Below are 288,358 nucleotides of genomic sequence, written 5' to 3' on the forward strand. Positions count from 1 at the left end.
AATATACTTATAAGTGTGAAAATATGAAGAATATCAGTAAATGCAAATAAAACTATGATATATGTTATTGCACCAGTGGTTCTCAAAGTGTGCGCCAGGGCACACTGGTGCATCCTATAAGATTTCCAGGTGTGCCCTATGGTATTCCAGAGAAATATGTGCCTGTTGGGGACCAAAAAACCAACAGGGTTTTTGGAGTTTAGATTTTTGGGGGACAGAGGTGTGGGGAATTGGCTGTAAGATGACAGTCTGCCCAACCCCCCACCTCACTTGCCTAATTAGGTTGCAAAAAGCTGTTAAACTGTGGTGCTGGATTGTTTACGCTACCCCCATGTTCCCCAGAAAGATTGGAGGCAAGTTTCTTCTATCCTTTGTTTGGTGTCAAGTTAAGATGATATGTATGGTGGGGGTTTTCTGCATTCAGCACAATTAAGAGTAAAAAGAGAAGAATTCTTCAATGTATTGACAAGGAAATGAGAGTTTGCCTTTCAAATATATGCCCAAACATTGAAGAAATCGCTAGGACACATCATGCTCATGTTTCTCATAAATACAAGAATGAAAAAACTTAACACATTCATGCTGGGACCTGATGAATTTACTAAATCTTAGTAAGAATGTATCTATATAAATAAAAAAATAACTTTTTGTCATTTTTTAATTTTCTAACCCCTCTTTTTTATGAATTCTAAAACGCATAACTCAAAAAATGTAACATAAAAATGTCTTTTAACGTCAGAATAAATTTAATTTTGTCATATTTATTTTGTTTAATTACCATAAAAGCACACTTGGACTTTACATCTTTTCTTTAATATTTGACTTAATTATTATAACATATTTCTCAGAAATTTGTATATAGTGCGCCTACAATTATTCGTAGAATTTTATTTATTTATTTATTTATTTTAGATTTTATTTATTGAGTTTTGGATAGAGGGGGGAGAGAAAGACAGAAAGAGAGGGAGAGTGAGAAAGGTGAGGGAGAAGCAGGAAGCATCTACAAGGAGTAGTTGCTTCCTGTATGTACCTTGACCGGGCAAGTTCAGGGATTTGAACCAGTGACCTCAGCGTTCCAGGTCAACGCTTTATCCACTGCGCCACCACAGGTCAGGCTATTTGTAGAATTTTAAATGCGCTCCAACTTCAAAAAAGTTTGAGAACCACTGTATTAGACTATCAGAACTTGTTTCTTTGGTATTATTTTTGAGAAAATAAAAAGAAGTTGTCTCTTCTCATTTTTTGTTTAAGTGAGAGTAAGGGCAAGAGTGAAATAGGCTCTTGCCTGTGCCCCTACCAAAATCCACCTGGCAACCCTCAACTCTGGACGATGCTTAAATCAATCGAGATATTTTAAGTGCCTGAGGCTGACGTGCTTGGACCAACTGAGCTATCCTCAGCGTCTGGGGACAACACTTTAACCAATCAAATCACTGGTTGCAAGAGAGGAAAAGGGAGAAAAGGGGTAGAGGGAGGAGAATAGAAGCAGATGGTCACTTTTCTTGTATGCCCTGACCAGGAATTAAACCTGGGAGGTACATACACCAGGCCAACACTCTATCCACTGTGTCATCTATCCAGGGCCCCTTTTCTCATTATTTATTTATTTAAATTTTTTTTTTTTTTTTTTACAGAGGCAGAGTGTCAGAGAGGGACAGATAGGGACAAACAGGAAGGAAGAAAGATGAGAAGCACCAATTCTTCATTGTAGCACCTTACTTGTTCAATGATTGCTTTCTCATATGTGCCTTGACTGGAGAGGCTACAGCTGAGCAAGTGAATCCTTACTCAAGCCAGTAACCTTGGGCTTCAAGCCAGCAACCTTTGGGCTCAAGCCAGCGACATCGCGCTCAAGCTAGTGAGCCTACACTCAAGCTGGATGAGTCCCCCCCGCAAGCTCATGACCTCGAGGTTTGAACCTGGGTCCTCCACGTCCCAGTCTGATGCTCTATCCACTGCACCACCGCCTGGTCAGGCTTATTTATTTATTTGTTTGTTTATTTATTTTATTTAGTGAGAGGAAGAGAGGCAGAGTGACAGACTCCTGCATGTGCTCTGACCAAGATCTCCCCAGCAAACCCACTAGGGGCATTGCTCTGTTTCTCAGCAACCAAGTGCCAGTAGAGGCCATGGAGCCATTCTCAGCAGCTGGGGCCAACTTGCTTTAATCGAGCCATGGCTGCAGGAGGAGAAGACAGATAGAGAGAGAAGTGAAAGAGGGGTGAGGTAGAGAAGCAAATGGGCACTTCTCCTGTGTGCCCTGACTGGGAATTCAACCCAGAACATTCAAACGCAGGGCCGATGCTCTACCACTGAGCTAACCGGCCAGGCCTTTCTTAAAATTTTTGTTTATTTATTGATTTTTAGAGAGAAGAGAGAGAGAAAGATGTGGGAAAGCAGGAAGCATCAACTAGTAGTTGCTTTTTGTAAGTGCCTTAACCAGGCAAGCCCAGGGTTTCCAACCAGTGACTTTAGCATTTCAGTTTGATGCTTTATCCACTGCGCCACCACAGGTCTGGCACTTTTTCTCATTTTTAATCAGTCCTCTAATGTGTAATAAAAAGTACACAATAGGTTCCAGCTGCATATATAGTTTGTCCCCTTCAAATTTTTCATCTTCACTCTGAGTAAAAGAATTTCTCAAATTGGATTTTATAAGTAGAAAATGCATCTATTCTCTATTTGGTACAATTCCAAAAGTTATATTATTAAATTTTATGTGATCTGAAGAAAATTGCCTTATAAATTTGTGACAATTGTATAAAGGTAAAATTTATATTCTTGGTAGGTGTTCTACAAATCACTATGACCCTTAGAATGAAAGTTCTTTGATCTCTCTGTAACACTTGCTATTGCGGATGGACAGGAAATTCCTTATTCATCGGTTTGTTCAACATAATTTTATAGCACATGATTCAAGACGTACTGTGGGAGCAGAGGGTGTGCCTCAAAGAAGAGAAAGGAATCGATGATCATGAGCTTTGTATTATCCAGTCTTATTATGAGAAATGACCAAGTCAACAGTATGAATTACTCTTAATATCCCCAAAATAATATTAATAAGGTGCTCATTTCTACATCTAATTTTCAGTTAACATTTTTAAATTCCTTAAGATTTTATAGGTGGAGAAATGAAAACATGTACTTTGGTCGATGTTTCTGAGGGTGTTTACTAGCAATGCAAAGTGAGGCGGAGAACCGAAGCAGGCCTCTGGGTGTCTCCTGCCATCAGGAAACAATCATAGGCTTGCGTTTAAGCCTAGGTATCTGTTTTTGCTCTATTTGGTTGCTTTGTTTAGAGCTCAGTTTTTCTATTCATCCTGAAAATAGAACAGACTTGATGTCATCTCCATACCTCGATGAATATTATTTTTTTCCAAGTGAAAAATCCAAGCACCAAATAAATTAGGCGACTTGTTCACTAATCAGGAATTAAATTATAACCTTCCCGTTCTCAGAGTATTGTATCATATACAAATCCACTTTTCTTTATTAATCCTACTAACAGTAAAATTTTTGCCTCATTTTAAAAAATAATATACAAATAAATCATGCTTGCAGCAGAAAAGTAGAAAATAAGGTTAACAGGAGGAAAAGGACCACCCATTATCCTTCAGGAGAAAAGTGTTCTAATCATCTTGGTGTATCCTAGTAGCATTTATTATTATGTATATTTATGTAAATAATGCTTTCACAAAAATAAGGTAATCCTAGCCAAAACATTTGGAGAGCAGCTTTCTTACTAGACAGTAGATAATTATCATACTTCTAGTATTAATAAGTTTTTATGTGCCTTGTTTCTCAAATGCTTACTTCAATTATAAAGAATTGAATTTAAAGATGGTTTAATCTATATTCATACTTTCCAATCAATTTTAAAAATTAGTTACCATTATTAGCAATTAAAGTTTTTTTGTTTGTTTGTTTGTTTGTTTGTTTTTCTTGTATTTTTCTGAAGCTGGAAACGGGGAGAGACAGTCAGACAGACTCCCGCATGCACCCGACCGGGATCCACCCGGCTCGCCCACCAAAGGGCGAAGCTCTGCCCACCAGGGGGCGATGCTCTGCCCCTCCGGGGCGTCGCTCTGCCACGACCAGAGCCACTCTAGCACCTGGGGCAGAGGCCAAGGAGCCATCCCCAGCGCCCGGGCCATCCTTGCTCCAATGGAGCCTTGGCTGCAGGAGGGGAAGAGAGAGACAGAGAGGAAAGGGGGGGGGGTGGAGAAGCAAATGGGCGCTTCTCCTGTGTGCCCTGGCCGGGAATCCCCCGCACACCAGGCCAACACTCTACCGCTGAGCCAACCGGCCAGGACAGCAATTAAAGTTTATTGGGAAACCTGTATGCATGAATTTGTTGCCATCACTATCACTTTTATAAAAGTATTTTTTGCTTTGACATTTTAAAGGTATATAATAGGCATCACATTTGTTTTGCAACTATTAAACAGAAGCATTTTATTCCCCACCTCAACATCCAATATCAGATTTCAACACAACCACCATCTGAGAGACCAAGCCTTGGAGGCTTATTGTACTAGGGCTAGAATGGCCTGTTTGGAGCTTCTTGATCAAGACAGTAAGCTAGAGGCCCTGGCTGGGTTGCTCAGTGGATAGAGGTTGCAGGTTCCACCACGGTGAGGGCACAGGGAGAAGCAATCAATGAGTACACAACTCAATGGAACTAAGTGGAGCCAGTTGATGATGCTTCTCTCTCTCTCCATATCTCTCTCTCTCTCTCTCTCTCTCTCTCTCAAATTAATGGAGAGGGGGGAAAAAAGACAATGAGCTTGAAAGCCAGGCTGGTGGAAAAGAAATTTACTTAACTTTTTATCTTCCATTTAACAAAGAGCATCTGTCACAGAGTAGGGAAGTTACCTTTGATGTCATTAATGCACTCAGCTATGAGGATCAAGAGGAAGATAGGGGAATGTGGTATAGGAGAAATGGAGAGATACAGTATTAATAGAATCCAAGACAGCATTGATTGTAAGAAGCACCATTATACCACCAAAAAAGAAAATATTCTGCTAGTCACACTAGGATTTGACATAAATTCTGAGACCCTATTTCAAAGATGTTAAAATACAAGAAGGGTGGAAAGGCTTCTTCAAATGCATGAAAATGCTGTAAAGGAAAGGACCAGAAAGGAGGCAGTGGGCTATTCTGATTGCCTCACTCTGGGACTGCAGAGACAGGAGGAGGGAGGAAGGCTCACAGGCTAATCTGAGGGTGGTACTGAGGGCAGAGAGGGGATCTCACTGCTTCCAGTTAGGGTTCCAAAAGAAGGCTGCCTCTCAGGCAATCCCCACAGTCAGAGAAAAAAATGGCAACCCAGTGTAATTGGGCAGGGAGGGAAGTTTGAAACCAGGTCCCCAAAGTTTCCTTCTACCCCTATGTGTTATAGATGGGACCCAAAAGTGCAGGTCCCAAGGGTGAGAATGTGAAGGCACATGCACTGAGACCCAGTGAGTTTGCCACAGGGTCCTGCAGCGTATCCCTCCCCCCTCTGGTGAAGGGTGAGGTGACTCCTAGTCTACTAGGCCCGTGGCCAGATAGAGAACAGGGCAGAAACTCAGAGGGGACCGCAGTGTGCGAGGTAAAGCCAAGTCAGTCAGGGAGAACCACCCGACTCGAATCACGCTGAGTGACAAGACCATGAGTTACACAGTGCAGACCTCAGTCGCAAATGCCAGCGGAGTGAGCAGCAGCCTGGCAGACAGGCAGCATTGCCACAGAGAAAAGAGAGGCCAGAGCACAGAACAAGGACACCCCCCCCCCAAAGCCACAAGGTCGCAAAACCACATCCCTCCACGTGAAATCTGAAAGACTAACATTTTACCTAAAGGATCTTATACACTTATCTAAAGAGATTTTTAAATTTATGTAACTGAATCCATTTTTAAAAGGAATGGACTGACACCCAGCTTTTTACTGGTCCTCCAGCACATGGGGCCTTGATGATATTAGATTGGTTTTAGACAGTAAAGTTTTATTTCTCTTTCTGGCTTTATTGAGACGTATTTAATTGACAGATGACATTGCATAAGTTTAAGGTCTATAGAGTATTGATTGTCTACAATGAAGTTTTAGACAAGTGTAAGAACTACATTTTTTCTGTACCTCTGATTTGCAGAGTAAGTGAATATGTGACCCCAAAAGTAATTCTTCTCTTCTTCTTAGTCAAAATATGGTATTTGATTATGTCAAACTCTGTTATTTCTAAGCATATGTGGAAAGAAAAAGCATATTCTCTGTGAACCTTTCTTGATCTCTGGAGCCAGAAGCAATTGCTCCCCATTCTAAACGTTTACAGCACATTGGTTCCCAAAATGTGACCCAATCAGTGCCACCTGGGAACCTGTTAGAAATGAACATTGTTGGGTCCCCTCTTAGAATTACTGTATCAGATACTTTGAGGGGTGAGGCCCAGCAATCTGGTTGTTGTTGTTAGCAAGAAAGAGAGAGGGACAGACAGGGACAGACAGGAAGGGAGAGAGCCAGCAATCTGTATTTTAACAAACCATTTAACAAATATTCTGATCTTTGCTAAAATTTGAGAACCATTTTCATAGCACTCAGGGCTTCCTTTTATGAGATCTATTACAATTCCATCATTATGGTGCCCAGGTTTCAAAATTCTATGTCTTCAGGATATAAATAAACTTCAGTCATCCTTGTCAAAGTCATCAATAGACTCCTGAGTCATCTTCTCAATTCCTTGCAGATCCACCTCCTGGCTCAAGATTACTCTTGCCAACACTTCTCTGTTCATAACTCATCTTACTTTCAATATCTATATAAATGATCTTTCTCATATCCTGGCCTCTGACTTAATGAAGCCCATTGCCTCCTTTCTGATTCAGTTGCTCTATCAGCGTGCCATTAATCTTATCATTACCAGCAATTTAACCCCTAGTCTCAGTCCCAAGCAGCTTACTCCCTTACTATCATCTATTTCACTGGTAGTCAACCTGGTCCCTACCGCCCACTAGTGGGCGTTCCAGCTTTCATGGTGGGCGGTAGCAGAGCAACCAAAGTATAAGTATAAATAAAAAGATAGATTTAACTATAGTAAGTTGTTTTATAAAGATTTATTCTGCCATACTTAGCAAAAATCTGACATAAAGTACTTGGTAAGTAATTATTATTATATGCTTTAACTTGCTGTAACTCTGCTTTATAGATTTTATAAAATAAAGTTACTTCCCTACTTTATAAATCACCATTACTGTGATGGGCGGTTAGAAAATTTTACTACTAACAGAGATACAAAAGTGGGCGGTAGGTATACAAGGTTGACTACCCCTCATCTACTTCCTATCTTTCTAACTACCTGAACTCCAACAGCTTTAACCCCCCATTACCCCATGAATCCACCACTGTTACATAGGAACCTGCCTTTTGTACATTCTATTTTTCTTTCTTAGTTGGATTACAGCTGATCATTATATCATTCTCATGCACTATTTTCAACTCTCTTCCTCTTCTGTCTCTCTGTGTTGTTTACTTGTAAACTCCAACCCTGGTCAAAGCCACTGCTAAGCTTGCTTGACACCTGCACTGCTGACTAATAGAGAAAAATGTAATATTGCACTAACGGCTAGCCGGTCTCATTTTAAATTTGTTATTATTGGACCTCTAGGGAATATGACAGTCATACTACATTCTCTTAATTCATTCGCTCTCCCATTCTTCTAGATGACTACTTCATACCTTCTCCTCACTCCTCAGGTGCCAACAGCTCCTTCCCAATCCACATTGCCATTCTGCTAATGATAGCTTTGCTTCCTAGTTCACTGAGAAAATAGAAGCCATTCTAATAGGACTTTTCACATGCACCTGCCAGTGCACCCATGCTATTTCCTGTCCTTATGACCTCACCCCACTCCCCTAATCCCCTTACAGAAAATCTCCCAAACAGGCTGTGCACATTTGTTGTCCCCAATATTTTTCGTCTTCTTTTCATTTGAATCTTTTGGCTTTTTTTATTTTAATCACTGATCTTTAGAGAGAGGGGGAGGGAGGGAGAGAGAGAAAGACAGGGAGAGAAAGAGAGAGAGAGACATCGGTTCACCACTCCACCCATTCATGCTGTCATTGGTTGGTTCTTGTTTGTGCCCTGACCAGGGATCAAATCTACAACCTCAGCAAGTGGGGACAATGCTCCAACTAACTGAGCTACCCAGCTAGGGCCAGATGTTGGATCTTTTATCAGTCTACTTGAATTCCGATATTTATATCCAACTACCTAGATATCTCTACTTGTTCATCTAATAGAAAACTTTCAATCCTACTGGTCAGCCAACTTTGACACAAGATTGGCTGCTGTGTGGAGAAAGGGTTCAAGAAAAACAATAGACTACATAGGGGTCCTGGTGAGACGGCTAAAGTAGTAGTGCAAGGTATTTTTCCCCGCCGAGGAAGAAGGAAGGGCATAGGCACCAAGTGTGGATAAGCAAAAGCTTTATTTAGTACAGTGCATCCTGCCCAACAAGGTTCTCTGGTCTGTGAAAGGGGGCCAGAGAAGTCACACGGAGGAAACCAGGTGGGGGAAATTTAAAGGGTCGTTAGGGCGGTTGAGCTATGACGTGGCAAAATTTCATTGGCTGGCAGACAGCCGCTCTTTTCCAAAAGACTCCTGGGAAGTTTTTTTGGCGCGCATGGGTGTGAGTGGTTCCAGCCAAAATTCCCTGGTCTGATTCCTCACGTGACCTACCCCCATTGCCCACCGACCTCACAAGTAGTCCTGGTAAAATATAACATTGGTGTGAACTCTAATAGTGATGGTAGAGATGAGGAGAAGGGGACTCATTTAACATCTTAAAAGTAGAATCAAAGGACTTGATGATGGATGGGATAGCAGCACAGACAAAGAAGAATTCTGTAAAAGACACTATCTTCTAATGTTCGGAGTCACCACAAACTCTCAGAAAAATGTACCAAAAGGTCTTGAGGGAAGCTGTCTCCTGAGGGTAGCAGAACGGCATGAATTTTCAAAGGCCAGTTATGTTTTAATCTCTTAAAGGATGCGGTAACGTTCTATTTTTCATGCAATTCCCCATAATTGCTTCTTTGGCCAGTAGCAGAGACAAAACTTCATCCCAGGTGAAAAGTTTAACATATAAATATGTGAAAATCTGATAAAGAGTGGATAGAATTCTGGAGAGACTCAAGAAATAAGCTCATGCTCGTGGTGAAGGCAAAATTGAGATGTGATCACTGTATCCGAGTCCTAATACATGTGCCTCCAAACATAACACTGTGTACTGTATATGAGCTAAAGGGACAAAAAGTACTTGTGGATTCATCATCTCAAAGTCAAAAACTGAATGCAACCAAATTTTAGATGGCAAAATAGGAATTCTGAAGTCATTTTATTTTTCTCTTTTTATGGGAGCAAAAATAAGCTTAGCACACATTTATTGCTAAGATGTGGCCTGTTCCTCTCTACCATGGTGTCTCCTGATTAGCTCTTCTTTTCTCTTCATCAAAGAGTTCTTTTCAGATTAAAAAGAAAGAAAGAAAGAGAAGAAGAAGAAGAAGAAGAAGAAGAAGAAGAAGAAGAAGAAGAAGAAGAAGAAGAAGAAGAAGAAGAAAGAAGAAGAAGAAGGGAAGGAAAGGGAAGGGAAGGGAGGGAGGGAGGGAGGAAGGAAGGAAGGAAGGAAGGAAGGAAGGAAGGAAGGAAGGAAGGAAGGAAGGAAAGAAGGAAAGAAGGAAAGAAGGAAAGAAGGAAAGAAGGAAAGAAGGAAAGAAGGAAAGAAAGGCCCACTTCTTTTCCTGGAACGAAAGAAGACGGAGACGATGGTTGCAGAAATGGCTGTGTTCGTAGAATTGTTTACCGGAAGAGGAGAGAGACACATCTGATTCATTTTTTCTTTTTTAATGAACTGGGATGAAAGAAATGAAGAAACAGGAGAAAGTGAGACATTTAAAAGAGAAAAGAAACATGAAATAAAGAGAGAGAAAGAGAGGAATGTAGGAAAATTCTCGTTTGTAGCATGAGAAATGAATAGAGAGTTAACCTTTGCTATGAGAGGGGGTGAGATGCTGCTGGGAGCAAACACAGTTTTTATTTCTGTTTCTGAATTAAAGGGTCTATAGAAAGTTTAGGCATTAATGAAATAACACACTGTGTAAATTTAAACTTTTGTTTAAAAATTATAATATGTTTGGTTTATTACTCTGAAACAAATAGTACCTATTTTCCTGTGATGAAAACAGTAAGGAAAAAAATTAATCAGCAGGAATTCTGTTAATTGTCACTTAAGAAAAACCATTTCCTTTCTTTGAAACCCAGCTGAAAATGTCCACAAGACAAGAAGTTTGCTGCAAACCCAAGGTACAAACAATCATTACAGGACAAACAAAGGAAATTATTCCATCATAAACCTGTCAAAACAGCCCATTCAGACCATTACAAAGGCCTTATCGGCTCTGGTTATTTCTCTTTCCTTTTTTCAAAAAGGGACAGTCACTGGAATCACACAACTTGAAATGTGGGAGGGGCACTGAAATTCAAGTGGCTCAGTACTCTCCATGTGTTTGCATTAATTTATGTGAATCAAAGTCTATGCATGGAATCTTCAGTGCAAGAGAACTTAATAGCTCTCAAGGGAACCCATTCCAGATTGGATAGAACTTCCTTCCATGGGACTGACATAATTTCCCTGAGGTTTTCAGTTCTTTTCTGAGTTTGTCCCATTACATTTTTTTACAACTCTAATGCTTATTCCATATGCTAGCCTTTCCAAAGTGGGAAGATAGCTATCATATTCTCCCCCGACTTTCTTTCTTCAATTGACATCTCTGACTTCATACTATTTTCTCCTTCTTATGTTTTTTCACAACATTTCTTAGATTGTTCCCCTGTTTGATTATACATATTTTGAAGTGTAGTGCCCAGAGCTGGACAAATTTTCTGAATAGTCTAATAAGGAAGAGTAGTGTAAAACTATAACCTCTTTCATTTAAGGTATTATATTATATATTATTTTTAATGTTTTGTTGTAAAGTAGCATACCTTAATTCCATAGGTTATGTAGAGACACCAAAGCAAGATACAGAAGAATTTTTAAGAGGAGATTTATTAATAAGCCGGCTGCATATGACTTACACGGAGTATAGCTGACCCAAATTGTGTAGCCTCGAATACAGCTGTGAGGCTAGTTATATAGACTTGATCACATACAGGTTGGAGGGAAAAGGAAGGGGAACATGACACAATAATCAATCATTATAACATTTGTCTATAGGATCTATAAAAAACATTCCTACACATTAAAACAGCGGTGTCACTCTACATATCAAAGACATCCACAAATCTTTTAGTGTCTACCTCCCATTCCTTTGTCTAGAGGTATATGTTATTCTCAGGACTCCAGGAAGAGAGGAAGAGTTAAAATCAGTGTAGCATATGTAAATATTGTCTCTTATTGAAAGGGAAAGGAAGTTCTTCAGATAACCTTTATTCCTTCAGAGAACTATAGTTAAACTAAATGACCCAGTCGTCCTTGTAAGCCAGGAAGCTCCCACATCCTTCTCCCTCCATTCTCTGAAGAAAGGAGGATGCCGAAATAGCTCAGTTGGGAGAATGTTAGACTGAAGATCTAAAGAAAGGAGGGAGCAAGAAGCCTGACTTTTCCTCTTTAAAATGGCGTTGCCAGTACTAAATTTTACAGTTCTTTGGCACCTTACCACAGTTTGCTATATGATTGATATACTTGTTACATAGTATCAAAATAATATTTCATTTTTACATTGATATAGGTCTTGTTCATAAATATTGTAGCAATTTATATGGCTGATTTTCTGAATGTAAGAAAAACCTTAAATATTAGCTATGTCAATTTTATTTTGTTTGCTTCATCTCATCCTTTTAACTATCAAGAATTAAGATTTAGACCACATTTAAATTTTTCTAATTGTCCCTAATATGAAACTGACCAAATCTTCATATTTTAAAGAATGATAATAACTTTGTAGAGGTAATGTTAGCTGGCACAAAAGGCCACACGATCTCTTTCGTGTACAATGTAACACCATCTGAACCCCATATGTCTAATCTTAGCATATTTCTCACATGATGCGCCTCCTTCCCTTCACTGGCATCCTGATCTCCAGCAAAGATATGAAACAGAGAAACACAAATAATTTGCAACATTTTTTCATGGATAATCAAGGAATTAATCATTTTTGGTCTAAATTTATTATTACTGAAAATTAGTTATAGATTGAGTTAAAAATAATTCTCTATTGTGATGTTTCAATCAGCCAGTCATGACCTATCAGTGAAACCAATTTACTAGACCAGCATATTTTTTAAAAAATATATAAAATAGAATAGAAACTTTTAAAGCACATCCCATATAGCAAAGTTAAGTGTTCTTTTACAACATTTTGTTTTAGTGTTCTGTATGTAAATATGTATTGTGAGTTGCAACATAAATATATTTCTTATAGTAAGTTGTGGTCAAGAATTTTAAAAGGCATAGCTTCATAGGCAATCCAACAAGGCCCTGTGTCTTACAGGCTAGCTTCCTTTCCAGTATCTAGGAATATCTAGTCTTTCCTTTTTTTCCATCTATCTGCAGTTAACATGAGATTTCCTATGAATTCAAAAATCTCGGTAGTAGGAGTGGTCAACAGTGCGCTCACCAGCTACCTGAGCTCAGACTACTGTGGAATCACATGGGTTGATGATACGATCACAAGGGATGCATACAGGATGATACGGAGAACACAGGGATGCATACAGGATGATATGGAGAACACAAGGAATGCATACAGGATGACACGGAGAACACAAGGGATGCATACAGGATGATACGGAGAACACAAGGGATGCATACAGGATGATACGGAGAACACAAGGGATGCATACAGGGTGATACGGAGAACACAAGGGATGCATACAGGATGATACAGAGAACACAGGGATGCATACAGGATGATACAGAGAACACAGGGATGCATACAGGATGATACAGAGAACACAGGGATGCATACAGGATGATACGGAGAACACAGGGATGCATACAGGATGATACGGAGAACACAAGGGATGCATACAGGGTGATACGGAGAACACAAGGGATGCATACAGGATGATACGGAAAACACAAGGGATGCCTACAGGAATCAGAACACAGAGTACGAAAGTGAAGTGGGCATGTACAGGCACCCTTAGGCCATCCATCATCGATGAGTCAGCATGCATGAGAGCAAAGATGAGAGGTGATCAAACCATTTCTGCAGTGGAAACAACGGAACATTATACAAAAACACTTCAGGTTAGTGGTTGAGCGCTTTGGCTCTGAAGCCTGACCCTCTGACCTCTAATCTCTGTTCTCTTTCTTGCTGGCTGAGTGCCTTTTATTTATCATCTACAAAATGGGAGGAAAAGAGTTATTATCTCATAGGATTGTTGTGAGGCTTAAGTGAGCCAATATGTGTAAAGAACTTATATAGCTTTTGGCAAATAGTAAAGATTCAATAAAAGTAATGTGTTTGTTTTTTTTGAGAAGTTTACAGAGGTTAGAGGGAGAATAGAGAGTATTAGTTAATAAGGAAATAACTAGATAAAGCTAAATGCAATGACTTTCACAACATAATCACAGTGTGTTTATTAGATGGGTAGGATGCAATATTTTTTTTTTTGAGTGGTTTTTTTTTGTTTGTTTGTTTGTTTTGTTTTGTTTTTTAAATAAATTTTTATTTGAATGGGGTGACATCAATAAATCAGGGTAGATACATTCAAAGAAAACATTTCCAGGTTATCTTGTCATTTAGTTCTGTTGCATACCCATCACCCGAAGCGAGATCATCCTCCGCCACCCTCCATCCAGTTCTCTCTGTACCCCTCCCCCTCCCCCTCTCCCTCCTTCCCTCCCCCCACCTCCCCATAGCCACCACACTCCTGTCCATGCCTCTTAGTCTCGCTTTTATGTCCCACCAATGTATGGAATCCTGCAGTTCCTGTTTTTTTCTGATTCGCTTATTTCACCCCGCACAATGCTACCAAGACTCCACCATTCCTCTATAAGTGATCCAATGTCACCATTTCTCCTAGCTGAATAATATACCCTGGTGTATATGTGCCCCATCTTCTTCATCCAGTCCTCTATTTTTTTTTTACAGTGATTAAAAGCCTTTAAGCAAACTCTTGGCCAATACAGCAAGAATCCCTAAAAGAGTAGTGTCCGTAACATGTTCCCCAAGTCCAAGTTGGCCCCATCACCATGCCAAATCCCTGAAACATGCAACCCAACCACAGTTCAGTCTGTTAGGAGCTGTCACAGGGAGCAGGAGTCCAGGAAAGTTCCCCACAGGAAAAGTCCACATGGCACTGGAATTGTTGTCACCATTCTATATTTTGCAGCTCATGTCCAAGTCCCAATGACCGCTGCTTCTCGCTGGCAATGATTCAGGTAGACTGGAAAAAGCCATTTGCAGCATGCGTGGATATGAAGCTTCTGTTCTCCTCTGCCTGGAGAGTTGAGACCAGGTAGCTTTTTCCTGGAGCTCTGTGACTGTGGCCTGGTAAAGAGAACCTTGGGATACACTAAGCTGGGTGGCAAAGGTAAATTCATAATACAAGTCGGCTAAAGGAGGAAAGAGAGCTCTAAATTAGGAGTAGGTCCCAGCCTGAAATATGAGTGGGGCATTGAGGTAGGAGGGATAAAGGAAACACTATATATTAAGCAAAGCAGCAGAAAATAGGACTATCAACACCCACAACAGAGATCTTTGAGGGAAGAATAAAAAACCTGACTATTCAGGCAAAACATAGTTAAGTGGCCCTTGTGCGAATGAGATCAGTTTACCTGCTTCTTGGAAGAAATACCCTAGGCTGGTCCACAGTGTCGTAGATGGGGCCGACGGCCCTGGGCACCTTCAGCCTTCAGTGGCAAACCCCAGCTTTCTGGGCAAGGTTAGGTCATAGGTGGCTGGAGCAGGACTGGAAGAGACTGAACCCTCCCTTAGAGGAGCGAGGGGGAAGCCCACCTTCCAGTGTCCCTGTTTCCTCGCAGCAGAGGCGTGTAAGCCTGGCAGGCTTTAGCTCAATGACCTTCCTTTCCACTATTGAAGCAGGACCCAGATGGCATCCTATGAGACCCCTTTGGGGCGTTGGAGCCTTTAAGGGTGTATCCTAAAAGCTGGTAGTTCCCCTGATCTCTATTGGGCTTTTTCTGCCTCTAGGTATCTTAAAAGCCATTCTCAGAAGATCTCGCTGAGGGGTTTGAGGATTCCCATCCGCCTATATAAATCTTTTCCATATATCTGGAGCTGTTTGGAAAAAAGACAGAACCATGTTATTAGCTAGATCTAATAAAGAAGGTAGTAGTTTGCAGGCGAAAAAGATTTGGTGTCTCCTGTTCATCAGCATTCAAAAGAAATGTAAATTTTTTTTTTTTTAAGTAAAAAGCATGATATAGTAGACCCGTCGGAGTCATTGGACTGGTGTGCAGGATTCCCGGGTTCGATTCCTGGCCAGAGCACACAGGAGAAGCGCCCATCTACCTCTCCACTCCTCCCTCTCTCCTTCCTCTTCATTTCTCTCCTCCCACCCGCAGCCAAGGCTCCACCGGAGCAAATCCACCCTGGGCACTAAGGATGGCCCCACGGCCTCCGCCCCAGTTGCTAGAATGGCTTGGGTTGTAACAGAGCAACATCCCAGATGGGCAGAGCATTCCCCCCGGTAGGCATGCCAGATGGATCCCAGTCAGGCGCATGCAGGAGCCTGTCCGACTGCCTCCCCATCCCCATCCTCAGAAATATACAAAAAATAAATAACTAAAAGAAAAAATACTAAAAAAAAAAAAAAAAAAAAAAAGGGAGGGGGCATTCCCTTGTGCTAAAGCTCCAGGGAGCATGGAGTGAGCTTGAGTATGTCCTATGAAACATGGAGCTCTATGTTTACATATAAGTCTTTGAAGAAGGAGGAACTGCTGAAGTAGTTTATCAGCATTTGTCCCTAAGACAGCAGTCTTTGTAGTGGGAACACCATACGTAAATCTTTGCTGTCTGTCTATAGATTAAGGGGGGAATATGGCAAATGCTGAAAAGTCATGATCTTTGTGACCCTCCCCTCCCCCAACCCCCTCCCTCTCCTCCCCCCACCCTGTAACCCCAACACTGTTGTTCATGTCTCTGAGTCTCATCTTTATGTCCCACCTATGTATGAAAACATATAGTTCTTAGTTTTTTCTGATTTACTTCTTTCACTCCGTATAATGTTATCAAGGCCCATCCATGTTGTTGTAAAAGATCCTATGTCATCATTTCTTATGGCTGAGTAGTATTCCATAGTATATATATACCAAAGCTTTTTAATCCACTCGTCCTCTGATGGACACTTGGGCTGTTTCCAAATCTTTGCTATTGTGAACAATGCTGCCATAAACATGGGGGTGCATTTCTTCTTTTCAAACAGTGCTATGGTGTTCTTGGGGTATATTCCTAACAGTGGTATAGCTGGGTCTAGAGGCAGTTCGATTTTTAATTTCTTGAGGAATCTCCATACTGTTTTCCATAGTGGCTGCACCAGTCTGCATTCCCACCAGCAGTGCAGGAGGGTTCCATTTTCTCCACATCCTCGCCAGCACTTATTCTGTGTTGTTTTATTGATGAGCGCCATTCTGACTGGTGTGAGGTGATATCTCATTGTGGTTTTAATTTGCATTTCTCTCATCATTAGTGATGTTGAACATTTTTTCATATGCCTATTGGCCATCTGTGTGTCCTCTTTGGAGAAGTGTCTATTCATTTCTTTTGCCCATTTTTGGATTGGGTTGTTTGTCTTCCTGGTGTTGAGTTTTACAAGTTCTTTATAAATTTTGGTTATTAACCCCTTGTCTGACGCTATGTCAAATATGTTCTCCCATTGTGTAGTTTGTCTTTTTATTCTGTTCTTATTGTCTTTAGCTGTGCAGAAGCTTTTTAGTTTGATAAAGTCCCATTTGTTTATCCTATCTTTTATTTCACTTGCCTGTGGAGACAAATCAGCAAATATATTGCTGCGAGAGATGTCAGAGAGCTTACTGCCTATGTTTTCTTCTAAGATGCTTATGGTTTCACGGCTTACATTCAAGTCTTTTATCCATTTTGAGTTTATTTTTGTGAGTGGTGTAAGTTGGTGGTCTAGTTTCATTTTTTTGCAGGTAGCTGTCCAGTTTTCCCAACACCATTTGTTGAAGAGGCTGTCTTTACTCCATTGTATTGTCTTACCTCCTTTGTCAAATATCAGTTGTCCATACAGCTGTGGGTTTATTTCTGAGTTCTCTGTTCTGTTCCATTGATCTATGTGCCTGTTCTTATGCCAGTACCATGCTGTTTTGAGTACAATGGCCTTATAATATAACTTGATATCTGGAAGTGTGATACCTCCCACTTTTTTCTTCCTTTTCAGGATTGCTGAGGCTATTCGTGTTCTTTTTTGGTTCCATATAAATTTTTGGAATATGTGTTCAATGTCTTTGAAGTAAGTCATTGGTATTTTCATTGGTATTGCATTGAATTTATAAATTGCTCTGGGTAATATAGACATTTTAATGATGTTTATTCTTCCTAACCATGAGCACGGTATATGCCTCCACTTATTCGTATCTTCCCTGATTTCTTTTATCAATGTTTTATAATTTTCCGAGTACAAGTCTTTAATCTCCTTAGTTAGATTTATTCCTAGGTACTTTATTTTCTTGGTTGCAATGGTAAAGGGGATTGATTCCCTGATTTCTCTTTCTGACAGTTCATTATTAGTGTATAAAAATGCCTTTGATTTCTGAGTGTTGATTTTATATCCTGCCACCTTGCCAAATTCTTTGATCAGGTCTAGTAGTTTTTTGACTGAGACTTTAGGGTTTTCTATATACAATATCATGTCATCTGCAAATAATGATAGTTTTACTTCTTCTTTTCCAATTTGGATGCCTTTTATTTCTTTTTCTTGTCTGATAGCTGTGGCGAGGACTTCCAGAACTATGTTGAATAAAAGTGGTGAAAGGGGGCACCCCTGCCTTGTTCCTGATCTTAAGGGGATTGCTTTTAATTTTTTCCCATTGAGTATGATGTTGGCTGTGGGTTTGTCATAGATGGCCTTTATCATGTTGAGGTATGTTCCCTGTATTCCCACTTTGCTGAGGGTTTTGATCATGAATGGGTGCTGGACTTTATCAAATGCCTTTTCTGCATCTATTGAAATTATCATGTGGTTTTTCTCCTTTCTTTTGTTTATGTGATGAATCACATTGATTGATTTGCGAATATTGTACCAGCCTTGCCTCCCAAGAATAAATCCTACTTGATCATTGTGTATGATTTTTTCCATATATTGCTGGATCCGGTTTGCTAATATTTTGTTGAGGATTTTTGCATCTAAGTTCATCTGGGATATTGGCCTATAATTTTCTTTTTTTGTGTTGTCTTTGCCTGGTTTTGGAATCAGAATTATGCTCGCCTCATAAAAGGAGTTTGGGAGTCTTCCTTCCTCTTGAATTTTTTGAAATAGCTTGAGAAGGATAGGAGTTAGTTCTCCTTTGAATATTTGGTAGAATTCACTTGTGAAGCCATCGGGCCCAGGACTTTTCTTTTTTGGGAGTTTTTTGATAGCTGTTTCAATCTCATTTGTTGTAATTGGTCTGTTTAGGTTTTCTGATTCTTCCAGATTGATTTTTGGAAGATTATATGTTTCAAGGAATTTGTCCATTTCATCTAGGTTGTCTAGTTTTTTGGCATACAGTTCTTCATAGTATTTTCTTACAATATTTTGTATTTCTGTTGTGTCAGTTGTTATTTCTCCACTCTTGTTTCTAATTTTATTTATTTGAGTCCTCTCTCTTTTTTTCTTGGTGAGTCTTGTTAAAGGTTCATCGATCTTGTTTACCTTTTCAAAGAACCAGCTCCTGGTTTCATTGATCCTCTGTATTGTTTCTTTAGCCTCTATGTCATTTATTTCTGCTCTAATCTTTATCATTTCCTTCCTTCTACTAGCTCTGGGCTTTACTTGCTGTTCTTTTTCTAGTTCTTTTAGATGCAGGGTTAAGTTGTTTATTTGAGCTTTTTCTAGCTTCTTGAGGTATGCCTGTAATGCTATAAACTTCCCTCTCAGGACTGCTTTTGCTGTGTCCCATAAATTTTGAGTTGATGTATGCTCATTATCGTTTGTTTCTAGGAATTTTTTAATTTCTTCTTTGATCTCAATGTTAACCCATTCATTGTTTAATATTGTGCTATTTAGTTTCCAAGTGTTTGAATGTTTTTCAATTTTTCTATTGTGGTTGATTTCTAGTTTAATGCCATTGTGATCAGAGAAAGTGCTCGATATGATTTCAATCTTTTTAAATTTGTTGAGCCCGCTTTTGTGCCCTAACATGTGGTCTATTCTAGAGAATGTACCATGAGCGCTTGAAAAGAATGTATATTCTGCTGCTTTAGGATGAAAGGTTCTGAAGATATCTATTAGATCGAGTTGATCTAATATGTCCTTTAAGTCTGCTGTTTCTTTGTTAATTTTCTTTCTTGAGGATCTATCTAATGATGTTAATGGGGTATTGAAATCTCCTACTATTATAGTATTGCTGTTGATCTCGCCCTTTAAGTCTATCAAAGTCTGCTTTATATATTTAGGTGCTCCTATATTAGGTGCGTAGATATTTATAATGGTTATATCTTCCTTTTGGATTGCTCCCTTTATCATTATGTAGTGACCTTCTTTGTCTCTAACTATGGTCTTTGTTCTAAAGTCCATTTTGTCTGATATAAGTATTGCTACCCCATCTTTTTTTTCATTTCCATTTGCGTGAAATATTTTTTTCCATCCTTTTATCTTCAGTCTGTGTGCATCTTTTGATTTAAGGTGTGTCTCTTGTAGACAGCATATGTATGGGTCCTGTTTTCTTATCCACGCAGCTACCCTATGTCTCTTGATCGGATCGTTTAATCCATTAACATTTAAGGTTATTACTGATATGTAATTGTTTATTGCCATTTTTTTTCTTTAAAACTGTTTTTCTCTTTTGCTATATTCTTTTTTTCCTTTGACCTGTTTACAACAGGTCCCTTAGCATTTCTTGCAGCCTTGGTTTGGTTGCAGTGAAATCCTTGAGTTTTTTTTTGTCTGGAAAGCTTTTTATTTCTCCTTCAATTTTAAATGATAGCCTTGCTGGATAAAGTAGTCTTGGTTGTAGGTTCTTGTTCTGCATTACTTTGAATATTTCTTGCCATTCCCTTCTGGCCTCAAGTGTTTCTGTTGAGAAGTCAGAAGTCATCCTTATGGGGGCTCCTTTGTAGGTGATAGTCTTTTTTTCTCTCGCAGCTTTTAATATTTTCTCTTTATCATTTAGCTTTGGTAATTTAATTATGATGTGTCTTGGTGTTGGTTTCTTTGGGTTTCTCCTTAATGGAGTTCTCTGTGCTTCCTGAACATGTGAGACATTTTCCTGCCTTAATTGGGGGAAGTTTTCCACTATAATTTGTTTGAACAAAGTCTCTATCCCTTGTTCTTTCTCTTCTTCTTCAGGAACCCCTATGATGCGGATGTTATTTCTCTTCATGTTGTCACAGAGCTCTCTTAAAGTTTCCTCAGACTTTTTGAGTCTCTTTTCTTTTTTCTGCTCTGCTTCCGTGCCTTTATTTATTGTGTCCTCTAACTCACTGATTCGATTCTCTGCTTCATCCATCCTGCTTTTAATTCCTTCCATTGTATTCTTTATTTCAGATATTGTATTTGTCATTTCTGTCTGATTCTTTCTTATTATTTCAATGTCCTTTTTTATATTTGTTATCTCTTTATTTAGGTTTTTGTAATGGCCATCTATGGTGGTTCTAATATCTTTGAGCATCCTAACAATCGTTATTTTAAACTCTGCATCTGGTAATTTGGTTATATCTGATTCACTTAGGTCCTTTTCTGGGGATTTCTCTTGGTTTATTTGTGTTGTATTTCTCTGCCTCCGCATTTTCTCTTCACGGGAGTGGCTGTGATCACGTGCTCGGGTGCACAAGGGTTGGTGGCCTTGGCCTTTGCCCCGCCCCCGTGTGTGACGTTATGCTCGGTCCTGAGGGCACTGGCGAGCACCTTTGCTCAGCTGCGGGTCTCCGCCTGTTTCCGAGCTTTCGCCCTGCCTTTGCCAGATGATCCCACTCAAGGAACAGCTGCTAGCCTTGGCTCTACCACCAGGCAGGGCTGCGTGCCCAAGCTTAGCTCCGTAGCGGAACTCCGCCTCTTCTGGGATTTTGGCTCCACCCCCGCGGGAGGAGCCGGCTACCAAGTCAGACCGCAAGCCTGGGTTGCACGGGCGGGGCAGGGATGTGCTCCTCTGCCCTTGCTCCGGGGCTGGTTTCTACCCTTTCCGGGTTTCCGGCCCTTCTCCCGAGGCTGGATTACAGGCGCCGGCAGCTGAGCTTGGCCGCTTTTGCACGCCCCCTTCTCCCCAGCCGGGCAAGATTGAGCTCACACCTGAGCCCAGTGGTGGCCAGCCGGCTTCCAACCCTGCCAGCAGAACCGCGCTTTTGTCTCCCGCTGCCGCCCGCCCTCCGGCTCACCCTCAGCCGCGTTGATGGGGGCGTTGCAGCTCGGACCCTAAGACTCACTACTGTAGACCCTAAAGCTCCCTCCTTCTATGCGACTCTGCTCTGAGTGCCACGGGGGAGCTTGTTTGGCTGCTCTCCTTCTTCCCTTTGCTGGTATTGCTGTTTCCGGGGGAAATATTCACTTCAGCTTTGGGGAGTGACTCGTCCCAGGGGTTAGGGTGGCTATCTCCCAAAATGTTTCTCCCTGTGCCTCCTAGATTATACTCTCTTCCTGTTACTGTGGTTCTCTCCCCTCTCCCTCCATCTCCAGGAGCCCCGGGTGAGTGTTTGTGAGAGAGATGTTCTGCGTGGTCCCTTTAAGAAGGATCCTGGGTCTGAGAAATCAGACTCCCTCACAAACAGTATCCTGACTTGTTTCTGGCTAAATACTGTCCTTACGCCTCTTCTGGGGTCTGGGGCTGCAGGCTGGGGCTTTGTTCCTGGGGCTCAGGACCCTTTCCCCTCTGCTAAACTCACTTCCCACCACGCGAGTCTCTCCCTGCTGCCGTTCGCTCAGAGGAGCTGGGCAACCCTCTCCGCGTTTCCGCTTTTCCTACCAGTCTCTGTGTGGCTTCTTCAGCGTTCCTTGGTTGAAGAGTCCTTTTAGTTTATTCTAGGATGCAATATTAAGACAGACCTGAAACTCCTTACATTTTATTCTGGGGTAAATGTCAGTTCTCATCACACTGACTTGGTTGAGATTATCTTCATTGAAATCATGATATACAGCCATAAATGAAAAACTACTGTTGAAATGAGAAATGCAACTGTTGATTTTCTCATATTAGTGTCCTTTGTCTAATCTAAAACCACCCCTACTTCAAAATTACTTACTTTGGTGTGTGTCTTACTTTTGAAAAGATTCACCACCAACTCTGGGTGTCATCACTGCAGAGACACAGGTTATCCAAGGCAGGGAAGGCCTCGGCAATTAGAGCACAGAGACAGGAAGGAGGTGACTGCAGGGGCAGAAAAGCAGTTATCTGTTGAGAATGAGTTGGTGCAGGAAAGAGACACGTGGTTCCCAAAGCTGTGTCCCAGATTCCAGCTCAGGGCACGAGGGTGAATGGAAAGAGTGGATTTGCCTTAGGAAGCCATGCTTTACTAACTGGTACCCAAGACCTACAAAAGAATGCTGTTGTAAAATTATAGCCTGTAGGTTATCAGATAGTTTGTCTCCCCATTAAGGATAACTTTGCTTTTCAACTGTAATAAGGATAGTTAACAAGTAGATAGTGATGATATATTGTCATAGCTCGAACACATTTTTCTTTCCCTACCTCCCAAAGCATGAAAGTAGACAAAAAGCATACTTTTCATCTATTTTTTATATCTACTCTACCCCAATAGCCAAATCACTATAAAATCTGATTGAAAAACAATGTTGATCACACTTTATTTTTAATTGGTTACAGACCATAGTCATGGCAACTTTCCATAGATATCAACTATAAACAAATGTCCTTTAAATAATATTTTCAATATAAACCATATTTAGGAGTCTTAAAGACATTACTCAACCCTATCTTCCATTTTATGAATTGGGTGACAGTATTTATATTCTATTCTTAATTTTTATTTTTAAATGCAAGTGGAAGGTCCCAGCCTTTGGGAAGGCTAACTGCATATACATTCATCCGTTTATCTTTTTTTCTTCTTTTCCAATATAGAGAGACAGACTCCCACATGCAACCCAACTGTATTCATCTGCAACCCCTGTCTGGGGCTGATGCTTTGCCCATCTGAGGCCATGCTTGCATCTAAGCTATTTTTAGCACCTGAGGTGGAGGCTCCATGGAGCCATCCTCAGAACCTGGGACCAATGTGCTTGAATTAATCAAGCCATGGCCCTGGGAGGAGAAAAGAGAGGGAGAGAGAGAAAGGAAGAGGAGAGGTGGAGAAGAAGATGATAGTTTCTCCTCTGTGCCCTCACTGGGAATTAAACCTGGGACATCCACATGCCAAGGCAACACTCTACCACTGAGCCAATCAGCCAGGGCCCTATCTGTTTATCCTCTTTGACTCTCCATTCCTGACATAATTGCTCAAATGGAGCCTCCTCTGGTGACCTAGTATGGCTTCTAAATGCCCATGGCCAGTCCCATAGGAAAGGAAGGTGGGAGAATGTTGTTAATGTATATGTGAGTATTTATATAATATGCCTCCAGTATTTATGGCTTGAAACAAACCAGCTATCATTTGAAACCCTACTATATAATAAACTTTATTAGTAACCAACTTTTAGAAATAGCTGACTTGTGCAAAGAATAACAATTCAGGCAATTATATTCCATCTTTATGATAAATAATGAAGATTGTGTCCCTAAAGCCAACTTCTACAAATAACATGTTTTGTTAAGAGCACCTATGCATTTTATTAGCACTTACATGCATCATTTAGCATGTATTAAAAGGTTTAGTTTTCATTTCAGATATCATTCCAACTACACTCTCTGTTAGGGAATTCATCAGTAGAGACATATGAGGCATACATTTTTGAAGTATTAGTCAATGTTTTTCTCTAATTCTTTCCTTACTTCTTCATTTTTTACCATCTTTTATTTATTTTTTTAATAAATAAATTTTTATTAATTTTAATGGGGTGACATCAATAAATCAGGGTACATATATTCAAAGAAAACATGTCCAGGTTATCTTGTCATTCAATTATGTTGCATACCCATCACCCAAAGTCAGATTGTCCTCCGTCACCTTCTATCTAGTTTTCTTTGTGCCCCTCCCTCTCCTCCTCCCCGTCTCCCTCCTTCCCTCCCCCCACCCCCTGTAACCACTACACTCTTGACCATGTCTCTTAGTCTCGTTTTTATGTCCCACCAATGTATGGAATCCTGCAGTTCTTGTTTTTTTCTGATTTACTTATTTCACTCCGTATAATGTTATCAAGATCCCACCATTTTGTTGTAAGTGATCCGATGTCATCATTTCTTATGGCTGAATAGTATACCGTGGTGTATATGTGCCACATCTTCTTTATCCAGTCTTCCATTTTTTTTTTTTTACAGTGATTAAAGCCTTTAAGCAAACTCTTGGCCAATACAGCAAGAATCCATAAAAGAGTAGTGTCCTTAACAAGTTCACCAAGTCCAAGTTGGCCCCAACACCATGCCAAGTCCCTGATAAATGCAACCCAATCCCAGTTCATTCTGTTAGGAGCTGTCACAAGGAGCAGGAGTCCAGGAAAAGTTCATATCCAGGAAAAGTCCGCATGGCACTGGAATTGTTGTCACAATTCTATACTTTGCAGCTCACGTCCCAGTCCCAATGACTGCTGCTTCTAGCTGGTAATGATTCAGGTAGACTGGAAAAGCCATCTGCAGCATGTGTGGAGATGGAGCTTCTGTTCTCCTCTGCCTGGAGAGATGAGACCAGGTTGCTTTTCCCTGGAGCTCTGTGACTGTGGTTTGGTAAAGAGAACCTTGGGGTACACTAAGCTGGGTGGCAAAGGTAGATTCATAATAGAAGTTGGCAAAAGGGGGAAAGAGAGCTCTAAATTAGGAGTAGGCCCCAGCCTGAAATATGAGTGGGGCATTGAGGTAGGAGGGATAAAGGAAACACTATATATTAAATAAAGCAGCAGAAAATGGGACTATCAACACCCACAGTAGAGACATATAAAGCAGGATATATTTTTGAAGTATTAGTCAATGTTTTTCTCTAATTTTTCCCTACTTCTTCATTTTTACCATCTTTTAAATAGCAGATAAATTATTGTGAGCTATCAGAATGAGTTAATAAAGAACAAAGAAAAAAGATGAGGGTTTTTTTGGCATTTGAGTCTCCAAAATCCAGGCTGAAAGGGAATTTGAAATAAGATTTAAAAGTCTACTTGGTGATTTAGAGAAAGAGCTCCCACCTAAAATCACACAAAGCTTTCCCAGATGTGGGGAAGAAGACATATTAGAAAGAAGACCAAAAAATAGATGCTAATATGTCCCCGGAAAAGGGATCCATCCCCTCTCCTTCTCTTTCATCTATTCATATGTCAGTTGAAAAGGAGGGATCACTGAAGCTCTAGAAACGTCTGTGGGTTCCCAGATCAAGAATAGCTTCAATGAGAAAAGGCTGTGAGATGTAGAGAGATACTGAGGATATGGTCCCTGTGGGAGCCGGAGTGGTGGGAGGTTTTTATATTCCCGGTGTTGGTTGTCACAGTGGATGCCAGCATGGAGAAATGATGACCAGAGACCAGATGCAAACCATATACCCCATCCCCCAACTTTGTCACTTGGAACACCCTCCAGAAATTAGATGCAACTCTGGAAAGGGTGGGAGGAAATCCCCAAGTTGTTAGAGATTAAATTCTGCTGCATTGCAAGATGGGAACTCAAATCAGAAATTAGGTTATAGAAAAATAAACAGGGGTCTGACCTGTGGTGGCACAGTGGATAAAGCGTCGACCTGGAACCCTGAGGCACCAATTCAAAACCCTGGGCTGCCTGGTCAAGGTACATATGGGATTTGATGCTTCCTGCTTCTCTCCCCCTTTCTCTCTCTCTCCCTCTCTCTCTCTCTCTCTCTCTCTCTCTCTCTCTGCTCTCTAAAATGAATAAATAAATAAAAAATAAATAAACATGAATGTCTTGCATAGTTAACTTTGCCAGCTGGCACTCATTTTGCTTCAGTTATATCTGTAGTAGATAGTCATACTTTCATACTTCAGATTGAATCAAGAAAGGAGTAGTATTTGAAGCTTACAAATAGAAATCAAGAAGAAAAAATAAATTCACTAAAGACAAAATGTCCCTTTCCACTTGACCCCTGCATCTAGTGCTATTATAGTCACTGAGGTTGTCCTATTTGTTTGTGTAACTACATGCTTATCTTTGCTTGAAAATTCCTGGACCCTGTTTCTATTGAGTTATGTGACCTTTAGCTTGCACCCTTCGGAGTCTCTGATCATGTTAAACTTTTGTCCTGGGACTTGTTTATTTTGAAGAAAAAGTTTATCAGGTGAGTCATCAATTGATGGAATCCTTTGCAAAAATCCTCCTGTCCAACATGAACTAGAATCTTTCTTTCATGGCTTTTCTCGGTGTTTTACAATTCACAGCAGCCCCTCCTTCTTACTCATGGAATCTCCTATTTTCCCTCCTCCACCTGTCAGGGCATGATCCCAGACGATCATCCAGATAAGGCAAAGATTAATGGGGGAGGGGTGGAGACCACCAAGCAGATTCCTTTGAAAAAAATTAGACATTTGAAGCTTTGGAGACTCAGGGAACAACTGGACAGCTTAGTAGGTGGGAAGGGAAGGGGAAGTGGAAATAAAGAAACTAGATACAAGACTATTTTAGTGGTCCAGAAAATAGATAATTGCATTTTGGACTGATAGTCATGTTGAGACACACTTGTTTTAAGAATATACCATGTTTTTATTCCTTTTTTTTAATTTAAGAAATTACATATAAGACAAATAATAGCTGATGCCAACCCAAGACGACCTAGAAATAACACAATTGAAAACTAGAGGCAGACAACACCAAGCCTAGACTCAACCAACTCTACAAACAAAACACTCAAACACAGAAAATGAGAAGACAAAGAAGTTCAATCCAAATGAAACCACAAGAGAACCTTCAGGAGATGAACTGAGTGATATGGAAATAATCAAACTTCCAGATGTGGAGTTCAAAATAATGATTGTAAGGATGCTTAGGGATCTGAGTACAACAATGGATGGTCATTACAAACACCTAAATAAAGAAATAGCAAGTATAAAAAAGAATATTGAAATATTAAAAAAGAATCAGTCAAAGATGACAAATACAATATCAGAAATGAAGACCACAATGGAAGGAATTAAAAACAGGATGGATAGAGCTGAGGATCGAATCAGTGAGTTGGAGAACAACTTGAATGAAGGCAAGAAAGCAGAGAAGAAATTTAAAAAGGGACTCAAAAAGTCTGAGGAAACTCTTAGAGAGATCTGTGACAACATGAAGAGAAATAACATCTGCATCATAGGGGTTCCTGAAGAAGAAGAGAAAGAACAAGGGATAGGGACTTTGTTCAATCATATCATATCTGAAAACTTCCCTAAATTAATGCAGGATAAACTCTCACAAGTTCAAGAAGCACAGAGAACTCCATTAAAGAGAAACTCAAAGAAACCTACACCAAGACACATCATAATTAAAATACAACAGCTAAGTGATAAAGAGAAAATATTAAAAACTTCAAGAGATCCTGACCAGGCGGTGGCACAGTGGATAGAGCATTGGACTGGGATGCGGAGGACCCAGGTTCAAGACCCCGAGGTCGCCAGCTTGAGCACGGGCTCATCTGGCTTGAGCAAAATAAAAAATGCTCACCAGCTTAGACCCAAGGTCGCTGGCTCAAGCAAGAAGTTATTCGGTCTGCTGAAGGCCCATGGTCAAGGCACATATGAGAAAGCAATCAATGAATAACTAAGGTGTCGCAATGAAAAACTGATGATTGATGCTTCTCATCTCTCTCCATTCCTGTCTGTCTGTCCCTATCTATCCCTCGCTCTGACTCTCTCTGTATGTCCCTGTAAAGAAAAAAAAAAAAAAAAGCTGCAAGAGAAAAAAAAGCTATCACCTACAAAGGAGCTCCCATAAGGATGACATCTGACTTCTCAACAGAAACACTTGAGGCCAGAAGGGAATGACAAGAAATATTCAAAATAATGCAGAACAAGAACCTACAACCAAGACTACTTTATCCAGCAAGGCTATCATTTAAAATCGAAGGAGAAATAAAAAGCTTCCCAGACAAAAAAAAACTCAATAAATTCATTACAACCAAACCAATGCTGCAGGAAATGTTAAGGGGCCTGTTGTAAACAGATCAAAGTAGGAAAAGAATATAGCAAAAAAAGGAATACAGCTTTAAAGAATAAAATGGCAATAAAGAACTACATATCAATAATAACCTTAAATGTAAATGGATTATATGATCCAATCAAAAGACATAGGGTAGCTGTATGGATAAGAAAACAGGACCCGTAAATATGCTGTCTACAAGAGACACACCTTAAAACAAAAGATGCACATAGATTGAAGGTAAAAGTATGGAAAAAATATTTCATGCAAATAGAAATGAAAAAAAAGCTGAGGTAGCAATACTTATATCAGATAAAGTGGACTTTTTTTTTAATTTTTAAAAAATTTTATTTATTCATTTTAGAGAGGAAAGAGAATGGGAGAGAGAGAGGAGAGAGAGACAGAGAGAGAAGGCGGGGAGGAGCTGGAAGCATCAACTCCCATATGTGCCTTGACCAGGCAAACCGAGGGTTTCGAACCGGCGACCTCAGCATTTCCAGGTCGATGCTTTATCCACTGTACCACCACAGGTCAGGCTCAAAATGGACTTTAAAACAAAGGATATTGTAAGAGATAAAGAAGGCCACTACAGCCTGACCTGTGGTGGCGCAGGGGATAAAGCGTCGACCTGGAAATGCTGAGGTCGCCGCTTCGAAATCCTGGGCTTGCCTAGTCAAGGAACATATGGGAGTTGATGCTTCCAGCTCCTCCCCACCTTCTCTCTGTCTCTGTCTCTGTCTCTCTCTCCTCTCTCCCTCTCTGTCTCTCTCTCTCTCCCTCTCTCTCTCCTCTCAAAATGAATAAATAAAATTAAATTAAAATAAAAAAAACAAGAAGAAAGCCACTACATAATGATAAGGGAGTAATCCAACAGGAAGATATAACTATTATAAATATCTATGCACCTAATATAGGAGCACCTAAATATATAAAGCAGACTTTGATGGATATAAAGGGCAAGATCAACAGCAATACTATAATAGTAGGGGATTTCAATACACCACTAACATCACTAGATAGATCCTCAAGAAAGAAAATTAACAAAGAAACAGCAGACTTAAGGGACACACTAGATCAACTCGATTTAATAGATATCTTCAGAACCTTTCACCCTAAAGCAGCAGAATATACATTCTTTTCAAGTGCTCATGGTACATTTTCTAGGATAGGCCACATATTAGGGCATAAAATGAGTCTGAACAAATTTAAGAAAATTGAAATCATATCAAGCATCTTCTCTGACCCCAATGGCATGAAACTAGAAATGAACCACAACAGAAAAGCTCAAAAATTCTCAAACACATGGAAACTAAATAGCAGGTTGTTAAATAACAAATGGATTAAGAATGAGATCAAAGAAGAAATAAAAAAATTCCAAAAAACGAATGACAATGAGCATACAACAACTCAAAATTTATGGGACACAGCAAAAGCAGTACTGAGAGGGAAGGTCATGGCACTACAGGCACACCTTAAGAAACTGGAAAAAGCTCAAATAAACAACTTAACCCTGCATCTAAAGAACTAGAAAAAGAAAAGCAAGTAAAGCCCAAATGTAGTAGAAAGAAGGAAATAATAAAGATCAGAGCAGAAATAAATGACATAGAGGCTAAAGAAACAATAGAGAGGATCATTGAAACTAGGAGCTGGTTCTTTGAAAAGGTAAAAAAGATCAATGAACCTTTAATCAGACTCACCAAGAAAAAAAAAAGAGAAGAGAGGACTCAAATAAATAAAATTAGAAACAAGAGTGGAGAAATAACAACTGACACAACAGAAATACAAAATATTGTAAGAAAATACTATGAAGAACTGTATGCCAAAAAGCTAGACAACCTAGAGGAAACGGACAAATTCCTTGAAACATACAATCTTCCAAAAATCAATCTGGAAGAATCAGAAAACCTAAACAGACCGATTACACCAAATTATATTGAAACTGTTATCAAAATACTCCCAACAAAGAAAAGTCTGGGTACTGATGGCTTCACAACAGAATTCTACTAAATAATCAAAGAAGAACTAACTCCTATCCTTCTCAAGCTATTTCAAAAAATTCAAGAGAAAAGAAGACTTCCAAGCTCCTTTTATGAGGCGAGCATAATTCTGATTCCAAAACCCGGCAAAGACAACACAAAGAAAGAAATTTATAGGCCAATATCCCTGATGAATATAGATGCTAAAATCCTCAACACAATATTAGCAAACCAGATCCAATAATATATGGAAAAAAGCATACACCATGATCAAGTGGGATTTATTCTGGGGAGGCAAGGCTGGTATAATATTTGCAAATCAAGCAATGTGATTCATCATATAAACAAAAAGAAGGAGAAAAACCACATGATAATTTCAATAGATGCAGAAAAAGCATTTGATAAAATCCAGCACCCATTCAGGATCAAAACTCTCAGCAAAGTAGGAATACAGGGAACATACCTCAACATGATAAAAGTCATCTATGACAAACCCACAGCCAATATCAATGGGCAAAAATTTAAAGCAATCCCCTTAAGATCGGGAACAAAGCAGGAGTGCCCCCTTTCACCACTCTTATTCAACATAGTCCTGGAAGTCCTAGCCACAGCAATCAGACAAGAAGAAGAAATAAAAGGCATTCACGTTGGAAAAGAAGAAGTAAAACTATCATTATTTGCAAATGATATGATATTGTATATAGAAAACCCTAAAGTCTCAGTCAAAAAACTACTGGACTTGATAAATGAATTCAGCAAAGTGGCAGGATATAAAATCAACAATCAGAAATCAGAGGCATTTCTATACACCAACAATGAACAGTCAGAAAGAGAAATTAAGGAAACAATCCCCTACACAATTACAACCAAAAAAAATAAAGTACCTAGGAGTAAACCTAACCAAGGAGACTAAAGACTTGTACTCGGAAAATTACAAAGCATTGATAAAAGAAATCAAGGAAGATACAAACAAGTGGAAGCATATACCGTGCTCATGGTTAGGAAGAATAAACATCATTAAAATGTCTATATTACCCAAAGCAATCTATAAATTCAATGCAATACCAATTAAAATACCAATGACATACTTCAAAGATATAGATCACATATTTCAAAAATTTATATGGAACCAAAAAAGAACAAGAATAGCCTCAGCAATCTTAAAAAAGATGAATAAAGTGGGAGGTATCACACTTCCTGATATTAAGTTATACTACAAGGCCGTTGTACTCAAAACAGCCTGGTACTGGCATAAGAACAGGCATATAGATCAATGGAACAGAACAGAGAACCCAGAAATAAACCCACAGCTCTATGGACAACTGATATTTGACTAAGGAGGTAAGAGCATACAATGGAGTAAAGACAGCCTCTTTAACAAATGGTGTTGGGAAAATTGGACAGCTACCTGCAAAACAATGAAACTAGAACACCAGCTTACACCATTAACAAAAATAAACTCAAAATGGATAAAGGACTTAAATGTAAGCCGTGAAACCATAAGCATCTTAGAAGAAAACATAGGCGGTAAGCTCTCTGACATCTTCGGAGCAATATATTTGCTGATTTATCTCCACAGGGAAGTGAAATAAAAGACAGGATAAACAAATGGGACTATATCAAACTAAAAAGCTTTTGCACAGCTAAAGACAATAAGAACAGAATAAAAAGACAAACTACACAATGGGAGAACATATTTGACAATACATCTGATAAGGGGTTAATAACCAAAATTTATAAAGAACTTGTAAAACTCAACACCAGGAAAGAAAACAATCTGATCAAAAAATGGGCAAAAAGGCCCTGGCCGGTTTGCTCAGTGGTAGAGCATCGGCCTGGCGTGCAGAAGTCCCAGGTTCGATTCCCGGCCAGGGCACACAGGAGAAGCACCCATCTGCTTCTCCACCCATCCCCTTTCTCCTTCCTCTCTGTCTCACTCTTCCCCTCCCGCAGCCAAGGCTCCATTAGAGCCAAGATGGCCCGGGCACTGGGGATGGCTCCGTGGCCTCTGCCTCAGGCGCTAGAATGGCTCTGGTCGCGACAGAGCGACGCCCCAGATGGGCAGAGCATTGCCCCCTGGTGGGCGTGCTGGGCGGATCCCGGTCGAGCGCATGCGGATGTCTGTTGGACTGTCTCCCCATTTCCAGCTTCAGAAAAGTAAAAAAAAAAAAAAAAAATGGGCAAAAGAAATGAATAGACACTTCTCCAAAGAGGACATACAGATGGCCAATAGGCATATGAAAAAATGCTCAACATAACTAATCATTAGAGAAATGCAAATTAAAACCACAATGAGATATCACCTCACACCAGTCAGAATGGCGCTCATCAACAAAACAACACAGAATAAGTGCTGGGGAGGATGTGAAGAAAAGAGAACCCTCCTGCACTGCTGGTGGGAATGCAGACTGGTGCAGCCACTATGGAAAACAGTATGGAGATTCCTCAAAAAATTGAAAATCGAACTGCCTTTTGACCTAGCTATCCCACTTTTAGGAATATACCCCCAAGAACACCATAGAACTGCTCCAAAAGGAGAAATGCACTCCCATGTTTGTGGCAGCATTGTTCACAATAGTGAAGATCTGGAAACAGCCCAAGTGTCTATCAGAGGATGAGTGCATTAAAAAGCTTTGGTACATATACATATACATTATGGAATACTACTCAGCCATAAGAAATGATGACATCAGATCATTTACAATAACATGGATGGACCTTGATAACATTATACGGAGTGAAATAAGTAAATCAGAAAAAACTAAGAACTATATGAATCCATACATAAATGGGAGATAAAAATGAGACTCAGAGACATGGACAAGAATGTGATGGTAATGGGGGTGGGGTGGGGGGTTAGGGGGGTGCGAGAAAGGAGAGAGGGAGTGGGGGAGGGGAGGGGCACAAAGAAAAACAGATAGAAAGTGACAGAAGACAATTTGACTTTGGGTGATGGGTATGCAACATAATCAAATGTCAAAATAATCTGGAGATGTTTTCTCTCAACATATGTACCCTGAAAAAAAAGAAAGAATTAAATTACATATAAAAGTATATGTTTTAAGTCAGCTAAGCAGTTTAAGTGAATATAAATATTTCCAGTTCCTTAAAATGGATTAAAAACTGATAATAACATAAATCCACAAACTCAGAAATGCTATCATGAAACTGCAACATAAGCCTTTCTATTTTGAAAGTAGAACCACCTGGATTTGGATATAGGATATGAAATAAAGAGAAGGATTTAAGGTTTGATTCCTGTGTAGGCCACAGTTATCTGGAATTTCACTGTGCCTAGGGCTACATTAAAAAAAACTAAAATTGATTAGACACCAAACTAAAAGAAAAGAAAATGTCTTAATTTTTTAAACTTGAACTTGTCATGTGTTGGGCAGATAAAATATATTATGCTCACTGTGTTAAAGATGGCGCTGCCCATGTGGAAGCCCATTGCCCAGATGATATTAGTTGCCCTTCTTGCTTGGGATGGGTGTGATTATATTAATGTGTGTTGGGGGCAGGCAGGATCCTTGTAGCCTGGGGCTTGGTTTTGGGACTAAGCCTTTCCCACCCTTTTTGATGTGGGGTGGTGCACTCTCATGAGGAATCCCATTATGCCTCAGATAAGTGACTTTGTATCAGAGACTTCCTTGTTTGAATATTGAATTAAAGGTTTTGATTTCTGCACTATAAAATGGGGGCAGACCGGGAGCTTGCTCTCTCTCGGTTCCTGAGATTAGCATTAGAGAGCAGAGCAGAGAAAGGCCATGTGGAGGAGAGGAGAAGCAGCCAAGATCATGGAGTGCTGAGTGAGAAGCCAGTTTGTGCAGAGTTTGTGTAGGGAGGAGGAAGAAGACGGGGAACAGAGGTGAACAAGTCTGGTGAGCTAAAAACCTTTGATTCTAGGAAATTCAGATAAGTCAGTAGCTTTGTGAGCACTGAATGAGTGAGTTTTGGAGGCCAGTGTGTGTTTTTACTTGCCCACCGGGTGCAAGCTAGTGTTAAAGCTAATGGCCCACCAGTTATTGGCTCTGTTGTTTCATTACCATCTGTCTGAATCTAATGGGAACCTGCATGTGAATGGCCATGATAGCGGCTCCTGGCCTTACATCATGGAATCAAGAACAACAACAACAACAACAAAAATCCCTCAGTTTAATCAAGTATTTCACCTACCCAGTAAAGCTCCATAGAAAGCACAAAGTTGCATCAGATTTAAAAGCAACATGCAAAACAGAAGTTCCCAAATTAACGGAAAGCCAGTAGGTTTTTCTTCTCCACTTAAGAGTGCAAAATGCCAATCACCTGACCACAGTCAGCTAGGTTCCCCCTGCTGGTGGTTAGAAAAATGACCTCTGGGTGAATAATAGCTAAGAGCAGTGTGTACTAATTCCACCCTAAGCAAAATGTGTGAGGTAAGCCAAGTCATCTTCTCCTGTTCTGTCCCTCCTTTCTCTTGATACCTAACTCACTTCTCCCAAAACTCACTGGCACCCAGGGTTCCCACACAGCAACCTGCCTGTACAGTCTATAACCCAAGAAATAGCATTTCATTTTTCTCAGATTCATGAAAACATTCTTTTATGTCCCACTCGCTAACCTAAAAACGTGGCAAAGCGTCAGATACTTACAATTTAGCTCTGTAAATAATGCAATGTTTTTATCTAAATACATATTTTTTTTTCTCAAGGAAAGAGGATACGTGAAAATGTCAGGACTAGTGATGAGAAGGGCGTACTGAGCAGAATAATGTTAATGATATGAAAAAGATGAAGATTTCTAGTCATGTCAGGCTATCCTGGTAAGCATTGTGCCCATAATATTCCCTACTTAAAACCAGGCTTCCCCACTCCCAACCCCACGCCACCTGCTCCCCCTCAGGATCCCTGATATGGCAAAAGCAGGCATGGGGAGGGTGCTGGCTGGCCAGGATCCAAGGTAGAGGCAGCAGCCTTCGGCTTCTCCAGACAAGGTGCAGAAGACTGCTCACAGGCCCAGAGTCAGGCTTCTACAAACAACAGCAGAAGGGTCAAAGATTATTTCCTGTCATAGTCACCATGGAGACAGTCGCCAAAATAGTTAACTATCAAACTCTGCCTTTGTGCCCAGACTGAGCAGAGAGGACACAGAGGAGCCCAGGTGCTGACAAGCAGGGACCGGGTACACCAAAGGAAGCACTGGGGTAGTAAGCCAGTGCTCAGGTTGGACTGCCGAGGAGCAAACACAATGGTCTCTATGCTCCAGCCAGAGGATTAAGCTTTACTTAATAAACATCTGACTGCTAGAGCCATTCCTGTTCATTTAAGAGCTGGTGTATTGATGGGTTCTGTCTTCCGTAATATCTGATTCTCTTACCTGAGTGGGGTGTGTTCCGAGCTCACAACCAGTATGTAAAATACTCTCTCTCTTTTTTAATCAAAAGTTTATTTTTCAGAGAAGTTTTAGGTTCTCAGAAAAATGAGTCGACTTTACAGAGGTTTCCCATACACTCCCTGCCCTGCACAGGCAAAGCCTCCTGGTTACCAGCCTCTACCACCAGAGTCATTGACCCTGTAGTGACCGTTCCTTCTCACCCAGTGTCCATGGTTTACATGAAGGCTCCCTGTTGGTGTTGTGCCTTCTATGTGTTTGGACAAATGTGTTATAACATGTGTTCAACATTGTACATACAGAATATTTTCACTGCCCCAAAAATATTCCTTACATAAAGATTTGATTTTTAAAATAAGATTGTTCTTCGGCCTGGCGTGCGGGGGACCCGGGTTCGATTCCCGGCCAGGGCACATAGGAGAAGCGCCCATTTGCTTCTCCACCCCCTCCCCCTCCTTCCTCTCTGTCTCTCTCTTCCCCTCCCGCAGCCAAGGCTCCATTGGAGCAAAGATGGCCTGGGCGCTGGGGATGGCTCCTTGGCCTCTGCCCCAGGCGCTAGAGTGGCTCTGGTCGCAACAGAGCGACGCCCCGGAGGGACAGAGCATCGCCCCCTGGTGGGCAGAGCGTCCCCCTGGTGGGCTTGCCGGGTGGATCCCGGTCGGGCGCATGCGGGAGTCTGTCTGACTGTCTCTCCCCGTTTCCAGCTTCAGAAAAATACAAAAAAAATAATAATAATAAGATTGTTCTTGTAAACATGGAAAAATGCTAAATTTGATTTCTTAGTTGTAAACGAAAAATTTTCTTCAATTCTGTTTCCAACTCTTATCTAAGAGTTTCATATACCAGGCAAATGTACCAATGTCCATGTATTAAACATCTTTTCTTGATATAAAACATTTAAAACTCCTCTGAAAGGTCAAGAAGGGTCAAATACTCCAATGGCAAGAGAAGTGAAGGCAAAAATTAATGAATGGGACTACATCAGACTAAGAAGTTTTTGCTCAGCAAGAGAAACTGACAACAAAATAAACAGAAAGCCAACTAAATGGGAAATGATTTTTTCAAACGACAGCTCAGATAAGGGCCTAATATCCAAAATATACAAAGAACTCATAAAACTCAACAACAAACAAACAAACAATCCAATAAAAAAATGGGAAGAGGATATGAATAGACACTTCTCTCAGGAAGAAATACAAATGGCCAACAGATATATGAAAAGATGCTCATCTTCTTTAGCTATTAGAGAAATGCAAATCAAAACGGCAATGAGATACCACCTCACACCTGTTCGATTAGCTGTTATTAGCAAGTCAGGTAACAGCAAATGTTGGAGAGGCTGTGGAGAAAAAGGAACCCTCATACACTGTTGGTGGGAATGTAAAGTAGTACAACCATTATGGAAGAAAGTATGGTGGTTCCTCAAAAAACTGAAAATAGAACTACCTTATGACCCAGCAATCCCTCTACTGGGTATATATCCCAAAAACTCAGAAACATTGATACGTAAAGACACATGCAGCCCCATGTTTATTGCAGCATTGTTCACAGTGGCCAGGACATGGAAACAACCAAAAAGCCCATCAATAGATGACTGGATAAAGAAGATGTGGCACATATACACTATGGAATACTACTCAGCCATAAGAAATGATGACATCGGAACATTTACAGCAAAATGGTGGGATCTTGATAACATGATACGAAGCGAAATAAGTAAATCAGAAAAAAACAGGAACTGTATTATTCCATACGTAGGTGGGACATAATAGTGAAACTAAGAGACATTTATAAGAGTGTGGTGGTTACGGGGGGGAGGGGGGAATGGGAGAGGGATAGGGGGTGGGGAGGGGCACAAAGAAAACAAGATAGAAGGTGACAGAGGACAATCTGACTTTGAGTGGTGGGTATGCAACATAATTGAACGACAAGATAACCTGGACTTGTTATCTTTGAATATATGTATCCTGATTTATTGATGTCACCCCCATTAAAAAAATAAAATTATATAGAATTTCTATACCATCTGCTAAAAAAAAAAAAGAAGGATCAAATAATTGTATTTTCATCATTCCTCGCTCTCTTTTCCACCCCACCCTCCTCTGCCCTTCATATTTCTCTTATGCAAGGTTGCTCATTACTGGCCTGCCATTTTATATGTTCTGTGCTTGTATGTTTACAGTTTGGACTAAAAGCCAATGTGGTACTAGTAAGTGGACAGAGAGATGGTTTGGGTAGGAGCTTCTGTCATTCCTCGTCCAGGCCCTCATTAAACTCCATTACCTCAGAGATAATTCAGGTTCACTGCCAGACCTCTTCAATAAAATGAGTATTACAATAAAGTAAGTTGTAACCTTTTCACCGGTGGAGGAGTATTGCCTTTGATTTGTAAAAAACAAAACAAAACAAAAACACAACATCTGTGAACCGCAATAAAACTAAGTATGCCTGTATGCTTGTCTTTTTTCTACCAGCAGTCTGTGCGCTATAGGAATGGGATTCTTTGTTCACCATTATATCCCAAACACTTAGAACAATGCCAGACCACAGCAGGCATGCAAATATTTTTTTAAATGATTGAAAAAGATGTTATTTGTGAGATCTTTTATTCAGACATTCCAAATGGCTTAACCACCCCTCTTTGCCCAGCATCCTGATTTGCCTACTTGAACAGAACTTGGGAGAAAGGAGATGGTCTCATCACTGGCCATACGTTGTTGTCTCTATAATGAAGAAACAGGTTCAGCTACCACTTTCCCAGAGATAATAGAAATTTCTATCATTAGCCTGAAGCAAATCAAATAAATGAAAGCTTTTTTTGCGCTGGAAGAAATCCTGAGTCTATGTGGGCTGCAAGAAGGAGCAACTGGGTGTGGAGTTTCCCTGTTCGTTCGTCTGGTTGAAGAAGTGTATTTCAGCAGGTTTTATTGGATTCCACAGGGGGAGAAGCAGGGAGATGGCCACTTACCTTTTTCTAGGCACACAGGGTTTACCATCTCACTCTTTGCATTGAGTAGTTTGTTCACATGACTTCCCAAAGCAAACCATTTTTGAAAAAGTTCTCAGGAAACAAGGCCGGTTTCTGACCTGAGGGCAGCTGAGTAAGACAAAAGAAAAAGGGAAGGCAAGGAAGAATGTTTCCTCTGGGAGACGGTGCCACACACCTGGGATCCCTTCCTGCCAAATATGAACCAGTGCCGGAATGGTCACACTTAAATCAGTACAAAGTGTTTATTAACATTAGCTTACTAGGAGGGGTTTCATCCAAGTCTTGTTTAAAACTTGCATTTCACATTTCAAAGTGAATGACACAGATCTTAAGTGTTGAAATCCTGAAAGCTGGCAGGTGTCAGGTTCTAAGAGCTTAAAATGTCACAAAGTAAATAGAGCCACAGTTCCACTTAGCTCAAAATGAATTCTCTCCTACTCTTTCTGCTAAACTTAATCCAAATTATGTGGCTTTTTAGTCACTGCACTCTGTGTGTCAAAAACAAATTGCATTCATCTTGGAATTTCCAACAGCATGGCAAGTAAGGTACCCAAAGTGACTTTCCCAATAAAAACAAGTAAAATGTTGGCTAAAAATAGCAGAAATGTAAGAAAAATTCAGATCTTCCAACCAAGTAAAAGAACTCTGTGAGAGAAATTTACAGCCTGACTCTCACAGGGATTTACAGCCTGAATTCATACTGCCGCTGTGATCCAAAAAAAAGCTTAGAGTATATGGCAGAAGAAAATAAAATCCAGACTTCTAAAATTTCCCAAAAGACCCAAGGCAAAGGAATACTCACAATTGAAGATCACAAAACATACAAGGTAACAAAGCTCCACAAACAAGAGATAGAAATAACAGAAGGAAAGATCCCAAAGAGCTGCTGATTAAATACAGAATATAAAACAATTATCTTCAGTATGTTTAAAGGAATAAAAGTGAAAACTCAAATATGAGTAAAGAGTAAGAGACTCTAAAGATGAATAAACAGATTTTTAAAAGAACCAAATAGAATTTCTAAATGTCAAAAATCAAATAGGCCTGACCTGTGGTGGCACAGTGGATAAAGTGTCGACCTGGAAATGCTAAGGTCGCCGGTTCGAAACCCTGGGCTTGCCTGGTCAAGGCACACATGGGAGTTGATGCTTCCAGCTCCTCCCCCCCTTCTCTCTCTCTGTCTCTCCCTCTCCTCTCTAAAATGAATAAATAAATAAATAAATAAATAAATAAATAAATAAAAATTTAAAAAAAAATCAAATAGAACTTGAGAACTGGAAGACACAAATATTCAGAATATATCCCAGAGAGAGATATAAAAATATGAAATAGGGCCCTGGCTGGATAGCTCAGTTGGTTAGAGCATCATCCCAACATGCTAAGGTTGCAAGTTTGATCCCTGATCAGGACACATAATCAACCAATGACATCATGAATAGGTAGAACAATAAATTAATGTTTTTTTCTCTCTCTCTTCCTTTCTCTGTAAAAATCAATTTTGACAAACATAAAATAAAAGTTAAAGGCATGGAATGTAGAGTGAGTTCCAATTATCATTCCAGAATTACATAACAGAATAGGGAAGAAATAATATTTGTCAAGGTAATGTCTGGGGATTTTCCAGAAGTTTTAAAAGACACAGATACAAGGGACCCAAACCAAACAAAACAAGCAAAATAAAAAACCTCATATGTAGTCACAACTGTATAACACCAAAGACAAAAAGACTTCAACAGCATGCAGAGAGGAGACACATTACCCACAACAGAATAACAGTTAGACAGTTGACTTTATAACAGCAATAATGAAAGCTAAAAATTAGTGAAATAATGTCTTCAGCCTGACCTCTGGTGGCGCAGTGGATCAAGCGTTGACCTAGAATGCTGAGGTTGCCAGTTGGAAACCCCGAGCTTGCCTGGTCAAGGCACATATGAGGAGCAACTTCAAGAACTAACGAATAATTATTTTAAATAGTAAATTAAATGATTTTCTCACCAAAAACAAAACAAACAGACAAAAAAACGGAGAGGCTGTACAGTCAAAAGAGCTCACTAAAGGAATTTTAAAAGGAAGGACTCAGTTGCAAAAGAAATGGTGCACAAAGATATTGGTAGTCTGCGGGCAAAATAAAACACTGATTGTTTAAAAAACAAAAAACAAAAAACCCCCACTGATTGTTTTTAATAATTGATTACAATGTTTTAATGTAATAAAGACCAATGCTGATAATTAGACTAAAATATAGTTATAATATCTTATAAATAATGAAGGGGTAAGCAGAATTAAACATTTCTAAGGTCTTAGCATTTTTTTGGAAGGTAAAAATAATGAATAACTGTAAACTCTGACAAGTATTCCCATTAAAACAGTCGAATGATAACCAAAGTGAAAGACATAGTACATATTACTTCCAAGTTAGTGCATGGGAAAAAGTCAAGTAAGAAAAGGAAAGCTCCTGACCAGGCGGTGGTGGCACAGTGGATAAAGCATTGGACTGGGATGCCGAGGACCCAGGTTCGAGACTCTGAGGTCGCCGGCTTGAGCACGGGCTCATCTGGTTTGAGCAAAAGTTCACCAGCTTGGACCCAAGGTCACTGGTTCAAGCAAGGGGTTACTCGGTCTGCTGAAGGCCCGCGGTCAAGGCACATATGAGAAAGCAATCAATGAACAACTAAGGTGTTGCAACAAAACACTAATGATTGATACTTCTCATCTCTCTCCGTTCCTGTCTGTCAGTCCCTATCTATCCCTCTCTCTGACTCTCTCTCTGTCTCTGTAAAAAAAAAGAAAAGAAAAAAGAAAGAAAGAAAAAGAAGGGAAAACTCCATGAATTTGAAAGAGCAAAAGTGAGGCGGGGTTGCAGAAAAGGGAGCGCAAACAGAAAAGGTATAACAAGGTTTATTGCTACAGTCCTAATATTCCAATAACCATAATAAGTGGAAATGTATTCCATTTTCCCCACACACAAACACACAAAAGCAAATGTTAAACTGAATTTTTTTTAATCTAGCTGTTTAAAGCTTGTACCCCTAAAACAGAGGAATCTAAAATAATCAATAAAATAAATCATTCAGTGTTTGTGTTTTCCTGAATTTTCTAGTTTTGGAATTAGGCTAATGACAAGTAGCCTCCGCAATCACTGTAAACAAGCAGTTACTAGGCAACCGCTGCCTGCTCTGTATCTATGTGCTGTGGGAGTTCTCAGGGAAGAAAAAGAAGCAACCACTAATCCTTATAAACTCACAACTTGGATGAATTTTCTAGCCTTAGATACTTTTTTATGGGCATGGCTTTTATATCTTGTATATGAAATGTTCTTTTCTTTTCAACAAGTACCCTAAAATCAAGATTTTGAAACCATGTGTTCTTCCTCTATTTTCTACTTCCATCATCCTGTTCACCAAAAGAAACACAGAATCTAATACTCTGGCAAAGCCTGCCTTAATTTAATTCTAATTGCTATCATTTGTGTTACAGGGACTAGACACAAAGCATTAGTTCTTAATATTTAAATGGTCAGTAGCTTTCTAATTGACTACGTTGCATATTCCCAAGCGATCCAGTAAATCTGTTTTAGCCTTTAATAGTATTATGTAATGGAATTTGACATGTTCCGTCTCTTCAACCCTCTGGAGTCATTGAAGTGCTTCCCTCTTGAGAGCCAGGTAACAAGGGCAGTTGATTCTGTTAACTGTCCTGACTGCTACAAGGGAGAATGATTCACAATAGTAATTTTCCTGACATGTATGACTACAAAATCATACAAAGAAGAACCAAAAGGACCATAGGAAGCTTCTCCAGTCTGATCCTCTCTAATTTAACCACTGCACAGTCTGAGACCCAGAGAAAGGAAGTGATTTTCCCAATGTGTCCCAGTTAGTTAAATGCAAAAACAAAACAAACAAAAAAAAGAGAGAGAGAGAGAAAAGAAAAAAAAAGAAGTCAGGTCTCCTAACACCCTCCAGTTTAGGGAGCTGCTTATTCACTCTACCACTGTCCATCTAGCATTCTGTAGCCTTAAAGGCCTAATCGGAAGAATACAAACTGTTGACCGGGGGAGCTTCTTATTTCAGTACTCATCAGAATGATGGATTCCAACATTCTTGGGTCATTAACTCCAAGATGTTACAGCGGAACAAATGGCAGCGTGTCCAGAGCCACACTCCCATTCTGAGACACGCATGTATTCCTTCTGGCACCATCATTCTATTCACAGGGAGTTCAAAGAGTGAACCTCTGTATATGTGGGCACCAGCGGGGGTGGCAGTCATTCTGGTACCAAATATTAATTTCCCAAAGGCAGCTTCACACATGGCAGCAGGGCTTTGTTACATCTTACCAGTAATTGTTTTAGTGAAATGGTCTTTTTATGTTCCGACAAGATGAAACCCTTTCTTAGTGTCTATCTACTTCTACTCTCCTCGTGTGAAACAACATTGTAGAAACTAAAAAGGATCTAAGATAAATGACTAAAAAGACTGAAGGGTGGCATGTGGTTTCTCGTAGGAATCTAATGTGGTGGGGATGTTAACCTAAAGAACAGTCAGGTGGTAATTTAAGTGTAGGACAAATATATTAAGAGATATTCTAAGGAGGGATTGACTTACCGAAAATCAAAATGCTAATCTTTAAAGTAGCTTCAAATGTTGTGGCAGTTACAGAATAGCCACAAGGATGTAAAGTACAGTATAGGGACTATAATCAACAATATTGTAATGACTATATGGGCCAGATGGGTACCAGATTTATTGGGATGATCACTTACTAAGTAATATAATGTCTAATTACTGGATTGTACCTGAAACTAATATAATATTGCATGTCAACTGTATTTGAAAAAAATTTTTAATTATTAAAGTAGCTTCAAGTTTTGGGTTCTGTAATACAGTGTGTCCGTAAAGTCATGGTGCACTTTTGACCAGTCACAGGAAAGCAACAAAAGACGGTAGAAATGTGAAATCTGCACCAAATAAAAGGAAAACCCTCCTAGTTTCTGTAGGATGATGTGGCAGCATGTGCGCATGCACAGATGATGACATAACACCATGTATACAGCGGAGCAGCCCACGGCCATGCCAGTCGAGTTGTGGACGGTACAGAGGAAAGTTCAGTGTGTTCTGTGGCTCACTAAATTTGAATCCGTGATCAAAGTGCAACGTGAATATCGGCGCGTTTATTTATTTATTTTTTTTTCCATTTTTCTGAAGCTGGAAACAGGGAGAGACAGTCAGACAGACTCCCGCATGTGCCCGACCGGGATCCACCCGGCATGCCCACCATGGGGCGACGCTCTGCCCACCAGGGGGCAATGCTCTGCCCCTCCGGGGCATTGCCATGTTGCAACCAGAGCCACTCTAGCGCCTGAGGCAGAGGCCACAGAGCCATCCCCAGCGCCTGGGCCATCTTTGCTCCAATGGAGCCTTGGCTGCGGGAGGGGAAGAGAGAGACAGAGAGGAAAGCGCAGCGGAAGGGTGGAGAAGCAAATGGGCGCTTCTCCTGTGTGCCCTGGCTGGGAATCGAACCCGGGTCCTCTGCACGCTAGGCCGACGCTCTACCGCTGAGCCAACCGGCCAGGGCTATCGGCGCGTTTATAATGAAGTGCCACCACATAGGAATAACATTACTTGGTGGGATAAGCAATTGAAGGAAACTGACAGTTTGGTGGAGAAACCCCGTTCTGGTAGGTCATCAGTCAGTGATGAGTCTGTAGAGGCTATACGGGATAGCTACCTAAGGAGCCCTAAAAAATCTGTGTGTGAGCCTACATTGAACTGCACTGAATAGGTATGAAACTGGGAGAGTTTTCCTTTTATTTGGTGCAGATTTCACATTTCTATCATCTTTTGTTGCTTTCCTGTGACGGGTCAAAAGTGCACCATGACTTTACGGACACACTGCATATTGCCACTAAAACTAAGAATTAACTATGTGTTTGGTAAATTTTATAAGTATGTGATTAGCTCTGCAAGAAACTGTCAATGTGTTTTCCAAAGTGGCTGTACGCTTTTGCAACTCCATGTGCAATGTTGAGAGTTCCAGTCTTCCTACCACACTGTCAGCACCTGATATTGTCAACTTTAAAAAGTTAACCATTACAGTAATTATGTGCTTTTTATATCCTACCTAAAAATTCTCTGCCTAATCCAAGGTCATAAAGGTTTTCCCCAGGTGTTGGAACATAAAAAGACTATTTTACAAAACTTCTTATAGAAGTTTTGTAACTTTAACTCATATTTAGGTATAACCTTGATTTTTCTGTCTGAAATTGTGAGTCACAAGAACAAGGAATAGGTTTAGAACTCCTTTGGAAAAAAAAATGTAAAAAAAGGAAAGCATTGGGAAGCAGTTGGAATATATATCACACACATACACACACACCCCATTTCAATATTTCCTAACATTTTGTGTAAACATACACAACTAGGAATTATGGGCAGAAAAGATGGTTAAGACGTGGTAGAACACTGACTTCTTTCTAATGTATTTCCTTTTATTTAAAGGGGTGAAGCATGAGAATTTAAATAATAGAAAACGTTTTAAAATCAGCACACATTTAATTAAGAAACACAAGGTAGGGACCAGTGATTCACAACAGGGCAGGAGCCACACCCTTCTATGGAGACATATCAGAAACACTGGGGAGATTTTCAAATTCTCTATACCTACATGTGATTCTGGTAAAAATTCACCTTTATCCATTGGAAATAGAGGTACATTGAACCACTTTACATAAGGGCATACCGTATTTTTGGCTCCATAAGACGCAAAATACTAATTGAGTAAGGAAGGAAAAACACCATCCCCTCCCCAAAAGTGGAGGGGAAAATGTCCGTGCGTCTTATGGAATAAAAATACAGTATTTTATTAAATATTTTAACACACCATTTGGTTCAGAATATTTTTTTTCTTATTTTCCTTCATAAAACCCTAGGTGTGTCTTGTGGTCAGGTGCGTCTTATGGAGTGAAAAATATGGTAATTTATCTCTCAGATAAGTTGCCATGGACAAATCTTGTGAATCATTGCTATGGTAAGTGCCTTGGATGTTGTGTACTGAGAATGCATGGAAGGGTTTAAACTAGGTCTTGGAGAAAGAATAGGATTTAGCCTGACCAGGCGGTGGCGCAGTGGATAGAGCGTCGGACTGGGATGTCGAGGACCCACGTTCGAGACCCCGAGGTCGCCAGCTTGAGTGAGGGCTCATCTGGTTTGAGCAAAAAGCTCACCAGCTTGGACCCAGGGTCGCTGCCTCGAGCAAGGGGTTACTCGGTCTGCTGAAGCCCCGCAGTCAAGGCACATATGAGAAAGCAATCAATGAACAATTAAGGTGTCGCAATGCGCAACAAAAAACTAAATGATTGATGCTTCTCATCTCTCCATTCCTGTCTGTCTATCTCTCTCTCTGACTCTCTCTCTGTCTCTGTAAAAAAAAAAAGAATAGGATTTAGATAGAGCAGATGAAGATCATTTTAGGTATAATAACTGGTAAAGAGGCAAGAAATTAACAAGGAGATATTCATTTTCCCTTGGAGTACAAGTTAATGCAGGGATATAAGTTGGGAGGGATAGATCAGGGTTAAACTGTGGAATATAAATTCCATAAAAGCAAAGATTTTGCCTATGTTGTTCACTTCTGTATGTCCAGCACCTGAAGCAGTGCCTGGCATATAATAGGCCCTCGTGTATATTGAATTAATGAAGGCTTGCTGTCAAATAAAAAAGTTATGGAAAACTAAGGTATAGAAAGCTAAGGCCAGAGAGTTGGGTGACTGTGATTGGCAGCTATAGCAGATGATCATGAGATAAGAGAGGGAATTTTCTCAAAAAGAGATTGCTGCGGCCAAAAGAGGAACAGGGATGCTGAGAAGGAGAAACCTTGATGTCTAATACGGGACACAGATGAAAATGGGAATAAGGCTGTCTCTGGGAAAGGCTTTTTATCATTGTTTTGTGTTTGTTTTTACTGTATTATATTCATTCTTTTAAGGGCCCTCTATTAATCTCTAGATAGAGCTGGACAGAGATCACAAGGCAGCAGTGCAAGGCAGACACTAGATCAAAATGCATCAGTGGTTTCCCTCCCTTACTCAATTGATTGTTACTACAGAGCAATGATGTTTTGAGATAATAGGAACTTTTATTTTAATTCTCCATTAGTTGATGTGAATAATATATGAAACCAAAAAGATTCTAAACCTTACATAGTACTCTATAGATAGATAAAATCTATTTCCCCTTTCCCAAGAAGTACTAATGGGTTGAGCTCAAATGTCGTTGCTTATGTTTTTAAGCCACTTGTGGCTCAGTAACGTGACATCCAATTACCTGAGTGGAACCAACTATACTGAGGGAATGGACATCAGTATGAAATTCAGGGGAGCAGGCATCACTGGCAGCCATTTGTTCCTGAATTGGATCAGAAGAATTTCAGCAATCACAAATCTGCGGCAATTACTCACATCGGTCTCCACGAAATGCTGGCTATGACTACTCAGTGTTCATGTGAAGAGGTCTGAGTTCTTCATGGCATGCCAGACTGATTGCAGTTATTGGGAAATTATTCTATCATCCAGTTTCACTATATGCTTTTCAAAGGAAAATAAGTCAGTTTCAGTTAAGCATCTAAGTATCTCTAACCTATCTGTTCAGCATTGTGCTCAGATGATAAAATAAATAGGGCTGAGGCCCTGGCTGGTTAGCTCAGTTGGTTAGAGTGTCGTCCCAAAACAACAAGGTTGCAGGTTTGATCCCTGGTCAGAGTATGTATGGGAAGCAATCAATGAATGTATACTAAGTGGAAGAGCAAATTAATGCTTCCCTCTCTCTCTCCCTCCTCTCTCTGTCTCTCTAAAATCAATCAATTAAAAAAAATAGGGCTCAAATTTTCCAAGTTGCTCCCTGTAATAATTCAAATATAAGTATCTTAGAGCACTAACCAAGAAAATAAAAACATTTTTAAAGGCTCATAAATAACAATCTACCATGTGGAATGTAGTATGAGAAGAAAAACAATTCAATATTTGTATTTAATCAAATATAGGCTGGGTTGTCAGTCATATTAAGTAGTTGCTAGGTTTTGGTAAACATTTTTGTTTGTGTGAAATAGCCAAGTTTTGGGTTGTTGTTTTTTTTACAGAGACAGAGATAAAGTCAGAGGGAGGGATAGATAGGGACAGACAGACAGGAACGGAGAGAGATGAAAAACATCAATCATTAGTATTTCTTTGCAACACCTTAGTTGTTCATTGATTGCTTTCTCATATGTGCCTTGACCGCGGGCCTTCAGCAGACCCAGTTACCACTTGCTTGATCCAGTGACCTTGGGTCCAAGCTGGTGAGCTTTTGCTCAAATCAGATGAGCCAGCGCTCAAGCTGGCGACCTTGGAGTCTCAAACCTGGGTCCTCCGCATCCCAGTCCAACACTCTATCCACTGCGCCACTGCCTGGTCAGGCTAGCCAAGTATTTTAATGACTAATAATTACTTTGTGACATCTATTTGAAGTTTGTGTTTTCCATAAGGACTTCATACGTCTTAGATGAAAGAATGTTTTAGGGTTTAAAAACAAACAAACTGGTTTTTGATTAAAATTAACAGAGATCTTTAACTCTTGGTACCAATGCTCTTCCCCAGGGACAGAGTAAACAAATTTAAAACCTCTTCCTGAAGGCAAGCTCAGACTTTGTTTCATGTGTAATTGAGCAGGTTACACTGGTTCAATGTCAAACTGACGGGGTGGCGGCTGTAATTCTTCCTTGAGGACCTTGCAAGGGATGCCCTTGGAAGATGAGGAAAGAGATGACTAAATCATGGTGCTAGTATCTGGGGATCTTTGTCTTCAGCAAACACACACATCCATCATCTTTACCCTTCATGTGCTGCCTTGGAGCGAAGTGAGGGAGGCAAGCTGATTCCTTCTCCGAGTGAGTAAGTATCCTCATCAAACAGTGCCAGGGCAGCCTGACCAGGCAGTGGTGCAGTGGATAGAGCATCGGACTGGATGCGGAGGACCCAGGTTCGAGACCCCGAGATCGCCAGCTTGAGCGCGGGCTCATCTGATTTGAGCAAAGCTCATCAGCTTGGACTCGAGGTCGCTGGCTTGAGCAAGTTACTCCATCTGCTGAAGACCCACGGTCAAGGCACATATGAGAGAGCGGTCAATGAACAACTAAGGTTGTCGCAACAAAAAATTAATGGTTGATGCTTTTCATCTTTCTCCATTCCTGTCTGTCTCTCCCTATCTATCCCTCTCTCTGACTCCCGCTGCTGTCTGGGGGTCAAGGACAGGGTGTGAAGAAGCAAACTTTGTATTAGAGGAACAGTGAGGATCAGAAAACCAAATCAAAGGGGAGAAGTAGAGAAATTTTACACTGTTGCTAATGAACAGGATCTTAAAACAAAGCTTAGTGTGGTAATTTCCTTGCATTGGAAAACAACCTCTCAAAATAAGTAAAATCTTGAGAACTAAATTTTTATCTCTCATACCATTTTTTTTTTTACCGTTCACTAACTGAAAAGTCTTTCTTCTTTTCTCTTTCAAAAGGCAGCAAGCGCCTGACCAGGTGGTGGCGCAGTGGATAGAGCATTGGAGTGGGATGCGGAAGACCCAGGTTCAAGACCCTGAGGTCGCCAGGTTGAGCACGGGCACATCTGGTTTGAGCAAAGCTCACCAGCTTGGACCTAAGGTCGCTGGCTTGAGCAGGGGGTTACTCGGTCTGCTGAAGGCCCATGGTCAAGGCACATATGAGAAAGCAATCAATGAACAACTAAGGTGTTGCAACGAAAAACTGATGATTGATGCTTTTCATCTCTCTCCGTTCCTGTCTGTCTGTCCCTATGTATCTTTCTCTCTGACTCTCGCTCTGTCTCTGGGAAAAAAAAAAAAGGCAGCAAGCATCCTTGTACATGTATGCCTTATTAACAGAATACATCTGGATATTATGATAACAAAGGTACATGTATGCCTTATTAACAGAATACATCTGGATATTATGATAACAAAGGAGAGAAACTGGGAGATCGGGCAACCAGGGTGAAGGAATAAAAAATAAACTTTGTGTATTTTATAGTATGTTTCTTTTTGTTCCTTATAAATTTTATATTGTATTCATATATTAAGAATAAATTAAAAGGTAGTTGTACATAGTTTAACCATTTATATTTTGAGTATTTTTTATTTTCCTCAATAGTTTTCCATTATGGAAATAATCGTGTTGTGCTTGACCTGTGGTGGTGCAGAGGATAAAACATCAACCTGGGATGCTGAGGTCACCAGTTCAAAACCCTGGGCTTGCCCGGTTAAGGCACATTTGAGAAGCAACTACTACAAGTTGATGCTTCCTGCTTCTCCTCCTGCCTCTTTCTCTCCTCTCCCTAAAATCAATAAATAAAATCTTTTTTAAAAAAAGAACCATGTTGGCCCTGGCCGGTTAGCTCAGCGGTAGAAGCGTCGGCCTGGCATGTGGGGGACCCGGGTTCGATTCCCGGCCAGGGCACATAGGAGAAACGCCCATTTGCTTCTCCACCCCCCCCTCCTCCTTCCTCTCTGTCTCTCTCTTCCCCTCTCGCAGCCAGGGCTCCATTGGAGCAGAGATGGCCCGGGCGCTGGGGATGACTCCTTGGCCTCTGCCCCAGGCGCTAGAGCGGCTCTGGTCGCGGCAGAGCGACGCCCCAGAGGGGCAGAGCATCGCCCCCTGGTGGGCAAAGCGTCGCCCCTGGTGGGCGTGCCGGGTGGATCCTGGTTGGGCGCATGCGGGAGTCTGTCTGTCTCTCCCTGTTTCCAGCTTCGGAAAAATACCAAAAAAAAAAAAAAAAAAAAAAAAAAAAGAACCATGTTGTTTACTATCCCCCTTATCTAAAATTTTGAAGTTTTTCTCTAGAAAGTTACTTTTAACTTTCAAAAATTTTATAAAAATTATAGTAAGGTCAGTAACAACTAACTCCTACACTGCCGTTCACAATTTATAAAATGTTTTCATATATATTTTGCATCTTTTTTTATTCATTCACTCATTCATTCAATAAGGATTCGGTGAGTGCCTACTGCTTTCCCGATTCCTGAGCTAGAAGGAGGAGGTCACGTGAATAAACTGCTGCCAAGGAGCTCAGTTTAACAGTCCAGCAGGGTATGCAGAACTGTGAAAAGTAAAGATGAAAAACAACAGTATAGTGAAATAAATGCGAGAGCAGGACTATATATAAAATATGAGACAGAATCAGAATCTTAACTCAGTTTGGGGTAGGATGAAGTCATGTCGTTGATGAATTTTTAAAGCTGAAAAAGTTAGCCAGCCTGAAAAGGAGAAAAGGCACATAGGATTAAAGAAGGACCTGCTCAATGGTTACAAAGACATTCAAGAGTGTGGTAGGCTTAGGAAACCGCATGAAATTTAGTATTGCTGTAGCACAGTGCATGTTGGGGAGGAGCAGTCAATGAGGCTGCAGAGGTTGGCAGAGCCTGGATCTTGAAAAACCCTGTAGACTCTATGGCAGTCACTACATTAAAAAGTCTTGGAGATGGAGGAAAGAAATGGAAGCCTTACAAATGCATAAAAAACAGAATCTATTTTACCCTAAAAATAAGTCCTATTTTCCTTTTCTTGAAAGACTTAGAATTATTTTTATACTTATTTTTTTTTTGGTACAGCATGCCTGCTCATTTCAACAGTAAACGAGGGCTATCCCACCCTGAGAGCCTTTCTGGACCTGTGAGAATTATTACTGAGTTCCCATTCAGCAAAGCCAGGCTCTTCTAGTCGGCCTCATGACTCCAGCTCTAAACTGAAGCCCAACTAGGGGCTGTTACATAAAAGAGCACTTTTAACTGTCAGGGGCCACAAACCAGGAGATCCACTGTTGGTCTAGATGCAAATGGTGTGTGAGAGAGAAGTATAAGAAAGCAGAACAAAGGGAAGGATGCAAAGAAAGAAAAGTCAAAAGGTAAGATGAAGAGAAAGACAAAGGGAAGAAAACAAGAAAGGTAAGGGAAGAAAGGTCACAGAGAAGGAAAAAGAAAGAAGAAAGGATGCAGTAGAAAGATTTGAGTGCCCAGTAACACCCAGAGTGCCATATAACAATTAATATTCAAAATATCTCTGCAAGGCAAATGTTATTCCTATTTCCTGTTATAAGAAACCGAGGCTCTGATCAGCTAAGTAATTCAAAATCATGTAACTAGTCTAAGTGACAAAATGGATTTAAACTTTTTAACTCTAAAACCCACAACTTGTCCACTGAAATCTCTACTTTAATTAGAAGTTGGAACATCTGGATTTGGATCAGACGCTTATACTGTGCCTTTGGGCATTTTAGTTAGCTACCTTGAATCTGTTCTGGCAATTAAAAGCTAGGGATTAGAATAATTGCCCTCTTTTTCCTCCTAGTTATTGGAGGTGGCAGTGAGATGAAGTATGTGAGAATATTATATATATACTGTAAAGGACTACATAAAAATAAAGTATTGTTAGCAAAGCAATAATCCATGCTGTGTTATTCCTTTAAATCTTCAGTGTTAGGGGCCAAAGAGATTCAAGGACTTTTCCACCATTATAGCTGAGTGTCTGTTTTGGATATGCACACTGGCAGACTATTTCCACTTGGATCCTTCTTTAGTGACTATGAGTCCATTCAGAAGCAAGATAAATAGGCGACTATGGAATCTTCCAGTGTTGGCCAAAGATCCTTAGGCATGTCATTCCTTTACAAGGTCACTCTGTACAATTCCACTGGCCTATAGAATATAAGGTTTCTACATTACTGCCAGAGCTAATTCAAGTTTTTCAATAGAAGGCTTCTTCTAAGTCTCTTGCTCAAATTTTAGGATATTAAACTGAAGGTTGGAGATTACTTCAAAAATCTCAAAGAAGATGACCCAGGTAGTTATGGGCTATCATGGTTACAACAAGGGAGTCAACTGAAATGACAAGAAAACTAAGTAAGCCATTCTTTTGTTTTGTTACCTACCTTAGTGACTCATTGGCTCCATAAAGATGAGGCATCATTAATCCCTATCTTATTTACTGCCTTAAGACAGATCACCCCTATTCCCGACCCTGACTTTATTCCAAATATATTGTACTAAGGTGCAGGAAGATTACAAGGCCATGCATACAGTAGTGTCACAGACTACATTAAAGGAAATGTCCTTGACAATCAACCTTGAATATTCTTTTTATTTCCCTGAGGTCATTCCTTCTACATTATTAACAACTACTTCATTCACAGATTTTGATGTTTTTCAGGAAACTTCTACAGTATCAATCTTATTAGAATAACTGTGCTCTACAGAATAGGAAATAAAGAGGTATATCCTAATTTACAGAACAAAAATACAATAGCATTCTGTTGTATCTGACATGGTCTCAGGATCAATTAATCAAGCTTGGTATACACAAGCCCTCCTTGACTTATCCAAGTACTCTCTTTTCTTGGGTCCTCAGTCTCCTAGGAATGCAGGATATAGCCACACGTTCAGAAGGACTACCTTCAATGACATTTCTCAGCAAATGGAGTAGTTCTGTTCCAGTCTACTGCAAAATATCTGAACAGCCATCTAACAGTCTCTTGATACCTTCAGCATCAGCAAGGGAAGCAGTCAGCCTCCCATTTTCCCCTTGAGTTCAGCCCACTGTCCCTGTCAAGCCAGCTAAAGCAAAAGCATCTTTATGAGGATAATCATATGTGTGAGACTATTATTAAAGTTTCTCAACAGATTCATTCATCCCCCATTCTTACAGAAACAGTTTTGCATGAACATAAATACAAAATTTGTATGGGATATTGCATCCAACTCAACTCTTTTGCCTGGGCAACTGCTTGTTTTACCAGTAACCTCTTAGAGCAGTGGTAGTCAACCTGGTTCCTACCGCCCACTAGTGGGCGTTCCAGCTTTCATGGTGGGTGGTAGCAGAGCAACCAAAATATAAATAAGAAGATAGATTTAACTATAGTAAGTTGTTTTATAAAGATTTATTCTGCCAAACTTAGCGAAAATCCAACATAAAGTACTTGGTAAGTAATAATTATTATTATATGCTTTAACTTGCTGTAACTCTGCTTTATAAAGTTACTTCCCTACTTTATAAATCACCATTACTGTGGAACCGGTGGGCGGTTAGAAAATTTTACTACTAAAAGAGATACAAAAGAGGGCAGTAGGTATAAAAAGGTTGACTACCCTTGTCTTAGAGGAAGGTTCATCCTTTCAATTTATTATGAAAATTCAATCTTATTCTGAGGAGGCCTCATCACTTACTCAATAACATGATCTATCTCTTTCTGAGCTGCCCAAATTTGGAAATGCATTTGGATTACCTGAAAGTATGGGCTCAAAGACTACGATGCATTTTCTTAGTGACTGGTACCCAGGCACAGAACATTAGAGCTACCATTCTCCCAACCTCCAAAACATCAACTTCCATTCCATTATGAGGTGGATCTCACCAGCCTGATGATCTCATTAGCCTTCACTTTTCCTTAGCCAAGGGAGAAGCAATGCTATCAGAAATCCAAGTGCATCAAAAATTGTATGAGAAACACAGCAAATTGATGTAGAAATTAGGTAAAATAAACAATTGTTAAATTAAATTGTCAAAAGATAAGCAATAAATCATTCCCTCTTTATGTAAATTGTATTAACACACTATCAATTAATTCTAATCACTTATTTCCCCTTGGCAGCACGGATGGTCAATTGTAAATTTATGTCACTCAGGTCACCACTATTGTAAACAATTCATGTAATGGCTCCTCCACTAGGAAAGTAATTGCATAATTAGAAACAGCATACACAAATGTGAAAATACTGTAAGTTGCCTGTTTAAGATACTCATTACAATCCTTAGCATAACGACACAAGTAATTTAACAATAAATAATAAATTCTACAATAGGTTAAAATTCTACTATGCATTAGTGAAGAATTATTGAATCTTTACCTTTCCACTGTATTTTTATCTTAGACTATAAATAAACTCATCATACTAATTTTAAGACTACCAAAAAATAGCACTGTACCTTGCCTCAACTCTGTTCTCTTATCAAGCTACCATAACTGGCAAGGACACTTGTGTTACACACTTCTGAGACAGCTGATTACATTTGAATCCTCTACTCTAACTTAATTCATAAGTTTTTGGAAGTTAATTAATTACCAGCATCTCAACTGGCATATCCTTTGGTTGGCCTTATCTCAGTCTTCTGAATCTCTCTGCAAAGCCTGTGACATTTCTTTATTCCTTTCTACCTCTCTAACCTTGAATTGTCCTTCTCTTCTACCCCTTTTAATAGGATCTCCATGACTGTCCTTGAACTCGGTAAATACACAAGCATAATCTAATACTTGTTTTTAAATAGGCTAACATTTTATCTGTGCTTTTAATATTTTAATCTAAATAGTTTATTATCACATTCCTTACTAAGAAAGAAATTATAGGGGCATTTAAATTCAATATTATATTTTCTCCTTTGACACTTCATTTTTAATTCATTTAAAGCAAATATTAAATTAATTTAAAAAGTTACAAATGGGTATACTTCTAGTCAGACACTAAATTAAGTTGGCATCTTTCACTAGGAGGAACTTGTTTCAAAAGACACAACCTTCTAAATTTACATTTTATCTATATTGAATATTAAGACAGACTATAAAGATCATATATTAACTGAACCATATGAAATTGCCAATATTCCACTGACTTTTGCAAATAAAAACGGCAATTTTACGTTTCAATCAAGCATGTTCATTTTAATCATGGAACTAGAGATCTCAATGAAACCAAACTTGAAAAGTATAAATTCAGTTCCTGGGTTTTCCTAAATTAAGTCTAATATTTCAAATATTTACAATAATATGGAAATTTCTAGATTTAGTCACATTAGTAGTACTTCCATAACCAAATTAGCATCTTTACACTTTTGTTCTCCCCATGTGTGTAATTGTACTGGTGACTTACATTAAAATGTTCCAGAAATAATAAACCAATAACTCAGTGTCTCATAAAACAATGTTGGACAAAGTACTGTAGACCGTTTTGCCCTCAATTAAGAGCACATAAACGTACTGTAAAGTCAGGAATACAAGCACAGTATTCAATAATTCAAACACTTGGTAATCTTCCTCTAAACCAGGGGTAGTCAACCTTTTTATACCTCTCGCCCACTTTTGTATCTCTGTTAGTAGCAAAATTTTCTAACCGCCCACCAGTTCCACAGTAATGGTGATTTATAAAGTGGGGAAGTAACTTTACTTTATAAAATTTATAAAGCAGAGTTACAGCAAGTTAAAGCATATAATAATAATTACTTACCAAGTACTTTATGTTGAATTTTTGCTAAGTTTGGCAGCATAAATCTTTATAAAACAACTTACTATAGTTAAATCTATCTTTTTATTTATACTTTGGTTGCTCTACTACCACCCACCATGAAAACTGGAATGTCCACTAGTGGGCGGTAGGGACCAGGTTGACTACTACTGTTCTAACCTAAGCTGGGTCTTGTTCAGGTTGATTCTTAATATTTACATGAAGCATCAATATCAATCAATCCATATATTGATAAGTCTATACATAAGCTGTAATGATGTTTATACACACCTACCATACAGTTATTTTGTACAATATTCAAATGAATGAACTTTCTGGATGAAAATCTCAGTGTTTATGACTGAAATTTTGTCGTATACTATGATTACTAAAATAAATATTTTAATAGAATATTTTTGCTCCACATTCATTGAAATACGTATAATTGACATATAACATTGGGTAAGTTTAAAATGTACACTCGGCCGTGGCCGGTTGGCTCAGCAGTAGAGCGTCGGCCTGGCGTGCGGGGGACCCGGGTTTGATTCCCGGCCAGGGCACATAGGAGAAGCGCCCATTTGCTTCTCCACCCCCCCCCTCCTTCCTCTCTGTCTCTCTCTTCCCCTCCCTCAGCCAAGGCTCCATTGGAGCAAAGATGGCCCGGGTGCTGGGGATGGCTCCTTGGCCTCTGCCCCAGGCGCTAGAGTGGCTCTGGTCTCGGCAGAGCGACGCCCTGGAGGGGCAGAGCATCGCCCCCTGGTGGGCAGAGCTTCGCCCCTGGTGGGCGTGCCAGGTGGATCCTGGTCGGGCGCATGCGGGAGTCTGTCTGACTGTCTCTCCCCGTTTCCAGCTTCAGAAAAATACAAAAAATAATAATAATAAAAATTAAAAAATAAAGTAAAATGTACACTTGATGAACTTATATATTGCAAACTGATTCCAGGATAGGGTTAACTATCACCTCCATCACTTCACATAATTACCATTTCTTTTTTGTGGGGAGGATATTTAAAATCTACTCTTAGTGATTTTCAAATTTATAATACAGTATAAACTATAATCATAGTACTGTGAATCAGAGTCCCAGAACTTATTCGTCCTGTAATGAAGTTTGTATCCTTTGACCAACACCCCCTCTTTTTCCCCACCCCCACTCCCTGTAATTGCTACCCAGCTTCCTAGTTCAGCTTTTCTAACCATGAGGCTTCCATAAAATATCTTATAGCTAGCTATAGTAGTCTATTTTATGCTGATAACATAACTTCAACCACATACAAAAACTCTATGCTTTTATTCCCTTTATGGTTTTTTTTTGGGGGGTTTTTTTTTTTGTATTTTTCTGAAGCTGTTAACGGGGAGAGGCAGTCAGACAGACTCCCGCATGCGCCCGACCGGGATCCACCCAGCACGCCCACCAGGGGGCGATGCTCTGCCCCTCCGGGGAGTCACTCTGGGGCGACCAGAGCCACTCTAGCGCCTGGGGCAGAGGCCAAGGAGCCATCCCCAGCGCCCGGGCCATCCTTGCTCCAATGGAGCCTTGGCTGCGGGAGGGGAAGAGAGAAACAGAGAGGAAGGAGGGGGTGGAGAAGCAAATGGGCGCCTCTCCTATGTGCCCTGGCCGGGAATCGAACCCGGGCCCCCTGCACGCCAGGCCGACGCTCTACTGCTGAGCCAACCGGCCAGGGCCCCTTTATGGTTTTGATGTCACAAACTACCTTTATATTGTGTATTGACAAATTATTATAGCTATAGTTTTTAATACTCTGGTCCTTTATCTTATACTAATGGGGTTGACATGGCACTTTATTATACTATTAGACTATTCTGAATTTTACTAGATATGTACCTTTACCATGGGTTTTATATTGTCATGTTTTCATGTTACTAATTATCATCCTTTCAACTGGTCTACTGGTGGTACATTCCCTCTGCTTTCGTTTATCTCTGGGAAATTTATTTCTCCTCCATTTCTGAGAGACAGCTTTGCCATGCAGAGTATTCCTGTTTGGCAGTTTTATTTTAGCACTTTTAATATATCTTATTCTCTTCTGGCCTGTAAGATTTTTGTTGAGAAATCTGCTAAATCTGTTAAGAGCTTTATAGCCACTAGCTTATAAGTTACAAGCTTTTGTTTCTTTTGCTGTTTTTAAGATTCTCTGTTTGCCTATGATTTTTGTCAGTTTTATTATCATCATGTATCTTTTGTTGTTGTTGTATTTTTCTGAAGCTGGAAACAGGGAGGCAGTCACACAGACTCCCGCATGCGCCCGACCGGGATCCACCCGGCACTCCCACCAGGGGGCGATGCTCTGCCCATCCGGGGCGTCGCTCTGTTGCGACCAGAGCCATTCTAGCGCCTGAGGCAGAGGCCACAGAGCCATCCTCAGTGCCCGGGACAACTTTGCTCCAATGGAGCCTTGGCTGCGGGAAGGGAAGAGAGAGACAGAGAGGAGGGGGGGGTGGAGAAGCAGATGAGAGCTTCTCCTGTGTGCCCTGGCCGGGAATCGAACCCAGGACTCCTGCACGCCAGGCCGACGCTCTATCACTGAGCCAATCGGCTAGGGCCTCATCATGTATCTTGGTGAGGATCTCTTTAATTTTGTTTAGTGACCTATGAACTTCATGAACTTGGATATTCAAATCTCAGGAGTCAATATTTGAGAAGTTCTCAGCCATTAGTTCTTTAAATGAAATTTCTGTCTCTTTCTCCCTCTCTTCTTCTAGAATTCTAATAATTTGCAAATTGGTAATCTTGGTGGTATCCCATAGAACATGTAAGTTTACGTCCCTCTCATTCTTTTTTCTTTGTTCCCTTCTAACTGAATAATTTCAAAGCCCCTGTCTTCCATATCATATCCTTTCTTCCGATTGACCTGTTGTTGATGCTCTTTGGTGTGTTGCATTTCATTCACTGTATTCCTTATCTCCAGAATTTCCATGTTTGTTTGTTTTTTTGTATGATTTCTATCTGGGTTAAACTTCTCATTTTGTTCATGTATTGTGTTCCTAATTTTGTTGAACCGTTTTTCTGTGTTTTCTTCTAGATCATGGAGTTTCCTTAAAACAACTATTTTGAATTCTTTGTTGGGTAAATGTAGATCTCCATGTCTTTGGGTCCAGTTATTGAAAGATTATTGTGGTTCTTTTTTTTTTTTTTTTTAACAGAGACAGAGTCAGAGAGAGGAACAGACAGACAGGAACAGAGAGATGAGAAGCATCAATCATTAGTTTTTCGTTGCGACACCTTAGTTTTCATTGATTGCTTTCTCATATGTGCCTTGACCGCGGGCCTTCAGCAGACCGAGTAACCCCTTGCTTGAGCCAGCGACCTTGGGTCCAAGCTGGTGAGCTTTCTGCTCAAACCAGATGAGCCCGCTCTCAAGCTGGAGACCTCAGGGTCTCAAACCTGGGTCTCCGCATCCCAGTCCAACGCTCTATCCACTGCTTCACTGCCTGGTCAGGCAACTATTGTGGTTCTTTAGTGGAGTCATGTTACCTTAATATTTCATGTTCCTTGAAGTTTTGCCTTGCTGTCTTTGCATTTGAAGGAGCACCGCCTCCTCCAGTCTTTACTAGCTGTCTTTGGGGAGAGGGCTAACTTCCATCAGTCCTGCGAGAGATTCTGAAGTTATTTCAGAACTCTTACCTCTTGTAGCAAAACTTTAAGTTGGTATGCCTTCTCATGCCCAGGCAGAGTGATGAAAGCCTCTTTTGTTTTTCAAAAGGTGGCACCAGAGCGAGTTTGTGGTCTTCTCCTGACCTACACATTCAAGCCAGCTTTCTGTATGTGCTATCTATCTGTGAAAGCTCAGTCTTAACTGCTGCCATCGGAAGTATGTGCTTCCAGCTGGCCACAGGTGGGAGTGTGTGAGTGAGGAACCCAAAGTACTACTGCTTGCCCATGAGCCAGTCGGGAGGACCCACGGGTAAGGTGTTCCCAGCAGCTAGGTTTCTTGATAGACTCTGCAATGCAGTCAGGAGGCTCACGTCCCTTTAAAACTCTGCAGAAGATCCAATGCTCTCCCAGCCTCTCCGCCCCCACCATCACATAGCTCACAATTCAGTTCTCTGGTAGGACAAGAAATGAGACCCCTTGGCAGTGTCCTGTACAGCCGGGGGAGGCAGGTGCTCACTCACATACTTGCTCTCTCCCCTGTGGGAGGAATCACTAGCTGAGGAGCTCTCTCAAGCCCTACGCTGTGCCACCTCAGAGGAAGAGTAACGCAAGTAAAATCAAGCTGTTTCTCTTACCCACTTCAATGAGTCCAGAACCATATTTTTTGCTCCAACAATGTGCTGGAACTTCTCTAGAAACCTGGACTTCAACGAAGGCTCTCTTGTCCCTGGGTGGATGTTAAGATAGTGTCTTCCAGAGGCTCCTGGACCATGGCTGAGAGGAGCTGGATCCAGTTCACAAGCTCCTTCAGGCAGGGTCTAGAGCTGGGACTGAGACCTGCCAGAACTGTCTACTCCCTGACAAATAGGTGGGCAAACTCCTCCCAGGTCCCCTGGCATGACAGTGGATACTACAGCTTCCTCAAAGGCAGTTTTGTCTGTGAATGGATGCCAAAGTTTTGGAGATTTTTTGGGGGGGGAGGGGGGCAAAAACAAGAATGTCTTTTGCTATAATAATGCTGATGTTGGAATCATTTAATATAATTTAAAGTATACCCATTCTCTCTACTAGGGTAATTTTCACTCTCGTAGTTACTAAGTCTGGACTTAAGCTTAAATTCCAGTTTTGGATAGGTGACAAATTTTTTCAATTTAAATTTTGTCCACTATCTTGACTATAGTAAATCCTCAATATGGATCCAATTTTAAAAGAATCAACAACTAACAGGCATTCCTCTATTTTTGTCTTAAAATGGTCACTTCTACCAAAAGGCTGGAATACATACTTCAAGATAAGGTCAAGCACTGTGGGGAGGTAGAGAAGCAGGGGTGTGGGGAGGTTGTGGCAGTGAGAGATGCTTCAAGGACATCTAGTTAAGCAGATAGTGTGAGTCAGCCAAACAATCTTGACAGCAAACAACATGAAATAATACAGTCACAGTCATTCAAAATGCAGCCATACAAATATTCTCCCAATTGGTTGAGCATAGTAACAGCAATTCATACAGATGGAGTAACAGCAATTCATACAGTATCTACAGATGGAGACTAACATGTATATAAGACTGTATCAACAAGTAGCATAGCCTTGGCACATCAGAAAGGAAGAAACATAAATTGAGAATAGAAAAGAGCCCAGTGTTTGAAGATGGGTTATGATAGAAACATTTTTGTATCAAGAAATAAATCAGGCCTGACCAGGCGGTGGCGCAGTGGATAGAGCCTTGGACTGGAATGCCGAGGACCCAGGTTCGAGAACACGAGGTCGCCAGCTTGAGCGCGGGCTCATCTGGCTTCAGCAAAATAAAAAATAAAAATGCTCACCAGCTTAGACCCAAGGTCACTGGCTCAAGCAAGGGGTTACTCGGTCTGCTGAAGGCCTGCGGTCAAGGCACATATGAGAAAAGCAATCAATGAACAACTAAGGTGTCGCAACAAAAAACTGATGATTGATGCTTCTCATCTCTCTCCATTCCTGTCTGTCTGTCCCTATCTATCCCTCTCTCTGACTCTCTCTCTGTCCCTGTAAAGAAAAAGATAAATAAATAATAAATCAGGGGAGTATCCTTCTATTTTCTGGGTAAGATACAGTGAATTCATGAGGTGCTTAATAAAGCCAATTAGGTTTTCAAAAATAATAAATAAATAAGTAAAAATAAATGAGGGACCCCAACTGGGCACACATTTTAAAAATGGGTATTAAGAATAAGACACAAAAAGTTGAAGGAATTAAGAAGGACAAACTGCCAGTTATAAAAATAGCCACAGAAATGCAAAATACAGTTTAGGGAATATAATAATTAATATTATAGTAACTAGCCTGACCAGGTGGTGGCGCAGTAGATAGAGCGCCGGACTGGGATGCAGAGGACCCAGGTTTGAGACCTCGAGGTCACCAGCTTGAGCGCGGGCTCATCTGGTTTGAGCAAAAGCTCACCAGCTTGGACCCAAGGTCACTGGTTCAAGCAAGGGGTTACTCAGTCTGCTGAAGGCCCGCGGTCAAGGCACATATGAGAAAGCAATCAATGAACAACTAAGGTGTTGCAACGAAACACTAATGCTTGATGCTTCTCATCTCTCCTTTTCTGTCTGTCTGTCCCTATCTATCCCTCTCTCTGACTCTCTCTCTGTAAAAACAAAAACAAAAAATACTATAATAACTACTTATAGTGTCAGATGGGTACCAGACTTAGTAATCATTTCATAAGTTATATATATGTCTAGTCATTATGTTACATACCTGAAACTATTATATGCCAACTGTAACTGAGAAATAAAAAGAAAAGACATAAATATCAATCCAAAAAGAAGGAAATACGAAGAAGTATTTCAGTATTGGGTTACAACAAATCAAATCTTACAAGTCTAAGATGCTAATTAGGCCTGGTCATGCTTGTACATGATTTATGTAGGTGTATACATAAACATAGTGGTAAGGAATAAAAATGGCTCTAGCTTAAGAAGACAGATCCAAAGGCTGAGAAGTCAGGAGTTAAATAAAAAAGAGCAATGTTGTTTTCCTGGACGGAAAGGGGGCCTGCTGAACCACTTTTTATACACCATCTGTTGAGGAGATCCAACATGGCAGTGGAGTAGAGAGAAAGTACACTCACTTCCCTCCTAGGACTAAAGTGGAATTCCAACTAAAATACAGAACTGACCTGAATAACCAACTGAAGACTAGATTGTCAAAAATCTCATGACCAAGGATTTACAGAAGCCACATCAAGACCAACAGGCAGGATGGAGACATGAAAAGGGCTGGCCTGGTTCCCATGGACAGCGGCTGAGATTCTGGAGGGATATCTCTGTTGCAAAGGTTCCCCCTGAGGAGCACCAGAGCTGGGAAGAGGTGTCCACATAACATCTGGCTGTGAAAAGCAGTGGTGATTCTGCCTACCAGGGTGATATGGGAGTCTAGCAGATACAGGCACCTTCTTAAAGAGTCAATACACAAAATGTCATTCACAGCACTCACTATGGGCTCCAGCGGAGGCAAGGGAAAGTGGACTCGAGTCCTGTAAGGAGAGACTGTGGTTTGTGGTTTGGAGAGAAAGCTGCAGGGAAAGCCACCAGGATCCTGGTGCTGAGTCATTCTCCTATATTGTGGACACCATCTTTTTGGGGTGGAATACTCGGCTCCATTCGGCATCAGCCTGGTGGAATGCAACAGCTCCACTCTTTGGACTATCTATTGCCCCACCCTCTACAACTCACACCCTGTTGAGGTCAGCTGACTGAGCTGACTCATGAGCTGTCAGTGACCAAGTCATGTGGCTTTAGGATGGTGGCCATGCCCCCCACTTTCTGGTGCACCTGAGGTGCAATGAACCTCCCCCGCATGGGAGAGCCACTAGGCCCACCACACAGGCTCCCAGCGGCCGCACCCTCTGACTCTTGGCAGACTGACCTTGCTGAGCTCAGCTTCCTGGCAGAATCTGGGACAGAATGAGTTGTGTGGCTATAGATCAGGGGTACCAACAATACATCCAACACAAGGTTAAAATCCAAAATTTATTAACTTATACAACTCAACACCAAAAAACCAAAGAATTCAATTTAAAAATGGGCAAATTACGTTACAGACACTTCTCCAAAGAGGACCTGCAGATGGCCAATAGACATATGAAAAGATGCTCAACATCACTAATCTTCAGAGAAATGCAAATCAAAGCCACAGTGAAATATCACCTCACACCTGTCAGAATGGCTATCATCAATAAAACAAGGCCCTGGCCAGTTGGCTCAGTGGTAGAGCATTGGCCTGGCGTGCAGGAGTCCCGGGTTCGATTCCCGGCCAGGGCACACAGGAGAAGCGCCCATCTGCTTCTCCACCCCTCCCCCTCTCCTTCCTCTCTGTCTCTCTCTTCCCTTCCTGCAGCCAAGGCTCCATTGGAGCAAAGTTTGCCCGGGTGCTGAGAATGGCTCTGTGGCCTCTGCCTCAGGCGCTAGAATGGCTCTGGTTGCAACAGAGCAACGCCCCAGATGGGCAGAGTATCACCCCCTGGTGGGCATGCTGGGTGGATCCTGGTCGGGCGCATGCAGGAGTCTGACTGCCTCCCTGTTTCCAACTTCAGAAAAATACAAAAAAAAATTTTTTTAAATAAAAATAAATAAATAAAACAACAAACAAGTGTTGGCGAGGATGTGGAGAAAAGGAAGCTCTCACACACTGTTGGTGGGAATGCAGACTGGTGCAGCCACAATGGAAAACAAAATAGTTACCACAAAAACAAAAGTAAAATGAAATTTTGTTATGATCCAGCAATTCCACTTCTGGGTATATAGTCAAAGAGACCTGAAACACTAATTCTAAAGAATATATGAATCCCCATGTCATTGTAGAGTTATTTATAACAGGTAAGATTTGGAAGCAAAGTGCCCATCAGTAGATGAATGGAAGAAAAAGCTGTGATAGTTACACAATGGAATACTACTTAGCCATTAAAGAGAAAGACCAGCCCTGGCCGGTTGGCTCAGTGGTAGAGTATCGGCCTGGCGTGCAGGAGTCCTGGGTTTGATTCCTGGCCAGGGCACACAGGAGAAGCGCCCATCTGCTTCTCCACCCCTTCCCCTCTCCTTCCTCTCTGTCTCTCTCTTCCCCTCCTGCAGCCAGGGGTCCATTGGAGCAAAGTTGGCCCGGGTGCTGGGGGTGGCTCTATGGCCTCTGCCTCAGGCGCTAGAATGGCTCTGGTTGCAACAGAGCAGCGACCCAGATGGGCAGAGCATCGCCCCCTGGTGGGCATGCCGGGTGGATCCCAGTCGGGCGCATGCGGGAGTCTGTCTGACTGCCTCCCCGTTTCCAACTTCAGAAAAAAAAAAAAAAAAAAAAAAAAGAAAGACCACTTATCTGCTACAGCATGGATAAACCTGGAGAGTATTAAGCTAAGTGAAACAGCCAGTCAGAGAAAAACAAGAGCTTATGATTTCACATATATGTGAAATCTAATGAACAAAATAAACCAAGAAACAAAATGCCTGACCTGTGGTGGCACAGTGGGTAAAGCACTGACCTGGAATGCTGAGGTTGCCAGTTCAAAACCCTGGGCTTGCCTGGTCAAGGCACATACGAGAAGCAATTCCTATGAGTTGATGCTTCCCACTCCTTTCCCTTCTTCCCATTATCCCCCCCCCCCCAAAACCAATAAATAAAATAAACCAACAAACAAAACAGAAACTGACTCAGATACAGAGAACAGACTTAAGGCTGTCAGAGGGCAGAGGGGTTGGGAGGTTGGATGAAAATGCTGAAGGAACTAAGGAAAACAAAACCAAAAACAAAACAAATGAACATAGACAAGAGTGTGGTGATTATCAGAGGGAAAGGGGAGTAGGGGAAGGCAGAAGTGGGTAAACGGGGGATAAATGGTGAAGGACAGAGACTTAACTTTGGGTGGTGAACACACAATACAACATATAGATGATGCACTAGAGAATTGTACACTTGAGCCTTATACACAGGTGGTAGCACAGTGAATAGTGTTGGCCTGGGACACAGAGGACCCAGGTTCGAAACCCCGAGGTCACTGGCTTGAGCGTGGGATCATAGATATGATCCCATGTTTGCTGGCTTGAAGCCCAAGGTCGCTGGCTTGAGCAAGGGGTCACTGGCTTGGCTGCAGCCCTGACCCCCAGTCAGGGTACATATGAGAAAGCAATCAATGAACAACTAAAGTGCCGAAACAAAGAATTGATGCTTCTTATATCTCTCCATTCCTGCCTATCTGTCCCTATCTGTCCCTCTCTCTCTAAAATTAAAAAAAAAATTGTACACTTGAAATCTATACTTTTATTAACCAGTGTCCCATAATTTAAATAAAATTTTTAAAAGTAAATAAACTCCAGTTGTTTTTTTACATAGAAAATACTTAATCTCTGTATTTAAAGAAAGAGGTTTTTACTTCTTCCATTAAATAAAAAAAGAAGAATACAAGGCCCCAGCCAGGTAGCTCAGTTGATTAGAGCTTCATTCCCATACACTAAGGTTGTGGGTTTGATCCCCAGTCAGGGCACATAAAAGAATCAACCAATAAATGCATAAATAAGTGGAAAAGCAAGTCAATGTTTCTCTCTAAAAGCAATTTTTTAAAAATGACAAGCCTAGAATTAGCAGTCAACATTTAAATAACATGTTTCTTACAATGTGCTATGAGCCTCCAGATGAAGAAGTTCAAGAAGACAAGTCACCGAACCTACCCATTTAACCATGACTTTTCTGAGATGAGGAGACCACTATTCTATTCAAGGACAAAAATAAATAATCTAGTCACTTTCCTTTCTTCTGAGTCTGCAAAGTAACCTCTTTTATTCTTCTATTTCAATATGAAAAGTTAATGAACATTACATTTTTGGCAGAAAAAAAGAAAGTTAACATTATCCAATATGGGTAAATAAAATCTACACCAACTACGTAAAAATTCTACTTCTAAATGAGCAACACATAAACAAAATAACTTAAACAAAACATGGTTTGTTGGAAAAGCACTACATATGCTGCAGACTAACCACCAAGATTTTATGTTAAGCCTGACCTGTGGTGGCGCAGTGGATAGTGTCAACCTGGAAACGCTGAGGTTGCCGGTTCAAAACCCTGGGCTTGCCTGGTCAAGGCACATATGGGAGATGATGCTTTCTGCTCCTCCCCCCTTCTCTTTCTCTTTCTCTTTCTCCCCTCTCTATAATGAATAAATAAAATCTTTATTAAAAAAAAAAGATTTTATGTTAAATATTGTAAATCTCCCCTAAATTCTGTAAGTTTTTAAAATTTCTAAAACTTGTCAGTCATTAAATATATTTTCTTAAAGGAATACTCCAAATACTTAAATTTCATATATTTTAATAGCTTTATTTGGCAAAGAGAAGCCTAAGAATTCTTTAGAAAACATTTCTAGAGGGAAAACCTTTTACCATAAAATAAATTTGTGTGATTTCGGAGAACAAATCTCAAATGTAGTTTTTTTGACATATGTGCCAATCTTACAATTAATACAAAAAAGATAGTTAGTTGAAATATTTTAAAAATGTAAAAACCAGTCCAGCCAACATAACTATACAATCTTGCTGTAAAAGTACTTATATCAAATTCCACCCAAAATATTTATGCAATATAGTAAATTTAGTTCTTCAAAGTCATCCTTTACTGCCGGCTTGCTTTTCCATTTTCTGTTGTTTCCATTCTGAAAAACAGGAGGAAAAAAAAAAAAAGTAGGTAAAATAAAACATTAGCCATCCATAGTTTTTCTCCTTTCATTAATTTCATATGAAATTAAACTAATATATTCATCAAGCAGAAGAATATCAGCACTTTAGAAAAGAACTAAAGGTACAGTTCCTCTGGTGCAGATGAATAAAAATTGAGGCTCAGAGAGATTCAGTGACTTTCCCAAGGTTTCTTTTTAAAGGCCACATTTCCCCCTATACTTCTGCAAGTAAAACTAAGAAAAAAACTCTGCCATTTAGTCAAAGATTTATTTCTGTTTCTACTAAAGAGGTTCCTTTGCCAATACATCATCAAAAGGTCTTCTAAAAAGGAGATTAAAATAATCAAACATGAGATTTATTCAATTAAAATATTCCTAATATTGTATTACATAATAATTGAAAAATATTTCCCCCCATTATTTTATAAGTTCAGTGTTACATACTAAGTTTTCTCTTTGACTTTTCCCTCTATGGTGTTTACTGAACGATGAAAACAAAATGACCTAAGAAGTAAATACTTTCAGGGTTACAATCAATATAATCATGCCTATTATAAGTACTAAGAATCAAAGAAGTTAATTATTTCCCTCTTTGTAGGTAACATGTATCAATTCATGATATTACTAATAAAAATAGCTGAACACCACAAACAAGCAGTGTTTAGCATATTTTCACTTACTTAAGGCAATTAACGAAACCAATTTCCACAATAAATAATACAAACCCATTTTCTTCTTTAAGATGTTGATATAACTCAGCTCTGTTATTAACAGAGTTCAAACGTCCAGCAAACTCCTGATGCTTTCTGGAATTGGCAGTATTGATTCTATTACTCCACAAGGATAATAAGGACACTGGCCCTGGTGTTATATTTGACAGAAGAGAAAAAGAAGAATTCACTATTTTGAAATTAAAAAAAATTACCTTTAATTCTATTGTTTTATACAATTAAAGCATTATTTCTCCCAAATTTCTCCCTTTGAGTAGTAAGAACGTTCATGTATGTCCTCGTGCCTCCTGACCATCCAGAGTACAATTGATTTAAAAAAATGTGTAAGGCGGCCTGACCTGTAGTGGTGCAATGGATAAAGCATCAACCTGGAACGCTGAGGTCACCAGTTCAAAACCCTGCACTTGCCTGGTCAAGGCACATATGGGAGTTGATGCTTTCTGCTCCTTCCCCCTTCTCTCTCTCACTTTCCTCTCTAAAATGAATAAATAAATAAAAATATTTAAAAAAAAAAAAAATGTGTAAGGCAACATTAAAAAAAGGCAAATGTATGTTCTTGTTTCCATAAATTGGTTATCAAACAAACATGATTTTAAGTTAATAAAACTAACTAGAACTAATTACATTTTTTGAAAAAAAAAAAAAACTCACTCCCAGGGTCAGCGAGCACAAAAAAAAATCACTATTTTTTTTTTTTACAGAGACAGAGAGAGAGTCAGAGAGAGGGATAGATAGGGACAGAGAGAGATGAGAATCATCAATCATCAGTTTTTCGTTGCGACACCTTAGTTGTTCATTGATTGCTTTCTCATATGTGCCTTGACCGCAGGCCTTCAGCAGACCGAGTAACCCCTTGCTCCAGCCAGCGACCTTGGGTCCAAACTGGTGAGCCTTTGCTTAAACCAGATGAGCCCACGCTCAAACTGGCGACCTTGGGGTCTCGAATCTGGGTCCTTCTGCATCCCAGTCCAACGCTCTATCCACTGCGCCACCGCCTGGTCAGGCAAAGGGTTAAAGATTTTATGTGTTAAGGTGTTCCTAAAGCCACCTAGTAGTTTGGTGGTTTGCTGGAAGTACTCAAATGACTAAAAATACAGTTGCAGTCACAGCTAAGAATCATTACAGTAACACAGTAAGGAGACATAGCCAAATCAGTAAGGCAAAGACAAGAGGAATCCATTTGCAGGCTTCCCATGCGCTCTCCCTCCGGCAGGGCTTACACAGAGTGCTGCCCTTGCCAGCAGCAGAAATGCAGCCCTGTGTGCACAATACCTCTGCTGGGAAAGCCCATTTGAGACTCAGAGTCGAGGGTCTTTATTCACTGCTGGTCACAATGGCATTCACTGCCAAAATACGAATACCAGAATTCCAGACTCCCAAAAGAAAAGCAGTTGTTCAGTTCAGATGAAAGGCAAAATACTTGATCATTGAGAGAATGTTTTAAAAGCCAAATTCCCAGATATCAGTCAGGGGCCAAACTTACAAGCAGGCTTTTCTAATGTTTAATACCCTTAAGCCTGCTATGTTAACTCTTTTCTGTATAATATGAAAAGACAAAAAGACTAGAATATCCCAAGCTACTTTGAAAAGTAAAAAAAAGTTAGAAGACTCACTACCCGATAATAAGAGTCTACTTGTAGTGATCATGATAGTCCTGTAGTGGCAAAGGACAGACACACAGACCAAACATAAAAGAAAACCCAGAAATAAATTCCCATATATAAAATCAGTTGAGTTCTGATAAAGGTGCAAAGCAGTTCAACGAAGAGGGGAGTCTTTCACAAAGGCTGCTGGAACAATTAAGATGTTAAGAAGAACATTGTCTCATATTTTGCAAATTATTTTAAAAAACTCAAAATGGATCATAGCTTAAGTGTAAAATCCAAAATTATGGAACTCCTAAAAAAATACTTTTTTTTTTTTTCTGTATTTTTCTGAAGCTGGAAACGGGGAAAGACAGACTCCTGCATGCGCCCGACCAGGATCCACCCGGCACGCCCACCAGGGGGCGATGCTCTGCCCCTCCGGGGGGTCGCTCTGCCGCTACCAGAGCCACTCTAGCGCCTGGGGCAAAGGCCAAGGAGCCATCCCCAGCGCCTGGGCCATCTTTGCTCCAATGGAGCCTCGGCTGCGGGAGGGGAAGAGAGAGACAGAGAGGAAGGAGGGGAGGGGTGGAGAAGCAAATGGGCGCTTCTCCTGTGTGCCCTGGCCGGGAATTGAACCCGGGTCCCCCGCACGCCAGGCCGATGCTCTACCGCTGAGCCAACCGGCCAGGGCTAAAAAAATACTTTAAAAATTTTTTTGTGACAGGTAAAGCACAGATTTCTTACATATAACAGAAAAAGCATAATCAGAAAGAAAAAAATTGGTATTTTAGAATTTATCAAAATTAGAAACTTGTGCTCTCTAAGTCACTGTTAGGAGGAGGACATGCCACAGACTGGGAGAAAATATTTGCAAATCACATACCCAAAAGAGGATTTGTATTCAGAATAAATTTTAAAACTTCTCAAAATTCAACAACAAAAAACAAACAGCTCAATTAAAAAATGATTAAATATCTGAATGAACCCTATCAAAGAAGACGTACAGATGGTAAATAAATAAATGAGAAGAGGCTCACCATCATAAGTCATGATAAATATATAAAATAAAACCACAATGAAATACTACTACATACCTATTAATAAAAAAAATGTAGGTAGAATTTAGAAAACAACAGAACATATAAAGGAGGAGATAAAATTAATTATAATACCACTGCTCTGACAACTATAAATATTGTCTTTTTTCAATGCTAATTTGTATCAGTAAGATTACATTTTGGTTTTTCTGTTACTACATCATACAAAGAAAACTGAATAGATTTTCTCCAAATCTGTAGTTCATGTTTGGAATAGTCCAACCTTACATGGAGAGTAAGTATATAGCAGGTGCAATATTTACTTTGGAGAGTCCTAGGGGGTTATTTTTCAAAGCAGATTAAACTGAGGTAGAATAAAAGGCCCATATAAGTTGCTAATAAGAAGAGACATGCAAATTAGGTTGTAAAATAGAATGCAAGAAAAAATAAGTTTCAAGTACCAACTTTGAATGGAAAGTTACAAGGGCAGACAGTGATTTACAATTAAGCTGCTTCTCATATCGGCTCCTGAACAGAGTATTTCCAGAATGAAAGGCACCAGGAATCTACTATTTAATTTCACTGTAAGTGAGAAGCTAGTGTATAGGTATATAAAAGCTTAAAAAACAAAACAAAACAAAATAGAGATCATGGTATATATAGTTTTATAGCCTGTTTAAAAAAACACACACATATATTCATTCATGTATTCATTCATTCATCAAATAATAACTAAACTTCTTTTATGGGCCAGGGACTGGATTGGGTGATAGTGATATGATAGCTATAACAGTAAATTTTTAAAAGCCCCTGTCTGTAAATGTTTCAAACTCCTAGTAGAGGGAAGATATTAAGAAGCAATGTCTGATGCAGTGGATAGTGCATTGGACTGGGATGCTGAGGACCCAGGTTCGAGACTCTGAGCTCACCAGCTTGAGTGCAGGCTCATCTGGTTTGAGCAAAAACTCACCAGCTTGGACCCAAGGTCGCTGGCTCTTGCAAGGGGTTACTCAGTCTGCTGAAGGCCCACAATCAAGGCACATACTAGAAAGCAATCAATGAACAACTAAGGTGTCGCAATGCGCAACGAAAAACTAATGATTGATGCTTCTCATCTCTCCATTCCTGTCTGTCCCTGTCTATCCCTCTCTCTGACTCTCTGTCTCTGTAAAAAAAAAAAAGAAGAAGAAGAAGCAATGTCAATGCAGTACAAAGTGCTATCCCACTAGTAACCCTGGGAGGCATAGAAAGCACAAAGTAACATCTGACTTAATTGGGAAAGGAAGTCAGGAAGTCTTTCCCAAAAAAGAACTTGCTTACACTGAAGTCTGAATGATGTGCAGGGTGGGGCGAAAGCAGGCTTACAATAATTAATAAATAATAATTTATAAGGATAAACTATTTTGCGAACTCACAACTGTAAACCCACTTTTGCTCAACGCTGTATGTTAGCAAGGGGAAAGAGTAGCATTGTAACAATAACTGTCCTTGGCCTATATAAATTACACCCTGTGAACACACCATCGTTTAGTCATTTTCTTACTAATATGTGTTTTGGCTGCTTGCAACTTCTTGCCACTGTAAGTTATATTGAGTTCTATTTTTCTAAGATATTGGAAGAATTTCTTAGAATTGTTTAGATTAAACCTAAATATCTCATCCTAATCAACAGTGGCATATTTTGGCATGGGAGAAGCAGAATAATTTTTTTAATTGAATTTACTGGGGTAACAACTGGTTAACAAAATTAATACTGGTTTCAAGTGTTCAATTCTACAACACATGCAAACTAGGGAATTCATCATTAAATAAATGATTAAAAAAATCTTGATCAATTTCTCTAAAGATGTGGATGGAGGGAGATTTGACATGGGGTAGAGAAGTAGAATAATTTATCAACACTTTTATTATCCAGGCATCCAAGCAAATGCCTGAGAGGCAAATATGATAAGATCACCTTTATCTCTGATTTCAAAGAAATCAGTGAACTGGAGAATATTAGCTTAAATCACTATATATACTATAGCAGATGCATATGACACACAAGCAAGCCTACCTTTTCCCTAAAATGAGCTGCCAATAATCATAACCTGACCAGCCCTGAGGTCTCATCGCCTCAGGAGAGGCATAATGGCAAGAAATCAGACCTTTTAGTACAAGTGCTTATTTTCCAAAGGCTTCATCAATGAAGCTATGACACTCTTGTTCTTTAATACTGACAGATATATTTACTGCTTATATTTTCCAAGGCTGTAAACAAAGAATCTTCTAAATAAAGAATCTTCTAAACAACAACAGGACAACAGTACCTCCTCCTGACATATTCAACAATATTAGTAACACTGTACAAAACAGAACTAAGTTGAACAACTTTTTACAAACCTAGTAACCACAGTTCCTACCTTTTGATTTTTCTACTGTTGGATTTTCATCCATCTCAACAAGGGGCTTTTTATTGGGAGGTTCGGGAGAATCAGGTGAATCTTTTATAATTTCAGCTTCAGCCAACTCTTCTTTCCCACGTTCTAAAATGCCTTTTAATCTTATAGAGGGACAAAAAATAACATTTAAAGTTAATAATAATAATAATAATAATAATAAAATCATACCTCTTTAAGTCTAAGATCTTTTAGATTTTAAGAATAAATGAATACACATTATATTTACTGAAAAATGAAATAAATACACATTAAATGAACTTCTATTAAATGAGATGTGAATGTTCTATATGCAGAATATGATATGCCAAAAGGTACCATTGTGCTATGTCAATACCAACAAGTCACCTCTCTGAATCTTGCCAAGGCTTTTCCTGTTCATAGTCTTTCACTGTTTTCTCTGACTTGTCCTCTTTGTCCTCTCTCTTTCTTCCTCGTTTCTTTCGTTCTTCTTCTTCTGGGGGTTTGCTCCTACAGGCCATCAGACATTCCAAGACTCTTTGATGTTTCTCTGAGTTATTGATATGGGCTCTAACAAGGGTTTCTAATTCATTCCACATTATACGGTATTGTTCATCTCTGAAGTAAAGATTTAAAATAACAAATCTTAGAAATACTCTTTAAGTAATATTAAAGTATCACTTGCTACTGGTAAAATAAAAGGAAATAATTAAACATGGACTTCTTTTCTCTTCAAACTTAATGGAGCAATTCTAAGTTATAAGGTATCCAATTCTGCTATTTTGTATCATTTCATCTCAATTATATGTGTGCACACACACACATATCCCAAACATATAATTTACATATGGAATAAGTTAGCTTAAAAAACAGTATGTATGGCCCTGGCCGGTTGGCTCAGTAGTAGAGCATCGGCCTGGTGTGCGGGAGTCCCGGGTTCGATTCCCAGCCAGGGCACACAGGAGAAGCGCCCATCTGCTTCTCCACCCCTCCCCCTCTCTTTCCTCTCTGTCTCTTTCTTCCCCTCCCACAGCCAAGGCTCCATTGGAGCAAAGTTGGCCTGGACACTGAGGATGGCTCCATGGCCTCTGCCTCAGGCGCTAGAATGGCTCTGGTCACAACAGAGCGACGCCCCAGATGGGCAAAGCATCGCCCCCTGGTGGGCGTGCCGGGTGGATCCTGGTCGGGCGCATGCGGGAGTCTATCTGACTGCCTCCCTGTTTCCAACTTCAGAAAAACACAAAAAAAACAACCCAAAAAACCACACAAAAAACAGTATGTATCGCCTGACCAGGCGGTGGCGCAGTGGATAGAGCGTCAGACTGGGATGCGGAGGACCCAGGTTCAAGACCCTGAGGTCACCAGCTTGAGCGCGAGCTCATCCAGTTTGAGCAAGGCTCACCAGCTTGAGCCCAAGGTTGCTGGCTCGAGCAAGGGGTTACCCGGTCTGCTGAAGGCCTACGGTCAAGGCACATATGAGAAAGCAAGCAAAGAACAACTAAGGTGTCGCAATGAAAAACTGATGATTGATGCTTCTCATCTCTCTCCCTTCCTGTCTGTCTCTGTCTATCCCTCTCTCTGACTGTCTCTGTAAAAAAAAACCCCACAAAAAACCCAGTATGTATCAAATAAATATTATATATAGAGAAAAAATTACCTTTTAGGGCCTTTTCCTCTTGTACCAACTGTGGAAATAGGTAGAGGATCATTTTTTCTTTCCATATCAACTAAGTTGTATATTGTTTTTTGACAGTTTAACACATCTTCTTCTGTCAAAGATTCTTTCACAATAACACTGGCTAATGGAACTACCTGATACATTAAAAAAAAAATAAAAATCTGTCTTGAAAAACAACTATCAAAACATCAAGGCAGAAGTTCAACTTATTTTAAACATCGCGATGCCTCATCAATTTTCTGTTGCTAATTATTTAACAGTAGCAAACTCATATAGTTCATTCTTTGCTTGAGAAATGGCTCTGAAAAGAATATATAACTAATCAAGAAGAAAAGCTGAAACTAACACTTACCGCTTGCATGTTAAAAATGGTGGTTTGTGAAATAATCATAGGCCAGTAACGGGTGTGTTTTTCTAACTGATCTTTTGCTCGTTCCAAAGGGATCTCAAGACTTCCATCAATTTTATATCTGGGGTCTAGAAAAGGAGTTAATCTGTTTTCCCTCATAAATTCACCAAAATCCTAATGATAACCAAATAAGATAAAATTAGAAACTATTTTCTAATGTTTCAGTATGGATTACATGTAACAAGTCTGTTTCCCTGATGTCTTCTGTCCTGTGATATGCAACAAAGCATTTTCTCTAACAGCGCCCCCTACACCACCTCGAATTTTTTTCATTTCTTTTGAACATGAAACCTACCAGCCTTTATTACAATGGAAATGCTGAGGCCTCATGTATAAATAAATTCATTGTTGTTTCTACTTTTTAAAAATGAAGAAACACTTATTTTTCTTAACTTCTGTAATTTAACTTTTTTATCATATACAGAAAAAAGAACTAGTGAATCATAATTATATTAGAATACCAATGTTTACTAAAAAGCTATGGACATGGCATCAAAATGTCAACAGTGGTTATCTTTGAATGACTGAATTCTAAGTAATTTAGTCTTTGTTTTTTTTGTAAGACATCTATATTTCTAAATTTTCTATAATGAATATTTGTTAGTTTTCATTTTATTTAAAAAATCTAAAAACAATAAAAAAAGGTCTATCAAAAATAATCACTTACAGTATATAACACTTTGGTTTACAAAATACACTTGTACACATCAATCTCATTTAATTTTTACAACCATCTCAAAAAGTATATAGCCATGAAGAGCAAATATAAATGATGGGAGGAAGAATAAAAAATTAAAATCAGAACAATAGAATTTCTACCAAAAATAAGATAGAATTTCCTTATATAAAACTTTAAATAGGCCCTGGTCGGTTGGCTCAGCGGTAGACCGTCAGCCTGGTGTGTGGAAGTCCCAGGTTCAACTCCCGGTCAGGGCACACAGGAGAAGTGCCCATCTGCTTCTCTACCCTTCCCCCTCTCTTTTCTCTCTGTCTTTCTCCCCCTCCCACAGCCAAGGCTCCATTGGAGCAAAGTTGGCCTGGGCGCTGAGGATGGCTCCATGGCCTCTGCCTCAGGTGTTAGAATGGCTCCGATTGCAGCGGAGCAATGCCCCAGAGAGGCCCAGCATTGCCCCCAGGTGGACATGCTGAGTGGATCCCAGTCTGGCGCATGCGGGAGTCTGTCTGTCTGCCTCCCCGCTTCTCACTTCAGGGAAAAAAAAAAAAAAGCTTTAAATAACACAAAAATTAAGTATTATTTCAAAGTAGCAGCAATCTAACTATTGAAATGTTTTTTGTTTGCCATTAAGTTACCAGAACTAAAGTTTCACCCAAAATATTAATTCAAATAAATTCTATACATTCTTATAATTCCAGTATGTCAATGCTAATCAGGTACTTCTAAGTACACAATGAATAAATAAAGAAGACTACATAGTGATAAATAGCTCTTCTGAGCAAGTATTAAAGGAAATTCACCTAATTAAAATAATCAACTTCCCGAAAACTTTTTGTCACAGATCTTATGTCACAGTATATATTAGGTACTCCATAACTACTTGATGAATGAGGACAGACTCAAATCATAAAATTTATAGACATCAGAGTCTTACTGTGATCCGGTAGTCCGTAACTCTTCCTCCACATCCTTCGCTAATTGAAGGTGGATCTTCTAGAATGGATCGAGAACTGCTAAGGACATGCAAAAATATCTCTCCTCCATGGCTACTAAGCATATGACTGATGACTTTGGAACCTGACTTTCGTGGTTGTTCCAACAAAACAGAACGACCTGTCAAAAGTAATGAAATTCAAATGGGCTCTTATTTTTTCCCTTAAGGTTTATGTTAGATTTTTCATTTTACATATTAACCCTCATATTTTACCAGCATTGCTAATTTAGTATATCTGAGTTTCAAGTCTGAAAAGTCTGAATAATAGCCGTAGCTTCTCTTGGTCACTCTGAGCTTACATAGTTACAGGATGGTTTCCCAAAGTAAATATAGTGGTCGCCAATATAATGTTCGGTTACACTCTTCCTTCAAATACAAGTTCATATAAAATTTTTCCCTTGGATAGCAAGAAGAAAGGTGAGACAACTGTTGAATAACCCTCAAGTTCTCATAGCTCTGAAACATTTGGGGGTGAAAGCAAAGTCTCAGTTCACTTCTACAATCACTACTTATCAGCACTATTATTGTTAACTACCTTCTATTTCATGTGACCAAATGTTTTTAATCTGGACTTTACATAGACTGATAATCAAATTGTGCTTAATATAGCTATGAAATTAATCCTATGACAAAAGCTGGCTAACTCATCTTATCAGTGGGTAACAAACTACTTGATCATAAAAATCATCAGAGAAGCCACTAGAATATAGATTTAGAAAATAAAATCCAATAATTTGGTTTAAAAAAAATTTTTTTTCAGCTTGACCAGATGGTGGCACAGTGGATCGAGCATCAGCTTGGGATGCTGAGGACCCAAGTTCAAAACCTCAAGGCTGCCGGCTTGAGCATGGGCTCACCAGCTCGAGCATGGGATCACAGACGTGACCCCGTGGCCATTGGCTTGAGCCCAAAGGTTGCTGGCTTGAAGCCCAAAGTCACTGGCTCAGTTGGAGCCCCGCAGTCAAGGCACATATGAGAAAGCAATCAGTGAACAACTATTTGATGCTTCTCATTTCTCTCCCTTCCTAACTGTCCCTGTCTGTATTCCCCCCCCACACACACACACAAATTCACACAACAAAACCACATTTTTAAGGCCACATGTGTAAGAATAATACTGTATATTAAAAATGTTATAATAAAGGCACAGTGTTCAAAGAGAAATAAATATATATATACTTTGTAAGTTAAAATTCAATAGGCCAAGATAAATGGTCTGTATTATTCTATCTTCCAAAAAAAACCAAAACACAAAAAACTGTAGACTCTAATGACGGAATTTTTAAATTAAAAACACTATAAATAAAACTTAATTAGATACCTAAAAGAAATAAAGTCACCTTATTTTATACACTAGCAAAGGTTATTTACAATTGTATAACTTTAGAACAGTTTGGGAAATAAAATGGTTAAACAATGTTGAAAAAGTGGCTTTTCCAGAGTTCACATTTTCACATATTCTCACCAATGATTTCACTTGTAATTATCTCAGACAAAACAATTAAATGATGAAAGTTACCATTTAGAAGAAAATTAGTAAGGCAGGAGGAAGGTCTACTATTTACATCTACAGGTGAAATTCGGTAAGCGCCAGTGCAATAGTGTAATTCTGAAATAAAAGAAAACAATGATTTGCAAGAAAATAAAAAATATTTCCAGAAAGGAGAAAAAACACTTGTTTCTTGAAACTGTAAAACAATGAAAAACAAAAATTCCAAAGGAAGCTAGTTAATGAGACTTTAGAATATTTAAGACCGTTTTAAAATACCTACCAATGTTATTTGTCCTTGGTGTGCACCACTTCAATGTTATTGTTTCTTTAAATGAACCCTCTCTACTGCTACCACCTAGGTGGGTATCACCTGCAAAAATAAGTCAGAGAAACAGTAATGTTACATTCAAGACCACAAACTTCCAGTCATTTGCCCAAAGTTTCTGAAAGAGTTTAAATTTTATAATGTATCTCTGGGAGGACATCTTTTTTATGAAGTCTCCTAGAAAAATACCAAATAGAGTTTGGATATTAGCCATGGTAAAAATAAATATTTAACTATTCTCTAAATTTCTCATCAATTAATGTAATCATCTCAGCCACTGCACTGAAAGTCAACAGCAAATTGTCTTTAATTTCAATAATCTACAAATGCTCCCCTCTGACACCGTTAAATAATAAAATAACATGGTTAAGTACTTAAGGAAATGCACAATTAGTTATACTGAATCCTAATGAATGTATAAGAAACATAAAATGAGGGACCTAGAAAGTAAGTATATAACCTAACAGTAAGCACTTTTTGCCTGAATGCAATCTACAGTAAACAGATATTAATAAAATAATGAATAAATGCTATTCATTGGTATAGTGAATAAATGTTAACTATAGAGTTAACAAAGCTCTGAAGGTAATATATTCCGTGCTATGAGAGTCTTTAAAAAGAGATTTGATCTATGCTGAGACATCAGGGAAGGTTTTTTGAGAAGTAAAAACTAGTTTGAATTCTAAAATGATGAACAGGAATTAACTAAAAAAAATAAAGGAAAACATATTTGAGCAAGGAAAACAGCAGAGGCCAAAATACTGTGGCAGATGAGAGCAGGAAGAGGTTCAGGGCCTTGTAAAATATTTAAACTGTTTTATCTTTATCTTAAGGGCAACAGAAAAGCATTAGAAGGTGCTAAGATAAGGGGACTGTGTCATTGTCATAATTAGCACTGCGACACTTATTCTAGTTAGCAGGTCTAGAGTAGATAAGACATACCATTTACGAGGCAACTATGGGATACTAGGTTAAGAAAATAATAGGCTAGATTATGAGTAAGGAGATAGTAATAGTAGTGGAGGTGTGGAGGTGCAGATGTGGATGCATTTGAGAGATACGTGATAGATAAAGCCAAAAAAATGTGATGGTATGCTTATATAGAGAACCATGTGAAGACAAAAATAGCCATCTATAAGCCACAGAGAGAGAAAGAAATCAACCGTGTAGTCAGCCTAATCTTGGCTTTCTAGGCCTTTAGAACAGAAAATAAAATCTCTGCAGTTTAAGCCAAAAAATAAAAATAAAAGAAACTATGATAAAAAGATTAGATATGAAGAATGACAGACCTTCTAAAGATGACTCGGAGGGTCCTGCCTTATACAGTGTGTCCGTAAAGTCATGGTGCACTTTTGACCCGTCACAGGAAAGCAACAAGACGATAGAAATGTGAAATCTGCACCAAATAAAAAGAAAACTCTCCCAGTTTCATACCTATTCAGTGCAGTTCAATGTGGGCTCACACACAGATTTTTTAGGGCTCCTTAGGTAGCTATCCCGTATAGCCTCTACAGACTCGTCACTGACTGATGGCCTACCAGAACAGGGTTTCTCCACCAAACTGCCGGTTTCTTTCAACTGCTTATCCCACCAAGTAATGTTATTCCTATGTGGTGGCGCTTCGTTATAAACGCGCCGATATTCAAGTTGCACTTTGGTCACGGATTCAAATTTAGCGAGCCACAGAACACACTGAACTTTCCTCTGTACCGTCCACATCTCGACTGGCACGGCCGTGGGCTGCCCCGCTGTGTACACGGTGTTACGTCATCATCTGCGCATGCGCACATGCTGCCACATCATCCCACAGAAACTGGGAGGGTTTTCCTTTGGTGCAGATTTCACATTTCTATCATCTTTTGTTGTTTTCCTGTGACTGGTCAAAAGTACACCATGACTTTACAGACACTGTATAACCAGATAAACAATAGGGTCATTCACTGAGAGAGGGAACATTAGAAAACTAGTTTAGACGGCAAAGCTCTATAGATGTTTTGGGTATGTTGAAGGCCCTCAAATAACGCTGTTTTATTCAACATCACTTCGTTTCAATGTTGATGATATGTTATAGGAACTTAACTCTTGTTTGTATCAATTAGCCTAAGGTAAAACTGGTTTTAGTATATGTTATTTCATTTAAAATTGCAGAGCCTATTGAATTTAAGTAAGGAATTGCTGTAATTAGGCAATAAAATATACAGATGCTCCTTAACCTATGATAGGGTTACATCTTGATAAACCTATTTTAAGTAAAAAATGTATTTAATATACCTAATCTATTGATCATCATAGCTTAGCCTAACCTACCTTAAATGTGCTCACAACACAATATCCAAAAACACTGGCAACAGAGTGCACTGTAGACTATCAGCTGTTTACCCCCGTGAGCACGAGGCTGACTGGGAGCTGCAACTCGCTGCCACTGCCCAGCCTCATGAGAAAGTGTCGTGCTGCATATCTCCAGCCCCAGAAAAGACACAATTCAAAATTCAGAGTATGGTTTCTACTGGATGCGTATCACTTTCATGCCATCATAAAGTTGAAAAATCAAAAAAATGTTAAGTGAGATCATTGTAAGCAGGGGACCATCTGCATAGAACTGGAGCTTGAAGAAGATATCTGGCCTAAATTTCAGCCTACTCATCAGAATCCAGGTCTATGTCACCTCCTCTGTAAACTCTGCCCAACTCAGAGGTATAGTCACATGCCACCCACTGCGTTCCCTCAGCACTCTGTCCTTACGGCTACCACAGTGTTTTGCATGTGGCACCCATCTATAACAAAGAACTACAGCTCCATAAACAACTATTTTAGAGAAAGAGGTTGTGTTATAAAGAACATTTTTACCATTTTTTTCTAAGTTTGAAAAATATTCTAAAAACTGTATTACCTCACAGGTTCTTAATAATTCCCACATATTGTATTTGTTTAAATTCACTTTTAGAGAGGAGACAGAAAGGAAGAGAGAGAGCGATAGAGAGAGAGAGTAGATAGAGGAGCAGAAGCATATGTGCCTTGACCAGGCAAGCCCAGGCTTTTGAACCAGCAAACTCAGTGTTCTAGGTAGATGCTTTATCCACTATGCCACCACAGGTCAAGCCTATATATTGTATTTTATTTTATTTTTTATTTTTCCAAAGTGAGATGCAGGGGGAAGCAGACAGACAGATTCCTGCATGCTCCTAACTGAGATCCATCTGGCATGCTCACCAGGGGGTGATGCTCTGCCCACCTGGGATGTTGCTCCGTCGCAACTGGAGCCATTCTAGTGCCTGAGACAGAGGCCATGGAGCCATCCTCAGCACCCGGGCCAACTTTGCTCCAATGGAGCCTTGGCTGTGGGAGGGGAAGAGAGAGACAGAGAGAAAGGAGAGGGGGAAGGGTAGAGAAGCAGATGGGCGCTTCTCCTGTGTGCCCTGGCCAGGAATCCAACCTGGGACTTCTACATGCCGGGCCAACGCTCTACTGCTGAACCAACTGGCCAGGGCTTACATATTGTATTTTTAAAAATAACATTTTTACATTCCTTTGTTAAACATTAATATATTCATTTACCTTAATAGTTTTCCTCCTGTTATAAATTTATGTTACTTTCATGGCAAAATTCCTTATAAATGTAACAAATACTATGATTGGCTGGCTCAAGGTATTCAATTTAGAAAAGATGTATACAACATGATCAAAGTCAAGCCCTGGCCGGTTGGCTCAGCGGTAAAGCATCGGCCTGGTGTGTGGAAGTCCTGGGTTCTATTCCTGGCCAGGGTACACAGGAGAAGCACCCATCTGCTTCTCCACCCTTCTCCCTCTCCTTCCCCCCCTGCAGCCAAGGCTCCATTAGAGCAAAGTTGGCTTGGGCACTGAGGATGGCTCCATGGCCTCTGCCTCAGGCACTAGAATGGCTCTGGTTGCAATGGAGCAATGGCCCCAGATGGGCAGAGCATCGCCCCCTAGTGGGCATGCTGGGTGGATCTCAGTCGGGCGCATGCAGGAGTCTGTCTGTCCCTCACCCCCCGCCCCCGGCTTCTCACTTTGGAAAAATAAAAAAAAAAACAAACCCAAAAACAAAAACAAAACATGATCAAAGTCAATCATTTAATTCTCTGATAGCAGCAATTTACACAGAGAACATTTTAAAAGATTTAACAAAATGTCAAATTCTAAAGACAATTACATCAAATTTTGAGAATGAATACAATATTATAATTCATCTAATCTAACATCTTTAATTTATAAGTGCATACACTGAAGTCTAGAAACACCTGGGACTTGCTAGCTGGTGGCAAAGCTTTAGCTAAAACTATTATCTCCTAACTCCAGAGTCTTTTTCCCTAAAGTATGCTAATACTGTTGCAGAAATGGGCAGTTTGGGAGAAAAGACCTACAAATTCACTACTTTTTAGAGAAAAAACCACTAAATTTCAAGAAAATTGATTTTTATCTAGGCAAGCTGTAAGTCTAGCACTCTTTCAAGTCAGCTCCTGTCCTCCCTTCCCAAGGTGGTTTGCCTGCAAAAGAAAAACTATGACATGACTCCAATGGCTCCCCTTCCCAAAGTAAATTCTACAGAAACAACACTAGTCCCATGGTCATTAATAGGTAACATTGTCAGATAAGCTTGGAAAGGAATAAACTCAAGTCAATCAGGTTTGTTTACTGAAGAAACATCTCAAAGCTGCTGGTATGCTTTCACATGTTGCAGCTTACAAATGAAGACTTTTCAATGTTTGTTACTCACCACTTTTCAGGAAATCTACATGTGCATCTTTGTGATGAAGTAGCTCCACATCATAATTGGCAGATGTGTTAGCATGTTGTTCTTCCTTAAAGCAAAATTTAAAATAACTTGGTTTTGTTTTCCAAATAATGAAGTTATTTATTAACTATTAATTTTGCTTTTTGCTTAAAATGAGATCAAATACACCCAACAAAAATTAGCTATAGTAATGGTATAGCTTGCTCAGTAATTTATCTATTTAAAGATGCAACAGTTTTACACTGAAATATGAACGCTATTAAAAAACTGCTGGCTATATATAAGTAATACAATACCTAATTATTTCTCGTATATTATGTCAGAATTAACATATGATTAGTCCAGAAATGTTAGAAATATATTTATTCCTAATGCAGAGTCTTGAACAATATACACAATTGTCTGTAAACAAATACAATGTAATTGAAATAGTTTATGTAAATTGAAAGTAAAACAGTTGTTTAAAAAAGGAAAAAGCATCTTTAAATACCTACAGTCAGTCAGCAAACATCAACTACATAAAATAGCAACTACTGACTAATAAACTTGTTTTTACTAAGTAGTAAACAGGAACTTTATATTATTTATCTATAAGAAAAAAAAGATTGAAGAAAGAATCACACAAGTAACAGACAAATATAATCAAATACTAAGAGTAAGGTATCTGTCACCCTTAGAGTATTTTTCTTGTAACTCATGAAATTGTATATAATAAAGTACTCCTATTATGCTACTTTATTTGTTAACTGCCTCTGTATACCAATTATGCTACTTTACTTGTTAACCGATACAGAAGCACTTAACAAGTAGTGTAATAGGTATACTTTATTATAAAGCTACAATTACTATTAAATGGGGATAAAGCTATAATTTCTATTAAAGAGCCAGTCAATGGTATGAGGAGGAAATTAATAATAAAAGCTATTTCTCAAGCAATTTAGTGTTCATCATACAGTTGCAAAGCAATGAAACTGGGACATATAGGAAGTCTATATGTATTTTTAGATATGGGGTTATTTTATTTGTAAATATAATTAATAAAATTAAAATCAACTCCACTTAGCAAAATTTCATTTAAAGCTTACAATGGTCCAGGCTTCTGTTAGTTCTAGACAACTTAATAATAAGATGAAAAGAAACAGGTAATAACAAATTCCTAAGAATAACCATTAATAAAATCATAAAACTCACACCCTTGGTTTTTCAGAAGGGTAATAAATTTATTTAAACTATGAACTATTTTTCCCTAGCCAGACTTACTAGTAACAAACACCTCTATATTCGGTGGGCAAAATCAAAAGCACAGAAAATAAAAGACCCACTAGAATACACAATGTAAGTAAAATCTAATAACAACTGTTAGAAAAAGAATCACAGAAAAAGTAATCATTTAAGATAGAGATTTTACTTTGATGAAAATTATGAGAACATAAAAGCAAAAACGCTGATATAGAATTCTTATTAGAGAGAAAAACACAGCATTTTGTTCTGTGATCCTTTCTGGTTGCTTTTCAGTGTTTACTGACCTGGTCAAAGACACTGAATGTGGGCTAGCAAAACAGAAAACATAATATGGGGAGAAAAAGTTAAGGTTCAATTAAAATAAATAATGCATGTCAAATAAATGTTTAAAAAGCAAAACAGAGATTCCTAAATAATAAGAAAAAGAACTGCTCACCTTCATTGGAATATTTGTAATAGTAGTTGAAGCCAAGTCAAAATGTTGCTGTACTAAAATATTTAATTTGGTAGCAAGATGCCGTCCTGCACGAACACTATGAACTTCGCTGGTTAAAACGGGGGATAACTATAGAAAAGTATAGAAAAAATAAACCCCACAAAACATTAATACACTGTAACTGAGTACTAAATATTTTGCTTCAACCCATAAAAATTAAGTGTTTTTACTCTTTAGAATTTGGAGAAATAAAAAAGTCCATAAATTAAGCATGATCATTATTTTAGTAATAAATGTTCCTATATTCATTCATTTAACAAATATAGGTACCAAGCAGAACTTACCACATTATCTACCAGAAACTGTGTGAGCTATTGAAGGATATAGCAGTGAACAGGCAAACTTTCTGTCCTCCTGAAACTTAAACAGTCTTTGATTTAAATATATATTCCATTTGTAATCTTACTTCTATTTCTCTATATACAAATGGGTCTGAAGTGGCCCACAGAAATACTGTACAAAAAAACAATTCATTTTGTGGAAAGGACAAATTCCTGAAGCTAAAACTATTTATAATGAATGTAGAAATCACTACAAACATATTTTATCACCAAAAAATGTGATAAGGCAGTCAAAAGTTACTTATAACAAGGTAACACAAAACTTCACTCATTCCAGGGTAACAATATTTAATGCAAAGACATTTTTATAGCTATCATGCAGCAAAGCAAACACACCGCCACATTATCAAAAGATGCAAGAGAAAGTTAGTAAAAAAGGGGCTTATACTGGAAACTACCTAAAAACACAATAAAACTAGTGATCTAAAAATACCACTTAACAACAAAACATTCATAGACTAAGGTAAGAGTTCACATTTTATATTAAATAAGGCTAAATAAAAAACCTGAACATAAGAACATACATATTTAATATAATTATATAAACACATATATCTATATTTCTAAACATAAGACTACAGAGGATATTATGTGATGCAAATCCTTATAAACATCAAGAGACTTATCTTCTCCCTTAAAAATGTTCAAATTAGCCTGACCAGATAGTGGTGCAGTGGATAAAGCATTGGCCTGGGATGCTGAGGACCCAGTTTCAAAACCCCAAGGTCCCTGGCTTGTGTGCAGGGTTGCCGGCTTGGGTGTGGGGTCGTTGGCTTAAGCTCTAAGGTTGGTGGCTTGAAGCCTAAGATTGCTGGCTTGAGCAAGTGGTCACTGGCTCAGCTTGGAGCCCCCAAGTCAAGGCACATATGAGAAAGCAATCAATGAATAATTAAGGTGCCACAACTATGAGTTGATGTTTCTCATCTTTCTCCCTTCCTGTCTGTCTGTCTCTGCCCCCCTCTAAAAAAAATTCAAATTCACGAAGTAAAACCAAGGTTGGAAATTCGTTTTTCCCCCCATCTGAATGGGTAAAGTTAACTTCTATGTTATTGTGGAGTATTTTTGTTAAAGAGAGTATTTTTCCTAATGAGCAAATAAAAGACTTTAATAGACTAAAACATAATTAAAGCAACTAAAATCCATAGTGGTACTTAAAATTTTAGAAATAATGCACACTACACATGTTTTTATGACACAATTAAATATCAACAGGCAAGCAAAACAGAAAACATTCTAAAATGTACAATTATAACATAAAGAACCAACCTAGGTGGATCTGCTATACAGGTTGGTCTAAATATAGGGTGAGCAAAAGTAGGTTTACATTTGTTCATATGAAAAATAATACAATAATTAATAATAATATGAGAAAAATTCCTGTTTTGCATACTCACAACTGTAAACCTACTTTTGCCCCACCTTGCATTTTCTTGGCAGAAAATGTTGGCAATATGATCATTATAATGTTCACCCTTCTCAGCATTTATGTTTTTTTGGGTTTTTTTTTACAGAGACAGAGAGAGAGTCAGAGAGAGGGATAGATAGGGACAGACAGACAGGAACAGAGAGAGATGAGAAGCATCAATCATCAGTTTTTCGTTGCGACACCTTAGTTGTTCATTGATTGCTTTCTTATATGTGCCCTGACCCTGGGCCTTCAGCAGACAGAGTAACCCCTTTGCTCGAGCCAGCGACCTTGGGTCTAAGCTGGTGAGCTTTGCTCAAACCAGATGAGCCTGTGCTCAAGCTGGCGACCTTGGGGTCTCGAACCTGGGTCCTCTGCATCCCAGTTTGACACTCTATCCACTGTGCCACCGCCTAGTCAAGCAGCATTATGTTAATAACAACCTTTTCTTCCACTATTTCTGCACTTACATCTTTTTTAGGACGATCAGACACAAGGCTGTCTTCACCAACTGGGTAGGTATGGATCAAGATGAGCTCACACTTCTGAATCTGCATGAGACTTAAAGAGAAACTTTTCACTTAGAATATAAGAATATATTCTTTGTAAAAAACCTAGGCAGGTAACTATGGACACTTTAATATATCAAAACAGTATATTTCTATAATCAGATACTACTGTTAACACAAAAGCTAAATATTTAGAAAACCTATGTAACTGTTGTACTTATATAAACATTAAATGACTAATTCAAGTGAAATTTTCTGTTTGAAGGATAATATAAAATGAAATTCTTATAATCAGATATAATTTTCAAATGATAACTGTCATAGAGAAAATGAATATTTTGTGCATTAGTTTCCTTTTTACTAACGTTTTGAAGGACAAAATCAATCAATACTAACCATGACCTATACTTGGTTATTCAAAGAAAACCCCAACATTATATTTTAAAACTTCTAAACCTAAAGAAAGGTGGGAAGAAAAGTACTATTCAAAGAATACTGATATATTCTGAAACTAGACTCACTAAGTGATAGCCATATTTGTTCTCTATATATACCTAAATAGATACATACTTTTTTGTTAAGCCATTAGAGAGATAAATTGCAGAGGAAATGATATAGCATTCCTAAATATGTCAGCATGCTTCTCCTAGTGAGAATAATCCTATTCACTAACAATAATACTAGTACTCCACTTAAGTAAATTAGTAATAGTTCAATCTAATATAGACTAAACATTGTAACTGCCCAAAACATATCTTTAATAGCTTTTTTCTTATAAAAAAATTCATACAATGCAATTTGTTAGGCTTTGATTGGTACGTAGTGTATAACGCCACCAAGAATTTACTCATGTTACAAATCTGAAAGAATATGAGAGCAAGCCATCAAACCAAATATGCATTATAAATGTATATATTGTTATAGCTCTGAATTACCTTTCCCATGGGGAAAAAAGTAAAATTTTAAAGTGAAAGGGAAAATGGGGAAAAAGTTTCTCATCAAATATACCTTTTGACTAATTTGTAGAATCAGAATTCAAGAGAATTCCATGAATTGCTATGAAAATTATTGAAATCATTAGAATGAAATATAGGACTATAAAGTGGAATATTTATTTCATTTATGGGTTATACTCACTGATCTGAATTTGCAGCAAGCTTGTTATGCTCATGAATTGTTTCCTGAACACAGTCCTCAAGCATTCTCACATGACTATCACTAGTAGCATAAAAAAGATACAACAAACTTAAAGGAATAAATAGTAAGAGAAAAAATTAAACACACTGTTTAACTACAGGCATTTAAAATTACTTCAGTAAGGTTGGTCTTAAGTGTGCTCCTTCACAGCACAAAATAACCAGCTGAAAAATTAGTGACCCTGGCTAAGTAGTTCAGTTGGTTATTGTCATCCCAATATACCAAAGTTGCAGGTCAGAGCACATATAAGAATCAACCCATGGACGCATAAGTACGCAGAACAACAAATCAATATTTCTCTCTCCTTTCCTCTCTCTCTCTAAAATCAATTAAAAAAAAAACTATTGAGAGAAGTAATAACCTACATATGACAACCTAAAGTTTTCACTGAAATGAGTCTTTATTTTAGAATTGGATAAACAAAGCTTCAATATTAGAAAGCCCATTTATGATATGCTTAAATGCTAACAAGTTGTTCTTGCTTTTTAAAAGACAAGCTGCAACAGGACATTAAAATTCTCTGTGAAAGAATTACTGTGATTAACGTCTCACCTTTTTGCATTAGTAATGCAAATTATTCGCCCTCTATTTCCAACACGTTCTGCATTCTCCATTAGTAGAGTACGGGCCTCATGTTGGTACTCTGTAATTTTACAGAGGGTTTCCACTGCTGCAACGAGACCATGTAGAATGCTGCAGCATTCAGGATCTGCCCGTGGATTAGGGGGCCCAACAGTGGCTAATGCTGCCATTAGCTAAATAAAAGGGGAAACAATTATGTTGGCAAGAGTATGCATAAGTCAGGCATGTACATCACAAGAAAAATAAACTATAAACCAGTGCATCTTATAAATATGGACACAATATTCTCAACAAATTACTAGCAAGCTGAATTACGGTAAGCAACAACATATAACAAGAATTATATACATCATGACCAAGGGGTAATACCCTAAGAATGCAAAGTTAATTTAAAATCCAAAAATTAATTAATGTGAATATCATATCAACAGCAATTTTTAAAAATTACATGATCTCAAAAAACACAAGATAAGTACTTGACAAAATCTAAGATCTTTGATTAAACCACTCAACAAAGTAAAATAGAAGAAAAAACTTCCTTTAGCAGATAAATGGAATCTATGAAAAATCTATAGATAATACCATGCTAACAGTGAAGACTGGATGTTTTCTCTCTGTGATCAGAAACAGAATGATGACATCCAGTCTCATCACAGGGAAATAAGAGAAGAAAAAGATAAAAAGAAATCCAGATTGGAAAGGAAAAAGTAAAACTATCTCCATGGTGCAGATGAATGAATAGTCTTATATGTAGGAAGTCCTAGAAACTATAAACAATTATTAGAAATAATAAGCAAGTTCAACAAGATTGCAGAATATATGATTAATATGTGAAAATCAATTTCAGGCCCTGGCTGGGTAGTTCATTAGTTGAAGGGTCGTCCCAATCTGCCAAGGTTGTCATTCGATCCCCAGTCAGGGCACATACAAGAGCCAACCAGTGAATGCACACATACATAGAACAACAAATTGATGTGCCCCTCTCACTGTGCCTTCCTTTTTCTCTCTTAAATAAATAAATAAGTGAAAAAATCAATTGTACTGCCATAGACTTGCAAGGAACAATCCAAAAATGAAAGTAACAAAATAATTCATCTACAAAAGCAACAGAGAATAAAATACTTAAGAACAAATTTTAAAAAACAAATGCAAATCTTAGTCTGAGAACTAGAAAACACTGTTGAAAAAAATTAAAGATCCAAATGAGTGGAAAATGTATCATGTTCATGGATTGGAAAACATACTATTGTTAAAATGGCAATATTATCCAAACTGAACTAAAAATTAAACATAATTCCTGTTAGAATCACAGACTTCTTTATAGAAATTGAAAAGCAGATTTAAAAATGCATATGAATTGCAAGGGACCCAAAATTGCCAAAATAATCTTCAAAAGAACAAAGTAGGAGGACTTTGCTTTGTATATGCATAAAGATACTCTGGAAAGACCTATAAAAACCTAGTATCTGTGGGGATCAGCAGTGATATGCTGGCAAACCAATTCCCCAAGAGGAGGAAAAAAAGCCCTAATCTGTAGTGATTGCCAAAATCTATGGTTAAATATTCTCACCACAGGTGATTTTAAGCTTCTCTGTACATGAAGTTGGTGGGAGATGCACATAGCTCTCCCAAGTTGGTATGAGCAGGCTCTAGCACATCACTAACTGGGACATGCAATGAGTGGGAAACCTTTCAAAGTTTACCTTTTACCTACATAACACACACCTATGTATATATGCACATATGCACACATGTATGTATACATGTACTTTTTATTTTAGAACTACATATGTATTACCTATTCATAAAAAGTAATCAAGAGAGAAAGTACAAACAATTATATAGTCACTGGTGTATAGAAGCTTAATAAAAAGTACCATTGTAGGGGAAGACTGCTATGGTACTACAGAACACAGCAGAAAGAAAGCTGACAATTTTTTTGTAATAAAATTTAAGATGTATAGAACAGAGTTATGGGCTTTAACACAAAGAGCCCTACAGCCCACTGGCTGGTTGACTCAGTGGGAGAGCATCAGCCCGGTGTGTGGATGTCCCAGGTTCGATACCAGGTCAGGGTACACAGGAGAAGCACCCATCTGCTTCTCCACCCCTCTCCCTAGCCTTTCTCTCTCTCTCTCTCTCTCTCTCTCTCTTCCCCTCTTGCAGATGAAAGTGAGTTCGCCCTGGGTGCTGAGGATGGCTCCATGGCCTCCATCCACCTCAGGCACTAAAAAAAGCTCAGTTGGAGCAACAGCCCCAGATGGGCACAGCACCACCCCCTAGTGGGCATACCAGGTGGACTCTGGTCAGAGAGCATGAGAGAGTTCGTCTCTGCCTCCCCTCCCCTCACTGAATTAAAAAATAAAAAAAAAGACAGAGCCCTGGAGCCAGGTATATAAGTTAAACAACCTTTGGCCCTGTGGGCCTCAGATCCTTCACCTTTACAATTAGGTAGTCAAAGCACAAGATGTCTACAATCCTTCTAGCCCAAACCTTCTTCAATCAATCTACCTCACATGTTACTCATGATTATTCACAATATCTAGGGAAAGGTATGACATGGATAACCAAAGCTAAGAACCGAATATGTTAACACAGAGATTATGTGCAAAATGCCAACTACTTTATATCCTCTTTGAAACAGTGATTTGATATATAATATAGTTGCCTTCAGTTTCCACTTCAGTTTACAATTTAAAAGCAATGAGTATGATATAAGGTGCTGTGACCTGCAGAAAGCAGAAAGTAGTATTTCTCTTATCATCAGTATACCTACCATTAATACATGCATACCTTTTACTGCATTGCAGAGGTGACATAAGACAAATCTATACAAATCTGTACTTATTTTTATTCATACACAACTGAAGAAGTTTCAGCTTTTCACAGTACCTCTTAAAAGAAGTAAAGCAGACTACATGCCATTGCAAAAAGACAGCACAGGGGAATGTATGGAATCCTTAGTATTATTTTTTCAAGTAATAAAGAATATAGAACATTCTGAAGTAATATAAATGCAAAGCCAAGCCAATAAAAGCCTACCCCTTGAGTGAGTTACACACCCCACAGGTTAGATATGTTTAATATTATAATATTAATCAGAACAATTTTAAGACCAAATGTGATAAACACACTTTCTTTAAAAGTGTTCCATCTAAAATACATTTGGATGGGATTATTTACACTCAAGTGCATCCATTAACAGAAAAATTTTAACATGAAATAATTCAAACAATGTATTCAAATATTTCAATAATGCCTGTCTCTCATGTTCATATTCATCTTTAGGCAAATAATGTTCAAAAAGCATAAACTTGATAGATTTTTTTTGTGTGACAGAGACAAAGAGAGGGACAGATAGGGACAGACAGACAGGAAGGGAGAGAGATGCGGCACCTTAGTTGTTCATTGATTGCTTTCTCATATGTGCCTTGGCTGTGGGGGCCACAGCAGACTGAGTGACCTCTTGCTCAAGCCAGCGACCTTGTGCTCAAGCTGGTGAGCCCTGCTGTAACCAGATGAGCCTGCGCTCAAGCTGGCAATGTCAGGGGTTTTGAATCTGGGCCCTCTGCGTCCCAGACCGACACTCTATCCACTGCGCCACTGCTCATTCAGGCTAAACTTGATAGATTGAACATGGGTTTATTTCTGCTCCCTCCTAAAATTGCACTGAAACTGTAGTAAAAAATTTAATTTTAGCCTGACCAGGCGGTGACGCAGTGGATAGAGCATCGGACTGGGATGCAGAGAACCCGGGTTCGAAACCCCGAGGTCGCCAGCTTGAGTGCGGGCTCATCTGGTTTGAGCAAAAGCCCACCAACTTGAACCCAAGGTTGCTGGCTACAGCAAGGGGTTGCTCCGTCTGCTGGAGGCTGGCGGTCAAGGCACATATGAGAGAGCAATCAATGAACAACTAAGGTGTTGCAACGTGCAATGAAAAACTAATGATTGATGCTTCTCATCTCTCTCCGTTCCTGTCTGTCTGTTCCTATCTATCCCTCTCTCTGACTCACTCTCTGTCTCTGTAAAAAATAAATAAATAAATAAAATTAAATTTAAAAAAAATTTAATTTTAAAATGCATATACCAAAGGGGGGGCATAAACCCACACAGATGAAGAGAATGGAAGAGGAGATGAGCAAATAAGTGATGCCAACAAGAATATCAAAATGGATGGAAGAATGGTAATGGACTTCACAGGACTGAATAAGCTGAAATCTAAGTGCCTACATGGAAAAAGAGGTAAGATAATATGCCTTCAGAATTCAGGAGAAATTCAGGAACTGGAGGCATCCAGTACCATATAAGAATGAGTGAAGCAAGATATCTGAAACAACAAATGGCTTAAAGTAAGTATAAGAAGCGACTCCCAGATCTTACATTACACCCTACCCATGTGACTACATCTCTCCAATTCCCCCCAGATATACAATGACATTCCTTGGAGGAACTGAACCAGAAAGGTACCAAGCATGAATACGACAAACCACAGCAGCATGTAAGGGTAAGACTCTAAACCAGTACTGCCCATCAGAAATGTTCTATATCTGTCATGTCCAATATGGTAGTCACCATCCACTTGTGGGGTACTGAGCCCTTGAAGCACAGCTAGTGCTACAGAAAAACTGAATTTTTTGGTATTTAATTTTAATTAATGTAAATTTGAACAGTAGTTATTTAATAGCTAATAGCAGCTATGTATGGCTAATACCTCCTATATTAGAGCACAGTACTAGACCAAAAACAGAAAGACTGTGAAAGTTTGCACAGCAGACTCGATTCTTTACCCTGGCTCCCAGAAGGCTGACAGCCAAGTTTACAGCATATAGGTGGAACAGTGCAGGATCTTCTCTGAAGATTCAAAACAGTCCCAGAGAGAAGATCTGTTGATTCTGCATCTGAAGGTCCCCAAGTGAAAACAATTACATTAAACCACAGTGAAGCCCAGTCAGTAATACCTGCTTCACAACATGCAGATCTTCTAATCCGCTGTTTAGTGACTTGTCTTTAAGTAAGGCTGCACAACTAAATATAAGCAGGCATTTAAGAAAAGTCTCAATATGAAAAAAAACTCTGAGAACACAGAGAAATAAAAAAAACAAAACTTCAAATGAACTATTACAAATACCCTCAGATTTAAAAATTATACCCATAAAACAAGAGAGGGATATGACAAAAATGGATATAATTAAAGCATAAGTCAAAATTCTTGGAGATTAAAAATACAATCAAATAAAAGTTTCTATATAAGGGTTAAAATGAAATAGGGAAAAGGCTCAGAAAGAGAAAAATAAACTAGTGAGAAAAAGAATAAGGAGTTTAATCCAGGAGGTCTAACATCCCACTAATAAGCATTCTAGAAAGACATAAAACAGAGACAACATTATCAAAGAAATACAAGGAAATTTTTCCTGAAAACTATAATAGCACATGAATGAGAAAAGACTAACACCAAGGCACATCACAGAAATTTCAGGAAAAAGAAGCAGAAAGAAAAGACTAAAAGATTTCAGAGAGAAATTATGAAGAAAAATGATGCTGGACTTCTCAACAACACTAGAAGCTACAAAAGAGTAGAGTAATGCCCTTAGAATTTTGAGGAAAAAGGTATTTCTAATCTGAAATTTCCATATCCTCAGTATCAATAAAGTGTAAAGTAAGTTACAGAAATTATGGAGCTTACACTCTACAAGAATAAAAAGCTCATAAAAATAGGAAGAGGAGGATGACGCAGTACACCAGGCCTAGAAAGTGCCCAGTTTCAACTGGAGCAGAAGACTATACTCCAAGACGATTTTCAATCAATAAATAAACAAATAAAATAAAACTGCTAAATTTCTAATACACTTATGACTTTAAAAAAAAATGGAAAAGTTCTATAGAGAAAAAGTAGCAACAGACAACACAGAAAACTAAGCAAATTTGGGGGGGGGGGAGAAAAAAAGAAATAATAAATTCCAGGAACAAAATGTACAAAAAAGGAAATAATATATAAGTCAAATCATTATGCTGTTCACCTTAAACTAATACAGTGATGTATGTCATTATATATACTGTATGTCGACCACAGGTCAATAAAACCTTAAAGAAAGAGAAAGAAATAATCATATATATCATCTAACTTAACAGTCATTAACACTTTATATAGAGTTTATAAAGTAAACATGAAAATTTGAATTACCCAAAAATTCTGATATAAGAATACTGAGACAATGAAGGAAGGGAAGGGGACAGGCATACAGTGGCATGGGTGACAGGGAATATAAAAGGTAAATCCTTATCAATAACAATGATAAATAACTGGAAGTAAAAAATTTTATTTAGAAAAAAAGAAGTAAATACTAAATGGGCCAGAATTGAAATTTTGCTTCTAGGAAGTGGGGAAAGACTGCAATGGAGATAGTTGGGTTTTTTTCAGTATTAGTTGGTTTTTAAAAACTATATACAAATACTATATGGATTAAAAAAAGTCTAAAGCATTTTTTTAAATAAATATTACATTCAGATAATTTTCAAAAAGGCCATAGCTCAAAATCTAATCATACCTCTTGCAAATTTTGGTCTTCTTGAGTCCACGAATTTAAAACATGTGCTCCAGAGTCACTCACAATGAAATTCACCTAATAGATTACAAAGAAATAATTAGTATTCAAACCCAATTCCATTTGATCACATCACATTCAAAATGTAAAGTTTGCTAATAGTTGATAGTAAAAAGAATTTAAAAGTAAAATAATATGAAGTCTATAGCACTGATTTGCTGACTGAGGTACTCATCCATTTTAGAGGCATAGAATGCCGAGTATAAAGTTAGGTGCTCTTCTCAGCCCTGGGGATATGGGCTAAAATAGTTCTGTCAAAATATGGGGAAAGCAGGCGTTTGGCAGGTGTTGTATGACAAGAAAGCAGTGTAGAGAATAAACAAACAAGGTCATTTCAAAGAGTGATAAATGTGAAGATAAGGTAACTACTTCGGGTTGGCTGAACAGAAAAGGGCTCTCTATAGAAGTGGCAACTGAAGAAAATCCAAAACGACCAAAAGAAATCAGCCATGGAAAGAGCTGGGGATAGAGCTTTACAGGTATAGGGAACAACAAATGCAAAGGCCTCTGAGTACTCTCAAAAGGGTGAAGGATAGAGCGGACAGAAGGGCAGAAAAATAGGGAGCAGCCATATGACTTTAGGAACTGCAAGTCAAAATAATGGATTTGGACTTTATTCTAAATTTTAAAGTAAAATGCAAATAAAATTATATTTTAATTTTGAATACATCTGATTGTTTAACATTAGATTCTCTATGTTCAGCCTTGCTGTACTGCCTTGCCTACCCATCTAAGAACTGCCTAGCTCTCAGCTTAGGCTGCTCCAGAATGAGACAGACAGTAAGTCATCCACATATGGCTAATCAAATTACTTTCCCAAATTAAAAGAGATTCTGAAACCTGAAGAAAAATTTTATACTTAAAAATGTCTATTTAGCCTGACCAGATGGTGGTGCAGCGGATAGAACATTAGCCTGGGATGCTGACGACCCAGGTTCAAAACCCTGAGGTAGCCACTTGAGGACAGGCTCACCAGCTTGAGCATGGGATCATAGACATGACCCCATAGTTGCTAGCTTGAGCAAGAGGTCACTGGCTTGACTGGAGCCTCTGGGTCAAGGCACATATGAGAAAACAATCAATGAACAACTAAGGTGCCGCAACTACAAGATGCTACTTCTCACCTCTCTCCCTTCCTGTCTGTTTGTCCCTGTCTGTTCCTCTCTCTCTCTCTCCCTCTCTCTCTCTCTCTCTCTCTCTCTCTCTCTCTCACACACACACACACACACACACACACAAGTCTATCGATATGCAACTTTACTCCTAATGATAAAAGCAATCTCCACTTAGCATTCTTAAGAGTATTTCTTTCTAATATGGCCAAATCCTGCAGCAGTATAGCACTCATTCACTAAAACTACAATATAAGCAACCAGCCTGCTTAGGTTCAAATTCTGGTTATGCCTCTAACTAGCTATATGACTCAGGACAAATTTCTTCTCTTTATCTTCATTTCTGAAGATACATGGCAGTATTAATTCAGAGGGTACATATCAGCACAGTCTGACAAATTGCTTACAGCCAACATCCCTGCTGCTTAGGCTAGCTAGCAACAATCAATGGTCAATGCCCATTCCAATTTGGTTCGGTTATTATATACTTGGAATATTATCCCAGTAATTATAGTAGCTACCATATAGACTTGTTATGGGAATTAGAGGTAATATATGTAAAACACTTTGGAATATGTCTGGCACCCATAAGTGCTCCATAACTGTTAACTGTTACTGTTGGCCCCAATTAAATACACATGACATTTAACCCCAAAGGGAAGTTCTACATATCACTTTTTTTTTTCTTTCTATCTTTCCGAAGCTGGAAACGGGGAGAGACAGCCAGACACACTCCACCCCCCCTCCCCGCATACGCCCAACCGGGATCCACCTGGCACGCCCACCAGGGGCCATGCTCTGCCCACCAGGCGGCGACGCTCCGCCCCTCCAGGGCGTAGCTCCGCTGCGACCAGAGCCACTCCAGTGCCTGGGGCAGAGGCCAAGGAGCCATCCCCAGCGCCCGGGCCATCCCTGCTCCAATGGAGCCTCGGCTGCAGGAGGGGAAGAGAGAGACAGAGAGGAAGGAGAGGGGGAGGAGTGGAGAAGCAGATGGGCGCTTCTCCTGTGTGCCCTGGCCGGGAACCGAACCAGGGACCTCTGCACGCCAGGCCGACGCTCCACCACTGAGCCAACCAGCCAGGGCCTACATATCACATTTTTAAGTAGTAAACACACAGTTCTAAGTCAAATCTACAGTAAATTCATATATATAAAAAAAGTACATTCCCAAAATTATTTTGCTTGTACTTCACACTCACCAGCTTTTTGAAAGGAAATATATCATACATTATTCTACAATATTCCATGGAAGATTCTACTGAGCAAGTCCACAATGATTTAGATATGGGGGCTAATGGGATGATTCCTTGGGTCCTATTCTTCACCAGCATATCAAACTCAACATGCTGTCTGCATGATTCTGCCATGTAAGGACAATGATCCACAACAAATACTGTTTTATGAGATTCAGAAAAAATCTTCATTTTGTTTTAACCTGCAAGGGATAAAATATATTAGCTAAATGTCTTATATAAAAACATTTAATACCTTAAATTTTTTCGAATGTCTTTTCTTCAAGAAGATTTGGTAGGGAACATGAATAGTCAGTATCCAAAGAAATTTATCCAACAAAGGACAATAATTAATGAGATCATGACTAGAAAGTAACTATAATTTCAAGGATTGACCTACCATATTAAGCTCTCACTCTATCAGTCACAGGCAAAACTAAATTCTACACATTTTTTTTTTGCTTTTTGAATAAACTTAAAATGATCAAAAGAAAATACTTTTACAAGTAATTGTTCTCTACATAACAACAAACACAATAAACGACAAATACTTTTCAAACACACTTTTAACGATCCTTGCTACTTGACAGCAATCATATATAAACCTCCAAACCCAAGTCAGCAGTTTTGAGCTTCCCTCCAAAAAGTCTCAGGACTTCTGAGAAGGAAAGGGGTAGACTTAACAGGAAATAAAAGTGACAGCAATAATAAGGATCAAACATAATAGACATCTAACATAACTGCTGCATACCGGGTCTTCGCATTAGGATAAGGACCCCAAATTCACACTGCCCCCCCTTAGCTTTCGAAACACCACGGTAATTTATCACGTAGAACAGATGGCCACCATCATATTGGTGGGGAGGAGAAACTTTTAAAACTTTTTCTTACAAAAACTCCCGTGTTTCGTTAATAAAATCCTATACCGAATAGACAATTTACATTCAAAAAGCACATGGTAAGCAGAACAAGTGTTCATCTAAACGAACTGACTTTTTACGACCCAGTTATCTTGTTCTGCTTTCAAACGCACTTCCCCTTCATGCAAAACTCTTCTTTGAGAAATCTAGACACACTCTGCTGGAGGGTGCGGGGCGGAAAGTACAAGGTGAGTGGATAAGGAAGACCTCAGGGTTGAGGTTAGCTTACTTTCGTGCCTGGTCCTGAAGTGAAAGCGAACAGAGGCAACGGACCACAGCCTCTCTGGCAAGGGCTGCCGTTTGGGTGGGGAGGGTCAGCGCACAGTCAAGAGTGTCAGGTACCAAAGACAGGGGACTACGCTTTCTCCGTTCATCTCTTAGCACACCGGTTCTTCCCAGGCTTCCGAAATGCGGGAGCGCGCGCGCGTGCGCGCGTGCACACACTCACACACTGGGATTCGCGCGTGCGTAAAGCACTCTTCGACGGCCCCGCCAAACTGCCCTTCCCCCTCGGTGGGGCAGAAGCGCAGCCCGGGTCGCTGAACTGGAAGAGGGCGGAGCCAAAAGGGAAAAAAAATGCTTCTAATCTTCAAGATTTTCTACCCGTTAATTTTCGCAATCACCCATTGGGAAGTTTGTTCCGGGCGACCTGAGAGTCTCCCCATCAGCGAAGTACCCACCACAGCACCAGCTAAGCCAGTCAGGGGCCCTTAAGCGCCAAGACCTCCCTCCCGGCCTCCCTTTCTCGGCCTCTTCACCTAGGCCGGTTTCCTGGCAAAACTCGCGAGACTTTGTGAGAAACCAACAGGAAAAAAAAAACAGGTAGGTGAATGGGGTGGAACTTAAAATGGGCCCGCCTCCACCTCTCGCGCATGTCTGCGACCAACGACAAGTCGTCTCTTGGCTCCGCCCCCACGGTGACGAAAGGCGGGAAATCTCGCGAGGTTGGAGCTCTGTGGGCGCTAATCTTCGCGGTTCCGCGGCCAGTGATGGGGCTGAGCCTTGTGGAGCCCCCAGTGGTCTCCCGACTCGTGCTGCGGTGTTCTGCGTCTGCTCGCCGGAGAAGCTGAACGGGCGAGGCGACTGACTTCCTCTGGGTGCACAGGTCCCGGGTGGCAGAGGCTTTGAGTCCCAGTTGCCACAGCGGACGGCTGCGAGGGACCGAGACCGGAGTAAGTGGAATCAATCCGGGGACAGGAACAGGCGTAGGGGCTCGGAAGCTGCCTTTCCTGGGCGGCTCTGGGGCTTTGCTCTTCACGAACCGCCGACCGCCCGGCTCTCCGTGTTTCCTCCGCGGGTTACCCCTCCTGGGAGCCGCACTTCCCCTCCCCGGCCTCAGCTCTGAGCTCCTTTTTCTGAAGAGCGTCAAGTTTAATGAAAAGCTTTGGCCCTGGCCCTCTGGACACACCTTCCTTATCTGTTTTCTTCCTGCCTAATCCACTCGGGAGCTCACTATGAAGGGGAGGGAAAAGGGACCCTTTCGGCTTCCTGTTTATCTCTTAGCAGCATAGAATATGGACAATTAGTCCCTCTTTCTTGAAACTGCCCTCCAAGGAATACTACTCTTTTCCCAGTTTTCTGCCTTTCTTCTGCATCTTGTTTTTGGTAATGGTACAAGTACCCATCCTGCTGTCCAAACTAGAAATCTTTGTCATTGATTCTGCGTTTACACTCGCACTGCGCGATATTCTTCTTTCACCAGTATTGTTCCAGTTGCCCTCTCTCAACTAAGGATCCTTATCATCACCCTTCCAAAGTAGTTATTCTGAAATAAGAACTGTTGATCTCATTCCTTAAGCTTTTTAAATAACCGTATTGCTGACAATTATTTCCTAATGGTTAAGCGGTATCATTCAGGACTTTTTACTATCTGCTCCAATTTATTATACCTTTTTAGTTTCATCTTGCTTATCTAACCATACCAGACAACTGGCTGTTTCCCCAAACATGTTGTGCACTTCCATAGCTCTGTGCCTTTGTATGTACTGTACCATCTGTCTAGAATGCTTATGCTTCCTTTTTTTTTTTAACCACCTGTCGAAACCCAGATTGTAGATCATTGTCATCTCAGACTCCCCGAGGTGACATTGGTAATACCACTGTGCTCTAAAAGCGCTTGAAACAGTTCTGCAGTATTTACTAGGTTGTATTATTTATTCATATTTGTCTCTTGTACCAACTTGAGCTTAAGTCTGGAATCATGTCCAAATCATCTCTGTAGCAAACGCTAGTCTAATGTTTGGCACATAGCAGGTACATATTTATATATACACATATACAAATATAAATATGTATAATGTAATAGTTCTAAAGATTCCATTAGAAGTCCTTGGTGCCCTTAAAATCATAGAATTTTTAGAACCAGAAGGAACCTTGTATATTAGCTAAACGGCCACTGACCTGTTTTGAATATTAGGAACCGTGGACCTCTAATACACAAGTAGTTGTACTTTTGGTATTTATTGATTGAGATTATGCAAAATGGTAAAAAAAAAAATTACTATGCTTTTAAGTGGTTTGTTATTTTATTATACTAGTATGTGTCTATATTTGAAAAAGAGTGGACTCCATGTGTGAGAGAAATATTTTAGACTGCATACCCTGCTTGGTGTATGTACATCCATGTAACTCTTCCAGTTGCTCCTTGCCCAATAGGTTAGAAATAACTGGTTTAGATTAGGTTATTTCCTTGAATTGTCATATCTGTTTGTGAATCTGCAACTTATATTTATCCACAATTCTAAGATAATGTGTTTTTAAAATTTTTTTTCCTGTATTGTTACTTTCAAATTCTATTCCTTCCAACTTTAAAAATTCATTTTTATAAAGCTTAAAATGTGCTCATTTTGTAATTTTTAAAGATTGAAAATTTTCTATGCTTTCAAATACACTGATATGCCTGTGTAAGGTGATTATTTTTACATGTTGTTTACATGCATTCTTTCTTAAAATTTTTAGATTCTAAGTTTATAAGAAAGCCACACTATGCCTTATTATTTTTCTATTTCCATATGTATCTGTTAATATTATCTATTAATTGACATTAATGGTACCTGCCTGAGCAACCCTATAAAAATTTTTAACTCAACTAGGTTGTTGACATTTGAAGACCCTCAATGACATATCCATAGGTCAATGCTTCTGTAAGTCCATCTCTAGGATACTGGGTTTGTACATAAAAGAGAAAGAAGAGTGACTTGAATTTTTAAAATATTTTGTTTACGCCTGACCAGGCGGTGGCGCAGTGGACAGAGCGTCGGACTGGGATGCAGAGGACACAGGTTCGAGACCCCAAGCTCACCAGCTTGAGCGCGGGCTCATCTGGTTTGATCGAAAGCTCACCAGCTTGAACCCAAGATCGCTGGCTCGAGCAAGGTGTTACTCGGTCTGCTGAAGGCCCGCAGTCAAGGCACATATGAGAAAGCAATCAATGAACAACTAAGGTGTTGCAACGAAAAACTGATGATTGATGCTTCTCATCTCTCTCTGTTCCTGTCTGTCTGTCCCTGTCTATCCCTCTCTCTGACTCTCTCTCTGTCTCTGTAAAAAAAAAAAAAAATTGTTTACCAGCCTGACCAAGTGGTGGCACAGTGGATTGAGCGTAGGACTGGGGCACGGAAGACCCAAGTTAGGTCACTGGCTTGATGGCTTGAGCTCAGGCTCATCCAGCTTGACCGCGGGGTGGTCAGCTTGAACCTGGAATCATAGATATGACCCCATGGTCGCTGGCTTGAGCCCAAAGGTTACAGGCTTGAAGCCCAAGGTTGCTAACTTGTGTAAGGGGTCACTTGCTCTGCTGTAGCCCCCCAGTCAAGGCACATATGAGAAAGCAATCAATGAACAACTCACAAGCTGGAATGAAGAATTGATACTTCTCATCTCTCCCTTCCTGTCTGTCCCTATCTGTCCCTTGCTCTGACTCTCTGTCTCTGTCAAAAAAACCCCAAAAAAACAAAATCTAAAACTAAACCACTGTCACTTGCAGTTACGGGTGGGTGGTGGTTTTTCTTTTATCAGCAGCAGAATGTTCTGAACCCATTGCTAGGAGTCTGAAGGTTATTGAGTGGTAAAGTGGGTGAATATATAGTTAATGCAGGGGAGAAAAACCTGCTTTAGAAAAATTTCACCTGTAATTTGGGCCTACCCATAGAAGGTAATGTAAATAATAATTAAGATAAGCACTATGAAAATAGGCAGATTAATTGAGAATATGTACTCTTTTTTTTTTCTTTTAATTTTACTGGAGCCTATTTTTAAAGCTTGTTAGAGATTTTGGAAACAATCTTCCACTTCACTTACCAACCAAAAAAGGGGAAAAACACAATGTTTTTCAAAAAAGGTGTCAAAGTATATATATATATTATAAAATATTTTGTTGTTTCACATACAGGAAATGAACATGCAGATTCTTAGAAACACTTTGTCACTGTTTTTCTGAAATGCTAATAAAATTATGCTTTGAATTACCTGATGTTTGAAATTCATTTCTCTCAGTAGCATTATTTTTATAGTTATAGAACAAATTTTAAATGTAGTTTATTTTGATAGTATTTTTATGCAATCTAGAGAATGTTTTTTAAAGTCAGGGTTAATTGTAATTTCAAAAAGCTTATTGGGAAACATTTACTGGTCTTATAATAAACTATAATGCTTAATTAAAGTGGATGCTAGGCTTATAATAGTTATAAGAAAAATATTTAAAATTTTATTTTTTCATCCTTTCTTCATTTACACTCCCATTTATTTTTTTTATTGCTTTGATTTTCCAGCCAGGGAGACGAAGATGGTTCTTCCATAGGTAAAAGCAAACAGGGTCCTGGGAATCCATCCACCTTGTTTCCTGAGTAGAGCACTACCTGGGGCCAACAGTTCTACGTATTTCTGGTACTAACTTGGCTCCTTCCTTACTGCATGGTGCTGTCATTCAGCTCCCTACATTTGGAATCCCCGAGTCTTATTTCCTTATTGATAAAATGAGGATAACACTTGTCCTGTTGAGGAAAAGACATTATTAGATACTAGTCCTCAGGTTCAGAAAGCTACCAACAGTTTAAATTAACTGAAATGATTATCTAGCAGGTTGATGGAGTGCTCTAGAGGTCCATTTGGATTGAGGTTGGAGAGAAGGCTAATAGATAAAGGGATTTTGAAAGAGAAAAAGATGGCTGATCATATCATATACTAAGAGTTTATTTTACAACTGTAACTGATGAGGCAGCATGGTATTGATATAGAGATTGATAAATAGACCCACAGAAAACAGAGAGCTCAGAAACATACCTATAACATTTGTTGGAAAAACATGTAACAGGTGTGGCATTAATATTTAACCGGGGGTATTCCAACCCCCAAAAAAATATGTGACATAATAGAGGTGTTAATTATTGCTACAATGGCAATCATATTGCAATATATAAATATATAAAATCAACATGTACACCTTAAACTTACTATTATATGTCAAATATATTTCAGTTTTTAAAAAAATTAAGTGGAGGTCGCCCTGGCCGGTTTGCTCAGTGGTAGAGCGTCGGCCTGGCGTGCAGAAGTCCCTGGTTCGATTCCGGGCCAGTGCACACAGGAGAGGTGCCCGTCTACTTCTCCATCCCTCCCCCTCTCCTTCCTCTCTGTCTCTCTCTTCCCCTCCCGCAGCCAAGGCTCCACTGGAGCAAAGATGGCCCGGGCGCTGGGGATGGCTCCTCTGCCTCTGCCCCAGGCGCTAGAGTGGCTCTGGTCGCAACAGAGCGACGCCCCGGAGGGGCAGAGCATCGCCCCCTGGTGGGCGTGCCGGGTGGATCCCGGTCAGGCGCATGCGGGAGTCTGTCTGACTGTCTCTCCCCGTTTCCGGCTTTAGAAAAATACAGGAAAAAAAATATTAAGTGGAGGAAGAATGAACTATTCGATGAATGGGACTGGGGCAACTAGAGGCCCCCATAAGAAAAAAGAAAATATATCACCTGAACAGGAGGTCGCACAGAGAATAGAGCGTCAGCCTGGGACAATAGGACCCAGGTTTGAAACCACAAGGTCACTGGCCTGAGCATGGGCTCATCCAGCTTGAGCGTGGGCTCACCAGCTTGAGTGCGGGATCTTAGACATGACCCCATCATCACTGGTTTGAGCCCAGTGGTTGCTGGCTTGAGCCCAAGGTCACTGAATTGGCTAAAGCCCAACCTCACACTGCCATCAAGGCACGTATGAGAAAGCAATCAATGAACAACTAAGGTGTTGCAACTATGAGTTGATGATTCTCATCTCTGCCTTACTGTCAGTCTGTCCCTGTCTGTACCTCCCTCACTAAAAAAAAAAAAAAGAAAATATAAATAGATACCAGCCTTATATATACATGCAGGTAGTAAACACCAGATGAATTAAAGACAAAGGCTGCCTGACCAGGCGGTGGCACAGTGGATAGAGCGTCGGACTGGGATGCGGAAGACCCAGGTTCGAGACCCTGAGGTCGCCAGCTTGAGCACGAGCTCATCTGGGTTGAGCAAAAAAAAGCTCACCAGCTCGGACCTAAGGTCTCTGAACAAGAGGTCACTCAGTCTGCTGAAGGCCCACGGTCAAGGTACATATGAGAAAGCAATCAATGAACACTAAGGTGTCGCAAGGAGAAACTGATGATTGATGCTTCTCATCTCTCTCCGTTCCTGTCTGTCTGTCCTTATCTATCCCTCTCTTTGACTCTCTGTCCCTGTAAAAAAAAAAAAAAAAAACAAATACAAAATCTTGGGGATAGGGAGTGATTTTTTTTTTTTATTAATTTAAATTTGTTGTGTTTACATAGATTCCCACCAAATACTTCCCTGCCCACCCCTGTGTTCTCCTCAACATCCCCCTTGCCCCTTCCCCTCAATGCCTTCCCTCCAGGATTTGCTTTTCGGCTCTCTATAACACTGTGTTATGTATATATAATATAAGTTCACCAATCTCTTTCCCTTCTCTGATCCTATCCTCTCATCTCCTTTCCCTCTGTCCGCTTTAACCTCGGGTCCCTTTGATCTCTCCTCTGCCTCTATTCCGTTCCTCGGTTCACATTGTTCATTGGATTTCTCAAATGAGTGAGGTCATATGATATTTTTCTTTCTCTGCCTGGCGTATTTCACTTAACATAGTAGTTTCCAGGTCCATCCATGTTGTTGTAAAAAGTAAGATTTCCTTCTTTTTCATGGCCTCATAGTATTCCATTGTGTATATGTACCACACCTTTTTAATCCACTCGTCCACTGATGGACACTTGGGCTGTTTCCAGATCTTCGCTACCGTAAACAATGCTGCCATGAACATGGGGGTGCATTTCTTCTTTTGAATCAGTGATTTAGTGTTCTTAGGATATATTCCTAAAAGTGGGAAGACTGGGTCAAAAGGCAGTTTGATTTTCAATTTTTTGAGGAATCTCCATATTGTTTTCCAAGTGGCTGCACCGATCTGCATTCCCACCAGCAGTGCATGAAGGTTCCCTTTTCTCCACATCCTCGCCAGCGCTTATTCTGTGTAGTTTTGTTGATGAGCACCATTCTGACTGGTGTGGTGATATCTCGTGGTTTTAATTTGCATTTCTCTAATGATTAGTGATGTTGAATATTTTTTAATCTGCCTATTGCCATCTGTATGTCCTCTTTGGAGAAGTGTCTGTTCATTTCTTTTGGACATTTTTTGATTGGATTGTTTACTTGGTGTTGAGTTTTACACGTTCTTTATAAATTTTGGTTATTAAACTCTTATCAGACGTATTAACAAATATGTTCTCGCCCTGGCCGGTTGGCTCAGTGGTAGAGCGTCAGCCTGGCGTGCAGAAGTCCCTGGTTCGATTCCCGGCCAGGGCACACAGGAGAAACGCCCATCTGCTTCTCCATCCCTCCCCTCTCCTTCCTCTCTGTCTCTCTCTTCCCCTCCCGCAGCCAAGGCTCCACTGGAGCAAAGATGGCCCGGGCGCTGGGGATGGCTCCTTGGCCTCTGCCCCAGGCACTGGAGTGGCTCTGGTCGCAACAGAGCGACGTCCCAGAGGGGCAGAGCATCGCCCCCTTGTGGGCGTGCTGGGTGGAGCCTGGTCGGGCGCATGCGGGAGTCTGTCTGACTGTCTCTCCCCGTTTCCAACTTCAGAAAAATTTAAAAATAAAAATAAAAATAAAAAATAAATAAACAAATATGTTCTCCCATTGTGTGGTTTGTCTTGTTATTTTGTTCATATTGTTTTTAGCTGTGCAAAACTTGTTTCATTTGATATAGTCCCTTTTGTTCATCCTGTTATTTATTTCACTTGCCAGTGGAGATAAATCAGCAAATATATTGGAGAGCTTACTGCCTATGTTTTCTTTTAAGATGGTTATGGTTTCACGACTCACATTTAAGTCTTTTATCCATTTTGAGTTTATTTTTGTGAATGGTGTAAGCTGGTCTAATTTCATTTTTTTTGCAGGTAGCTGTCCGATTTTCCCAACACCATTTGTTAAAGAGACTGTCTTTACTCCATTGTATGCTATTACCTCCTTTGTCAAATATCAATTGTCCATAAAGGTATGGGATTATTTCTGGGTTCTCTTTTCTATTCCATTGATCTATATGCCTGGGTTTTTTTTTTGCTAGTACCAAGCTGTTTTGAATATATATAACTTGATATCAGGAAGTGTGATACCACCAACTTTATTCTTCTCTTTCAAGATTGCTGAGGCTATTCATGTTCTTTTTTGGTTCCATATAAATTTTTGGAATATGTGTTCTATATCTTTGAAATATGTCCTTGGTATTTTAATAGGAATTGCATTGAATTTATAGATTGCTTTGGGTAATATAGACATTTTAATGATGTTTATTCTTCCTATCCATGAACATGGTATATGCTTCCACTTGTTTGTATCTTCCTTGATTTCTTTTATCAGTGTTTTATAAGTTTCTTAGTATAAATCTGTAACCTCCTTAGTTAAATATACTCCTAGGTACTTTATTTTTTTGTTCAATAGTGAAGGGGATTGTTTTCATAATTTCTCTTTCAGACAGTTCATTGTTGGTGTATAAAAATGTCTCTGATATCTGAATATTAATTTTATATCCTGCCACCATGCTGAATTCATTTATCAGGTCCAGCAGTTTTTTGACTGAGACTTTAGGGTTTTCTATGAACAGTATCATATCATCAGCAAATAATGATAGTTTTACTTCTTCTTTTCCAATTTGGATGCCTTTTATTTCTTCTTCTTGTCTAATTGCTGTTGGTAGGACTTCCAGAACTATGTTGAATAAGAGTGGTGAGCCTGACCAGGCAGTGGTGCAGTGGATAGAGCGTCAGACTGGGATGCGGAGGACCCAGGTTCAAGACCTCAAGGTCACCAGCTTGAACACGGGCTCATCTGGTTTGAGCAAAGCTCACCTGCTTGGACCCAAGGTCTCTGACTTGTACAAGGGGTTACTCGGTCTGCTGAAGGCCCAAGATCAAGGCACATATGAGAATGCAATCAATGAACAACTAAGGTGTCGCAATGAAAAACTTATGGTTGATGCTTCTCATCGCTCTTTGTTCCTGCCTGTCTGTCCCTATCTATCCCTCTTGACTCTCTCTGTCTCTGTAAAAAATTTAAAAATATTTTTAAAAAATTAAAAAGAAAAAAAAGAGTGGTGAAAGGGGCACCACTACCTTGCCTTGTTCCTGATCTTAAGAGGATTGCTTTTAATTTTTGCCCATTGAGTATGATGTCAGCTGTGAGTTTGTCATAGATGGCCTTTATCATGTTGAGATATGTTCCCTGTATTCCCACTTTTCTGAGAGTTTTTTTTTTTAATAGTATTTTATTTTTTTAATGGGGCGACATCAATAATCAGGATACATATATTCAAAGATAACAAGTCCAGGTTATCTTGTCGTTCAGTTATGTTGCATACCCATCACCCAGAGTCAGATTGTCTGTCCTCTTTCACCTTCTATCTAGTTTTCTTTGTGCCCCTCCCCCCCCCGCCCCCCCCCCCCCCCAACCACCACACTCTTATCAATGTCTCTTAGTTTCACTTTTATGTCCCACCTACGTATGGAATAATGCAGTTCCTGGTTTTTTCTGCTTTACTTATTTCGCTTCGTATCATGTTATCAAGATCCCACCATTTTGCTGTAAATGATCCGATGTCATCATTTCTTATGGCTGAGTAGTATTCCATAGTGTATATGTGCCACATCTTCTTTATCCAGTCATCTATTGACGGGCTTTTTGGTTGTTTCCATGTCCTGGCCACTGTGAACAATGCTGCAATAAACATGGGGCTGCATGTGTCTTTACGTATCAATGTTTCTGAGTTTTTGGGGTATATACCAAGTAGAGGGATTGCTGGGTCATAAGGTAGTTCTATTTTCAGTTTTTTGAGGAACCACCATACTTTCTTCCATAATGGTTGTACTACTTTACATTCCCACCAACAGTGGATGAGGGTTCCCTTTTATCCACAGCCTCTCCAACACTTGCTATTACCTGTCTTGCTAAAAATAGCTAATCGAAAAGGTGTGAGGTGGTATCTCATTGCAGTTTTGATTTGCATTTCTCTAATTAAAGAAGATGAGCATCTTTTCATATATCTGTTGGCCATTTGTATTTCTTCCTGGGAGAAGTGTCTGTTCATATCCTCTTCCCATTTTTTCATTGGATTGTTTGTTTGTTTGTTGTTGAGTTTTATGAGTTCTTTGTATATTTTGGATATTGGGCCCTTATCTGAGCTGTTGTTTGAAAATATCATTTCCCATTTAGTTGACTTTCTGTTTATTTTGATATCAGTTTCTCTTGCTGAGCAAAAACTTCTTAGTCTGATGTAGTCCTATTCATTAATTTTTGCCTTCACTTCTCTTGCCATTGGAGGCAAGTTCATAAAATGCTCTTTAAAACCCAGATCCATGAGTTGAGTACCTATGTCTTCTTCTATGTACTTAATTGTTTCAGGTCTTATGTTTAGATCTTTGATCCATTTTGAGTTAATTTTAGTACAGGGGGACAAACTGTAGTAGAGTTTCATTCTTTTGCATGTGGCTTTCCAGTTTTCCCAGCACCATTTATTGAAGAGGCTTTCTTTTCTCCATTGTGTGTTGTTGGCCCCTTTATCAAAAATTATTTGACTATATATATGTGGTTTTATTTCTGGACTTTCTATTCTGTTCCATTGGTCTGAGTGTCTATTTTTCTGCCAATACCATGCTGTTTTGATTGTCGTGGCCCTATAATAGAGTTTGAAGTCAGGTATTGTAATGCCTCCAGCTTCATTCTTTTTCTTTAGGATTGCTTTGGCTATTCGGGGTTTTTTATAGTTCCATATAAATCTGGTGATTTTTTCTCTATTTCTTTAAAAAATGTCATTGGAATTTTGATGGGAAATGCATTAAATTTGTATATTGCTTTGGGTAATATAGCCATCTTGATTATATTTATTCTTCCTAGCCAAGAACAAGGTATATTCTTCCATCTCATTATATCTTTTTCGATTTCCCTTAACAATGGTTTATAGTTTTCATTATATAAGTCCTTTACATTCTTTGTTATGTTTATTCCTAAGTATTTTATTTTTTTTGTTGCAATTGTGAAGGGGATTATTCTTTTGAGTTCGTTCTCAATTGTTTCATTGTTGGCATATAGAAAGGCTATTGACTTCTGTATGTTAATTTTGTATCCTGCGACCTTACTGTATTGGCTTATTGTTTCTAGTAGTCTTTTTGTGAATTCTTTGGGTTTTCGATGTATACGATCATATCATCTGCAAAAAGTGATACCTTTACTTCTTCTTTTCCGATATGGATGCCTTTTATTTCTTTGTCTTGTCTGATTGCTCTGGCTAGAACCTCTAGTACCACATTAAATAAGAGTGGAGAGAGTGGACAACCCTGTCTTGTTCCTGATTTAAGGGGAAAGACTTCAGTTTAGTGCCATTTAATATGATGTTAGCTGATGGTTATCATATATGGCCTTTATCATGTTGAGATATTTTCCTTCTATACCCATTTTGTTGAGAGTCTTAAACATAAAATTGTGTTGTATTTTATTGAAAGCCTTTTCTGTGTCTATTGATAAGATCATGTGGTGTTTGTTCTTTGTTTTGTTGATATGGTGTATTACGTTAACTGTTTCACGTGTGTTGAACCATCCTTGAGATTCTGGGATGAATCCCACTTGATCATGATGTATTATTTTTTTAATATGTTGTTGTATTTGATTTGCTAGTATTTTTTTTAGTATTTTAGCATCCATATTCATTAGAGATATTGGTCTGTAGTTTTCTTTTTTTGTGCCATCCTTGCCTGGTTTTGGTATGAGGGTTATGTTGGCCTCATAAAATGTGTTTGGAAGTATTGCTTCTTCTTCAATTTTTTGGAAGACTTTGAGGAGAATAGGAACCAAGTCTTCTTTGAATGTTTGATAAAATTCGCTGGTATAGCCGTCAGGGCCTGGACTTTTATTTTGGGGGAGGTTTTTAATGGTTTTTTCTATTTCTTCTCTACTAATAGGTCTGTTTAGGCTTTCTGCTTCTTCTTGACAGTCTAGGAAGGTTGTATTGTTCTAGGAATTTATCCATTTCTTCTAGGTTGTTGAATTTAGTGGCATAAAGTTTTTCATAGTATTCTACAATAATTCTTTGTATATCTACACTGTCCGTGGTGATTTCTCCTCTTTCATTTTGGATTTTGTTTATATGAGTTCTTTCTCTTTTTTCCTTGGTAAGTCTTGCCAAGGGTTTGTCAATTTTGTTGATCTTTTCAAAGAACCAGCTCCTTGTTCTATTAATTTTTTCTATAGTTTTTCTGTTCTCTAATTCATTTATTTCTGCTCTGATTTTTATTATCTCCTTTCTTCGGCTGGTTTTGGGTTGTCTTTGTTCTTCTTTTTCTAGTTCCTTAAGGTGTGAAGTTAAGTGGTTCACTTGGGCTCTCTCTTGTTTGTTCATATAGGCCTGGAGTGATATGAACTTCCCTCTTATCACTGCTTTTGCTGCATCCCATAGATTCTGATATGTCGTATTGTCATTTTCATTAGTCTGTATATATCTTTTGATCTCTGCACTTATTTCTTCTTTGACCCATTCATTTTTTAAAAGTATGTTGTTCAGTTTCCACATTTTTGTGGGATTTTTTTCCTCTTTTTTGCAGTTGAATTCTAGTTTCAAGGCTTTATGATCAGAAAATATGATTGGTACAACTTCGATTTTTCTGAATTTGCTGATGTTGTTTTTGTGGCCCAACATATGGTCAATTCTTGAGAATGATCCATGTACACTGGAGAAAAATGTATACTCAGTCACTTTGGGATGAAATGTCCTGTAGATGTCTATCATATCCAGGTGCTCTAGTGTTTTGTTTAAGGCCACTATGTCTTTGTTGATTCTCTGTTTGGATGACCGATCTAGAGCCGTCAGCGGTGTATTGAGGTCTCCAAGTATGATTGTATTTTTGTCAGTTTTTGTTTTAAGGTCAATAAGTAGCTGTCTTATATATTTTGGTGCTCCTTGGTTTGGTGCATAAAGATTAAGAATTGTTATGTCTTCTTGATTCAGTGTCCCCTTAGCCATTTTGAAATGGCCATTTTTTTCTCTGAGTACTTTTGCTGTCTTGTAGTCAGCATTATCCGATATGAGTATTGCTACACCTGCTTTTTTTTGGATGTTATTTGCTTGGAGTATTGTTTTCCAGCCTTTCACTTTGAATTTGTTTTTATCCTTGTTACTTAGTTGAGTTTCCTGTAGGCAGCATACAGTTGGATTTTCTTTTTTAATCCATTCTGCTACTCTGTGCCTTTTTATTGGTGAGTTTAATCCGTTTACATTTAGTGTAATTATTGATACTTGTGAGTTCCCTATTGCCATTTTATATCTTGCTTTCTGTTAGTTTTGTGTCTTGTTTGATCCTTCTCTTTCGTTTTTCTATCTTTTGTTTTTATTTGGTTGTATTCCATACATCTTTCCTCTGTTGCTATCTTTTTTTATCTCATGTGCTTATGTGGTGGTTTTTTTAATGGTGGTTACCTTTAAGTAATGAAAAGGGTTCCTACCCTGTTCATTGTAGCGAACTATTTTGTGAGTTCTTTTGCACTCCATCGTCCTTTGCTACTGTTAATCTCCATCTTCTCCCCCCCCTTTCTTTTTGTTGTTGTCACAGTTTAAATTTGGTTTTATTGTGTTCTTCTTGGAGCTTTTACTTGTGGCTCTGTTTTTTTTTTGTTCTTTGTATCTGATTGGAGAACCCCCTTTAGTAATTCCTGGAGTGGGGGTTTCCTGATGCTAAATTCCCTCATCTTTTCTGTATCTGTGAATGTTTTTATTTCTCCTTCATATTTGAAGGATAGCTTTGATGGGTATAGTATTCGTGGCTGAAAGTTCCTCTCTTTCAGGACTTTAAATATTGGGGTCCACTCTCTTCTAGCTTGTAGAGTTTCTGCTGAGAAATCTAATGATAATCTAATGGGCCTTCCTTTATATGTTGTATTCTTCTTTTCCCTGGCTGCCTTGAGAATTTTTTCTTTGCTGTTGGTTTGTGTCAATTTCATTATGATATGCCTTGGAGTAGGTTTGTTGGGGTTAAGAAAACTCGGAGTTCTGTTTGTTTCTTGAACTTGAGGCTTTAGTTCTTTCCACAGGCTTGGGAAGTTCTCATCTATTATTTGTTTGAGTATGTTCTCCATTCCATTTTCTCTCTCTTCTCCCTCTGATATACCTATTATTCTTATGTTATTCTTTTTGATGGAGTCAGATAATTCTTGTAGGGTTATCTCATTTTTTTAAAATTTTGAGTCTCTTTCTTCTTCTCTCTGTTGTGCCTCAAGTTGCTTGTCTTCTATTTCACTAATCCTCTCTTCTATCTGACCTGTTCTATTAGCTAAGCTTGTTACTTCATATTTCAGCTCGTGAATTGAGTTTTTCATCTCTGTTTGATTTGTTTTTATAGTTTCAATTTCCTTGGACATATATTCTTTGTGTTCATTGAGTTGTTTTCTGAGCTCCCTAAATTGCCTTTCTGTGTTTTCTTGTATATCTCAGAGAATTTTTAGGATTTCTATCTTGAATTCTCTGTCATTTAGTTCCAAGGTTTCCAACATATTAAATTTTTTCTCCATAGATTTTTCCTCATCTAGCTGCGTTACCTCTCTTTCTTTTGTATCCATGATATTCGATTTTCTCTTCCTTAATGGCATCTGAGGGTGGTTTTGTTGATAGTATTAATGAGATTTAATAAAGAATAAAAAGTTAAAAAAATAAAAAATCGAAGAGTCGTTTTTTTTAAATAAAAATTAATAATGAAATAAAGAAAAATAAAATAAAATAAAAATTTTTAAAAAAAGGAAATTATTCCCCCCCTCCTTTTTTTCCTCTCCTCTCCTCTCCTCTCCCCTCTTTCTTGAGAAAATCTTGTGGTGAACTGTGAATTATAACAAACAATGCCTGTAATGGAGGGCCTGAATTGGGGAAAAGTAATAAAGGGTCAAAAAAAAAAAAAAAAAGAAAGAAAGAATAAAGAAGGGGGTATGGACCCACAAAAAGCAAATATGGAAAAAATTTGGGTGAAGAATAAAATGATTTGCTTTTAGGTGTTGGTTGACTAAGAGTTATGATGAGAGGAATAAGAGGGAAACAGAAAAATGGGGGGACAAATTAAAAAATTACTATTGTATTTAGTCGAACAAGAACTAGATAAAATGGAGAGCCAGGGATGGGATCACTGCTTGTGAGTTAAAAAGGTGAAATAAAAACCCCCCAAAATGCCACAAACATAAGTTTGAGTCCCAGATAAGATAATTTGTTTGTTATTGAGGTTTGAATGAGAGGAGATGTAAAGGAGAAAGGAAGAAATTAATTTAGAGGGAGAAAAGAAAGAGAGAGAGAAAAAAAAGGGGGGGAACCACTAAAAGAAGAAAAAGGAAAAAAGAGGAGAGAGAGAGTTAAGGGTTTTGGAGTACAACCCTCATAGAGAGAAAGGAAGAGGAAAGAAAAGATAATGGGAGATGTAACACTTATGGGTAGTGTAGTTCAAGGAGAGGAGAGAGTAAGACTGGCAGAGAGTTAAACGGCCAAATTGGAGGAGGAAAAAAAATATCAAGAATGAAGATAAGAGAAACAAACGAACAAATATAATAAAATGGGATAGGTTATAAAGTCTGCAGATTATTCTTGATTTTGAGAGGTTATCTTCTTGCTTTTTCTTTTCGGAGTCTCCCTCTTCCTGGTCGGTGACTCTGTACCCTGGGTTCTGCCCCTTTGGCACGCTCAGGTAGAGGTTTGCAGTTGATAAGTCTCTATGGCGATGTCATGTATTGTGCTTTAGTCTCGTTGGCAGTCGAGGCTCATTAGCATTTATAGGCTGCGACAGTGAGAGAGTCCGTGATCCTAGAGCCTTTCTCCTAGTCTTTCCTTCCTCAATTAGTTGCCTGATAATCCAGCTATGGGGTTGCTGCTGCCTCTGCCTGGATAGTAAGAGGCTCAAAGAGCTGGCAACTCCCCACTCTATTTCCACTCAGCACAGGGTTCTGGGTAAGGCTCAGTCAGTTAGAGCTGCTAGCATAATCAGGCGGGGTTTCCGCCCACTCAAAGACCTCTGGCTCTGCCACTCTGTCCGGTAACACAGGCGGGCACCCACTTCTGGGGCGCTTGGAGGAAACTCTTGCTCACTATCTGCGCGCGCAGACCAGGATATCCGGCCGGCAGTCTCACGCTCTGAGTGAAACCCCCAACCGCATGGAAAAGTTCCAGTGTTGGAATTGGCTCTCGCTCCGTCCCCGTGCGTGGTTTTTGCAAGGCGCTGGGACAGCCCGAGATTCCACTTTGGCCCACACAAAGGCCCCTGACTCTGCCCCTCTGTGCGATAACACAGGCACGCACTGCCAAGGCACTCGGAGAAATCTCTTGCTATCTGTGTGCGCAGACCAGGATATCAGGCTGGCCGCGTTTCCCGGCCGCTGAGTGAAACCCCCACCAGCACGGAAAAGTTCCACCGTTGGAATTAGTTCTCGATCTCTCCCGTGTGCGGCTTTCCCAGGGTGCTGGGGCTGCCCAGAGATTCTGCTTTCGGCCCACAGAAAGGCCTCTGACTCTGCCTCTCTGTGGGGTAACACGGGCACCCACTCCCGGGGCTTTGGAAGAAATCTCTCGCCCACTATCTGCGCACGCCGACCAGGAGATCGGGTAAAATGGCTGCCCCGCTTGTCTTTCTTTGTCTGGGTTTGGCGCGAGTGTTAGCTTGTATTGCCCGGGTTGCCACAGGAACAGTTTTTCCTTGGCTTGGATCTCCGTGCCACAGCCTGGTTCGGCCGTTTGTGCTGCGGCCTGGATCTATTCACCCCCTTTGCCTGCCTCAGTTTCTATATTCACAGTTCCCAGAGAAAACCGCCCTGTTTAGGTTAGTGAGGAAGGCGGAGCATTTCTTACTCCCTATTTCCTTCGGAGTTTGGTTATATATTTAGCCAATTTTTTGCTCGACCATACCTTCGGGTGTATTGCGAAACATCTGGAGGCTCCAAGGATAGGTTTTTCTGTTTCTGGTTGAAGATCTTGTTGAGTTTTGGGGAGATTTATCGGTATCACTTCCTATCCCGCCATTACTCTGACCTTTGCTGAGAGTTTTGATCATAAGTCGGTGCTGGATTTTATCAAATCTTTTTCTGCATCTATTGATATAATCATGTGATTTTTCTCCTTCCTTTTGTTTTTGTGATGAATCACATTGTGAATATTGTACCATCCTTGCCTCCCCAGAATAAATCCCACTTGATCATGGTGTATGATTTTCTTCATGTATTGCTGGATCCAGTTTGCTAATATATTGTTGAGAACTTTAGTATCTAAGTTCACGAAGGATATTAGCCTATAGTTTTCTTTCTTTGTATTGTATTTGCCTGGTTTTGGAGTCAGAATTATGCTTCCCTCATAAAAAGAGCTTGGAAGTCTTCCCTCCTCTTGAATTTTTTAAAATAGCTTGAGAAGGATAAGAGTTAGTTCTTCTTTGAATGAATATGTGATAGAATTCGCCTGTGAAGCCATCTGGCCCAGGGCTTTTGTTTGTTGGTAGTTTTTTGATAACTGTTTCGATCTCATTTGTTGTAATTGGTCTGTTTAGGTTTTCTGATTTTTCCAGATGGATTTTTGAAAGATGATATGTTTCAAGGAATTTGTTCATTTCACCTGGGTTGTCTAATTTTTTGGTGTACAGTTCTTCATAGTATTTTCTTAAAATTCTTTGTATTTCTGTGGTGTCAGTTGTTACTTCTCTACTCTCATTTCTAATTTTATTTATTTGAGTCCTCTTTTTTTTTTTTTTTGGTGAGTCTAGTTAAAGGTTCATTAATTTTGTTTACCTTTTCAAAAAATCAGCTCTTGGTTTCATTAATCTTCTGTATTTTTTTTTTCTTAGCCTCTATATCATTTATTTCCACTCTGATCCTTATTATTTCCTTCCTTCTACCTCCTCTGGGCTTTATTTGTTGGTCTTCTTCTAGTTCTTTTAGATGCAGGGTTAAGTTGTTTATTTGAGTTTTTCTTGCTTCTTATGATATTCCTGTAATGCTATAAACTTCCCTCTCAGGACTGCTTTTGCTGCGTCCCTTAAATTTTGAGTTGGTTGTATGTTCATTTTCATTTGTTTCATGGAAATTTTTTACTTCTTCCTTGATTTTGTTAATCTATTTGTTACTTAATAACATGCTATTTAGCCTCCAAGTGTTTGAATGTTTTCCGGTTTTTCTATTGTAGTTGATTTCTAGTTTCATACCATTGTGATCCAAGAAGATGCTTGATATGATTCCAGTCTTCTTAAATTTATTGAGACTCATTTTGTGTCCTACCGTGTGGTCTATCTATTCTAGAGAATGTACCATGAGCACTTGAAAAGAATGTATATTCTGCTGCTTTGGGGTGAAAGGTTCTGAAGTATTTATTAAATCCAGTTGATCTAGTGTGTCCTTTAAGTCTGCTATTTCCTTGTTAATTTTCTTTTTTATATTTCTTTTTTTAAATATTTTTAATTTTTATTTTTTGTATTTTTTTGAAGCTGGAAACGGGGAGGCAGTCAGACTCCCACATGCGCCTGACCAGGATCCGCCCGGCTTGCTCTGCCCATCTGGGGCGTCGCTCTTTCGTGACCAGAGCCAGTCTAGCGCCTGAGGCAGAGGCCATGGAGCCATCCCCAGCGCTCAGGCCATCTTTGCTCCAATGGAGCCTCGGCTGCAGGAGGGGAAGAGAGAGACAGAGAGGAAGGAGAGGAGGAGGGGTGGAGAAGCAGATGGACCCTTCTCCTGTGTGCCCTGGCCGGGAATCAAACCCGGGACTTTCGCTTGCCAGGCCGAGCCAACCAGCCAGGGCTATTTTTTATTTTTTACAGAGACAGAGAGTGAGTCAGAGAGAGAGATAGACAGGGACAGACAGACAGGAACGGAGAGAGATGAGAAGCATCAATCATTACTTTTTAATTGCGCGTTGCAACATTTTAGTTGTTCATTGATTGCTTTCTCATATGTGCCTTGACCGCACGCCTTCAGCAGACCGAGTAATGCCTTGCTGGAGCCAGCATATCCACTGTGCCACCGCCTGTTCAGGAGTTAATTTTCTTTTTGAGGATCAATCAAGTGATGTTAGTGGGGTATTGAAATCCCCTACAATTATAGTATTGCTGTTGATTTCACCCTTTATGTCCATCAAAGTCTTCTTTATATATTTAGGTGCTCCTATATTAGGTGCATAGATATTTATAATGGTTATATCTTCCTGTTGGATTACTCCTTTTAATCATTATGTAGTGACCTTCTTTATTCCTTATCTTTGTTTTAAAGTCTATTTTGTCAGATATAAGTATTGCTACTCCAGCTTTTTCTTCATTTTCATTTGCATGAAATTTTTTTTTTCATTACTTTCAGTCTACGTGTATCATTTGTTTTGAGGTGGGTCTCTTGTAGACAGCATATGTATGGCTCCTGTTTTCTTATCCATGCATGTACCCTGTGTCTTTTCATTGGAGCATTTAATCCATTTGCATTTAAGGTTATTATTGATATGTAGTCGTTTATTGCCATTTTATTCTTTAAATCTACATTCTTCTTTTTCTCAATTTTCCCCCCTTTGTTCTGTTTACAACAGGCCCCTTAACATTTCTGGCAGCATTGGTTTGGTTGTAATGAATTCTTTGAGTTTTTTTGTCTAGGAAGCTTTTTATTTCTACTTCAATTTTAAACAATAGCTTTGCTGGATAAAGAAGTCTTGGTTGTAAGTTCTTGTTCTGCATTACTTTGAATATTTCTTGCCATTCCTTTTTGGCCTCTTAATGTTTCTGTTGAGAAGTAGGATGTCATCCTTATTGGGGCTCCTTTGCAGGTGATTGACTGCTTTTCTCTTGCTTTGGTATTTTTATTTTTGTTATTTATATCTCTTAGCTATGGTATTTTAATTATGATGTATCTTGGTGTAGGTCTTTTGGGGTTCCTCTTTAATGGGATTCTCAGCTTCTTGAACTTGTGTGACTTTTCCCTGCATCAATTTAGGGAAGTTTTCAGCTATGATTTCTTCAGGTTCTCTATCGTGTTTTTTCTCTTCTCCTTTAGGAACCCCTATTATGCAGATGTTGTTTCTGTTCATGTTGTCACAGAGCTCTCTTAGAGTTTCCTCAGACTTTCTGATCCTCTTTTCTTTTTGCTGTTCTGCTTCCGTGCTTTTGCTTATCTTGTCCTCTGAATTGCTGATTCAATCCTCTGCTTCATCTAGCACACTTTTAATTCCTTTTAGTGTAGTCTTCATTTCTGCTATTGTGTTTGTCATTTCTGTCTGACTCTTTTTTATGATTTCAATGTCCTTTTTTTTGTGTGTGTGGAATAACAAAAGGCTTTATTGAGTACAGAGCATGCATCCCGCCCAGTGAGGTTCTCTGGCCCAGAGGAAAAATGGAGGCCAAGGAAGTCGCTCAATGTCCTTTTTGATGCCAGCTGTCTCTTTGTTTAGGTGTTCATTATGTCCATCTATTGTTGCTCTAAGCTCCTTGATCATCCTAACAATTATTATTCTAAACTCTGTATCCAGTATCTTGTTTATATTCTTTTCATTTAATTCTTTTCTGGGGATTTCTCTTGTTGATTCATTTGAGTTGCATTTCTCTGTCTTCCCATTTTGTCTCTGTATAGACTGCTCCTTTTTATGTATTGTTTGTGTAGCTAGCTAAGTATAGGGTCGGTGTTGTCTTTTTTCAGCTTTCATTTGTGTTGTTTCTAAATCTTCTTGGGATGGCTTCAGCTGTTTGCAATCTGCTGTGGGCTTCTTGTCTGCCAGTACTGCTTTTTTTGCTGTTTGTGACAGAGTTTCATATGCCTTAGTTGGGTCAAGTGTGAGGAGCCTTTTCTTAAGATACCACTCTAACTATGGTTGTTAGGTCCTGAGCTGATGCTCTTTGTATCTGGCCACTGAATGTACCAGCCCTGGGCCTCCCTGGCCAGAACCTGGTGCAGATCATTGGGGTTGCTGCTTTTGACGGGCCCTTAGCAATCTTCTTGGAGCTACAGGTGATCCAGAATTTGTGTCTGCCTCTCCTGGGCCCTGATGCCATTGTAACTATCAGCTGCACTCCTACTCTGGCTTTTATCCACTCTTGGCCAATTGTGAGGCCTCTCCATTTCTGAAGTGAGGTCTTTCCACCGACCCCCCTCTTCCTCCGCCTCCTCAGGCACTCGGGTACCAGCGCGGGCTTGTGGGCTGCAGCTTGTTCTGCTCCATGGGCGTTGGGGATTCCTCGCTTCACAGGGTTCTGCCCTTCATGGGTTCTTGGGAGGCCTCCTTGGGCTCCACCCCATCCACTTGCAGGCCAAGTGCCGCTGCTGCCTCTGCTGCTGGGCCCTGCTGCCCTTCAGAGAGTACTCAGCAGGTTGGGGCAGCCATGTAGCCCAGATCCTCAGCACTCAAAACCTGTGTCCCTGATGCGCCCCCGCTTCTAAGTGTCTCTCTGCACTGACTGGAGCAGGAGAGCCTCTGGTGGGTGGGGTAATTGCTTCTCTTTGCTGGCTTTGTTCTCCCAGGAAGAATGTTCACTTTAGGTTTGGTGAGTCACCCAGTACAGGGTTCAGGGTGGCTGTCCCCCACAGTCTCTTCCTGTGCCCCCAGACAACACTCTCCTCTTGCAACTCCAGTCTTCTTGATGATCCCCGCTCCTGTAGCCTCCCGTACCCCACTCCCCGGGTAAGTGGCTGTGAACAAGATTTTCTGCGGGGTCCCTTTAAGACAGAGCCTGGGTCTGAGAGTTCTGTCTCCCTCTCACAAACAGCAACCTGGCTCTTCTTTCAGCTAACTACCGTCCATACACTCCTCTAGTCTCTTGGACGCCAGGCTAGGGTTCCGGTCCTGTGGCTGAGGATCCACAACTCTCTGGGCAACCCACCCTGCCATGAGAGACCATTCAGGCTGCCTCTCACTCCTGGGCACGGGGCAGCCCTTTCTGCGTCTGCCTTTCCTACCAGCTCAGTGTGGTTTCTTCAGTGATGCTTGCTTATAGATTCCTCTTAGTTTAGTGTAAAGTTGGTTTTTCAAGATGATTGTTACTAAGTTAAGTTGTAATCCACTTTGGTTCTGGGAAGTGGGAGTTGTAACATTTACCTACTCCATCGCCATTTTCCCTCCAGGAGTGATTTTTTTTATATATAAATTAAGAAAACACAAAATAGTCCTTTCTTGGATTACAGTTCTATTCATTTTAACATGTATACAGGATCACGTAACTGCCAGTGCAATGGGGATGCAGAACTACTCATAGTCCCAATACAGTCCTTATGTGCCACACCCTCTTCCCACCACTAATTCCTCACAGCCATTGATCTTATCTGACACTAGTTTTGTTCTTTGGCAGAAATGGTGTAACCTTTTGAGACATATTTTTTTTCATTCAGCATAATGCCTTTGATATTTGTCTAAATTAGTACTTCATTCTGTATCAGTACTTCATTCTGTATTGCTGAGTAGTATTCTATTGTATTGACTGTAAATGGTCTGTACTACAGTTTGTCCACTCATTTCTCTCAACTAACTACCAAGAAGTGGTATTGCTTGGTTATAGGGCAGCTATATGTTTAACTTTGTAAGAAGTAGCCCTGGTTGGTTGGCTCAGTGGTAGAGCATCATCAGCCTGGCGTGTGAATGTCCCAGGTTTGATTCTTGGTCAGGGCACACAGGAGAAGTGCCAATATGCTTCTCCACCCCTCTCTCTCTCATTCTTTCTCTCTCTCTCTCTTTTATATCTCTCTCTCTTCCTCTCCTGCAGCCATGGCTTAATTGGAGTGAGCTTACCTTGAGTGCTGAGGATGACTCCATGGCCTCCACCTCAGGCACTAAGAAAAGCTTGGTTGCTGAGCAACAGAGCAACTCCCCAGATGGGCAGAATGTTGTTCCCCTAGTGGGCTTGCTGGGTAGATCCCAGTCGAGGCACATGTGGGAGTCTATCATCTCTGCCTCCCCTCCTCTCACTGAATTAAAAAACTTTGTAAGAAACTGCCAAACCTTTTTCCAAAATACCTATATTATTTTGCATTCTCACCAGTATTGTATGAGAGTTCCAATTGCTCTACACCCTTTTCAGCACTTGGTATGTCAGTACTTTTTATTTTAGCCAATTTAATAGGGCTGTAGTGGATTTCATCATGGTTTTAATTGTATTTCTACAATTACTGGCTGTTGCTGATGAACATGTTTTCATATACCTATTTGCCACCCATATATATTTTTTCTCTAAAATTCATCTAAAGATGAATATACCTACCACACTATTCTTTTTTAATACCTTTATTGAGATATAATTCACATATTATATACCTTTATTGATATATAACATATACCACTTAAATGGGTAAATATTTATTTAAAGCATACCATTTGGTGGTGGTGTTTTGTTTGTTAGTTTTGTTTTGTTTTTGTATATTTACAGAATTGTACAACCCATCACCACAACTTGAGAATATTTTTATCATTCCAGAAAGAAATCCTACTCTGTTAATAGCCATTCCTCATTCTCCTTACCTCTCCCCAGTCTCCCCCTCTCCCCCAATGTCAGAAAACCACTAATCTTTCTGTTTCTATGGCTTTAGCTCTTCTAGACAGCATGTAAATGAATCATAAAATATGTGGGGTTAGCAACTGGGTTCTTTCACTGAGCATAATTTTTCAGTTTTTATCCATTTTGTAGTATGTGCCAGTATATCATTCCTCTTCTTTTGCAAAAAATTTTCCACTTTATGAATATGCCACATTTTATTTACTGATTTATGAGTTGATGGATATTTGGGTTAGTTCTAGTTTTTGGCTATTGTGAATACTGTGGCTGTGAACATTTATGTACTGTTTTTGGCATGACACATTTTCATTTTTGATGTATACCTACGAGTAAAATTGCTATATCACGTTGAACCTTTTGAAGAACTACCAAACCGTTTTCCAAAGTGCCTGCACTTTCCATCCAGCAATTTATGAAAGTTCCAAATTCTGTATTCTGGCCAACACTTGTTAGCTGTCTTTTTTACATTAGCCATTCTAGTAGAATGGAAGCATCTCAAATGTGGTTTTGATTTGTATTTCCCTGGTAGCTAATCATGTTGGAATTCTTTTCGTGTGCTCATTAGCACTGGGCTCTCTTTAGATTAGTGTTTATGTAATGTATATTTTTCCATCCTTTTACTTTTAACCTACTTATGTCATGTTTGAAGTGAGTTTTGTATATACAACATATAGTTTGGTTCTGTTTTTTAAAGTTTATTCTGATAGTCTTTTAGTTGGTGTGTTTAGAACATTTATACTTAGTGTAATTATTAATATATTTGGGTTTAAGTCCACCATGTTATCATTTGTTTTCTGTTTGTTCCATTACTATTTTGTTCCTTTGTTTCCTTTTTTCACTTTTTTGGAGTTACTATTTTTAATTCATTTTAATTAGTCTTTTATGGGTTTTAACTGCTTTCTCTGCACAGTATTTTTGGGGGTTTTTCCTAGGAATTTATTTATATACATATATATATATATGTATGTATGTAAATTTTTTTTCTTTTTTTTTTTTGTATTTTTCTGAAGCTGGAAACGGGGAGAGACAGACAGACTCCTGCATGCGCCCGACCGGGATCCACCCGGCACGCCCACCAGGGGCGAAGCTCTGCCCACTAGGGGGCGATGCTCTGCCCCTCCGGGGCGTCACTTTTGCCGCGACCAGAGCCACTCTAGCGCCTGGGGCAAAGGCCAAGGAGCCATCCCCAGCGCCCGGGCCATCTTTGCTCCAATGGAGCCTTGGCTGCTGGAGGGGAAGAGAGTGACAGAGAGGAAGGAGGGGGGGGGTGGAGAAGCAAATGGGCGCTTCTCCTATGTGCCCTGGCAGGGAATCAAACCCGGGTGCCCCGCACGCCAGGCCAACGCTCTACCGCTGAGCCAACCGGCCAGGGCCTGAATGTAAATTTTTAACATTCTATTTACAATTGACATTTTATATTTTCAAGTGAAATGTTGAAATTTTATCACTGCGTAGGTCTCCTTTACCTCCTGTGTTTATGTTGTAGTTATATTCACACAAATTGAAAATTTTATCAGACAAAAATTATAATTCATGTTTTCAAACATCTGTCATTTTAAAGCATTCATGAAGAGAAGAGTTTAATATATTTGCCTAGATATTTATGATTTCTGTTAATCTTTTATTTTGAATTCTCTAAGAGTCCTGATATTATTTTGCTTATCTCTGAAGAATTTCTTTTAGAACAGATCTAGAAATGAACTGTTTTTTACTTCATCTGAGAATAATTTTTCATCTGTATATATATGAAGGCTATTTATTTTTGTTAGACGTAGGATTCTGGGTTGACAGCACTTTAAGTATTCTAATTCTACTGGCCTTTTGAGGTTTTTTTTTTCTTGTCTTCAGTTTTCAGAAATTTGATTATGATGTGTCTGAGCTTGTACTGTCTTGGATTTATCCTGTTTGAGGTTTACTGAGGACGGGGAATGATGAAAACAAAGATTTCTGAGAAAGAAGCAAAGCGCTGCATAATTTAAATTCATAAGGAATTGTTCCAGTTAAATAATGTTTTCATATTATTTGATAAATTAGAATGTCTTTGGTAGGACATACAAAGTATAATATTATTTTAACCATTGTGAGTATTATGGCTTTTCAACAGGGATTTTCAACCCATCCATAACACAAGAATACTAGTATATTATTAGTATATTTAGGAATGTTGCATATTAGTAAACCATAGAGAGAAGTTACTGTTAAATCCTGTGTGAGACATTCAAAAAATATCTTTAAAGAATGGTTTTACGTCGGCCTAGCGTGCGGAGGACCCGGGTTCGATTCCCGGCCAGGGCACATAGGAGAAGCGCCCATTTGCTTCTCCACCCCTCCGCCGCGCCTTCCTCTCTGTCTCTCTCTTCCCCTCCCGCAGCCGAGGCTCCATTGGAGCAAAGATGGCCCGGGCGCTGGGGATGGCTCTGTGGCCTCTGCCTCAGGCGCTAGAGTGGCTCTGGTCGCAATATGGCGACGCCCAGGATGGGCAGAGCATCGCCCCCTGGTGGGCAGAGCGTCGCCCCATGGTGGGCGTGCCGGGTGGATCCCGGTCGGGCGCATGTGGGAGTCTGTCTGACTGTCTCTCCCTGTTTCCAGCTTCAGAAAAATGAAAAAAAAAAAAAAAAAAAAGAATGGTTTTAATCTGTTTCAACTTTACAAATTTTTCAGATTAATTTACTTACAAACACTGGGCCACATCTTTGCTATCCAAGACATTTTCCCATCAGTATGCAACATTGTAGCAAAATTTTTTTCCTGCTATTATGAGGTGTTTGCTGGAATTTCCAGTGTCCATTTGAGGTTTTATCTGGTGCTATCAGGTAGCCATTGGGATAGTGGGAGCTCTTATCTAATGGATTTTATAACTTGATCACCCCCTGTTTCTTTTTGGAATTTGTTAGGCCAGATTTTTTTTTTTTTTTGAGTCTGTGGTGGAATTTTTGAACTTCTCCATGGATTTGTTATGATTTTATTGTTGTTTTATATGAGGCCCTTAATGATCTGGTGTAAGCTCTAAAGATGCTTTGACTAATTTAGTGGAGGCTGGTTATTGCTCTCAGGGCAGGAGGCTAAGCCTTAGCTACTGAGTGAAGGCATAGGATTTAATAGGTAGTGTAGTGGGTTTTAGGTGCCATGTTGTTGAATTAATGTTCCCAGAACACAGCATAACCTTTTTATATTGCAAAGGGAAAGATTTAGTATCTAGGAAGGCTTCATGTAGATTCAGGGCTCTGTTCCAATTCATCTATGCTTCTGTATTCTTTTGCTCAGAGGATTCTGGGAACATAGCTTTTTTTTGGCAATTTAAGTTTACACAGTATAGGTCTCATCAGAATTACTTATCTGATCGTATGTAGGAGTCTTAGGCATTTTATTTGGAAACATCTTATTCACTAAATTTGTAGATGTTGTGTTACAGAGCATAAAAAAGTATTATTCAGATAGTGGTTCCAGTAATATCATTTAGGGATTGGGACCTGAGATTTAGAGGTATTTAGTACTTGAATTGTTCTATTAAACCAAGATAAACTTTCTCAAGTCTTTTACAGTTTTCTCTTGATTTTCAAATGCTTTATTATAAGTCAGTTTGTCTCACCACAATCCCCACCCCCTTTTTTAGATAATTCCCCTCAGGAGTTTAGAGGAAGGACAAGGCATTGTTGGATGTTAATATCTCCTTTGTAAGAGGATCTTGGACATATTTTGGATAGTTGTCGTTTTGTGTTTTAGTCAGTATGGGACATTGGGTCCTTTAGTGATCCTTTTGATTATTATATTTTCAAGTACCTTGATCTAAACCTCTCAAATCTTAAAAGACAAATCCTTTATTCTCTTCAATAAATAGTGCCAGGAAAACTGGACAGACACATGCAAGGAAATGAAATAGGACCACTTTCTTATACCACATAACAAAAATATACTCAAAATGGATAAAAGGCTTACATACAAGACATGAAACCATAAAAATCTTAGAAGAAAACATGGGCTGTCAACTCTTTGATACTGCTCTTAGCAATATGTTTGGTTATGTCTTCTTGGGTTGGGCAACAAAAGAAAAAATAAACAAATGGGACTGCATCAAACTAAGGAGTTTTTGCACTCCAAAGGAAACCATCACCAAAGCGAAAGACAACCTACTGAATAGGAGAAGATATTTGCAGCTGGTACATCTGATAAGGGGTTAATAGCCTAAATATATAAGGAACTCATGATTTAACACCAAAAAACAACCCAATTTAAAAATGGGCAGAGGACCTGAATAGATATTTCTCCAAAGAGGACATACAGATGGCTAATAGACATATGAAGAGATGCTTAACATTACTGATCATCAGGGAAATGCAAATTAAAACCACAATGAAATATCACTTCACACCTGTCAGAATGGCTATCATCAATAAATCAACAAATAAGTGCTGACAAGGATGTGGAGAAAAGAGAGACTCCACACACTGTCAGTGTGGGATTGTAAATTAGTGCAGCCACTATGGCAACATGGATATACCTCAAAAAATTAAAAATATAGCTTTCTCTACCTTTGGGTATTTATTTTGGGGAAAATAAAACCAAAACACTAACTCAAAAAGATATATGCATGCTCACTTTGGCAGCACGTGTACTAAAACTGGGAAAGATACAAGCATCTGTATGTTCATTGCAGCATGAATAGCAATAGCTAAAATTTGAAACAACCTAGATGTCTATCAAGAGATTAATGGAGCCCTGGCCAGTGACTCAGTGATTAGAGCGTTGGCCCAGTGTATGGATGTCCCAGGTTCAATTCCCTGTCAGGGCACACCAGAGAAGTGATATCTGCTTCTCTCCCCCTTCTCTCCCTCTTCTCCCATAGCCAGTGGCTCAATTGGTTTGAGTATAGCCCCAGATGCTGAAAATGGCTCAATTGGTTCAAGCGCCAGCTCAGGTGCTGAGGATAGTTTGGTACTCAAGCATCAGGCCCAGACATGGTTGCCAGCTAGATCCTGGTCAGAGCATATGTGGGAGTCTGTCTCACTATCTCCCCTCCTCTCTCACTTAAGAAAAAGAGAGGGAGAAATTAGTGGATAAAGAAGGCTATAGACACATGGTAGAATATTATGCAGCAATAAAAAATGAAATATTGCCATTTGAGAAAACAAGGATGAACTTAGAGGGTCTCATGCTAAGTGAAATAAACCAGTCAGAGGAAGACAGTACCATATGATTTCACTAATATGTGGAATCTAAAATAAATGAATAAGCAAAACACAAACAAGCCATAGATATAGAGGAAAAAGCTGATAATTGCGCAGGGTGAGGGGGGTGGAGATGAAGAAGTTTTTTATATTTCAAGTTTCCCATTGAAAGACAAAACAAAACATGTTTTTGCCACTTACTAAGGAAGGTGAAAGAGGAATATAATGTAACTTTATGTAAGAAGCAGAAGTTCTTCCAGAAGAAGGTTGACATTGTGATGAAGCATAACACATAGAGGCCACTTTGGCTAGCAGTAGTGTGCATTTGTGAACATTGTCTCAGGTCACCTGACCAAGCAGAAGCTAGGAAGGATCTTGTAGTCGAAGACTGACAATCATTGACTATAGAAACAGACTAAAAAAGTGACATGTTTTTCACAAATGACCAGGGGGTGCCTTCATTAGCAGCACAATTTCTGTATGGTATAAAATATATTCATTGGATGTGTACCTTTTTATCTATCATAAATTCAGGGTATTTTACATACATTCTGATGATGTCTGCAAATTGTTTGTTTATGCTCTAATTTTTTCAAAGATTATAAATTCACTTTCAAGATTGTGCCATCCTAACAGAAGCAGAACCACAGGCGTTCTTAAGTGTTATATTTCCCTAGACAATAATAAATGTAGCTTCAGAAGCGTATCTGTGTTAATGTGAAACTAAAATAAGATGATCATGTCAGCTGTGTTTTGAGACTTGATTTTAATGTTAATTATCGATATTCTTTTAGAAATGAGTTGCACAATTGAAAAGGCACTTGCTGATGCTAAAGCTCTTGTTGAGAGACTGAGAGATCACGACGACGCGGCGGAGGCCCTGATTGAGCAGACCACGGCCCTCAACAAGCGGGTAGAAGCCATGAAGCAGGTGTGGTCTTTTTTCTGTTCATTCCAGTTTTTTTTTCTTAAAAAAGCAGTCACTGACATTTATGTATTGCTTGAGTCATTAACTTCTGCTTAATTAGTATTTAGTTAGTTTTTTTAATGCTCTCTCTAAAATGTAAAAGTAGCTTGACTGTATTTGTTTTACTATACAATAGAATATAATTTTGTCGTATTCAGGTGACATATATACTGCTCACAAAAATTAGGGGATATTTCAAAATGAATGGGAAGTGATAAAAAAACATTTGATTTTTTTATTAAACAAGAACATCAGAAAAGCAAACAAGTCAAAAAGAATTGTTCAATTATGCAAATGAGATGCAAAACCAACTTTTATTTCTTTGGTGAAAATGCACTATACAAAAGGCTGAAAGTACTGGAGTATCTGCATGTTCCCTGATCCCCTAGTTTTTGTGAGCAGTATTTATTATATATAAAACCTATAGACTTCATCACTTTTTTTCTGGCAGATAGACATTTGAATTTAGAAAATATTAATTTATTCAGTCTAAATACATTTGACAAAGACAAAATAATTACAAATGCAGACAGATTTTGCTCTGTTTCATATTTTTATAATGTAGAAATGTTTATTTTTTTTTCTATATAAATATTTTTCTTTATAAAAGTACATAGGTGATGTTATTTAACAATAAAAAAATGTTTTTGAAATGCAGGGCAGTATGTAGTTTTACTTTGTGTTGTTATTGCATTTGTACTTGCTACCTCATTTTTCACCTAATGCTGCCACTTAAAGAAGACATGAGCCCTGGCCGGATAGCTTAGTTGGTTAGAGCATCATCCCGAAGCGCAGAGGTTTGCTTATTCGATCCCTGGTCAAGGCACACACAGGAACAGATTGTGTTCCTGTCTCTCTCCCTCTCTCTAAAATCAATAAAATAAACGTTAAAAAAAGAAGAAGAAGATGAGAACATGAAAAGGGCTTCACTTCTTGTTACCCCTAGTTTTGTATGGAAGGACTTTCCAGTGGGTCATGGACTAGCTACCATTTTAAAATCTCAGATATTATGATGGAAACCAGTGGGGAAAGTGTATATTCATAGCCTACTCATTTTGTGAAGGGAAGCAATCCTGAGACTGCTTTTCTCACAGGTTCTAGAAATAATGGAACAAGTTTACTATGTTTTGCAACTCTGTTGTCCAAAACAGATTATATACCTCCCTCACTGTGCAGTTTGTCTCATGCATTCCAGTGAATATATACTGCTATTAAGTTATAAAAAAAAAAGAAGTTTGACAACGAAATTTAGAACCAGAAATGTTATAATGACTATGTTACTAAGTGGTTCATCAAAATGCCTTGAAAATAAAGGAGTGCAATTTTAAAGTTAGATTCCTACTTACAAAAAGATATTTTTTGCATTTATTTTGCATATGTTGAGATACAGTATACCATAAAATTCTTTTGAAGGATACAGTTTATTGGGTTTTAGAATAGTCAGAGGTTGTGAAGCCATAATCACTAATTCCAGAATATTCTTTTGACTCCAAAGCCCCTATCTCCCTTCCCCTAGCCCTTGGCAATCACTAATCTATCTCAATGGATTTGCATAAACAGTGTTTTCATGGTCATCCATATTGTAGAGGATATCAGTACTTCATTCCTTTTTATTACCAAATACTCCCTTGTAAGAATACATCACATTGTGTCTATCGTGTATCAATTGATGGACAGTTGACTATTATAAATAATACTGCTATGAATATTTGCACTAATTTCTGTGTAAGCATGTTTTCAGTTATCTTGGATATTCACCGCTCACAAAAATTAGGGGATATTTGAAAATGAATATGAAGCGATAAAAAAAGCATTTTATTTTTTTTTTATTAAAGAAGAACAGAAAAGCAAACGACAAGTCAAAGAAAGTTGTTCAGTTATGCAGATGAGATGCACACTCAATTACCGTGATTGAGTAACAGGTGACATATTGGTTAGGGTGAACAGGAGCAGGTCGAGACGAGAGTGCCACACACTGACTGTTCAGTAGGGTGTATGGTCACCCAAGACTGCCAAAATACTGACAGCAATGGGGCAGGACAGAACCAGATCGTCCAGCAGTTCTTGTGGGATCCTCTGCCACTCTTGCTCCAGGGCAACCTCCAGCTCAAGAAGTGTGTGGGAGGCATCAGACGGTTTGCCTGACATCTTCCCAGTGCATCCCAAGCATGTTCAATGGGATTCAGGTCTGGAGAACGTGAAGGCCAGTCCATGCGTTTGATTCCTGCCTCCTAAAGCATGTTGTTGATGAGATGCGCCCAGTGGGATCTTGCATTATCATCCATGAAAAGAAAGTTGTTTCCAGCTGCTCCAGTATAAGGTACCACTGCAAGGTGCAGGACCTCATCTCGATATCTGACAGCAGTCAGCAATCCATTTCTGATGACATGGAGGTCAGTACGACCACCAATGCTGATGCCAGCCCACACCATGATTCCACCACCACTGAAGGAGTCCATTTCTCACATGGAACGTGGATTCTCCCATGTTCCTCCTTCACACCAGATCAGGACACGATGATTGTCAGGCTGCAGACTGAACCGTGACTCATCAGGGAAGAGAACAGTTGACCACGCATCAGGGTTCCAATGACGATGCTCATCAGCCCACCTTCTACGGGTTCTATGGTGTTCAGCAGATAATGGAATGCATCCCATTGCTTGTCGGGCATGCAGTCCAACAGATGGAGCCAATTTCTTATGGTCTGGGTGCATATCCGTCATCTACTGGCAGCAAGAAACCGTTCCTGCAGCTCTGTTCCCTTGCTGCGCCTGTTCCTTCTTGCCAGTAAGATCAAGTAGTGGTTGTCTCTTGCTGTTGTGGTAGATGGGCAACCCTGCCCTTGTCTTCTTCGTACTGTGCCAGTCTCTTGAAAGTGATTCCATAGTCTGCTAATTATGCTTTGGGATGTTGTAAGTGCTGTTGCCACTGTTGTCTGTGTTTGATCAGCTTCAAGACATCCTATGACTCTCCAGGCTTTGTGTTTTAGCAAATCGTGTTGCAGGGGCATTGCAAGGGCTGGGAAATAGCAGGATGTGCACTTTCAAGATTAGGGGACATGGAGATATTCCAGTACTTTCAGCCTTTTTTGTTTGTTTGTTTTTTATAGCAGAGACAGATTAATTTCTCATATGTGCCTTGACCTAGGGGGCTACAACAGACCAAGTGACTCCTTGCTCGAGCCAGTGACCTTGGGCTCAGCTGGTAAGCCTTGCTCAAACCAGATGAGCCCAAGCTCAAGCTGGCGACCTCGGGGTCTCAAACCTGGGTCATCCACATCCCAGTCCGACGCTCTTATCCACTGTGCCACCGCCTGGTCAGGCAACTTTCGACCTTTTGTATAGCACATTTTCATCAATGAAATAAAAGTTGGCCTTGCGCCTGACCAGGTGGTGGCACAGTGGATAAAGCGTCGGACTGGGATGCGGAAGGACCCAGGTTCAAGACCCCAAGGTCGCCAGCTTGAGCGCGGGCTCATCTGGTTTGAGCAAAGAGCTCACCAGCTTAGACCTAAGGTCGCTGGCTCCAGCAGGGGGTTACTCAGTCTGCTGAAGGCCCGCAGTCAAGGTACATGTGAGAAAGCAATCAATGAACAACTAAGAAGTCGCAACACGCAATGAGAAACTGATGATTGATTCTTCTCATCTCTCTCTGTTCCTGTGTGTCTGTCCCTGTCTATCTCTGCCTCTGTAAAAAAAAAAAAAAAGTTGGCCTTGCATCTCATTTGCATAATTGAACAACTTTTTGATTTGTCATTTGCTTTTCTGATGTTTTTGTTTAATAAAAAAAAATCAGCCTGACCAGGTGGTGGCGCAGTGGATAGAGCGTCGGACTGGGATGCTTGGACCCAGGTTCGAGACCCCGAGGTCGCCAGCTTGAGTGCAGGCTAATCTGGCTTGACCAAAGAAAAAGCTCACCAGCTTGGACGCAAGGTCGCTGGCTTGAGCAAGGGGTTACTCAGTCTGCTGAAGGCCTGTGGTCAAGGCACATATAAGGAAGCAATCAATGAACAACTAAGGTGTCGCAACAAAAAACTGATGATTGATGCTTCTCATCTCTCTCCGTTCCTGTCTCTCTGTCTCTATCTATCCCTCTCTCTGACTCTCTCTCTTTCCCTGTTAAAAAAAAAATAAAATGCTTCTATTATTTTATCGCTTCCTATTCATTTTGATATATTCCTTAATTTTTGGAGCAGTATATAACTGAGAGTCATATAATAGCTCTGTGTTTAACTTTTTGAGGATCTGCCAGACTGTTTTCCAGAGTGGTTGCATGTTACATTCCCATGAACAATATGTGAGGTTTACAATTACTCTACATTCTCCCCAACACTTGTTATTATTTATCTTTTTGATTAAAGTCATCCTAGGAGTTGGGGCTAGTATCTTGTATTGAGTTGCATTTCCTAATGACAAATGATGTTAAGCTTCTTTTCATGTGCTATTGGCCATATGTATATTTCATATGTAATGCCTCTTCAAATCCTTGCCAGTTTTTTCTCCAACTTTATTAAGCTATAATCGACATAAGACATTGTACAGCATGATGATTTGATAAACATGTCATGATGTGACTACCACAGTAAGGTTAGTTAGCATTTACCTTACCTCACATACCGGTAATTAATTATCTTTTGCATGTGTGTGGTGAGAACATTTAAGATCTACTCTTAGCAAGTTTCAAGTATATAATACAGAATTGTTAACTATGGCCACCATGCTATACATGAGTCCCAGAACTTATTTGTCTTATTTTCCCATTTTTAATTCGGTTATTTATTTTATCATTCAGTTATGAGAGTTCTTTATATATTCTGGTTATTAGATCCTTATCAGATATATGTCTCAGATTTATATTTTCTTCCTATGTGTGTTTTATTTTATTTTTTATATTTTCATTAGTATCAGGAAGAAATTCAAGAACTTAATGAAGTTGCAAGACACCGACCGCGGTCTACATTAGTTATGGGAATCCAGCAAGAAAACAGACAGATCAGAGAATTGCAGCAAGAGAACAAAGGCAAGATACATTATTACTCCATATAGCAAATCAAAAGAGCATTTTATTTGCAATTGTACTATCAACTGGAGATCAATTAATATTGTCAAAAATGGGAAAACAATTGACTAGACTTTTTGATGTTAACTCATCTGTAGTTCAATGTCTAATTCATATTTATTGCTTTCTAACCTGTTCTACATTTGAATGTTTACCTTGCTCAGAGTTCTCTTAGATTCTCACCATAAGTATCCATTTTGTGCCATTGCTGTTACCTGTGAAATAACTTCATTCTCTGCAGTCCCACTGCTTTGTTCTCTGCTTTAGGTGTTCATAGTCTTTTCCTGATCTGTCCTCATTGGTATTCCTGATTCCATTCTCTTTTCCCCTGCACTCCATCTTCAACACGGGCATCAGATAATTTTCAAAAATATATCTGATCAGCATGGATGGACCTAGAAATTATTATGCTTAAGTGAAATAAATCAGAGAAAGACAAGTACCATATGCTTTCTCCTCTATGTGGAATCTAATGAACAAAATTAACTAATTAGTAAAATAGAAACAGACTCGTACATAGACAGCAGGCTGACAGCTGTCGGGTCATGAGGCTGGGTGAGGAAAGTGGATAGAATAGAGCAAAAAAGGCCAAAATATCTTTATAGACACGGACAACAATGTAGAGATTGTGGGGGAGTCGGTGGAGGGCATAGGGTTGATAAATGGTGATGGATAACTTGTGGGGGTGAACACACAATATGGTGTACAGTGATGTGTTGTAGAATTGGGCACCTGACACCTGTGTAACTATGTTAACCAGTGTTACCCCAATAAGGTTAAAAAATTATATATATATATATTTGATATTATTATTTTCCTTAAGAACCTTCATTGACAGCAGGTCCTCAACTAATACGTATAATTTTGTTCAATGTTTTGTTTAATGTTGGTGAGATTCTGTATGAACTTAACTTTTGTTTATATCAATTAGACTTCGGTAAAATTGAATTCGTTAAACATCATTTTGCTAAAGTCACAGAACCTATCAGTGACAGTAAGTGAGGACTTATTGTATACTTATTTCCTTATCCAGTGGCCTTCAAAGTCAATTCCAGACCTTCTTTTTGGCCTCTTCTTCCCACTCCTTTCTTCATGAATGCTTTGGCCATCCTAAACTAGTTCCTGAACATACCATTCTCTTTCTTTCCTCCCTGCAGAGACTGTCCTTTACCTTATTTTTTAACTTTAGGATTGCAAGTTCATCTCAATACTGTACTTCTGTGAAGCTTCCACCAGTATCTCCTCACAGACTTCTCATGTATATTTGAGTAGAGCACCTCTCTGCACTTGCCATATTGTATTATAATTATTTATATATTTGTGTTTTTTTTACTACACTCTGATTTCCATTGCCTTTTGGTATTCCTAATATAGAGCATCATCTGATACCTAATTGTTCAGTAAATTTTGAAATGATTCTCAAAAAATTAGTTTTAAATGGTCATTTAAAAAATTAATAAAGGACTCCATTTGGTATGTTTTATTTCTTATACAGCTAATTTTTTATCCATCATGTTATCTTTTTAAAATACCCTCTTTATAAGTTGCTATTTTAATAACTGTAATATGGAAGAGAATATTTTGTACATCTTTAACTGAAGTTTGAATAAAATATACTGTTATTTTTGATAGAATTACGTACATCCCTGGAAGAACACCAGTCTGCTCTGGAACTTATAATGAGCAAGTATCGGGAACAAATGTTTAGGTTGCTAATGGCTAGCAAAAAAGATGATCCGGGTATAATAATGAAGTTAAAAGAGCAGCACTCCAAGGTAATCCATTCTATAAGTATAATTTGAAGTAGAAAAGAAGGACTATTGGTTAACTTGTGTTCAGATATTTTAAAAAATGACACAAATAGCTAACATATTGAGTATTTTTTTGACATTTTCTACTTACTATTTTTTCATTTCTTATTATATATCATTTTGTTTGATTTGCTGTCTGACTCCCATTGTTCCTAATAGCTTTAATATATATTAAAAATTAAACTTTATTTGGGAAATAAAGGTAAGTATTCAATTCAGATTTATTTTTATAAGGTTATCTGCTTTTAAGAATTATTTTTTAAATAGATTTGTTTATTGACAGTTGTATTAAGCAAAAATTGAAACACTGAAAACATTTAAAAATTTAAACACAAAGGTAAGATTTGTTTTTCTTAAAACTATTTTCTGAATAAGGCTAATTCATCTAAACTTTAAGAATGGAAAAAATACGGGTTAGGGAGAGGAAAAGAACCAACATATTACAATTTTGCTCCCCACCCCACATATCACTTATCAGGAAGATCATTTTTAAAGACAGCTGAACTGGTTAAAGTGTTCTTCCTTTTTTCATCTTACTTGTTGTCATCCCTGTGTCTGCTCCCTTTGTGTATGTCCCTGAGTTTGCTAACAACTGCTACGAAGACAAGTAGAATAATATTGACTATTTATCTTTTATTTTAAACTGAATTTTAACTGCTGGTATGGAATAAAGTATTAGAACAGATTGTGATTACTAGGCTATTATCTGTAATGGATAACAGCGAGCTGACTTACTAGTTACAACTAATATTATTTAAGAAATATTGATTGTTATAAGATGTATTTTATCTTTTTCAATTACTGAAACACATTTTAGATTCTTTAAAATGTTTCTTCCATCTCGGTGATTGTAGGAATTTTTTAATTATTAATTGTTCTATTAAAATTAAATACCTAGTAAATAGGTCATTGTGTGACAACTTATATATTGAGGAAGTTAGTAATAGATACCTCTTTGTCAAATAGTAAAGTAGTATATTAAATTAATAAATATGGGCTTAATGTTAGCGAATTATGCTATATTCATCTCCTAACCAAAAGGAAAACATTAGATATTTAAGTAGCAGTCTTTTGAAAATAAAATGTATTTATTGTTGAGGTTATTATAAAAATATTTACACTTAAATGGATAGCTTAAGAGTTTTTTTAAAGGTACAAAGGTGAATGATTTATGATTATTGGCTTAAAAAATGTATTCTTGAGAAATTCCAGAAGTTCTTATGTTTAATAACAAAAGAAATTTTTTTAAGATCTAAAGAAAAGACTACTCTGACCAAAAAAAAGTGCTAAGAGTAAGATACTATATAGCTTGCTAGACCCATCTGGTAGGAGCTGTGACAGAAGTGGATGTTTTCTAAAACCCATTAGATTTTACCATTCACCAGAACTTTTTTTATTAACGAAGTGAAATGAAACATTTCTTAAGATAGCTATAAATCCTTTTAAATTATGTAAATTAAACTCATTGTAAGTGCTGATCCTTGCCTTCCATAAAATGACTATTCAGTTACTTGTTATTAATTCTAACTAATACCTATTAATGTTTGTGATTTTGATTTTTCCCAAAAAGGAGACACTTTGACTCAATTAAACAAACATCTATTAATACTTGCCCTTGTTTAGTAATTTAATAATAAGATGAATGACTGAATAAGATACCTAAATACCTAGGATACTGACCTGGTATCCTAGGTCATAACTATCTGATATAAGGTAGGATATACTGAATCCTAAAGTAGAAACATGAATTATTTCTGGACTACTAGAGGAAGCAAGATTAGTTCTCATGAAGAGAAACTGGAAAGATATAAAGAAAGGAAGAACTCCATCTAAATTCAATCTTGAATTAGCAGGGGTTGGGTGTCAACAATCAGAAGTAGGTGAGCAGAGAAACTGGTGTGAAGAAGGTGCAGAAATATGAGATTCTGAAATGTGTTTAGGTACCAGTGCTCTGACATGCCTAAACACAAAAAAAATTTTATAATACATTTAGAGGGAACAAACAGTTACACATAACAGCATTTTGGAGTGACCCTTTTCAGACTACTGTAATAAAGAATTTTGCCCTTATCTACAAGCTTTTTGAACACACATTTAAAAATCAAAGTGAGAACTCATTTTCATCTAAATACCTGTTTTTTTCATTATTTTTGAACAGATGCCTTTTTGGAAATCTTAAAAAAGCAAACATTTCAAAAACAGTTGGCTAACACGCATGAACTAACACTCATTCAGTTTTTAAATTACGGATAATGTCCGTATTAACATTATAATGACTCTATACTACAGATTGACATGGTACATCGTAACAACTCCGAAGGATTCTTCCTTGATGCATCTCGACACATCCTTGAAGCACCTCAGCATGGACTGGAGAGGAGGCACTTGGAAGCAAATCAGAATGTACACTAAATAAAACAGTCAATTTTGGGGATGTGGGTGGAAGAGGTTATCCATTTAAAAAGTTATTTTACATTGAATTTTTCTGCTAGATTAGATCAGCAAATCAATGAAATTAAGTATTAAACTGCTGTGCGTTGATAGCCATGCAGAAATATTCAGTGTAGAAACCTTAAATCTGTCATTAATGCTCGTGCATTGTCATATACACTGTTACACAGTGGCAGGCCTTCACAGTGGTTCCGGCCAGCTCTCTTTTCTTGCTCTTATTAGTTGTTGCTGCAAATTAGTAAATTTGAAACAGTTACTCACTTTCTGGGCATCAAAGATATGTTCTTGGCAGTAATTTTAATTTGATTTCATAAAAATTTTGATCAAATTATTAAATGAACTTTTAACTCAGATTTTTGACAGTTTGTAATCCTCTTGTCTGAGTTTACAATTAAAATGCCTTGTTTATATGTTATTAGGTTTATTAGTATATTCTCCACTGTGTCTTACCAGTAACTGCCTTTTTTTTTTTTTTTTTTTAATCTTATGGCTGGTTAAGCAAAGTTGAAATAAATATAAACAGAAGTTACAAATGAGAGACATGTCAAGACATCAAGACACTTCAAGGGTTTTTTCGCTGACACCTCTTGCCTTTAAGACAGTTTTTATTGGGCCCTGGCCGGTTGGCTCAGTGGTAGAGCATTGGCCTGGCGTTTAGAAGTCCCGGGGTTCGATTCCCGGCCAGGGCACACAGGAGAAGCACCCATCTGCTTCTCCACCACTACCCCTCTCCTTCCTCTCTGCCTCTCTCTTCCCCTCCCGCAGCGAGGCTCCATTGGAGCAAAGATGGCCCGGGCGCAGGGGATGGCTCCTTGGCCTCTGCCCCAGGTGCTAGAGTGGCTCTGGTCGCAACAGAGCGACGCCCCGGAGGGGCAGAGCATCGCCCCCTGGTGGGCAGAGTGTTGCCCCCTGGTGGGCGTGCCGGGTGGGTCCCGGTCGGGCACATGCGGGAGTCTGTCTGTCTCTCCCCGTTTCCAGCTTCAGAAAAATACAAAAAAAAAAAAATACAAAATAGTTTTTTTTGAAGCGCAGGTCTCGGCCTCTTGTGCCTAGTATAAGATCTGTGATCTTACCTCTCTAAGACTTTATTGTAGTGAGTGAGCCGTCCATGAACTGGGCCTATAAAGATTCTGTTCTGTTTGAAGAATTGGGTTTTTTTATCTCATGATTTTATTAGAATACATTCTGTCCTGAAAAAACAGTGGTATCTTGTTTTCTTTCATTTTACAGGCAAAGAATTATTTGCTTCCTGTATTGTCTTTTAACCTAGGTCGGTCCCATAGGATACCAAGTCAGCAACTGAGAAAGCTGTTTGTAGTCAAAATTTTTAGTCATTACCCTTATTCAATTTGCTGATGCAGTTACCTGTTCTTAACTTACTTTTAAACTTTATATGCTCCTTTGGTATTAAGAGGGATTTTAATCATGTTGCAGAATATGACAGATGTTTTGTCTTGATATCATTCTTTGCTACCATAATCTAATTCAGAACTGTCCAATAGTTTCTGATGATGGGAATGTTCTTTATCAGTGCTGTTCAATATGGAAGCTACTGGCCCACATGTGGCTTGAAGCATCATTAAAGCAACTGAGGGAATGAATTGCTAATTTCTTTATAATGTATTTTATTTTACTTAATATAAATTTAAACAGCACGATATTGGACAGTGTCGATGAGTCCTTTATTTTACCCTTTCTGTTTACTAGCATGGTATAGTTTTTCCCATTATAATAATATGAGGACCTGCATTTTTATTTGTTAAGAAGATATTAAATATGTCCTGGCCAGGTAGCTCAGTTGATTAGAGCATCATCCCAAAACACCAAGGTTATGGGTTTGATCCCCGGGCAGGGCACATGCAAAAATGAACCAATGAATGTGCAAATAAGTGGACCAACAAATTGGTGGGGTTTTTTTCCCTTCTCTCTCTAAAATCAATAAATAACATTCAAAGGATATTAAATGAGTGTTTACTAAGAATATTCCCATTTGTTGTTCATCTTCTTCCATAGTTTACTAGTTTTACTGGGAGGTTCTGTTCAAATCTTTTCTACAAATACAGAATATGCAACTCTTTAAGAGACTTAATGGTTATTTGGGGAACTATTAACTTCTATGTTTAACTTTTGGCCTTAATATAGTAAAGCCTCGATTGCCTGTGAACACTAGTCTGTAGAAGCTTTTCATTTAAAAAATGATTCCCAAGTTTATGTTGAATTTAAATGTTTTGTTTGTATCTTTCACTTGATTTGTAAGCTCCTTGAAGAAAGGGAACATGTCTTAACAGAATTCATATTTCTGTTGCCTAGCACCGTGCCTGGCACACTGAATGAGATCGGAAGAAATTCATGTTACTTGTTGCACACACACAAAAAAAGTGAATGTCTATTTTCTACTAAAATTATATTAAGAACAGTTTGCAAAGAATGCCAATTAATATTTTAATACTTAAAAGTAGATAGAACTATGTTCATTTTACTCATTATCTGTGATATACTGAACAATAGGAAAATATAAACAAGATAGTTTCCACTGTCAAAGAGGATTATAATATAGAGATGTTCTAGATTGGATTGAGATAAATTTTTAGGCACGAATAATACAGAAAAGATTTATAAGTCATGAAAACTTCTAAAAAAAGTTAAGAAATAAAGTAAAAAAAAAAAGATTGTGTGAAATTTTTATCTTTCCCACTATTTTGATCAATAGTATAGGTAGATGCAAAAAAAAAAAGTTGTTTGAGGAATATGAAATATGAGGACTGTTTTACAAGTGGGTTTAAATTGTGCTGCTGATCCTTTTAGTCTAACAAATCTGATCTCAAAAGCACGATCATAGCTTCCTTGTAAATGTGTGATATATTACATTTGTACTAAATGGCCATGTACTTGATTCTGCATGACTACTACATTCATCTTAAGTGGCAATGCAGATGTTATAAAAAGAGGGTCCAAAAATAAAAATAATAAAAGTATTTCACTAATTTGCAATTCCCATCTTTTTTTTTTTTCAGGAATTACAAGCACATGTTGACCAGATAACTGAAATGGCAGCAGTAATGAGGAAAGCCATTGAAATTGATGAGCAACAGGGTTGTAAGGAACAGGAAAGAATTTTTCAACTTGAAGTAAGTTTTAAATTGTGAATGTGGATGAAAACTCATACAGAGATTTATGCCATAATATATATCCCATAAATCATTATCCTTGATTTTGTGTGAAATAATTCATTCCAAGTACTAAGAGGAGGCTCTAGTCCCAGGCTGTTATTCGCAGACTTTCTGAGTTTATATACATATAAACTTAGATGTTATTTTCTTCATCTCTACTGTGATTTCTGAGGTTCTGTGTACAATTACAGCTGCATACATAAGATTTGGCATTGTGGAAGACAGTGAACACATGATTCTTACCTCTTTAAAAAAGTATTCTCTGGATTCAAGTTGTCAATTTCAACTGCGTGTATCACTTAGTACAGGGGTCCCCAAACTACGGCCCACAGGACACTTGCGGCCCCCTGAGGCCATTTATCCGGCCCCCACTGCACTTCCGGAAGGGGCACTTCTTTCACTGGTGGTCAGTGAGAGGAGAATAGTTCCCATTGAAATACTGGTCAGTTGGTTGATTTAAATTTACTTGTTCTTTATTTTAAATATTGTATTTGTTCCCGTTTTGTCTTTTTACTTTAAAATAAGATATGTGCAGTGTGCATAGGGATTTGTCCATAGTTTTTTTTATAGTCTGGCCCTCCAACGGTCTGAGGGACAGTGAACTGGCCCCCTGTGTAAAAAGTTTGGGGACCCCTGATTTAGTACATATCTGTCAGTTACAGAACTTGCTTTTTATTTGTCATATGTTTGGCTTTTCTTTTGAAGTTAGTACTCCTGTAGCTAGCTGCTTGGTGACTGCATCTTTGTTTTTGTTTGCCTTCTTACAGCAAGAAAACAAAGGCTTGAGAGAGATCCTTCAAATAACTCGAGAATCATTTTTGAACCTTAGAAAAGATGATGTATCAGAAAGTACGTCTTTATCAGCGTTAGTGACCAACAGTGACCTGAGTCTGAGAAAGAGCTGAAGAGTGTGAGCTTCTGAGGAGGCCCAGACTGTCCCTGGGACAGACCTGCTGCAGTGAATGAGTACCAGGAAAGCGACCCCCAGCTACCCGTGTTTCCTATAATGTGTACAGTGCACTGACAATGACATTCTAAGAGATAGCAACAACAAAATCATAGTTTCTGGTCATAGACTTTATTCCAAAATATAATTGAAAGGTAGAAACTAAGACTTTGGTAATTTCTGAACAAATTGAAGATTTTTCAGTGACTAGTGAACTTACCAAGAGCTTTCAGTAGTGCTGTTGCTTTCTGGATTATACCTCGATAAATAGGAATATTCCCAGTAAATGTTCAGCAATTCATAAAATTATCCTACAGTTTTAAAATACAAATTTTGGCACAGTTTGGTGAATGGAAGATCATCATATTAAATTTTATCCTCCCTGATTGATGTCAAAGTTAACAAATAGCTTATGTACCATGAGACTTCCACATTAATGATTGCCTATCTACCTTCCCATTTAAATTTTCGGCAAAGAAATTTCAGTTTGAAAGGCTGTAGAAATGTTTTTATGCATTGTAAACAAAAGAGGTATTTATTTTAGCTAACTTACCATAATTAATACTCAGCAAACAATTGTCCATAATTGCTAAGAGAAGAAAATAGCATTTCAGGATTGAAAAAGAAAGAAGACTACTTTCTAAGAAAGAAGATCTTATAAAGAGACATATTTAGTAGGTTAAACTACTCTTTTGAAAGAATATTTGGTTCTAAATAAATAATGAAGATGAGATATTTCTCTTCTCAGGTTGATCTTTAAGGATATGATGAAGCTCATTTAACAGAGTTACAATGTTTGATAAAGCAAGCTAGGTATGCTTATGTCCAAGTAAACTGGGAAATCCTCTGCCTCATAGAGCCCTTTTTAAAAAGGAACTATTAAGGGAAATGGAAAAGTAAATTAAAATTTAAAAAATATTTCTTTCTTGATCTGTTCTTAAGCACCATTTTGTCTTCATAACCGTTTTTTCTTACAACCTTTTTAAGAGGGACAAAATATATGATGAAGTTAAAAGTACTTATTTTATTTCTTTATAAAATACATATCCAGTATGTAAAATTTTAAAAGCCACAAGAAATAGAATGTGCTTTAACATCGATTGAAATCTAAATTTTTCTTAGTGAATATAGAATAAAAAGATAAAAGGAGTGTCACATGTGATTAAATATATTATGTTCATTTATATTAAATACATATTAAAATTAGCACAATAGAAAATTTACTTTTGAGTATAAATTTTAAAAATATTTATGTGGCAATTTTTATGTATAATTTCACATATTGGTAAAATTAAAAACTACTTTTCAGGATTTTTCTATTTTAGGTTTGGAATAAGTGGGGTTGATGGGACTGAATGAATAGAAAAGGGCTATTGGACCCAAATATTAAACTGATTTTTCTTCTCATTCAGAGGCCTTAATGTTTTATAAATAAATGACAGTTTTTGTTTTTAACTTTTCTATTCATTTTTGGGAAAGTATCCCTTAATTTGATGGCACATTCATTCCTATAGTTTTTTGCCAAGTTAGAATTAAAGAAAAGAAGCTACACAGTTAAGTCTGAGGTAGTTCATTGAGGCAGCTCTATTACAAAACAGTACTTGATAAATAATTATTTTTGTAAACAGATTAGTTAATTTATTCTTAGTCTTTATGTAGATATAATTTTCAGAGCTTGGTGTTTAAATATTTACTTTGTTATATAGAAACAGGTTTCCATCCCATACTTTTTTTAAAGCAGAACCTGAAATTTCTGTCTGAAGGTATGTAAGTGCATAGGAGCCTATTTTATCAATAAAGAGTAATTAAAATTGGTATGCTCTCCCAGTTAATTTGAAAATAGTGCTTACGTACATTTATTTTTAGGGCTTTTTAGCTGTTCTTAACCACAAAACTAGTACTTAGCAACTTCTATCTATATATTTTAGGAATTGGCCTGCAATTTATTTCTGATTCTGTAAACCCTTTTATCTTCTGTAGTGGGTTTAAGAGCATCTCCTCAAAGGTATATCCAAGCCCTGGCCAGGTAGCTTAGTTGGTTATAGTGTCCCCTTCACACCAAGGTGGCAGGTTCAATTCTTGGTCAGGGTACATGCAAAAAACAGTGCATAAATGGGTGGGACAACAAATGTTTCTGTCTCTGTCTCTTTCTTGCAAATCAGCAAATAAAATCTTAAAAAAAAAAAAAAAGTATATCCAAGTCCTAACCTGCTACAGCTATAAATGTGACCATATGTGCAAATAGTCTTTGTAGATGGAACAATTTTGGGATTAGATCATCCTAGATTTAGGATGGGTCCTAAATCCAGTGACTGGTTTCTTTATAAGAGAGGAGATTTGAAACACAGAGGGACACAAGGAGCCATATGCAGGGAGTTTGGCAACCCAAGGAGCGTAAGGAATAAGGTGCTCACCAGAAGCTAGGTGAGAGGCCCGGAATGATATCCCTCAGAGCCTCCAGAAGGGACCTGACTGCCTTCCTGATTTTCGAAACAGAATACATTTCTGTTAAGCTGCCAGCCTGTGATAATTTACAGCATGCCTCCTAAATGAATACCTTCATCATTTATCATATACCCACTTAATTTTTAATCTTATATAGGGAATGCTATTCTAAAAACGTTATGTACAACCTTGCCTGACCAGGTGGTGGTGCAGTAAGTAGATAAGAGCATTGACCTGGGACTCTGAGAACCCAGGTTCAAAACCCCGAGGTCGCCTGACCAGGCAGTGGCGCAGTGGATAGAGTGTCAGACTGGAATGCACAGGACCCAGGTTTTAGACCCTGAGGTCGCCAGCTTGATTGAGCACGGGCTCATCTGGTTTGAGCAAAAGCTCACCAGCTTGAACCGAAGGTCGCTGGCTCGAGCAAGGGGTTACTCGGTCTGCTGAAGGCCCATGGTCAAGGCACATATGAGAAAGCAATCAATGAACAACTAAGGTGTCGCAATGCACAATGAAAAACTGATTGATGCTTCTCATCTCTCTCTGTCCCTGACTCACTCTCTGTCTCTGTAAAAAATAAATTAAAAAAAAAAAGTTAAAAAAAAAACTCCAAGGTCACCAGTTTGAGCACTGGCTCACTGGCTTGAGCATGGGATCATAGACATGACCCCATGGTTACTGGCTCAGCTGGAGGCCCCTGGTCAAGGCACATATGAGAAGCAATTAGTGAACAACTAAAGTGCCACAACTGTGAGTTGATGCTTCTCATCTGTCTCCCTTGTCTATCTATCCCTGTCTGTCCCTCTCTCAAGTTATATACAACCTCAAAGATAAAATGTTTTCTGTTCAAATTGGTATTCTTTGACATTTAATAGTAAGGTGACTTCCAAACATTTCTAAACTACCTCAGTGATGAATGGAATATCATAAATCCAGAAAATTCGTGCAGACCACTCTCAACTTTGTTAGAGAAGAATTATTTCTAATTGAAATTTGGGGAGACTTTTTTTTACCTCACTGCCTGCCCCTCAATTTCTTTTTTTCCCCTCTAACAGCAGAGAGCCCCAGGGCTCAGTTCTTATTCCTATTATGTATCTATAGTCACTTCCTTGGTGATCTTACCCAATCTCATGACTTGAAATACCACCTCTCCCAGACTTACAGTGCTCATTCGGTCTCACATTACTCCAGACTCCTCCAGACCCTGGCTATCAAGAGGTGCCCCAAATTAAAATGTCCAAAGCTGAACTCCCAACTTGAATTCCCGACCTCTCTCCATATTTCTTCCCCATCTCAGTTGATATGGTGTCTTTGACCCCACTTCCTCTTGTCTTGCACCCAGTTCATCAGCAAATATTGTTGACTCCCTTCTAAATAGATCAGAATCCTACTCTTTCTCACCATCTCCACTGCTTCCCCGGTTAAAGCCACATGATAATATTAGAGTGAACAAATTGGATTCAACCTAAATCTCCTATTATAGGGAAATAGTATATTTAATTAAACAATTTAATGTACAAGTTAAATGGTCAATATCTACTTAGTGCAGTTTATTATATACTATGACTCAAAGATTCTAGCAACAGGAAAAAATATGTACTTAAATTTGCATAATAAAAAGATTAATACTAAACTGCATTATGGTTAACTATATATGTAAAAAAAGCATAGGGTAAAATGTTCAGAAGAAGCAAATACCAATATACAGTGGCCTCTTGAACACATTAGTGTGAACTGGGTAGGTCCACTTATACATGGATTTTTGTCAGCAAATACCTGTACTGTTGCTGATCCATGGTTGGGGTCCAGGGATGTGGAAGGTCGGCTGTATGTATAGATCTAAGCCACTTTATGTAGAGGACCAGGACATCTCCTGGTTTCAGTATCTATGAGGGTCAAAGACTATCATTGTATTACAATTTTTTAAAATTTTGTTTCTGTGCTGATGTAGCTTGACCCAGACCTGCCAACCCTCTCGGTGTAATGACTGTACGGTGGTCCTTGGGTCAGCCCCTGTTCCCATTTACCTAGGCCTCTCTCTACCTGTTATGTCCTTGCAAACACAATGTCCACAGATCCTCCAGTCAACAAGGTAAAAGGATCTGTAAAGTGTATTAGTTTGGTAGGGCTCCCATATAACAAAATACCAGACTATGCGGCTTAAACAGCAATTGATTTTCTCACAGTACTGGAAGCTAGAAGTCCAAGATCGAGTTAGTTTCCTCTGAGGCCTCTGCTTGCAGATGGCCTTCTCGCCCTGTCCTTACATGGACTCCTGGTGTCTCTGCATGTCCTAATCTCTTTTTATAAGACATTAGATTAGATTAGATTAGATTAGATTAGATTAGGGCCCATCCTAATGCCCTCATTTTAACTTAATTACCTCTTTAAAGTCCTATCTCCAAATAGTCACATTCTGAGGTACTGGGAGGTTAGGGTTTCAACATGACTCTGGAGGGGGACACAATGCATTCTGTAACAAAAAAGAAAACAATAGGAAAGCTCTGGTGGGAGGCCCAGTACTAAGGAAATCAGAGCAAAGAATTTGGGGGTTTTAATGGAATTTTTAAAAAATATTTTTAAAGACGATTCATTTGAGAGAGAGAGAAGGAGGAGGAGCAGGAACCATCAACTCCCATATGTGCCTTGACCAGGCAAGCCCAGAATTTCGAACCAGTGACTTCAGTGTTCCAGGTCGACACTTTTTCCACTGCGCCACCACAGGTCAGGTGGGGGTTTTAATGGAATTTAATAACAGGTATCAATATACCATCAAGGTGTGAACTTTACACCAAAACCATCAATACAAATGTTGCTGTATGGATCGTTACCTCCACAGATAAATATTTTTGAGTATTTATCTGTGACCATGACCTCAGAGAATTAACTTGGAAAAACATGTTTTCACTGCATAAAATTGTAACTCCCCCAAAAAGATCATGGCAGTGTTAGAAGCCTCTTAACAATTCACCAGCCTGACCAGGCGGTGGCGCAGTGGATAGAGCGTCAGACTGGGATGCGGAGGACCCAGGTTAGAGACCCCGAGGTCGCCAGCTTGAGCGCGGGCTCATCTGGTTTGAGTGAGGCTCACCAGCTTGCACCCAAGGTCACTGGCTTGAGCAAAGGGTTACTTGGTCTGCTGTAGCCCCACAGTCAAGGCACGTATGAGAAAGCAATCAATGAACAACTAAGGTGTCGCAATGAAAAACTGATGATTGATGCTTCTCATCTCTCTCCGTTCCTGTCTGTCTGTCCCTGTCTATCCCTCTCTCTGACTCTCCTCTGTAAAAATTAAAATATTAAAAAAAAATTCACCAGAGGAAAACTGAAAATAATAGTTACATTCTCTTTAATTTTTTTTAAAATTTTATTTATTTTAGAGGAGAGAGAGAGAGAGAGGAGGGGGGAGGAGCAAGAAGCATCAACTCCCATATGTGCCTTGACCAGGGAAGCCCAGGGTTTCAAACTGGTGACCTCAGCATTCCAATCCATGCTTTACCCACTGTGCCACCACAGGCCAGGCTATATTCTTTTTTTTTAGTGAGAGGAGGGGAGGCAGAGATAGGCTCCTGCATGTGCCCCAACCGGGCTCCACCCAGCATGCCCACAAGGGGGCAATACTCTTGCTCATCTGGGGTGTTGCTTCTTTGCAGCCAGAGACATTTTAGTGCCTGAGGTGGAGGCCACGGAGCCATCCTAAGTGCCGGGGCCAACCTGCTCTAATTGAGACTTGGCTGCAGTAAGGGAAGAAAAGAGAGCGAAGCAAGAGGGGAAGGGTTGGAGAAGCAGATGGGCACTTCTCCTGTGTGCCGTGACTGGGAATCAAACCCGAGACATCCACATGCTGGGCCAATGGCCTAGTGACATTTTCATTATGATAGAACTTCTGAAGCACACTTGGAAAGGGAATTAGGCATCCCAAATTTGGTTATGGGCACTAATTTATAACTGACTTTATATAATGGACACCTTCGTCCAAGAATTCCTCAGCTGTAAAATAAAGGTGTCAGATAACATGATTTCTAAAATCCATTCCTGGTCTAATATTCTAGCAATTTCTTCATTAGAATCAGTTTACTATCCCATCTTCAATAGAACTCAACTGGTCTGTAGCTCTGGTTAGCTGCTGTGGTTTGGCAACCTGGTACTTAACCTGTAACAGGTTATCAGAAAAAAAAACACTGAAAGAGCAACCTAATTTTCCAATAATACTTTTCTTCAGTTTGATACACCTGAAGTTCTAATGACAATACAAATTAATCCATGAAAGACATCAGCTTGCCCCAGATTTCCTTCATTTCCTATTATTTCATTTATGCTTAAACTGACTTTTAGATAATTATTTTTCTAATTAAGTAATTTCATTTTTATACCTATGAAACTGTCCTCTTACATCTTATTACTATGGTACAAATATAGTTGGTAAAAAAAAATTTATAAGAACTTTTGGCATTTTTTTCAAAATAGGAATTTATTATTTAAAAAATTGTACAAACCGGCTTTTTATTACTCACAAATTATCAAAAAAATTTTTTTAACAATTTGTATCCCCCAAAAAAGTATGCCCTGTCTTTACAATCTTCACTGAAAGTGCATTTTGATACAGAAAATAACTGTCACAAACATTCTGTATAACTTGGTTAGAATGTACAAATATATGGCAGAAGGCAGAATCCCTACAGTGAAAAACAAAAAAAAAAATTTTTCCTTCAAGTGTTACTGCACTTAAACAGTGTGGATTACAGAATAATCAGTAAACAAACACCTATGTGAAATTTTTCAAAGCAAAATGATTAGTTTTAGATTTTTTTCATTTTGTTTCAGCCTTTATAAAACACTTTTAAAAATAAAAGTTGAAAAGTTTTCAGTTAACTGAAACTTCAAAAATCTATTGTGGCCTGACCAGGCGGTGGCGCAGTGGATAAAGCGTCGGACTGGGGTGCAGAGGACCCAGGTTCGAGACCCCGAGGTCGCCAACTTGAGCACGGACTCATCTGGTTTTAGCAAAAGCTTCACCAGCTTGGACCCAAGGTCGCTGGCTCGAGCAAGGGGTTACTTGGTCTGCTGAAGGCCCGCGGTCAAGGCACATATGAGAAAGCAATCAATGAACAACTAAGGTGTTGCAACGCACAATGAAAAACTAATGATTGATGCTTCTCATCTCTCTCCGTTCCTGTCTGTCTGTCCCTGTCTCCCTCTCTCTGACTCACTCTCTGTCTCTGTTAAAAAAAAAAAAAAATCTATTGTGCTTTGAAAAAACTCTTAAAAGCAGCATCATTTCAAATAGTGGTTAACTCACAAATATGCATACAACCACCCTGTCACTCAGGCTGAAAAGTCCAAGGCAGAGCTGGTGGCACAGGCTCCGACAGCAGAGAAGAGGAGCAGGTATGCAGACCAGGGCATCCGGGTACATTTTATGTTGAAAAGGATCAAAACTGAAGGGACTCTCCTACCAAATGCCAAGGTCCTAATTAAAAAAGCAACTCCATGAAACAGCAGAATCCTTTTAGACTTCATCACTTTACAACATAGATGGTACAAAGGCTTCCCATAGAAGAGAATTTTTTTGAGAGTATTTTTATATCTATGCTAATAATTTAGCAGAAAGAATTACAAATGCAAAATGTAAAGTTTTCCTTATTAATGGAACTATAAATTAAGGTAGGAGCCATTCTAGATCCTAAAAACAAAACAATTCATGTCACCTAATACGGTTTAAATCCGAGATCAGCTGCCAACACAATTTTAATGGGCCTCAAAAGAAGAAAAATAGGCCATTATTTGGAATATAAATAAATCATCCATATAAAAATTCTGATTTTTACATAAATTCGACCTGTTTTCAAATAACAAATAATTTAGCTATTTAAATTGCCATTTTAAGCAAGAAAAGGCAAAAACAAAGGTTATCTACTGAACTATATATATATATATATATATATATTTAAAATGATTGATATGGTAAATGTTTATCATAAAAGTAAGCAAAAGAACGGTATGTTTGATAATATGATACTACAAAAGATGCAACTAAGTAATCAGATTGCTTTTAAGTTAGTTCTCCTTCTTTTGTACACTGAAGACCCAGTGTCAAATTCCTAAACCTTTAAACAGTGATAAAATATTCTAACACTTAAATCTGTGCCCCTAGGTTTAGACAAACTAAGGTGAGAGAATTAAGAAGTTATAAAAAGAACATCAGTTCCCGGGTTTCGGCACCAAAAAAAACCACAAACATCAGGGCTGTACATGAGATTCATTGTTTTATTTTAGTGTAGCTTTTTAACTGAGCAAGTTGATCCTGTAAACCAGGGGTAGTCAACCTTTTTATACCTACCGCCCACTTTTGTATCTCTGTTAGTAGTAAAATTTTCTAACTGCCCACCAGTTCCACAGTAATGGTGATTTATAAAGTAGGGAAGTAATTTTACTTTATAAAATTTATAAAGCAGAGCCTGACCAGGCGGTGGCGCAGTGGTTAGAGCATCGGTCTGGGATGTGGAGGACCCAGGTTCAAGACCCCGAGGTCACCAGCTTGAGCGCGGGCTAATCTGGCTTGAGCAAAAAGCTCACCAGCTTGGACCCAACGTTGCTGGCTTGAGCAAGAGGTTACTCGGACTGCTGAAGGTCCGCGGTCAATGCACATATGAGAAAGCAATCAATGAACAACTAAGGTGTCACAACGAAAACTGATGATTGATGCTTCTCATCTCTCTCTCTTCCTGTCTGTCTGTCCCTAACTATCCCTCTCTCTTGACTCTCTCTGTCCCTGTAAAAAAAAAAAAAATTATAAAGCAGAGTTACAGCAAGTTAAGCATAAAATAATAATTACTTACCAAGTACTTTATGTTGGATTTTCGCTGTTTGGCAGAATAAATCTTTATAAAACAACTTACTATAGTTAAATCTATCTTTTTTTTTTAATTTTTTAATTTTTTATTTTTATTTATTTTTTACAGACAGTGAGTCAGAGAGAGGGATAGACAGGGACAGACAGACAGGAACGGAGAGAGATGAGAAGCATCAATCATTAGTTTTTTTGTTTGTTTTTTCATTTTTCCAAAGCTGGAAACGAGGAGGCAGTCAGACAGACTCCCACATGCGCCCGACCGGGATCCACCCAGCATGCCCACCAGGGGGTGATGTTCTGCCCCTCTGGGGCGTTGCTCTGTTGCATCCAGAGCCATTCTAGCGCCTGAGGCAGAGGCCACAGAGCCATCCCCAGCGCCCAGGCCATCTTTGCTCCAATGGAACCTCGGCTGCGGGAGGGGAAGAGAGAGACAGAGAGGAAGGAGAGGGGGAGTGGTGGAGAAGCAGATGGGCGCCTCTCCTGTGTGCCCTGGCCGGGAATCGAACCTGGGACTCCTGCACGCCAGGCCGATGCTCTACTGCTGAGCCAACCGGCCAGGGCCCAATCATTAGTTTTTCATTGCGCGTTCCAACACCTTAGTTGTTCATTGATTGCTTTCTCATATGTGCCTTGACTGCAGGCCTTCAGCAGACGGAGTAACCCCTTGCTGGAGCCAGTGACCTTGGGTTCAAGCTGGTGGGCTTTTGCTCAAACCAGATGAGTCTGCGCTCAAGCTGGCGACCTCGGGGTCTTGAACCTGGGTCCTCTGCATCCCAATCCAACGCTCTACCCACTGCGCCACCACCTGGTCAGGCCTATAGTTAAATCTATCTTTTTATTTACACTTTGGTTGCTCTGCTACCACCCACCATGAAAGCTGGAACGCCCACAGTGGGCAGTAGGGACCAGGTTGACTACCACTGCTGTAAACCAAAAGGTAATTTCTTAAGTATTTTGGAATAAGAAAAAGGCTCCCTAATATTTTGGTCATCTTTTTCACTCACTCAGAATTATCATAATCTCCTTGGCATATCCTCAGCATGTATCAGTAAGGACACTACACAGACACATAAGACTGTTTTCTTATCAGACTTGCACTGGAGATGGCTGAAGCAGGCTGGGCATACACATCCAAGCTGAGGCAGTGCCTGGGTTGTACTTCAGGATCACATGGAGGAAACTCTCAGGCAACTACAGAAGTAGGGGTGTTCTCTCTCCAGCTGGCTGTGCCTTCCGGAAGAGCTCTCTGATCTGGGTTAATTGGCCATAGAGCCTCTCTCTCAGCGGAGGAATGTGGTAGCTGGGATCCAGGATGTTGGTCACTCTGCGTTCCCTCTCTCGTTTCCATAACTTGTATGGGTGGGGAGGAAAAGAAGGTTGCCCTCTTTCTCTTCGAATCTGTAACGTAATTCCACTTACAGCCAGCATCCCCCATACCGCCAGGATAATAAAGTCTAAAAACAGGAAAAAGCAGTTTGAACTTTTGTATTTTAAAACCTAGTAGAAATAAAAAGTAACCCTTCTTAGCTTAAATTTCATCATCCTTTCTTAGTCATATCAGACTCTGGTGAGTCTATCCAAATATATGTTATTTCATTACATACAAACCACGGGAATGAGTGAGGAAGATATAGTCTTAAATTTGAAAACAGGAATCGTCTATTCTATCTGAAAGTCCAAAGAGGTTGTAAAGGAAACATTTGTTTGAATCCTGGACATTCCAATATTTTATGAGCAGTGCCCACAGGCCCAGGGTTTGTTGTGTTTCCCACAAGGGGGCAGGTGAACAGGCAGCACCTCAGTACCCCTCACAAGAATACCTCATGGAGCACTGGGCCCCACCATGCTCGTTATTCCCACTCCCCACACCACGCAGATCAAGTGAGTACAGATGGGCGTGAAGAGATTCAACAAAAGGCTTCTAGCAAAAGGCTTGGCAAAATATTGTCTTGAATGTAAAACTTCCATGGCATGGATTTCCAGGTCTGTACCATGAACCCCAATGAAGGCAGGCTCAGGAGAGCAGAGGGAAGGATTTGTCCTTAAATACGCATAACAACATTTGCCTTCAATTCTAAAGCGTGCTTTTCATCCTCCATGTTTTAACATTTCTGAAACCAACCTACCTGACAATGTTTGTGAACATTTAATTTGGTAGTCTTTTTTCCTTCAAAAAGTTAATGGAAACTTTTTAATGGGTAGAAATCTTACAACTAAAGAAATAATACACTTACTGACTAAAAATCACTTTCAATTAGCAAATTACATGCTTTTTTACTTTACTTTTTTATACTTTTATTTAGATAATTAATTTTAATGGGGTGACATTGGTCAACTAGAGCACATAGATTTAGAGAAAACATCTCCAAATCATTTTGACATTCAATTATGTTGTATATCCATCACCCAGAGTCAAACCATCCTCTGTCACCTTTCATTTGGTTTTCTTTATACCCCTCCCCTTATATGCTTTCTTAAAGGAGGGAAATGGATTAACTTTAAAAACCAGGTTGTTGGATTATGCTTTGAGAGAACCAAGATGGCAGCAGAGTAGGCAGACGCACTGACTCCCAGGGCACACCACCAAACTAAAAAGCTTTTGCACAGCCAAAGACAATATGAACAAAATAAAAAGGCAAGCCACACAAGGAGAGAACATATTCGACAATATGTCTGATAAAGGAATTAATAACCAAAATTTATAAAGAACTTGTAAAACTCAACACCAGGAAGATAAACAGCCCAATCAAAAAATGGGCAAAATACCTGGCCGGTTGGCTGAGTGGTAGAGCGTCGGCCTGGCGTGCAGGAGTCCAGGGTTCGATTCCCGGCCAGGGCACACAGGAGAATCGCGCATTTGCTTCTCCACCCCTCCCCCTCTCCTTCCTCTCTGTCTCTCTCTTCCCCTCCTGCAGCCGAGGCTCCATTGGAGTAAAGTTGGCCCGGGTGCTGAGGATGGCTCCATAGCCTCTGCCTCAGGCGCTAGAATGGCCCTGGTTGCAATAGAGCAACGCCCAGGATGAGCAGAGCATCGCCCCCTGGTGGGCATGCCGGGTGGATCCTGGTCGGGCGCATGCGGGAGTCTGTCTGACTGCCTCCGTTTCCAACTTCAGAAAAATACAAAAAAAAAAAAAAAAAAGGGCAAGAGATGAATAGACACTTCTCCAAAGAGGACATACAGATGGCCAATAGGCAGATAAAAATATTCAACATCACTAATCATTAGAGAAATGCAAATTAAAACCACAATGAGATATCATCTCACACCAGTCAGAATGACACTCATTAACAAAACAACACAGGACAGGTGCTGGCGAGGATGTGGAGAAAAGGGAACCCTCCTGCACTGCTGGTGGGAATGCAGACTGGTGCAGCCACTGTGGAAAACAGTATGGAGATTCCTCAAAGAATTAAAAATCAAACTGCCTTTTGACCCAGCCATCCCACTTTTAGGAATATACCCCAAGAACACCATAGCACAGTTTGAAAAGGAGAAATGCACCCCCATGTTTATGGCAGCATTGTTCACAATAGCCAAGACCTGGAAACAGCCCAAGTGTCAGTGGATGATTGGATTAAAAAGGTATGGTACATATACACAATGGAATACTTTGGGGCCATGAAAAAGAAGAAAATATTTTTGTGACAACATGGATGGAACTGGCAACTATTATGTTAAATGAAATAAGCCAGGCAGAGAAAGAAAAATATCATATGACCTCACTCATATGAGGAATCTGACAGACAATATGAACTGAGGAGCAGAATAGAGACAGAGGCGGGATCAAAGGATCCAGAAGGAAAGCGGACAGAGGGAAAGGGGATGATAGGGTGATAGGATGGGATGAGAGCAGAAAAGCAAATCCTGGAGGGAAGGGGGGAGAGCGTTACGGGGAGGGGAACATGGGTGACATTAGAATCTATGTAAACACAATAAATTTTTAAAAAAGATAGAAAAAAAAAAAGAAAAACCAGGTTGTCATTCTCATACCTCATCCCACTGCAACCCAACCCATTAGGAGACACCTTTATCCTCAGCATATTTCTCACAGCTGGAAATTGACCAGGTAAACCCTAAGTAATCCTGATTTAGGAATGTCTTAAACAAAGTCCATTTAATAGATTTTTAGAAGTATGAACTTCAACCACCTACGAAATTTAAATTCTTTGCTTCTATAATCATAAGTTATCATTAACTGAGGACTCAAATATTCTTTGTACAGTGTTTGTTTCCTCCTGTGTCCAGTTGACTTTCTTTCCACCCAGTTAACCGTCTTTCAATCTAGTTAACAAGTGCTTTAGTTAGCACAGGTGGGCCAATATTCCTAGCGGACTATCATTCCAGTTCTCAAGTCAGAGTCTTACCATTAGTTTGCAAAGGCACGTTTGTGAAAGCTGTGCGGAAACGAGGGCTGAGTGCTCTCAGGAGGACGTTCAAGGTGATGTAAGAAAGGCTTGTATACATGTAGCTGTCAACGGCCAAGACCACAGAGTAGGAGCCAATGAACCCACAAGTCAGTATGTTCAGCTGTGGAAGAGTGGAAAGTTTAGGCTTCACCTCTGGTAGAACAACTAAAGTTTCTAACTCTTACCACTGGCCTCATTCACAGGGAATCACTTCTATTGCCACGGGGGACATGAGAGAGGGTCAAGTCTTAGAGCTGAATAAAAGTTAAAGTTGGAAAGATAAACTGAAAATAATCTCAACACCCATAGTTTACCTTATAATAAAAAATATCTTCCCTGTGAAGGAACTTCACCTATAAATTTTAATTTAAAGAGGAACTAGATGGTGCATTACAGTAAGTACAGTGGTCCCTCATCTATCACGGGGATTAGATTCCAGGAACCCCCCACACAATAGTGAAAATCCACGAAGCAGTGACCTTATATTTATTTTATATACATTTTAAGGCTTTATAAACCCTCCCTACACTCTTATAAACCTTTCCCACACTCTTATAAACACTTCCTATGCTCCTAAACACTTTTTACACTCCTAAACCTATGTAATTTTAACAACATATAAAATTCTATATGGGTACTCACCCATGAATATACACTATGCATATTATTTCAATATAATATTCTTTTAATATGTTTTAATATTTTTATATTCTTTTCAATTTTTTAGGTTAGAAAATGCTTATTTTATCGCAAAAAATAATATATAAAAATACCTATATACTGCAAAAACCCACAATATAGTGAAAACACTGCAATACAAAATTAGATATATACAATTTAAAAATCTGCAATACAGGCCCTGGCCATTTGGCTCAGTGGTAGAGCGTCGGCCTGGCGTGCAGGAGTCCCGGGTTCGATTCCCGGCCAGGGCACACAGGAGAAGCACCCTTCTGCTTCTCCACTCCTCTCCCTCTCCTTCCTCTCTGTTTCTCTCTTCCCCTCCCGCAGCGAAGGCTCCATTGGAGCAAAGTTGGCCCAGGCACTGAGGATGGCTCCATGGCCTCTGCCTCAGGTGCTAGAGTGGCTCTGGTTGCAACAGAGCGACGCCCCAGATGGGCAGAGCATCGCCCCCTGGTGGGCATGCCGGGTGGATCCCGGTCCAGCGCATGCGGGAGTCTGTCTAACTGCCTCCCCGTTTCCAACTTCAGAAAAATACGAAAAAAAAAAAAAATCTGCGATACAGTGAGACGGCGAAAAGTAAACTGTGATATGGCGAGGGACTACTTATATTCCCTTCTCTGCTCCCACTGCTAAAGCACATTAACAGTGACAACCTGCTCCACGTGATTAAAAAACACTGTATGGTCATTGTAATTGGAACTTCCTTGCTTTCATAGCAACAAGGCTATTTAAAATTAATTGTCTGATACAGAGTATCATAAAGTTTTCCCTAGTGAATAAAACATGCAAACTGATGCAATCAGTAAACAACAGAAGGCCCATGAGGATATAGTAAATAAATCCAACCTGTGATGAAACACTTACTATTCTTAGGCAGCCCATGAAAACTACTGGAATGAAAACAGCTATACAAGAGAAGGTCACCCAGAACACGGCATCATTACGAAATATTGTTAGGTTTCCTGAAAAAAGCAAAAAGAAATCAAACATCAACAATAGGTTCACCAGGTTAAACTTCACTTTCTCAACATCTGAACATACGTAGAAAGTTTTTTCTTTCTTTTTTTTTCCCTCCAGAAAATTTATTTACAAAACATTAGTCTTTGATATTTTAGTAGAAAAATAATTTGGCATTTAGCGCTCCTAGTTTACATTTTCTTCTGTTATTATACAAAGCCTTTTCCTTTTATTTCCCAGAGGAGAGGAGCAGATACGAGATGTATTTGTGCAGTTGGTTGACTGGCGAGGAGGTGAGCACAGAAGCTATTGCAGGTGGGTAAGCATATTTACAAACAGCGACAGCATCTTCACTCCTGTGGGCCTGCTCACCACTCAAGCCTGCCGTTGTCCAATAGCAGCCATGTAAAGCGCATGACCAAGTGAGCGTGGCTATCTCAGTAAACTTCATTTACAGAACAGGAAGACTAGGTTCTCAGGTGAAGTTGGCCAACCCTTGCTTTGGAGTCAAACACCTTGTCTCCGCAAAACCTACCAGTGACAGCAGGTTAAAAACCGCAGGTTCCTCATCTGTTCAAAGGTCATACTTCCAAGCTTTACTGAGGGTTAGATGAAGCGCAGTGCTTCTGACGTAGCAATTAAACGTATGTTCCTAACTGAGAAAGAAAGAGGACCATCCACACTCTATGTGAGGTCAGTGCAGTTTCCTGGTGGACGTGAGCTTTAATTGGAAATGATTCTTGCCTCCATGGGTGTTCTTTGGCCTTTTGACTCTGGCATACTTGAAAGGATTAAAAAAAATAACTGTATTTCTTAATTTACTAATGTTATAAATATCTTCTCCCATATTGCTCAGTGAAGCCACAAGGATGATCTGGGCAAAACAAGTCCTCAGTTTTTGTATTTTTACTTCATGGGTAACATTTCATACTATTTCCTATTTTGCAATGGCCACCAGGAAGCTACAAATGAAACCTGTAGCTCAACTATCAAAATTCAGCAGTTCTAACTTTATAATATTAATTACAATGAAGGAAGGTACTTTTTTAAAATTTTTTTTTATTAATTTTAATTTATTGTGTTAACATGGTTCAAGTATCCCATTCAATATAACACCCTCACCCCCACCCCGTGTTTCTCATTATACCCCTTTTGTCCCCCTCCCCCAAACTCCTTTCCCCTCTTCCCTCTTGGATTTGCTGTCCCGTTATCTGTATCTATGTGTTATGTGTATATATAATTTCACTAATCCCTTTCTTTGATCCTATCCCCTCATTCCCCTTCCCTCTGACAGCTGACCCTACGATCCCTGTGACCCCGTCTCTGCCTCTATTCCATTCCTCAGTTTACTTTGTTCATTAGATTCCACATATAAGTGAGATCATATAATATTTGTCTTTCTCTGCCTGGCTTATTTCATTTAGCATGATGATCTCCAGGCCCATCCATGCCATTGCAAAAGGTAAGATTTCCTGCTTCCTCACGGCCCCATAGTATTCCATTGTGTATATGTACCACACCTTTTTAATCCACTTGTCCACTGACGGACACTTGGGCTGTTTCCAGATCTTGGCTATTGTAAACAATGCTGCCATAAACATGGGGGTGCATTACTTCTTTGAATCAGTGATTTGGTGTTCTTAGGATATATTCCTAAAAGTGGGTTGGCTGGGTCAAAAGGCAGTTCGATTTTTAATTTTTTGAGGAATCTCCATACTGTTTTCCACAGTGGCTGCACCAGTCTGCATTCCCACCAGCAGTGCAGGAGGGTTCCCTTTTCTCCACATCCTCGTCAGCACTTATTCTGTGTTGTTTTGTTGATGTGCGCCATTCTGACTGGTGTGAGGTGATATCTCATTGTGGTTTTAATTTGCATTTCTCTAATGATTAGTGACGTTGAACATTTTTTCATATGCCCATTGGCCATCTGTATGTCCTCTTTGGAGAAGTATCTATTCAGTTCCTTTGCCCATTAAAAAAAAAATTTTTTTTTTCTACAGAGACAGAGAGAGAGTCAAAGAGGGATAGATAGGAACATACAGAAAGGAACGAAGAGAGGTGAGAAGCATCAATCATCAGTTTTTCATTGCGACACCTTAGTTGTTTACTGATGGCTTTCTCGTTTGTGCCTTGACCCTGGGCCTTCAGCAGACCGAGTAACCCCTTGCTCGAGCCAGCAACCTTGGGTCCAAGCTGGTGAGCTTGTGCTCAAACCAGATGAGCCTGCGCTCAAGCTGGCAACCTCGGGGTCTCGAACCTGGGTCCATCCTCATCCCAATCCAACGCTCTATCCACTGCGCCACCGCCTGGTCAGGCTTGCCCATTTTTTAATTGGATTTTTTACCTTCCTGGTGTTGAGCTTTAGAAGTTTTTTTTTTTTTTAATTTATTTATTCATTTTAGAGAGAAGGGACGAAGAGAGAGAGAGAGAGAGAGAGAGAGAGAGAGAGAGAGAGAGAGGGAGAGAGAGGAGGGAAAGGAACAGGAAGCCTCAACTCCCATATGTGCCTTGACCAGGCAGGACCAGGGTTTTGCACTGGAGACCTTGGTGTTCGAGGCTGACGCTTAATCCACTGCGCCACCACAGGTCAGGCAGAGCTTTAGAAGTTCTTTATCAAGTTTGCTTATTAACCTCTTATCATATGTATTGGTGAATATGTTCTCCCACTGTGCAGATTGTCTTTTTATTTTGTTCATGTTGTCTTTTGCTGTGCAAAAGCCTTTTAGTTTAATACAGTCCCATTTGTTTATTTTGCCCTTTATTTCACTTGCCCATGGAGATAAATTACAAAAATATGGCTATGAGAGATATCAGAGTTTACTGCTTATGTTTTCTCCCAAGATGTTTATGGTTTCACTATTTACATTTAAGTTTTTTATCCATTTTGAGTTTATTTTTATGAATGATGTAAGTTGGTGGTCTAACCTATAAGGTTTAATGTAATAACCAGGGAATGTGTTGGCAATTAGAAATGATTTCTGATTTTATTCATTTAACTGTCAATATAATCACCTTTGAAGGGTGTGTCCTAGCAGATAAAAGGTGAGAGTAAAATCAAGCTCTGCATCAATTACCAAGATAATTTAGAAGAGGTCTGACTAGTCCAAGCTGTTCCTCTCACTAGCTGTGAAACTGGGCCTCACTTTCCTAACTCATAAAATGAGAAGATTGAACCACTTCATCTCCAAACTCCAAATCATCAATCCTAGCTCTAAATATCTATGATTTTGTAATGCAAAGTAAAAAATACAAGTAAATGACATTCAGAGTTAACCACCTGAACTCCTGCCTAATATAAGCAGCAAAATCCATCTAGTAAATTTTGGCCATCAGTGCATCTCCTACCTAGCCACTGCAGAGTGGAAGATGTGTTCTCCTAATGCATCAGGAAAGGCGGGAGAGCTCACCACTTACCTGCTCCTACTGAACCTTCTCCAAAACGTGACACACCCAGGTTACCCAGGACAAATATATTAGAACTCCTATTTATAAATTAAGTTTAAATAGCAATATAAGCCTGACAGCTATTTCATACTGACACTGGCACCACCATTCAGTCCACCTGCAGGTGGCCCTCTATCTTGAGACCTACGTATCTAGGAAGAGAGGGAGTTCTATCGATTCCATAGGTAAATGAAATCACATGGTTATTTGTCTGTCTCTGTCTGACTTATTTCACTCGGCACACCATGCTGTTGCATATAGTAAGATTTCATTCTTTTTTACGGTCAAGTAATACACCACAGTGTAAATGTAACAAAGTTTGTCTATTCGTGGGCACTTTGGTCACGTCCATATCTTGGCTATTGTAAATAATGCTATGATGAACACAGGGATGCATATAATTAATTCCTCTGATTTCGTGTTTTGGGTTTCTTTGTATATATTCTCAGAAGTGAGTTCACAGGGTCATAAGGCAGTTCCAATTTTAAATATTTGAGGAACCTCTATCCCAGGGGTAGTCAACCTTTTTATACCTACCACCCACTTTTGTATCTCAGTTAGTAGTAAAATTTTCTAACCGCCCACTGGTTCCACAGTAATGGTGATTTATAAAGTAGAGAAGTAACTTTACTTTATAAAATTTATAAAGCAGAGTTACAGCAAGTTAAAGCATATAATAATAGCCCTGGCCAGTTGGCTCAGTGGTAGAGCGTCGGCCTGGCGTGCAGGAGTCCCGGGTTCGATTCCGGGCCAGGGCACACAGGAGAGGCGCCCATCTGCTTCTCCACCCCTCCCCCTCTCCTTCCTCTCTGTCTCTCTCTTCCCCTCCTGCAGCCAAGGCTCCAATGGAGCAAAGTTGGCCCGGGCGCTGAGGATGGCTCTATGGCCTCTGCCTCAGGCGCTAGAATGGCTCTGGTTACAACAGAACAACTCCCCAGATGGGCAGAGCATCGCCCCCTGGTGGGCATGCCAGGTGGATCCTGGTCGGGCGCATGCAGGAGTCTGTCTGACTGCCTCCCTGTTTCCAACTTCAGAAAAATACAAAAAAAAAAAAAAAAAAGCATATAATAATAATTACTTACCAAGTACTTTATGTTGGATTTTTGCTGAGTTTGGCAGAATAAATCTTTATAAAACAACTTACTATAGTTAACTCTCTTTTTATTTATACTTTGGTTGCTCCACTACCGCCCACCATGAAAGCTGGAATGCCCACTAGTGGGCGGTAGGGACCAGGTTGACTACCGAGGCTCTATACTATTTTCCATCATGACTGTACTAATCTACATGCCCATTAACCTAATTGAAAAATTGTTAAAAAGCTACCTGCAGGGGGTGCTGTGGGAATGAACTTGGTTATAGACTTGCTAAAATCAGAACAAAGGATCTTTTAATGGTTAGTAAACACACGGTTGTCAATTCTCTCTAATCTTAAAAAAAAGTCTTTCAAGAGCCAACTGCACTGTTACACTCTACTGATCTCAAGAGATGATAACCTCAAGAGACAACTACACTTGTGTCTGTCATTTCTATCAACTTCAATCTGATGTGGTAATAAAAGAGCTAAACATTATCATAAGGAAACAGCTTAATAAAGTACCTTAGAATTCCTTTTTTTTTTAGAATTCCATTCTTGACAAAACAAAGTTAACCAGATTTTTTGCATTGACAGAAATTGACTTTTTTTTTCTTTTTTCAAGAAACTGACTTAAAAATAAAAAAAACCCAGGATTATTCCTGTGCCACTGCCATAGGATGACTGCAAGTAGGTACCTTAGGAACACAGTTCGGCAAAGGGTGGCAGTGGAGGTTAGGGGGAAAAGACAAGACTTGGAACAAAGCACCAAGTTCCCCAAATCAGCGGCCAGCAGAGCAGCCCTAAATTTATCTGCGGGATAGGCTGGGCTTCTGCTTAAGATTCATCTGAAGAAAGAGTTCCAGGGGTTAAAAGAAAAACAAACAAAAAAGAAACACTGTTCTGCCATATATTAAAAATGCCCCTTACCTCCATTAAATCTAACAGAAAGCACACTTTATCACAACAAGTAGATACAAAAGCTACCTATAATAGGCCTCTGTAAATCATCTATTACAGGTGCCTTTGAGGAAAGAGAGATTCTTATAAGTACTGGTCCCTCCTCAAGTGCCACATTATCAAAGGCCAATTTCCAGAACTCTACAACTGGAGAGCCCAAATAAGACCTTTCAAACAACAAACCGAACACACACTACATTAGTACGCATCTCTTACCCAGCGGAGTGAAGAAAGTCACTGACGAGATAAGGAAGCCTAGCACCAGTCCAACACACAGCATGCAGAGCATGAGGGTTCCAAATCGCCACCAAGTAGCTACCAAGAAAATCCCACCAATGACTCCAGCGATGGCTGTCAGAATCAGACGAACTGCACAAAGAATAAAGATGAACTTCTCTGACTGCGTGCTGTAGACACAATATACCATTACCAGAGCCATCCTTAGACTTGCTGTTGGTCAGGCACTAACAGGACGTTGGAGGGCTCTTCAGCAGTGCCCTGAAACCAGCCTGAACCTCCTAGGGGGAAACCAGTCTCTGACATGAACAGTGGCGAGAGCTATAGCTCCCAGGACTAATGACAAGAAAGGCTTGGCACAACATATAAAGTGAGGCTGAGGAAGAAGGGTTCACAAGCATTCTGTCACACATGAGAAGGAAGGAGGAGTTGTGTTTGTTTTAAGGTAAAGAAAACCTTAAGGCCCTGGCCGGCCAGGGCACACAGGAGAAGTGCCCATCTGCTCCTCTACCATTCCCCTTTTGCTCTCCTCTTCTCCTCCCCTGCTACAGACAAGGCTCAATTAGAGCAAGTTGGCCCAGGCACTGAGTATGGCTCCATGGCCTTGCCTCAGGCACTAAAAAAATGGCTCTGTTTGCAAGGAAGCAAGGGTCCCAGGGGGGCAGAGCATCACCCCCAGTGGGCTTGCCGGATGGATCCCAGGCGGGGCGCATGAGGGAGTCTGTCTCTGCCTCCCCTCCTCACCAAATAAAATAAAATTAAATAAAATTTTAAAATCTTAACATTTTGACTTGTAAATCTCATATTTCAATATACCACGTAGCTGGAATACAGGTTTCTAATCCATATGGCCCTTTATTTCCCTAAGTTCCAAGTAACTGAGCAAGTACCAAAAACTTGGAAGTGAAAGTCTGAATGAGCAGTTTAGAAAAGATGGTTAGAACATAAGTTTAACAGTATTTTACACACCCACTACAGTAAAGCAAAGGTGAAGTGTAAACACAGCATCTTCCTTTCTTAACACCTAAACGACATTATTCTTACTTACCATCATACTTCACAGGTGTCAGTCTTGTAATCAGTACGTAAAAGAAGAGTCCCATGAAGATAAAACCTATGAAGAATAATTCTAACAGCAAACCACCGGGAAAGGGAAGAAACATAAGCTACAGTTAGGGATTCTTTTTACAATGCAATTTAAATATCTAATATACAAATTCATGCTTACACATTAAGGCATTCAGAGAAGAGAAATAATTATCTAAAAGGCAGGAACAATTTAGAACCCACTGGGAGTAAATATGACTATTAAATAGGTACAATATTAAAGTATTAACCATAGGAAATGCCTTCTTGTATAAAGGTCAAATTCAACTGCTTTATTTCACAGCTCATTTTAATATATTTTATACTTTCTTCTTAAAACGAGAATAGTACTTTTGTCACTGTGTTAGAGCTGAAATTGCACACTAAATGTTAACTTGTAACACAAGTAAAAATTAAAATTTAAAGGTAAAAACTAATATTCTAAAGTCAAATGTGACTTTTATCTCCTATTAACTCATCCTCTCCTGTTTAGGATGAGCAATCAACCCTTCCTTGTCTTTATCCACTGAAGCCCCTAGTGATATCTTTGTGACCTTGCATACAGTTAAGCAATTAAATGCTTTGCTACAGAATCATTCTTCACTCTGAGGAATTAAATAGTCTTCACAATAGTCTCTTCTCAAGGAAAAAACAGTATAGTGATGGAGGAAAAAGAATTGCTATTCAAACCATATATTTAAGCAAGTTTAAAGAGTTTTATGAGATCAGGATTATGTTCACTCTCCCCTTGATATTCCATTTATACTCCTTGTTAATGAATTAAATAAGGATTTTTTTTGTAACTGTAAACATTACCTACACAAAAGGCAACTCCTAAAATTCAAATAAATTCAGTGAGCATAACTTATAGCCTACTCCACAGCCCGCACTGGGTTTCACTGAGTGCACTGGAGTTCCCATTTCAGCAGATATTTCAGGCTCACTGTACATGAAGCCCTACAGCCTGATTTATATGAAGCCATGTCCATCACCATCACCATCACCAAAATCCACACACATTTTTTTACACTGGCTTTCTGATTTCTAACCTGTTATCTTTAGCTAACTAGCCGATCTAGCAAAGACTGAAGAAGTCTTTGGCACAAATCAAATTTTATTCTCCTAACAAGAGGAGATTGTACTCCATTATTGAGAAAAGAGAAAAAATACAAATAGTAAGCAACTCAGTAGCATTTTACTAAAACAACTTAGCCACAAGTCTATGAAAATAGTGAAGATAAACAGTTGCTTATTCCCCTTACAGGTCATAAATTTCCCAAAGCATTTAAGAAAAAAGACCACAAGGCATATACATAAATAGCAACTACATCAGACATAATACCTGTTTTCCAGAATCTGTGTCCGAAGAAACAAATGAAGAGACCAAGCAGGGCAAAAAGTGTGAAAAACACTTTGGTAGAAACTCTTCCTAAAAAATAAAAATTTAGTGGATATTACATGCAATTTTATAATTTGTATTTAATTAATAGAACAAAGCTTCATGAAAAAAAGCAAAGTCAACTGACAATAATTTATTCCATACATGTGTAATTTATTTTAAAAATATCCTTGCCACCCCTAAATGAATAATTGTACGTAGGCAATGGCTGCTGGTATAACAAACAGAGAAATAAATATATGCTTCCTGATAGAAGTACGTAACATATTCCAGGGGGAGGGGCAGGGAGGAAGCGGTAAAGGAGGAGGAGAGAGTACTGAAAACAAGTAATTCTGTTTCTTCATAAATAAACTACAAGAGAGAGAGGAGGCAGGGAGGAGGAAGAACTGGATTAAAACAGATATAAAAGACACATTAGCCTGACCAGGCGGTGGCACAGTGGATAGAGCATTGCACTGGGATGCCGAGGACCCAGGTTCGAGACCCCGAGGTTGCCAGCTTAAGCGCGGGCTCATCTGGCTTGAGCAAAATTTAAAAAAAAAATGCTCACCAGCTTAGATTCAAGGTCGCTGGCTCAAGCAAGGGGTTACTTGGTCTGCTGAAGGCCCACGGTCAAGGCACATATGAAAAAGCAATCAATGAACAACTGAGGTGTCACAACGAAAAACTGATAATTGATGCTTCTCATCTCTCTCCATTCCTGTCTGTCTGTCCCTGTCTATCCCTCCCTCTGACTCTCTCTCTGTCCCTGTAAATAAATAAATAAACTTAAAAAAAAAAAAAAAAGAGCCGGACCAGGCAGTGGCGCAGTGGATAGAGCGTCGGACTGGGATGCAGAGGACCCAGGTTCGAGACTCCGAGGTCGCCAGCTTGAACGCAGGCTCATCTGGTTTGAGGAAAAGCTCACCAGCTTGAACCCAAGGTCGCTGGCTCCAGCAAGGGTTACTCAGACTGCTGAAGGCCCACGGTCAAGGCACATATGAGAAAGCAATTAATGAACAACTAAGGTGTTGCAATGCACAATGAAAAACTAAGATTGATGCTTCTCATCTCTCTCAGTTCCTGTCTGTCTGTCCCTCTCTCTGACTCACTCTCTGTCTCTGTAAAAAAAAAAAAAAAAAAAAAAAAAAAAGACACATTAATAAAACGTTCAGCCCTCATCTGAAACCTGATCAAACAAACCAACAAACCATAAAAGCAATTGGGATGATTGGGGAATGTATACATTGGCTGTTAAAGCCATTAAGGAATTACCTTCAATATTTTTAATTGAATCTTGTGTTGATGATACTGTGGCTATATATTTTAAACATAGCACTTATCTTTAAACTACAGGTACTGAAATTCTTTGAGTGAAATGATTCAGGGATTTGCTCTAAAAGAATCCAGTGATAAAGGAGGTCAAGAGGCAGAGACACAGGTGAGTGTACAACTGAAACAAGATAATGCCTATGAATGAAAATTGTTAAGGCTGAATAATGCTATGTAGAAGCTGACTGAAGTTTTCCATAACAAACTTTAACTAAAACTACATTAATATAAAAGAACACGTATTACACTGTAAGTCACACATGAACAAATTACTACCTATCTCATCAATTACACTTACTGCTTTAGAAAAAGAAATGTAGCATTATAAAAACAATACATCACAATATGCTTCATGATGCCACAGATTCCATGTCCCGTGATCCTTAATAGGCACAAACTTAAACACAGAACCATGATTTGAAAGATAGGGCATATTGAAAAGAAAAAAATGCTCACTAAATTCATTACCATCATGACTCTTTAAGATAAACATAAGAGAAGAATCCCTGAACTAAAACCAAAACACAAACACCTACACAAACTCGTGTGAAAAACACTTAACAGTGCTTAGTTGAAGATACCATAAAGACATATATTTAAATAAAAAACATAAGATAGAAGGATCAGAATTTGTAGGACTTAATACATACCCTATATATCAGCTTTTCTGAGATTGAAGAACCCAAAAGAACAAAAAAACAAAAAATAATGCTATATTCTGCTTGTTTTAAGACCTGTTGCTAGAAATTGATAAAGGAAAGAATATAGTCTGCCTATTTTAAAGGAGAAACTGTAATTCACTCCCAGTTGTTGAGAGAAAGCTCTTCTTTATAGAAGAATACTATAGAGAGGTACAAATAGAATAAAAAGAAAACAGCAGAATATGTTAATTAGCATTTGAGAAATCTGGGTCAAGATTATGCAGACATTCTGAGTACTATTTTTACATCTTTTCCTTGGAACTATTTCAAAATAAAATGTTAAGCACACTCATACAGAATGATCTTGCCAAACCTCTACTGCCCTCATTGTACCTAATGAAAACTGTCATCTCTCATCTGGCTTACAACGGACTGCTAATCAACTGTTTCTGCTCTTGCCCCCGACTTTTCTCAAAAACCAGTCACAGTGATCCCATTAAAATATGACTCCAATCAAGGCAATATTTGCTCAAACCCTCCAATGCCTTTCAATTTCACTCCGAATAAAAGCTACGTGTTGCAACCTAAAAGGCCACTGGTTTTCTTTCCACTCCCTGGCAGCAGCATGCGGGTAGTCTCCCAGTTCCCTGGCAGCAGCATGCGGGTAGTCTCCCAGTTCCCTGGCAGCAGCATGCGGGTAGTCTCCCAGTTCCCTGGGCAGCCACATGCGGATAGTCTCCTAGTTCCCTGGGCAGCAGCATGCGGGTAGTCTCCCAGTTCCCTGGCAGCAGCATGCAGGTCATCTCCCAGTTCCCTGGCAGCAGCATGCGGGTAGTCTCCCAGTTCCCTGGGCAGCAGCATGAGGGTAGTCTCCCGGTTCCCTGGCAGCAGCATGCGGGTAGTCTCCCGGTTCCCTGGGCAGCCGCATGCGGGTAGTCTCCCGGTTCCCTGGGCAGCCGCATGCGGGTAGTCTCCCGGTTCCCTGGGCAGCCGCATGCGGGTAGTCTCCCGGTTCCCTGGGCAGCCGCATGCGGGTAGTCTCCCAGTTCCCTGGCAGCCGCATGCGGGTAGTCTCCCAGTTCCCTGGGCAGCCGCATGCGGGTAGTCTCCCAGTTCCCTGGCAGCAGCTCTCTGGTAGTCGCCCACCTTCACAAGCAGCCTGCCCCTGCACTACTCCCCCTTGGGCTCCCCCAGCTGTTCTCACTGCCGTTGTTCAAACACACCAATATGCTCCCGGCTGAGGGACTCCGCAAGGACTGTTCCCTTTACTGGCATGTACCCCACACACGCCTCGCTGCCTCGCTTCGGGTCTCTACTGAAACACTGCCTTCCCACAAGGACTTCCCTGGCCATGCTACCTCAAACTCCTCTCCCCGCCACATTTCACCTCCCTGTCCCACTACCTCACTGTGGCTTCTCAGCAGTCATCCCTTTCTCACGTATTATATATGTCATGGATTTCTCTTGTCTCTCTCATCTCCCCACTAAAATAGAAGCTCCAGAAGCGGAAGTATTTTGTCTTTTCACTTCTATATCCCAGTGCTGAGAATAGAGAGCCGAGAGTGGGAAAGTATAGGGTCCTAAAAGGCATTTTTAGAATGAATGAATGAATATTACACAAAAGTATTTTTAAATATTCTTAAGTTCTATATTAGCTGATATAGTTCTGCAAAGCCAAAGAAGAATTTGCAAAGTTCAAATACTCACCAAGAGAAGAACAGTTACCCTCCATTGTGTCAAAGCTGCAAGCATATGTGTGAGCAGGAACATAAGCAGCAGATGTATTGAGCAATGGGTCCCAAACAATGACATTATAAATGACACCTTGTCCCCGGAGGGAGGAGAAGGACACACTTGTCTTATCATTAGCTGTTAGGGTAACCACCTGAGGCCAAAAATAATGCATGATTAGTGTTTAGATTCATTTTAAAGCTATTCTCTTATAATTCACCTGCATGTGATATTAAATGGCAATATTAAAATATAATTATTAACATATATGTATACCAACCTATTTAACTTTGTCAAAAGACTGTCTCACACAGTTTGTATTTATAAGCTCTTAAATAAAATGTTCCTAAAGTTTTGTATAGTGTTAAATGTTAATAATTAAGCAAAATAAGATATAAATGACATGTAAAGGCTAGTTAGGACTAGACAAAGAATTTTTTTCTCATCTTTTAGATAGTAAACAAGATAAGGGCAGGAACTACATTTCTCTCACTCACTAATCTTTCCACAGTTCTTAGCACAATGCCCAGCATGGAATGAGTGTTCAACAAATGTTAGCTATTGTTACTAGTGACAAAGCTGACAAAGTTAGTTAACATCCTTAGAGTACCCACTTATTTTTAACAGACTATGAAATAAGAAAACATTACATGTAGCTGTGTTATGCAATAATCCTTAACTTCAAAAATACCCTTTTAAAGGTTATTTTTTTCAATAAGTAATATATATACCAGAAGAAACAAAAACCTTATATAATCACATAATACATAGTTATCTTCCTATTAATATAAGTGAGAAAATTAAATATTAATTAAATATTAGAGTTTTAGGAATTATTATGAGCCTCTTAGAGCAGTGGTCCCCAACCTTTTTTGGGCCACAGGCCGGTTTAATGTCAGAAAATATTTTCACGGACCGGCCTTTAGGGTGGGATGGATAAATGCACAAAATAAAATTATGCGACCGGTGTAAAAACTGTGGTATTTTTTTAATTTAATTTTATTTTATTTTACAGGGACAGAGAGTCAGAGAGAGGGATAAATAGGAACAGACAGACAGGAACGGAGAGAGATGAGAAGCATCCATCATCAGTTTTTCGTTGCGACACCTCAGTTGTTCATTGATTGCTTTCTCATATGTGCCTTGACCACAGGCCTTCAGCAGACCGAGTAACCCCTTGCTCAAGCCAGCAACCTTGGGTCCAAGCTGGTGAGCTTTTTACTCAAGCCAGATGAGCCCATGCTCAAGCCAGATGAGCCCATGCTCAAGCTGGTGACCTCGGGGTCTCGAACCTGGGTCCTCCGCATCCCAGTCTGATGTTCTATCCACTGCGCCACCGCCTGGTCAGGCAAAACTGTGGTATTTTTAAATATAATTGTCGAACATACAAGACATGCGTCAAGAGTGAGTCTTAGATGGATGTATCAGAGGGAATCTGGCCATTTTTTAAAAATAAAACATTGTTCAGACTTAAATATAAATAAAACGGAAATAATGTAAGTTATTTATTCTTTCTCTGCAGACCAATACCAAATGGTCCACGGACCGGTACCGGTCCACGGCCCGGGGGTTGGGGACCACTGTCTTAGAATACTTCCACTGTTTAAATATACTGCTTAGCCTTCATAAATATGTTTCCTGGGCAAAGTATTTGGTCAAGTTCAACAAAATTTAACTCCTACTAACCCAAGTTTTTATTATGAAACCTTCCTTACAGGAAAATTAAAAAAATAATACAAAGAATAAACTACATACCATTTCTTAGATTTAACCACTGTTAATATTTTACCATATTTGGTTTCCTATCCTTCCCTCTTTTTCCTCCCCCACTCTATTTCTTCCTACAGAACCATTTTTTTTTTAGAGACAGAGAGAGTCAGAGAGAGGGATAGATAGGGACAGACAGGAACAGAGAGAGATGAGAAGTATCAACCGTTAGTTTTTTGTTGCGACACGTTAGTTATTCATTGATTGCTTTCTCATATGTGCCTTGAAGGGGGGGCTACAGCAGACCGAGTAACCCCACCAGATGAGCCTGCGCTCAAGCTGGTAACCTAGGGGTCTCGAACCTGGGTCTTCCACATCCCAGTCCAACACTCTATCCACTGCACCACTGCCTGGTCAGGCCCTACAGAACCATTTTATTTTATTTATTTATTTATTTATTTATTTATTTATTTATTTATTTATTTATTTATTTTACAGGGACAGAGAGTCAGAGAGAGGGATAGACAGGGACAGACAGACAGGAACAGAGAGAGATGAGAAGCATCAATCATCAGTTTTTCGTTGCGACACCTTACTTGTTCATTGATTGCTTTCTCATATGTGCCTTGACCACGGGCTTTCAGCAGACTGAGTAACCCCTTGCTTGAGCCAGCGACCTTGGGATCAAGCTGGTGAGCCTTTTGCTCAAGCCAGATGAGCCCGCGCTCAAACTGGCGACCTCGAGGTCTCGAACCTGGGTCCTCTGCATCCCAATCCGACGCCCTATCCACTGCGTCACCGCCTGGTCAGGCTAGAACCATCTTTATTATATGCGGCTTAAATGTCTGTTTGTCGCCGATAGCTTATTGGTTGCTTGCATAACTGTACTAGCCAATGGGGTGAAGTTGCCACAGCTGAACGCAAATTGAACGGGTCAGGGGGAAGGTGAACATTTGTTTGCATTGGCAATCATCTGCTTTTGAAACAATTTAAGGCTTGAACGCAAACTGAGCATGTCAGGGGGAAGGCGAACATTTGTTTGCATTGGCAATCATCTGTTTTACATAAAATCTACGTCTTAACGTAATTTCTTTTAAGAATGCCTCCTAGAAAATACAGCACTGAAGAGGAGAGAAAAGGAGCTAAAGCTGCACAAAAACGGCTTTCTCGACAAAAAGAAACCACTGAGCAAAGAAAGACAAGGCTTGCTTCAGTCACAGAGCAAATGTATCTTTCTCAGCAAAATGAGACTGATGAGCATAGAGAAACAAGGCTTGCCTCAGATGCAAGACAAAAAAGCCCGTCTCGACAAAATGAGTCCCTTGAACAAAGGCAGAGAAGGGAACGACATGACATATTTAAATGTTGATTCCGTTGTAGCTGATAATAAAGCGAGTGCCAACAACTTTCCAATGGAATTTTTAAATAGCCTGTCGCCTTCTGGCACGCCACCTCACAAATTGAGGTTAAAGATTGGAGCAATTATTATGCTGTTAAGAAATCTTAACACCAGAAGGGGTCTTTGCAATGGTACAAGACTAGAGGTTCTCCAATTGAAAAATAATGTCATAATAGCTAAGTCTTTGACTGGCTCCTCTAAAGGTGAAATACATGTCATTCCAAGAATTGATTTGGCTCCATCTCAAACAGGGTTGCCGTTTCAATTGAGACGTAGACAATTTCCTGTAAAACTTGCCTTTGCTATGACCATCAATAAGTCTCAGGGCCAAACGCTTAAGCATGTTGGCATTTTTTTACCTGAGCCTGCATTTGGACACAGTCAATTTTATGTTGCCTGTTCAAGAGTTCATGAAAGAACGGACATAAAATTAAAAATAATTGATGGTCCTCTGCAAGGCGAGCTTAAAAATGATGGAAAGATCTACACAAGAAATGTTGTGTACAAAGAGATCTTTGACATGTGAATTAACATTTTATTATTTAAATCACCTTTATTTATTGAGCTAGCGGTGGCTCTTAAGAAATGTACCGCTAAGAAGACTCAGGTATCAGGCATACTGGCAAGAAATGTACCGCCAGTGGTTTCCTTCATTGCACTCTACTTTAAGCAATTAAGCAAGTAGAAGGGGGAAACCCCGTGGGGCACTAAGCAAAGGGGCGTCCTCGCCGCCTGCCCTGGGTAATTCAGTTTGAATTAGCAGACACCTTTGCACAAATCATTTTAATTACAATTTATAATATCTAGAACAGCGGTCATTTTGTATGACCGCCGGGCTTTCTAGTTTTAAAATAAGTTACAGATATCATAACATTTTCCTTCCAAATACCACAACCGTGCATGTCCTAAAACAGTGTTTCTCAAACTTGATGTGTCTATGAATCACTGGGATAGTTTGTTAAAATTCAAATTCTGATCCTACTGGTCAGAGGAGGTACCTGACATTCTGGTTTTCTAACACTCTCTGATGATGCCAATACTATGCATTCATCTACCACACTTTGAGGAGCAAGGTACGATGTATAAAGGATATTCTCCTATACCAGTGATGGGCAATCTTTTGAGCTTGGTGTGTCAAAATTCGCCAAAAAACCGAGCATAACTCAGGTAGTGTGTCACTTCGAGAAAAAAACCCATAATTTCACAATATTTATAGTTTAAATAACAAAAATGTATAATTGTAATATATAACTGTATTTAATAAACCAAAATCTAATTATTTAACTTACCTGCTTAGTGACTTCTTTGTTTATCTGTCAGTTGGTTTCTTTTGTTGGTCTTGATATTATTTAACTTGTGTGGGGTGCCGTGAACCAAGATAAGTGAGGAGGAGGGGTAATTCTTTAACTAACCTATTAGTGACTTTTTTGTTGCTGAATTTCATTGGCTAAATCTTCAATTGAAAGTTGGTATTTTGTACACTTCAAGCCCAAGCAAGCGCTACTAACTTCATCTGGTCAATCTGTTCCTTTTGTTGGTTTTAATATTATTTAACGCTGAGAATAAGGTCTCACAAAAGTACGTAGAGGGAAAAATTGTGAGTAAAGCCATTGCTATATTTTTCAGGGTGCTAAAAGTGTTTGGTAATTGGTTCCAGGCACTCCAAATTTCCTGTTCGTAGTGGCACTCCTCTTGATTCTCCAAGTGGCACCTTTCCAGATTCTCAAGCTTTGACCTCAAGTCAACAAATACCTGAGCCCAGATGCTATCTTGAAATTCTGCAAGTTGCATCTTATGTAAATTAAGATGGCTACTGCTATTTCTAATGGTGAGAAATGGCACCCATAGCACAGGCCCTCGCCTCTCCCATCCTCCCCCTCACTTATCTTAGTAATGATGGTCAATTAGAAATCTACAACACCTCAGAACAGTAGATTGGATGATGGCTGCTGTGGTTATGTGGTTGCTTGTAATGGTGATCACAGGGCCCCCAGAGATGCGTCCCCTGCGGCATTCTGCTGCTCCCTGCTCTGCTGGCCGGAAGTGAGGTCAAAGATCCCCTAATGGTCTAACCGGAAGTCCCAGAACTAGATGCTCCCGGAGTTCTGGTTTTTTGGCCTACAGACCTCTGGTACAGAGTGTCTACACTACAGCAAATGTTTTATCCTTGGCTTCTGCACCTGGCCATGTAGGAGCCGAGGATGAAACGTCCTTTTCAGCATGCAGCCGCATGTCATTGAAAATAGCTACGCATGTCACTACTGACATGCGTGTCATAAGTTCGCCATCATGGTCCTGTACCCACAATACCTTAGCTCACCTAAGAAAATAATTTCTTCTCCATAACAGAAGGTGCATATTTGGATTTTCCCAAACATCTCTTACAACTTTTCCCCCCTTTAACTAAGATCCAACCAAGTTTCATGTATATAATATTTATCTCTGATCTCCATAATTTAGAATAGTCCTTCCCATGACCCTATGCCCACTCACCCAATGACTTCTGAAGAGATTAAGGGCAATCATTTTGTAAATACTGTACAGCCTGACTTTAAAGTGGTTAAGGACAGTCATTTTATAGACTATTACACAATCTGCATTTTTCAAAGTGTCCAATTATACTTTTATACCCTGTGTTTCCTGTAAACAGGAACTCCAAAGACTGTATTCAGGCTAAACATGCTTTGCTAGAATAGTCCATAGGTCATGGGTCATAGTGATGTCAGACTGAATTCATGTGAGCACATAATGTAGGTAAATCCACTATCAGTGAAGCTATGTTGACTACATGGGTAAGGAAGAGATAACCAGACCACTCCATTCTAAAATAGTTTTCCCTGGACAGTTAGAATCTGGGGGTGCTAATAGGCACCCTGAGAATACCCTGTCTCTCAACAATCTTTCATCTATTGTTTTTGCCTAAATTATTTCATTGAAAATCACAAAATGGTAATTTTTCTAATTCTAATTATTCCTTCTACATTTATTAGTGGGCAATGTTTTGTAAAGAAGAGCTTTTTCTCGCCTGACCTGTGGTGGTGCAGTGGATAAAGCATCAACCTAGAACACCGAGGTTGCCGGTTCGAGACCCTGGACTTGCCTGGTCAAGGCACATATGGGAGTTGATGCTTCCTGCTCCTTCCCCCTTCTGTCTCTCTCTCTCCTCTCTAAAATGAATAAATAAAACTTTAATAAAAAAAAAAAAGAAGAGCTTTTTCTCATCAATGGAGGATGAATTATAGTTCCTCCTTTGAAAAAGGCAGGGCAAATTCCTTCCCTTAATAAATTTTCAGAGTAATTTGGTATGAGTTCTTCCAATCTTAGCAACTTGGGAGTTTTCTTTTACTTTATATTTTTATATCAGTACAAACTTGTTTTTCTTTATTCAATACTTATAATCAATCATTTTCTTTTTGATCACTGAATTGTCCCAAAGTTGGCTAGTGTGAACCTTTTCAAAAAGGTTCAAGATTCAGGCCCTGGCCGGTTGGCTCAGTGGTAGAGCGTCGGCCTGGCGTGCGGGGGACCCGGGTTCGATTCCCGGCCAGGGCACATAGGAGAAGCGCCCACTTGCTTCTCCACCACCCCCCCTCCTTCCTCTCTGTCTCTCTCTTCCCCTCCCGCAGCCAAGGCTCCATTGGAGCAAAGATGGCCCGGGCGCTGGGGATGGCTCCTTGGCCACTGCCCCAGGCGCTAGAGTGGCTCTGGTCATGGCAGAGTGACGCCCCGGAGGGGCAGAGCGTCGCCCCCTGGTGGGCGTGCCGGGTGGATCCCGGTTGGGCGCATGCGGGAGTCTGACTGTCTCTCCCCGTTTCCAGCTTCAGAAAAAATACAAAAAAAAAAAAATCATACAAAAAAAAAAAAGGTTCAAGAGTCCTTTTGACATGTCCTCATTAGTCACTAAGGGTTTCCTTCAATTTTGGCATACAATATACTACTCTGACCTGAAAGTTAAAAAGTAACCTAAGAAGGCACGGTACTATGAGTTCTTATATTCTCCATAAGAATAAACATGGTCTTCAAAATTTTTTATTTTAAAAGGATAAACTGATTAATTCTTTTCCAAAGAGCTTCCTAACTTGTGAATAAGCACAATGAGTTTTCTTGTATAAGCCTCCCACGTAGCATGGGGCAATGACAGCTCCGGTGAAGCAACAAAATGAGATCTGGCTCTAACATAGACTGAGCCCTCTAGGCTAACCATATAAGCCCTATTTTAATCACTTCTTTCTATGTCACCTGGGAAGAAGAGCAGTCTAGAAAAACTCTACTCATCAACTGTAAGACTGAAAGGTGACCTTGCATGTGAGACTGCTATCAAGCACCTTTCAAGACATAAAAAAATGTCTTGCCCTCTACAGAAATCATCTAAAGCATGAACCTCAGACTTCCATGTGTAGAGGATTCAGCTGGGGGGGATCTCAAAAAATGCAAATTCTGATTTCAGTGGTCTGGGGTGGAGCCAAAGAGTCTGCAACTCGAACAAATTCCTGGTGATGCCAGTGCTCTGGCCCATACCTCCTCTGTGGAGAAAGCTCAGAGAAAAATTTTCTCTAATACAGAGGCTTGGAGTTTGGGTTTAAATATTAATGCCAATGAGTGCATCTTTAAATAGGGTCTCATTTTTTTTCTCAAAACACTATAACCTTTATATTTGCCAAAAGTTTTAATCAAATGGGTATAGGAGTACACAGAAAATTACCACCCCTTTCCATCCATATCTCAAGATAACCGGGTCATATATGTGACTCCAACTGCGATGTAACATCCTTCACATCATCTCTTTAAAGGCCAACATTACTGTGAGATATCACTGGCAAAGACTCCCAAGATGGTAACAAAATAAAAGAGAGTAGCAAGAGAACCCCAGAAAGACCAAGCCAACAGTAAAGAAATAAGCTCCTGGCCTGACCTGTGGTGGTGCAGTGAATAAAGCATCAACCTGGAAATGCTGAGGTCGCCAGTTCGAAACCCTGGGCTTGCCTGGCCAAGGCACATATGGGAGTTGATGCTTCCAGCTCCTCCCCCCCTTCTCTCTGTCTCTCCTCTCTCTCTCTCTCTCTCTCTGTCTCTCTCTCTGTTTCTCCCTCTCCTCTCTAAAATGAATAAATAAAAAAAATTTAAAAAAAAAGAAAAGAAAAAAGCTCCTGGTAGCTTCTCCCTATTCAACTCTTACAAAGGTGTCACAATCTGGCTGCTCAAATCACAAGAATCAGATTTACCTTAATAGCATTGGCTGTCACCTGCGGCACTTCAGTCATCCTCTGCAGGTGCTTCAGCAAACCCTCTTCAGAGAGGTTCTTCTCAGGCAGAAAATACTGATAGACATCATATAGCAACCTCCACCGAGTGTCCTGACCCATCCTGCTGTCACATGGTGGAGAGTCTGTGCCTCTAAAGTCAAGCAACAAAACTGAACATCAATCTCTCATGTGGAGGTAGCCCCAGCTATAAAAAGGAACAAAAACTCACACTTCAAACTTCTGAAACAATAATTCCAATTTTGGCATTATGAATAAAAATAACATACTGGCAGCCTGACCAGGAGGTGGCACACTGGACAAAGCGTTGACCTGGGATGCTGAGGTCCCAGGTTCCAAGCCCCAAGATCACCAGCTTGAGTGGGCTCATCCAGCTTAAACACAGGCTCGCCAGTTTGAGCACAGGACCATCGAAATAACCCTATAATTTCTGGCTCTGGCCCATGGTTGCTGGATTGAGCCTAAGGTGGTTGGCTTGAGCAAGGGATCACTGGCTTGGCTTGAGCCCCCTAGTCAAGGCAACTTATGGGGAGCAATCAATGAACAGCTAAAGTGATGCAACTACAAGTTGATGCTTCTCATCTCTCTTCCTTCTTCCCTCTCTCTCTCTCCCCCTAACATCTGGTTGTTTAACCATACTGCCTGCCAATGTGTTACTTTTTAAAATTTTTAATTTTTTTTAGTGAGAGACAAAGAGAGAAGAAGAGATGAAGGAAAGGAGAGCGATTGGAAGCATCAAATCATAGTTGCATCACTTTAGTTGTTCACTGATTAATGTCACTCAGGCCTACAGACAAATGCCAGCTTTGCCATTTGTTAGCTGTAAGTAGGCAAGTAAGTCACTTAATCTCAATGACCCTTGGGAACATCTCTGTAAAATAAGAACAACTGCCCCCTCTTCATAAAATTCTGAGGATTAAATGGCAAAGAACTTAGAGCACTCAGCACTGTGGGTGATGCACTGAGAGCATTCAATGTTACTCGACCTGAGCTCCCAGTATTATTAAAGCAGAAACTAAAGCAGAGTTTTAATTCAAGGATCAAGTCCTTACAAAAAAGACAAAAAGAAAGAAAGAAAGTATGTTTCATGACTCCAAAATGCTTTCCATATTTAAAACCTTTATGGAAACTAAGAAGTACTCAAAGCTCATGACAGAGACTCAGTATCTGGCTCTTCATAGGAAAAGAGGAGGGCAATATTAACTAAATGACAGTACAGTATAATTACAATGTATGAATTACTTTCATTCAAAAAAATTAATTCGCCTGACCAGGCAGTGGCGCAGTGGATAGAGGGTCAGACTGGGATGCGGAGGACCCAGGTTCGAGACCCCGAGGTCGCCAGCTTGAGCGCGGGCCATCTAGTTTGAGCAAAAGCTCACCAGCTTGGACCCAAGGTCGCTGGTTTGAGCAAGGGGTTACTCGGTCTGCTATAGTCCCCCGGTCAAGGCACATATGAGAAAGCAATCAATGAACAACTACGGTGTTGCAACGAAAAACTAATGATTGATGCTTCTCATCTCTCTCCATTCCTGTCTGTCTGTCCCTATCTATCCCTCTCTCTGACTCTCTCTCTGTCTCTGTTAAAAAAAATAAATAAATAAACAAATTAAAACTCTTATCTAAAAAAAAAATTTTCAATTTCACTAAAGAAAATGATGGATTTTGACCAAGTTCACTGAATCTACAGACCAGCTAGTTATGAATGTTCTAAAAGTAATTATAAGAACCAGACATACCTTGCATAGCCTAGATTTGCTGGGGCAAATTTGATAGTTGTTTCAAAGAAATCATACTCCAAGTAAATGTTGGGATCAATGTCTAAATCAAACTCCAAATTACAGCCTCCAGGGATAGGATCTGGATTAAAAATAAGGAAGTTACTCAACTCAGAGTTTTTATATATTCAAATTATACTCAGAAAACAGAATTCTACTCTCACAAGAACTTTATATAGAGAAGTTAAATATTAAAGGGTAAAATTAACTAAGGTTAAGGTCTCTAGAACAGGGGCCAACAAATCTTTTCTGTAAAGGGTCAGACAGTGCCTGTTTTAGGCTTCACGGGCCTAATGGTCTCTGAGGCAGCTACTCAGCCCTGCTCTCATGGCACAATGGCCATAGACAACACATAAGCAAAGGGGCTGTGTTCTAGTACGATGCTATGCACAAACTGGCAGCAAGCTGGATTTGGCTCAGTCTGTAGTTTGTCAAACTCTGCTCTAGAGTTGAAATGGCCAGAAGAGTCAGGGATTCTTAAGCAGGATGCAAGCATAGGTTTCAGGGGCTCTGTGAGCACCCTGAAATTCTATGTTGAATGTGTACATTTTCTAGGGAGAGAGGTTTTTACTAGATTTTGGAGTCTATGACACCACAAAAAGAAGGTAAGAACCCAGGGATGGAGGGGAAAAGAACACAGCAAAGAAGAAAGGAACTCTGTGATTAATAAAGGAAGGGATGTCCACTTGCCACGTTTCTTTCAACAGGGAGAAAGAGTCAGCGTTGTCCTCAATTCTGGAAGAGTCTTTGTTTGTATGTAGAAGAATAAAAGTAAAAGACTTCAAAAGAGCTCCAAGACCACATATTGGAATAGTATTTGAATGTTTAATTAAACACTAAATAAGTTTTGGGTATTTCATTTCTATTCATAATGTGGCTAAAACGACTCTTCTGCTTAGGAATCCTATTCGTGATCTTTGAGAGAGACAAAACTTAACTCAGTCGCCTGACATGAGCTCTACTCCATACAAAGAACTACCTAGTGGATTCAAGTGGAGAGACTGAGATAAGACAGAGCAAGGTAAACCAAGTTACAGATTGATAAGATCTCGACTTCACACACTCATCTGTCATTCTCACAGGTAGGTCTCAGTGTCTTTAAACTACGGAATCCTGGTGGTTGACATTCCGTGAGATTTGGAATGGAGATACACCATGTGCACACGATGTTTCAACTTTGTGTGGATTTTTTTCAAGAATTCTGTGATCTTCTTTCCTCCTCTCCTTACGCTACATTTACAAATATTTACCTTATCTGAAAAAGGGATATGTACAGTATTGTAATTGAAGTTCTAATGTTCATAATTTTTCTTTGTACACTGTCCTTGATAGAAGTTTGAGGTCCATGGTTTTTGATCAGGTAATTACCCTTTTGCTACAGATAACACCTCCTTTCGTCAACTCTGGTCACTTTTGGATTCCTCCTCGTTTACTAGCTACTGCTCCCTCCTCTTCTCATTACCACTGAACTTTGAGCACAGTCTGAATGCCCTCACCTCACCTTCACTCCTCAGTCACTGTAATCTAGTTTCCAGCCCCATTTCACCACTTAATGACTCTCATTAAAGGCCGGACTGACTGCACTTTCAAATAGACACGTTCAGTCACTGCTCTTGACCTCTCTGCAAAGTGCCATCTCCCACTCCTTACTTCAGGCAGAACTGTGGGCTCTCCTCTTACCTCCCGACTACTCGGTCTTCCACATCTTCCTCGGCAGTCAGCAGTCCCCAGAAACAGTACCTGGCACGTAGGAGGCACCAAGAAAGTATCTGCTATTCTTGTCCCCCTAAATCTCTAAGTACATGCCTGGACAATCGCACTCACTTCTGTGGTTTTATGAACAGCTATTCAGTTAAATATTTAATCTCACTCCTCCACTCCACCAGGCCCTTATTTCAAATTGCCTACTATGCATTTCCATCCAGGTATCCTACAAGTGTCTCAAATTCATTGTGTCCCAAACTTGAAGTCACCATCAATCCCATCCCAACCCCCTAAAACAGAGGTCAGGAACCTTTCTAACTGAGAAAACCATGAACGCCACATATGTATTTTAAAATGGAATTTTGTAAGAGCCATACAACGACCCGTGTACGTTACGCATTATCCAATAAAAATTTGGTGTTGTCCCAGAGGACAGCTGTGATTGGCTCCAGCCACCCACAACCATGAACATGAGCAGTAGGAAATGAATGGATTGTAATACATGAGAATGTTTTATATTTTTAACGTTATTTTTTTTTAATTAAAGATTTGTCTGCGAGCCAGATGCAGCCATCATAAGAGCCACATCTGGCTCGCGAGCCATAGGTTCCCGACCCCTGCCCTGAAACATCCAGCACCACCGTGACCCTAATTCTACACATTTTGCATCATTATCTCTCAGCTGCCCAAACAGGAAACCCATGCTCCCGCTTTAAAAACCCATAACCACTGGTCACTATATCTTATTAATTTTACTTTCCAAATATCTCCAACCCAGACCCCTTCTCTAGCTCCCTCCCTCATGGCCTCTGTTCAGGTTCTCATTTCTCACTTAGAGCCCTCAAAGGTGTGCTGAGTTCTAACTCTGCGATGTGGTCTCCAACCCACTCCCCACACTGCTTCTAGAGTGAATTTTCTAGGACATGAAATGCATAATGTCATTCCTCTGCTAAAAAATTCTCTGTGCTTCCTCAGAACCGATCTCAGAACAGAATGCAAACCTCACACTGTACATAAGGCCCTCACACTATGCTCCAGCCACAGCTACTACCTGCCATTCTCCAAACCCGGGGTCCCCGAATGCAGCCCCCTGAGGCTATTTACCCGGTCCCCGCTGCACTTCCGGATGGGGCACCTCTTTCATTGGTGGTCAGTGAGAGGAGCACAGGACGCGCCACAAAGCGCGGCGTTGCTCACATATAGTACTACTTCCGGTGATGCAGGACACAGGCGTCAGGGCTCCGGAAGCGTGTCATATCACTTGTTACAGCTAGCAGTGACAAATATGGAACCCAACATTGACCATCTCATTAGCCAAAAGCAGGCCCATAGTTCCCATTGAAATACTGGTCAGTTTGTTGATTTAAATTTACTTGTTCTTTATTTTAAATATTGTATTTGTTCCCATTTTGGTTTATTTTTTACTTTAAAATAAGATATGTGCAGTGTGCATAGGAATTTGTTCATATTTTTTTTCATAGTCTGGCCCTCCAACGGTCTGAGGGACAGTGAACTGGCCCCCTGTGTAAAAAGTTTGGGGACCCCTGCTCCAAACACTCCATTTTTCCTCAAAACCATTTTCTGCCTAGAATAACCAACTAAAGTATTAAGGGCTGTATCTCACCTTCTTCACCAAAGACTCCTTAAATGATTTTCAAATGAATAAATGTATTATCCTAGTTCCCAACTAGGCTTATAATCATCATGCTAAGTTTCTGGCTCCCTTGCTATTAAAACCTTTCTGATTAAACATATTTTACTTACAGTAAACACTTTTAATAAGATTACAGTTTCCCCTAAATTTTCATAAACAAGTCCCATATTCCGGAAAGTAGTTGGGAGTCGAAGACAGAAAGGTTACCTCTTTCTGAGTAGGAGAGCGGAATGGCCAGATTTTGGACAGGCTCAGCATCTCCAGTCTCCAAATACCAAGAGCACATACTCTGCTCTGGTCTAAGAATGAAAACCAGTCCTCTGTCAGTGCCTGTTCCTGAGGTACTGGGAAGGACAGTCTGCAAGGAGAAGAAGTCGTTATGAATAGGACGTTGAGCAAAAGCTTTCAATTCCAGAGCTGATCTAGTATGTATGTCCTATTCCAAACCTTCCCAAAACAAACAGAAATAAAAACATCTTTTTTAGATAATTATTCTTTTCACCTCTATATGCATGTACGTGCACTCACGTATGCATGGAAGAACTACTGAAATCACATGATCTTTTATCAGATGCAACAAAAGTCCCAAGCCTTTCTCCAAAATTAAAATTTACTGCCTGACCAGGTGGTGGCACAGTGGATAGAGCATCGGACTGGGATACTGAGGACCTAGGTTCGAAACCCTGAGGTCACCAGCTTGAGTGCGGGGTCATCTGATTTGAGCAAAAAGCTCACCAGCTTGGACCCAAGGTCGCTGGCTCAAGCAAGGGGTCACTCGGTCTGCTGAAGGCCCGTGGTCAAGGCACACATGAGAAAGTAATCAATGAACAACTAAGGTGTCGCAATGCGCAACGAAAAACTAATGATTGATGCTTCTCATCTCTCCATTCCTGTCAGTCCCTATCGCTCACTCTGACTCTGTCTCTGTAAAAAAAAAAAAAAAAAATTTTAAGATTTATTCAATACTATGTCAGGGTCTAAGATTATTGTAGAATGTAAAATAAGTTCATAATGATTTTGATATCCTTTATTCAGAGAAAATCAATCCCTGGGTTGGGGGAGTGCAATGCCTCACAAGCTGTGGAATATGGCTCCCGAGGCATTCAGGGCAAGAGCGGGCTTTTCGGGGTATCAGAAATAGCAATGCAGCCTGACCAGGCGGTGGCGCAGTGGATAGAGCATTGGACTGGAATGCAGAAGACCCAGGTTCGAGACCCCGAGGTCACCAGCTTGAGCGCGGGCTCATCTGGTTTGAGCAAAGCTCACCAGCTTGGACCCAAGGTCGCTGGCCTGAGCAAGGGGTTACTCTGTCTGCTGAAGGTCCACAGTCAAGGCACATATGAGAAAGCAATCAATGAACAACTAAGGTGTCACAACGAAAAACTGATGATTGATGCTTCTCATCTCTCTCCATTCCTGTCGTCCCTATCTATCCCTCTCTCTGACTCTGAAAAAAAAAAATAGCAATGTAGAAACAGACCATGATGGGCTATGAGGTCCTATTTTTAGGGTAAGGTAAGCTAGCAAAACTGAGTTGGAGGATTGAGTGACATATGTTAGGCTTCCTTGATAGGTTTTCTCCATAGTGCAGACTGACTCGCAGGTTGGCTTTTCCATGACAGATATGCTTCAATTTGACAAGCATAGGGGAGAAAGACCCAATTGCAGTATTAGTTGACAAACTACAGCGTCAACAACAGTTTCAAAGAACCAACTGCCATAATGACCCATAAAAGTGCCGCACTTCCTCAGGAAGGGCAGAGGGAACAGTCTCTTCATGCAGACTGCTCACCTCCAGAGCTAAGTGCGTTTCTGGTCACTGTCTCAGCAGTTAGATACAGTGAGAACTAAAGGCAGCACAATGAAGGAACATTATTCTAAGTAAAGATAACTCAGAACCTTTCTGCTTAAAAATTGGGCCCAAAATGTTCTTTTTATCCAGGCCACTTTTGTCACGAGTTATGCTGACATCCCTTGATCCAAGCGCTATTTCCTCAGAGGTAAAAACAGGCATTGTAACTACTTTGTTGAGCTTTTGTGATAACTAAATTAATTATATGGAAAACCAGACACAGGGGTTTCTAAGTAGGAGACCCAGAGACCTTCCACAGGTCCCCATGAATCATACGGAAGGCTCTGGCCAGTTGGCTCAGTGGTACAGCATTGGCCCAGCATGTGGGTTCGATTCTTGGTCAGGGCACAAAGGAGAAGCATCCATTTCCTTCTCCACCCCACCTCCTCTCGCTTCTCTCTTTCTCTCCTCCTGCAGCCATGGCTCAATTAGAGCAAGTTGGCCCTGGGTCCTGAGGATGGCTCCACGGCCTCCACCTCAGGTGCTAAGAAGCACTCTGTTGTTGAGCAACAGAGCAATGACCCAGATGGGCAGAGCATTGCCCCATAATGGGCTTCCTAGGTAAATCCAATCAGGGCGTGTTTGGGAGTCTGTCTCCTCTCACTGAATAAAAAAGGAAAAGAAAGAAAGAAAAGAAAAGAAAAGAAAAGAGAAAAGAAAAAAATCATACGGACATATCTATATATTCTGCCAGGTAAAGTCCACTGATTTGAGCAGATCTATGGCCTCAGGAACTAAGAACCACCAGCCTAGTACATAGCAGGTAGGCAATAAACATAATTTTTTTTCTCCATCCTTTCTCTTCCTTCAACTGCTGTCTGCTCTGGGATGTTATTAGAAGGAAATTAGCCCTGGCCAGTTGGCTCAGTGGTAGAGCATCGGCCTGGCGTGCAGGAGTCCTGGGTTCGATTCCTGGCCAGGCCACACAGGAGAAGCGCCCATCTGCTTCTCCACCCCTGCCCCTCTCCTTCCTCTCTGTCTCTCTCTTCCCTCCTGCAGCCAAGGCTCCATTGGAGCAAAGTTGGCCCAGGCGCTGAGGATGGCTCTGTGGACTCGGCCTCAGGCGCTAGAATGGCTCTGACTGCGACAGAGCAATGCCCCCTGGTGGGCGTGCCAGGTGGATCCCAGTTGGGCGCATGCAGGATTCTGTCTGACTGCCTCCCTGTGTCCAACTTCAGAAAAATACAAAAAAATTAAAAATAAAAATAGAAGGAAATTATGTGCGTGCCATTTTACTACGTCTATGTACAGGCCTGAATAGGAAGTTTCCCTTTGAATACAGTGCCAGAAAAAACTTTCCTTATGTAATTGGCATGTTTCTTCCTTCTAAGAAGGTTATGAAATTTGTTTTGATTTCTGCCCTGGCTGCCAAGAACTAAAGCAAAATCAATGTATGCATCATAGACACCATTATCTCTTACAATTAGCAATTCATTCCTTCCTGTTTTCCTGGATCCAATTCTTTAAATTCTATTCTATGGCACACAATTTCAAAACCTTCGTGGTAGGAGCAGGAAATCAGAAAAAAATAACATCCAAAATACTTAGTTTGAAAGACAATATGATGAATGCCTATAAAATATATATGAATTGGACTAAGAGAGTTTTGTCTAGCAAATTCTAGAATATAAAAAGAAATAGAGCATCATACAGAGTGGGATTTATTTGTCTAATGGGTCACAGAGGCTAAACAGAAACAGATTCGTAAAAGGGTAAGACAAATTGCAGGTCCTTAATAGCTTAAGCTAATCCAGGGCACCTGAAAACTCTGCAAAGTTGAGGTTGCGGTTAAGGGGTTTACTGATGATTTCTGTAAGAGTTCTAAATGCTGCTAAAAGCCCACCACTGGATGAGATGAACTCAGTGTTAGGATGTTTTTGTTTCCATCAGATACCAAAGAATATGTTGATCCTACAGGGTCTTATTAAATGCACAGATCTTAGTAAACTTCAAGACTAAATGGCTAAACAAAAATGGAAACCCATTAAAATGTACTGTCAGGTGAAAATCATTCAGGGCCTAGTAGAGTCAGAAAAAGTAGGAAATCATGAGGAAAGCTTTAACTACATGGGGACAGAAAAATTTGACACAGGTCATCTCCCCCCAAACTCAGAACTCTGTCACTCCTCTCTCTCAAAGGTCACGCTCACGAAAGGCCTGAGGTACTCACCTCTTAGCTGGTTTAAATCACTAACTTGACAGAAAACAAATTTGATACATAAAGTTAACCAAAAGAAACATCAAATTCTAATGCTTACACTAAATACAAGGCTCCAAAATACAGAAAGTTTTTATAGAAATAATCCTTGTACTTACCTTAGAAAAAGAAATTGTTGTATTCTGGTACTGTGAGTGTATTTGAAAAATAAGAAAAGTCACATTGCTGGAAATATTTCGCAAAATAGCTTCCTCTGGAAAGGGCCTGCTAAGTGTGAAGTATCTAAATTTCCCCACAGAAAATTCAATAATACCTACAATGAGAGAAACATTTCATTGTAATATATGTGCCTCTACTACCAATTTGTAGAAATCACATAAATAGACATACACACTACTAATTTAATCCTCAGAAAGAAAAACTGGTTGAGAGAAATACTATTACTGCTTCTATCTCACTGAGGGGGACAATCAGACTTAAAGGCCTGAAGCAGCCCACCAGGGTGACTCAGCTAGTGAGTGGTAGAACCAAGAACTAAATTGGGAAGAGGGTATTTCAAAAGATGTGAACAATACTTAAGGTAGCTGAGGAAGTTCAAGGTGCCTGTATTTCAGACCAGACAAATCCCCAGTTAGTAGCAAGTACAATATAACAATTCTATTCCAGAGGCCCAGAACTTAAGGATTAACAACAACCTTGAGGAGCTACTAACAATTGTGAGTGCATTGGTATTAAAGAACAGTATGAACTAATGAATTCTGAAGTCATCTTGGAGACATACAGGTGGCTTCAGTTTTATCCCATCACTTACTAGCTGTGTGATCTTCTTAGGCAACTTTCTTAATCCCCTTAAACCTCAATTTCTTCATCTGTCAAATGGGACTGTTATCACCTAGCTTGCAAACGGTGTCATCAACTTTGGCAAAAACGTCACTTGAATGCCCACCACAGATTGTCACATACAATCATGAACCACAGGTATTCTGGAAATAAGAGCTTTTTGTTTGTTCATTTAAGGATCAAATTCAGGGTCCACACAAAAGATAGGTTATAACAAGTCTTCCAACAACTGAGCCAGGCCTTTCCCATCTGCCTGCCTGCCTGCCTGCCTCCATTTCTGGTTGTGTTTAACTCACTCTGTCCATGGTTCTCTGTGTGTCTTTCTCCTAGCTGCACGCCAGTTCTTTCTTTTTTGAACCTAATTCTCAAATAATCCACTAAATAGGTAAATGAGGGTGAAGATAAATCACAAGAAAAAAATACTTGGAGACCAAAATGTTCACTTCTTTAAAAGACAGTAGGAAAAATAGAACCATAGAAATTAAAATATATTATTAAACAACTAGTAACTTAAAACAAAATTAGTAGTAGGGGTATTAAATACAAATACAGGTATCCTGGGAATATATTTTAAGTGTTTTCTCTTTTCTTTACACATTTTATTCTTTACAAAATTTCTATAATGATAGTGGGATGTTCTTAACAAAAAGAAATTGAATAATTTGGAAAAAACCTTCATGCTTAATGGTATTCAAAACACAGGTTCTGTCTCAACCCTTACTCTGAAATGTATAAAATACAGGCAAAGTACACTCTATCTACCTCGACACAATGGTGAGACTCTCAACCCTTCTGTCACTTGCTTTGTTTCCCCTTAAACTAGTAGTATTTTCCCAGATAACATACAATCTTTATTTTAAAAAGAAACATAGAGAAAGTTAATCCCTCTGGGAAGTCTACAGTGCAGAAATAATCACTATAACAGTTTAGTATACATCTTTCAGATTTTAGCAGATATCTGCATGAGCATTTTTATGTAGATGTAAAAAAACATTTCATATATGCATGTTGTTTGTTGTAGCTCATTTGATAGATCTTCAATATCTTTCCACATCAACATAAATAATTCTTGGTTTACATTTTAAAAGTTGCTTTACAGCCTGACCAGGCAGTGGCACAGTGGACAGAGCATCGGACTCGGATGCCGAGGACCCAGGTTCTAGACCCCGAGGTCACCAGCTTGAGCGCGGGCTCATCTGGTTTGAGCAAGGCTCACCAGCTTGGACCCAAGGTCGTTGGCTCGAGCAAGGGGTTACTCAGTCTGCTGAAGGCCTGTGGTCAAGGCACCTATGAGAAAGCAATCAATGAACAACTAAGATGTTGCAACGCGCAACGAAAAACTAATGATTGTTGCTTCTCATTTCTCTGTTCCAGTCTATCCCTCTCTCTGTTAAAAAAAAAAAAAAAAAAAGGTTAAAAAAATAAAAAGCTGATTTACATTTTAAAAGCTATATATTATTAATCATCCCCCTATTGATGATCATATAGGCTGTTAACAATTCCAGCATGAATAACAAACAATAAAATAGCTCTGCTTTATGAAAGAGCATTCTAAAAGGCATATATTTCAGGTAATAAACCCATTTGCTGATGTGTGTTTAGCTGTGACAGTGTAACAGATCTTCTTTGACCACAAATGATACCTACAACTACCTAGGAAGTCTTGTTCTCATTATCAAAGTCAGAAATAAAAACAAACAGCGCACCTGAGAATACACAGTGATTAGAACCAAAACACTATAGTCTCTGCTACTGATTTTTTCAAGAACATCTGACATTTCAGAAGCTAACCGTCTTTCCCCAAATGACTGTAGCAAGAACCAGGCAGACACCAAATAAAGAACAGAGATATTTTAATATTTACAAAACTGGTCAATTCACAAAATAAGTAGGGATATTAAAAGAAGGTACCTCTAGGTGTGTATTTTAAATAATTTATTTCTTTTCCTTACCCATTTCCTTATTTTTCAAAATTTCTATAGCGCTCATGAGGAGTACTTATTAGAAAGAAACTCTAAAACAATGGTTATCCACCCTGGTTGTTGTTGCCTGGGCTCCTCTCCAGAGCAGTTTAATCAAAATCCCTGGGGTTAGGGTCCAAATACTTATTAACGTAACATACAGAGAAGTACACAAAGTTTATGCTGCCAGGTGGAGAAAGCATTCTAGCATCTGAGAGGTGTCCCTATGCCCCGCCCCCTGCCAATCCCTCCTCCCCAGAGGTAACCATAATCCTAACTTCTAACTCCATAGGTAAATTTTACTTGTTTTTGAAATTTAATTAAATGGAAGCATACAACATGAATTCTTTTGTATCTAGCTTTTTAAAAATTAACATTATATTTGGAAGATTCATTCCCCACTGTTATAACTATAATTAATTCATTTTCAGTATTGTATACTTGAAATAAATATAGCACAATTTACTCATCTTTCTACTGTTAGAAGCATTTGGATTACTTTTCCTAAGGAATTTTTATAATTCCATTTAGACATTTTTTGAATATGTCTTTTGGTGCACATGTGTACATATTTCTATTGGGTAGAACCTATGAGGATTATCAGATAATAGGGTATACTTATACTCAATGTTAGTAGATACTGCCAGTTACCCAACACAGTATACCCTTTACCTTTATACCTCTAGCAACTTGTGGGAAAGTATATATAGTGACAGCTCAATGATTTCAATTTGCATTTCTCTAATTACTGATGATAGTAGGAACACTGTTTTGCTTATTGGCTATCCTCTTTTATGAAAAGGGTCTATTCAAGTCTTTTGCCCATTTAAAAAATTGGATTGTCTGTCCCTACCGAATTTTAGGAGTTCTTCATATATCGATATGAGTATTCTGTCAGATGTATATTACAAATATCTCCTTTCCCTCTTGTAGCTTGTGTTTCTACTCTCTTGTTACTCTTAAATTAACAATAATTTTAATTTCAATGTAGGCCAATCTCTCAAGTTTTTCCTTTATAATTTTAAAGAAAGCTTTGCTAACATATTTCCAAGACCGTGAAGAGACATTCCTGATGTTAATTTCTAGACCTGTTTTACCTTTCACATTTAAGGTTAAAATCAACCTCAAATTGATTTAACGGTGTGTACGTTGGGGGGGTTAGGGTCAAGTTCACTTTTTTCATATGTATATCCAGTTAACATAGCAACCTTTATTATTTTTTTTTAAAGTTTTTTTTTTAGATTTTTATAGATTCATTTTTATTAGAAAGAGAGAGGAGAGAGAGAGAGAGGAAAGAGAGAGAAAGAACAGGGGGTTAGAGCAGGAAATATCAACTCCAACATGTGTCTTGACCAGGCAAGTCGGGGTTTCAAACTGGCGACCTCAGCGTTCCAGGTCGACACTTGATCCACTGCGTCACCACAGGCCAGGTGACATAGCAACCTTTATTGAAAATACAGTTCCATCTTTCACATAAGTAACCACATGTGAGGCTTTACTTCTGGACTCCTCTAGACTCTATAACCTCAATATTACAATGTTTCAATTTCTGTCCCAAATTTGTTCTTCCTCTTCAAGACTGTCTTGACTATTTTTGGCCCCTTTTCACTTCCATATAAATTTTAGAAAGTAGCTTGTCAATTTTCCCACACACAAAAAAAGCCTCCTGAGATTTGACTGTGATGGCACTAAATGGATTAATTTAGGGAGGAATGATATCTTTTTAAAACAGAATTTTCTAATATACAAATTCGAGATGTCCCTCTATTTATAGTTTCCCAAGTTATCCCAAGAATGTTGTAGTTTTCTGTGTAGAGGTCTTCACATTTCCTGTTATAATTATCTCTAGGTATTTAATGTTCCTTGATACTATTATAAACTTACTATTTCTTTTAAATTTCAATTCCTACTTGTCTCTTCACCAACATGCCTTTTTTTTTTTAAGGTTCTCCAGCTGATTTCTAAGTTCAGCCAGGTTTTTGAGAACTCCTAGCTCAATGTTTGATGAATTAGGAAAGGATGAGTATATATTTCCTATTCTTATTTATCTTTAATCTAACTTCTGTGTGAAAATCCTTTAGCTGTTACCTCTGTAGTGTGATAGCCATTTCACAATTTTTATAGGAGATTTCATATTAACAAAATCAGTTATGATTTCACTCCAGGCTATACAGGGCTTTCCCATATTTGACATTCCGAAGCCTAGTACAGCACTGGACACCTAGCTGGCGCACAGTAAATAGTTCAATCTTGTGACCTCAGGGAGGTAATTTCCTTTCTCAGGGCCTCAGTTCCCTCATGATAAAAGAAAAAGAATTGTGTTACATAAATAAATCACTTTATTTATTGTATCAAACAAAAGGGGGGAAATTTGAAAACTGTCCAGCACTACACAATAAAGTGTCATTATTAACTTCCATCAGACGTCTAGTGTTTCAGAGGCTCATGTTACTATTAATAATGAAAAAAAGAAGTCAAGCATTCAGTATGGTCCCACAAATAAACTAGTGCAGGGGTCAGGAACCTATGTGTGCATCTGGCTCACAGACAAATCTTTAATAAAACAAAAATAATGTTAAATATATAAAACATTCTCATGTATTACAATCCATTCATTTCCTACCACTCATGTTCATGGTTGCAGGTGGCTGGAGCCAATCACAGCTGTCCTCCGGGACAACACCAAATTTTTACTGGATAATGTGTAAGGTACACAGGTCATTGTATGGCTCTCACAAAATTATATTTTAAAATATGCGGCGTTCATGGCTCTCTCAGTCAAAAAGGTTCCCGATCCCCTGGACTAGTGGGAAGAACAGGACTAATAGGTATAAATGTTCGACACCCCACCCCCCAAGTTGAAAAGGACGCTTCCTTAGAGTGATAAGGAAAAATACTGAAGTCAACAGCCCTGGCCGGCTGGCTCAGTGGTAGAGTGTCGGCCTGGCGTGCAGGAGTCCCGGGTTCGATTCCTGACCAGGGCACACAGGAGAGGCGCCCATCTGTTTCTCCACCCCTCCTCCTCTCCTTCCTCTGTCTCTTTCTTCCCCTCCCGCAGCCAAGGGTCCATTGGAGCAGCGTTTGCCCAGGAGCTGAGTATGGCTCTGTGGCCTCTGCCTCAAGCGCTAGAATGGCTCTGATTGCGGCAAAGCATCGCCCCCGGTGGGCATGCCGGGTGGATCCCGGTCGGGCGCATGCGGGAGTCTGTCTGATTGTCTCCCCATTTCCAACTTCAGAGAAATACAAAAAAGAAAAGCACATACGACAAATAAAGGCATATAACCAAAAATATATCCTGAAGAAGCTAACAGGAATTTAATTTGCTTCTGGGCATCTGGAAAGGGATTCATCAGAAACATTTTATGAGGTATAATTAGATCTTGTGACTTTGGGAGTAGGAGGGAAACAGAACATCAAACTGTTGTACGGTACCAAAAAAGGTGAAAAATTGATATTGATATTCTGAGAGGAAAGGTCAGGCTTTCCTATCAGGCTTTCCTGTCCCATCCCTCCTTAGGGAGGGGAGGGAGAAGAATGTAGAAATTTTTGGCTTGCAAGAACAATGGGTCATTCAGTTTTAAATCTAAAATAAAGGTTAACCAAGAAACTTCTTCTTTTTCAATGGGAGACAGAATTTACACACCACCTTACATTGATTGTAGTTCCTCCACCTCCCTGGCTTTTTTTTTTTTTTTTTTTTTTTAATTTATTGATTTTTTTTTTTAGAGAGAGAGGAGTGAGAAAGAGAGACAGAGAGAGAGAGAAGGGGGAGGAGCAGGAAGCATCAACTCCCATATGTGCCTTGACCAGGCAAGCCCAAGGTTTCGAACCGGCGACCTCAGTGTTCCAGGTCGACGCTTTATCCCACTGCGCCACCACAGGTCAGGCCTCCCTGGAATCTTGATGGTTAAATGCCTCTAGGCTAGTGAGGGAAGATGAACCCTGAGAGATTTGTAAACATCTTTGATTGTGTTACCTTGAAAGTCTTTCTTTTTAATTTTTAATTTTTATTTATTTATTCATTTTAGAGAGGAGAGGGAGAGACAGAGAGAGAGAAGGGGGAGGAGCTGGAAGCATCAACTCCCATATGTGCCTTGACCAGGCAAGCCCAGGATTTCGAACCGGCAACCTCAGCATTTCCAGGTCGACGCTTTATCCACTGCGCCACCACAGGTCAGGCCACCTTGAAAGTCTTAATGTTTCTGTGTATCCCCTAAACAAATGTTGTCAGCGTGTACCTTGACCTCACGCTCTCCCCGCCCCTGTGTGATCAAGGGTATATAAGCAGCCCCTGAACTATTTTTGGCACTGCACCATTTGGGCCTGCAGATGGCCCATGTCAGCCATATGTGGCCGGCATATTAACAAATCTCCTTCTCCAATAAATAAAACTCTTCAAAATTCATCTGGACTGGGTGTCTCTATGTGAACTCGATGAAATGAGGTACAGTGCCTTTCAGAATCTGGGGTGCAATACTTTATAACAAAACGATATGACAGAGCACACAGCTAATATGGAGACAAAGCACTATGCTGTAGCTCTCTTCTAAAAAGCAGTGCCGGCCCTGGCCGGTTGGCTCAGTGGTCGAGTGTCGGCCTGGCGTGTGGGAGTCCCGGGTTCGATTCCCGGCCAGGGCACACAGGAGAAGTGCACATCTGTTTCTCCACCCCTCCCCCTCTCCTTCTTCTCTGTCTCTCTCTTCCCCTCCCGCAGCAAGGCTCCATTGGAGCAAAGATGGCCCCGGCGCTGAGGATGGCTCTGTGGCCTCTGCCTCAGGTGCTAGAATGGCTCTGATTGCAACAGAGCAACGCCCCAGAGGGGCAGAGCATCACCCCCTGGTGGGCATGCCGGGTGGATCCCAGTCAGGCGCATGCGGGAGTCTGTCTGACTGCTTCCATTTCCAGCTTCGGAAAAATGCAAAAATAAAATAAAATAAAAAATAAAAAGCAGTGCCTCTGTTTTCTCTGCCAAAAATATATTTTTTTGCCATCAGACTCATAGCAGAGGGCTCTTTTCTATTCTTCATACTCTTTCTCATTCCCCACCCCCAGCCACTTTTTCTTTCCAAGAATTCCATTCTAAAAGAGCTACCCAGTCCTAATCTTTCCCTTTTCTTTCCCAATCAAATCCTAAATTTGCACACTTGAAATTTTTCAACTCTTCCTTTTTACTATTTTACCAAAATTTACCTCCATTGTTTGTGTTTTCACGCAACAACCAAATTCTAGCAGAGATCTGTGAAAGCTGAGTATTCATAATTCTCTTCTGATGAATAGGCAAAAACAAAAGCAGTTCATTTAGCTACTTCAAATGGTCAGCATTCAATTGCCCCTTCTAATTTCTCACTTATGTCTTATGAATTTTCATTATCCCTAAAAGATGAAAGGAATCACAAAAATGAGCATACTATATACCTTTCACTCATTTTCACAAGAAACCGACTTGGAACTACACAAATGGCCTGCTACCTTACTTAGAGAACTATCAATAACACAAATATCAGAAGGTTCAAATTACATTCTGCTCAACTCCAATAACTACATAATTCCACATGAGTTAACGGATATGAAACAAACAATAACGCAAGACTTTTAGCCTGACCAGGTGGTGGCGCAGTGGATAGAGCTTCGGACTGGGATGCAGAGGATCCAGGTTCAAGACCCCGAGGTCGCCAGCTTCAGCGCAGGCTCATCTGGTTTGAGCAAAAGCTCACCAGCTTGTTCCCAAGGTCGCTGGCTCGTGCAAGGGGTTACTCAGTCTGCTGAAGGCCCGCGGTCAAGGCACATATAAGAAAGCAATCAATGAACAACTAAGGTGTAGCAACGAAAAAACTGATGATTGATGCTTCTCATCTCTCTCTCCGTTCCTGTCTGTCTGTCCCTATCTATCCCTCTCTGACTCTCTCTCTGTAAAAAAAAAAAAAAAAAAAAGGAAGACTTTTAAAGGGCAGCAGAGAACTGAGACTTCGAGATAAGGGAAAACCTGTTAAAATGTATGATGCACCTGTGTGCCCTGCTGGTCACAGAAAGCTCCTTCCTCCACCTTCAAAGATTCATTTGGCTTTCAAGCCACTACACAAGTTAGGCTGTCCTGCTAATGATGGATAAATCCTCCTAAATTACAGCAGTTGCTTAATTTCTTCAATTTGTCTAGTCATTAGAATCCTCAAATAGAAACCCATTTTCCAGTAGAAGAATGCAAGGCTTGAACTAAGTCTTTCTTAATTTCTATAGTGATTTTTATCTGCCAGATGTGGTGAACATCAGCTTTTATTATCACTCAACAGTGAAATTCCCTTATGTTTTCCTTCTGCACAAAGCAACACTACTCATGCAAGGCAAAAAGAATAGCATGGTAGAGGAAATATCAGTGCTGAAATAGCAGAAAATGAGGCAAGAAACAGCGTCTGAAAAATAGCAACCTTACAATTACTTAGATTTCTCAACTTTGGTGTAAAAAATTTCCTAATGTTATTAAATACTAACACAAAGAACTAGAGATCAAAAGGTCTGGAACACAGACCTCCTCCTGACTGAGGAGCTAGCCAGGATCAACTACAAACTCAATCTCTCAAATTCTTCATCTGTTGAAATGGAGTAGTATCTCTTCTATCTCCCTCGTAAAGCTATTTTGAGAAATGAGAATTCCCAGAACAACCAAGTACAAAGCACCATACTAACTAAAATATTCTTATTGGGGGCAACTTTGTTGAAGTGGAAGGACCATGAAATTTGCAGCAAGACATCCTTAGGTTCAAAGCTCCCTGTTTCCCCATTAGCTTTTGCTTGTGTAGTGAGCATCATCTTGGTCCTCAGCTTCATCCCCTGCCAAGGACTGTGATTATTTCATCACAGAATGAAATAATACTGCCACGAAAAGCAGCTGGCACATTCTGCACTGCAGTCAAAGTTAGTGCCCAATTATAAAAAAGGCTATTTTTTCCCCTGCAAAAACACAACTGCTCTTTCAGCTTTGGTCTTAAGTTCTATCCAAAGATTCTAGAATCAGTTTGCACAAGAGCTAAATAGTGAGGAACACAATCACATGACTCAGATAATGTTTCAGAACTGTAAGTAGTTTCTTTGAGCTCAAACCAAAAATAACGATGTGCTTAACGTCAAGGAAAAAGCACATGATTACCAGCCTGGCATAATTAGTGCTTTTCACAGTTTATATATTAACAAACCACGAATTACTGCTAAAACCCACTCACCAAGCACATGACCTACAATCTAAAACCCAATCTGAGTTCACTTTTCCTCTAAAACTGTCGAGCTTACCAATTAGATAAGCATAGATTTTGGAGTGTGAAAACCTGCTGCAGCCCAGAGGGCTGTCCATCATAAAGACCCAGGTTCGCCTGGCCTGTGGTGGAGCAGTGGATAAACCTTCCACCTGGAATGCCAAGGTTGCCGGTTCGAAACCCTGGGCTGCCCTGGCCAAGGCACACACAACAAGTGAGCAATGAACAACTAACATGAAGCACCTATGAGTTGATACTTCCCAATCCATGCTCCCCTTTCTCTCCTGTCTCTGTAAAATCAATAAATAAAGTATTTAAAAAAAAAAAAAAAAGACCCAGGTTCAGCACTAAGCTTCACGGTCCAAAAGCTCAGATAAAACCACTTAGGAGCAAAGAGGTGTTTTTAAGTGTTAAATTTAACCCACAAACAGGGCTGCTCCCTGATGGAAATAATAATATGTCTGAACAGGAGAGCTACGTCTCTTCCCACATCCACAATTGGGAGTCCTACTTAGAAAAAGGGAGTTTCTCTCTTCAGGAAAGGGCTTCCTCGATCCATTCCTGCCGGTTCTGAACTCACCACCTCGCTGCCAGGCGGACAGACCCCGAGCTGGATTTCCACTTTGCAAGAAATGCAAAAGCAACTCGGGCTGTAGACGCGAGGCGCCAACGACCTTACCCTCGCTGGAGTTCTCCACGGTCTCCGCTCCACCAGCCACCCTGGGTTGCGACGCCAGCGCCGCGAGCGCCATCAGCCGAAGGAGCCCCATAGCCGCCCGGGCCCGGCGGAGCCCACGCCACGGTCGGAAGGCGGCGTGCTCCGGCCCGCGCAGCCCTGCGCTCGCTACCCTGGGGCGCCCTCGCTCCGCGCCATCGCCGGCCAGGTGCTCGCGCCGCGCGCCAGCCAGATCCGCAGTGCTGGAGAGCAACCTGTGTCGCACGCCCGGGATCCCGGGTTCCTCTCCTGGCATTGACCGTCCACTCCCAAAACCGCGCTTCCGACTCGCCACGCCCCTTCACGTCACCGCTTCGTAGCCCGGGCTGGGGCGGGGCAGAGTTGGGCGGCCCGGGCGGGACGGAGCGGGGGCGGGGCGGGACGGAGCGGGGCCGGGCGGGGCGGTACCAGGCGGTACGGGGCGGCTCGGGAGGGTCGGAGCGGGGGCGAGGGCGGGGCGGGCGGCCGAGGGTTGTCAGCAGGCGGCGAGCGCCTCCTCGTGGCGCTCACCCGGCTTTTGGCAGAGGCGTCCCAGGATCTCCGCCTGCGGGACTGGAGGAGACCCCAGGAAGTTCTGTGGTGCAACCTGTACTTCTCCCTTTTTTATCTTTCCCACTTACGAAAAGCACCGTTAGAGTAAAAATAACTGTTGCGGCCTAACGCCTCTCTGCTCCTGATCCCAAGTGTAACGGTCCTTCGAAAAAATATCAAAAAACGCAAGAACAGTTGTTTTCCCGTAGCAATTGCCTCAGCGGCTTAGTATGCAAGTGCAAGGTTAATGCTGTTTTTGCAGTGATGACTGCGCTGGGGGTGAGCAGCATATTAAAAAATAGGGTCGTTTTCTCTAAGCAAAATATCCTCGAAGACTCAAGACCTTAGTCTGAACTCCCTTAGATCTTATACGTGAGGCTGCTGTTTAAAGGATAGTAGTAGTCCATGTGACAGATCGCTCGTGAGATGATGGTGGAATTCAACTTATAGATTGAATGTTATTTTGGGAAAATGGCCCTGCTTTCCTTTTCCTGCTCTTCAATTTTTTTTGATTTATATATTTTAATGAGTAACTATCTTGAAAATTACATACCATATTCAGTTAGTCCACTACTAAGCTTAAAAACTATGGCAATCCCATCTGTTAACAGGCAGAGCTCTTTTCCTGTTCTCCCTCTGCCTGATCCAAATTTTCATACCTCTGGTAGCACTGTCTATTCCTATGATGTTTAGTCACTCTCCCACATGCCTCGCTGTTGGGCAAATGAGTTTGTATAATTTATACTTTTTTAGTTTGCTCACTTTTATTGTTAAAAATTGGTGCTGGGCAGCCACCTGTGTGCCTGTCCTCAGAGAAGGGCAGTTGATTGCAAATTGTGGCTTGTATTCCTGCTTGGGAGGGGCCATTGATTTGCTGTTTGCTGGAGGAGGAGTCGTTATGGGCCCAGTCAGTTTTGCAAGGAGAGCAGAGAGAAAGAACCCAGAGTGCTGAGGAAGAAACCAGTTGGGGAGGGGGAGCTTGTGCAGATGGGGAACCAAAGCTGAGGGGCTTTGTGAGCTCCACTGGGACTGGTGGGGGGCCTTTAATTCTAGGAGAAACCAGAGAATGTGTCAGGACTTTGAGAGCAGTGAATGAAACGGCGGAAGTGTTTTCCCTGCCTATTTGCTCATCTGCTAGTGCAAAACTTTAATGTGCGAGACTTTAATAAAAGGGATGGCCCACCATTTTCTGGCTCCACTGTTTCTTTACCATCTGCTCAAATTCAATGAGAATGAGAACCTGCATGTGAATGGCCACAACTATGGAAGCCCCTGGCCCTATACTTACATTCCTGTAATTCTAAGAGGAAATTCCATTAAAATGAGGGTAGCATTTGTGTTTTGTTTTTGGTTTGTTTTTACTATGAAGGTAGTTTTTGAGGAGCCATTGAGCCACTTTATCCGCAGGTGTTGTAAGGTACCAAAAACTACAGAATTAATATTTTAAGAGGCTTGGAGAACATTTTATTAATTTGGGTTAAGGTGTGCAGAGAAATTGTGAGAGTAGTCTCTGTACTGTGTGATTGGCATGACCAGGATGGCCCTTGGCATTGTATTGTAAATGCAAAGGGGAGGAAAACATGGATTCCCAGACATTCCACCATGCCTGTGGGGAAAAGTGTGAATGGGTAGCCAGGTACAGGGAGAGAAAAGCCAAAATAAACCTTTTCTTATAGCAATGAGCCATTCGCGGGCATTTGTCCCCATGGAAACTATCTCTCCTATGTAAATGCGTGTGTGACTCTGGACAGAGAGATGGCAGATAAACACTAGATAATATAGGAATGCCTTTAATATGTAAAGAGACATCTTTCTACCATTGTGTTGGCTTGTAAATTTTGTTTTCTCCAAAATGATGTATGGCTTGCAAATTGAACATGGTCCTATCATGTTAAAGGACATATGACTATAACCAATAGTGGTAAAGGGCTCCTAATTACAATTTTTGCTTCTGTACTTCCCACTTACAAAACTATAAAAACTAAGTAGAACAAAGGGCCGGCGCGCTATCCCTCAGATATTTGTTGGAGCTGCCACAGCTTGGCCAAGCTAGACAATAAAGCTTTGATGTGTAAACGACGGACCTTGTTCCTGTCTTTCATGTTTTGGGTTACTCCGAATTTGGCTTAACAGTTTTTATATTTTGTTTTTTATTTTTTGGATTAAAACTCTTTTTTTCTTTTTTATTTATTAATTTATTTTATTTATTCATTTTTAGAGAGGAGAGAGAGAGACAGAGAAGGAGAGAGAGGAGAGAGAGACAGAGAGAGAAAGAAGGGGGGAGGAGCTGGAAGCATCAACTCCCATATGTGCCTTGACCAGGCAAGCCCAGGGTTTCAAACTGGCGACCTCAGCATTTCCAGGTCGACGCTTTATCCACTGCGCCACCACAGGTCAGGCCGGGATTAAAACTTTTATTGAGGCCCTGGCTGGTTGGTTCAGTGGTAGAGTGTCGACCTGGCGTGCAGGAGTCCCGGGTTCTATTCCCGACCAGGGCACACAGAAGAAGCGTCCATCTGCTTCTCCATCCATCCCCCTCTCCTTCCTCTCTGTCTCTCTCTTCCTTCCTGCAGCCAAGGCTCCATTGGAGCAAAGTTGCCCCAGGCACTGAGGATGGCACTGTGGCCTCTGCCTCAGGCGCTGGAATGGCTCTGGTTGCAACAGAGCGATGCCCCAGATGGGCAGAGCATTGCCCCCTGGTGGGCGTGCCGGGCGCATGCGGGAGTCTGTCTGACTGCCTCCCTGTTTCCAACTTCAGAAAAATACAAAACAAACAACAAACAAAACAAACAAACAAATAAAAAACAAAAAAACTTTTATTAAATTTATTGGGGTAACATTGGTTAATAAAATTATACATGTTGAGGCCCTGGCCGGTTGGCTCAGTGGTAGAGCGTCGGCCTAGCGTGCGGAAGTCCCGGGTTTGATTCCCAGCCAGGGCACACAGGAGAGGTGCCCATCTGCTTCTCCACCCCTCCCCCTCTCCTTCCTCTCTGTCTCTCTCTTCCCCTCCCGCAGCCAAGGCTCCATTGGAGCAAAGTTGGCCCGGGTGCTGGGGATGGCTTCATGGCCTCTGCCTCAGGCGCTAGAGTGGCTCTGGTCGCAACAGAGCGATGCCCCAGATGGGCAGAGCATTGCCCCCTGGTGGGCATGCCAGGTGGATCCCAGTCGGGCGCATGCAGGAGTCTGTCTGACTGCCTCCCCGTTTCCAACTTCAGAAAAATACAAAAACAATAAATAAATAAAATAAAATAAAATTATACGTTTCAGGTATTCAATTCTATAATACATCATCTATATGTTGCATTGTGTGTTCACCACACCAAGTCAAGTCTCCCTCCATCACTGTCTATCCCCCCATCTTTTCACCTCCTCTGCTGTTGGAATCCATGGGAGTCCGAAAGACCAGAGTAACAGGCTTTATTGAAAGGAAGAAAGGAACCCTGCCAGGCACTTCTCTTGGGGAGAAGAGCACCGGTTACAGACTGGAGTTGAGTTATATAGTGTTTGGGAGAGCCTGACAGGATACTGAGGCAAAAGTTCTGGTATGTCTGGAATGCTCCTTCTTGGGGGGCTTGTCAGCTTCCTGGAATTCCTCTGTCTCAGGGGCGATAGTCCAGTAAGGGTGAGGTCTGACAGATAAGCGGAACATCAAGAGGGCAGTTTGGAATACACATATCTATCACCCCCTATCTTTCTTTTGTGGCAAGATACCAAAGAATTGCAAAAATTAATATTTTAGGAGAAGGAGTCAGGTTTCTTGTCCTCTCCTTTCTGTAGAGAATGAGGGGAGAGAAATGTGAAAGTTTCCTGACTTGCAGAGACATACTGTGTAGGAAACCCCCTTTTACTAGGAAGCTTAAAGGGCATTTTATAATTTGAGCTAAACATACAGAGAAATTCTGTAAATATAATTTCTATACTTGTGTGTGATTTAAATTAGCTCAGGATGGAAGACAGTATTGTGTTGTAAACAGAGAGATTTCCTGCTGGGTTTTGAGAGGAAGTGGAGAGGGAACTTGGATTCCCTAACCCCCCACCCGTGAGGAAGAAAATAAACACCTAGCTAGGTGTGGGGTAAGGGAAGAAAGTTAAGCAAGCCCTTTCCTTTCCCTTTCTTTCTTTCTTTAATGGCCATTCACAAACCCTTATCCCCCGGCACTCACTCTGTAGGCTCCCCCTCCCATCCTGAAGGTGTATAATTAATGCATATACCTCTAAACAAAGGAATAGCAGATGAACACTGAAAGATTTGGGAATGTCTTTTAATATATAAAACATTTTTCACTATTGTGTTACCTTATAAGTTTTAATATGTAAAAATATTTTTTATAAATCCTATAGATGAATGTTATAAGCTTGCTAATGATTGTGTCATCTTCCCCTCCTCCTCCTTTTCCCACCATCTTGTGTGTGTGATCAAAGGTATATAACCTGCCTTAGGGCTATATTCTGCACTGCACGATTTGGGTCAACTATGCCCCGTGTTAGTCATATGTGGCCGGCATATTAATAAATCTCCTCCTTTTAATAAAACTCCTTAGAAATTCATTTGGGCCTGACCAGGCGGTGGCACAGTGGATAGAGCATTGGACTGAAATGTGGAGGACCCAGGTTTGAGACCCCGAGGTCATCTCTGATGGATACATGAATTTACCAAAACTTCCAAACTGCCCTTTTGCTGTTCTGCTTGGCTATCTGACCCCACCCTTATTGGACTATCGCCCCTGAAACAGAAAAGTTCTAGGAAGTTGGTCAGCCACCCCAAGGAGAAGCGTTCCAAGAAGCCGATACCGTAAAACTACAGAAGGGAGCATACCAGAACTGCTGATGCAACACACACTTGCTCAAAGCTCTCCCTTAACCCTATAAAAAATTTGCCTCAGAATCTGTTTGGGTGCACTTCTCCCGGAGGACTGCCCCGGCAGGTCTTTCTCCTCTAATAAAGCTTGCACACCTGGTGTTCGAGAGCCATCTCATTCTTACAATCTCACTAGCTTGGACCCAAGGTCGCTGGCTCGAGCAAGGGGTTACTCAGTCTGCTGTGGCCCCAAGGTCAAGGCACATATGAGAAGGCAATCAATGAACAACTGAGGTGTTGCAACGAAAAACTAATGATTGATGCTTCTCATCTCTCTCCGTTCCTGTCTGTCTCTGACTCTCTCTCTGTCTCTGTGAATTAAAAAAGAAAAATTCATTTGGATTTGGTGTCTCTACGTAAACCCGGCAGAACGTTACTTTACAACACTTTCTCTCCTGCAAACCCCACACAGTTTCCTGTGTGTCTATTGTTACATCCCAGGAGACAGACCACAGCAAACCCAAAGTGAATTTTATAAGTTTTATTGCAAACCTGAGCAGGGACTGCAGGCAACCCACGCAAGGGAACACTGCAGCCTCGAGCTTCTAAAATGGCTCCTTTTTATAGGGTGGCTATCTAGGCTGAGTAAGCATTATACAGAAGCACATGTGGCACTTAGCTATTTGCTAGGAAGGTCGCGCGCAGCACAGCAATGGGGGGGGGGTATAGCTCAGTGGAGAATTTCAAGCATAAACTTCTGATAAGGGTCTCTGACTCATAGAATGCAGGATGTTGGGTCTACATTTCTAACGGTTGTTTATCTTTTTTTTTTTCTAGCCATGTACTGGATGTACTCAGTTTTCATGGCTGGTGGCCTGCACCGCTTGTCCTAAGATGTCACATTCCCCCATTTTCTTCTTACTAGTTCAAATCATTGAACTTTGGTATTGCTCATCCGAACTGGGTATAATAACAAATGCTGTGGTGCAACCGCAACAAACTGGAACTGGACCCTAAACTATATCAATTGGGTTTTATACACTGGCCAGTGATTAGCCTACTACACCTCTCACAACCATCAGCGATGAGCTCAGGGGGATAGGGGTATTTATAGGTGAAACCTACAAGGTTACAATGTTTTCAACACGTTTGTACAATATCTTTGCAAAAGTACACAAGCACACACTGTTCTAAGATAATAAACTACTTTCCTGCAATATCTGCAGGGCTGATACACAAGGAACGTGTCCTGCCTTTGCTAGCAAGATTAGATTTGCTGAGGCTCATGAGAATTTTCTACTTTAGCTGTAGCTATAAGTAAATTAGGTCAGGGGTCCTCCCTAGTATGTGTTGGCATGCTGATAGTGTGCCCTTAGTACTACAAGCTTTACGGACTAATTTCTTTCTGCCTTGCATTTTTCTTCTCTGTACTAACTTCTTACAACTTGCACAAACCTTCTGCAACTTACATAAACCTTCAATTTTTATGAACTTTCTTTACTATTCATATATAACCAGCTTTCACAACAACTTACTTTTTCCTTTTCCTTTCAAAAGTACCTCTACACCGAATATCTTTTATTATTAAAACTATACAATTCCTTTCTACTCAGAACTCTTGATTTAAAAATCTTTAACCTTTAGTGACAATTAAGTTGGCTTTCTTTTTATCCTAGTTTCCCTTTTCCTAAAGCCTGATTAAAAGAGTCCTTAGTTTTTTTCTCTAGGCATTAGCCATGCGTGGACCAGTTAACTTCTGGTTTGTGACTGAAGCAGGGCATGCTGTCCTTCTCAGAGTCAGCTTACAAGGGTTGGTGGGGTCAGTCTTCACTGTCCACAAAGGTGTCTCTGCTGGGACTGCAAGCTTCAGCCGGCTGCGGTGGACCCAAGAGGGTATGCCTTCTACCTTGGCAGTAGTGGGAGTGGTCGGAATCATGATGTGCGGATCCGTCTACGTGGGAGTCAGTCCTTGGGTGGTGTACTGCTAGAAGTGCCTCTTGGACAGTCTTTGAACAGTTTGCTGAGTAAACTATAAAACCTGTAAGTACTTAGGGAAAGGGTGTTACATTTCTACACTTTGCAGTTAGAGTTTAAGTCCTAGTGACCACTGCTTCTAGCTGGAATTAGCAGCAGGTCCCAGCCTATAATAGGCATGAGGCATTGAGATAAGAGAAATAAAGGAGATACTAAACATTAAATAAAGCAATAAAATCAGACTGTCAATACCCACAGTAGAGATCTTTGAGGGATAAATAAAACTTAAATATTCAAGCAAGGCATAGTAGATGGCCCTTGTGTTTACAAGAAATGAGATTAGTTTATCTGCTACTTGGAAGAAATACCTTAGGCTCGTGAATGATGTCCTTGGGCCTTCAGTGGCAATTCCCAGCACGCTGGGCAAGGTCAGGTCACAGGTAGCCGGAGCAGGGCTAGAAGAGACTGAACCCTCCCTCCATGGAGCAAGGGGGCAGCTTACCTTCTCATGTCCCTCTTTCCACAGTACAGGTGTGTCAACCGGTGGGGCCGGGAAGCCTGGCAGGCTTCAGTTCAATGACCTTTCTTTCCACTCTGGAGCAGGGCCTTGATGAAATGCTATGAAGCCCCTTAGGGCGCTGGAGCCAAAAGTTGGTATTTCCTGACTTCTTTTGGGCCTTATTTGCCTTTTCTGTTACTTCCTTGGTCATTATAGACCTTAAAAGCCATGCTCAGAAGATCTCACTGAGGGGCTTGACTAAGAGAGCAAAATTGGGAATCCTGTATTTAAAGAAGCCTATTAGACCAAGGAAAGAAAAGATTTGATCTGTGGTGGTTTCAGGATTATGTCTCTAGAGTTCTCTTTTCTACCTATTATGTTAAGAATTCTTCTATTAAGCCAATCAATAGTAATATTTGTTACTCTGGGTTTTGTGACCTAACATTGAACAATTAACAATTACTGAATTATTATATGTCCCCTAATATTTAAACTAAAATTTTAACATCACAGGCTATGAAATAGCAAATGAAAAGGAGAATTAACGAAAGACTGTTGAAATAACATATACATTTCTAACATAGAAAATGTTTTTTGTGTTTTTTTTACAACAACAGATCCTTGGTACAAAAAGGAAGTCTTTGTATTTGACAGACTATACAATTCTATATGCTTTACTATTAGTACAAATTTAGTACAATTTACAATAAGAGATTATAAACTACTATTCCTAATGAACTACTGATTTTCAGAGAAAAATAAGGAATGGTCAAAATGTAGTTACTATTTTGTGGCTTCCCAGCTGGCAAAGAGATGCTAACCCTCTTTTTGACCTATAGAGCTTTACAACATTAAGTCATTATAAGGGTTGGGGTAGTAAACTAAAAAACCCACAATTTTATAAACTTATTTTCTTAACAGTGGGGTATTCTAGTTTACTTAAGGTCCTCAATTTCCTCAGGGACATAGTAACCCTATAATTCCCTAAATCTTCTCCTCTGGTCTGGCTCCACATGGAAGCGGAGATTTCCCGGAGCCAAAGCAGAGGAGGGCAGGGTCTGTAGCAAGGTGATGATAACCTCTAGCTTACTGCACTGTTATCTTTTGCCTGATCAAGCAGTGGCTCAGCCCTTGAGCCGGTGCCCAAGGGGGAGAGGCAAGTGCTTGAAACTGTGAGGGGAGCCTGCCGCTTCTCCTGCAGCCAGCTGCAGCCTGGCTGCCTTTTCTTTCTCTACCTCTGCTGCCATACTGGGCTGCATACTGACCGTGCCACCTGCCTGCAGGTGGGTGCTGGTGATAGTACGCTAAACTCGCTATGTTTTCTATGGGTCTAGCAATCCTTGGTTTGGCCAGTCTGCTCTTAAGTTGGCCATTCTAGTTCACAAAGAGTCCACAACGTGGCGGAATCAACAGGAGTCCCATAGTCTCGTGCCCTGCGAGAGAAATCAGAAAAGTTATCAAGCAAGTACTTGAAGAGGCGTTAGGGCAGCAGATTGCCCCTGACCCATGGCCCTTGAGTCTCGAAGAAATCCTGTGAGGAAGCAATGGGCGAAGCAGACAAACAAAGCAAATACGCACACAAAACAAACAAAACTTCTAAACCAAAACCAAAGGGAGAAGGCAGCGTCCTGCGTTCCCCAACCGACCGAGTGGGGAGAAATCAGGTGGCATCCCGCCTGCTCCACTACACCCTTTTCTAACTAGAGCTCTGTTTCCAAATATTCAAAAAGGAAGCTTCCTTACCAAACAGTCTCGAGACTCCAAATGTTTCGAATCAAATTCAGTTTCCAAACAGCAACTGCCGGAGGCTGGCCAGCTACCAACGTCTGCTGCAGCCCACTCCATGAGGAGGGGTCTTACATGGCCTATCTCGCTGGGGGCCTCCATGTGTTACATCCCAGGAGACAGACCACAGCAAACCCAAAGTGAATTTTATAAGTTTTATTGCAAACCTGTGCAGGGACGGCAGGCAACCCACGCAAGGGAACACTGCAGCCTCGAGCTTCTAAAATGGCTCCTTTTTATAGGGTGGCTATCTAGGCTGAGCAAGCACTATACAGAAGCACATGTGGCACTTAGTTATTCGCTAGGGAGGTCGTGCGCAGCACAGCAACAGGGGGGGCGGTATAGCTCAGTGGAGAATTTCAAACATAAACTTCTGATAAGGGTCTCTGATTCATAGAATGCAGGATGTTGGGTCTACATTTCTAACGGTTGTTTATCTTTTTTTTTTCTAGCCATGTACTGGATGTACTCAGTTTTCATGGCTGGTAGCCTGCACCACTTGTCCTAAGATGTCACATCTATAAGTCTTGAATGGAGACAACAGCAGGTATCCAGGAAAAGGGCATGAAAAGACCTCTGTGAAACTTGCCCATTTAGTCCACTCCACTCTGTCACCTTCACTCTGTATTTTTAAACTCATGTTTGACACGGATCAGCGGGGCTAGTAATTGTCCAGGTCCTGAATGAGAAAGGTGTGGAATGAAGAAATAAACTCAGAGAGAAAAAGGATGGGATTTGGAGGTCTCTGCACAGCTGATGCTTGCAAAAGCAGTTCTCTACCCCCAAACTGCTTTATTTATAGGGCAGAGCAAAGTCATTAGCAAAACAAAGAAAGCTTAGATACAACGTTGCATTTCTGAGGCAAACCAAGAACTAATTCTCCCAAGTGCAGAAAACCCAGCATCCTGCATAACATTTTCACTTCACAAAACAAAGGGTAAAAGAAAACTGCCTCCAGTTTATTCAAGGGACCAGGGGGAATGGGAGGAGGGAAACATAGCTAAAACAGAGTGCAGAAGGGCATGTATCAATAAACTGCATTTACCAACTTAAACAGTCAGAGGTTGTGGGGAAGAACTTAGCCTTTAGCAACTTAACTAAGCAAGTGAGGTGGGGGGATGGGCTGCAAGGATCCTGTCAGCTTACTGCCAGTCTCCCACACCTGTCCCCCAAAAATCTAAACTGAAAGGACCCTGTCAGCTTGCAGTCTCCAACACATGTTCTTGTGGGTAGCACCTTACATGACTTTGACTGTTTTCATTAAATTCAATAAATGTTCATTTAGTAACTATTATAAGAAAATCATTACGCTAAGCAATTCATTTAATTAGTTCACAAATATGCATTCAGTGGCTTCTATGTGTCAGGCTAAAAGCCTGGTGCTAGCTATTGAAAATATGGAAACAAAATATACTGCTCACAAAAATTAAGGGATATTTCAAAATGAATATGAAGCGATAAAAAAAGCATTTGATTTTTTTTATTAAATAAGAACATCATGCCTGACCAGGTGGTGGCGCAGTGGATAGAGCGTCGGACTGGGATGCAGAGGACCCAGATTCAAGACCTTGAGGTCGCCAGCTTGAGCGCGGGCTCATCTGGTTTGAGCAAAAGCCCACCAGCTTGAACCCAAGGTCGCTGGGTCCAACAAGGGGTTACTCGGTCTGCTGAATGCCCGTGGTCAAGGCACATATGAGAAAGCAATCAATGAACAACTAAGGTGTTGCAACGCGCAATGAAAAACTAATGATTGATGCTTCTCATCTCTCTCCGTTCCTGTCTGTCTGTCCCTGTCTATCCCTCTCTCTGACTCACTCTGTCTCTCTAAAAAATAAATAAATAAATAAATAAATAAATAAATAAAAAGAACATCATGCCTGACCAGGCAGTGGCGCAGTGGGTAGAGTGTCGGACTGGGATATGGAGGATCCAGGTTCCAAGCCCCTAGGTTGGCAGTTTCAGCGCGGGCTCATCTAGTTTGAGCAAGGCTCACCAGCTTAAACCCAAGGTCGCTGGCTTGAGCAAAGGGTCACTCGGTCTGCCGTAGCCCCCTGTCAAGGCACATATGACAAAGCAATCACTGAGAAACTAAGGTTAGCAACAAAGATGACGCTTCTCATCTCTTACCCTTCCAGTCTGTTCCTCTCTCTGTTTCTGTCACACACAAAAAGATCATCAGAAAAGCAAATGACAAGTCAAAGAAAGTTGTTCAATTATGCAAATGAGATGTAAAACCAACTTTTATTTCATTGGTGAAAATGCACTGTAAAGCCAGTAGCCAGGGCCACCATCACAGGCACCTGGCCCATGCAGGTTCACATTAGATTCAGACAGACGGCAATGAAACAACGGAGCCAAGAACTGGTGGGCCATCATCTTTAATCCTAGCTTGTACCCGGCGGGCAAGTAAAAACACACACTGGGCTCCAAAACCCACTCGTTCAGTGCTCACAAAGCTACTGACTTTTCTGAGTTTCCTAGAATCAAAGGTTTCTAGCTCACCAGACTTATTCACCTCTGTTCCCCATCTCTTTCCTTCTCCCTGCACAAACTCTGCACAAACTGGCTTCTCACTCTGCACTCTACCATCTTGGCTGCTTCTCCTGGCCTCCTCCACGTGGCCTCTTGCTGCTCTCCTCTCTGCTCTCTCCTCTAATGTAAATCTCAGGAACCAAGAGAGCAAGCTCCCGTTCTGCCCCCATCTTTTTTTTTTTTCCCTGAAGTTGGAAACTGGGAGGCAGTCAGACTCCTGCATGCGCCCGACTGGATCCACCCAGCACTCCCACCAGGGGGCGATGCTCTGCCCATCTGGGGCGACGCTCTGTTGCAACCAGAGCCATTCTAGTGACTGAGGCAGAGGCCACAGAGCCATCCCCAGCTCCTGGGCCAACTTTGCTCCAATGGAGCCTTGGCTGAGGGAGGGGAAGAGAGAGACAGAGAGGAAGGAGAGGGGGAGGGGTGGAGAAGCAGATGGGCGCTTCTCCTGTGAGCCCTGGTCGGGAATCGAACCTGGGACTCCTGCACGCCAGGCCGACGCTCTACCACTGAGCCAACTGGCCAGGGCCTCTGCCCCCATCTTATAGTGCAGAAATCAAAACCTTTAATCCAATATACAAAATAGGGAAGTCTCTAATACAAAATCACTTATCTGAGGCATGATGGGATTATACAACCCCACAGCAAAAAGCAGGGGTCCCCAAACTACGGCTCGCGGGCCACATGTGGCCCCCTGAGGCCATTTATCCGGCCCCCACTGCACTTCCGGAAGGGGCATTGGTGGTCAGTGACAGGAGCATAGTTCCTATTGAAATACTGGTCAGCTTGTTGATTTAAATTTACTTGTTCTTTATTTTAAATATTGTATTTGTTCCCATTTTGTTTTCTTACTTTAAAATAAGATATGTGCAGTGTGCATAAGGAGTTGTTCATAGTTTTTTTATAGTCTGGCCCTCCAATGGTCTGAGGGACAGTGAACTGGCCCCCTGTGTAAAAAGTTTGGGGACCCCTGGCAAAAAGGGTGGGAAAGGCTTAGTCCTAAAACTAATCCCCAGGCTACAAGGATCCTGCCTGCCCACAGCCAGCCCCCAACACACATTAAAATAACCTGGGAGACGGGCTTCTATGTGGGTAGCGCCATCTTTAACAAGGTGAGCATTATATATTTCATCTGCCCAACATGCACTATACAAAAGGTGAAAGTACTGGAGTATCTGCATGGTCCCCGATGCCCTAATTTTTGTGAGCACTATGTTACCTGTCCTCAAGTATCTCATGGTGCTGAGGAAATTAGATTAATGTATGAATAATTACACCTCAGTATGTGTAAAGCCAGTATACATGGCCACCATCACAGCCACCTGGCCCATGCAAGTTCGCATTGGATTTGGATAGTCGGTAAAGAAACAACGGAGCCACGAACTGGTGGCCCATTATCTTTAATCCTAGCTCACACCTGGCAGGCAAGTAAAAACACACACTGGGCTCCAGAACCCACTCATTCAGGGCTCACAAAGCTACTGACTTATCTGAGTTTCCTAGAATCAAAGGTATCTATTGATACCTCACCAGCCTCATTCTACTTTTGTTCCCCATCTCGTTCTCTCTGCACTAACTGGTTTCTCCTTTAGAACTTCACCATCTTGGCTGGCTCTTTCCTCTCCTCCACATGGCCTTTCTCTGCTCTCTGCTCTAATGATAATCTCAGGAACCAAGAGTGTGCAAGCTCCCGGTCTGCCCCACTTTATAGTATAGAATTCAAAACCTTTAATCCAGCCTGATCAGGCGATGGTGCAGTGGATAGAGCATCGGACTGCGATGCGGAAGACCCAGGTTTGAGACCCTGAGGTTGCCAGTTTGAATGCGGGCTCATCTGGTTTGAGCAAAAAGCTCACCAGCTTGAGCCCAAGGTCGCTGGCTCAAGCAAGGGGTTACTCGGTCTGCTGAAGGCCCGTGGTCAAGGTACATATGAGAAAGCAATCAATGAACAACTAAGGTGTTGCAATGTGTAACAAAAAACTAATGATTGATGCTTCTCATCTCTCTCCGTTCCTGTCTGTCTGTCCCGTCTATCCCTCTCTCTGACTCTCTCTCTGTCTCTGTAAAAAAAAAAAAAAAAAAAAAAAATTAATCAAAACCTTTAATCCAATATACAAACAAGGTAGTGTTTGATACAAAGTCACTTATCTGAGGCATAATGTGATTCCTCATGAGAGTGCACCACCCTACATCAAAAAGGGTGGAAAAAGCTTAGTCTTAAAACTAAGCCTTGCCTGACCTGTGGTGGCGCAGTGGATAAAGCGTCGATCTGGAAATGCTGAGGTCACTGGTTCAAAACTCTGGGCTTGCCTGGTCAAGGCACATATGGGAGTTGATGTTTCCAGCTCCTCCCCCCTTCTCTCTTTCTGTCTCTCTCTCCTATCTCTCCCTCTCTGTCTCTCTCTCCTCTCTAAAAATGAATAAATAAATAAAAAAATAAAACTAAGCCTTAGGCTATAAGAATCCTGCCTGCTTACAGCCTGTCCCTCACACCCAATGCAAACTATAAGCAAGCAAACATATATATCATATTTACAAACTTATTTGACCAACAGTATGTTAAATAAAATAATAGATGTATAAGGAACAATTGTAAAGATTGGGAGCAATTAACCAGCATTTCAGGAAAAGTTTCCTAAAGAAGGAGATATTTAAAATAAAGTTTGAATAAACAAGCAAATATTAAGCAAATGCCTATTTCTAGCATCTCAGCTAAGATGACAGTGAACCTTGAAAAACAGTCAGAGCCTGACCGGGCAGTTGCGCAGTGGATAGAGATAGAGCATCGGACTGGGATGTGGAAGACCCAGGTTCGAGACCCCGAGGTCACCAGCTTGAGTGACGGCTCATCTGGTTTGAGCAAAAGCTCACCAGCTTGAGCCCAGGGTTGCTGGCTTGAGCAAAGGGTTACTCGGTCTGCTGAAGGCCCGCAGTCAAGGCACGTATGAGAAGGCAATCAATGAATAATTAAGGTGTTGCAATGTGCAACAAAAAACTAATTATTGATGCTTCTCATCTCTCCATTCCTGTCTGTCCCTGTCTCTCCCTCTCTCTGATTCTCTCTCTGTCTCTGTAAAAACAAACAAACAAACAAAAAATCCCAAAAATTACTCTGATTGCAACAGAGCAAGAGCCCCAGATGGGCAGAGCATTGCCCCCTAGTGGGCTTGCCAGGTGGATCCCAGTGGGGACATATGCAGGAGTCTGTCTCTCTGCCTCCTTTACTCTCACTAAAATAAAAATTAAAAAACAAAACAAAACAAAACAGAGATTGCTGACATCAACTTGAGGTCTCTGTGGAGCTACTGAAAACCTATAAGGAAGATAATGAATGACAGAACAAAAGCTGTGTCATAACATAAGTTGTCTTGAAATGGTTCCTCTACCCTAGGCCCCCCAGATCTCTTCAATCAGGTTACAAAACATAGTATTCCTCTATAGTGAGTTCTCTCATTCATCCCTCTGTAGCCAACAAGTCACCAATTCATGTTAATTTTTCCTTCAAAAATATCAGGGTCAATACCTAATCTAGGCCCAACTCAGCTCATCTTTATTATATGCGGCTTAAGTGTCTGTTTGTCGCCGATAGCTTATTGGTTGCTTGCATAACTGTACTAGCCAATGGGGTGAAGTTGCCACGGCATTCAAATAGTCCCGCCTTCTGGCATGCCACCTCACAAATTGAGGTTAAAGATTGGAGCAATTATTATGCTGTTAAGAAATCTTAACACCAGAAGGGGTCTTTGCAATGGTACAAGACTAGAGGTTCTCCAATTGAAAAATAATGTCATAATAGCTAAGTCTTTGGCTCCTCTAAAGGTGAAATACATGTCATTCCAAAAATTGATTTGGCTCCATCTCAAACAGGGTTGCCGTTTCAATTGAGACGTAGACAATTTCCTGTAAAACTTGCCTTTGCTATGACCATCAATAAGTCTCAGGGCCAAACACTTAAGCATGTTGGCATTTTTTTTACCTGAGCCTGCATTTGGACACGGTCAACTTTATGTTGCCTGTTCAAGAGTTCGTGAAAGAACGGACGTAAAATTAAAAATAATTGATGGTCCTCTGCAAGGCGAGCTTAAAAATGATGGAAAGATCTACACAAGAAATGTTGTGTACAAAGAGATCTTTGACATGTGAATTAACATTTTATTATTTAAATCACCTTTATTTATTGAGCTAGCGGTGGCTCTTAAGAAATGTACCGCCAGTGGTTTCCTTCATTGCACTCTACTTTAAGCAATTAAGCAAGTAGAAGGGGGAAACCCCGTGGGGCAGTAAGCAAAGGGGCGTCCTCGCCACCTGCCCTGGGTAATTCAGTTTGAATTAGCAGACACCTTTGCACAAATCATTTTAACTACAATTTATAATATCTAGAACAGCGGTCATTTCATATGACCGCCGGGCTTTCTAGTTCTTGGATAACTGTAAAACCCTCATAGTGAGTCTCTGGCGTATTCATCTTTGCAAACCTAGCATTCAACATACTTCCGGGCACATGGCAGGCATTCAATAAATAATATAGTCTTAGCTGGGGGTGGGAGGAGAATGCCCCAAATTATAGATAAAACAAACTGGAGTTATCTCTCATTATGTCTATTATAGGAGCAGGCGCCTCACCAGAGGTTCTAAATTAAATACCAGCAGGTATGAATATTATTTGGGAATGGGAGTAGAGGTGAAACAGAAGTGGAGCTTCTCAGTTAGAGTTGGGATAAATCCAACGAGCTAAATCCCTCATGGATAGTTTTCTTCACCTTCCTCCTATCCCAGGAGGGCAATAAGGATAATCAGCCTGAGAAAGAGTCTGTTTCCAGTCCACAAACCAGTCATTGGCTGAATCCAGGTAGTTTTCTTTCCCACTATTCCCAGGCTAACTTTCCTTAATACCAAATTTACACTATCACTCTTCACACTTACACTTTCAATAGATTCCAACTCTAAGTCTGAATTGCACAGCTTATTTTGAAAAAGAAAAATTGAACCTGCTCTTCCTATGCCTGTTGCTTATTTTCCAGGAATCTCTCTTCTGACTACACACAGTAAACATCCGCTCCCCTTTCCACTAAAGCTCACACTGCCACATAAACAAGAGATGGTTATTACAATAATTGCCTCTTACCTCTTAAGTCCAAATGCTCTCCTTACCTTTGCACAGGGAGACTTTTCTTCTCTGTACTTTTTCAACACAGGCAATACAGCTCAGTGTAGTACTTGGTCCGGTCAGCTTCCCTACACCACAGTCAGAATTTTAAAGCACACACCTAGTATCCACTTCGGTAAGACCCCCCCTCCACCCCCCACCCCATACCCAGAATCAAAAGGAGGCATCCTAACACGGACTTTCCTGATTGCCTAGTGATTTTTTATTTTGTATTTGTTGAGGGTGAAGTCAGTATAGTGACTCCCTAGTATTTCTGAGTTGCTTGCTGTGCATATGTTTCGTGGTCCACCTGGAAAGCAAAAGTATGTAAAATAAATATGCAAGTAGATGCTTGAAAATGAATACATGGGAGGGAAGGGGAAATTCAAGTTGAAAAACATCATAATTTAACAATCTCCATAAAGTGTTTAATACCTAGAAGCCTGGTACGTTAGCTCCAAAAGCCAGTGGACCCCAGAGAGTCCCCAAGTTATTCAAAATAGCCCCAACGGAGACTTTTCCCAGGTGGATCTACCTAAGTCAAGTGAACCTCGGTGAAGTCCCACCCTCTCTTTGAAAGAGTGAAGTTGTGCTTGACTCCACCCCTTGCAAGAACACAGCACTGTGATTGGCCATGACGCATAATGCCGCCCAATCGTGTACGAGCAGCCGCTTGAGTGTCCTTTTGCTTAAGGGAGAAACATGGCGGATCGGCTCACGCAGCTGCAGGACGCCGTGAACTCGGTGAGCAATTTCACTCGATTGATGTCTGTCTTCCTCTTGACTGAGGTAAAAGCCAGGGAGGAAAAGGGGCTCCAGCGCCGAGAGCCGAAAGTGAGGAGCCCGCTGAAACAGGGCTTTAGCACAAAGCGGTCGGCCGGCGGGAGGCGTCGCCGCGTCCTCGGAGGTCTCAGGCGGCTGCCGGGCGGTGCGGAAGCTGCTGGAGGGAGCGGCCTCTTTGCTCTGCGAAGGGGAGACCCTCCATCCCGACTCGAGTTTCACCGCCCTGACCTGTTCTCTGGGTACAGGCTTATTTTGTCGGGGATGCTCGTAGGATCTCTTCTCGTTCGGGAGGAGGGGAGAAGCAGCAGAAGCGCCCCCCTCCCATATTATTTATGTGAACCTGCGGAGTAGAGCCTGTGCTTTTGATGATTGATCTTTGCCATTAGTTGTTAGCTCAGAGTATCCTTCGCCAAAACTTTCATGTTGGTGCAGGAGTGATGGTGAATTTAGTTTCATCTTGGTACCTATAGATCAGGGTCTCGTTCCATCTCCATCATAAATCAGTTGGGGAAAATGGTAGTGCATTTTTCTAATCCTCGTATATTTCCATTTCACCAAAAGTCCATTTCCTATTAAAGGGCATATCTTATAAGTAGCCCTACCCCTTACTTTGATCCTTCTGATTATTTTTCCTGTTATACCTAGGTGGAATGTATATGCAAAGCGTAGGATTCATGTACTTACTACCATTAACAGTGAAATAGTTTTCTGTTGATAGTTATATTTCTCAATGTCGTTCTATTTTTACTTGGATATCCCAGGTAAGATGCCTATAGAGAGAGAATATGTTACTGGAAAGTGTAGGTACCTGGTCCCTTGCCAGTTTTTTTCACACTGTATACTACTCATAAGTTGTCATTCTTGTTATTACATCAGTTTTTGTATTCTTGAATGTGGATCAATTTGTGATAAACTGATCTACTTGGTGTGCTTACAAAAGACCTTTTGAGGTTGAAAAGTCCAGTTCCTAATGTTATAAAGTACCGCACCCCAGGTTCTGAAAGACACTATACCTCATTTCACTGAGTTCACGTAGAGACACCCAGTCCAGATGAATTTTGAAGAGTTTTATTAGAGGAGGAGATTTATTAATATGCCGACCACATATGGCTAACAGGGGGCATCTGCAAGCCCAAATCCTGCAGTGCAAAAAATAGTTCAGGGGCTGTTTATATACCCTTGATGGAGGTGAGGGGGGGAGCACGATACATTGGTACGAGCTGGCAACATTTGTTTAGGGGATACACAGAAATATTAAGATTTTCAAGATAACACAATCAAAAAATGTTTACAAATCTCTCAGGGTTCATCTTCCCTCACTAGCCTAGAGGTATTTTACCCACAAGATTCCAGGGAGGGGGAGGAACTACAATCAATGCAAGGTGGTGTGTAAATTTTGCCTCCTATTGAAAGAGAAGAAGTTTCTAGGTTAACCTTTATTTTAGATTTAAAACTGAATGACCTATTGTTCTTGCAGGCCAGAAACTTCTACATTATTCTCCCTCCCCTCCCTAATTGAGGGACAGGAAAGCCTGATAGGAAAGGCTGACCTTTCCTCCCAGAATATCAATATCAATTTTCGGCTTTTGGTACCTTACGACATCCACACTGGTTTTATTTCTTAAGTCAAATCCTTGACTTAATTTACTGAGGAGTATGAGGCTGTTGTTTAGGGATATTAATTTATAATATATAACATATTTAATAGCATTAATAGTATTATAGTTTATTAAACAAATATTGACTAATTTCTTAGGGATTGTACAATTTTTTTGCAATTTATATAAAACTAATTGGTTTTTGTAACAATTTACCTTTTTATTTATTTATTTTTTTCATTTTTCCGAAGCTGGAAACAGGGAGGCAGTCAGACAAACTCCCGCATGCGCCTGACCGGAATCCACCCGGCACGGCCACCAGGGGCGATGCTCTGCCCCTCCGGGGCATCGCTCTGTTGCAACCAGAGCCACTCCAGCGCCTGGGGCAGAGGCCAAGGAGCCATCCCCAGCGCCCGGGCCATCTTTGCTCCAATGGAGCCTCGGCTGCGGGAGGGGAAGAGAGAGACAGAGAGGAAGGAGAGGGGGAGGGGTGGAGAAGCAGATGGGCGCTTCTCCTGTGTGCCCTGGGAATCGAACCCGGGACTTCTGCACACCAGGCCGATGCTCTACCACTGAGCCAACCGGCCAGGGCCATGTCACAAATGTTCTTAACATGTTAATGTAATTTCACTAAGTCTGAGAAATTTTTTTTTTTTTTTACAGAGAGTCAGAGAGAGGGATAGATAGGGACAGACACACAAGAACGGAGAGGGATGAGAAGCATCAATCATCAGTTTTTCGTTGCGACACCTTAGTTGTTCATTGATTGCTTTCTCATATGTGCCTTGACCGTGGGCCTTCAGCAAGCTAAGTAACCCCTTGCTCGAGCCAGTGACCTTGGATCCAAGCTGGTGAGCTTTGCTCAAACCAGATGAGCCTGCGCTCAAGCTGGCGACCTCGAGGTCTCGAACCTGGGTCCTCCGCATCCCAATCCGATGCTCTATCCACTGCGCAACCACCTGATCAGGCTGAGAAATGTTTTAAAGAACAGGAGTTACATATATTCAGGAAAAGTCCACAGGCATTGGAGTTGTGGTCACATTTCAATACTTTGCAGCTAGAGTTTAAGTCCTAGTGACCACTGCTTTTAGCTGGAATTAGAAGTAGGTCCCAGCCTACAGTAGGCATGGGGCATTGAGACAAGAGGAATAAAGGAGACACTATACATTAAATAAAGCAATAAAATCAGACTGTCAATACCCACAGTAGAGATCTTTGAGGGATAAATAAAACTCAAATATTCAGGCAAGGCATAGTAAATTGCCCTTGTGTTTTTAAGAAATGAGCTCAGTTCACTTGCTATTTGGAAGAAATACCTTAGGCTCGTGAATCATGTCGTGAGATGGGGCCAATGACTGGCTTTGGCACCTTTTAGCCTTCAGTGGCAATTCCCAGTATGTTGGGCAAGGTCAGGTCACAGGTAGCTGAAGCAGGGCTAGAAGAGACTGAACCCTCCCTCTGTGGAGCAAGGGAGCAGCTTACCTCTCATGTCCCTCTTTCCACAGCAAAGACATGTTCCTTCGTGGGGCCGAGAAGCCTGGTAGGCTTCAGTTCAATGACTTTTTTTTCACTTTTGATGTAAGGCCCTGATGGAATCCTATGAAGCCCTTTTTGAGTGCTAGAGCCTTTAGAGCAGGGGTCCCCAAACTTTTTACACAGGGGGCCAGTTCACTGTCCCTCAGACTGTTGGAGGGCTGGACTATAAAAAAAACTATGAACTAATCCCTATGCACACTACACATATCTTATTTTAAAGTAAAAAAACAAAACGGGAACAAATACAATATTTAAAATAAAGAACAAGTAAATTTAAATCAACAAACTGACCAGTATTTCAATGGGAACTATGCTCCTCTCACTGACCACCAATAAAAGAGGTGCCCCTTCCAGAAGCGCGGCGGGGGCCAGATAAACGGCCTCAGGGGGCCACATGCAGCCCGTGGGCCGTAGTTTGGGGACCCCTGCTTTAGAGCATATGCCAAAAGCTGGTATTTCCTGATTTTTTTTTTTTTTTACAGGGACAGAGTCAGAGAGAGGGATAGGGACAGACAGGAACAGAGAGAGATGAGAAGCATCAATCATCAGTTTTTTATTGCGACACCTTAGTTCATTGATTGCTTTCTCATATGTGCCTTGACTGCGGGCCTTCAGCAGACCAAGTAACCCCTTGCTCGAGCCAGCAACCTTGGGTTCAAGCTGATAGGCTTTTCCTCAAACCAGATGAGCCCGCACTCAAGCTGGCGACCTCGGGGTCTCGAACTTGGGTCCTCCGCATCCCAGTCTGACGCTCTATCCACTGCGCCACCGCCTGGTCAGACTCCTGATTTCTTTTGGGCCTTATTTGCCTTTTCTGTTACTACCTTGGCTATTTATAGACCTTAAAAGCCATGCTCAGAAGATTTCACTGAGGGGCTTGAGAGCCCTTTTTGTCTATATAAACTCCTGGAAAAGGACAAAACAGCATTAGTAGTTAGATTAAATTAAGAAGAACAAGTTTTTGGTGCCTTTTTTAGAATTCCAGAGTCTCTTCGCTGTTGAATAATTCAGCACATTAGCATTCAAAATAAATTTCAACAATATTGTTTCAAAATGATAACAAACTAAACATTATGTAAAAAGACATTATTAACAACTCCTAATATTTAAACTAAGATTCCAATATTACGGGGCTATAAAACAGCAAATAAAAGAATTAACAAAAGGTCTTTTAAATAACACATATATTTTAGTATGGAAAATACTTTTATATAATAAGGAATTTTTGGTATAAACTATTCAGCTGGCAAAGAGATATTAACTTTCTTTTTTATGAGGGGTGGGGTTGATGCCTGAGGGAGAAGCAGACACCAAGAACTGAGAACTTGCTGCTTTTACCCTTTTTTTTCCCTGTAGTTTGTCCTGTATCCAAGCCTCTTAGCAAGACAATGGGGCTTCTCTCTGGCACAGCGGTCAGGAACCTTTTTGGCTGAGAGAGCCATGAACGCCACACATTTTAAAATGTAATTCCGTGAGAGCCATACAACGACCCGTGTACTTTACGCATTATCCAATAAAAATTTGGTGTTGTCCCAGAGGACAGCTGTGATTGGCTCCAGCCACCCGCAACCATGAACATGAGCGGTAGGAAATGAAAGAATTGTAATACATGAGAATGTTTTATATTTTTAACATTTTTTTTTATTAAAGATTTGTCTGCAAGCCAGATGCAGCCATCATAAGAGCCACATCTGGCTCGCGAGCCGTAGGTTCCCGACCCCTGCCCTAGCAGGACTCGAATCAATTTGCCATTTGTAAATTAACTGCCTTGTTTTGAGCAGCTAAATATAATTTTCACAAAATTACTTACTTCCCACTGGTGAGTTGCTTTAGCCTATATGAGGTTTCCAGTTTTTCCTGCAATTTCCTGAATATTCTTTTTACAGTTTTATTATGGCTAATGTAGCAGGTCTTCTTTATGAACTCCATGTCTTCTAAGTAACTAAAAGACTTGGAGAGACTCCAACACCCTTTCCCCCCACGGGAGAGTGTTGGAACTTTTTTTCATTTTTATACCAGTGGGGGCAATAAGCCATTATTCCCAACACATGGAGAGTTTATTTTTAATTTTATTCCCTATAATTCTATTATTTATGATTCTATTACTCTTTTTGGAGTTGCAATTTAATTTAAGAAACTACCAATTAACTAGTATGGTCCACATCTATGGTTTGTTAATTTTTAAATTCCTTTTTTTTCTTTATGATTTTTCTAAAGCAAAGTTTTAATTTTTAATATTATCCTTACCTTGTAATTTCTAAATGGGCAAAACCTTTTTTGGTTAGTGGATATTTGAAACTAATTTCTATTCTATATTTTAGTTATTTTATTCTTACTAATTGTTTTTTTCTGTAGTTTTACACACAGCAGGCTGAATTTTTTTTTTTCTTCTTTTTTTTGTATTTTTCTGAAGCTGGAAATGGGGAGAGACAGTCAAACAGACTCCCGCATGCACCCGACTGGGGATCCACCCAGCATGCCCACCAGGGGGCGATGCTCTGCCCCTGTGGGGCGTAGCTCTGTCAGGACCAGAGCCACTCTAGCGCCTGGGGCAGAGGCCAAGGAGCCATCCCCAGCGCCCGGGCCATCTTTGCTCCAATGGAACCTTGCTGCGGAAGAGGAAGAGAGAGACAGAGAGGAAGGAGAGGGGAGGGGTGGAGAAGCAGATGGGTGCTTCTCCTGTGTGCCCTGGCCGGGAATCGAACCCGGGACTTCTGCACGCCAGGCTGATGCTCTACCACTGAGCCAAAGCAGGCTGAATTTTAACCTAACCGTGTGCCTGGAGGCAGTGGGCTGTTTATTGTTTGTCTTCTGCTCGGGTGCAGCACAACAAGCAGAGACCCGAGAAGGGCGGAGAGGGGAGGGGGCATATGTAGGTTTGTTTCCCTCAGCTCCTCTCGTTGCCGCTTGGTTTTTCTTGCACTCAAACTGCTTACTTGTTAGTCCTTTTGTTACAGAGTTTGGAGAAACCCTTTCAATTTGTGGGCTCCACTTCTCTTTCATTTAAATCGCTTGCTTGCCAGCCCTTTCTGTATTGAGCAAGCTTTTAAGCCACTGTGGTGGATTCATTGTTAAATGTAGCTACTGATCAATGTATGGAAATTGATCGGGACAACCTGGGTTACCAATTACTATATTCCAGACTGTCCTTATTATCCAGGGATTAGAATTCCCAGTTGCTATTACTTATTACAAAACTGAAACTTGCTTCAGGAGAATCTAAGAATTAGTGCACCGATAAAACAAAAATATAAGACAGATAGTTAACTAGCACCCAGAATAAAAGTATTTGACTATAGAGATAGTAATTATTACACAAGACAAGGGGAAGAGGCCAACCGAAGAGAATGATTTTTCCTTTCAGGCACCCTGAAGGTAGATTTTTGAGAACAGAGAAAGTCACTTAACATAGCTTTTAGTCAGAAGCTTGCAATTTTGACATAAAAGACTTAAACAGACATTTAAACATTGAACAAAGGACTATACACAACCAATGCACGACTATTTCAATTAAATAATACCGGATAATTTGATAAACAGACAAAGCCTCATAGATGAGGGAAGAGCTCCCCTTGTGGCCTCTTAGGTGCACGCAGGTCGCGGCACCAGATTTCTTAACCAGGGGTTTTAGAAACAGAAACATTAAAATAAAGACTGCTCGGCCCTGGCCGGTTGGTTGGCTTAGCGGTAGAGCGTCGGCCTGGCGTGCGGGGGACCCGGGTTCGATTCCCAGCCAGGGCACATAGGAGAAGCACCCATTTGCTTCTCCACCCCCCCCCCTTCCTCTCTGTCTCTCTCTTCCCCTCCCGCAGCCAAGGCTCCATTGGTGCAAAGATGGCCCGGGCGCTGGTGATGGCTCCTTGGCCTCTGCCTCAGGCGCTAGAGTGGCTCTGGTCCCGGCAGAGCGACCCCCTGGAGGGGCAGAGCATCGCCCCCTGGTGGGCAGAGCATTGCCCCTGGTGGGCATGCCGGGTGGATCCCGGTTGGGCGCATGCGGGGAGTCTGTCTGACTGTCTCTCCCCGTTTCCAGCTTCAGAAAAATACAAAAAAAAAAAAAAAGACTGCTCTCCTCTCCCTCTCTCCTTTCTAAAGTGAATAAATAAAAATAAATCTCTCTAAAATAAAGACTGAGATCTTGACTGTGAAGCCAGTAGGCACGGCCACCATCACAGCAGCCTGGCCCATTCAGGTTTGCATTGGATTCGGACAGTCGGTAAAGAAACAACAGAGTCAAAAGCTGGTGGGCCATCATCTTTAATTCTAGCTTGCACCCGGCGGGCAAGTAAAAACACACACTGGGCTCCAAAACCCACTCGTTCAGTGCTCACAAAGCTACTGACTTATCCGAGTTTCCTAGAATCAAAGGTTTCTAGCTCACCAGACTTATTCACCTCTGTTCCCCATCTCCTTCCTTCTCCCTGCACAAACTCTGCACAAACTGGCTTCTCACTCAGCACTCCACCATCTTGGCTGCTTCTCCTGGCTTCCTCCACGTGGCCTCTCTCTGCTCTCTGCTGTCTCCTCTAATGCTAATCTCAGGAACCAAGAGAGCAAGCTCTCATTCTGCCCGCATTTTATAGTTTAGAAATCAAAACCTTTAATCCAATATACAAAATAGGGAAGTCTCTAGTAGAAAGTCACTTATCTGGGGCATGATGGGATTGCACCACCCCACATCAAAAAGGGTGGGAAAGGCTTAGTCTTAAAGCCAAGCCCCAGGCCTAAAACCAATGCCCACAGCCCGTCCCCAACACACATTAATATTACCTGGGCGACGGGCTTCCATGTGGGCAGCGCCATCTTTTCTTTAAGTTATTTATTTGTTTTTTATTCATTTTAGAGAGGAGAGAGAAGGGGGAGGAGCAGGAAGGATCAACTCCTATATGTGCCTTGACCAGGCAAGCCCAGGGTTTTGAACAGGCAACCTCAGCAGTCCAGGTCGATGCTGTATCCTCTGTGCCACCACAGGTCAGGCAGCACCATCTTTAACAAAGTGAGCATAATATATTTTATCTGCCCAACATTGACAAACACAGATGTCTCTTGGAAGTCTTGCGTTGAGATTAATCCAGGTTAGCTCAGCCTCCACTGATTCAGTGCGATGCAAGACTGACTAATCCTGGATGGACTGAACCTCCATTAGCCTTCCTAGAGATAGACACATCGTCCCCACTTCTGGCATTTTACCGAAAGCCTCATCTAGATACCTCTGGAAGTCCTGGGCAGGATGAAGTCTCCACTAGTACCTCTCTTAGAGAAACAGATATCCCCAAGAACCTCAAGCAGGACCCAATCCCACTAGTCATCCTTCCAGAGTATAACTAGAAGTCCCTCTCCTAGCAAAACCCAAAGCGGGACCACTAAAACTCTCCACTGAAGTCTCGGTCTTGGAGAGCCTGCGGGAACTTATGACCACGCCTGGTCTGTTTTGTGGCAGATCCAGTTCAAAACATAAAGACTAGTAACAATCAGCAAAACAGTTTTGAAAGCCCTATTTACTTCCACTGGGGTTCCACATTCCCAGAGTCACAATTCAGCAAAGCCCCCAAATTCACTTTACCTACATTCTAGTCCGACACAGACTACAAACTAGTTACAACTCTGCTACCACCCACCATGAAAGCTGGAACACCCACTAGTGGGCAGGAGGGACCAGGTTGACCAGCACTGCAAAAGTGGGTGGTTTTTATAAAAAGGTTCACCATCACGGGTTTAAGGGATACACAGAAATATTAAGACTTTCAAGGTGCCTGACCTGTGGTGGTGTAGTGGATAAAGCATTGACATGGAACGCTGAAGTCGCTGGTTCAAAACTGCACTGTGGTCAAAGCACATATGGGAGTTGATGCTTCCTGCTCTTCCCCATCTCTCTCTCTCTCTCTCTCTCTCTCTCTCCCCCCCTCTGTAAAATTTATAAATAATAAATATTAAAAAAAAAAAAGACTTTCAAGGTAACACAAAGATGTTTACAAATCTCTCAGGGTTCATCTTCCCTCACTAGCCTAGAGGTATTTTACCCTCAAGATTCCAGGAAGGGGGAGGAACTACAATCAATGCAAGGCGGTATTTAAATTCTGCCTCCTATTGAAAGTAGTTTCTTGGTTAACCTTTATTTTAGATTTAAAACTAAATGACCCATTGTTCTTGTAAGCCAGAAACTTCTACGTTCTTCTCCCTCCCCTCCCTAAGGAGGGACGGGACAGGAAAGCCTGATAGGAAAGCCTGACCTTTCCTCCCAGAATATTAATATCAATTTTCAGTTTTTGGTACCTTACAACACTAAATGTTGATGAATTCACCAAGATAAATTCTACCTAGTGGTGATTTTCCTGGGCTGCCAGCCAACCTCCCTCAGGAAGATACTCCTTTGAGGTTTTACAAAATCCAATCATAATGGTGCTGCTGGGTAGAAATGTTATTTAAGGGAAATGTTGCTTACTCATACCTGTCTTGTAGCCAGAAAAGGAGCAAAACCAAAGTGAATTTGGCCTTCACTCCAAGGTAGGCATGCTCATCATTGGATTTTGGAGAGAAGCTTCTAGGTTTACTACTATGAGTGCCTACTGTGTATTTAAACACTGTCGTGTTTACAGAGAGATACTCCTTAAGGAGTTCACAGTCTGATTTGAAAAATATCATATATTCAGGAGACAGTTAGTGCAAAAGCAGTATGTGCTTAGGGAGTTATGAGTCAACTATTTTCAGCTTTAAGTGCTGAAGTAAATTGGAATATAGTCATGAACTAAAAAAGAGGGAATCTTCTTAGCATTTATCTGAATTGTAATTCTTTTGTAAAATTATTAATTTTTTGTTTTTAATAATGAGCTTTATATATAGCTATATATTTTTATAAAAAATGTTAAGCATATTATTATTTTTTTTTACAGAGACAGAGAGAGTCAGAGAGAGGGATAGACAGCGACAAACAGGAACAGAGAGAGATGAGAAGCATCAATCATCAGTTTTTCGTTGTGACACCTTAGTTGTTCATTGATTGCTTTATCATATGTGCCCTGATCGCAGGCCTTCAGCAGACGGAGTAACCCCTTGCTCGAGCTAGCGACCTTGGATCTAAGCTGGTGAGCTTTTTTGCTCAAACCAGATGAGGTCGCGCTCAAGCTGGTGACCTCGGGGTGTCTAACCTGGGTCCTCTGCATCCCAGTCCGACGCTCTATCCACTGCGCCACCGCCTGGTTAGACCAAGCATATTATTTTTTAAAAGTTACTCATAATTCCACCAAGATAATATTTGTTTTACCCTCAGAACTCCTTAAGGGTAGAAACTGTCTAGTTGACGATATCTCTGTAATGTTTATGCCTATACAGTGCATGTCATAAAGTTGATTTTCAATAAATATTTGTTGAATAAATGGATCTTGAGAGCTTTTGAAGGACAGAGCAGTTAGCCACTGTGTTGAATATTTCTTTTGTTTTTTCTATTCCTTATAACAATGCTGTACTGTGAGAATATTGCCAGTTTAAAAATAAAAAGACTTAAGTTACAAAAAACAGAATCAGAATTGACATTTGTAAGCTTCTGAACACTTACTACTGCTCTATTATATTTGCAAAATGTGAGCAAAAGTAGTATAGTCAGGAATTAATTTATCACTAGTCAGGTATATATGAGGAGCAGTAGAAAGTGAATAAGTAGAATTGATTTAGATGATTGAAAGCTTTGAAACAGTCTAAAGCATTGGATATTTATTTTTTTATTTTAGCATTGGAGATTTATCTTTTGTGGTTTTTTTTAGAAAGTTTTCTTTTGAGTTTAGTTTTTAAAGCATAGCTTTTTTTTGTTTTTTAATTTTTCTTTTTTATTAATTTTTAGAGAGGAGAGAGAGAGAGAGAGAGAAGGGGGAGGGAGGAGCAGGAAGCATCAACTCCCATATGTGCCTTGACCAGGCAAGCCCAGGGTTTTGAACCAGCGACCTCAGCGTTCCAGGTCGACATTTTATCCCACTGTGCCACCACAAGTCAGGCTTGTGTGTTTTTTTTTTAAGTGAGAGGATGGGAGACAGAGACAGACTCCCACATGCATGGAGACTGGGATTCACCTGGCAAACCCCCTACAGGCAAGGTTTTGCCCATCTAGGCCATTGTTTGACAACTGAGCTAATTTCAGCACCTGAGGTGGAGGCTCCATGAAGCCATCCTCAACTCCTGGGGCCAACTCGCTGGAACCAATTGAGCCATGGCTGCAGGAAGGGGAGCGAGAAAGGTGGAGAAGCAGATGGTCGCTTTTCCTGTGTTCCTCCACCAGGAATTGAACCGGAGACATCCATATGCCCAGCCGACTCTACCACTGAGCAAGCCAGCCAGGGCCTGGAGATTTATCTTTTAAAATATTTTATTTTTATTGATTTTAGAAAGAGGAACTGGCAGAGGGGAGAAACATCAATTTATTTTTCCACTTATTTATACATTCATTGGTTAATTCTTGTATATGCCCTGACCAGGGATCAAACTCACAACCTTGGCACTTTGGGATGACACTTTAGCCAATTGAACTGCCAGGCGAGGGCCTGGAGGTTTATCTTGAAAGATCGTGCTGGCTGCGCTCAAAATTTTTGAGTGGAGTAAAATAACTTAGTGAACTGGAAAACAGTAAAGAAGCTAATTTAACTATTCTTATGTGAGATATTTGGTTGAACTAACAGCAATGATAGAAGGAAAAGAGAAAGATTTGTAGTATTAGCAGGATTTGAAGATGAAAGGAAAGTAAGAGTCTAAAGTTCTACTGGTTAACTAGGAGAATCCCAATACAAATTAGATGTTAAACAAAGAAAACAGTTGACTTTGAGTTCAGTCATTAAAATAATGGCAGAAGTTTATTGGAAATGCATATTCATTGATTAAAAATAAGGAATTGAGATTTGATGAGAGGTCAGGACTATTGGTAGAAGTTGGTGGGGAGACTAGGAGTCTTAAGTTTGGAGCTGGTGAGGAATTAGTATTCTAAATCTTCAAAACTGCTTAAGAAATACTTTGAGAGCACCAGGAGTTTGCAAACTTCGATCATGAAGAAAAACGTTTCTAAATACCAAGATGCTATCTTTTTCCCATTATTTCTTTAGACTGTAACTATGCTGGTCACAGAAAAAGGATCAATACTTTGTACATGAATTGCACATATTTTATTTACCCTGGACCCATACTTAGATACTTGCTGGTCAAATTTGCTTTTTCCCATTAGTACCCAACAAAAATCCTTACTTATATAAAAAAAAAATCCTTACTTGTGCTTGCAACAAGTATTGACATGTGTTTCTCTTGTCATCCTGTTACCTTGGGAAGGAAAGAAAGATGATTTTATATTTTATCTAACTGTTTCAAGTAGATTGCTACCAAACCTATTTTCTTTGCATGATTAAAACTTTTAGTCACTGTTAATAAATGGCTAAATTTTTTTCCTAAATTACTTTTTTCTGTTTTATTATGTTGCTGAAAGATCATTATAGAAACTTGTTGCCATTATCAGTAAAATTCTTAAGTTTGATAAATCCTTTCTAACTTGATAATCCTTTCTAATCTTTGGCCTCAAGCTTGCAGATCAGTTTTGTAATGCCATTGGCGTGTTGCAGCAATGTGGTCCTCCTGCCTCTTTTAGTAACATTCAGACAGCAGTTAACAAAGACCAGCCAGCTAATCCTACAGAAGGTAAACAGATTTTTTTGGCTTCCCTTAGTTTGACTCTGTTACTTGTCATCTTTTCAAATTAGATTTATTGAGAAATTCAGCTTATTGATGGCTTTCTAAAAATGTTATTGTTGTTTGAGAATATTACTGCAAGCTTTGTCATAAAGAAAATGAATTTGTTATAGTCAATTTGATATATCATTACATATATCACATAGTTAATTATGACATTACATGTCAAATAAGAGATTGTTACTTCTGTAGAAGAAAATTTGTATGAATTTAACTGAATTTTACTTCTGGGATCTTAGTAAGGAAGGCATCTCATTTACAGATCTTTTATTCAAGTCAACACCATATTATCCTAATAAATAATGTAGAATATGGTTAATTCCCAATTTGAGTTAATATTAAAGGTAATTCTCACTCATGTAATGAGATTGATGTGTTAAAATTAATCATTAGAGACCTACTATAGAAAAAGTTATATAATTTTTTCTGGTTTTATTAACTTAATGTTTAATTTCTATTTCTGAAAACTTGAGCTTCTCTAGTATCCTAATTAGTAGTATCTTTCTCCAGAATATGCCCAGCTTTTTGCAGCTCTGATTGCACGCACAGCAAAAGACATTGATGTTTTGATAGATTCCTTGCCAAGTGAAGAATCTACAGCTGCTTTACAGGTAAAAATCTCTTTTCCTTTGAGTACTCTGCCAATAGGGAATTTTGCATTAAAGGAGATAGATTATAATATAACTGTTTGTTATAATATTTTAAGTTTAAGATTAAATAAGTTTCATTCATTTTGAATTAGTGTAGTCTGTTAAAGATTGCACTGAATATGTACATATAGCTGTCCAGTTTTGAGTTATAAAGATATTTCCTATTTTCCTCAGTTTAGCTTCTTACCTAGCAAAGAATGAGAGGAGGGTGGCATTCTGCATCTGGTGTAGAATAATAGTGTCCAAGACCAGTGCGGAAGGGAGTCATATAAACATCTAGAGATCTCTAGTTGTATATTCATGGTGTTCTCTCTCTCTCTCCTTTCTAAAAGAAAAAAAAAAAAAGGCCTGACTTGTGGTGGTGCAGTGGATAAAGCATTGACCTGCAACACTGAGGGCGCTAGTTTAAAATCCTGGGCTTGCCTGATCAAGGCACATATGGGAGTTGATGCTTCCTGCTCCTCCCCACTTCTCTCTTTCTCTCTCTCTCTCCTCTCGTAAAAAAAAAAGAGAGAGAGAGAGAGAGAGAAACAAAATTCATGGTTTTAACGAATTCATACAGGGAAAACTTTTAATAGTTTCTTGATTTTAGAATCTTGCCACTGAAAGATCTACCACAATAGTTTCCTGTCATCTAGATTAAAAAGTAAATACTTCAGTGTCTTTCCTTCTCAGCTGTTGTTATTAATCTCCAAGTTTTCATTCCTCAAAAGAGTTTTAAATTTGTGTCTTACAAAGGCTGCGAGCTTGTATAAGCTAGAAGAAGAAAACCACGAAGCTGCTACATGTCTGGAGGATGTTGTTTATCGAGGGGACATGCTTCTGGAGAAGATACAAAGTGCACTTGCTGATATTGCGCAGTCACAGCTGAAGACAAGAAGTAGCACCCATAGCCAGTCTCTTCCAGACTCATAGTACTCATGTATACTGTGTGGATGAGAAAAGAACTGTTTGAATGCCATTAAGAGTTCTGCATCAAATTTAGATGTAAGCCTTACCAAGAGTTACAGAAACATTAAGCACTATAACACGTTATCTTTTTAGCTATTTTAATAGTTTTCTATTTTCACTCTTGATAAATTAGCCTGTAAAATTGTGATTGAACCAGCTTTAAACCATCATTATGTTATCATTTTTTATTATTTGAGTGAAATTGAGGCAGCTATTTGCATTAATGATTATAATATAATTAAACAGATGTACTATACAATTCTTTTGTGACATAATTTCTATATTTATTATTGTCGTCTTTTTACAGTCTTTTTACAAATAAAAACCCTCGAGCCAGAGGAGAGGTGGCTAAGTGCAGAGATACGGGCCGTTTCGGTTTCGGTGGCTATCCTTTAGACTCTTTGGAGGTAACATTATAGAAGTTTGGAGCTTGAGCAAGGAAAGTTTCTGAAACCCTGTTGCATTTAAGAAACAAAGAGAATTAGTGTGAATTAGGTCACTTTTATGGAAACTTTTTTTTTCAGAACTTCATAGCCATTTTACTTCATCTCTGTACTTGGTTCTATTAAGAAACCCTCTTCTCTGTCTATGGAATTTTCATTCTATTGCAAGAATTTTTCTTCATTCAGAATTACTTTTTTCTCCATAACTTTTCACCTGCTTCTTTTTATTCTTCCCTTTAATTTCAGCAGTGAAGCATGTTTCCTGAGTCATGTATTCCTTCTTATTCTTTGTATTTCAAAGCCTTGTCTTCTGATCTTGTTAACTTCATCTTCATTGCTACGTTGTAACCTAACCATAACATACATCCACTACATCAGTTACTTCAATATGATTTTCTGTATTGCACCTTAGTTTGTAGTGCTGACATTTGTGCGTTATCAAATATGATTACTGACCCAGCTCTTGGATCTCCTTGAATATAATAATTATCTCCACGAGAAAGCTGGAGTTAAAAGGTGTTTCACATTGTAATTGGTTCTAGCTCCAGAGGCTACATATCAAGGATATCCTGAGCTAAATTTCCAGCAATCTGTTACGTATCCAGAGTTGGGTTTTTTTTTTTTGGTTTTTTGTTTGTTTGTTTTACAGAGGCAGAGAGAGAGTCAGAGAGAGGGATAGACAGGGATAGACAGACAGGAATGGAGAGATGAGAAGCACCAATCATTAGTTTTTCATTGCGCATTGCAACACCTTAGTTGTTCATTGATTGCTTTCTCATATGTGCCTTGACTGCAGGCCTTCAGCAGACCGGTAACCCCTTGCTTGAGCCAGCAACCTTGGGTCCAAGCTGGTGAGCTTTTGCTCAAACCAGATGAGCCCGCGCTCAAGCTGGCGACTGCAGGGTCTCGAACCTGGGTCCTTCCACATCCCAGTCCAACGCTCTATCCACTGCGCCACCGCTTGGTCAGGCCCAGAGTTTTGTTTTTTTTTTAAAGCAAGAACAGTAGAGATGTATTGCCTGTTATTCCCATCATAATCAAGCTCTTCCACAGTTCTTGAAAAATACTGCTCAGTAACACCTTTTTAAAAAAAAATTTTTTTATATTCATTTTTAGAGAGGAGAGGGAGAGAGAGAGAGAGAGAGAGAGGAGAGACAGAGAGAGAGAAGGGGGGAGGAGCTGGAAGCATCAACTCTCATATGTGCCTTGACCAGGCAAGCCCAGGGTTTTGAACTGGCGACCTCAGCATTTCCAGGTCGACACTTTATCCACTGCGCCACCACAGGTCAGGCTTAGTAGCACTTTTTAACTCCTATAATATAATTTATAGAATCATTAACTTAAAGTTAAATTAAATGTTATACTAATAGATATTTAAAATGTTTGACATTTAAAAAAATTTATTCACTTTAGAGAGGGTAGGGGTGGGGGAAGGGCAAGAAGCCTCAACTCCCATATATGCCTTGACCAGGCAAGCCCAGGGTTTCAAACTGGAGACCTCAGTGTTCCAGATCAACACTTTAGCCACTGTGCCACCACAGGTCAGCCTATTGTCTTACATTGCTTTAAATGCATTTTATTTTTACATACTGACATGAGATTTCTAGAAGATAAAGAACCATAAAAGAAAGTAATCTTTGAAATACCGAAGCCTATTCAACACAGGATAAGTAAGAAAAATTGCAACCTTAAGCTGGTATATTGACTGCTGTTAAAATATCCCTTTCTGAAAGAAATTTATGTACAGGTGTGTGTGTGTGTGTGTGTGTGTGTGTGTGTGTGTATATATGTGTGTGTGTATAATTAATATATATATATTAATTATACATTTTTTTGAATAGAGGAAGGGAAAGAAAGAAAGAAAGAAAGAAAGAAAGAAAGAAAGAAAGAAAGAAAGAAAGAAATATCAGTTTGTTTTTCCACTTATTTATGCGTTCACTGGTTGATTCTTGTATGTGCCCTAACAAGGGATTGAACCCACAACCTTGGTGTATCAGGATGATGCTCTAACCAAATTACCTGGCCAGAGCAAATTTTTTGTATTTGATATTGTCTCCCTTCCCCCCCTCCTCAGTTTAAGGTATTGTAGAAAGAAGACACCCATTCTGAAATATTTATAAAGATGGCCTGACCGGGCAGTGGCGCAGTGGATAGAGTGTTGGACTGGGATGTGGAAGACCCAGGTTGGAGACCCCGAGGTCACCAGCTTGAGTGCAGGCTCATCTAGTTTGAGCAAAACCTCACCAGCTTGGACCCAATGTCGTTGGCTGGAGCAAGCAGTTACTCAGTCTGCTGCAGCCCACGGTCAAGGCACATATGAGGAAGCAGTCAATGAACAACTAAGGTGTCGCAACGAAAAACTAATGTTGATGCTTCTCATTTCTCTCCGTTCCTGTCTGCCTGTCCCTATCTATCCCTCTCTCTGACTCTCTGTCACTGTAAAAAAATAAAATAAGTAAAAAAAAAAAGATTTATTAAAAAAAGAAATACTCATAAAGATTATATAACAAAATTCTTGAAGGTTATATATACCAGCTTCTCTTAGCCATCATTTTATGGATATGTGTATTGGATCAGGAGATTCTCAGCCGAAATAAATGGATAGTCAGTGATGATCTTGCTGCCTAGTGAATAGCTTTGGCAGGACCAAAAACAATGTTCTTGTCTAGCATCCCCTGATCTAGTCCTCCCTTCCTTTTACCCAGATCTAAATTGTTTTAAGAATTATCAGACATTTGGTCCTGTCTAAAATGTCCACAGAGATACTTGGTCCATGCCAGAAGGCCCTTGTTATTTGGTCCTATTGAAAATATCCCTGAGCATATTTGGTCTGTCCTGAATAGTCCTTGATATTTGGTCTTGTCTAAAACATTCACGCTTAGAAAATTTCTGGGTTCAAATAGTTCATAACATTTATTTGTTCTTTTGGTCTACAACAGTGGTAGTCAACCTGGTCCCTACCACCCACCAGTGGGCGTTCCAGCTTTCATGGTGGGCAGTAGCGGAGTAACCAAAGTATAAATAAAAAGATAGATTTTACTATAGTGAGTTGTTTTAGTATAAATAAAAAGATAGATTTTACTATAGTGAGTTGTTTTATAAAGATTTTTTCTGCCAAACTTAGCAAAAATCTGACATAAAGTACTCTGTAAGTAATTATTTTTATATGCTTTAACTTGCTGTAACTCTGCTTTATAAATTTTATAAAGTAAAGTTACTTCCCTACTTTATAAATCACCATTACTGTGGAACTGGTGGGCGGTTAGAAAATTTTACTACTAACAGAGATACAAAAGTAGGCGGTAGGTATAAAGAGGTTGACTACCCCTGCTCTACAGGATTAATATATAAAAAATACCATTGTTTTAATGATCCAATAATTGTGTCTATATTGCCAATTGTAATGCTGGTGGCTGAGGCCAGGCAGCTCCACACTGGATTCAGGCAGATGGTAAAGAAACTTCAGACCAAAAAACATTAGGGCCATTCGGTTTAATAAAATCACAACGGTGGGCAAGCACACAGGCAGGGGAAACCTCCAGACCATAAATAGCAAGAATGGCCCCTCACAGTGGTGGGCAGGCAACCCGCCATCCACAATCCCCCATCTCTCCTGAGCACAAGCACCCCTGGCCTTATGTAGGCTGTCCACACGTGCCTCTGCCAGGTGCTCATCCACTAGTCAAGCAAAGTGCTTGCTTGCTAACAGCTGCCCCACACCAATAATAACCTTCCTTGCCACAGGAACTAGTGGCACGTGGGGATTAGGTAGGTGGGTTGGCATGGACCAAATGTCTCTCTTGACCTTTCTGATAGGACCAGATGTCCTGCAAGCTATTTAAGGAGAAAAATCCTGAGAAGTGGCACCATTGTCTCTCTCTCCCCAAAGGACTATAGACCCTATGCCCTACTGGAATCTTCTGGAGACGTCAGGGAAGCTAGGGATACAAACCTTCAAGGCTTTGTTGGATATAGGTCCCCAAGTAATTGTTATACTTGGTCCAGTGGGGAGAGGGGCACCTGAATTCAACTCGAGGTCTGGGCAAAGTAACTAGTGTAAACGTAATAATACAACATTTTGAGTAGGGCTCTTGAGACCAGTCTGCTGGACTGTGGTCATGGCTTTTATGTGAATAGATTATTGGGATGGGCATCCCGTACACTTGGAATTGTCCCCCACACTAATGCCAGAAAGGATATTCCCACTCAAGACCTGCTAAAGGTAGGGAGGTAGTAGTGTGGCATATAAAACAATCCCCAAGCCATCTCCCTGCCCATTGCCTATGGGATGCCTGGCCTCTGACAGTTGACTTGAACCCTGTGTTCCTGGAAAACAGTAATAGTTAAGAAACCCTTTCAAACTACTGTTATCCCAGAGAATGACTTAAGGCAAAGAATTACCTTTTCCTCTATGACTAAAATAAGATGTGTGCATTACCCCTTTGTTTACAGATCCTGACCCTCAAAATTCTCACTCTTTGTCTTAAAAGTAATTTAACTGTCCCACAGACCAGTCTGGACAAAATGTCCTTTAATTTGATCAGACTGTAGGATTTCCCCCGTAGGCCCTTGTATTGGAATGTGGTGTAGTTCCTCCTCAATGACACCTTAAGATTGAGCACCAAAAAAAAAAAAAAAGGACATTCCCTGATCCATTTTCCCATATGTCACCCGCTCATGTCCTTCACACCCAGAGTTTTCTAGCCTGTTTACTTCTTCCTGTTAAAAAAAGTCCCTTTTCACATCATCTTTGAGATGCTACAGATTTTATGCTTAGAGCATTCTTCCTATTGCCTTAGTCTTTCTGCCCTATTGCAGTAGTTCCTCTCTCCCTATTGCAGCTGTTTTTCAACTAGTCTTTTCCTATCTACATTTGGATTTTTTTTTAAATTTATTGTGTTTACATAGATTCTAGTGTTGCCCCAAATGCATCCCCCCTACCCCGTATTCCCCTCAACATCTCCCTAGGCCCCCTCCCAAAATCTCCCTCCCCCTTCCCTTCAGGTTTATTCCACCCTATCATCCCCTTTCCCTCTGTTCTCTTTCCCCCTGGTCCTTTTGATCCCTCCTCTGTCTCAGTTCTGTTCCTCAGTTCACATTGTTCATTGGATTCCTCAAATGAGTGAGGTCATATGATCTTTTTCTTTCTCTGCTTGGCTTACTTCACTTAACATAATAGTTTCCAAGTCCATCCACATTGTTGAAAAGGTAATATTTCCTTTTTCGTGACCCCATAGTATTCCATTGTATATATGTACCACAGTTTTTAATTCATTCATCCACTGACGAACACTTGGGCTGTTTCCAGATCTTCACTATTGTGAACAATGCTGCCACTTCCTGATACCAAGTTATACTACAAGGCCATTGTACTCAAAACAGCTTGGTACTGGCATAAGAACAAGCATACAGATCAATGGGACAGAACAGAACCCAGAAATAAATCCACACCTTTATGGACAATTGATATTTGACAAAGGAGGTAAGAGCATACAATGGAGTAATGATAGTCTCTTTAATAAATGGTTTTGGGAAAATTGGACAGCTACCTGCAAAAAAAAGAAATTAGACCATCAACTTACCCCATTCACAAAAATAAACTCAAAGTGGATAAAAGACTTAAATGTAAGTTGTGAAACCATAAGCATCTTAGAAGAAAACACAGGAAATAAGGTCACCGACATCTCTCGCAGCAATATATTTGCTGATTTTTCTCCACGAGCAAGTGAAATAAAAGACTAGATAAACAAATGGGACTATATCAAACTAAAAAGCTTTTGTACAGCTAAAGACAATATGAACAGAATAAAAAGACAAATCACACAATGGGAGAACATATTCGACAACACATCTGATAAGGGGTTAATAACCAAAATTTATAAAGAACTTGTAAAACTCAATACCAGTAAAGTAAACAATCCGATCAAAAAATGAGCCCTGGCCGGTTGGCTCAGCGGTAGAGCGTTGGCCTGGCGTGCGGGGGACCCGGGTTTGATTCCTGGCCAGGGCACAGAGGAGAAGCGTCCATTTGCTTCTCCACCCCGCCCCCCTCCTTCCTCTCTGTCTCTCTCTTCCCCTCCCGCAGCCAAGGCTCCATTGGAGCAAAGATGGCCCGGGCGCTGGGGATGGCTCCTTGGCCTCTGCCCCAGGCGCTAGAGTGGCTCTGGTCGCGGCAGAGCGACGCCCCGGAGGGGCAGAGCATTGCCCCCTGGTGGGCAGAGTGTCGCCCCTAGTGGGCGTGCCGGGTGGATCCCGGTCGGGCGCATGCGGGAGTCTGTCTGACTGTCTCTCCCCGTTTCCAGCTTCAGAAAAATACAAAAAAAAAAAAAAAAAAAAGAGCAAAAGAAATGAATAGACACTTCTCCAAAGAGGACATACAGATGGCCAATAGATGAAAAGATGTGCAATATCACTAATCATTAGAGAAATGCAAATTAAAACCACAATGAGATATCACCTCACACCAGTCAGAATGATGCTCATTAACAAAACAACACACGATAGGTTCTGGCGAGGATGTGGAGAAAAGGGGACCCTCCTGCACTGCTGGTGGGAATGCAGACTGGTGCAGCCACTGTGGAAAACAGTATGGAGATTCCTCAAAAAATTAAAAATCAAACTGCCTTTTGACCCAGCCATCCCACTTTTAGGAATATATCCCAAGAACACCATATCACTGACTCAAGAAAAGAAATGCACCCCCATGTTTATGGATATGTTTTCATTTGACGCTTTTCTCAGCTGTGTAGGAAAATAAATCCCAGGACTCATCACAGAGCCCCGAGGCTGAGGCTGGGTCAAAGGAGCAGAGGAACTTACTTACCTTGCAGTAATAAATCTGTCTAATTCAGAATATCTTGTGTTGCACATTCAGGATAAAATTAATAAATTTGAATATTAAAAACCCAACACATTAGAGACAACTCAGGAATCAATGTGAAATCATAACTGAGATCAGGATATAATTCAGAACTTAATGAAAATAAAGTATACATAGAAACTTCTGGCATTCTAAGACAGCATTTAGCATAAAATGCAAGTACTACTTTTCTTGCTTATATCAGAAAAAACCAAAATTTAGCTAAACTTTTGACAGAAAGAAGGAAATAATAAAGTTAACAAATTAAGAAGAGAACCATACTGGGAGAGAATTAGGAAGGCCCGAAGGTGGGGATTAAAACTGAGTGATATGCCTGACCAGGCAGTGGAGTGGATAGAGCGTCAAACTGGGATATAAGACGAAGACCCAGGTACGAGACCCTGAGGTCGCCAGCTTGAGCGCGCGCCAGCTTGAGCGCGGGCTCATCTGGTTTGAGCAAAAGCTCACCAGCTTGAGCCCAAGGTCGCTGGCTCGAGCAAGGGGTTACTTGGTCTGCTGAAGGCCCGCGGTCAAGGTACATATGAGAAAGTAATCAATGAACAACTAAGGTGTTGCAACAACACGCAAGGAAAAACTAATGATTGATGCTTCTCATCTTTCGGTTCCTGTTTGTCCCTGTCTATCCCTCTCTCTGACTTTCTCTCTGTCTCTGTAAAAAAGAAAAAAAGAAACAAAGAAACTGAGTGATACAATTGATAACTTAGACAAGCTTGATCAAGGATAAATAAAGCTGGCATAAATAAACAATATGAAGAATTAAAGCTCGACCAGGCAGTGGCACAGTGGATAGAATGTCAGATTGGGACACAGAAGACCCAGGTTTGAAACCCCGAGGTCGCCAGCTTAAGCGCTGGCTCATCTGGTTTGAACAAGGCTCACCAGCTTGAGCAAGGGGTCGCTGGCTTGAGCAAGGGGTCACTTGGTCTGCTGTAAACCCTCTGTCAAAGCACATATGAGAATGCAATTAATGAACAACTAAGATGCTGCAACAAGAATTGATACTTCTCTCTCCCTTCTTGTCTGTCCCTATCTCCCTCTTTCTGTCTCTCTCACAAGAAAAAGAAAATGTCATATGAATTGATTTTAAAATAGTAAGAGAACATTTGATTAAGTTCTTGCCAGTATTTGAGAATTTTGGTGAAAAGAATATATTCCTAGAAATAGCAAACAGGCTCAAGAAGATATATAAATCATGGCCCTTTAACTTTTAAAGAAATTCAATCAATTGCCAAAACTCTTCTCTACCCCCTCCCCCAACAGTTTAGTAGTGTTATTAAACATTCAGAAAAAAATTTCCAATTTTACATAAGATAGATAAAGCGTATTACCAAAATCTGACACAGTACAAAAACAAAAATTACAACTGGTCTCACTTATGAACATGCAAAAATATTAAGTTAAAGTATTAAAAAATTGAATATATCACAATAAATCTATGTTTAATCCCAGGAATACATGGTAGTTTTATCTTCATATATTACCTTTTATTTTTATTGACTTCAAGGTGTCCTTTTTTTAAAACTTTTTTATTTTTACTGTATCTTAATTCAGTAGGAAACTGATTTTTCCTTCATGGAGCATAAGAGAATGGTATATTTTACAATTGTATTCTTTGATTTGATTTTAAAAAGTAAAGTAAATTGTCACATTGATAGATTATAATCAGAATCATGGTTATCTAACTTGATGTGGGAAAAGTAATAAAACTCAACCTCTATTCATGAAAAACTCTAGGCAAGGGAGAAGCAGAAAAAAATTTTAACTATGAAGGGTGTCTTACAGAATCTAGTAAACGTGACATTGAAAGGCCAGGTGCATTCCCTTTAAGTTTGGGAACAAGATAAGGTGTGTGCCATAAGCACATCTCATTTTGTGCCAATAGTCCTAATCCATACATTGAAGCATGAGAAAGAAAAACTGTAAGAAAAAGAAAATTCATGTCATTTAAAAATGAAACAATTACAGAGAGAGAAAAGAAGATTCCATTGATAAATTTTGGAAGGATCATTGGACATAAAAACCATTGTCACACTCTTGCAACAAATGGTAGAAGAAATACTTTTTGAAAAAGAACATTTTCAATAGCATAAATAAGTGAGGTTTTAAGGAATAAATACAATAAAAATGTTACATGTTTAAAAAAAATGTTCCACGTTTAAGGAGAAATAGAACACAAAATTTAAAAAATTATAAAAAATATTTTTTAAAACCTGAATAAAAGGAGAGTAATACCGTTGTTATGAAAGAGAAGAGTCAGTGTTTTAAATGTCACGTTTCCTCAACAAGTGCATAGATTTAACACAATTTTTTAAAAATCTTTTTAAAAAATTTTTATTTTTTTACAGAGACAGAGAGTCAGAGTGAGGCACAGACAGGGACAGACAGACAGGAACGGAGAGATGAGAAGCATCAATCATTAGTTTTTTGCTGCGCATTGTGACACCCTAGTCGCTCATTGATTGCTTTCTCATATGTGCCTTGACTGTGGGCCTTCAGCAGGCCGAGTAACCCCTTGCTTGAGCCAGCGACCTTGGGTCCAGGCTGGCGAACCCTTACCCAAACCAGATGAGCCCACGCTCAAGCCGGCGACCTTGGGGTCTCGAACCTGGGTCCTCTGCATCCCAGTCCGACGCTCCATCCACTGCACCACTGCCCGGTAAGGCTTAATACAATTTTAACTAAGTTTCCAAATGGGATTTCTGTGGAAATTGACAAGTTATTTTTAAAATTTATATGGAAGTACAGTGTCCATAAAAATCAAGATACTACTGAGGAAAGAAAACAGAATGACAGCTTCCTTTAATAGTAGTTCAGTTAGCACATATTAGTGCAGAAATAAACAAGTAGACCAATGGAAGAGACTGGAGCAATCTAATATTCATATTGATGTAAAAACTTGATTTGTCCATAGATGCTGCTGCAAATCACTGAAGATAGACTAGAAATGGTGCTGGAATGTTGGTTTTATAAATGCCATCTGTTAAAGTCAGTGCCTTGTGGGGTCTCTTAGGGGCTGATAAAAATGTTTTGGAATTAGTGGTGAACAACTCAATATACTAAAACACTGAATTGTGTACTCTAAAGGGGTGAATTCTATGGTATGTGAAGTGTATCTCAATAAAGCCATTATAAAAAAAATTCTTGCCAGGTAGATTAAAAACTTACATGTGAAGGGAGGCGATCTAAAATGTTTTTGAAGACATTAGGAAAATATGACTGGAGTAGAAAAGAAGTTTTATAAATGGACACAAAAAGTTTCCATCATAAAGGAAAAGTTACAATAAATAATGTGTCAGACACATTTGCAAACTTTTAAAATTTATTTATTTACTTATATTTTTACAGGGACAGAGAGAGAGTCAGAGAGAGGGATATACAGTAACAGAGAGAGATAAGAAGCATCAATCATCAGTTTTTCATTGCAACATCTTAGTTGTTCATTGATTGCTTTCTCATATGTGCCTTGACCACAGGCCTTCAACAGACTGAGTAACCCCTTGCTGGAACCAGCGACCTTGGGTCCAAGCTGGTGAGCTTTTTTTATTTATTTTTTTGTTCAAGCCAGATGAGCCTGCGCTCAAGTTGACAACCTCGGGGTCTCGAACCTGGGTCCTTCTGCATCCCAGTCCGATGCTCTATCCACTGCGCCACCGCCTGGTCAGGTCATTTGCAAACTTTTATATACACTAACTAATTTAGAAAATGTTAATAGATCAGTTGCATGAAAATTTAGACCTGTGCATCAAAGTACTCTAAAAGAGTGAAAATGCTGTGTATGTTCACAGCAGGTCTATAATGTATGTTTATATAACTTAAAGCAGGGAGATTTCAAAGAAAAAATTCAGGGTAATGATTACCTCTGGTGGGGAAAAGGGAAGCCATCAGGAAAGAACATGGAGAGCCTTTTAAGGTAGTATAATAATATTCATTTTCTTGAACTGGGAGTTATGCTCTTAATAAAACAATATGCAATGCAAACTATATTTAAAATAGTTTCAATGATAAAGGTTAAGGTAGCACATTTTTTTTAACATGTTTCTATTTATATTTATTGAGTGTTCCTGGTCTTTTAACATTTTTTTAAAATTTATTCATTATAGAGAGGGAAGAGAGAGAGAGAGAGAGAAGGAGGGAGGAGCAGGAAGCATCAACTCCCATACGTGCCTTAACCAGGCAAGCCCAGGGTTTTGAACCGGCAACCTCAGCGTTTCCAGGTTGACACTTTATCCACTGCGCCACCACAGGTCAGGCAAGGTAGCACATTTTTAAGCAGCATGACACATTGTTTCACCAGTGTTTGAATTCAGCAAAAGTAGCTTGCTAGTACCCATTTTAGATATTGCTGGAAGAGGCTGTTCAATCTTCCTCCACATGACTGACCCACACTCTATTGCTTGTATTCTTTCTGAAAAGTTCAACAGTACCTAGAATTTTGAAGGATGAACTGCTTTGCTACTGTGTCCCTGCTCCCCATCCTTGCACCTGCCTCTTTAGGGTTGCCATTTTCCCCCTAGTTTCCCGAGAGAGGCCACAAATAGTGGTAGGAATGCTCCATTAAGGCACCGAGGCTACTGGTTAACCGGAGCTTCCGAGACCAAGCAGATACCAATTTCCACCACCAGAGGGCAGTTTGACCCTGAACTTTGGTTCTATTTAGAAAGTAATTGGATAGGATGTTTTGTGACAGAGGGGTACTTGGGGATTATGGTATTTACCCATGTATAAGAAGCAGCCTTTTCTGAAAAATTTGGGGTCTAAAAACTGGGTGCATCGGCCTGACCTGTGGTGGTGTAGTGGGTAAAACGTCAACCTGGAAACACTGAGGTTGCTGGTTCAAAACCCTGGCTTGCCTGGTCAAGGCACATATGGAAGTTGATGCTTCCAGCTCCTCCCCCTTCTCTCTCTCTCTCTCTCTCTCTCTCTCTCTCTCTCTCTCTCCCTCCCTCCCTCCCTCCCTCCCTCCCTCCCTCCTCTCTAAAAAGAATAAAAAAAAAACAAAGAAAAACAACTGGGTGCATCTTTTGCAGTGGTTATGGATATTTCTACTTGCATTTCCCGCTTTTTCGTGCTTGTTTTTGTACTCATTGTTGTATATTTTTTTCCTTGCATTTCCTGCTGTTTCATGCTTGTTGTCTTTGCGCTCATTGTTTCGCACTTGTTACCTGTATATTATGGTAGGTTACGTTTTGCCATGTTCTGCCCAGAAATGGCTCAGAAAAGATTTTTGTATAGTGCTGAATTCAAGTTGAAAGCAATCCAGTTTGCAAAAGTGAATGAAAATAGTGCTGCTACGAGACTGGCTACGGGAAGAAGAAACCCCACTAAAAATGCCACGGCAGAAAAGGCCATGAGAGGCAAAATGACCTGATTTAGAGAAGGAATTGAAGATAATGGATTGAAGAGCAAAGGGCAATTGGAATTCCTGTGTCCACAAAGTTGGTTCAGCATGAGTCAAGAAGAATTGCTGATGAAAAGAAGTTACTGATTTCAAAGGAGGACACAATTGGTGCTTCAGGCCCATGAAACAGAATAGACTAAGCATGTGTATACTCACCAGACTTGCCCAAAAGTGCCTGAAAGCTATGAGCAGAAGGTCCCTGAATTTCATCATTTTGTCATTCAATCTCAGAAGACACATCAATTTGAGTTGTGACAGATTGCAAATATGGATGAAGTCCCCCTTCAATTTGATGTCCCAAGTAATGTAGCTGTTGATAAGAAGGGGGTGAAAACTGTAACTCTGAAGACAAGTGGACATGAAAAGAGCCATTATACAGTTGTTCTAGCTTGTGCCGACAGAAGCAAACTAGCTCCTATGCTGATTTTCAAAGGCAAAACAATGCCAAAAGAAGACATTCCTCAAGGAGTGATTGTCCACATTCATGACAAGGGTTGAATGGATCAGGATGGGATAAAGATCTGGTTTGAGAAAGTTTGGAGAAGGAGACCAGGTGAGCTCTTATGCAAACCTGCCCTATTGGTGCTTGATCAGTTCAGGGCACATGTAACAAAAAACACAAAGAAGATTGCTGCAGAGCAAAATATATAACTTGCCGTCATACCTGGAGGTTTGGCATCCCAGCTCCAAACACTTGATATCAGCATTAACAAACCCTTCAAAGTTGCCATGAGAGATGAATAGAACCAATGGATGAAGTCTTCTGGGACAATTTTATACCACAGGAAGAGTGAAGAAACCAACTATTGGAGAAGTTTGTACCTGGGTGAAAAGATCCTGGGATAATATCAAGATTGAGATCATTGTCAAGTCATTTAAAAAGTGTGGCATTTCAAATGCCATAGGTGGAACTGAAGACGAAGCAATATATGAAGACACTGATTCGTCATCAGACACAAATGAGGACAAGCTAATGGATGGGAGTTTTGACAGAGATGAGGAGTTGTATGAATTTTATGATGAATAAAACTTTCATTCAATATGTAATACTTTTTTATTTTATTTATTCATTTTTAGAGAGGAGAGAGAGAGACAGAAAGAGAGAGAGAGAGAGAGAAGGGGGGAGGAGCTGGAAGCATCAACTCCCATATGTGCCTTGACCAGGCAAGCCCAGGGTTTCAAAGCGGCGACCTCAGCATTTCCAGGTCAACGCTTTATCCACTGCGCCACCACAGGTCAGGCTGTAATACATTTTTTTCAAATTTCAGGCCCCAATATTAAGGTGCATCTTATACATGGGAGCATCTTATACCTGGGGAAATATGGGCTGGCTTGTTAGTGGTAGACACAAGTTAAGATTCTCCTAGAATCCACTTAAAGCTGGTATTTTGATTCTGATTTGAACTAGTGTCATCCTAGAGCAACAGCTTGAATGTGATGACCAAATGTTTCTTTCCATCTGAAAACAAAGGCACAGTGACCCAACTTCATGGTGTAAGACTTTTAGGTTCCTTATAGGGAGGATGTAAAGTACTAGATCAGTTACAGAGTAAATAAGCACTTTCTCTGGATTGTAAATTATCTTTTATGTGTATATTCATGTGTTTTTGTGTTTGCTCGATAGGCCACACATCAGAAATCGGCTATTGCCTGACCTGTGGTGGTGCAGTGGATAAAGCGTCAACCTGGAAATGCTGAGGTTGCCAGTTCGAAAACATGGGCTTGCCTGGTCAAGGCACATATGGGAGTTGATGCTTCCAGCTCCTCCCCCCGTCTCTCTCTCCTCCCTCTCTGTCTCTCTCTCTCTCCCTCTCTCTCCACTCTAAAATGAATTAAAAAAAAATTAAAAATTGTAAAAATTAAAAAAAAAAAAGAAAGAAATCGGCTATTTTCTAGCTGAAGGGCAGCCCTATACGGAAAGGCAATGTAATAAGTGATTAATAGTATAGGCTGATGTGCTACCCTGCCCGAGGACTACCACTTATTAATTGTATGGATATTTAGATTGTTTTAAATTTTTGTCCAAAACAAATGAAACTGATATGAATACTTATATACAAGGTTTTATATAAACATATTTTTCTTTCTCTTGAGTAAATATGTAAGAGTAGAATGGCTGGATCATATGTATATAGTTAACATTTTCAAGAATGCAAAACTGTTCTTTAAGACATTATATGGACATAAGAAAGAGAAACAAAAAACAAAACACATAAAAACACATTTGTCATTTCAAGGAAAAAGGAACACTTAATGAGTGAGAAAATATAAATCTGCATTTTGAAAGAAACACCTCTACTGTAAGGCATTTGGACAACAGATGTTTAGACATATTTCCATCATTATGGGATTTTGTGGCCAAAAATGATGTAAGTCAGCTTTAAAACTCTTCCATCCAAATACTTAAAATATTTCTAAAAATTATCTGTCCTATATTTAGATCTTCTAAAAAGTTAGTTTTGTTCCCATTTTTTAAAAATATGAAAATGAAAACTTTTTTATTGTTTGCAAGAACAAAATTTTTTTCTTTTTCTTTTTTCTTCTTCTTATTTTCTAACAAGAACAAACTTTTGACATCTAGGAAGGAGGACATTTATTACTTAAATGAAAAAAAACTCCACCTTTTTTTGCCTTGGCTGGATGCTTGGTTGGTTAGAGCATCATCCCGATGTACAAAGCTTTCTGGTTTGGTCCCCAGTCAGAGCACTGATTGATGTTTCTGTCTGTCTGTTCTCTCCCTTCCTCTCTCTCTCAAATCGATCAACAAAAAAATTTTAAAAACGTTTTTATGTTGATGGATAGATTGAAAAATGAATACTCTCATTCTTATATTTTTCTAACTCTTCAATGAAATCCAGAAAAAAATTTTTTTGGAAAAGCACTTGTGAACATTTAATCAACTTCCCTCCATGTGGCTTTAATCTACCAGGATACAGCTCCCCCGAACACCCTTAATCTTCTCTTTAGTTTTTTGCTGAAAAATTTGGCTTTCCTGATGACAGGCCGCTCTGGGAGCTTCCCTTCCCCAGAACTTGGCAGCGGCCTGATCACACCACATCGGTGACAGGAGCAGCTGCGGGTTTGGTTTCGGCAGCATGTCCCCATGTCTGCTGAACATGGGGGACAGTGACCAAGGTCCCCAGTTTATCGGGGTTGACCACTGGGCAGAAGCTCTGGTTCCTCTTTAAGAGGTAATGCCTCAAAGGCTAACTTTCCCAAAGTAACCTGGGTGACATTAGTCAAAGCTGGTCCTGTGATCATGCGTGCCACCAGCATTCCCTCGGCCTTCGGTGTCTCCTGTGCTTGCCAGTGCAGCCGTGGCTATGGCTCCTGTGCTTGCCAACGCAGCCATGGCTATGGCTCCTGTGCTTGCCAACGCAGCCATGGCTATGGCTCCTGTGCTTGCCAACGCAGCCGTGGCTATGGCTCCTGTGGCCCTGAACTGTCCGGATCTTCCCCAGTTTGGATGGCATGTTGGTAGCCAAAACTAAAGAGCTAAATCCTTAATTCTTTGCAGTATATATTTTTTAGATATGACAACTATTAATACCAAATATTGAAATAAATGAAACTTTTAACCAGAACTTTGTATCACTTTATACCATGGAATCAAACCAAATTTTATAAAAACAAAGCATATTCAATTATATTTCTATCACTAAATTTTTTTTTTTTTTTTGGTAGAGGCAAAGAAATGTTTTATTGATAGTAAAATAGAACTTTTTTTTTGTGGCAGAGACAGAGACAGTCAGAGAGAGGGACAGATAGGGACAGACAGACAGGAAGGGAGAGATGAGAAACATCAATTCTTCGTTGTGGCTCCTTAGTTGTTCATTGATTGCTTTCTCATATGTGCCTTAACCGCGGGCCTTCAGCAGACCAAGTAACCCCTTGCTTGAGCCAGCGACTTGGGCTCAAGCTGGTGAGCTTTGCTCAAACCAGATGAGCCCGTGCTCAAGCTGGCGACCTCAGGGTCTCAAACCTGGGTCCTCCACTTTCCAGTCTGACACTCTGTCCACTGCGCCACCGCCTGGTCAGGCAAAATGGAACATATTTAAGAATATTGTTTAATTTCTATATCCTTACAAAATTCCTATCTTTTTAGGCATGACTTATAATGTATAAAATGTATTAGTATAGCACTACATATGTATAAAGAGATATACATATACATATCAGGAGTATCACCTCAACATTTGTTTGGATGAGGTATCTAATAAAAAACATTTGAGGGCCCTGGCCGGTTTGCTCAGTGGTAGAGCGTCGGCCTGGCGTGCAGAAGTCCCGGGTTCAATTCCCGGCCAGGGCACACAGGAGAAGCACCCATCTGCTTCTCCACCCCCTCTCCTTCCTCTCTGTCTCTCTCTTCCCCTCCCGCAGCCAAGGCTCCATTGGAGCAAAGATGGCCCGGGCGCTGGGGATGGCTCCTTGGCCTTTGCCCCAGGCGCTGGAGTGGCTCTGGTCGCAACAGAGCGACGCCCCGGAGGGGCAGAGCATCGCCTCCTGGTGGGCAGAGCGTCGCCCCCTGGTGGGCGTGCCGGGTGGATCCCGGTCGGGCGCATACGGGAGTCTGTCTGACTGTCTCTCCCCGTTTCCAGCTTCAGAAAAATACAAAAAAAAAAAAAAAAAAGAAAGAAAACATTTGAGGATTATAGGCCTAGATGATGAAAAAGCAACCCATGTATTTAATTAAATATCAGGTTATCTCAATGGCAACATTTAGTCAAAGTGTTATTTATCTACAGCAGTCAGCCTTCCAAAGGAAAAACCCCAGGAAGTGGTACATTTTAACCCAGGTGTTAATGTGTTATAGAGACCAGTTTTGTTTTGTTTTGTTTTTGGTGACAGAGACAGAAAGAGGGACAGATAGGGACAGACACAGGAAGAGAAAGAGATGAGAAGCATCAATTCTTCTTTGTGGCACCTTAGTTGTTCATGATTGCCTTCTCATTTGTGCCTTGACCAAGGGGCTACAGCAGAGCAAGTGACCTCTTGCTTAAGCCAGTGACCTTGGGCTTCAATCCAGCGACCTTTGGGCTCAAGCAAGCGACCATGGGGTCATGTCTATGATCCCATGCTCAAGCCAGGTACTCTGCACTCAAGCTCGTGAGCCTGCGCTCAAGCTGGCAACCTTAGGGTTTTAAACCTGGGTCCTCTGCATCCTAGTCCAATGCTCTATCCACTGAGCAATTGCCTGGTCAGGCTTGAGACCAGTTTTTTTTTTTTTTTTTTTTTTTTTTTTTTTACACAGACAGAGAGTGAGTCAGAGAGAGGGATAGACAGGGACAGATAGACAGGAACGGAGAGAGATGAGAAGCATCAATCATTAGTTTTTCATTGCGCGTTGCAACACCTTAGTTGTTCATTGATTGCTTTCTCATATGTGCCTTGACCGTGGGCCTTCAGCAGACTGAGTAACCCCTGGCTGGAGCCAGTGACCATGGGTCTAAGCTGGTGAGCTTTTGCTCAAACCAGATGAGCCCACGCTCAAGCTGGCGACCTCGGGGTCTCGAACCTGGGTCCTCTGCATCCCAGTCTGATGCTCTATCCACTGTGCCACCACCTAGTCAGGCGAGAGACCAGTTCTTAAAGTGTGGCCGACAGATAGCTGGGCCTGTGGCATCAAAACTGTTTTGTGGGTTTTTTTGTATTTTTCTGAAGCTGGAAATGGGGAGACAGTCAGACAGACTCCTGCATGCGCCTGACCCGGATCCACCCGGCACGCCCACCAGGGGGCAATGCTCTGCCCATCTGGGGCGTCGCTCTGTTGCGACCAGAGCCACTCTAACGCCTGAGGCAGAGGCCATGGAGCCATCCTCAGTGCCCGGGCCAACTTTGCTCCAATGGAGCCTTGGCTGCAGGAGGGGAAGAGAGAGACAGAGAGGAAGGAGAGGGGGAAGGGTGGAGAAGCAGATGGGCACCTCTCCTGTGTGCCCTGGCTGGGAATTGAACCCAGGACTTCCGCATGCCAGGCCAACGCTCTACCACTGAGCCAACCGGCCAGAGCCAAAACTATTTTTATAATATAACTAAGATACTACTTGCCTTTTTCACTGTGTTGGCATTTGTACTGATGAGGATGAGGCAATAGCAATGTTGGTAAAACTGCTGGATAATTAACATAAGTCAAGGTACTGCATCCAAACTAGTCATTACACTCTTTACTGTCATACATGTGGAGGAAAAACCAAAAACTAACTATTTCACTTAAGGATGCTCTTTTTTTTTTTTTTTTTTTAATTTTTATTTATTTATTTATTTTCTACAGAGACAGAGAGTGAGCCAGAAAGAGGGATAGACAGGGAGAGACAGACAGGAACGAAGAGAGATGAGAAACATCAATCATTAGTTTTTCATTGCGCGTTGCAACACCTTAGTTGTTCATTGATTGCTTTCTCATATGTGCCTCGACCACGGGCCTTCAGCAGACCGAGCAACCCCTTTCTGGAGCCAGCGACCTTGGGTTCAAGCTGATGGGCTTTTCCTCAAACCAGATGAGCCTGCACTCAAGCTGGCAACCTCGGGGTCTCAAACCCGGGTCCTCTTCATCCCAGTCCGACGCTCCATTCACTGCGCCACCGCCTGGTCAGGCAAGGATGCTCTTGATGAGCAGTAAAAATTAATTTTATTAAATCTTGACCCTTTTACATATGTTTTTAAATTTTTATTTTATTTTACAGAGACAGAGAGTCAGGGAGAGGGATAGACGGGGACAGACAGGAAAGGAGAGATGAGAAGCATCAATCATTAGTTTTTTGTTGCATGTTGCAACACCTTAGCTGTTCATTGATTGCTTTCTTATATATGTCTTGACCGCGGGCCTTCAGCAGACCGAGTAACCCCTTGCTCAAGCCAGCGACCTTGGGCTCAAGCCAGTGAACTTTTGCTCCAACCAGATGAGCCTGCGCTCAAGTTGGAGACCTCGGGGTCTCAAACCTGGGTCTTCCGCATCCCAGTCCAATGCTCTATCCACTGCACCACCTCCTGGTCAGGCTACACATCTTTTTATTATTCTGTATGACAAACCATGAAGCATGCATACATCACTTCTGCTATATACCCATGTATGATGGTTTTATCAAGGAAAAAGAACTTACACAGTTTTTTGAGTTGTGAGCTGAACTAGCTGCTTTTTTCAGGGAATATCATTTACTAAAACATAGAGACAAATGACAGGTATTTAGACTTAGGTAAGTTAAGAAATATTGTCCAAGGTGAATCAAGCAATTCTGTCACTTCAAGGAATGCAAATAATAGATAAAATTTGATATCAAGTGAAAATTATAATTTTGGGAAACTTGTATCTTCCACATGAGCTTGATAGCTTTTCAAATCCTTAACGACTTTGCTGATATCTTTGTTATGAGATCAGTGATGTTATTAACAATTATGATTTTAAGAATACTGTTTATTGAAATGAGTTAACATATGGATGGTCTGATTAACTCAGCCAACCATTTTTTCTCTACACGACCAATGCTTGGTGTTACAAAATCATTCACAGGTAAAGTACCCATTTAAATGCAATGGATTTTAATAGAATACAGTAAGGAAGTTCACTGATAATTTTTGAAATTCATTGCAACTGATCTTTTATAAACTGGCATTTGTTGAATCTTAATGTAATATCAAAGAAGAAAATCCAAAATTATCTGAAAAGGCTATTAAAATGCTCCTCCATGTTAAAAGTGAATATCCAGATTATCTTCACATACTTCCACCCAAAAACAACATGTAAAGATTGCACTCAGAAGCAGATAGGACAATCCGGTATGTGTAACATCTTTCTGTTCTCACTGTTGTTTTTTTAATACAACTTTTATAAAATATGTATTATTTATATTTATATGTAATGGTTTTATTCTTTTAATTTTAAAATAAATTAATATTTTAACAATTTATTAATTTTAATAGATATATTCCATGTGACCCACAGTTCTTTGGTGCCCTTTATAATTTTTAAAAGTATAAGGAGTCTTGAGACCAAAATGTTTGAGACCTAGTTTCTCAAAAGATAGATAAGGCAGCACAATACCTCTACCCTACTAAGATTTTTTTTAAAGGTATAAGTAAAAGGAGGAGATGCTGATTCCAAACAGTGATTGGGGCAGATATAACAATTGGTGGTTCCATTTTGTTTTTCTCTTTACTCTTTGCTCTAGTGTTTAAGGTCTGTTATGGTTTTGTATTTTATCTAAGTTATTTTACTATGGCAAGAAGAATTCTCACAATATAGATGACCTTCATAAGTCACATAACCTCGTTGACAGGGTCTCAGCCACTGAGACTACCAGAAGCATTGGCTTTAGGTTCAAAAGGCCTAAGTTGAGCTTAGGAAAGGTAGAATCTTAATATGCAGTCTCCTGAATATTGCTGCAGAACCAGCTATGCACTCCCCTGAATATTGCTTTAAGAACATGGCAAAAGATTATTGATACATCACCTTTGAACAACTCTTTACTATTTTGGAAGACATAACATAAACGCCTCTTTGTCAGTAATCAATTTTCATATTTCTTTTTCAGACCCAGGATTGGCTAAAATTGGAAGATTCTTCTTAAATTACCAATAATTTTCTTCCAGAGCTAAAAATTTAAGAAAATCCTTAGACAGCATGGTCATATCTATGATCTTGAAACTGTTGTTCTTAGCCTACAGAAAAAAAAGTGACATCTTAAAAACAAGTCTTTTTCCAAAGAAAAATACCAATAAGAGATTGAATATGCACTTTAATTTTAGAAGAGTTAAGTTCCATCCTGATGTACTGTGTTCTCTCAGACAATGGCTTATTCTAAAAGCTTCAGCAAATAACGCAAAACAGTACAGTAAATCCCTGTCCTTCCTAAGAGCAGAGAGGTGCTGGGAGAATTTCTCTCTAACCCTGCCTGAGGCCCTCTTTATTTATTAGAGGGATTAAACTTAATTCCCTTGATTTGTACATATTCTTTGTGACAATGGTTGATACATAGGAATTCAGAAAGGCTTTTTCAGATTTGAGATGCAAACTCAATGTCAGCCTTTTTTTCATTTTGGCTAAAATGAAAACAAAGGACTGGCTGCAAACTAAAGCATACTATGGAGAATCCAGGACTTACATGTTGACTCAGCATTGAGGTTTACTTCCACGGTTTTGCTGGAAATTAGATGCAGCCACTGAGACTACCAGAAGCATTGACTTTAGGTTCAGTAGGCATAAGTTGAGCTTGGGAAGGGAAGAACCTAAATATGCAGTCTCCCATATATTTCTGCAGAAGCAGCTATGCACTCCCCTGAATATTGCTGTAAGAACTTGATTGAAAGATTATTGATGCATCACCTTTGAACAAATCTTTACTATTTGGAAGATACAACATAATGGTTTGGAAGCATAGGCTCTGGGTTTGAACCCTGGCTATACCTCTTTCAAGCCATGTGATCTTGGTTAAGTCACATCACCACTCCATGTCTCAGATACTCTAGCTATAAAATAATAATGATCTACCTAATCCTATGAATTAACCTCATAGGTTAATATGAATAATAAGGGTCAAGTATTGCCCTAGCTGTTGGCTCAGCAGTAGAGCGTCGGCCAGGCATGTGGAAGTCCCGGGTTTGATTCCCGGCCAGGGCACACAGGAAAAGCGCCCATCTGCTTCTCCACCTTTCTCCCTCTCCTTTCTCTTTTTCTCTTTCTTCCCCTCCTGCAGCCAAGGCTCCATTGGAGCAAAGTTGGTCCAGGTGCTGAGGATGGCTCCATGGCCTCCACCTCAGGCGCTAGAATGGCTCCAACCACAACAGAGCAATGCCCCTGATGGGCAGAGCATCGCCCCCTGGTGGGCATGCCGGGTGGATCCAGTTGGGCACATGCAGGAGTCTGTCTCTCTGCCTCCCTACTTCTAACTTCAGAAAAAAAAAATTGTCAAGTATTTAGTCTGATATGAAGTGACCAATAAATGTTATTTATAATTGAGTTTCTTCTATTTCTTGAGCCTCACAACATCCCTGTGGTTATTGTGGGGTAGATATCTCTAACCCTGAGGGTAAACTGAGACTCAAACCTTAATTCTTCATCCATCCAGAGCCTGTCGGTGGAAGGCCGTCTGATTCCAAACTCAGGGCATTTCCCAATACTCCATCCTAAATCTATAATTTTAATTAATTTCTTAGAAGTATAAAGATAAAAATAATAAAATCTTGATCTTACATAGTTTTGGGCCTCATAGAATAAATTCAAAGGATTGATAGAATCCAGGTAAGTATATAATCTTGAACTTAGAACTTTTGTGAACAAAGCATTCATTATCTAATTACTAGATTTATTCAATTTTCTGTTGACTATATTTTGTTTTATTTCCTTGACATGCTATCAGAATCCATTTTTCTTCAGCAGATATGATATTTATGGGCTAAACTTTTACACTTAGGCACATTGGCTCACACTTGACATGGTAATTTCTCAGTTCCAGAGCGTAGAGACCAGCTTTGCGTTGTCGAGTCCAGCGCAGTGGTCTGAACAATGGAGTGCACTATAGGAGATCCCTTACTTATTCATCCAGCAAATAGTTCTTGCATTTCTTGCACCCCCATCTTAGGCAGCTACTGCCCCGGGGTACAGCAATAAATGGGCCAGATGAGCATTTTGCTCTTAAAGAGATACATTATGGAGGAGGAAATGAGCAATTGACAAATACCTTAAAAATATAATAAATATTTATATATATATAATTTTAGATAGTGTAAGTATAAGCCAAGAAAACAATTAAACAGGGTGATAGGATACAGACTGATGGGAAGAGACAATGGTGGGAAATCTCAAATAAGTTTTCTGGGAAGACCTATCCATGTAATTTGAACTGAAACTTTGATCATTAGAGAGAACCAACTGAGCAATGAGCCAGGGCTCAGGCAGTAGAAACAGCAAGTTCAAAAACTCCAAGGTGGGAACAAATTTGGCATTCTGTAGGGACATAAAGGGAGTACTCTATTATGAAAAATAAAACTCAAAATTCTTTTTTTTTTTTTTTTTTTTTTTGTATTTTTCTGAAGTTGGGAACAGGGAGGCAGTCAGACTCCTGCATGGGATCCACCCGGCATGCCCACTAGGGGGTGATGCTCTGCCCATCTGGGTCGTCGCTCTGTTGCAACCTGAGCCATTCTAGTGCCTGAGGCAGAGGCCATGGAGCCATCCTCAGCTCTGGGGCCAACTTTGCTCCAGTGGAGCCTTGGCTGCGGGAGGGGAAGAGAGAGAGAGAGAGAGAAAGGAGAGGGGGAAGGGTGGAGAAGCAGATGGGCACTTCTCATGTGTGCCCTGATTGGGAATCGAACCCAGGACTTCCACATGGCTGGCTGACACTCTACTGCTGAGCCAACCGGCTAGGATTGAGAACCAAAACTTTTATACTTAGGAGAATTAGTTTGTGAAATGTTTGTTTCTCTTATTAAACTTCACCAATGACCTAGAATTCAGTGTCCTTATTTATAAATATTATCTTTAAGCATACATGATTGTCCACAATTAATATAAAATCTCACTCTATTGCCACTTAATCTCTTCCCATTTTCTTTTCACTCAATGTGTTATTCACAACTAGCCCTTTTCCTTACTTGCTCTTAGCCACACACACACACACATACACACACACACACACACACACACAATCTCACACTCTTATATGAAGTGTCCAGAACAGGCAAATCTATAGAAACAGAAAGTGGTTGCACAGGGCTGTGGAGATGAGGGATTGGAGGGTGATGGTTAAGGACTACAGGGTATCTTTTTGAGGTAAAGAAAATGCTGCAATATTGATAGTGGTAATAGATACACATTTCTTTGAGTGTACTAATACCCAATTTAACTGTATATGTATATATTTTAAATTTTTACTTATTGAGTTTAGTGAGAGAGGAATGGATAGAGAGAAACAGAAACAGTGGTGGGATTCAGCCAGTTTGCACTGCTTTGGCAGAACTGAGACCTAATTTTTTTGTTGAGCTCTGCGAACAGGGAGGCAGACTCCTGCATGCACCAGACTGGGATCCACCCAGCATGCCCACCAGGGGGCGATGCTCTGCCCATCTTGGGGCATCGCTCTGCCGCAATCAGAGCCATTCTAGCACCTGAGGCAGAGGCCACAGAGCCATCCTCAGCACCCGGGCAAACTTTGCTCCAGTGGAGCCTTGGCTGCGGGAGGGGAAGAGAGAGACAGAGAGGAAGGAGAGGGGGAGGGGTGGAGAAGCTTCTCCTGTGTGCCCTGGCTGGGAATCGAACCCAGGACTCCTGCATGCCAGGCTGATGCTCTACCACTGAGCCAACCGGCCAGGGCAGAAACATCAATTCTTTGTTGCAGCACCTTAGTTGTTCACTGACTGCTTTCCCATATGTACCTTGACTGGGGGCTACAGCAGAGTGAGTGACACCTTGCTCAAGCCAGTGACCTTGGGCTTCAAGCCAGTGATTTTTGGGCTCAAGCCAGTGACCATGGGGTCACATCTCTGATCCCACGTTCAAGCCAGTGACCTCACACTCAAGCTGGCAAGCCTGCACTCAAGCCGGATGAGTCCACACTCAAGCCGGCGACCTCAGGGTTTCGAACCTGTGTCCTCCATGTCCCAGTCCAATGCTCCATCCACTGCACCACAGCCTGGTCAGGTTCAGTATATCATTTTTTAATACTTAAAATGGTCATTAGGGCAGAGAACTGGTTGTTAAGTTATTTGAATCCCATCACTGAACAGGAACATAGATCTGTTTTTGTATGTGCCCTGACCAGGAATCAAATTGGAAACCTCTGCACTTTGGGACAATGCTCCAACCAACAAAACTATCTGGTCAGTGCTGAATTGTATATTTTATCTGGGTGAATTCCATATTAATGAATTATATCTCAATGAAGCTGTTTTAAAAAGCTTATAGAGGATAAATGGAATAATGATATCATACAAAACAAGGCAACAAAAAAGAAATAGAGAATAAAAATAGATGGGCAAATAAAAACAATTAAAAAGATGGTACACTTAAACCCAAGCATTTTAATAATTACATTAAGTTGGGCTAACGTCTCTCTTTGAAAAAAGACATATAGAATAGCAAGGGACCAAGAACAAAGAAGACAATCAGAGAGAGGAAAGAACTAGAGACTAATTTAAGTTATCATGTATCAGGACTAACTTGAAAGCTATGATAGTACAAGAATAGACAAGTAGAATGCTGAGCTTAGAACAAATCTACGTACATATATAGTCATGTGATTTAAAATCAAGAAGCCACTGCAATTCAGCAGGAAAAATATGATTGTTTTAATAAATGGTGTCAAATTCCTTGAGAACCCATATGAAAAAAATTAACCCTCATCCCTTCCTAATAAATTTATTTATTTATTTATTTATTTATTTTTCTTTTTTCTTTCTGAAGCTGGAAACAGGGAGAGACAGTCAGACAGACTCCCGCATGTGCCCGACCGGGCTCCACCCGGCATGCCCACCAGGGGCGAAGCTCTGCCCACCAGGGGGCGTCACTCTGCCGCGACCAGAGCCACTCTAGCGCCTGGGGCAGAGGCCAAGGAGCCATCCCCAGCGCCCAGGCCATCCTTGCTCCAATGGAGCCTTGGCTGCGGGACGGGAAGAGAGAGACAGAGAGGAAGGAGGGGGGGTGGAGAAGCAAATGGGCGCTTCTCCTATGTGCCCTGGCCGGGAATTGAACCCGGGTCCCCCGCACGCCAGGCTGACGCTCTACTGCTGAGCCAACCGGCCAGGGCCCCTAATAAATTAATTTGAGATTATATCAAACACCTGAATATGCCTTTCTTCAAATAAACTGAAGAAAATATAGAAATATACTCATTGCCCTAATGAAGTATTGGCAGAGTGGCATGAGGAAATTTTCTGGGAAGCTGGAAATATTCTATATCTTTAGCAGATGTTTATACAATGGGTATGATGTATATACATGTAAAATATATTACATGTATATGAAAAGTTCATTAAATTGTATACTTAAGATTTGTGCACTACTACATAAAAGTTATCTTAAAAATAAATAAGTTGGTTGAGAGTTATAGTTCTATATTAGTACACAGAATGATGGTAAACAAAATTAACTTCATATTTGATTTTATAGGTATTGATAAGAATTCTTAGGTGAATCATGTGAACAGAATATGGAATTTAAATTGTACTTTGTCAAAATTATGTAACAAAAGATAGAGAATAATAGTGTAAATCAGTGGTTCTCAACCTTTCTAATGCCGTGACCCCGCAATACAGTTCCTCATGTTGCGGTGACCCCAAACCAAAAAATAATTTTGGTGGCTACTTCATAACTGTAATTTTGCTACAGTTATGATTCGGAATGTAAATACCTGATATGCATTATGTATTCTCATTACCTCTCCACCTCCTAGGCTTCTGTTTTCCGGTGCTTGCTGCACCCGCCCACTGATGATGTCAGCAAGCGCCGGACACACGTAATGCACTGCTATGGACTGTGGAGCGTCCCTGTACACCCCCCCCCCCTGCTTCCCCCACCCCTTAGGCCCCTGACGGATGATGCAATCACGTCTGTGCATGACCGCAGGCATTCAGTTTGGAACGCATGTCCATAACGGCGTGCGTTCAAGCTGAATAGCGCTGCTGCAGATGGTAGCACGGCTTCTCAGTGGCTAAAGCCATCCGAAATATGTATTTTCCGATGGCTTTAGGCGACCCCTGTGTTTTGGTCGTTTGACCCCCGCCAGGGTCACGACCCACAGGTTGAGAACCGCTGGTGTAAATAGTCAAAGTACTCATTTACAGAATAAACAACAACTAGAAAATAAAAGAAAGGTGAATATGGTTTGAGCTGTTTGCATTTCCTAAACTATTTCATGCAGAATATTATAGTCATAAAAGATTTTATGATTCCTGTTGGGGTGGGGATACCATGTTTCTATCTTCTAGTGGCTAGTCAGAACAATAGGAACAACTCTAGGTATTTCTTTCTTTCTTTTTTTTTAAGTGAGAGACAGGGAGGCAGAGAGACAGACTGCTGCATGTGCTCTGACAGGGAACACCAGGCAAGCCCCCTACCAGGCAATGCTCTGCCTATCCGGAGCCACTGCTTCATTGCTTGACAACCAAACTATTTTAGCACCTGAGGTGAGGCCATGGAGCCATCCTTAGTGCCTGGGGCCAACTTGTTCGAACCTTCAAGCCATGGCTTCAGGAAAAGAAGAGAGAGAGAGAGAGAAAGAAAGAGAGAGAGAGAGTGAGAGAGAGAGAGAGAGAAGAGGGAGGGGAAAACAGATAGTTGCTTCCTCTGTATGCCCTGACCAGGAGTTGAACCTAGGACTTCCACACACCAGGCTGATGCTCTACTACTGAGCCAACCAGCCAGGGAAACTCTAATACAAAAAAAAATTATTTGCAAAAGCATTAGAAGGCCTGAAGGGGCAAAGATATGATAGGTATCAGTTATTACAGGAAACTGCCAACTTCTAAGGCTGGAGAAGCAGAAGGGAAAGGGGTGTTTCCCAGACCCCATGAATGCTGTGCTGCTGAGAATTCCAGAGCACTCTTATTGTCACTGCTGCTGTTGGAACCACCAGAGGGGCTACTCTTCAGGAAGTAGGAGTTTCAGCGATGGGTCTAGATTCTGGAAACCGTAGTCCCATTTTTGCTGATAGACTTGCTGCTGTTGGAGCTGGTAATTGTCCTCTGTTGCTGTTGCTACAACTGTGCCACTATTACAGCAATGACCTGTAAAGGCCTGCCGCTGCCCCAGCCCCAGCCCCAGCCAGAGCAGAAGGGAAATAAGGGCTCCTCCTGATTTCTTTTCTTTTTTTTTTTATAAATAAATTTTTATTTTAATGGGGTGACATCAATAAATCAGGGTACATACATTCAAAGAAAACATTTCCAGGTTATCTTGTCATTTAGTTCTGTTGCATACCCATCACCCGAAGAGAGATCATCCTCCACCACCCTCCATCCAGTTCTCTCTGTACCCCTCTCCCTCCCCCTCTCCCTCCTTCCCTCCCCCACCCCCCGTAACCACCACACTCCTGTCCATGCCTCTTAGTCTTGCTTTTATGTCCCACCAATGTATGGAATCCTGCAGTTCCTGTTTTTTTTCTGATTCACTTATTTCACCCCGCACAATGCTACCAAGACTCCACCATTCCGCTGTAAGTGATCCGATGTCATCATTTCTCCTAGCTGAATAGTATACCATGGTGTATATGTGCCCCATCTTCTCCATCCAGTCCTCTATTTTTTTTTTACAGTGATTAAAAACCTTTAAGCAAACTCTTGGCCAATACAGCAAGAATCCATAAAAGAGTAGTGTCCTTAACATGTTCACCAAGTCCAAGTTGGCCCCATCACCATGCCAAATCCCTGAAAAATGCAACCCAACCACAGTTCAGTCTGTTAGGATCTGTCACAGGGAGCAGGAGTCCAGGAAAGTTCCCCACAGGAAAAGTCCGCATGGCACTGGAATTGTTGTCACCATTCTATACTTTGCAGCTCATGTCCAAGTCCCAATGACCGCTACTTCTAGCTGGTAATGATTCAGGTAGACTGGAAAAAGCCATTTGCAGCATGCGTGGATATGGAGCTTCTGTTCTCCTCTGCCTGGAGAGTTGAGACCAGGTTGCTTTTCCCTGGAGCTCTGCGACTGTGGCATGGTAAAGAGAACCTTGGGATACACTAAGCTGGGTGGCAAAGGTAAATTCATAATACAAGTTGGCAAAGGAGGAAAGAGAGCTCTAAATTAGGAGTAGGTTCCAGCCTGAAATATGAGTGGGGCATTGAGGTAGGAGGGATAAAGGAAACACTATATATTAAGCAAAGCAGCAGAAAATAGGACTATCAACACCCACAAAAGAGATCTTTGAGGGAAGAATAAAAAACCTGACTATTCAGGCAAAACATAGTTAAGTGGCCCTTGTGCAAATGAGATCAGTTTACCTGCTTCTTGGAAGAAATACCCTAGGCTCATCCACAGTGTCGTAGATGGGGCCAACGGCCCTGGGCACCTTCAGCCTTCAGTGGCAAACCCCAGCTTTCTGGGCAAGGTTAGGTCTTAGGTGGCTGGAGCAGGGCTGGAAGAGACTGAACCCTCCCTTAGAGAAGCGAGGGGGAAGCCCACCTTCCAGTGTCCCTGTTTCCTCACAGCAGAGGCGTGTAAGCCTGGCAGGCTTTAGCTCAATGACCTTCCTTTCCACTATTGAAGCAGGACCCAGATGGCATCCTATGAGACCCCTTTGGGGCATTGGAGCCTTTAAGGGTGTATCCTAAAAGCTCCTTCTGATTTCTAACCCCTTGCCAGAGACTCCCATGCTAGAACATAATCAGAAACCAGCTGAGGAGAGAGTCTGGGAAATGCAGTTTTTTTCTTTTTCTTTTTAACCAGAGAGGAAGGGAGAGAGAGAGAGAGACAGGAACATCAATCTATTTTTTTTTTTTTTACAGAGACAGAGCAAGAGTCAGAGAGAGGAATAGATAGGGACAGACAGACAGGAAGGGAGAGAGATGAGAAGCATCAATCATCAGTTTTTCATTGCGACACCTTAGTTGTTCATTGATTGCTTTCTCATATGTGCCTTGACCTTGGGCCTTCAGCAGACTGAGTAACCCCTTGCTTAAGTCAGAGACCTTGGGTCCAAGCTAGTGAGCTTTTTGTTCACATCAGATGAGCCCGCGCTTAAGCTGGCGACCTCGGGGTCTTGAACCTGGGTCTTCTACATCCCAGTCCGACGCTCTATCCACCGCGCCACCACCTGGTCAGGATGGGAAATGTAGTTTTGAGGATTCCAGCCCCTGAGGTACAGAAAGGAGGATAATATAGAGTTGTGTGGACAAGGCCAACCACGGGTGAGGACATTGGGGATGCAGAGACCTGACTCCAGGGACCAAGTTCAGTGATGCAGATCCACTTTATTCAGGAAGTAAGCTAGCTTATATACATGGGTTCAGCCAATAGAATGTTACAGCATGTCCTTCAAAGCCAATGGCTGAAAAGGTCAGGGAGCTGCCTGGTTTAGTGCTGAGTCACTTCCCTATAGCGGGCGAACTCCCTCCTGGGTGTACCTAGAAGGGTTTCAGTGCTGGAGTGTTCTCACAGCATTGCATTAGCCACAGCTACTAGGAATGCACTCTGCGTTCTACCTACAGAGTTGAGGGCCAAGAGGCAAACATCAAGAACAGTAATCTGATAATAATGGTCAAAGCTGAGTTTAAATGAAAAAAAAAGCTTCAGTATTTCCTAAGACCTTTACTATGCTACTGTGCTCTGAACATTTTCAAAAAGGAGTTATAGTTTATAGTACTTCTCAATTTTATATGGTTAAGACCTGTCTTTCCCCCACAGAACACATTTTTAACATCTTATCTCATAAGACTGCAGACTAGGAAAAACAGGAACAAACAAGAATGTTATTGTTGTTGGAGTATAATGAGGACATGAGAAGGTAGGTTATATAAAAGATGATTTCCTGATATAAATGACCAAAACTTCAGAGATACAAGTGGTGATTGAAGAATCCAACTATACCAACATTCTGAAAACTAATTATGCCAAAGGAATAATGCTGACAAATCCTTACATTTCCTGGATTTTTGACAGAGACAGAAAGAGAGTCAGAGAGAGGGACAAATAGGAATGGAGAGACAGAAAGAGAGAGAGAGAGATGAGAAGCATCAATTCTTTGCAGCATCTTAGTTGTTCATTGATTGCTTTCTCATATGTGCCTTGACCGGGGGGCTCCAGCAGAGTGAGTGACCCCTTGCTCAAACCAGCGACCTTTGGGTTCAAGCCAGAGACCATGGGGTCATGTCTGTGATCCCATGCTCAAGCCAGTGACCCCATACTCAAGTTGGTGAGCCCGCGCTCAAGCTGGCAACCTCGGGGTTTCGAACCTGGGTCCTCCGCGCCCCAGTCCAACGCTCTATCCACTGCGCCACCGCCTGTTCAGGCTCCTGGATATTTTTATAATGGTCATTTACTGTTTTGGTAGCCCAGTACATGAACATCTCCCATTTTTGGGGAGACTCACAAGGGAGAAATGAGGAATAGTGGGGGATCACTCACAACATGGAGACTGAAAGGGAATGATAGTCTTTCTGGTTAATTAATAGTTCATTCTGGTAATATCAGTGTAGTCTCTTTATCTACAGTCACACCATACATGCAGAGGCATGAAAATAAGTGTCCAGAAAGAGCAGATGCCAGCAGCACAGCTGTGACTCTCCAGCAGGGTCAGCACCAGTAGAGCATCCTACACAGATGGCTCTCTTGGCAGGATCTTGGCTGTGCTTTGACCATCTGCATTCCTTCACAAGTCTGTTTTTTTCAGCCCCCTTGCCTATTGTGTTATATTTAATCCTTCCAAAAATTATTATTTCTCTTAACTGAAGTAGATTTGTTTTGTTTGTAAACAAGAATTATGTGAATAATTCCAAAGAAAAAGAAGTAGGAGGGACATATAAAGGGTTGGCTGCCGTCAAGTACTCTCTGATTGGTTCTGATATAGACAAATGAGTAGAAGAATGAAAAAAAGGGAAATGTCCCAATAAAAATGTGTAGGAAGAATGTAAGTATTATGTTCCCCACCAGTGTGCTCATTCACAAATTGTTGGGAATATTGGCTGCTGATGGCTCATAGGTGCATCTCTCATTTGAATTTGCCTTTGGCTTCAGGGGTCTGACCTGATAGAAGGTTCCAGTCCTTCCAGGTGTGGCTGATGCAGGAATAAAAAAAGCCTGGCATCCCTGCCCTAATTTGGGATAACTTTAAAGAACTACTTTAACTCCAGAACAACCTGTAGAATCAGCTGAAGCCCCAATTACAACCACCTGTCCCTCTTCCCAGTCCTGCCTTCCTCACTTCCTTCCAGGTGTGTCTCCCAAGATGGCAGTCCAACAACTTACTCTGTGAAACTACTCATCTCAGAGACTGTTTCCAGGGAACATAATCTAGACGAGATTCAAGTTCAGAATAAGTGTAAATTTGTGAATATTCTTAATAAAAATGAAAAGACATTTTTACTTTATTTTATTTTTTTATGAAAAGACATTTAAGCCATGATCTGAACAAGAACAAGTGAAGGATAGGTCAACTCTCTTTTCTGCAAGGATGATGTTATGTTGGATGAGGCAGCACTCAGGGGCTAGATGATCACCATGGTCCCTCCCACGAGTAGCACTTTATTATTTTCAGTGGACTCAATTTCTGCTTTATCCTCAGCTTTTATCTTTTATTTTTTAGCAAGGATTGTTTTTAAACTATAAGTGGCAGAACAATCAGCCTAAATAAGGAATTCAGTCCAATGAAGACAGGTATGATGAGAGTAGCCAGTTACATATTTAATGATATCATAATTAAAGAAATAAGACATGTGCTCATTGTAAGGATGTGAGCCAGAGCTGCCAGCAGTTCTGTCATGTGGGAAAAAGCAAACACACAAGTAAACAAACAGACAAACACCCTGTGGTAGGATAGAATAAAGCCAAGAAGCAGAAAACTTTGGAGATAGGAACAGAGTCCTGGAGACTCAAATCTATTGGGTCCATGCTTGCCCATTTTAATTACATGAACAGATAAGTCAATTTTTTTTTTTCTGTTTGAGTTTCAGTTGGGTATTTTTTCTTTTTAGGAAATAGGCCCAAAGAAAAATAATAAATTTATAGGTGAGGATTCTGACCTTCACTCAACCAAGTTACAAGCAGTAAGCAACAGATCCAGGCTTCTAACAGGTCTCTCTGAGCCACAGACCTATTTATTTTTCCATTTTCTCCTCTACTGACCATTAGTTCTCAGTCAATGGTAGCAGCGTCCTGTATGAGAATCCTCGTATGTAGATTACATTGTTGCTCCTAGGTATTAGCTCCTCCCCCAGTGAGAAGACCATACATCCTTGCAGTACCTCTCTGAGGGAGAATAGACATCTCTGCTGACAATACCCACCATGGGGTATTCTAAGGTTCAACTCATCATTCAGATGCAGAAAAAAACCATCAACCACTTTGGCATCAGATTCGTTCAGAAGAACATAGGACAGAAACCACAGTTTACCAGCTGGCAGCATCAGGTGTCCCTCATTTGTAGGACATCAACTCATCTGGGACAGGTATGGGACCCACTGACTTAGTTTCATTCCCCACAGGAACCAATATCTCTTGTAACAATTCCAGAGGCATAGCTTCTGGCATCCCCACACAGACATGCCCAGTTTAAAGTCATCACAGTCAGGAAAGCTAAAAGCTGCACGGACTCCATCAGGTTTTTTTTCTTTTCTTTTCTTTTTTTTACAGAGACAGAGTCAGAGAGAGGGATAGATAGGGACAGACAGAAATGAAAAGTACCAATTATTAGTTTTTTGTTGCAACACCTTAGTTGTTCATTGATTACTTTCTCATATGTGCCTTGACTATGGGGCTACAGTAGACCGAGTAACCCCTTGCTCAAGCCAGTGACCTTGGGTCCAAGCTGGTGAGCTTTGCTCAAACCAGATGAGCCCACGCTCAAGCTGGCAACCTCAGGGTCTCGAACCTGGGTCCTCCACATCCCAGTCCAATGCTCTATCCACTGTGCCACCGCCTGGTCAGGCTCCATCAAGTATTTATAGTATTTTAGTCCTCTCAGTCCAGATGCAGTTTCCACTCAGAGATCATTTTTACTGTAAGCAATGTTGCTGAGGAATATTGTTAACATAGTACTCTAGTCTGGTTCCAGGGGAACAGAGCTAGTGAGTAAACTGAAGGTCAAATGCCTGGAAAAGATTTTGTTAACCTTTTATCCTAACTGCCCAACTGATGGGGGTTTGACCATATGACTTGCTTTGGCCCATGGAAGGCAAGTGGAGGTTGCCTTTCCTCCAAGCAGAAACCATTGCATGACTCATTAACCTCTTCTGCCATCAGGAGACAGGATAGGGTTAATATCTTTGGCCTCAGTTCCCAAATGAAGATGATATTTGAATCAGAGCCGTGGAACAGAGCTGTAGCTGGTCAGAACCTCCCAGATAGGTAAAGATTTACAGCTGTAAGCCATTTGTAATTGGAGAGTTGTTATTGTAGAAACCTACTTCTGATTAATATACCCCCTTTGGAAAGGTTTTGTCATTCCAACCTCCTAGGAATCCCTAGGACAGCCTTCCAACTAAGTCAGCTAGTTCTTTAGTGTGTCCCAGCTTTAATTCTGGCCATAATCTAAAACCCAAGGGGCTGATGGAAAGTTCTTCCTCCTTTTAAGCAGTTTGACTGTTAGAGCGTTCAAGTAATGCCTGAAAATATCATGTATGTAGATTATGATGCTGTTCTGCTCTAATTCATCCTCTTTGTACCACTCAGGGTCCAGTTAAGAGATGGAAGCTACCTAAAGTTACTTGGCAAAGATAATTTAATATAAAAACTGTCCACTAGTTATGGAATTGTCAACTTGGTAACTGTAAAGGAAAAAAGAGAAATCTAATCTATCACAGAGCTAGCAACTATAGAAAACTGTTAATTACCTCCAGGGTTGAGGGAACAAAGTCAAGAGGTTGGAATTATTAAAACGTGGAGACTTAGATAGAGGAGGTGACCTGTGAAGCTGAAACTTAGTGGTCTGAGGAGGGATGTGTTGTTCAGCTGGAGCTGGTGTCTCTGAGTTTGGAGAAGGGGCCTCCTAGAGCTGAGGCCCATCTCTGAGGAAGCAGGTTCCTCTGAGGAAGGGTTCAGTGCCTGGTGTCTTTGAGAGGGCTCAGTGTAACAGTGCGGCAGGTACTGGCAAAGCTGAAAACAGGATCTAACTGCTGTTATGGTCAAGAAGTGTTAATGGGGTGCCACTGGCAAGAACGTCCGTCTAACGCCCCCTATTGTCAGAGCCTAACAACGAGTCCTTTAGCAAAGCTGATACGTGGTTTGTGGCGTCCCAGCAAATCTATACTATACGTGGTTAGTGCATAAGAACACCTAGCTAAGGGGTGGGTGAGAGCTGAAGTCCAACCTGTGCTCTTCCTGCCAAACTCTTAAGTGCTTGTATGTGGCTATGTCAGCCTGAGGGAGAGTTGTCTTTTTCTAATTTGCAGAAAGGTGCCGGTAGACACCAATTCAAACATCAGCAATCAAATCTTCCTCTCATCTTCTAACAGGCTGTGAAAAGCACCTATTTTTATTGTAATATTACAGGAAAACTTACACGACATCAGCGTGCAATGTTTTGCCCACCCGTGTAAACTATCGAAGATTTGGGTAGACTAGTTTGAATCCGATTCCCCATTCTCCCACCTTTTCTCACCATGCAGAGTGCTTTCAATATGTGCGTAGGTTCAGTAACCTTTCTTTGATGCTGCACTTCCAGCTTTGCATCCACAACAGGTCTTTACTGCACTAGAGGTCTCTTCCATAGTTTTCCTCCAGTTGTCTATTCACTGGATTGTCATAGGGCTACTTTGCTCTTGTCCTTACTCTTTTAGCCAGCCTTACCATATTCTGCAAATGGTTTGACATTTTTATTAGGGATTTAAATAAAAGCTTAGAAGATGTTGTTTTCCGGTTAACATAATACACCATGTCAACAAAACAAAGAACAAAAACCACATGATCTTATCAATAGATGCAGAAAAGGCTTTCGATAAAATACAACACAATTTTATGTTTAAGACTCTCAACAAAATGGGTATAGAAGGAAAATATCTCAACATGATAAAGGCCATATATGATAAACCATCAGCTAACATCATATTAAATGGCACTAAACTGAAGGCTTTCCCCCTTAAATCAGGAACAAGACAGGGTTGTCCACTCTCTCCACTCTTATTTAATGTGGTACTAGAGGTTCTAGCCAGAGCAATCAGACAAGACAAAGAAATAAAAGGCATCCATATCAGAAAAGAAGAAGTAAAGATATCACTTTTTGCAGATGATAATATCCTATACATCGAAAACCCCAAAGAATCCACAAAAAGACTACTAGAAACAATAAGCCAATACAGTAAGGTCGCAGGATACAAAATTAATATACAGAAGTCAATAGCCTTTCTATATGCCAACAATGAAACAACTGAGAACGAACTCAAAAGAATAATCCCCTTCACGATTGCAACAACAACAAAAAAATACTTAGGAATAAACATAACAAAGAATGTAAAGAACTTATATAATGAAAACTATAAACCATTGTTAAGGGAAATCGAAAAAGATATAATGAGATGGAAGAATATTCCTTGTTCTTGGTTAGGAAGAATAAATATAATCAAGACGGCCATATTACCCAAAGCAATATACAAATTTAATGCAATTCCCATCAAAATTCCAATGACATTTTTTAAAGAAATGGAGCAAAAAATCATCAGATTTATATGGAACTATAAAAAACCCCAAATAGCCAAAGCAATCCTAAAGAAAAAGAATGAAGCTGGGGGCATTACAATACCTGACTTCAAACTATATTATAGGGCCACGACAATCAAAACAGCATGGTATTGGCAGAAAAGTAGACACTCAGACCAATGGAACAGAGTAGAAAACCCAGAAATAAAACCACATATATATAGTCAAATAATTTTTGATAAAGGGTCCAACAACACACAATGGAGAAAAGAAAGCCTCTTCAATAAATAGTGCTGGGAAAACTGGAAAGCCACATGCAAAAGAATGAAACTGGACTACAGTTTGTCCCCCTGTACTAAAATTAACTCAAAATGGATCAAAGATCTAAACATAAAACCTGAAACAATTAAGTACATAGAAGAAGACATAGGTACTCAACTCATGGACCTGGGTTTTAAAGAGCATTTTATGAATTTGACTCCACAGGCAAGAGAAGTGAAGGCAAAAATTAATGAATGGGATTATATCAGACTAAGAAGTTTTTGCTCAGCAAGAGAAACTGATAACAAAATAAACAGACAGCCAACTAAATGAGAAATGACATTTTCAAACAACAGCTCAGATAAGGGCCTAATATCCAAAATATACAAAGAACTCATAAAACTCAACAACAAACAAACAAACAATCCAATAAAAAAATGGGTAGAGGACATGAACAGACACTTCTCCCAGGAAGAAATACAAATGGCCAACAGATATATGAAAAGATGCTCATCTTCTTTAGTTATTAGAGAAATGCAAATCAAAACTACAATGAGATACCACCTCACACCTGTTCGATTAGCTGTTATTAGCAAGACAGGTAATAGCAAATGTTGGAGAGGCTGTGGAGAAAAAGGAACCCTCATACACTGTTGGTGGGAATGTAAAGTAGTACAACCATTATGGAAAAAAGTATGGTGGTTCCTCAAAAAACTGAAAATAGAACTACCTTATGACCCAGCAATCCCTCTACTGGGTATATACCCCAAAAACTCAGAAACATTGATACGTAAAGACACATGCAGCCCCATGTTCATTGCAGCATTGTTCACAGTGGCCAGGACATGGAAACAACCAAAAAACCCGTCAATAGATGACTGGATAAAGAAGATGTGGCACATATACACTATGGAATACTACTCAGCCATAAGAAATGATGACATCAGATCATTTACAGCAAAATAGTGGGATCTTGATAACATTATACGAAGTGAAATAAGTAAATCAGAAAAAACGAGGAACTGCATTATTCCATACGTAGGTGGGACATAAAAGTGAGACTAAGAAACATTGATAAGAGCGTGGTGGTAAGGGGGGGGGAGGGAGAAGGAAAGGGGGAGGGGGAGGGGCACAAAGAAAACAAGATAGAAGGTGACAGAGGACAATCTGACTTTGGGTGGTGGGTATGCAACATAATTGAACGACAAGATAACCTGGACATGTTATCTTTGAATATATGTATCCTGATTTATTGATGTCGCCCCATTAAAAAAATAAAAGTATTTAAAAAAAAGATGTTGTTCTCAAATTTGTTGATAACACAAAAATAGGAAGTTAGCTGAAATGACAGATTATAAAATTAAGATTCCTTAGTGATTTCTGTAGATTGAAATGCACTTATTTTTCATCAAAAAGATGGAATGTATGGAATAAAGGGAAAACCTGCTCAAATTTAAGATGGAGTGAGAGAAAACTAGAATAAAATAACTGAAATAAAGACAAACCTTTATTAATAAAAAATTGGGTGGCAATATTATTTATGTGCCAGCATTAAAACGGAATCATGCTATTTTTGTAATTGGCACAGGTAGCGACCCAATAAATGTTTACGTACTTTAATATTTGACAAAAATCATAGAAATGGATCACTAATTGTAATTGAGGGGAACAGTGCTGTGATTTTTGTTACTCAACCCCCTTATGAAAATTATGAGGAAATATTGCTAATTATATGTATATAAATAAACTGCTCACAAAAATTAAGGGATCAGGGAACGTGCAGCCTTTTATATAGTGCATTTTCACCAATGAAATAAAAGTTGGTTTTGCATCTCATATGCATAATCAAACATCTTTCTTTAACTTCTTTGCTTTTCTGATGTTCTTGTTTAATTAAAAAAAGTAAATGCTATTTTTTATAGCTTCATACTTCATATTCATTTGAAATATCCTCTAATTTTTGTGAGCAGTATATATGTAGGTATACAACACAGTATGAATGGTGATTCTTTCTGGCTCAGGGCTGGTAAATTTTCACTTTATTTTACTACTGAAAATCTTATTTTCTCTATTAACATGTATTTACTTTTTAATACAAATAAACTTAGAAATAAAAACAACATGAAAACAAATGAATAGTGACCAAATATACTTGGAGTATTAAATAAATTTTTATATAAATTATCTTCTTTACAATGATTCAAAATGAATAGTAATTGGAAATAAAAATTATCTAATGTGCTCCAATCAATGAAATATAAGTTAGGAATAATTTTAGCTAGAGTTACAGATTTCCCAAAAGGTAAAAAAGAATATATTGTGAATCTATCATAGCAATATATATATGAAATACATTTGCAAACAAGAATCCATGAAACATATTTTTTATATGTAAAAAATATTTCAAAAGGATAATTCATTTGACAGAGAAGCAAAGTGGTGAAAAAAAATGCTAGGATTTTTTTCACTCAGATAAGTTATGGAAATAGCCAGGGGAAAAAAAAGACACCTTTCTAATGTATAATAATAATAACTATTGCCAGAAGATGAAAGGGAACACTTTTGGTGGGGAAAGAATCAAGTTGAAATTTTGTTCTGCTCACCTTTAGAGTTAATAAGTAGGTTGTTTGTTTGACTTACCACAATGTTGTTATGAAAGGAGGTTCAGTCTTGGGTATAGATCCAGCCAGTTTTGGTCCTTAATTTGCTGTTTCATCCGAGAAGCACTACGTGTCCCTGTGGTCTAAGTAAGGCTCCTGGTTTTTGCCCTCTTAAGAATTGATTGCTTTTTTCAGAACGTGAACCTCAGTTCATAATTATACCTCCATTAGTTTGATTATTTGATTAATATCAGAACACCCTTTTGATGACCAGCTCCATAAAAGCAGGAGCATGTCTGTCTGTGTTCCCCGTGGTCTCCTCAGAGCCTAACTCACTGACTGAAACATAGTAAGCACTCAATAAGTAATTGTTAAATATTTATATAAATGGGTGACTGAAAAACCTTACATATAAGTAATTAGAATAGGTTAATGGGAGTGGTGGGAAGAAGGGAGCAGTAGAAAAATTTAAAGTTAACTTTTTAGGCATCGTGAGAGAATATCTTTAAAATCTTTCTTATAGATAGAGTAGCAGGAGATAAAAAGCCAGTAAATTCAAGGGAAAAGGCATATGACAAAAAATACAAAGACCTCAGCTTTCCAGAAAAATCTCATAAAATCCTTATATAGATAAAAGGAGTTTAATACTTTCTATTCTGAGCTCTAGTTGAGTGTTGTTCTAAAATATCATTGTCTTTTTATATTGCATGAAAGGGCTGTTTTCTTGGGTAACTGTTTTCCTAACCTAGTATCTCTGGTTAAGAAACTGTCTTTATACTGTAAGATTTGCACCAAGAATGCCTCATTGAACCTTTCAGTAAATAGAGAAATTAGATGATAGGAAAAAGAGGCTTTGACTTAATTAAAAAAAAAACAACTTTAGAGTTTTCTGGGCTTTCTCTACTGATTCCTGGTTCATAGATTTTCTAAGTAAGATTGTTGACATCTTTTATACCTTTAACTCAATATTTCTAAATGAGAAAAACTCCCTTTTCCCCACCATTTTATAGTTTTTGGGAAAAAATATTGTAAGATTTCCACTGTGGGTGAAGAAAACTCTTTTTCCACTGTGGAAAATTGGGTCATCTTTTCAGAACTCTTCCTTTCTCCCTAAATCTGAGAACCTATTTAAGGGAAGCAAGGTGGAAAGTTTTCAACAATTCTTTGGGAAATTCCTCTTAGGGACAATAGAAATAAGACAGGTAGAGAGTATGGTTACACAGAGTTAGGAAGGTTGAAATAAATATTTCTAATGGTTAAAAAGAAAAGTGTGTGAATTAGTGGGTTAACATTTGATTCAATGAAAGACAAATTTGTTTCTCAGTTTTGTGGGAGAACAAATATTTACTGACTTCCCTCAAATGTAACTTCTCTCAAATTTAAATGTATTTATTTAGCAGTCCCCCAATGTACTGATTCATTGCGGCTGTTAGGTTTACGGTCGTTAGTATAAGAGAGAAAAATAACCCACCATAGCTACACAAAAGGAGGAAATGAGTAGTTGTTGGCATTTTCTCAAGGATTTTACCTACGAATCTGTTGGATACTTTAAATGGATATTGAAGGAAGAAACCACAAAGCTCACAGATGAGTTTGGAAAAGACAACTGAGCTTTTTTGAGAAACAAAGTCACATTTGCAGAAGGTAAAATCAGAAGTGATCTAGTAAAATCTTCCAAATAATAGTATTGGTAAGATGGTCTACTTAAATTTTCTCTCTGGCTCTTGGAAAATGTACCCAATTAAAAAGTCCTCTATAAATCCTTAATACTTTTTATCTCTGTTCTTTACTAGATTGAAGGAAATTATAATTATTTTATTCACAAAATATCTAGTTCAATTCTCAAATTTAGTGTTATGTTTAAAAGTTTGGTTATACAAAATAAACCAATATCAAACTATGTATATTCACAACTGATATAGGATAAAAGAACAAATGATTAAAATATCCAAGCTAATAAATGCAAGATTGTTTAAAATAACTTTTTTTTTACTTTATTTATTTTTTATTTTTATTTTTTTAATAATTTTATTTATTTAATGGGGTGACATCAATAAATCAGGATACATATATTCAAAGATAACAAGTCCAGGTTATCTTGTCGTTCAATTATGTTGCATACCCACCACCCAAAGTCAGATTGTCCTCTGTCACCTTCTATCTTGTTTTCTTTGTGCCCCTCCCCACCCCCTTTCCCTCTCCCATTCCCCTCTCCCCCCCCCCGTAACCACCACACTCTTATCAATGTCTCTTAGTTTCACTATTATGTCCCACCTACGTATGGAATAATACAGTTCCTGTTTTTTTCTGATTTACTTATTTCGCTTCGTATCATGTTATCAAGATCCCACCATTTTGCTGTAGATGTTCCGATGTCATCATTTCTTATGGCTGAGTAGTATTCCATAGTGTATATGTGCCACATCTTCTTTATCCAGTCATCTATTGATGGGCTTTTTGGTTGTTTCCATGTCCTGGCCACTGTGAACAATGCTGCAATAAACATGGGGCTGCATGTGTCTTTATGTATCAATGTTTCTGAGTTTTTGGGATATATACCCAGTAGAGGGATTGCTGGGTCATAAGGTAGTTCTATTTTCAGTTTTTTGAGGAACCACCATACTTTCTTCCATAATGGTTGTACTACTTTACATTCCCACCAACAGTGTATGAGGGTTCCTTTTTCTCCACAGCCTCTCCAACATTTGCTATTACCTGTCTTGCTAATAACAGCTAATCGAACAGGTGTGAGGTGGTATCTCATTGCCGTTTTGATTTGCATTTCTCTAATAGCTAAAGAAGATGAGCATCTTTTCATATATCTGTTGGCCATTTGTATTTCTTCCTGGGAGAAGTGTCTATTCATATCCTCTTCCCATTTTTTTTATTGGATTGTTTGTTTGTTTGTTGAGTTTTATGAGTTCTTTGTATATTTTGGATATTAGGCCCTTATCTGAGCTGTTGTTTGAAAATATCATTTCCCATTTAGTTGGCTTTCTGTTTATTTTGTTATCAGTTTCTCTTGCTGAGCAAAAACTTCTTAGTCTGATGTAGTCCCATTGATTAATTTTTGCCTTCACTTCTCTTGCCTGTGGAGTCAAATTCATAAAATGCTCTTTAAAACCCAGGTCCATGAGTTGAGTACCTATGTCTTCTTCTATGTACTTAATTGTTTCAGGTCTTATGTTTAGATCTTTGATCCATTTTGAGTTAATTTTTGTACAGGGGGAGAGACTGTAGTCCAGTTTCATTCTTTTGCATGTGGCTTTCCAGTTTTCCCAGCACCATTTATTGAAGAGGCTTTCTTTTCTCCATTGTGTGTTGTTGGCCTCTTTATCAAAAATTATTTGACTATATATATATGTGGTTTTATTTCTGGACTTTCTATTCTGATCCATTGGTCTGATTGTCTATTTTTCTGCCAATACCATGCTGTTTTGATTGTCGTGGCCCTATAATATAGTTTGAAGTCAGGTATTGTAATGCCCCCGGCTTCATTCTTTTTCTTTAGGATTGCTTTGGCTATTTGGGGTTTTTTATAGTTCCATATAATTCTGATGATTTTTTGCTCTATTTCTTTAAAAAACGTCATTGGAAGTTTGATGGGAATTGCATTAAATTTGTATATTGCTTTGGGTAATATAGCCATCTTGATTATATTTATTCTTCCTAGCCAAGAACAAGGTATATTCTTCCATCTCATTATATCTTTTTCAATTTCTCTTAACAATGGTTTATAGTTTTCATTATATAAGTCCTTTACATTCTTTGTTATGTTTATTCCTAAGTATTTTATTTATTTTTTGTTGCAATCGTGAAGGGGATTATTCTTTTGAGTTCGTTCTCAGTTGTTTCATTGTTGGCATATAGAAAGGCTATTGACTTCTGTATATTAATTTTGTATCCTGCGACCTTACTGTATTGGCTTATTGTTTCTAGTAGTCTTTTTGTGGATTCTTTGGGGTTTTCGATGTATAGGATCATATCATCTGCAAAAAGTGATACCTTTACTTCTTCTTTTCCGATATGGATGCCTTTTATTTCTTTGTCTTGTCTGATTGCTCTGGCTAGAACCTCTAGTACCACATTAAATAAGAGTGGAGAGAGTGGACAACCCTGTCTTGTTCCTGATTTAAGGGGGAAAGCCTTCAGTTTAGTGCCATTTAATATGATGTTAGCTGATGGTTTATCATATATGGCCTTTATCATGTTGAGATATTTTCCTTCTATACCCATTTTGTTGAGAGTCTTAAACATAAAATTGTGTTGTATTTTATCGAAAGCCTTTTCTGTGTCTATTGATAAGATCATGTGGTGTTTGTTCTTTGTTTTGTTAATATGGTGTATTACGTTAACCGTTTTACGTATGTTGAACCATTCTTGAGATTCTGGGATGAATCCCACTTGATCATGATGTATTATTTTTTTAATATGTTGTTGTATTCGATTTGCTAGTATTTTGTTTAGTATTTTAGCATCTGTATTCATTAGAGATATTGGTTTGTAGTTTTCTTTTTTTGTGCCATCCTTGCCTGGTTTTGCAATGAGGGTTATGTTGGCCTCATAAAATGTGTTTGGAAGTATTGCTTCTTCTTCAATTTTTTGGAAGACTTTGAGTAGAATAGGAACCAAGTTCTTTGAATGTTTGATAAAATTCGCTTGTATAGCCGTCAGGGCCTGGACTTTTATTTTTGGGGAGGTTTTTAATGGTTTTTTCTATTTCTTCTCTACTAATAGGTCTGTTTAGGCTTTCTGCTTCTTCTTGACTCAGTCTAGGAAGGTTGTATTGTTCTAGGAATTTATCCATTTCTTCTAGGTTGTTGAATTTAGTGGCATAAAGTTTTTCATAGTATTCTACAATAATTCTTTGTATATCTACGGTGTCCGTGGTGATTTCTCCTCTTTCATTTTGGATTTTGTTTATATGAGTTCTTTCTCTTTTTTCCTTGGTAAGTCTTGCCAAGGGTTTGTCAACTTTGTTGATCTTTTCAAAGAACCAGCTCCTTGTTCTATTAATTTTTTCTATAGTTTTTCTGTTCTCTAATTCATTTATTTCTGCTCTGATTTTTATTATCTCCTTTCTTCGGCTGGTTTTGGGTTGTCTTTGTTCTTCTTTTTCCAGTTTGTTAAGGTGTGAAGTTAAGTGGTTCACTTGGGCTCTCTCTTGTTTGTTCATATATGCCTGAAGTGATATGAACTTCCCTCTTATTACTGCTTTTGCTGCATCCCATAGATTCTGATATGTCGTATTGTCATTTTCATTAGTCTGTATATATCTTTTGATCTCTGCACTTATTTCTTCTTTGACCCAAAGTATGTTGTTTAGTTTCCACATTTTTCTGGGATTTTTTTCCTCTTTTTTGCAGTTGAATTCTAGTTTCAAGGCTTTATGATCAGAAAATATGCTTGGTACAACTTCAATTTTTCTGAATTTGCTGATGTTGTTTTTGTGGCCCAACATATGGTCAATTCTTGAGAATGATCCATGTACACTGGAGAAAAATGTATACTCAGTCACTTTGGGATGAAATGTCCTGTAGATGTCTATCATATTCAGGTGCTCTAGTGTTTTGTTTAAGGCCACTATGTCTTTGTTGATTCTCTGTTTGGATGACCGATCTAGAGCCGTCAACGGTGTATTGAGGTCTCCAAGTATGATTGTGTTTTTGTCAGTTTTTGTTTTAAGATCAATAAGTAGCTGTCTTATATATTTTGGTGCTCCTTGGTTTGGTGCATATATATTAAAAATTGTTATGTCTTCTTGATTCAGTGTCCCCTTAGCCATTATGAAATGGCCATTTTTGTCTCTGAGTACTTTTCCTGTCTTGTAGTCAGCATTATCCGATATGAGTATTGCTACACCTGCTTTTTTTTGGATGTTATTTGCTTGGAGTATTGTTTTCCAGCCTTTCACTTTGAATTTGTTTTTATCCTTGTTACTTAGATGAGTTTCCTGTAGGCAGCATACAGTTGGATTTTCTTTTTTAATCCATTCTGCTACTCTGTGCCTTTTTATTGGTGAGTTTAATCCGTTTACATTTAGTGTAATTATTGATACTTGTGAGTTCCCTATTGCCATTTTATATCTTGCTTTCTGTTAGTTTTGTGTCTTGTTTGATCCTTCTCTTTTGTTTTTCTATCTTTTGTTTTTATTTGGTTGTATTCCATACATCTTTCCTCTGTTGCTATCTTTTTTATCTCATGTGCTTCTGTGGTGGTTTTTTCAATGGTGGTTACCTTTGAATAATGAAAAGGGTCCCTACCCTGTTCATTGTAGCGAACTATTTTGTGAGTACTTTTGCACTCCATCGTCCTTTGCTACTGTTAATCTCCATCTTCTCCCCCTCTTTCTTTTGTTGTTGTCACAGTTTAAATTTGGTTTTATTGTGTTCTTCTTGGAGCTTTTACTTGTGGCTCTGTTTTTTTTTGTTCTTTGTATCTGATTGGAGAACCCCCTTTAGTAATTCCTGGAGTGGGGGTTTTCTGATGATAAATTCCCTCATCTTTTCTGTATCTGTGAATGTTTTTATTTCTCCTTCATATTTGAAGGTTAGCTTTGATGGGTATAGTATTCATGGCTGAAAGTTCCTCTCTTTCAGGACTTTAAATATTGGGGTCCACTCTCTTCTAGCTTGTAAAGTTTCTGCTGAGAAATCTGGTGATAATCTAATGTTTATATGTTGTATTCTTGATAATCTAATAATCTTTATATGTTGTATTCTTCTTTTCCCTGGCTGCCTTGAGAATTTTTTCTTTGCTGTTGGTTTGTGTCAATTTCATTATGATATGCCTTGGAGTAGGTTTGTTGGGGTTAAGAAAACTCAGAGTTCTGTTTGCTTCTTGAACTTGAGGCTTTAGTTCTTTCCACAGGCTTGGGAAGTTCTCATCTATTATTTGTTTGAGTATGTTCTCCATTCCATTTTCTCTCTCTTCTCCCTCTGATATACCTATTATTCTTATGTTATTCTTTTTGATGGAGTCAGATAATTCTTGTAGGGCTATCTCATTTTTTTTAATTTTTGAGTCTCTTTCTTCTTTTCTCTGTTGTGCCTCAAGTTGCTTGTCTTCTATTTCACTAATCCTCTCTTCTATCTGACCTGTTCTATTAGCTAAGTTTGTTACTTCGTATTTCAGCTCGTGAATTGAGTTTTTCATCTCTGTTTGATTTGTTTTTATAGTTTCAATTTCCTTGGACATATATTCTTTGTGTTCATTGAGTTGTTTTCTGAGCTCCCTAAATTGCCTTTCTGTGTTTTCTTGTATATCTCGGAGGATTTTTAGGATTTCTATCTTGAATTCTCTGTCATTTAGCTCCAAGGTTTCCAATATATTAAATTTTTCTCCATAGATTTTTCCTCATCTAGGTGTGTTACCTCTCTTTCTTTTGTATCCATGATATTCGATTTTGTCTTCCTTAATGGCATCTGAGGGTGGTTTTGTTGATAGTATTAATGAGATTTAATAAAGAATAAAAAGTTAAAAAAATAATAAAAAAAATAATAATAAATAAAATAAAATAAAAAATCGAAAAGAGTTGTTTTTTTTAAAAAAAATTAATAATGAAATAAAGAAAAAGAAAATAAAATAAAAATTTTTTAAAAAGGAAATTATTTCCCCCCTCCTTTTTTCCTCCCTCTCCTCTCCCCTCTTTCTTGAGAAAATCTTGTGGTGAACTGTGAATTATAACAAAAAATGCCTGTGATGGAGGGCCTGAATTGGGGAAAAGTAATAAAGGGGCAAAAAAAGAAAAAAAAAAAAAGAAAAACGAAAAAAAAGAAAAAGAAAAAAAAAGAGCATATGGACCCACAAAAAGCAAATAAGGAAAAAATTTGGGTCAAGAATAAAATGATTTGCTTTTAGGTGTTGGTTGTCTAAGAGTTATGATGAGAGGAATAAGAGGAAAATGGAAAAATGGGTGGACAAATTAAAAAATTACTATTGTATTTAGTGGAACAAGAACTAGATAAAATGGAGAGCCCGGGATGGGAGCACTGCTAGTGAGTTAAAAAGGTGAAGTAAAAAACCCCCAAAATGCCACAAACATAAGTTTGAGTCCCAGATAAGATAATTTGTTTGTTATTGAGGTTTGAATGAGAGGAGATGTAAAGGAGAAAGGAAGAAACTAATATAGAGGGAGAAAAGAAAGAGAGAGAGAGAGAAAAAGAGGGAACCACTAAAAGAAGAAAAAAGAAAGGAGAGAGAGAGAGAGAGAGTTAAGGGTTTTGGAGTGCAACCCTCATAGAGAGAAAGGAAGAGAAGAGAAAAGATAATGGGAGATGTAACACTTATGGGTAGTGTAGTTCAAGGAGAGGAGAGAGTAAGACCGGCAGAGTGTTAATCGGCCAAATTGGAGGAGGAAAAAAAGTATCAAGAATGAATATAAGAGAAACAAACGAACAAATATAATAAAATGGGATAGGTTATAAAATCTGCAGATTATTCTTGATTTTGAGAGGTTATCTTCTTGCTTTTTCTTTTCTCTCCCTCTTCCTGGTCGGTGACTCTGTACCCCGGGTTCTGCCCCTTTGGCACGCTCAGGTAGAGGTTTGCAGTTGATAAGTCTCTATGGCAATGTCATGTATTGTGCTTTAGTCTCGTTGGCAGTCGAGGCTCATTAGCATTTATAGGCTCCGACAGTGAGAAAGTCCGTGTTCCTGGAGCCTTTCTCCTAGTCTTTCCTTCCTCAATTAGTAGCCTGATAATCCAGCTATGGGGTTGCTGCTGCCTCTGCCTGGATAGTAAGAGGCTCAAAGAGCTGGCAACTCCCCACTCTATTTCCACTCAGTACAGGGCTCTGGGTAAGGCTCAGTCAGTCAGAGCTGCTAGCATAATCAGGCGGGCTTTCCGCCCACTCAAAGACCTCTGGCTCTGTCTGCCACTCTGTCCGGTAACACAGGCGGGCGCCCACTTCCGGGGCGCTTGGAGGAAACTCTCACTCACTGGCTGCGCGCGCAGACCAGGATATCCGGCCAGCAGTCTCACGCTCTGAGTGAAACCCCCAACCACAGGGAAAAGTTGTAGCGTTGGAATTGAATCTCGCTCCGTCCCCGTGCGCGGCTTTTGCAAGGCGCTGGGGTGGCCCGAGATTCTGCTTTGGCCCACACAAAGGCCCCTGACTCTGCCCCTCTGTGCGATAACACGGGCGCGCACTGCCGAGGCACTCGGAGGAATCTCTCATTCACTAACTGCGCGCGCAAACCAGGATATGAGGCCGGCCGCGTTTCCCTCTGAGTGAAACCCCTCCAGCACGGAAAATCTCCACCGTTGGAATTAGTTCTCACTCCCTCCCGTGCGTGGCTTTCCCAGGGCGCTGGGGCTGCCCAGAGACTCTGCCCTTGGCCCACAGAAAGGCCTCTGAACCTGCCTCTCCGTGGGGCAACACGGGCACCCACTCTCGGGGCCTAGGAAGAAATCTCTCGCCCACTAACTGCGCGCACGCCAACCAGGAGACCGGGTAAAATGGCCGCCCCGCTTGTCTTTCTTTGTTTGGGTTTGGCACGAGTGTTAGCTTGTATTGCCCGGGTTGCCACAGGATCAGTTTTTCCTCGGCTTGGATCTCCGTGCCACAGCCTGGTTCGGCCGTTTGTGCCGCGGCCTGGATCTATTCACCCCCTTTGCCCGCCTCAGTTTCTATATTCACAGTTACCAGAGAAAGCCGCCCTGTTTAGGTTAGTGAGGAAGGCGGAGCATTTCTTACTCCCTATTTCCTTCGGGGTTTGGTTATATATTTAGCCAATTTTTCACTCGACCATACCTTTGAGTGTATTGCGAAGCTTCTGGAGGCTCCAAGTATAGGTTTTTCTGTTTCTGGTTGAAGATCTTGTTGAGTTTTGGGGGAGATTTATCGGTATCGCTTCCTACCCCGCCATTACTCTGACGTCATCCTCTAAAATAACTTTTAGTGCCTTAGGATGGGATAAAAAAATCTCCTTATTAAATTTGAAGTTTAATATTTAATTAGAGGATTCAATACAGGAATGGGCCAAAGTAACTTTATAGTTATGAGTACATGAAACAGTTTATTCTTGTATTGTTATTTATTCTTGTATTATTTATTTGTATTTTACCTATAAACCTACTTTTGTCCACCCCTGTATATTTCTCCATTTTCCACAGAGATTCCTCTGGAGAGAAAATAAATTTTCACAACCACAAAAGAGAGAGGGATAGACAGGGACAGACAGACAGGAATGGAGAGAGATGAGAAGCATCAGTTTTTCCTTGCGAGACCTTAGTTGTTCATTCATTGCTTTCTCATATGTGCCTTGACCACGGACCTTCAGCAGATGGAGTAACCCCTTGCTCGAGCCAGTGACCTTGGGTACAAGCTGGTGAGCTTTTGCTCAAATCAGATGAGCCTGCACTCAAGCTGGCGACCTCGGGTTCTTGAACCTGGGTCCTCTGCATCCCAGACCAATGCTCTATCCACTGTGCCACCGCCTGGTCAGGCCATAAAGCTATATTTTTATTATTCATTTTTAGTTTCCCTTTATTCATAAATAATGAATATTTTGGGGAATAATCTAGCAGATCCAGATTTTGGAAAAGAAGAAAATAAAAACCGTCTGTCATTGTAACCACCCAAAGAAATCACTATAAACATTTTGGTGTCTATCTGTTCAGACATTTTTCCCCCTTTGATATTACACATTGTTTCAATGAAAAAAAAAAAACCCTAATATTTTTTATGTCACCTGCTTCTTTTTTTACTTAAACACACATTGAAAATATATTTCATTTAAACATTAAATATGCCTGACCAGGCAGTAGCGCAGTGGATAAAGCCTCAGTCTGGGATGCAGAAGACCCAGGTTCGAGACCCTGAGGTCACCAGCTTGAGCGCAGGCTCATCTGGTTTGAGCAAAAAAGCTTACCAGCTTGGACCCAAGGTCTCTGGCTTGAGCAAGGCGTTACTCAGTCTGCTAAAGGCCCACAGTCAAGGCACATATGAGAAAGCAAACAATGAACAACTAAGGTGTTGCAACAAAAAACTGATGATTGATGCTTCTCATCTCTCTCCATTCCTGTCTGTCCCTATCTATCCCTCTCTCTGACTTTCTGTTTCTGTAAAAAAACAACAAAAAAACACATTAAATATGTTGATATTTTAACAATTTGTATATTGTTGAACATCTAGTTTATAAGCTGTAATGAAGATTCTTTTTTTTTCTTTACAGAGACAGAGAGAGTCAGAGAGAAGGATAGATAGGGACAGACAGACAGGAACAGAGAGAGATGAGAAACACCAATCATCAGTCCTTCGTTGCGACACCTTAGTTGTTCATTGATTGCCCTCTCACATGTGCCTTGACCGTGGGCCTTCAGCAGACCGAGTAACCCCTTGCTCAAGCCAGAGACCTTGGGTCCAAGCTGGTGAGCTTTGCTCAAACCAGATGAACCCGCGCTCAAGCTGGCAACCTCGGGGTCTTGAACCTGGGTCTTCTGCATCCCAGTCCGATGCTCTATCCACTGCGCCACCGCCCCATCAGGCTGTAATGAAGATTCTTATTAGATATGTTATGTATATAAAAAGGCATTAAAATTACCAATAATTTTTTTTTTTTTGCTGAATTTGTATTTGATTTTGGAGAAAAAAACTCAGGATTAGCCTTTGTTACATAAAATTTAAAATTTTATTTAACAACATTCATATATACTTAATATCTACCAGCACTATTCTAAATACTTTACAAAGATGAACTCATTTACTCCTCATAAGTCTATTAGGTATTTACTACTACTATCCCCATTTTACAGATGGAAAAATGAGGCACAGAGAGTTTAAGCAACTTGCACAGGTAGCAAGTGGTAGAGCTAGTCTGCCATCAGGTGCATCCTCCTGACCATTCCCTTCCAAAGCCTCTGTTGTTTTCTGGGTCATCTAAGAAACCAAATTTGAGGTGTTAATTGGACAGCATGGTGGTACCTCAGAAAAAGAATTTAGTGGGTACTGGGAAGGATCTGAGAATGGGGTAAGTCTTCATATTTTTGAAATTAAAAAAACCTAGTAGAGCCCTGGCCGGTTGGCTCAGTGGTAGCGCGTCAGCCTGGCATGCAGAAGTCCCGGGTTTGATTCCCGGCCAGGGCACACAGGAGAGGCGCCCAACTGCCTCTCCACCCCTCCCCCTTTCCTTCCTCTCTGTCTCTCTCTTCCCCTCCCACAGCGAGGCTCCATTGGAGCAAAGATGGCCCCGGCGCTGGGGATGGCTCCTTGGCCACTGCCCTAGGCGCTAGAGTGGCTCTGGTTGCAACAGAGTGACGTCCCGGAGGGGCAGAGCATCGCCCCCTGGTGGGCAGAGTGTTGCCCCCTGGTGGGCGTGCCGGGTGGATCCTGGTCCTGGGAGTCTGTCTGACTGTCTCTCCCCGTTTCCAGCTTCAGAAAAATACAAAATAAATAAATAAAATAAAATAAAAATAAAAAAACCTAGCAGTTCTTAGATCAGGAGCACAATGCTAGGCATCAATTATTTTGTTAGGACTCAAAATGGAAAACTTTATCTGAAAAAATTTCTTTTTTTTTTTTTTAAATAAATTTTTATTAATGTTAATGGGATGACATTAATAAATCAGGGTACATATATTCAAAGAAAACATGTCTAGGTTATCTTGTCATTAAATTATGTTGCATACCCCTCGCCCATAGTCAGATTGTCCTCCGTGACCCTCTATCTAGTTCTCTGTGCCCCTCCCCCTCCCCCTAACTCTCTCCCTCCCTCCCTCCTATGTCCTCCCTCCCCCCACCCCTGGTAACCACCACACTCTTGTCCATGTCTCTTAGTCTCCTTTTTATGTTCCACCAATGTATGGAATCATGTAGTTCTTGTTTTTTGCTGGTTTACTTATTTCACTCTGTATAATGTTATCAAGATCCCACCATTTTGCTGTAAATGATCTGATGTCATCATTTCTTATGGCTGAGTAGTATTCCATAGTGTATATGTGCCACATCTTCTTTATCCAGTCTTCTATTGAAGGGCTTTTTGGTTGTTTCCATGACTTGGCCACTGTGAACAGTGCTGCAATGAACATGGGGCTACATGTGTCTTTACGTATCAATGTTTCTGAGTTTTTGGGGTATATACCCAGTAGAGGGATTGCTGGGTCATAAGGTACTTCTATTTGCAGTTTTTTGAGGAACCACCATACTTTCCTCCATAATGGTTGTACTACTTTACAGTCCCACCAACAGTGGATGAGAGTTCCCTTTTCTCTGCAGCCTCTCCAACATTTGCTATTACCTGTCTTGTTGATAATAGCTAATCTAACAGGGGTGAGGTAGTATCTCATTGTAGTTTTGATTTGCATTTCTCTAATAACTAATGAAGCTGAGCATCTTTTCAAATTTCTGTTGGCCATTTGTATCTCTTCCTGGGAGAAGTGTCTGTTCATGTCCTCTTCCCATTTTTTTATTGGATTGTTTGTTTGTTTGTTGTTGAGTTTTATGAGTTCTTTGTAAATTTTGGATATTAGGCCCTTATCTGAGCTGTTGTTTGAAAATAACATTTCCCATTTAGTTGGCTGTCTGTTTATTTTGTTATCAGTTTCTCTTGCTGAGCAAAAACTTTTTATTCTGATGTAGTCCCATTCATTTATCTTTGCCTTCACTTCTCTTGCCATTGGAGTCAAGTTCATAAAATGTTCTTTAAAACCCAGGTCCATCAGTTTAGTACCTATGTCTTCTTCTATGTACTTTATTGTTTCAGGTCTTATATTTAGGTCTTTGATCCATTTTGAGTTAATTTTAGTACACGGGGACAGGCTGTAGTCGAGTTTCATTCTTTTGCATGTGGCTTTCCAGTTTTCCCAACACCATTTGTTGAAGAGGCTTTCTTTTCTCCATTGTGTGTTGTTGGCCCCTTTATCAAAGATTATTTGACCATATATATGTGGTTTTATTTCTGGGCTTTCTATTCTGTTCCATTGGTCTGAGTGTCTACTTTTCTGCCAATACCATGCTGTTTTGATTATCGTGGCCCTATAATATAGTTTAAAGTCAGGTATTGTAATGCCCCCAGCCTCATTCTTTTTCCTTAGGATTGTTTTGGCTATTCAGGGTTTTTTATAGTTCCATATAAATCTGATGATTTTTTGCTCCATTTCTTTAAAAAATCTCATAGGAATTTTGATGGGAATTGCATTAAATTTATATATTGCTTTGGGTAATATGGCCATTTTAATTATATTTATTCTTCCTATCCAAGAACAAGGAATTTTTTTCCATCTCATTGTGTCTTTTTCTATTTCTCTTAATAATGCTTTGTAGTTTTCATTATATAGGTCCTTTACATTCTTTATTATGTTTATTCCTAGGTATTTTATTTTTTTTGTTGCAATCGTGAAGGGGATTATTTTTTGAGTTTGTTTTCTAATATTTCATTGTTGGCATATAGAAAGGCTATGGACTTTTGTATGTTAATTTTGTATCCTGCGACCTTACTGTATTGGTTTATTGTTTCTAATAATCTTTTTGTGGATTCTTTGGGGTTTTCTATGTATAGGATCATATCATCAGCAAAAAGTGATACCTTTACTTCTTCTTTTTCGATATGGATGCCTTTTATTTCTTTGTCTTGTCTGATTGCTCTGGCCAGAACTTCTAGCACCACGTTAAATAAGAGTGGAGAGAGTGGACAACCCTGTCTTGTTCCTGATTTAAGGGGGAAAGTCCTCAGTTTTATGTCATTTAATATGATGTTGGCTGATGGTTTATCATATATGGCCTTTATCATGTTGAGATATTTTCCTTCTATACCCATTTTGTTGAGAGTCTTAAACATAAAATTGTGTTGTATTTTATCAAAAGCCTTTTCTGCATCTATTGATAAGATCATGTGGTTTTTGTTTTTTGTTTTGTTGATATGGTGTATTACGTTAACCGTTTTACGTATGTTGAACCATCCTTGAGATTCTGGGATGAATCCCACTTGATCATGATGTATTATTTTTTTAATATGTTGTTGTATTTGGTTTGCCAGTATTTTGTTTAGTATTTTAGCTTCTGTATTCATTAGAGATATTGGTCTGTAGTTTTCTTTTTTTGTGCCATCCTTGCCAGGTTTTGGTATGAGGGTTATGTTGGCCTCATAAAATGTGTTTGGAAGTATTGCTTCTTCTTCAATTTTTTGGAAGACTTTGAGTAGAATAGGAACCAAGTCTTCTTTGAATGTTTGATAGAATTCATTAGCATAACCGTCTGGGCCTGGACTTTTATTTTTGGGGAGGTTTTTAATAGTTTTTTCTATTTCCTCCCTGCTGATTGGTCTGTTTAGGCTTTCTGCTTCTTCATGACTCAGTCTAGGAAGGTTGTATTGTTCTAGGAATTTATCCATTTCTTCTAGATTGTTGTATTTGGTGGCATATAGTTTTTCATAGTATTCTACAATAATTCTTTGTATATCTATGATGTCTGTGGTGATCTCTCCTCTTTCATTTTGGATTTTATTTATTTGAGTCCTGTGCCTTTTTTCCTTGGTGAGTTTTGCCAAGGGTTTGTCAATTTTGTTTATCTTTTCAAAGAACCAGCTCCTTGTTTTATTGATTTTTTCTATAGTTTTTCTGTTCTCTATTTCATTTATTTCTGCTCTGATTTTTATTATCTCCTTTCTTCGGCTGGTTTTGGGTTGTCTTTGTTCTTCTTTTTCTAGTTCCTTAAGGTGTGAAGTTAAGTGGTTTACTTGGGCTCTCTCTTGTTTGTTCATATAGGCCTGAAGTGATATGAACTTTCCTCTTATTACTGCTTTTGCTGCATCCCAGAGATTCTTATATGTCGTATTTTCATTTTCATTTGTCTGTATATATTTTTTGATTTCTGCGCTTATTTCTTCTTTGACCCATTCATTTTTTAGAAGTATGTTGTTTAGTTTCCACATTTTTGTGGGTTTTTCCCCCTCTTTTTTGCAGTTGAATTCTAGTTTCAAGGCTTTATGATCAGAGAATATGCTTGGTACAATTTCAATTTTTCTAAATTTGCTGATATTGTCTTTGTGGCCCAACATATGGTCAATTCTTGAGAATGTTCCATGTACACTAGAGAAAAATGTATACTCTGTCACTTTGAGATAAAGTGTCCTGTAGATGTCTATCATATCCATGTGTTCTAGTATTTTGTTTAAGGCCACTATATCTTTATTGATTCTCTGTTTGGATGACCGATCTAGAGCCGTCAGCGGTGTATTGAGGTCTCCAAGTATGATTGTATTTTTGTTAGTTTTTGTTTTAAGGTCAATAAGTAGCTGTGTTATATATTTTGGTGCTCCTTGGTTTGGTGCATATATATTAAGGATTGTTATGTCTTCTTGATTCAACTTCCCCTTAATCATTATGAAATGACCATTTTTGTCTCTGAGTACTTTTTCTGTCTTGTAGTCAGCATTATTAGATATGAGTATTGCTACACCTGCTTTTTTTTGGGTGTTGTTTGCTTGGAGTATTGTTTTCCAGCCTTTCACTTTGAATTTGTTTTTATCCTTGTTGCTTAGATGTGTTTCTTGTAGGCAGCATATAGTTGGATTTTCTTTTTTAATCCATTCTGCTACTCTGTGTCTTTTTATTGGTAAGTTTAATCCATTTACATTTAGTGTAATTATTGACACTTGTGGGTTCCCTACTGCCATTTTATAAATTGCTTTCTGTTAGTTTTGTATCTTGTTTGATTCTTCTCTTTTGTTTTTCTATCATTTGTTTTTGTTTGTTTGTGTTCCATACTTCTTTCCTCTGTTGCTACCTTTTTTAAGTCAAGTGTTTTTGTGGTGGTTTTTTCAAGGGTGGTTACCATTAAGTAATGAAAAGGGTACCTACCATATTCATGGTAGTACCCTATCTTATGAGTATTTCTGCACTTCATCGTCCTTTGCTACTGTTAATCTCCATCCTCTCCTCCCTTTTTTTTCTTTTGTTGTCACAGTTTAAGTTTGGTTTTATTGTGTTCTTGGTGGAGCTGTTACTTGTGATTTTGTTTTCTTTTGTTCTTTGAATCTGGTTGGAAAACCCCCTTTAGTATTTCCTGGAGTGGGGGCTTTCTGCTGATAAATTCTCTCATCTTTTCTGTATTTGTGAATGTTTTTATATCTCCTTCGTACTTGAAGGATAGCTTTGATGGGTATAGTATTCTTGGCTGAAAGTTCCTCTCTTTCAGGGCTTTAAAAATTGGGGTCCACTCTCTTCTAGCTTTTAAAGTTTCTGCTGAGAAATCTGATGATAATCTAATAGGCCTTCCTTTATATGTTGTACTCTTCTTTTCCCTGGCTGCCTTGAGAATTTTTTCTTTGTCATTGGTTTGTGTCATCTTTATTATGATGTGTCTTGGAGTGGGTTTGTTGGGGTTAAGAAAACTCGGTGTTTTGTTTGCTTCTTGAATTTGAGGCTTTAGTTCTTTCCACAGGCTTGGGAAGTTCTCGTCTATTATTTGTTTGAGTATATTCTCCATTCCATTTTCTTTCTCTTCTCCCTCTGATATACCTATTATTCTTATGTTATTCTTTCTGATGGAGTCAGACAATTCCTGTAGGGCTTTCTCGTTTTTTATTATTTTTGAGTCTCTTTCTTCTTCTCTCTGTTGTGCCTCAAGTTGCTTGTCTTCTATTTCACTAATCCTATCTTCTATCTGGGCTGTTCTGTTAGCTAAGCTTGTTACCTCGTTTTTCAGCTCGTGAATTGAGTTTTTCATTTCTGTTTAATTTGTTTTTATAGTTTCAATTTCCTTGGTAATATATTCTTTGTGTTCATTGAGTTGTTTTCTGATCTCCCTACATTGCCTTTCTGTGTTTTCTTGTATATCTCTGAGTATTTTTAAGATTTCTATTTTAAATTCTCTGTCATTTAGCTCCAAGCCTTCCAATATGTTAAGTCTTTTCTCCATAGATTTTTTCACATCTATTTGTGTTA

At 40.0% G+C, this 288,358-nt stretch overlaps 4 protein-coding genes, 1 long non-coding RNA gene and 1 pseudogene across 8 annotated transcripts; 3 read left to right on the top strand and 3 right to left on the bottom strand.

Moving 5' to 3' along the window:
• The first annotated feature begins 56,080 nt into the window (after positions 1 to 56,080).
• Positions 56,081 to 153,211, top strand: LOC136383500 (uncharacterized). The gene is made up of 2 exons (XR_010747418.1): positions 56,081 to 56,167; positions 152,833 to 153,211. It is a non-coding gene; the product is annotated as an uncharacterized lncRNA (long non-coding RNA).
• Positions 66,954 to 99,872, bottom strand: INTS13 (integrator complex subunit 13). 2 transcript variants are annotated; one of them, XM_066353339.1, is made up of 17 exons: positions 99,271 to 99,872; positions 98,089 to 98,324; positions 95,721 to 95,795; positions 89,146 to 89,348; positions 88,534 to 88,614; positions 87,358 to 87,448; positions 85,082 to 85,210; positions 83,386 to 83,470; positions 78,606 to 78,695; positions 78,353 to 78,442; positions 76,774 to 76,952; positions 75,107 to 75,277; positions 74,734 to 74,888; positions 73,464 to 73,694; positions 73,080 to 73,219; positions 68,049 to 68,184; positions 66,954 to 67,299 (listed from the first exon to the last, which is right to left on the bottom strand). In XM_066353339.1, the coding sequence occupies exons 2-17, from the start codon at positions 98,311 to 98,313 to the stop codon at positions 67,260 to 67,262; spliced, it is 2,121 nt and encodes a 706-aa protein (XP_066209436.1). In that variant the 5' UTR covers positions 98,314 to 98,324; positions 99,271 to 99,872; the 3' UTR covers positions 66,954 to 67,259. The 2 variants fall into 2 exon arrangements, with proteins under 2 accessions (XP_066209436.1, XP_066209444.1); XM_066353347.1 differs by lacking the exon at positions 88,534 to 88,614.
• Positions 100,008 to 144,440, top strand: FGFR1OP2 (FGFR1 oncogene partner 2). Of its 2 annotated transcripts, XM_066353350.1 has the most exons (7): positions 100,008 to 100,213; positions 129,017 to 129,153; positions 134,091 to 134,208; positions 135,880 to 136,022; positions 138,348 to 138,461; positions 141,524 to 141,637; positions 142,447 to 144,440. In XM_066353350.1, the coding sequence occupies exons 2-7, from the start codon at positions 129,019 to 129,021 to the stop codon at positions 142,582 to 142,584; spliced, it is 762 nt and encodes a 253-aa protein (XP_066209447.1). In that variant the 5' UTR covers positions 100,008 to 100,213; positions 129,017 to 129,018; the 3' UTR covers positions 142,585 to 144,440. The 2 variants fall into 2 exon arrangements, with proteins under 2 accessions (XP_066209447.1, XP_066209449.1); XM_066353352.1 differs by lacking the exon at positions 138,348 to 138,461 and having other exon boundaries at positions 100,010 to 100,213.
• TM7SF3 (transmembrane 7 superfamily member 3) lies at positions 153,115 to 198,407 on the bottom strand. Its single transcript, XM_066353353.1, has 12 exons — positions 198,090 to 198,407; positions 187,524 to 187,678; positions 183,563 to 183,713; positions 179,959 to 180,079; positions 178,181 to 178,352; positions 169,829 to 170,006; positions 166,113 to 166,199; positions 164,733 to 164,813; positions 163,664 to 163,816; positions 157,876 to 157,973; positions 156,289 to 156,451; positions 153,115 to 153,377 (listed from the first exon to the last, which is right to left on the bottom strand). Exons 1-12 carry the CDS (start codon positions 198,379 to 198,381, stop codon positions 153,115 to 153,117), a joined length of 1,914 nt encoding a protein of 637 aa, XP_066209450.1. The 5' UTR covers positions 198,382 to 198,407.
• A 17,648-nt stretch (positions 198,408 to 216,055) lies between these two features.
• Positions 216,056 to 230,884, top strand: MED21 (mediator complex subunit 21). 2 transcript variants are annotated; one of them, XM_066361116.1, is made up of 5 exons: positions 216,088 to 216,140; positions 224,154 to 224,306; positions 228,859 to 228,973; positions 229,535 to 229,635; positions 230,413 to 230,884. In XM_066361116.1, exons 2-5 carry the CDS (start codon positions 224,256 to 224,258, stop codon positions 230,587 to 230,589), a joined length of 444 nt encoding a protein of 147 aa, XP_066217213.1. In that variant the 5' UTR covers positions 216,088 to 216,140; positions 224,154 to 224,255; the 3' UTR covers positions 230,590 to 230,884. The 2 variants fall into 2 exon arrangements, with proteins under 2 accessions (XP_066217214.1, XP_066217213.1); XM_066361117.1 differs by lacking the exon at positions 224,154 to 224,306 and having other exon boundaries at positions 216,056 to 216,140.
• A 15,379-nt stretch (positions 230,885 to 246,263) lies between these two features.
• LOC136388333 (large ribosomal subunit protein uL15-like) lies at positions 246,264 to 246,819 on the bottom strand (annotated as a pseudogene).
• Positions 246,820 to 288,358: the final 41,539 nt, after the last annotated feature.

The sequence above is a fragment of the Saccopteryx leptura genome, chromosome 1, assembly GCF_036850995.1.
Source record: "Saccopteryx leptura isolate mSacLep1 chromosome 1, mSacLep1_pri_phased_curated, whole genome shotgun sequence".
Lineage (NCBI taxonomy): Eukaryota > Metazoa > Chordata > Mammalia > Chiroptera > Emballonuridae > Saccopteryx > Saccopteryx leptura.

What these genes read in the sequence shown, in the direction of transcription:
- INTS13 (XM_066353339.1), bottom strand. Translation starts at nt 98,313, where the DNA reads ATGAAGATTTTTTCTGAATCTCATAAAACAGTATTTGTTGTGGATCAT. An exon ending in CCTTGGCAAGATTCAGAGAG is followed by an intron (nt 73,220 to 73,463) that starts GTGACTTGTTGG and finishes TCCCTCTATAAG; the next exon opens with ATTAAAAGGCATTTTAGAAC. An exon ending in CATCTTAAAGAAGAAAATGG is followed by an intron (nt 67,300 to 68,048) that starts GTTTGTATTATT and finishes CCTGTTTTTCAG; the next exon opens with AATGGAAACAACAGAAAATG.
- FGFR1OP2 (XM_066353350.1), top strand. Translation starts at nt 129,019, where the DNA reads ATGAGTTGCACAATTGAAAAGGCACTTGCTGATGCTAAAGCTCTTGTT. An exon ending in ATTGCAGCAAGAGAACAAAG is followed by an intron (nt 134,209 to 135,879) that starts GCAAGATACATT and finishes TATTTTTGATAG; the next exon opens with AATTACGTACATCCCTGGAA. An exon ending in TAAAAGAGCAGCACTCCAAG is followed by an intron (nt 136,023 to 138,347) that starts GTAATCCATTCT and finishes TCTATACTACAG; the next exon opens with ATTGACATGGTACATCGTAA.
- TM7SF3 (XM_066353353.1), bottom strand. Translation starts at nt 198,381, where the DNA reads ATGCCAGGAGAGGAACCCGGGATCCCGGGCGTGCGACACAGGTTGCTC. An exon ending in GGGTAACTGTTCTTCTCTTG is followed by an intron (nt 166,200 to 169,828) that starts GTGAGTATTTGA and finishes TTTATTTTTTAG; the next exon opens with GAAGAGTTTCTACCAAAGTG. An exon ending in GACACCTGTGAAGTATGATG is followed by an intron (nt 163,817 to 164,732) that starts GTAAGTAAGAAT and finishes TTCTTTGTGCAG; the next exon opens with TTCGTCTGATTCTGACAGCC.
- MED21 (XM_066361116.1), top strand. Translation starts at nt 224,256, where the DNA reads ATGCTGTATCCTCTGTGCCACCACAGGTCAGGCAGCACCATCTTTAAC. An exon ending in GCAGCACCATCTTTAACAAA is followed by an intron (nt 224,307 to 228,858) that starts GTGAGCATAATA and finishes TTTGGCCTCAAG; the next exon opens with CTTGCAGATCAGTTTTGTAA. An exon ending in AATCTACAGCTGCTTTACAG is followed by an intron (nt 229,636 to 230,412) that starts GTAAAAATCTCT and finishes TGTCTTACAAAG; the next exon opens with GCTGCGAGCTTGTATAAGCT.